This window comes from Puma concolor, chromosome C2 (assembly GCF_028749965.1).
Source record: "Puma concolor isolate L17-30 chromosome C2, mPumCon1.1.hap2, whole genome shotgun sequence".
In the NCBI taxonomy this organism is placed as follows: domain Eukaryota; kingdom Metazoa; phylum Chordata; class Mammalia; order Carnivora; family Felidae; genus Puma; species Puma concolor.
In genome coordinates, this window is record NC_141675.1 from 104,346,704 (window position 1) to 104,554,404 (window position 207,701).

General features: G+C 36.2%; 2 protein-coding genes and 1 pseudogene across 14 annotated transcripts; 1 reads left to right on the plus strand and 2 right to left on the minus strand.

The window, feature by feature from the left end:
* Nucleotides 1-21,239: 21,239 nt before the first annotated feature.
* On the minus strand, nucleotides 21,240-38,815 carry LOC112849852 (proteasome subunit beta type-3 pseudogene; annotated as a pseudogene).
* On the minus strand, nucleotides 36,990-138,156 carry DZIP3 (DAZ interacting zinc finger protein 3). Of its 12 annotated transcripts, none has more exons than XM_086675507.1 (33): nucleotides 137,803-138,156; nucleotides 137,545-137,686; nucleotides 121,926-122,024; nucleotides 119,935-120,004; nucleotides 117,498-117,653; nucleotides 112,466-112,582; nucleotides 109,602-109,682; nucleotides 108,979-109,103; nucleotides 105,668-105,782; nucleotides 99,857-99,976; nucleotides 98,365-98,466; nucleotides 96,261-96,353; nucleotides 95,429-95,481; nucleotides 87,019-87,095; nucleotides 84,744-85,361; nucleotides 82,684-82,716; nucleotides 81,648-81,817; nucleotides 80,792-80,836; nucleotides 75,829-75,854; nucleotides 72,965-73,130; nucleotides 71,485-71,580; nucleotides 71,191-71,318; nucleotides 59,312-59,380; nucleotides 55,205-55,301; nucleotides 53,594-53,697; nucleotides 51,963-52,050; nucleotides 50,428-50,529; nucleotides 46,702-46,827; nucleotides 43,714-43,856; nucleotides 42,310-42,430; nucleotides 41,700-41,843; nucleotides 41,510-41,611; nucleotides 36,990-39,684 (listed from the first exon to the last, which is right to left on the minus strand). In XM_086675507.1, the coding sequence occupies exons 3-33, from the start codon at nucleotides 121,955-121,957 to the stop codon at nucleotides 39,574-39,576; spliced, it is 3,630 nt and encodes a 1,209-aa protein (XP_086531633.1). In that variant the 5' UTR covers nucleotides 121,958-122,024; nucleotides 137,545-137,686; nucleotides 137,803-138,156; the 3' UTR covers nucleotides 36,990-39,573. The 12 variants fall into 12 exon arrangements, with proteins under 12 accessions (XP_086531633.1, XP_086531630.1, XP_086531631.1 ...); XM_086675504.1 differs by having other exon boundaries at nucleotides 119,935-120,007; XM_086675505.1 differs by lacking the exons at nucleotides 137,545-137,686; nucleotides 137,803-138,156 and adding exons at nucleotides 125,068-125,194; nucleotides 125,305-126,774 and having other exon boundaries at nucleotides 119,935-120,007.
* On the plus strand, nucleotides 138,022-174,510 carry CIP2A (cellular inhibitor of PP2A). 2 transcript variants are annotated; one of them, XM_025913417.2, is made up of 21 exons: nucleotides 138,022-138,408; nucleotides 142,450-142,597; nucleotides 145,008-145,120; nucleotides 145,972-146,066; nucleotides 146,573-146,669; nucleotides 147,551-147,673; nucleotides 147,818-147,963; nucleotides 151,948-152,023; nucleotides 153,632-153,850; nucleotides 155,125-155,284; nucleotides 156,799-156,940; nucleotides 158,036-158,135; nucleotides 159,621-159,739; nucleotides 162,783-162,978; nucleotides 163,686-163,760; nucleotides 163,857-163,967; nucleotides 166,274-166,470; nucleotides 168,633-168,746; nucleotides 168,992-169,074; nucleotides 169,811-169,950; nucleotides 170,951-174,510. In XM_025913417.2, exons 1-21 carry the CDS (start codon nucleotides 138,307-138,309, stop codon nucleotides 171,119-171,121), a joined length of 2,727 nt encoding a protein of 908 aa, XP_025769202.1. In that variant the 5' UTR covers nucleotides 138,022-138,306; the 3' UTR covers nucleotides 171,122-174,510. The 2 variants fall into 2 exon arrangements, with proteins under 2 accessions (XP_025769202.1, XP_086531641.1); XM_086675515.1 differs by lacking the exons at nucleotides 138,022-138,408; nucleotides 145,008-145,120 and having other exon boundaries at nucleotides 142,463-142,597.
* The last annotated feature ends 33,191 nt before the right edge of the window (nucleotides 174,511-207,701 follow it).

Consider the following 207,701-nt stretch of genomic DNA (forward strand, 5'->3'; position numbering starts at 1 on the left):
GTGTATGACATCTTTTTAATATAGTAGCACTTGTAGGTGCAGGAAACAAAACAAGCTATTAAAACACATAAAGGACAGAAAATGAGCCAAAATGATGAAATGGAAGGATTCTCCTCAAAAGAAATTCCAGGAAGAAATGACAGCCAGAGGATTGCTCAAAACAGATATAAACAATATATCTGAGCAAGAATTTAGAACAGTAGTCCTAAGATTAATAGCTGGGCTTGAAAAAAGTATAGAATACAGCAGAGAATCTATTGCTGCAGAGGTCAAGGACCTAAGAAATAGTCATGATGAATTAAGAAATGATGTAAATGAGATGTAAAATAAACTAGATGCAGTGACAGCAAAGATGGAGAAGCAGAGGTCAGAATAGGTGAAATAGAAAATAAACTTATGGAAAATGATGAAGCTCAGAAAAAAGAGAAAGGAAATTACTAGACCATCAGGGGAGAATTAGAGACCTAAGTTATTCAATGAAATGAAATAATATCTATATTCTAGGAGTTACAGAAGAAGAGGAGAGGGAAAGCACTGCAGGTTTATTTGAAAAAATTATAGCTGAGAACGTCCCTAATCTGGGAAAGGACACAGACATCCAAGTCAAGAAAGTACAGAGAACTTCCTTCAAAATCAACATAAACAGGTAAACACCATGACATATCACAGTAAAACTGGCAAAATACAAAGATAAAGAGAGAATTCTGAAAGCAGCTAGGGGCAAACGGGCCTTAACCTACAAGGGTAGACACATAAGGGTAGCAACAGACCTGTCCACTGAAACTTGGCAGGCCAGAAGGGAGTAGCAGGAAATATTCAATGTGCTGAATAGGAAATATATGCAGCTAAGAATCCTTTATCCAGCACAGCTGTCATTCAGAATAGAAGGAGAGATAAAGGCCTCCCAGACAAACAAAAGCTAAAGGAACTCATGACCACAAAACTAGTCTTATGGGAGATCCTAAGGGGGACTCTGAATAGAAAGCAGCAGACTACAAAGATCCAGAGATATCACCACAAGCATGGAACTGACAGATAACACAATGGCACTAAATCCATGTTTCAATAATCACTCTGAATATAAATGGATTAAATGCCCCAATCAAGAGACATAGGGTATCAGAATGGATTAAAAACAAAACAAAACAAAAACAAGATCCATCTATATGCTACCTACAAGGGACTCATTTTAGACCTGAGGACACCTGCATATTGAAAGTGAGGAGATGGAGAATTATCTGTCATGCTACTGGATGTCAAAAGAAAGCTGAAGTAGCCATACTTATATCAGACAAACTAGATTTTAAAACAAAGATGGTAACAAGAGACAAAGAAGGGCATTATATCATAATTAAGGGGTCTATCCATCAAGAAGAGCTAACAATTATAAATGTTTATGCCCCCAGTGTGAACACCCAAATATATAAACCAATCACAAACATAAATAAATGTATAGATAACAGTACTGTGATTGTAGGAGACTTTAATACTCCACTTACAACAATGAACAGATCATCTAGGCAGAAAATCAATAAGGAAACAATGGCTCTGAATGACATATTGGACCAGATGGACTTAACAGATATATTCAGAAATTTTCATACAAAGGCAGCAGAATACACATTCTTCTCAAGTGCGCATGGAACATTCCCCAAAACAGATCACATGCTGGGTCACAAAACAGCCCTCAACAAATATAAAAGGATTGCGATCATACCATGCATATTTGAAACTTGAAAACAACGAAAAGAAAAAATTTGGAAAGTCTACAAATACATGGAGGTTAAAGAACATCTTAGTAAAGAATGAATGGGTCAACCAGGAAATTAAATAAGAAATTTAAAAAATATTTGGAAGCAAATGAAAATGAAAACACAACCATCCAAACCCTTTGGGATGCAGCAAAGGCAGTCCTAAGAAGAAAATACATTGCAGTCCAGAACTATCTGACGAAGCAAAAAACGTCCCAAATACAGAATCTATCCTCACATCTAAAGGAACTAGAAACACAGCAGCAAAGAAAGCCCAAAGCCAGCAGAAGAAGAGAAACAAAGATTAGAGCAGAAATAAGCAATATAGAACCCCAAAACCCACAGTAGAATAGATCAATGAATCTAAAAGCTGGTATTTTGAAAGAATAAACAAAATTGATAAACCCCTTGCCAGACTTCTCAAAAAGAAAAGAGAGCCCAAATAGATAAAATCATGAATGAAAGAGGAGAGATCACAACCAACACCACAGAAACAAAAACAATTATTAGATAATACTATGAAAAATTATATGCCAACAACCTGGACAATCTGGAAGAAATGGACAAATTCCTAGACACTCACACACTACCAAAACTCAAAAGGGAAGAAATACAAATTTTGAGGAGACCCAGAACCAGTGAAGAAAACGAATCCATTATCAAAAATCTCCCAACAAATAAGAGTCCTGGGTCAGATGGCTTCACAAGGGAATTCTATTAGACATTTAAAGCAGAGTGAACACCTATTCTTCTCAAGATAGTCCAAAAGACAAAAATGGAAGGAAAGCTTTCAGACTTATTCTATGAAGGCAGCATTACCTTGATTCCCAAACCAGACAAAGACCCCGCTAAAAAGGAGAATTACAGGCCAAATCCCTGATGAATATCGACGCAAAACTTCTCCATAAATACTAGCAAAACGAATTCAGCAGTATATTAAAAGAATTATTCACTATGATCAAGTGGGATTCATTCCTGGGATGCAGGGCTGATTCATTATTTGCAAATCAATGTGATACATCACATTAATAAAAGAAAGGATTAGTACCATATGATCCTGTCAATAGATGCAGAAAAAGCATTGGATAAAATACACCATCTTTTCTTGATAAAAACCTTTAAGAAAGTTGGGATAGAAGAACATATCATAAAAGCCATATATGAAAGGCCCATAGCTAATATCATCCTCAATAGGGAAAAACTGAGAGCTTTTTCCCCTGAGACCAGGAATGCAACAGGGAATGTCCACTCTCACCACTGTTATTTAACATAGTGTTGGAAGTCCTAGCTTTAGCAATCAGACAAAAAATAAAATAAAAGGCATCCAAATGGGCAAAGAAGAAATCAAACTTTCACTTTTTGCAGATGACATGATACTCTGCATGAAAAACCTGAATGACTCCACCAAAAAACTGCTAGAACTGATAAATGAATTCAGCAAAGTCACAGGATATAAAATCAATGTAAAGAAATCATTGCATTTCTATACATTAATAATGAAACAACAGAAAGAGGTATCAAGCAATTGATCCCATTTACAATTGCACCAAGAACCATAAAATACCTAGGAATAAACCTAATCAAACAGGTAAAAGATATGTACACTTAAAACTATAGAAAGCTTATGAAAGAAATTGAAAAGACACAAAGAAATGGAAAAAATTCCATGCTCATGGATTGGAAGAATAAATATTGTTAAAATGTCAATACCACCCAACACAATTTACACATTCAATGCAATCCCAATCAAAATTGCACAAGCATTCTTCTTGAAGCTAGAAAAAACAATCCTAAGATTTGTATAGAACCACAAAATACCCTGAATAGCCAAAGTAATGTTGAAAAAGAAAACCAAAGCAGGAGGCATCACAATCCCAGACTTCAGCCTGTACTACAAAGCTATAATCATCAAGACAGTATGGTATTGGCACAAAAACAGATACATAGACAAATGGAATAGAATGGAGAACCCAGAAAGTGTCCCACAAATGTATGGCCAACTAATCTTGACAAAGCAGGAAAGAGTATCCAATGGAAAAAAAGACAGTCTCCATAGCAAATAGTGCTGGGAGAACTGGATAGCAAGGTGCAGAAGAATGAACCTGGACCACTTGCTCACACCATACACAAAAATAAACTCAAAATGGATGAAAGACCTAAATGTGAGACAGGAAACCATCAAAATCCTAGAGCAGATAACAGGCAACAACCTCTCTGACCTTGGCCACAACTTCTTATTTGACATGTCTCTGAAGGCAAGGGAAATAAAAGCAAAAATGAACTATTGGGACCTCATCAAGATAAAAAGCTTTTGCACAGCAAAGGAAACAATCAATAAAACTAAAAGGCAACCAACAGAATGGGAGAAGACATTTTCAAATGACATATCAGATAAGGGGTAGTATTCAATATCTCTAAAGAACTTACCAAACTCAACACCTGAAAAACATACAATCCAGTGAAGAAATGGACAGAAGACATGAATAGACACTTTTCCAAAGAAGACATCCAGAAGGCTAACAGACACATGAAAATATACTCAACATCGCTCATCATCAGGGAAATGCAAATCAAAACCACATTGAGATACCACTTCACACTGGTCAGAGTGGTTAAAATTAACAACTCAGGAAAAAAAAAAACAGATGTTGGTGAGGATGTAGAGAAATGGGAACTCTGTTATACTGTTGGTGGAAATGCAAACTGGTGCAGCCACTCTGGAAAACGGTGTGGAAGTGCCTCAAGAAAATGAAAATAGAATTACCTTATGACCCAGCAATAGCACTACTAGGAATTTATCCAAAGGATACAGGAATGCTGATTCATAGGGTCACATGTACCCCAATGTTTATAGCAGTACTATCAACAATAGCCAAATTATGGAATTATGAAAAGAGCCCAAATGTCCATCAACATGAATGGATAAAGATGGATAAAGTTGTGGTGTGTGTGTGTGTGTGTGTATACATACACATACATATATGTGTATGTATATATACACATATATATGTATATATAATTACCCACACATAATGGATACTACTCTGCGATGAAAAAAAAACCGAAATCTTGCCATTTGCAACCACATGGATAGAACTGGAGGGTATTATGCTAAGTGAAATAAATCAGTCAGAGAAAGATAAGTTTCTCAAGTTCCACATATGAGTGAAAACATAACAGAAGACCATAGAGGAAGGAAAAGAAAAATAAGTTACAAACAGAGGTAAGCAAACCATAAGAGACTCATAAATACAGAGAACAAACTGAGGAGGGTTGATGAGGGTGGGGGGTTGGGGAGGCAGGGAAAATGAGTGATGGGCATTGAGGAGGGCACTTGTTAGAATGAATACTGGGTTTTATATAAGTGATGGATCACGGAAATCTGCTCCTGAAGCCAAAACTACACTGTAGGTTAGCTAACTTGACAATAAATTATTAAGAAAAAGAAAAAGAAAAATGTTTTAATTGATCTTAATAAATTATCCCTTGATTTCACTTTCATCTTTCATAATTTTCAGCCTTTCTTTTTTGTTCATGGAAATCCTGAAAAATAAGCCAATCATTATGAACATTTCAGCAACACCTTTGTCTTATACCTTATAAAATTTTATTTCTAGGGATCTAACCAAGTCCTCTTTCACAAGTTTTATTCTGTGTACTCAGGGATAATTGAAGGACCCAGGAGAAGGTTCACTGGCTTCAAACTGACCAGGGATTATAAAAATAGTGGCAAGCCCAATCATTTGCAGTATCAATGATATTATAAGTATCCCATATTTTACTGAAATTTTCAGGTAGACTATATAAAATCACCTATAGACCATGAATGAAAGACTCTCTAGGTTGCACTTGTTTTTCAAGCCATTGTCTTTCCCTAGAATGGCTATTCTGTCCTATTTTAGAAGTTTCATTTGATTCACAAGGCCCATTTACTCAATATTTGCTGAATACCTACGTTATGGCAGATAATGATTTAGGCAAAAGACAAATAATAATAAACAAGATAGACACGAAGATTTCTGTTCTCATGAATCTTATATTATGAAAAAGATAATAAACAAGTAAACAACTGAGTTTTAGATGAAAAGGGGAAAATGGTATCTGTGGTAGAGAAGATGTCTGTTTTCATCATGGGAGTCCAAGAAAGCTACTCTGAGATCACATTGGAGCAGAGAACTGAAAGATGAGTGAAACATGTAGCCTAAAGAAAGAATGTTCCATGTGTATAGTACCTAGGGTAAGGTCCTAATATGATTGAAAATCAGTAAGAGCTAATTCATTTCAACATTTACAACAAGAAACTCTGATTCTCCCAGCTCACAATGACCAAATTCTTATAATAGCGCTTGTCTGTGTCCTTCATTTGGACCAAATGTGTGTTGCATTATAATACTAGCTATCTTTGAGAACTTGAGATGCTTGCTTTCCACTTAAGATTCAGCTACTTCCTGCCAGGAACCTTGTCTTTTGCCTCTTGATATACTCAAAACCAAAAATAGTACTCTCATACTATATTCAGTAAACACTCATGACCATAATCTGATGTAATGACCTGTGCTACGGTCATGCCCTCAAAGAGCTTATCAACTCTTGACTTACAGAGTTGGGCTGAGAGCAGTGACAGGCACTGGCTATCTAAAAAAAAAAGTATCCAATAAATGTATGTTGGCTTTGAACTTTTGTTTAGGTTTACTTTGTAATGATTTGATAATTTTATAAATGTGTTCATAATTAAAACAGTAGACTTAATTGAAATTACAGTTAAAGTGAATCACCTTTAGTTGCTGAAAAATGGCTTTGGTAGGCTTTTAGCATTAAAATGGTTTTTCTTGGACTAAAACAATACAAACTTCATAACTACAGCTTATAATTAGCCTTACTTTTTTGTCATATAATAGTGTTTCAAGACAGAAATCAAGGCATATGATGCTAGTTTTTTACACCCTTGCCATTTTATCTAAGCTGAGATAGCACATTGACAGAGAGATTATTCACAATGCAGAAGTGTGTTATTGCAATATTGGAATCCTAATAGTGGTTGTAAAATTTCATGGTTTAAGAAAATGATACAACCCAAAGATACATGTTATAAAATGGAATATGATTTTTGAAATTAAAAGGTGAAACATTTGTACATTGCCTTTTTAAAGTGCTGATCAAATACCATCAACTTTGAAGTAAAAATACTATAATTTTGACTTTATTCTGAGTTAGAATAACTCCCTGTGATAATATTATTCTAAAGTTGTTTTACTTCTGCATTTATCCAAAGAAACAACTGGTGATTTTCAAGTCCTGTGTGTGTGTACTGATTGATATACAATATTGTATTAGTTTCAGGTATACAGCATAATGATTCAATATTTATATACATTAAGAAATGGTCACCACAATATGTCTAGTTATCCATTCACCACGTCCTCACCAACACTGGTCATTATCAAAAGGACAAGAAATAACAATTTTGACAGGTATGAGGTGATATCTCATGGTGACATTTGATTTGCATTTCCCTGATAGTTAGTGATGTTAAAGATTTTTCATGTGCCAGTTGGCCATCTACACACCTTTGGGAAAATGTCTATCCAGCTCCTTTGCCCATTTTTAATTGGATTTTTTATATTGAGTTTTAGGAGTTCTTTATATTTTTTGTATGTTAACCCCTTATCGGACATAGCATTTCCAAATATCTTCTGTCATTCATTTGGGAGAAGGCTGCCTTTTCATTTTGTTGATGGTTTCCTTCACTGTGGAAAAGCTTTTTAGTTTGTTGTAGTTCTATTAGTTTATTTTTTCTTTTGTTGTCATTGCCTGAAGAGACAGATCCAAAAATATTAAGACCAATGTCAAACTTAGTGTTTATGTTCTAGGAGTTTTGTGATTTCAGATCTTATATTTTAGTCTTTAATCTATTTTGAGTTTATTTTTATATATATGATGTATGAAAGTGGTTCAGTTTTCCCAGCATCATTTATTGAAGAGACTGTCTTTTCCCTCATTGTATGTTCTTGACTCCATTGTTTTAATTGACCATATAAGCACGAATTCATTTCTGGGCTTTGTATTCTGTTCCATTAATCTGTGTATTGGCTTTTGTGCCGGTACCAAATTGTTTTCAAATCCAAGAACAAGACGCTTTCAGCTTTGTTCTTCTTTCTCAACATTTCTTTGGCTACTCAAGGTCTTTTATGGTTCTATACAAATTTTAGGATTATTTGCCCTAGTTCTGTGAAAAATGCTATTGGTATTTTGACAGAGATTGCATTGAATCTGTAGATTGATTTAGGTAATATGGACATTTTAACCACATTATTTTAATCTATGAGCACAGTATATCTTACCATTCATTTGTGTCATCTTCAATTTATTTAATCAATGACTTACAGTTTCAGAGTCTAGGTTTTTCACCTTCTTAATTTAAATTTATTCCTAGGTGTTTTATTCCTTTTGATGCGATTGTTAATGGACTGTTTTCTTTCTTTTTCTGGTAGGTTATTGTTAGTGTGTAGAAATGTAACAGATTTCTGTATATTGCTTTTGTATCCTGTAGCTGTACTGTATTCATTTAATAGTTCTAATTGTGTGTGGGTGTGGGTGTGTAATCCTTAGGAGTTTTTTTTATGTATAGTAACCTGTTATCTGCTGATAGTGACAGTTTCACTTTTTCCTTTCCAATTTGGATGCTATTTATTTATTTATTTATTTATTTATTTATTTATTATTGTTGGCTAATTGCTATGACTAGGACTTCCAATACTATGTTGAATAAAATAGGTGAGAGTGGACATCCTTGTCTTGTTTTCGATCTTAGGGGAAAAGCTTTCAGCTCTTCACCACTGAATATGATGTTAGCTGTGGGTTTGTCATACATAGCCTTTATTATGTTGAGGTATACTCCCCCATCTCCATTTTGTTGAGAATTTTATCATGAATGGATGTTGTACTTTGTCAAATGCTTTTTCTGCTTTTATTTAGATGATCATATGATTGTTATTCTTTATTTTGTTAAAAAGGTGTGTGTAGCACGTTCATTGATTTGCGGATATTGAACCAGGCTTGTATCCCTGGAATAAATCCCACTTGATCATGGAGTATAATCCTTTTACTGTATTGTTGGGTTCCATTTGCTAATATTTTGTGGCCAATTTTTGCATCCATGTTAATCAGGGATATTGGCCCATAATTGATTTTTTGTATGGTCTTTGGTTTAGGTATCAGGGTACAGCTGGCTTCACAGAATAGGCTTGGAAACATTCTTTCCTCTTCAAATTTTTTGGAATAGTTTAAAGATAGGCATTAATTCTTCTTTAAATGTTCAGTAGTATTTACCTGTGTAGCTGTCTGGTCCTGGACTTTCGTTTCTGAGTTTTTTTGATTACTGATTCAATTTCATTACTAGTAATTGGTCTGTTCAAAATTTCTAGTTCTTCCTGATTTAGTCTTAGAAGATTTTATGCTTTTAGGACTCTATCCATTTCTTCTCGGTTGTCCAACTTGTTAGCATATAATCGTTTCTAGTAGTTTTTAAATAATCTTTTGTATTTCTGTTATATTTGTTGTAACTTCTCTTTCATTTCTAACTTTATTTGCCACCCCCCCCCCCTTTTGTTTTGACTCTGGCTAAATGTTTTATCAATTTGTTTATCTTTTCAAAGAATCAGTTCTTTGTTTCATTAATCTTTTCTATTTTTTAAATCTCTGTTATTTATTTCTGCTTTTATCTTTATTATTTCCTTCCTTCTACTAATTTTGGTCTTTGTTCTTTTTCTACTTCCTTTAGATGTAAGATTAGATTATTTGAGATTTTTTTTGTTGTTCTTGTTTAAGGTGGATCTGTATCACTATAATCTTAGAATTGCATTTGCTGTGTCCCATAGGTCTTGGAGTATTGTTTTCATTTTCATTTGTCTCATGGTATGTTATTTCCTTTTTGATTTCTTCACTGACCCAATGATTGTTCAGTAGCATGTTGTTTAGTCTCTGTGGGATTTTTTTGTTTTTTCAGTTTTTTTCTTAGAGTTGATTTCTAGTTTTATATTAGTTGTAGTCAGAAAAGGTGTTAAGATTTTAATCTTAGGGGCGCCTGGGTGGCGCAGTCGGTTAGGCGTCCGACTTCAGCCAGGTCACGATCTCGCGGTCCGTGAGTTCGAGCCCCGCGTCGGGCTCTGGGCTGATGGCTCAGAGCCTGGAGCCTGTTTCCGATTCTGTGTCTCCCTCTCTCTCTGCCCCTCCCCCGTTCATGCTCTGTCTCTTTCTGTCCCAAAAATAAATAAACGTTGAAAAAAAAAATTAAAAAAAAAGATTTTAATCTTAAATTTATTGAGACTTGTTTTTGTGGCCTAATATGTGATTTCTCCTGGCCATTTGTTGTTTAAAAAGGTAGTTTGATGTTATAAAGAGGGAACACTTATTCTGATGTCAGGAATCTAGATTAGAATCATGGCCCTACTGCTTAATAGTTGTGCACACTTGGGTAAACCACTTCCTCAGTGTTCTTGTCTCCTCAGTGGAAATGGCATCTTTCCTACAAATCTTCAAAACTTTCAGTTTCCTAGATCGTTGTCAGTTTTCAACCTTGCTAGGCAGTATTAAAAATTATTAAAGTTCATGTAGTTCAAATGGATCAATGAAATGTTATGGGGTTTAATATTTTATGTAATAAAATTACTTCTTAACAATCTATTGCTATGTGAAACTGGATGTAAAACTAATGGTCATATTTTCTTCTCCATCTTTTTTTAAGAGAATTTTTTAAATTTTCTATTGAAATATAATTGACATGTAACATTAGTTTCAGGCATATAATGTAATGATTTGCTATCTGTATATAATATGAAATCACAGTAAGTCTAGTTAACATCTGTCACCAACCATTCATAGTTACCTTTTTTCTTGTGATGAGAACTTTCAAATTCTATTCTCTTAGCAATTTACAAATGGGAATGCAGTTTATTAACTATAGTAACCATGCTGTACATTTCATCCTTATGACTTATTTTGGAATGAAATTTGTACCTTTTGATGGCCTTAACCCATTTTGATACCCCTCCCCCACCACATACACATGCAACTACCAGTATGTTCTCTGTTATCTATGAGCTTATTCTTTGTTTTTTTTAATTTAATTTTTTTTTTATAATTTATTGCCAAATTGGCTTCCATACAACACCCAGTGCTCATCCCAACGGGTGCCCTCCTCAATGCTCATCACCCACTTTCCCCTCTCGCCCCACCCCCATCAACCCTCAGTTTGTTCTTAGTATTTAAGAGTCTCTTATGGTTTGCCTCCTTCCCTCTCTAACTTTTTTTCCCTTCCTCTCCCCCATGGTCTTCTGTTAAGTTTCTCAGGATCCACATATGAGTGAAAACATATGGTATCTGTCTTTCTCTGCCGGACTTATTTCACTTAGCACAATACCCTCCAGTTCCATCCACGTTGTTACACATGGCCAGATTTCATGCTTTCTCATTGGCACGTAGTATTCCACTGTATATAAAAACCACATCTTCTTTATCCATTCATCAGTTAATGGACATTTAGGCTCTTTCCATAATTTGGCTATTATTGAAAGTGCTGCTATAAACATTGGGGTACAAGTGCCCCTATGCGTCAGCATTCATATATCCCTTGGGTAAATTCCTAGCGGTGATATTGCTGGGTCATAAGGTAGATACAATTTTAATTTTTTGAGGAACCTCCACACTGTTTTCCAGAGTGGCTGCACCAGTTTGCATTCCCACCAACAGTGCAAGAGGGTTCCCTTTTCTCCACATCCTCTCCAGCATCTATAGTCTCCTGATTTGTTCATTTTAGCCACTCTGACCGGCGTGAGGTTTTAATTTGTATAACCACATCTTAGTGTGGTTTTGACTTGTATTTCCCTAATGAGGAGTGATGTGAGCATCTTTTCATGTGCCTGTTGGCCATCTGGATGTCTTCTTTAGAAAAGTGTCTATTCATGTCTTCTGCCCATTTCTTCACTGGATTATTTGTTTTTGGGTGTGGAGTTTGGTGAGTTCTTTATAGATTTTGGATACTAGCCCTTTATCCGATATGTCATTTGCAGATATTTTCCCATTCCATCGGTTGCCTTTTAGTTTCGTTGATTGTTTCCTTTGCAGTGTAGAAGCATTTTATCTTGATGAGGTCCCAATAGTTCATTTTTGCTTTTAATTCCCTTGCCTTTGGAGACGTGTCCTGTAAGAAATTGCTGCAGCTGAAGTCAAAGAGGTTTTTCCCTGCTTTCTCCTCTAGGGTTTTGATGGTTTCCTGTCTCACATTAAGGTCCTTTGTCCCTTTTGAGTTTATTCTTGTGAGTTGTGTAAGAAGGTGGTCTAGTTTCATTTTTCTGCATGTCGCTGTCCAGTTCTCCCAACACCATTTGTTAAAGACTTTTTTTTTCCCATTGGATATTATTTCCTGCTTTGTCAAAGATTAGTTGGTCATACATTTGTGGGTCCAATTCTGGAGTCTCTATTCTATTCCATTGGTCTATGTGTCTGTTTTTGAGCCAATACCATATTGTCTTGATGATTACAGCTTTGTAGTAGAGGCTAAAGTCTGGGATTGTGATGCCTCCCACTTTGGTTTTCTTCTTCAATATTACTTTGGCTATTTGGGGTCTTTTGTGGTTCCATACAAATTTTAGGATTGTTTTTTTTTTTTTTTCAACGTTTTTTTTTTATTTTTTTTTTATTTATTTTTGGGACAGAGAGAGACAGAGCATGAACGGGGGAGGGGCAGAGAGAGAGAGGGAGACACAGAATCGGAAACAGGCTCCAGGCTCCGAGCCATCAGCCCAGAGCCTGACGCGGGGCTCGAACTCACGGGCCGCGAGATCGTGACCTGGCTGAAGTCGGACGCTTAACCGACTGCGCCACCCAGGCGCCCCAGGATTGTTTTTTTCTAGCTTCAAGAAGAATGCCTGTGCAATTTTGATTGGGATTGCATTGAATGTGTAGATTGTGTTGGGTGGTATTGACATTTTAACAATATTTATTCTTCCAATCCATGAGCATGAAATATTTTTTCATTTCTTTGTATCTTCTTCAATTTCCTTCATAACCTTTCTATAGTTTTCAGCATACAGATCTTTTACATCTTTGGTTAGGTTTATTCCTAGGTATTTTATGATTCTTGGTGCAGTTGTGAATGGGATCAGTTTCTTTATTTCTCTTTCTGTTGTTTCATTATTGGTGTATAAAAATGCAACTGATTTCTGTACATTAATTTTGTATCCTGCGACTTTGCTGAATTCATGTATCAGTTCTAGCAGACTTTTGGTGGAGTCTATCAGGTTTTCCATGCAGAGTATCATGTCATCTGCAAAAAGTGAAAGCTTGACTTCATCTTTGCCAATTTTGATGCCTTTGATTTCATTTTGTTGTCTGACTGCCGATGCTAGAACTTCCAATACTATGTTAAACAGCGGTGAGGGTGAACATCCCTGTCGTGTTCCTGATCTCAGGGAGAAAGCTCTCAGTTTTTCCCCATTTAGGATGATATTAGCTGTGGGCTTTTCACAGATGGCTTTTATGATGTTTATGAATGTTCCTTCTATCCCAACTTTCTCAGGGTTTTTATTAAGAAAGGATGCTATATTATGCAGCAAAGGCAGTCCTGAGAGGAAAATACATTGCAGTTCAAGCCTATCTCAATAAACAAGTAAAATCCCAAATACAAAATCTAACAGCACACCTAAAGTAACTAGAAGCATAACAGCAAAGACACCACAAACCTAGCAGAAGAAGAGAAATACTAAAGATCAGAGCAGAAATAAACAATATAGAATCTAAAAAACAAACAAACAAAAAACAGTAGAGCAGATCAATGAGTTGGTTTTTTTGAAAAAATAAACAAAATTGATAAACCTCTAGCCAGGCTTCTCAAGAATAAAAGAGAGGAGCCAAATAGATAAAATAACAAATGAAAATGTAATTATTACAACCAGTCCCTCAGAAATACAAGCAATTATCAGGGAATACTATGAAAAATTATATGCCAACAAACTGGACAACCTGGAAGAAATGGACAAATTCCTAAACACCCACACACTTCCAAAACTCAAATGGGAAGAAATAGAAAATTTGAACAGACCCATAACTAGTGAAGAAATTGAATCAGTTATCAAAAATCTCCCAAGAAATAAGAGTCCAGGACCAGATGGCTTCCCTGGGGAATTCTACCAGACATTTCAAGCAGAGATAATACCTATCCTTCTCAAGCTGTTCCAAAAAAAGAAAGGGAAGGAAAACTTCCAGACTCATTCTATGAGGCCAGCATTATTTTATTTCCCAAACCAGAGACCCAGAAGAAAAAGAGAACTACAGGCCAATATCCCTGATGAATATGGATGCAAAAATTCTCAACAAGATACTAGTAAATCAAATTCAACAGCATATAAAAAGAATTATTCACCATGATCAAGTGGGATTCATTCCTGAGCTTCAGGGCTGGTTCAATATTTGCAAATCAATCAATGTGATACATCACATTAATAAGAGAAAAGATAAGAACCATATGACCCTGTCAATAGATGCAGAAAAAGCATTTGAGCTTACTTTTGTTAAGATTCCACATGAGAGATAGAGAGAGGGAAGATGGCGGCGTAGGAGGACGCTGGGCTCACCGCGCGTCCTGCCGATCACTTAGATTCCACCTACACCTGCCTAAATAACCCAGAAAACCACCAGAGGATTAGCAGAACGGAGTCGCCTGAGCCAAGCCAAGCGCAGACGAGAGGCCCACGGAAGAGGGTAGGAAGGGCGGCGAGGCGGTGCGCGCTCCACGGACTGGCGGGAGGGAGCCGGGGCGGAGGGGCGGCTCGCCGGCCAAGCAGAGCCCCCGAGTCTGGCTTGCAAAAAGCGGAGGGGCCTGACGGACTGTGTTCCGACAGCAAGCGCGACTTAGCGGCTGGGAGGTCATAAGTTAACAGCTCTGCTCAGAAAGCGGAAAGGCTGGAGGACAAAGGGAAGGAGAGCTGCTGAGCCCCCGGACGACAGAGCTCAGTTTGGTGGGGAACAAAGGCGCTCGCCAGCGCCATCTCCCCCGCCCATCCCCCAGCCAAAATCCCAAAGAGAACCAGTTCCTGCCAGGGAACTTGCTCGCTCCGCGCAAACACCCAACTCTGCGCTTCTGCGGAGCCAAACCTCCGGCAGCGGATCTGACTCCCTCCTGCTGCCACAGGGCCCCTCCTGAAGTGGATCACCTAAGGAGAAGCAAGCTAACCCTGCCCCTCCTGCCCCTGTGCACCTTGCCTACCCACCCCAGCTAAGACGCCAGATCCCCAGCATCACAAGCCTGGCAGTGTGCAAGTAGCCCAGACAGGCCACCCCACCCCACAGTGAATCCCGCCCCTAGGAGAGGGGAACAGAAGGCACACACCAGTCTGACTGTGGACACAGCGGTGGCCTGGGGGCAGACATCAGGTCTGACTGCGGCTCCGCCCACCAACTCCAGTTATACACCACAGCACAGGGGAAGTGCCCTGCAGGTCCTCACCATGCCAGGGACTATCCAAAATGACCAAGCGGAAGAATTCCCCTCAGAAGAATCTCCAGGAAATAACAACAGCTAATGAGCTGATCAAAAAGGATTTAAATAATATAACAGAAAGTGAATTTAGAATAATAGTCATAAAATTAATCTCTGGGCTTGAAAACAGTATAGCGGACAGCAGAGAATCTCTTGCTACAGAGATCAAGGGACTAAGGAACAGTCACAAGGAGCTGAAAAACGCTTTAAACGAAATGCATAACAAAATGGAAACCACCACGGCTCGGATTGAAGAGGCAGAGGAGAGAATAGGTGAACTAGAAGATAAAGTTATGGAAAAAGAGGAAGCTGAGAAAAAGAGAGATAAAAAAATCCAGGAGTATGAGGGGAAAATTAGAGAACTAAGTGATACACTAAAAAGAAATAATATATGCATAATTGGTATCGCAGAGGAGGAAGAGAGAGGGAAAGGTGCTGAAGGGGTACTTGAAGAAATTATAGCTGAGAACTTCCCTGAACTGGGGAAGGAAAAAGGCATTGAAATCCAAGAGGCACAGAGAACTCCCTTCAGACGTAACTTGAATCGATCTTCTGCACGACATATCATAGTGAAACTGGCAAAATACAAGGATAAAGAGAAAATTCTGAAAGCAGCAAGGGGTAAACATGCCCTCACATATAAAGGGAGACCTATAAGACTCGTGACTGATCTCTCTTTTGAAACTTGGCAGGCCAGAAAGAATTGGCACGAGATTTTCAGTGTGCTAGACAGAAAAAATATGCAGCCGAGAATCCTTTATCCAGCAAGTCTGTCATTTAGAATAGAAGGAGAGATAAAGGTCTTCCCAAACAAACAAAAACTGAAGGAATTTGTCACCACTAAACCAGCCCTACAAGAGATCCTAAGGGGGACCCTGTGAGACAAAGTACCAGAGACATCACTACAAGCATAAAACATACAGACATCACAATGACTCTAAACCCATATCTTTCTATAATAACACTGAATGTAAATGGACTAAATGCGCCAACCAAAAGACATAGGGTATCAGAATGGATAAAAAAACAAGACCCATCTATTTGCTGTCTACAAGAGACTCATTTTAGACCTGAGGACACCTTTAGATTGAGAGTGAGGGGATGGAGAACTATTTATCATGCTACTGGAAGCCAAAAGAAAGCTGGAGTAGCCATACTTATATCAGACAAACTAGACTTTAAATTAAAGGCTGTAACAAGAGATGAAGAAGGACATTATATAATAGTGACAGGGTCTATCCATCAGGAAGAGCTAACAATTATAAATGTCTATGCGCCGAATACCGGAGCGCCCAAATATATAAAACAATTACTCATAAACATAAGCAACCTTATTGAGAAGAATGTGGTAATTGCAGGGGACTTTAACACCCCACGTACAGAAATGGATAGATCATCTAGACACACGGTCAATAAAGAAACAAGGGCCCTGAATGAGACATTGGATCAGATGGACTTGACAGATATATTTAGAACTCTGCATCCCAAAGCAACAGAATATACTTTCTTCTCGAGTGCACATGGAACATTCTCCAAGATAGATCATATACTGGGTCACAAAACAGCCCTTCATAAGTTTACAAGAATTGAAATCATACCATGCATACTTTCAGACCACAATGCTATGAAGCTTGAAATCAACCACAGAAAAAAGTCTGGAAAACCTCCAAAAGCATGGAGGTTAAAGAACACCCTACTAACGAATGAGTGGGTCAACCAGGCAATTCGAGAAGAAATTAAAAAATATATGGAAACAAACGAAAATGAAAATACAACAATCCAAACGCTTTGGGACGCAGCGAAGGCAGTCCTGAGAGGAAAATACATTGCAATCCAGGCCTATCTCAAGAAACAAGAAAAATCCCAACTACAAAATCTAACAGCACACCTAAAGGAAATAGAAGCAGAACAGCAAAGGCAGCCTAAACCCAGCAGAAGAAGAGAAATAATAAAGATCAGAGCAGAAATAAACAATATAGAATCTAAAAAAACTGTAGAGCAGATCAACGAAACCAAGAGTTGGTTTTTTGAAAAAATAAACAAAATTGACAAACCTCTAGCCAGGCTTCTCAAAAAGAAAAGGGAGATGACCCAAATAGATAAAATCATGAATGAAAATGGAATTATTACAACCAATCCCTCAGAGATACAAACAATTATCAGGGAATACTATGAAAAATTATATGCCAACAAATTGGACAACCTGGAAGAAATGGACAAATTCCTGAACACCCACACTCTTCCAAAACTCAATCAGGAGGAAATAGAAAGCTTGAACAGACCCATCACCAGCGAAGAAATTGAATCGGTTATCAAAAATCTCCCAACAAATAAGAGTCCAGGACCAGATGGCTTCCCAGGGGAGTTCTACCAGACGTTTAAAGCAGAGATAATACCTATCCTTCTCAAGCTATTCCAAGAAATAGAAAGGGAAGGAAAACTTCCAGACTCATTCTATGAAGCCAGTATTACTTTGATTCCTAAACCAGACAGAGACCCAGTAAAAAAAGAGAACTACAGGCCAATATCCCTGATGAATATGGATGCAAAAATTCTCAATAAGATACTAGCAAATCGAATTCAACGGCATATAAAAAGAATTATTCACCATGATCAAGTGGGATTCATTCCTGGGATGCAGGGCTGGTTCAACATTCGCAAATCAATCAACGTGATACATCACATTAACAAAAAAAAAAGAGAAAAACCGTATGATCCTGTCAATCGATGCAGAAAAGGCCTTTGACAAAATCCAGCACCTTTCTTAATAAAAACCCTTGAGAAAGTCGGGATAGAAGGAACATACTTAAAGATCATAAAAGCCATTTATGAAAAGCCCACAGCTAACATCATCCTCAACGAGGAAAAACTGAGAGCTTTTTCCCTGAGATCAGGAACACGACAGGGATGCCCACTCTCACCGCTGTTGTTTAACATAGTGCTGGAAGTTCTAGCATCAGCAATCAGACAACAAAAGGAAATCAAAGGCATCAAAATTGGCAAAGATGAAGTCAAGCTTTCGCTTTTTGCAGATGACATGATATTATACATGGAAAATCCGATAGACTCCACCAAAAGTCTGCTAGAACTGATACATGAATTCAGCAAAGTTGTAGGATACAATATCAATGTACAGAAATCAGTTGCATTCTTATACACTAACAATGAAGCAACAGAAAGACAAATAAAGAAACTGATCCCATTCACAATTGCACCAAGAAGCATAAAATACCTAGGAATAAATCTAACCAAAGATGTAAAGGATCTGTATTCTCAAAACTATAGAAAGCTTATGAAGGTAATTGAAGAAGATTTAAAGAAATGGAAAGACATTCCCTGCTCATGGATTGGAAGAATAAATATTGTCAAAATGTCAATACTACCCAAAGCTATCTATACATTCAATGCAATCCCAATCAAAATTGCACCAGCATTCTTCTTGAAACTAGAACAAGCCATCCTAAAATTCATATGGAACCACAAAAGGCCCCGAATAGCCAAAGGAATTTTGAAGAAGAAGACCAAAGCAGGAGGCATCGCAATCCCAGACTTTAGCCTCTACTACAAAGCTGTCATCATCAAGACAGCGTGGTATTGGCACAAAAACAGACACATAGACCAATGGAATAGAATAGAAACCCCAGAACTAGACCCACAAACGTATGGCCAACTCATCTTTGACAAAGCAGGAAAGAACATCCAATGGAAAAAAGACAGTCTCTTTAACAAATGGTGCTGGGAGAACTGGACAGCAACATGCAGAAGGTTGAAACTAGACCACTTTCTCACACCATTCACAAAAATAAACTCAAAATGGATAAAGGACCTGAATGTGAGACAGGAAACCATCCAAACCTTAGAGGAGAAAGCAGGAAAAGACCTCTCTGACCTCAGCCGTAGCAATCTCTTACTCGACACATCCCCAAAGGCAAGGGAATTAAAAGCAAAAGTGAATTACTGGGACCTTATGAAGATAAAAAGCTTCTGCACAGCAAAGGAAACAACCAACAAAACTAAAAGGCAACCAACGGAATGGGAAAAGATATTTGCAAATGACATATCGGACAAAGGGCTAGTATCCAAAATCTATAAAGAGCTCACCAAACTCCACACCCGAAAAGCAAATAACCCAGTGAAGAAATGGGCAGAAAACATGAATAGACACTTCTCTAAAGAAGACATCCGGATGGCCAACAGGCACATGAAAAGATGTTCAGCGTCGCTCCTTATCAGGGAAATACAAATCAAAACCACACTCAGGTATCACCTCACGCCAGTCAGAGTGGCCAAAATGAATAAATCAGGAGACTATAGATGCTGGAGAGGATGTGGAGAAACGGGAACCCTCTTACACTGTTGGTGGGAATGCAAATTGGTGCAGCCGCTCTGGAAAGCAGTGTGGAGGTTCCTCAGAAAATTAAAAATAGACCTACCCTATGACCCAGCGATAGCACTGCTAGGAATTTATCCAAGGGACACAGGAGTACTGATGCATAGGGGCACTTGTACCCCAATGTTCATAGCAGCACTCTCAACAATAGCCAAATTATGGAAAGAGCCTAAATGTCCATCAACTGATGAATGGATAAAGAAATTGTGGTTTATATACACTATGGAATACTACGTGGCAATGAGAAAAAATGAAATATGGCCTTTTGTAGCAACATGGATGGAACTGGAGAGTGATGCTAAGTGAAATAAGCCATACAGAGAAAGACAGATACCATATGGTTTCACTCTTATGTGGATCCTGAGAAACTTAACAGCAACCTATGGGGGAGGGGAAGGAAAAAAAAAAAAAAAAAGAGGTTAGACTGGGAGAGAGCCAAAGCATAAGAGACTGTTGAGAACTGAGAACAAACTGAGGGTTGATGGGGGGTGGGAGGGAGGAGAGGGTGGGTGATGGGTATTGAGGAGGGCACCTTTTGGGATGAGCACTGGGTGTTGTATGGAAACAAATTTGACAATAAATTTCATATATAAATAAAAAAAAATAAAAAAATAAAAGATTCCACATGAAAGAGATCATATGGTATTTGCCTTTCTCTAATTGCATGAAGCGTTATGCCTTCAACATCCATTCATTGAGTCACAAGTGCCAAGATTTCATTCTTTTTTATAGCTGAATAATATTTCACTGTGTGTGTGTGTGTGTGTGTGTGTGTGTGTGCACATGTGCGCACATGTGCATGAATCCCTTCTTATTCATTCATTCATTGGTGGACACTTAGGTTTTTTCCATGTCTTGGCTATTGTAAATAATGATTCAATAAACATGAGATGCATATATTTTTTCAAATCAGTGTTTTCATTTTTTTTAAGACAAATACCCAGGAGTGGAATTGCTGGATCATATGGTAGTTCTACTTTGAATTTTTTGAAGAAATTCCACACTGTTTTCCATAGTGGTTGCATCAATTTACATTCCTACCAACAGTGCACAAGTGTTCTCTTTTCTCTATATGAATGCCTGCACTTGTTATTTCTTGTCTTTTTGATACCAGCCATTCCTATATGTATGAACTATCTCACTGTGGTTTTGATTTGCATTTCCCTGATAATTAGTGATGTTGAGCATAACTTTACGTACCTGTTGGCTATCTGTATGTCTTGTTTGGAAAAATGTCTATTCAGATATATTGTTTAGTTTGTTTGTAGTTGTTGAGTTGTAGAATTTCTTTGTTTTGAATAGTAGTTCTTTATCAGATACATGATTTGCAAGTGATCTCCCCTTCGGTTTGTTGCCTTTTCATTTTGTTGTGCAGTACCTTTTTTTTTTTTTTTTTTTTTTTTTTAATATACTTTGCTTCCTTTGCTGTACAGTAGCTTTTTAGTTTGATGTAGTCCCACTTGTTTTTACTTTTGGTGTCAGATCAAAAAACTCATTGACAAAACTGATGTCAAGGACATTACTGCCTTTGTTTTCTTAGAGTTTTATGGTTTCAGGTCTTCAAGTGTTTAATCATTTTGAGTAAATTTTTTGTGTGATGTAAGAAGTGTTTTGTGTGTGTGAATGAAAACCTAATTTTTTAAAGTGGGCTCTGGGTACTGAGGGTAAGTCCCCTTTAGTGTTGTGGTGGTGATTTTGTCCTTTTCAATGATGTGAACAATGACTCCTATGTCTGACACTGCATCCTGGTCCATAGCTTTAAGCATGGCTTGTTATATGAATTCAAACAGGTGCTCTAGATTCATGTTTGGCTCCCAAAGGGACTCATATATCCCATACATTTGTTTTTCGCATATGCTGATGACCAGAAAGTCGTCAGTCACCGTGGGGTAGCTGATGAGGTCTAAAGGGCAATGAAGGGCTTAAAGATTTTGAGAACTAATTGGGCAATTACTAGGTCAGTGTAGTACTGGCCAAACTATTTCTCAGAAAGGAGGTTGGCCACTATGCTCATGAAGGTTTAAGGCTTTATCTGCCAGCCATACTATAGCTCATACACGTTCATCCAGAACTTGAGGTGCAGAGCAGTAGTCTGGACATTGGTGGGGAGTCCAGCCAATCTGATGTACAGCCAGTCAGCCATTGAAAAATCTTCTGGAAGTCTGTGGTTATCACCTGGGCCTGGAAGTAGGACTAACTGTATTATCTTCTCCCTTTGTTTTATTTTTTATTGAGGTGTAATTAACATACAATTTTGTATTAGTTTCAGGTGTATAACACTGGTTCAAGACTTCTATACATTACTCACAACTTACCATGATCATTGTCATCACTATCTGTCACCATACAATGTTATTACAATATTATTGGCTATATTCCCTATGCTCTACTTTTCATCTCCATGACTTATTTTATAACTGGAAATCTGTACCTCTTAATCTCCTTTATATCACCCACCCCCTCTTCTCTGGCAGCCACCAGTTTGTTCCCTGTTTTTAAGAGTCTTTTTGTTTGTTTGTTCATTCATTTGTTTTGTTTTTTAGGTCCCACATGTAAATGAAATCATATGGCATTTGTCTTTTTCTATATGACTTGTTTCACATAGTGTAATACCCTCTAGGTCTATCTATGTTGTCACAAAGGACAAGGTTTCACCTCTTTTATGGCTGAGCAATATTCCAGCTTGCGCATGCACATGCACGCGCGTACACATACACACACACACACACACACAAACACACCCCACAATGAATCTTTATTCATTCATCTATTTATAGACATAGGTTGCTTCCATAACTTGTTATTATAAATAATGCTGCCATAAACACAGGGATGCACATATCTTTTCAAATTAGTGTTTTTGTATTCTTTGGGTAAATACCCAGTAGAGAAATTACTGAATCATGTAACATTTCTGTTTTTAATATTTTGATAAATCTCCATACTGTTTTCCACAGTGGCTGTACCAATTTGCATTCCCACCAACTGTGCACAAGATTTTCTTTTTCTCCACCTCCTCACTAACATGTATTATTTCTTGTCTTTTTGACAATAGCCATTCTGACAGTATAAGGTGATATCTCATTGTGGTTTTGATTTGCATTTTCCTGATAATAAGCAATGTTGAGCATCTTTTTTCTTGTGGGTCTGTTGGCCATCTGTATTTCTGTGGAAAAATATCTGTTAAGATCTTCTGCCCATTTTTTGATAAAATTACTTTTTTGATATCAAATTTTGTGTTCTTCATACATTTTGGTTATTAACCCCTTATCAGATAAATCATTTGTGAAGATCTTCTCTCATTCAGTAGGTTGTCTTTTCATTTTGTTGATGGTTTCCTTAGCTATGCAAAAGAGTTTTATTTTGTGGTAGTCACAATAGTTTGTTGTTGCTTTTGTTTCCTTTACCTGGAGACATATCTAGAAAAACGTTGCTAAGGCAATGAGAGATTACTGCATATATTTTTATCTAGAAGTTTTATGGTTTCAGATCTCACATTTAGGTGTTTAAACCATTTTGAATTTATTTTTGTGTAGGGTATTAAAGCATATGGTCCAGTTTTCCCAGTACCATTTATTGAAGGGACTTTCCCCCACTGTATATTCTTGCCTACTTTATTGTAGATTGACCATATAAACATGGGTTTATATCTGGGATCTCTATTCTGTTGATCTTTGTGTCTATTTTTGTACCATACTGCTTTTTTATAGCTTTGTAGTTTATACCTTGAAACCTGGGATTGTGGTACCTCTAGCTTTGTTCTTCTTTCTTGACATTGTTTTAGCTATTTGAGTAGCTTTTTTTTGGCTTCATACAAATTTCGGTATAATTTTAGTTCTGTGAAAAGTATTGTTGGTGTTTTAATCAAGATTGCACTGAATTTGCAGATAGCTTTGGACATTGTGGACACTTTAACAATATTAATTCTTAAATCCATTGGCATGGAATATATTTCCATTTGTTTATATCATCTTCAATTTTTTCATGAGTGTTTTATGGTTTTCAGAGTATGGGTTTTTCACTTCCTTAAGTTTATTCCTCGGTATTTTATATTTTGTGGTGCAATTGCAAATGGGATTGCTTTTTTAAAAATCTTTTTCTGCTACTTTGTTATTAGTGTATAGAAATGTAACAGATTCTGTATGTTTATTTTGTATTCTGCAAATTTACTGACTACTTTATTTCTAATAGTTTTTAGGTGGAGTCTTTAGGGTTTTATAGAGAGATTATCAAGTCAGTTACAAATAGTGACAGTTTCACTTTTTAATTTGGATGCCTTTTATTTTTCTTGTCTGATTTCCACAGCTAGGACTTCTAGTGCTATGTAGAATAAAGTGGTGGGAGTGAATAGACATCCTTTTCTTGTTCCTGATCTTGGAGGAAAAGTTTTTAGTTTTTCTCCATTGGGTATGATGTTAACTGTTTTTCATATATGACCTTTATTATGTGGAGCTATGTTCCCTTTAAATCCACTTTGTTCAGAAACTTCATCATAAATGTATTTTTCAAATGTTTTTTCTGCATCGATGGAAATGATTATACAGTTTTTATCTTTTCTTAACGTGATACATCACATCAATTGATTTGTGAATACTGAACTACACTTGAATCCCTGGAATAAATCCTACTTGATTGTGGTGAATGATTTAAAAAATGTATTGCTGAATTCAGTTGATATATTTTGTTGAGGATTTTTGCATCTATGTTCATCAGAGATATTGATATTGGCCTGTAAGTTTTTTTTAAGTTCATTTATTTATTTTGAGAGAGAGAGAGCGTGCAAACATGAGTAGGGGAGGGAAAGAGAAAGAGGGAGAGAGAGAATCCCTGTCAGCACAGAGCCCAATGTGGGGCTCGATCTCATGAACCATGAGATCATGACCTGAGCCAAAATCAAGAGTTGGACACTTAACTGACTGAACCACTTAGGCGCCCCAGCCTGTAGGGTTGTTTTTTTTTTTTTTTTTTTTTTTTAATAGTTGCCTTTGTCAGGTTTTGGTATTAGGATGATGTTGATTTTATAGAATAAATTTGGAAATTTTCCTTCTTCTTTTAGGAATAGCTTGAGAAGAATAGGTATTAACTCTTCTTTAAATGTTTGGTAGAATTCACCTATGAAGTGATCTGGTCCAGGACTTTGTTGGGAGTTTTTTGAGTACTGTTCAATTTTATAACAGGTAATTAGTCTGTTCAAATTTTTTGTTTCTTCCTGATTTAGTTTTGGAAGATTCTATACTTCTAAGAATTTACCCCCCCCTTTTTTTTGTAGGTTGTCCAATTTGTTGACATATAAATTTTATGATATTCTCTTATAATTCCTTGTATTTCTGTGGTGTTGGTTATTTTCTCTTCTTTGTTTCTGATTCTGAGTCCTCCCTTTTTAAATTTTTTAATGTTTATTTATTTACTTTTAATTTTTTAAAAGATCTTTTAAAGTTTATTTTGAGAGACAGAAAAAGTATGAACAGGGGAGGAGCAGAGGGAGAGGAGAGAGTGAGAATCCCAAGCAGGTTTCGGCACTGCTGGCAAGAAGCTCAATGCAGGGCTCTAACTCATGAACTGTGAGATCATCACCTGAGGCAAAGTCAGACGCTTAACCAACTGAGCCACCCAGACACCCCAAATGTTTATTTTTGAGAGAGAGTGAGCACATGTGAGCTGAGGAGGGGCAGAGAGAGAGGAAGACACAGAATCTGAAGCTGGTTCCAGGATCTGAGCTGTCAGCACAGAGCCCAACATGGGGCTTGAACTCACAAACCATGATATGACCTGAGCTGAAGTCAGACACTTAACCAACTGAGTCGCCCACATGCCTCAAGTCCTCTTTTTCCCTTGATGAGTTTGATGAAGGTTTATCATTTAGTTTATCTCCTCAAAGAACCAGCTCCTGGTTTCATTGGTCTTATCTATATATTGTTTTTAGTCTCTATTTCATTTATTTCAACTCTAATCTTAATTTTCCTTCCTTGTAATAGCTTTGGTTTTTTCATTGTTCTCTTCCTAATGCTTCAGGTGTAAGATTAGGTGTTTGAGGTTTTTTGTTTTTTATTTTTATTTTTTTTAAGGTAGGCCCATATCACGATAAGCTTTCCTCTTAGAATTGCTTTTGCTGCATCTCCAAGATTTCAGACCATTTTGTTTTCTTTCTTTTTTTAAATTTTTTAAATGTTTATTTATTATTGAGAGACAGAGCAAGAGCATAGGAGGGGTAGAGAGAGGGGGAGAGACAGAATCTTAAACAAGCTCCAGGTTCTGAGCTGTCAGCACAGAGCCCGATGAGGGACTCGAATTCATGAACCAAGAGATCAAGACCTGAGCCAAAGTCAGTAGCTTAACCAACTGAGCCAACCAGGTGCCCAAGACCATTGTGTTTTCATTTGCACTGGTCTCCATGTATTTTTTTCTAAATTTCCTTTTTTATTCGTGGTTAACCCATTCATTGTTTAGTAGCTTGTTTAGCCTCCATGTCCTTTTGTGTTTTCCAGATATTCTTGTAATTGATTTGTTTCATACCATTGTGGTTGGAAAAGTTGCTTAATATTATTGCAATCTTCTTAAATTTATTGACTTTATTGTGGTCTAAAGTGATCTATCCTGGAGAATGTTCCATATACACGTGGAAAGAATGTGTATTCTGCTATTTTTGGATGGGCTATTCTGTATATATTTGTTAGGTCCATCTGGTCTAATATGCCATTCAAAGACACTTTCCTTGTTAATTTTCTGTATGAATGATCTATTAATGTAAATGGGTTGTTAAAGTCCCCTACTACTATTGTATTATTGTCAGTTTCTCCCTTTATGTCTGTTAATATTTGGTTTATGTATTTAGGTGCTCCTATGTTAGATACATAGATATTTATAACTGTTATATCCTCTTATTGTATTGATCCCTTATTATATAGTGTTCTTTGTCTCTTACTAGTCTTTGTTTTAAAGTATACTATGTCTAAGTATTGCTCCCCTTTCTTCTTTATTTTTCCTTCTATTTGTATGCTATGTTTTTTCAGCCCTTCATTTCCAGCCTACATGTCTTTAGGTCTTAAGTGAGTCTCTTCTAGGCAGCATAAAAACACATCTAATTTTTTAAATCTAGTCAGCCCCCCTAGGTCTTTTGCTTGGAGCATTTAGTCCATTTAAAGTAATTATTAATAAGTATGTACATATTGCCATTTTGTTAATTGTTTCCTGGTTGTTTGTGTAGTTCTTCTCTGTTCCCTCCTTCTTCTATTGCTCTTTTCTCTTGTGGCTTGATGGATTTCTTTAGTGTTATGCTTGGATTCATTTCTCTTTATTTTTTGTGTATCTATTATAGGTTTTTGATTTGGGGCTACCATTGGATTTGTATATAACATCTTATGTGTACAGCAGTCTATGTTAAGTTGGTGGTTGCTTAAGTTTGAACACACTCTAAAGGCATAAATTTTTAGTCCCCCCTCCATGTTTCATGTATTTGTTGTAATAGTTTATAACTTTTTGTGTATCATATCCCTCAACTGTTTTTTTTTTTTTTGAGGATATAGATTTTACTGCTTTTGGGTTTTAATTCCATACTACCTTTATAAGTGATTAAACTACTTCCTTTACTACATGTTTGCTTTTAGTCATGAATTTTCCTTTCATAATTTTTGTTTTAGTCCTGATTATGGCCTTTATTTTCTACTGAAAGAATTGTCTTTAACATTTCTTGTAAGGCTAGTTTAGTGATGATGAACTCCTTTGTTTGGGAAAGTCTTTATCTCTCCTATTCTGAATGATAACCTTGCTGGGTAAAGTATTCTTTTTATTTTATTTTTTTATTTTTTTTAAATTTAGATCTAAATTAGCATATAGTGCAACAATGATTTTAGGAGTAGATTCCTTAATGTCCTTTACCCATTTAGCCCATCCCCCCTCCACAAGCCCTCTAGTAACCCTCTGTTTGTTCTCCATATTTAAAGTCTCTTATGTTTTGTCCCCCTCCCTGTTTTTATATTTTTTGTTTCCCTTATGTTCACCTGTTCTGTGTCTTAAAGTCCTCATATGAGTGAAGTCACATGATATTTGTTTTTCTCTGATTAATTTCGCTTAGCATAATACCCTCTAGTTCCATCCATGTAGTTGAAAATGGCAAGATTTCATTCTTTTTGATTGCCGAGTAATACTCCATTGTATATATATGCCATATCTTCTTTATCCATTCATCCATCGATGAACATTTGGGCTGTTTCCATACTTTGGCTATTGTTGATAGTGCTGCTATAAACATTGGGGTGCATGTGTCCCTTCAAAACAGCACACCTGTATCCCTTGGACAAATACCTAGTAGTGCAATTGCTGGGTCATAGGGTAATTCCATTTTTAATTTTTTTGAGGAACCCCCATACAGTTATCCAGAGTGGCTGCACCCATTTCCATTCACACCAGTAGGGCAAAAGAGATCCTCTTTTTCCACATCCTTGCCAACATGTGTTGTTGCCTGAGTTGTGAATGTTAGACATTCTGACAGGTGTAGGTGGTATCTAATTGTGGTTTTGAGTTCTATTTCCCTGATGATGAGTGATGTTGGGCATTTTTTCATGTGTTGGGTGGCCATCTGGGTGTCTTCTTTGGTGAAATGTCTATTCATATCTTTTGCCCATTTCTTCACTGGATTATTTGTTTTTGGGGTGTTGAGTTTGATAATTCTTTATAGATTTTGGATACTAACCCTTTACCTGTTATGTCGTTTGCAAATATCTTCTCCCATTCTGTCGGTTGCCTTTTAGTTTTGCTGATTGTTTCCTTTGCTGTGCGGAAGCTTTTTTTTTGATGAGGTCCCAGTAGTTCATTTTTGCTTTTGTTTCCCTTGCCTCTGGAGATGTGTTGTGTAAGAAGTTGCTGCGGCCAAGGTCAAAGAGGTTTTTGCCTGCTTTCTCCTCAATGATTTTGTTGGCATTCTGTCTTACATTTAGGTCTTTCATCCATTTTGAGTTTATTTTTGTGCCTGGTGTAAGAAAGTGGTCCAGGTTCATTTTTTTGCATGTTGCTGTCCAGTTTTCCCAGCACCACTTGCTGAGGAGACTGTCTTTATTCCATTGGATATTCTTTCCTGCTTTGTCAAAGATTGGCCATACATTTGTGGGTCCACTTCTGGGTTCTCTATTCTGTCCCAATGATCTGAGTGTCTGTTCTTGTGCCAGTATCATGCTGTCTTGATGATTACAATTTCGTAGCATAGGTTGAAGTCCAGGATTGTGATGCCTCCTGCTTTGGTTTTCTTTTTCAATATCTCTTTGGATATTCAGGGTCTTTTCTGGTTCCATACAAATTTTAGGGATTATTTGTTATAGCACTGTGAAGAATGCTCATGTTATTTGGATAGGGATTGTACTGAATATGTAGATTGCTTTGGGTAGTATCGACATTTTAACAATATTTGTTCTTCCTATCCAGGAGCATGGAATCTTTTTACATTTTTTGGTGTCTTCTTCAATTTATTTCATAAGCTTTTTATAGTTTTCAGTGTATAGATTTTTCACCTCTTTGGTTAGATTTATTCCTAGGTATTTTATGGTTTTTGGTGCAATTATAAATGGGATCAATCCTTGATCTCTCTTTCTGTTGCTTCATTGTTGGTGAATAGGAATGAAACTGATTTCTGTGCATTGATTTTATATCCTGCAACTTTGCTGAATTCATGGATCAGATCTAGCAGTTTTTTGATGAAATCTTTTGGGTTTTCCATATAGAGTATCATGTCATCTGCGAAGAGCGAAAGTTTGACCTCCTCCTGGCTGATCTGGATGCCTTTTATTTCTTTGTGTTGTCTGATTGCTGAGGCTAAGACTTCCAATATTATGTTGAATAACAGTGGCAAGAGTGGACATCCCTGTCTTGTTCCTGACCTTATGAGAAAATCTGTTTTTCCTCATTGAGGATGATATTAGCGTTGGGTCATTAATATATGGTTTTTATGATCTCGAGGTATGATTCTTCTATCCCTACTTTCTTGAGGGCTTTTATCAAGAAAGCATGCTGTATTTTGTCAAATTTCTTTTATTGATGTGATGAATCACGTTAATTGTTTTGTAGATATTGAATCAGCCCTGCATCCCAGGTATAAATCCCACTTGGTCATGGTGAATAATTTTTTTTAATGTATTGTTTGATCCGGTTGGCTAATATCTTGTTGAGGATTTTTGCATCCATGTTTATCAGGGAAATTGGTCTATAGTTCTCCTTTTTAGTGGTGTCTCTGTCTGGTTTTGGAATCAAGGTAATGCTGGCCTCATAGAAAGAGTTTGGAAGTTTTCCTTCCATTTCTATTTTTTTGGAACAACTTCAAGAGAATAGGTGTTAACTCTTCCTTAAATGGTAGAATTGCCCCAGAAAGCCATCTGGCCCTAGACTCTTGTTTTTTGGGAAATTTTTATTACTCATTCGATTTCTTTACTGGTTATGGGTGTGTTCAAATTTTCTATTTCTTCTTGTTTCAGTAGTGTATATGTTTCTAGGAATTTGTCCATTTCTTCCAGATTGCCCATTTTATTGGCATATGATTCCTCATAATATTCTCTTATTGTTTTTATTACTGCTGTGTTGGTTGTGATCTCTCCTCTTTTGTTCTTGATTTTATTTATTTGGGTCCTTTCCTTTTTCTTTTAGATCAAACTGGCTAGGAGTTTATCAATTTTGTTAATTCTTTCAAAGAGCTAGCTTCTGGTTTCACTGATCTATTCTACTGTTTTTGTTTTGTTTTTGTTTTTTTTTTTTTTTTTTTTTTCAGGTTTATTCACATTAATTTCTGCTCTAATCTTTATTATTTCCTGTCTTCCGCTGGTTTTGGGTTTTATTTGCTGTTCTTTTTCCAGCTCTTTAAGGTGTAAGATTAGGTTGTGTATCTGAGATCTTTCTTCCTTCTTTAGGAAGGCCTGGATTGCTATATACTTTCCTCTTATGACCGCCTTTGCTGTGTCCCATACATTTTGGGTTGTGGTATTATCATTTTCATTGGCTTCCATATAATTTTTCATCTCCTCTTTAACTTCTTAGTTGGCCCATTCACTCTTTAGTAGGATGTTCTTCAGTCTTCAAGTATTTGTTACCTTTCCAAATTTTTTCTTGTGGTAGATTTCGAGTTTCATAGTGTTGTGGTCTGAAAATATGCACAGTATAATCTTGATCTTTTTGTACTTGCTGAGGACTGATTTGTGTCCCAGTATGTGGTCTTTTCTGGAGAATGTTCCATGTGCACTGGAGAGGTGCTTTAGGATGAAATGTTCTGAATATATCCATTAAGTCCATCTGGTCCAGTGTGTCATTCAAAGCCATGGTTTCCTTGTTGATTATTTGATTAGATTATCTGTCGATTGCTGTGAGTGGGGTGTTGAAGTCTCCTACTATTATGGTATTACTATCAGTGAGTTTATGTTTGTGATTAATGGATTTATATATTTGGGTGCCTCCACATTTGGTGCATAAATGTTTACAATTGTTAGGTCTTCTTGGAGGATAGACCCTTAATTATGATATAATGCCCTTCTTCATCTCTTGATACAGACTTTATTGTAAAGTCTCGATTGTCTGATATAAGTATGGCTACTCTGGCTTTCTTTTGTTGACCATTAGCATGATAGATGGTTCTCCATCCGCTTACTTTCAATCTGAAGGTGTCTTTAGGTCTAAAGTGGGTCTCTTGTAAATAGCATAAAGATGGATCTTATTTTCTTACCCATTCTATTACCCTATGTCTTTTAATTGGAGCATTGAGTCCATTGACATTTAGAGTACTGAAAGATAACAATTTATTGCCATTATGTTGCTTGTAGAGTTGGAGTTCCTGGTGGTGTTCTCAGATCCTTTCTAATCTTTGTTGCTTTTGGTATCTATCTATCATCTATTTTTTTTTCATCTTTTCTCCCCTCAGAGAGTCCCCCTTAAAATTTCTTGTAGGGCTGGTTTAGTGTCACAAACTCCTTTAATTTTTGTTTGTCTGGGAAACTTTATCTCTGCTTCTATTTTGAATGACAGCCTTGCTGGATAACGAATTCTTGGTTGCATATTTTTCTGATTCAGCACGTTGAATATATCTTGACACTCCTTTCTGGCCTGCCAAGTTTCTATGGATAGGTCTGCTGCAAGCCTGATCTGTCTTCCCTTGTAGGTTATGGACTTTTTTTTCTCTTGCTGCTTTCATGATTCTCTCCTTGCCTGAGTGTTTTGTGAATTTGACTCTGCTATGCCTTGTTGATGCTCAGTTTTTGTTGAATGTAATGGGGATCCTCTGTGTTTCCTGGATTTTGATGTCTGTGTCTTTCCCCAGGTTAGGAAAGTTTTCTGCTATGATTTGCTCATATAACCCTTCTACCCCTATTTCTCTCTCTTCCTTTTCTGGGACGCCTATGATCCTGATGTTGTTCCTTTTTAATGAGTCATTAATTCTTAAATCATGCTCTTTTGCCTTAATCTCCCTCTTTTTTTCTGCTTCATTATTCTCCATAAGTTTGTCCTCTATATCGCTGATTCTCTGTTCTGCCTCCTCCATCCTTGCCTCTGCAGCATCCATTCGAGATTGCAGCTCAGTTATAGCATTTTTTATTTCATCCTGACTAGGTTTTACTTCTTTTTTCTCTGCAGAAAGGGATTCGAATCCATTGTCAACTCCAGCTAGTATTCTTATTATCATGATTCTAAATTTTGGTCCAGACATCTTGCTTGTATCTGTATTGGTTAAGCCCCTGGCTGTCATTTCTTCCTCTCTTTCTTTTGGGGTGAATTCCTTCATTTCATCATTTTGAATGTAGAAAAGGAATTAAGGAGGTAGAAAAATTAAAATAAAAAAATTAAAATTATAAAAATATTAAAATTAAAAACAAATACACACAAAAAAAATTGAATAAATGATGCTAGGTCCTAGGTGTGTTTTGTCTGGGTATTGAAAGTGGCTTGATTAGAGAAAAAAGGAAAAATAAGGAAATCATTTGCAAACTTGAAAAAATGAATACAATGAAGTAGACTAAAATAAAATGATGGAAGTAAAATAGAATTTGAAAAAATTTAAACAAAAGTAAAAAATATAGTAGAAAAAAATAAAAATATTTTTAATAAAAATTGAAAATAAAAATGAATTTTTTCTTTCTGTATTCAAGAAAAGAAACGAAAGAGAGGAGAGAAAGAAAGGAAGAAAGAAAGAAAGAAAATCGAATAGATGGACCTAACAGACTGAAATACAACTGAAATTACTTTGTTTTCCCCTAGAAGTCAAACTGTGAAGTGCTTTACAGTCCGTAAACTAAGCAGGTGGTGAGACTTGTGTTCTTGAAGAGTGAGGTTGGCCCAGTTGGGCAGGGCTTAGTGTAATGGCTTCCTTCTCCACTAGATGGCGCTGATAGCCTACTGGGATGGATTGCTGTGGTGCTTGTAGGTGAGTATACGCATGCGTGGAAGTGGTGAAAATGGCGTCACTGAGCTACTCAGTCTCTAGTACTGGAACTCTCTTCTCCCTGATCAGTAATTGTGCACCCTTCCTTCATCTTCAGCTTCTGTCCACTCACTTCCACACTGTCCATGACAAAGACCCAGGCAGCACCTCCCTCCCAAGTTTTGTCTCAGATGCGGCTGCCTTCTCTGGCCCCCCCCTTCTGAGGGACTGTGGCTTTGACCCATTCCGCCCCTCTGCAGAGGGTCTCACCGAGCAATGGCCAAGTGCTGGCCACACCCAGGAACGCTTGCAGGACCATGCTGCTGCCGATGCCCGGAGACTGCAGCCAGGTGCCAGACAGCCCCCCAAAAAGTTCACGAAACAGTGTAGCAGCAGCTCCTCAGGGATTATGGAAAATCACAACATACATCTGGCACCAGGCTTCACCCCCAATGACCTTGTTCTGGCACCAGTGAATGTGGCTGTTCTCTGAGGTCTGCTGCGCCCAGGTGGCCTCACAGCTTCTACTAAATGTCCTTCCAGCAGTGGAACCGCTTCTCCCCGTGTGGCCCAAGAATCTCCCGGACCCCACTCTGCTCCTGGGGATTCGCCCTTCCCACCAGAGCACTGCCAGGTATCGAGCTGTGGAGTTTCAGACTCTGCACTCACCCTGTTTAGTCTTAATGGAATCTAAACCCTCTCTTTTCTCCTTTCTTCCTTTTTAGTTCAGTCCTTGCAGCTGTTTCCAATTTTCCACTTTCTCTCCAGCTACTTTTGGGGAAGGGTGCTTTTCCCATATTCTTCCCCCCCTCACCCCCATCTCTGTCCTCTCTCCACATGCAAAAGCGGCTCCCTGCCCTCCACAGCTTCTCTCTCCCCAAGTTCACCTCTCCATGCCACATACCTGCTGAATTCTGTGGTTCAAGTTGTGCATTGTTGTATTAATCCTCAGATCAGTTTTCTAGGTGTGCAGGATGGTTTAGTGTTGGTCTGGCTGTATTTCATGGACATGAGACACACAAAAAACTTATATGCTGTTCTGCCATCTTGGCTCCTCCCCAGGGTAAAGTATTATTAGTTTCAGGCAATTTCTTCCTTGCAGTACTTTGAAAATATCATGCCACTCCATTCTGGCCTGCAAAGCTGCTGAGAATCAGCTAGAAGCCTTATGGGTTCTCCTTTGTGTGTAACTACTCTTCCTAATCTAAAAATTCCCTCTTTATGATTGCTTTTTGCCATTTTGATTACTTTGTGTCTCGGTGTGGATCTCCTTGGGTTCATTTTGTTAGGAACTCTCTGTGATTCCTGGATCTGCATATCTGTTTCCTTCCCCAGATTAGGTAAGTTTTCTGCCTCCTGCTCTTTCTTCTTCTGGGATCCCTATAAATGTTATTATGCCTAATGAGGTTTCAGAGTTCCCCTTAAGCTATTCTCATTTTTAAATTTTTTTCCCTTTTTGCTATTAGCTTGGTTGCTTTCAATCATCCTCTTTCAGATTGCTGATTCATTCCTCTGCATCCTCTAATCTGCTGTTATTCCCTCTAGTGCATTTTTAATTTATTATTGAATTTTTCACCTGTTTCTTTTTTGTTTTCTACTTGAAGTTCTCGTTGAGTTCATCCATTCTTTCCTCAAGTCCAGGGAGTAGCTTTATGACCATTATTTTCAATTCTTTATCAGGCATATTGCTTATCACAGTTTAATTTAGCTCTTTTTTTCTGATACTGTTTTAGTCTTTCATTTGGTACATATTCCTCTCATTTGCTTAACTTTGTTTCCATGTATTAGGTAAGTCAGCTACATCTCCTGGTCTTGAAAGTGGTGGCCTTGTATAGAAGAGGTCCTGTGGTGCCCTGTAGCACAATCCCTAGTCACCAGAACTGAGAGCTGCAGTGGTGTCTCTTCTGTGGGCTGCTTGTGCCCTGCTGTTGTGGCTAAGCCACTTGTCTTTATCTCAGACTGCTGTAATGACCCACTGCCTGCTATAAGCAAACTGGGCAGGGTTTGGTCCCTCTGCTGATAACAGAACTGTCTAGGCCATTGTGGTGGGCAAGGCTGGCAGTCAAGGTAACTGAAATTAGCCTCTCTGCCAGTTGCAGGCACACCAAAAGGTAAGGCTTGCTTCCTACAAGGCCAACTGAAAGGCTTTCATTGGTAGGCTGCAATCAGACTAAGCATCTGCAGTTACCCTCTTTGCCACAGCAGGTGCAAAAGCAGTTGAGCTTCCTCCCTGTGCAGCCAGCTAAGAGGCTCAGTTGGTGAAACTGCAGGCACACTGGTGTGTGGGGTTATCCCCCTTCTCCTCACTTTGGAGTGGTGCTGGTCGGACTTTCAGGGGGCTGGATGCCTACTGAGGAGGGTGGGTCTGTGGGGCAATCCAGGGGCAGGGCATGTAGTGCTAGCAAGATAGGTGGAGAGTGTTAACAATGACTCACACAAGTATCAGGTTTTCCTGTCTGGAGAAGAGAAATGGTGCCTGCTGGTTCTCCACCCCTCCCCCCCACCGCACCCCCCAGAGAAATCTAAAGATCCCTGGCCTTCCAGTGCACATTCTGAAATTAGTAAATCAATCTCCTTCACATATACCCCAGGCACTTTTCAAATTGCTGCTTCTGTGCTGTCTTGAGTTACTAAGCTGACTCTTTAAGGGCAGGGACTCATTTTCCTATTGCCCTCCTGCTCTCCCAGACTTAAGGTGGCTGATCTTTAAAGTATGTTTTTAAAGCCCTGCTTATTTTAAATGCTCCTGAAGTTAAACACCACTGGTTTGCAAGGCCACATAAGGGGACTGGTCTTCCCAGTGTGGGTCCCCTGTGCCTGGAGTGCCTGGTATGAGGTCTCATCCTTTTCGCTTCTCCATTCTGGTGGTATCCCTCCCATTTGTGGTTACTCTCACCAGGGTTTTGGTTTCCACTCTTCATACCTTTTTCAATGTGATCTCCTCTCTACAATGGACTGTGGGAGGTCTGTTCTACCAGTCTTCAGGATGTTTTCAGAGTTAGCTGTATAAATACAGCTGCTATGTTGGTGGCCTGTGGGATGAGGTGAGCTCAGGTTCCTCCTACTCTGCCATCTTCTCTCTTCCCTGAACTTTCTCTCTTCCATTCACTCAATAAGGGTAGTTGAAGATTAAAAAAAATCTTTAAGAATTTTATCAAGGAGCAAATTCCAACAGGTTGAATGACTAATGGAAAGTTTGCTACTTTAGAACACTAACTCTGTCAGGCAAGTAGTCTTTCCCCCATTTGACATAAGTTTTGGTTGAGAAAAGCAATTTTTTCATGATTATATAACATGCCAACCATGAGCGTTCAAACACAGATCTGCCTGAGAAAGCCACTTTCTACTATTCCAATAGTAGACAAATTTTAGCATGCTTTAGAATATCTAACTATTGGGGTGCTCAATCCAAATACAGATCCAGATGGCCTCTTGGAATATGTATCTTTTATAAACACACCAGGTAAATGCGATGTGGTCCAGGATCCATACTTTAGAACTAGAGTCCATTAACTCTGAAAACTGCCTACTCAAGAAAATCAGAAATCATGTATCTTTAAATTAGTATTTGTTATTATTATCTGGCTATACACCAGCTATTCCTTAGCTACTAGAGTCCTAGAAGTCTTACCCAAGAGGCTATATGATAGAATATCCCAGGAACATTTTATAAGTATAGAGGATTCTTGTTAAATTTGAATCTGGTAAAAATAATAAACCTACCTTCCCTGAATTAACCATAAGATATAATTCATCATGATTGGGGCACTATTAATTATGTCAAAACAGTAGGAATTAATTAATTGGAACCATCCCGAGCAAACCAAGATACCTGAAGGAAAAACCAAACTAACTTTTTCTCACCATGTCCTACAACTATTAAGTATTTTTATAAACTCAATACCATGTTCCTATTCAAAAAAAATTAGTAGGTTTACCATTTGTTTCATTTTATTTTGATGAATATTATTTACAAAGAAGAAAAAACCACTTTTCTTGTTTGTACAAAGTCAATCCAAAATGGAGATGTATTTGTGAAGTACTAAAAGAGAACACCAAGGGACAGAAGATCTGCATTCAAATTAAAATGTCATTTTGTAGCTATGACCTTGGATTATTTTTCTTACTTGGGCCTCAGTTTCATCATATGTAAAATAAGGAATATCCACTAAACAACCACTTTAGAATTATCAGTGGATCAAATGAGGTAACAAGCATTCTGAAAGTATCTCAAAATAGCTGGAAAATGTTATAATTAAAGACAAAATAAATTTGAAGGGAAACATTACAAGACATATCTTCTCACAGCAGCTGTAATGATATTACTAGATGTTTACAGATTGTTTTTGATGTAAATGTTGCCACTTCCCTCATTGTATTCCCCCAGAAGGATGGGATTCTAGATCTCTCAGGAGCCACAGGATTGACAGTGAGTATTGTTTAAGATAGAAAGTCCCTGACAGTTGTCTTCATTGTTAGATTATACTTATCAAAAAGAAAAAAATACCATTACCTTCAGTACCTGTAGAATCGGACATGACTTTCAAAAGTACAATCTTACTACCTTCTCACTACATAACAGCTACTGTGGTGAGTTCTCTGGCCCCATCCTTAGACTCAAGGATGGCCGAGTCAGCACCAAGAAATTCTTACAGACTGATTTTGTGAAGAATGCCTGTGACCAAGTGCCAGCACCTTCAAGAATTAGGACTGGCCCAGATGCTAATTATCCATATGATCTTAGGCAAGATGTACTTATAAAATGAGGTGATAGTCTTAGAGGATCATCCTGACATTCTAGAAGTCTCAATGACTACCATCTTGGGTATTTTCCTATTCTTTGTCATAACAGAAAAAAAAATCAGTTAAGCAGATATAGATGTTTTAAATAGATTTAAAACAGTTTCAGGATACATTGGAACTGATTAAAAGATAAAATCTTTTCCACATGAAGTGAAATCGTAGTTGTAAACAAACTAAGAAACATTTGTTTTACAAGATAATTTGCCATATGACCTCAAGGTATTAGACAATTTTTAAAGGCCTTATAATTTCTGAATTTTTCAATTGAGAGATTCTTGGCATTTTAAGTGTCTAGAAGACTGCCTTCATTTTTGGATATTTTCTTCTACATTTTCCAGTCTATTATCATTACAGAAGAAAACATTTAGCATACAATTACAGAAATAGATAATTAAACAGATTTAAAGTAACTTCAAGATACATTTACACTGAAATATACAGAGAAAATAGCTGAGTCAAAACACGCATTCACAGTCTCAATTTCATTAACTTATGGAAACTATTTAAATATGAACCGGGTAACATCTTACATGGTAACTGAATTCTTTAGATTTAACTAGAGACCTGTATAACACTTACAACATTTACACAATACTATTTTCAAAATAGGGTTTTGACCTCTAAGAATAAAAGTTCTTAGTGACAAACTTTAGGCAGCAGCTTAGCCCAGTGGATATTAACTTTGTTCTAAGAAGCAGCTACATATAAACAGTCCCTCATACCCTGCAGCAAGACAAAAGTGATATTAAGAAACTTTTAAGGCAGAAAAAAAGAATCCTACAAGTGTAAGGTCCAATGACAATGTTTACAAATGAACATAAGATCTCAATTATTAACTGAGCAAGTGACTTAATTTACACATTAACTCCTTTCCTGTTTCAGATTCTGGGAATATTTATGCTTACCCTATTGTGCAAGGCATTGAGAACACAGAGGAGGATCGGAGGATCGGACATGGTTTCAGTGGTGGGCTGGTATACGTTTAACAAACCCCTTCTTGGGAAGAGAATCCTTTACTTATAATATTTATGGATCCCTATGGTATAAATACTCCTATGTCCCATTTCAAGCTACCAACAATCTGGTAACTGGCTCACAAAATTCCTAACAATTCAACAGTCATCTCTTACAAACTATTATTAGCTAAGCTCCAATACACTACTGTATGGTCCCCACCCTCAAGTAGCTCGTAATCTCTTTGTGGGTACACACTTAAGAGGCTAGACAAGAACAGGGAAGATAGGGATAAAATTTAAACAATTCAGTTACAGAATTTGTAAGCAGTTTTAAAACTCAAAAGGAACAAAATCTGTGTAATTTTTGTACTTGTTTTCTATTCCACTTTTCCTTTTAATTTCAGAAAATTAAAATGCAGCATGTTTTCAGTAAAGGGTAAGTGGAATAAGAAGGAAAAAGACAAGAAAAAACATCCCAAGATTTATGTTAACAGTGATGTTTCCATCAGAAGAAAATGCTTACTAAGATAAGGGCAAATATAACTTTTAAAATTTAAGCCCTTTCAGTTCAGTTCCAAGTCCTGAAGATTTATCCTGTCCTCTTTGGCTGCAGCTTTGATGAGATTAGTATCGTGCAAAAGAAGCTAGCTAAAGAACACACTTCTTCACACCACTCACACTATCAGCTCATAATAAAAGGCAAAACTAAATTCTGGAATATGATAACTGAACTTCTTTTGCATAGTCACCTTCTTGGATCATATCTTGGGTAAGTGCCGGCTGGGGTGACCAGGAAATTCTTCTGGTAACAAAACATGGAGTCTACAGGTTGGGCACGTCCCCTGTTGCATCAGCCAAGGTCTAATGCACTAAGGAGCAAAAATATTCATGTCAGACTCTCAGAGTTAGACTAACAGAGGTAACTGCTACACTATATAATCAGTTACCAGCCAACATGTCTTCTGGTGGATCTTAAAACCTTATCTAGTAGATTGCCAAGCCAATTGCTGCAATAATGGCACCTTCTCTGATTCACTAAGCAATATAGCTGGTAATAGCAGAACACCTTTCGGCCAGTTTATTCTATTAGGATCCTTTCTCCAAACCCAATTTTCAGGATGAGTACCAATTCTTCCTAACAAAGAGGTTGAGGAAACCTGCCACATATTTTTCCTCTAGTTAATTATATATTGTTCTCATTTATAATCCAGAAAAAAATACAAAAGTGACTAATACCCTGTACCAAGTGCTAATGGTGTTTTGAATTTAAAATCCCTAGATGATGGATATACTTTTCAGATGTCTTTTTGGTGAAAATGGAAGTATTCTTTAGCTATGAACTATCTATTAAGTCATTCGCTTGAGTAAAAACTCTCCAAAAACAAATCAATTTTACCTGTATAAATAATGAGAGCCAGGTCAGATGAGAGAAGATTAGGAATAGGCACTATACCATTTGCAACTACGTGGATGGAACTGGAGGGTTTTATGCTCAGTGAGATTAGTCAGAGAAAGACAAATATCATATGACTTCGCTCATATGAGGACTTTAAGACACAGGACAGATGAACATAAGGGAAGGGAAGCAAAAATAATATAAAAACAGGGAGGGGGACAAAACATAAGAGACTCTTAAATGTGGAAAACAAACAGAGGGTTACTGGAGGGGTTGTGGAGGGGGGATGGGCTAAATGTGTAAGAGGCATTAAGGAATCTACCCCTGAAATCATTGTTGCACCATATGCTAACTAACTTGGATGTAAATTAAAAACAAACAGAAAAAAGAATAGGCACTATATATTAGGCTCACTAATTGTAATAACCCTAGAAAAATAACCTCAGTGGGTCACCTGCTTTCTATTCTACAGGCAATGGCAAAGAATAAGAAGTTTCATTAAACATTTATTTTCTAAATGGAAGCTTCAAATGGCTAAGTATCTTTCCTGGTCTTTTGGGAGTAGCCATTCTGTGTCTACTTCTTCATATCAGAGTAGATACAAACTATGTGTCACGTTATACATATACGGCTTGAATGAGCTGGCTACTTACTGTTCACTTCCCTGAGAAGTGTATGTAAGATTATCTTTTCCTGGGTCAAATTACATCTTTGCACCATTAGACTTGGATCATAAATTGTATATCAATAGCATTTGCACAGCAACACCAGAAATTAGTCTATACAAATGCCAAGAATCAGCAAAAGATATGCCAGTCTCAGATTTTTCTAATATCAAAACTGAAACTTGAGCACCTAAAAAGCAAATACAAGGCCCAGAAAGACTGTTAAGGTGAGTCTTTTGCTTTCTAAGGGAAGGGGTCATCAGTAAATGGGAACAAAGGACACTATATGTTATTTATAGCAAATTGAGATGAAGTGACACAGTTGCTGTGTCAATCAACATTCCCTCCAGTTCTATTTGAAACTACTCTGTATTATTTCAATTTCATCACTGTCTCTCTTTTCGTGTAAGGTATGTAGAGATCTGAGAAAGCACGGTGCAAAGTGGGGCTAAGTATGGGGAAAACAGGCATCAATGTTTCTGTGTGGTTCTCCAAAGCCTGGAGTTCTTTCCCATGGAATTCGTAACACAGCTATAGCCATGATACATATAAATGACTTCAAGTAAGGCAGTATGAATCTTGCTTAGTTGATTAAATGGAAAAATATTTAAAAAGATAAGTTTAAAGGGTTACCTGAGAATGGAATTTGTGAGCACAAGGCAAAACTGAGAGGTTTTCTGGAGAGAGATTCTCATGACAAATCACACAAGGCTCCTCTTCTTCCTCCTCTTCATCCTAGGGAAAATACACACAGAAGGCCCAATGCAGCTCCTTTCTTTCTCCCAAATTTAAATGTATTTAGAATCAACAGTCTCATTCTCACCAAATTATTGTCTCCTTCCCATGTGGCAGGCCCTTGTGAACTAAGGGGCCTCCAGGCTGGTTTGGGGGGCTGGGCAGCATTAGACTGTGGAGGAGTGTGGCTGGGTGAAACACAGTTACCATTTGGCACAGATTTTCCTTGACTCTGAAAATAAGAATATTATACTTACTTTTTTTTTTTTTCAGAAGTGTTCAAAAACAGGAAGAATTGGTAGGATAGCATAGAAAATAGGGTACAGTGAGAATTAGCAAAAGGATAAAGGTCAATTAGATTTGTGAAAAATCCTGAAATAAAACGTTAGTAATATTACTTGTATACTCAAAGCCAAGTTAAAAACAACTCTATATGCCCTTTTAATTAAAACAAGTCTTTACAAAAATTAGAAATAATGTCTTCCTTTAGAGTCAAAGTAACCTAGAATCAATTCCAAGAGGATCATTTTTATTCGAGAATGATCAGGTAGTATTTCAAAAAGACTTACTATACCATTTAAGTTGAAGTTCAATTTTTAATAGATGTTTAATGTGATTACAGGTTATTGGAACAGACATGAAGATAATTAAGACTGCTAACTACCTGATACAGGTTTGTGTTTGTTTTTGTTTTTTACCTGTGATCTCTTGGGGTCAATAAATTGGGAAATCTTGTATACAATTTCATCAAATGTCAGTCCAGATAAGGATTTTCCATGAATGTCCTTCAATTTCCGTAAGAAATCCGTAAGCTCCTTTCTGGAAGAGGTCAAATAAAGAGCAGTGGTGATTTTTCCTACTGCCTTGAGAGCATGCCCTCTATACAAGTTACAAAATCCTATCGTATGATGGGTATGTAGAATAGAGATGTGGCCCTTTAGGTCTCTGATCTAAAGTCTACCTAAATTTATCTTAAACCAAAATGAAAACTCAAGTTTATTTAATATTTATTCTTTCCAAAAAAGAACTTTAACTGTTTTTGAAAACTTACTGTATGAAAATTGAGGTTGTTATCTACTTACTTATGTACTAAGCTCTTTATATCATGTCTCTAACTGCTCTTACTCAGGACTAAAGTACTCCTTTTAACTTGGGTTACTATAGGTCTCTTTTCTGTGTTAATATTTAATCTTTGTTTTGTTTCTGAGTTTTACAAAATTAAAACTGAACAGAGAAGCTAGAAGACACATTAAAATAATGTAGGTTTATCACACAATCAATACATTCCTTTTCAAATCCCATATTCCGTTGACTCAAAGTCTGTATACATTTTTGGTAGGATAGAATAGGATGAAATATTTTCTTTCCCAAATGAAGTGTCAGGTCATCAGCCTGGTAAACTACCTTGGATTACTATTCATTTTATATGTACATATACTTGTAACTGTATTACAGTTCTATTTTCATTGTCTGTTCACTATATTTAGAAAACCATAATCCTGAAACATAACAATATGTTCATTAAATAAAAGTGTTAGCCTTCAAATGAAAATACTGGTTAAAAACTAGAATTATTTCCTTAAATACAAAAGGATAAAAAACTTCATTTCTGGAGAAGAAAAATATCTTTCTGCTAAAGTCAGAACTGTGAAAACCACAGCAAAATAATTATTTCTTGCATTTAACTGTGTTCCCTAACAAAAACTAAGAGCCCTAAATAAAATTAAGGAAATAGGAAAGTAAAACCTGATGTTTGGGCTTATATATATATATATAGCATACAATCAAAATTCATTTTGGAAAGAGGTTATTAATTATTGTAACTGGTGGCATTAAAATTGGATAGGCTTATGACTAGTTATACTTCTTAGTAAATGAGCAAACCTAAATTTAAAAATCTATTCTGTCATAATTTAAGACTAATATATTTAGTGAAGAGGCTTAGCATTTATATTGGACACTATCCCTTTAAATTTCATTTTCCTTACCAAGGCAATGGAAAGGAAATATATTTGTGTGTATGTTGGTTTCATTCCCCTAATTATGGTGGTGGAAAACGTAGAGTATGATCTGTACTCACAACTAAATAAAAATTAAGGTACCTGGTTTGTTGTGGAAAAGCAGTTTTCAGCCTGTCTATAATCCTCTCCCAATTCATCATGGGGGGGTCACTTCCCAGACCTGCACTGGGAGGAGGCCCAGCATCTCCCACAGGCGCCGGTACAGTCCAGGCTATACCAGTCATCTGAAAGGAACACAGTTATAACCCATCAGCTTCAGTTATTAGGAAGTAACATTCCATGACAACATCGTATTTCCATACCTCAGAAAGTGGGTAGAATGAAGAGGAAGAATATCGACCTACACATTCCCTTTTTAGAATTTTTTTAAAAATTTAACTAGCACAATAATACTTCTTGTTTTTAATTACCCTTATTTTGAAAAGGAGACATGTGAGTCTCCGTAATTGAAGAAATTACAGAAATACAGAGTATTTACTGCTGTATTTTAGAATAGTAAAGAAACAACTAGTGTGCTAAGAGGGGAATGAGTGAATTATAGCATATTTAATCAGGTCCTTAGAAACATATCTATATATCTGAGAAGAAGACATGCCCATGAAAGGTTTTTGTTTTGTTTCATTTGATTTTGTTTTTTTTGAGAGAGAGGGGGAATATGCACATGCATGCATGAGCAGGGGAGAGGAAGAGGGAGAGAGAGAGAATCCTAAGCAGACTCCATGCCCAGTGCGGAGTCTGATGCAGGGCTTGATCTCACAATTGTGAGATCATGACCTGAGCCGAAATCAAGAGTCGGACACTTAACCAACTAAGCCACCCAAGTGCCCCATTATGTTTCATTTTTTTAAAAGTCTGTGGTATAGTATTTACGGTAGGGCTCTTTTTATATTAAATTAAAAAAATACATATGCATAGAAAAGGTCTCAAGTTATAAACAACCTGTAAACTGATTATTTCCTAGGATTTAACTGCAAAATAATTTTACTTTCTACTTTGTATATTTCTGTTATTTGCTTTTTTATGATTTAAAAAAATTTTTTTTTTTTTTAATTTACATCCAAATTAGTTAGCATATAGTGCAACAATGATTTCAGGAGTAGATTCTTTAGTGCCCCTTACCCATTTAGCCCATCCCCCCTCCCACACCCCCTGCAGTAACTCTCTGTTTGTTCTCCATATTTATGAGTCTCTTATGCTTTGTCCCTCCCTGCTTTTATTCTTTTTATTCCCTTATGTTCATCTGTTTTGTCTCTTAAAGTCCTCATATGAGTGAAGTCATATGATATTTGTCTTTCTCTGACTAATTTCACTGAGCATAATACCCTCCAGTTCCATCCACATAGTTGCAAATGGCAAGATTCCATTCTTTTTGATTGCTGAGTAATACTCCATTGTGTGTGTGTATACACACACACACCCCACATCTTCTTTATCCATTCATCCATCGACGGACATTTGGGCTCTTTCCATACTTTGGCTATTGTTGATAGTGCTGCTATAAACATGGGGGTGCATGTGTCCCTTCAAAACAGCACACCTGTATCCCGTGGATAAATGCCTAGTAGTGCAATTGCTCGGTCATAGGGTAGTTCTATTTTTAGTTTTTTGAGGAACCTCCATACTATTTTCCAGAGTGGCTGCACTAGCTTGCATTTCCATTTTTTATGATTTTTCTAATTATAAAAGTAATTTATGCTATAGTTGAATTTTCAAAGAAATAAAGATGAGACTACTACTAGAATGTCTGCCCCATGTCTCATGAATGTTACAGACAAAGGTGGTATGCAAGTTGTAGTGACACCTCTGAGCCATGAAACCATCAGTTTTGCCATATGTTATGGCATTTCTTCTTAGAAACTTTAACACTCTAATTAGTATCAGGAAGTGAACACTTTTAGCTGATTACTACGATAATTATAAACATGACAACTTTTACCTAAGGCTTTACAGGTTATTTTCAAATATAAGATTACTCATGAAAGATTAGCAATTACTAACAGCTACTGAAGTAACTCCTACAAAGCCTACTTAGAGGAGAAAACTGCCCAGACATCTGGGTTTGCCTTAGTATCCACCTTTTCCCCAGGAATCAGAAAATAATCTTATTAGGTTGAGGTACTTCACAAAGTTTTCAATAAGGGTGTGTGTGTGTGTGTCTGTGTGTGTGCATGTATACACACACAAAACTATCTTTAATATAATGGTGGGGGAGCAAACCACATGAACAACACTGTGATATCATGGGGAATAAAGAGATGTGGTACTCAGTTAACATGTTAAGGTCTATGTACATATTTATTAGCAGAGTCAGCCTCTACAAAAATAAGAGTCCATCTGACTATATATTTCAAAGGGAGACTATTTATAGGTATAAAAAACTGATAAGAATGCACTTATGGAAAGTCAAGATTAGAGAATTTTCCTTAGTTAACATCAATCTTCTGGGACAAGATTTTTTTTTATTAAAAAACATTTACCTTTGCCAAGATTACAAATAATAATCCTGGTCATTTAAATTTTCTCTATTGCCTCTTCAGGTTTGGATAAGGCTTATCTGGCTAGTTGTAGCTAGGAGGACGATTCATCACTTTATAGTATATTCCAAGGTGATGCAAATTATATTGTTTGTGTGCTACTATACATATGTGTGTACGTTTGTGTAAATAAAGTTTTTCTTTAGCTTTGTGGCATAACTTTGTTATGAATTGGCTTCTTTGTTTTCTAATTACCCATCAAACATGCTAAATATAAATTATCTATTAAAAATATTAATCTACCCTATATTGTTGCCTATTATAGAAGCAAAACTATAAAATCCTATAAGGACTGTCTACTATAAAAAGGTATTTATCTTTGTCTCCAGAAGCTAAACCAGTATCAGCTAACAAAATAATATATGGAATGCTCTTAGCACAGCACTTCAAATGGAACTATTCATTCACCTGTCATTCAGTTATCCTCCCCTCCACTACTACCACCACCATCACCACCTATCAAATAAACAGAACACATTCATTCACAAAGTCTACTGTGGTGATAAAAACTATTCCACCAAAAAGGGATCTGTACCAGAGGGGCTCTAGGTTGGCCAGGTGCAGAGATGACTCCAGGGCAAACGGCAGGCATCTGAGGAACAGTGAGTATGGGTCTAAAGAAAGATTCTTTCATAAGAGGTCTTCCCAAGAACTGCTGCATCTAAAATAGAAAAGGTTAAAAAAAACAAAAACCCAATACATTTATATATTAAATAGTCAATGATCTAAATTCATAGAGCAATGTTTGGGGGAAAACAATTTGAAATCTAGATACAAAGCACTAGCATTAGAATTGGTGTTGTCATAACAGTTAAATGTACGCATTTTTGGAAAAGCGAAGGGTAGTGAATATACAAAAGAGCAGAGAGAAAAGAAAAGTGAGTTCTAGTCTCTCTTTCTACCTGGCTGGGTAACCAGGGATGCCAAGTTACTAATCTATAAAGCAGAAGGTTATTAGGTTAAGTGATTTTTAAAGTTCCCTCCCAACTATAATAATATAGAACTATGCTAAGAGGCTCCTCAATGAGTACTGTCCACATTGATGAATAATACTGATACTCAGAAATTATAAAGAACCAAAGCTGACTATAGAAAATATTACTTTCCTTGGTTACGCATTGGAGGGAACTTGTATCACCTGATGGATTTTGACTTTATGGTTAGCTCCAATCAGAGCAGAAAGCTGAAGTGCAGTGGGCCTGGGGCATAAACCCCCTTACAATGACTTGTAGACATGCTTATAGGTGTTACTGCACCTTCCAGGGGGCTGTGGAAAGCTAGCCCTTCTTAGCATCTAGCAATGGGATGGATACCTTACTGACTAGACTACAGAAGAGGACAGATTAAGTTTCTACTATGTGCCAAGTCTAGCACTGGCATAAACAGAAATTCAAATATTTTTTGAATTGGAAAAAAAATGAACATCAACACAGATCATAGGTTAATAGGGAACAATAAAATGAATACATGAGGTTGACACCGGATTCTTATTTAATAGCACTAAAGGAAAGACATTGTGTATATCATTGTCTGTAAGTACTCTTGCTAAAAATACTGAACCTGATTCTAAGCAACTGTCTAGATCTAATCAACAGTTTATAGAAAATAGAACATGTACAATGACATCACAAGGATGCAATCAATTAAATCAATAATGTGGGAATCTGAACTTTTTTAACAAATAAATGACATGAGTAAAAGAGAGGGGGTCAGGTAGTTGCTAGAGATTTAAAGAACAATGAGCCACATGCGAAGTTAAAACTTTATTTGAATTGTTTTTAAAAATAAGTTATTAAAAGAGTAATTATAATCAAATTGGAAATATTGCAAACTAGGTAAGAAAAAGGCATTTTTAAGGCAACTGGGAAATATAAATTTTAACTGGATTTTAGATATTAAAAATTTTTAATTTTCTTAGGTAAAAAAATGGTGATACCATTATATCTAATAATAATATCTAATGGATATTAGATATTAAATTTTTTAATTTTCTTAGGTAAAAAAAATGATGTTATCATTATATCCAATAATAATAATATCCTCATCTTTTAGGATGAACTATACATGGATGAGATTATATGATATGTACTTTAAAATATCCCAGTAGGAAGAAGAGGATGACATGAAACAAGATTAACAAAATGTTGGCTCTCTTAGTTCACAGAGGTTTGTTATACTATTCTATTTTTGTGTTTCAATTTTCATAATGTAAAGTTTTTAAAGAATGAATGGATGGTGGGTATGAGTCAGTATTCCTGCTCTCTTTGCAGACAGCCACTACCTAATACTACTTGGGAGAATTAGATAGCCAGGGTACAAAACCCAAGATATAATAAAAACATATAAAAAATACTGGGTTAAACTGGGAAGAGTACCCCTTATTTCAGATTTCTCAGGTTAGACTACTATACATTTAAAGCCTGTTGACTATTCTTTATAATACTAGGATCTCAGAGATAGATGAACTCTTTTTCTGTATGTATGTATGTATGTATATTTCAAGTTTTTATTTAAATTCTAGTTAACATATAGTGTGATATTAGTTTAAGGAATATAATCTAGTGATTCATCACTTACATACATACCCATAGATGTATTTCAGTAACCAGGTCATCTAGTATAATTTCCTGGTGTTATACATGGAAAAAACAAAGTCCAGCATAGCTGATTTTTCCAAGAATAACATAGTTATTCAGAGAGTTAGGACTTAAACCCAGATCTCTAGTATGTTTCCATTGAATAATCTTAACTTACGGCAAATAGCATCGTTACATTTCTAGCATTTGCACTCTCAAACTGTTCCACTAATGTTTAGTGGTCGCTGATGCTTGCACTTGAACACAACTGTTAGTTTTGATCAAACACAGCGGTGATGCTAGTTAGGAAGCACAAAAGATACACATGTACCTCTCAGATGTTAGCAGAAGGACGCACAGAGCTTAACTGCCAGTGGGGTTTTGCCCTTGACTAAACCTGGGTTAAGCCCCATCAGACATAAGAAAGCCTTCAAAGTGATGAGGATCTAGAGGTCAAAGTTTAACTACATATGTCAGCTATGGAGTTATCACTGGTATCAGACAGCTTGTGCTGATCTGGTTTCAAGAAACTTCAAAGAACAACTCTGTATGTGGCTTCGGAGTCTCTGGAGCCATTTTATATTTAGAGTTATCGGAGAGTTTAACTACAACCTATAGGTGGTAGTTTGAAAATGGGCAGAAAGCAGAGTTTCTAGAAATCATACAAGCATATGTGTTACTTCCTGTAGAACTACAAGGACTCTTTGGATTTCTCCATCATTTGCATATAATATTTCTTATCGAGGTAATTGAGTATGATGAAGTTCCAACCCTAGAATAATAATGTTCATAATGTAGTGCTCCTATAAAAACTGAACTAAAAATATAAAAGGCAATACTGCATTCTAAAGACCATGGTGTACACCATATAATGCTTTTAGCTTTGGATCCTGCTTTTGAAACACAGTGTAACTCCACACAATTCACATAATTTTCAAGTTCTCTGATACACTCAACTAATTACAGAAATAACATTTTCAAAGTTCTACTACAAGCAGAAGTGCTGGGGTTGAAAGTGATTGGCCACTAAATATCTCACACCTTTCTCCTTTTCCTATTCCCAGATGTGTTTTGATAATAAAAATGATCACCTAATGGTTCTTTCCTGAAAGGTCTTTTGAAAAGCTGTGTGAATTTATTGGGCTAAGGTACTATGTTTCCCAGAAGGATAATACAAATAGTCCAACAGAGAGATAGCTGATTGAGACTCACTGATTCCCAGCAATAAGCAGGAAAGGGGCATAAATGGAAGCTACTAAAGGTAGAATAGGGATAAAAGTTAAGGAACGGAATGTTCAAAGTAGAAGTGGAGGGGTGAAGTCTAAACTGCTAGGGTACTATACTGAGATGGTTTAGTCATCTAGGGGTAACCTGAGAGCATTGGGAATTCTGCCCATCCATCAGTTTTCTCTTACCTTACAGGTGAGATTGACAGGATGCATAAGAATATATTACCTCTTTAGCTACCAAATACATCACTAAAATCCAGTGATACACCTATGTATTGGCATGGCTAAGCCAGTCAACTAGTTATATCATCTGGAAATAATATAGCAGGAATAGACATAATTACAAACAATATGCACAGTATGTGCCTATTCTATTTTGAACACACATTAAACATATAGCCCTTAGCACTTCATCAAGATGAAGATGGCAATTTTTCAAAATGTCCTATTTCTTACCAGTATGTCAGGATTAGGTGGTGGTGGAGGAAGCTGGATTGGAGGTAGGGTGCTCAAGGCAAACCCTTGCTTCACCTTGTTAATTTGTTCATTGTACTGTGTCTAGTAGAACAAGAGAAACAATATTTTAGAGCAAAATAAACCTCAAAGAAATAGCATATGGGAATACTCGATGCAGTTTTGAATAATAAAACACACAACAGTGATTCTCAACCAATTATGTCAGAAATAACATAAAAACGATTTTTGACATAAAGTAATTCTATAACACACTATCCCCAAATGTACTGGCAAGATACAAAGACACATAATTCACAGATCCTATGATAATTCTTCAGTATTTCCATAATTTTCAGCCCCAAAATGGGAATCACTGATATAAAGTGAATAGTGTCTAAAGATTTAAGAAGCTGTAAGTAATATCGGGCTGATAAATATGGGAAAACAGTATTTGTAACGAAGAGTTGAGCTACTTGCAAATGTTCACTTTAAAAATTGGAGGGGAAATTTTATGGAATACTCATTAAATATCCACATTTTGTTTATCTCAGAGTTATACCTCTAGTTTTCTCTAGTATCATATATACCTTTGTTTTATCTCATGGATTTTGCCAAAACTAAGACTCCAATCTCTGAAGCTTAACTACATACTCTCAAAAGTTTTTGGCATTGTTACTTCACAGTATTATTTTGTAAACAACCCACAGAGACTGGAAAAGAAATAAAACATTAGAAACTTCACACAGAAGACCTGTGCATGAAAGAAGACAAAGATGTAGCTGCTCTTGTGAGGCCAGTGAGTAAACCCAATAGAAATGCTAAGCATCACTGAAGACCTCATAACAAGAGTCTTACAAAGAAACAGTCAAGACAGCCACCGGAAAAGCTGGACAAATAGGTAATGCTCTGAGGCAGTTGTCACAATTAAATGTCATTGTTTTGCTAGCAGTGTTGTGAAATCACAAAACACTGAACATTATATATTTACCTGAAGATATAAATACAAAAATATCCTAAGGCCAAATGAAGAAATTATTAAATATCCAGTAGGTTATCTCTTTAGATTACGTTAAGCATAGTCCTAATTCTATTAAATAATGAATAAATATTTCGCATTATAGAATAAGAACATAAAATCTAAGACTGAAAACCGAGACAGGTCTGCTTGATTGTCCTTTTAATTATATAAACACAGAATTACTCAGATCAAGTTATGACAATTATTTTTGATTACAGCAGAATCAGCTTTGGAATTCTAGGAAAATTAGGTGTGAAGCACAATTTTTGAGTTCCTTTATTGTATGAAGGGCTTGAAAGACCTGAAAAACCCACATGCATTAGCCTACGAGTCTGTCTACAATCAACTACATGGAAATATCGATGTCAAACCTTAAAAAGGCACAAATTGTAATAACTGAAAAAAAACCATGTTCTTCCTTAAATTTCTCCAGTAATTGTTATTAATGTTACATGTTTTCTTTATGTATATACCTCCTACAACATTCAATTTACTCTAAAGATACTTCAGCACTTACCCTGAGGAATGCAATCTTATTTCTAACATCTGTTACAATGGCATTCCAACTCTCTACTGCAGCCTTTAATTGAAGTGATTCCAGGTTACTGATGTAGGAAAGGAGACACAAGAGAAAGTTCTTTCTTTTTATATACCACATAGGTCTCTAAAAATTTCCATTATATTCTTTAGCATGTATGTAAATAATATAAAACAGCAACAAAATTACCTCCGACACCAACAATTACCTCAAATGGGCACAAAGTTGTATGGAAGGGTTTTGTTATTAAAAATAAAACAAAGATGGGGAATATATTTTCTTTTTCAAGAGCAAATACAACTTCTGCTTCCACAACACCAAGTGGTTTTCTATCGTGGCAATATTTTTTAGGACACATGAAATCTTTACACAGGAATCCCTCTGTTGAAGTAAGGAAGCAGAGAAGGCCGAACAGGGAAATGCCCTAGCCATCAAAAGCAGGAGCATCCTTCCAGATGCTGATTCCTCTTGGAAGCAGGTTTTAGACTATCTTCACAGTAGCCCTGACATCCCAGGGCCATAGGTGGCCTATCAGCTCTTGTGCAAATTCCTAAAAGATACCCTTATGGGAGGGCAAATCATAAAGAACTACCTCTTCTGCGAGGATGAATTAGACTGTTGCCTCGATGCAGTGCATAAACTACACAAACACAGCAGCTCTGCCAAACATGCCCACCAGATGACTTAAGTAGGAACACCTTTGAGGTGTGGAAGGTCTGCCATCTCTAGAAGAGATTTCATGAGGCCTTTCAAAAGGCTCTATTAAAATATCCCCACCCCAGTGTCACCCAGCACACCAGTTTTAAAAGAGCAGAATAAGTTATCACTGAGATCATCTTATACAAAGAGGCTTGATAATATTTTAGTTTATAGAGTGCCCCTTCTCCCTCTAGCAAGCAAAGATAGACTGATCACTTACAACAGTGCTTCCCGGACCTGAATGCACATCAGTATATCCTGGGAATCTTGCTAAACATCAGAGAGTCTGATTCTTTAGAACTGAAGAATAATGATGATCATTAAAATGATCATCATTAAAAAAATAATGATGCCTTGGTCCCAGAAATTCTAATTTAGTTAATTCTTTAAGCATGAAGGTATACTCCATAAAATTATAAATTTAAGGACAGTCTCATGCAACCTGCCCCAAATTTAAAAATCACTTATTATCACACAGCAAGAAATTGGCTTTAACTTAGGATTTCAGGTGTTAATACTGATCTTTCCCTCAATGTATTCCGAAAGTATTTAAAATCAAGCGTTAGAAGAGAAATCTATTAGAAAAAAGGTTTTCCACTTAGAATCCACCCCATTTTGTAAATATCTAGTCTGGATGCATGTTTCTGAGATTTTTCATCTACTTCACTTAAGGGGAAGGGAAAAATTTGTCTGCAGCTATTACTGTGCTCAGATTTCTCAGTGCTTCGGGAAAAGCAACCAAGCAAAAGTATCAAAGTGATTAAATGAATTTTGAGGTTTAAAAAAAATAAGGGTTTGTTTACTCCAAAGACTCTGGTGTCTTACATGTAAAACACAGATTATGTTTGACCTCAAAGCCTCTTGTTAGTATCTCTGAGATAAAGAAGCATTAAGGAAGAGTAAAATGTTACCTTGCCGCCATGTGAGTCACCCTGGCAAGCTGACTGAGGCATTCCTTTTCAGTCTGCTCTAGGTGGAGCAGACCAAAATCTCTACGACACTGTAAGAAGTACACCTACAGATTTTTGAGAGGAAGACAAAGAAGTTGAAGGTGTCCTTGTAAATGAACACGTTGTTTTCTAAATCATTTCTAGTAAAGGTGAAACTATTTCTCAATCTCTTCCAGCACCTGAGCCTCTTGACCATCCATAATACATTAGAAAAACTCTAATTCTGCAACTCTAACTTTTTTAGTCAATGGTTACTGAGTTGGTAACCATTCCAGAACATTAGTTTTTCAAGCTTGAACATACCCTGGTATCATCTGAGAAACTTAAAAAAAAAAAAATGGTGCCTTGGTCCCAGAAATTCTAATTTAATTGATACCAGGTAGAGCCTGAGTGCTAGGATTTTTTAAAGTTCTCAGGTAACTCTACTATGCAGCAAAGTTTAAGAAAACTCAAAAGAATCCTGCTATTTGTTTTGTTTTGTTAATTGAGGAAGGGATCAGAAAATAATAAGACCACACAGGAGGAGCATGCAGTCCAAATGGACTTTGGGAGGTCAATGGGTCCAATGTCTCCCCCATAGCAGGAATTCCTTCTGCACCATTATTGTTGCATGGTTACTTGGCCTCTGTTTTTTCTCAGTAATCACTCAATATTCACTGAAAGTAGATTATATTCTTGGATAGCATTAAGGGTTTATAAAATTAATCATGCAAGCAGAAAGAAACTTTCTGAGTAAAAGTAGTGAGAAACAAAATATACAAACTTGAGCTCTTAAAGTAATCTGAGGGTTTGGTTTTTCAGTTATAGCTAGCATTTTACTCTCCAGATTATTTTTGGTTCAGGTATCATTCCTTGATTGTTGACCTCCAGATTCCCAATTATTCTGCTAAAGAATAGAGCTCACCCATGACAGAGGTAGGAAGATATATAATCCTTTTAATGTTAGTGAACTCTCTAAAAATTTTTAGAGCGTTTGATATAAAACATTTTATATCAAGTTTGAATATCTATAAATAAAAATTACATCCATACAGATAATCAATCACATGTCTTTTAGAAGAGACCCTAGTTGTGGTGTTCTAAGTTAACTTAGAACAAACTGTGAGTGACATTCTGGGGGTCTAGAAGGTAAGCTGGTTTTTGAAATTGGGAGTGTATGATGTATATGTGTTTTGGGAAGATCTACATAGGAACTAACAAAGAAAGGAGATATTATCTCCAGCAGCAGTAAAATGTTATTCTTATAAACTTGGCTTAGTGACCTGGCTTCATGAGAATTTTCCCAAGATGTGTGTATTTCCTATATATACTGAAGCAGACCAATCTCCTGAAGTCATCTGGGGAGGAAAACAACATAAGATCATCAACAATGAAGTAATCATGTACAAAATTGCAATGAGTCAAAGAGCACAGAAGTTGGAGTTATGTTTTCTGGCTGGTCCTAAGATGACTTATTTGTTTATTCAGAAATAAGGTTTTTTTTTCAATTCTTTAGTATACTAGTATACAAGGAAAACTTCCCTCCCCAACCCCATCTCTCTCTCTCTCCTTATTTATGTATTTATGTATTACCTCAGCTGTTAAAGCTCTGCTAGTTTCTGCATTCAGTTTGTTTAAGTATGTTTTAATTGTGCTTTCCAGATTATGCTTCTCCATTTCCCACTGAGATCTGAAATATATGACCATTAAAGAATTAACAACACTGCAGCAAGGATAGGCTTTTCTACCTTATTCAGGAGGGAGAAAGATACAAAACTATTCAATGAGTAAGAAATAATTTCTTGTAAAAGTTTACAGCATATAAAAGTAAGAGAAGAGGGGCGCCTCGGTGGCTCAGTGGTTAAGCGTCTGACTTCGGCTCAGGTCATGATCTCAAGGTTCGTGAGTTCGAGCCCTTTGGCTCAGGTAATGATCTCAAGGGTCGTGAGTTCAAGCCCTGCGTCGGGCTCTGTGCTGACCACTCAGAGCCTGGAGCCTGCCTCGGATTATGTGTCTTCCTCTCTCTCTGCCCCTCCCCTGCACATGCTCTGTGTCTCTCAATAATAAGTAAACGTTAAAAAAAAATTTTTTTTAAAGCAAGAGAAGACATTTACTTAACCCTTACTGTTATCCTTTACTATTAAGAGCGCAGAAGTTGTTTTTTTTTTTTTTTAATTTTTTTTTCTTTTTTCAACGTTTTTATTTATTTTTGGGACAGAGAGAGACAGAGCATGAACGGGGGAGGGGCAGAGAGAGAGGGAGACACAGAATCGGAAACAGGCTCCAGGCTCCGAGCCATCAGCCCAGAGCCTGACGCGGGGCTCGAACTCACGGACCGCGAGATCGTGACCTGGCTGAAGTCGGACGCTTAACCGACTGCGCCACCCAGGCGCCCCAAGAGCGCAGAAGTTTTAAAGTTGTCAATATAGGGGCTATGATTTAAAACTTGGCTCTGAGAGGCACCTGAGTGGCTCAGTTGGTTAAGCATCCGACTTTGGCTCCGGTAATGATCTTGCGGTTAGTGGGTTTGAGCCCCTTTCATGCTATGTGCTGACAGTTCAAAGCCTGGAGCTTGTTTCGGATTCTGTGTCTCCCTCTCTCTCTCTCTGCTATTCCTCTACTCACTCTCTCTCTCTCTCTCTCTCTCTCTCTCTCTCAAAAATAAATAAACATTAAAAACTTTTTTTTAATGATAAAAAAAATAAAACTTGGCTCTGAAATAAAGTTGTCCGACAATGAATCTGATTTCTGAAACTTAATAAATGTGAAACCTTGGGCAAGTTACTTAACTTCTCTATACCTCAGTTTCTTTGCATGTGAAAATGGAGAATACTGTAGTAATTACCTCAAAGACCTGTTGTGAAAATTCATTCAGATAACATACATAAAAATATTTTGTGTTTAATACACATTAAGTACTAAATAAATGTAAGCTATTATTATTTATAAATTTCACATAAAGTTTCTATAACCTTTCTGTATCCCCAAATAGCAACTACAAAAGGTTTTTATTATCCCTGCCATCACTGCATTAAAATATTGCACTGGTTGCCTCAGTGCTCACATTCAACACCTTAGAATGAAAACAAATCCTACAGCTTGAGAGGGAGAGAGGGAGATGATGAGGACATTACTTATGAAGGACATTATGGAGAAAGACTACCTATAAGGTTTGACTTTTTCCCATCCCATTTCAGATTCCTACACCTGAGCCCCAAATTCTAAAATTTTTGTTTAATGTTTATTTCTTTCTGAGAGAGAGAGAGAGACAGAGCATGAGTGGGGGAGGGGCACAGAGAGAGGGAGACACAGAATCAGAAGCAGGCTCTAGGCTCTGAGCTGTCAGCACAGATACCGACACGGGGCTCAAACTCACAAACCATGAGATATGACCTGAGCCGAAGTCGGTTGCTCAACCGACTGAGCCACCCAGGCGCCCCACCTGAGCCCCAAACTCTAGAGCACACAAACTAAATTATGACTTTAAAGGAAACAAAAAGAAATATAATCTTGTAATAGGGATGTTTCCAAAGGCTATCCTCATTGTTTCATTATTAGAAACACTTGGATACTTGCATACTTAACAAACATTAATGAGAAGCTTGATAAAACAATATACTGTATTGTTAATACCACTAAGGCTACAGTGTTTTCAGGGAAAAAAATATTCAAGGACATATATTAATTCAACCAAAAGGAATTATTATGCCATTGAATATTGTACAAAATTGCCTACAAGAACAGGAGAAAAAATAAATTAGAAAATAAATTAGACTCCAACAAAATTAAAAACTTTTGTGTTTTAAAGCACATTATCAAGAAAGTAAAAATACAACTCACAGAATGGGAGAAAATATTTGCAAATCATGTATCTGATTAAGGACCTATATCTAGAACATGTGTAGAACTCTGAAAACTCAACAAAAGACAACCCAATTTAATGCATAGGGGCACTTGTACCCCAATGTTTATAGCAGCACTTTCAACAATAGCCAAATTGTGGAAAAAGCCTAAATGTCCATCAACTGATAAATGGATAAAGAAATTGTGGTTTATATACACAATGGAGTACTACGTGGCAATGAGAAAGAATGAAATATGGCCCTTTGTAGCAACACGGATGGGACTGGAGAGTATGATGCTAAGTGAAATAAGCCATACAGAGAAAGACAGATACCATATGTTTTCACTCTTATGTGGATCCTGAGAAACTTAACAGAAACCCATGGTGGAGGGTAAGGGAAAAAAAAAAAAAAAAGAGGTTAGAGTGGGAGAGAGCCAAAGCATAAGAGACTGTTAAAAACTGAGAACAAACTGAGGGTTGATGGGGGGTGGGAGGGTGGGGAGGGGAGGTGATGGGCACTGAAGAGGGCATCTTTTGGGAAGAGCACTGGGTGTTGTATGGAAACCAATTTGACAATAAATTTCATATATTAAAAAAAAATAATAATAAATAAATAAATAAAATTTAAAAATGGCCTAAGGATTTGAATAGACATTTCTCCAAGTAGATACACAAATAGCCAACAGGCACATGAGAAATATTCAACATATTTAATCATTAAGAAAATGCAAATAAAAAACCACAATGATCAACTACTTCACATCCACTACAATGAGTAAAATGAAGACATAATCTAACAAGTATCTGTGAGGATGTGGAGAAAGCAGAACCCACATGCATTGCTGGTGGGATTGTAAAATGTGCAGTTACTTGGAAAATAGTTTGGTAGTTCCTCAAAAATTTAACCAGAGTTTACTACATGTCTCGGCAATTCCACTCTTAGGTATACACCCAAGGGAACTGAAAACCTTATGCTCATACAAAAATTCACTTACAGATGTTCATAACAGTATTATTCATAATATTGAAAAAATGGAAACAAATGTTCATCTGCTGATGAAAAGGTCAACAAATTTTAGTATATCCCTACAATAGAATATTATTTACCCATAAAAAGGAATGAGTACTGATAACATGCTACAATATGGATGAACCTGGAGAACATTAAGTTAAAGAAGTTAATCATAAGAGGGTATTTATTATACAATTATATTTATATGAAATGTCCAGAATAAGGCAAATCCAGAGCAACAAATGATAGATTAATGACTGCCAGAAGCTAGGGGAGGGGAGGAGGAGTGATTTCTAATGTATCCAGAATTTCTTTAGGGTGATAAGAATGTTCTGAAATCATACAAAGGTGATGGTTGTATACCTCTGTGAACATCCTAAAAGTCAATGAATTGTATAACTTAACACAGTGAATTTTATGCTATGTTTACTGAATCTAAGTTCCCAAAAAGTTACCTATAGGCAAAAATATGTCAATGAGAATAAAACTCAGCCAGTTTCATAAATCAGTCACACCTAGCACTATTAAGCAATAAGAACACATAAGCTCTAGTCCCTGGCAAGCTTATTGTGGCACTACAACTTTGCTCATCTAATCTCCCTCAGCAGTTTTCTAGGGCCAGAACTAAGGCAAATATATGTCCCAATTTGCCTAGGGCACTTCCAATTTATAACTGTTGTCCCAGTGTAATTATTAATAATGCTGATGCTCAATTTTATGCTCTAAAGTGCCCCAGTTTGGATAATAAATTATACGGCTACCCTGGCCAGAACATGCTGAGTGGAATACCTAAGAGTTTCAGAGATGCACATATACTAAACCAAATCAACAGCCAAGTTTATACCTTTTCATGGAAAGTTGCTCCTTAAGATTCTTGATTTCATGATCTTTAGCGTGGCTCTGACGCTGTAATCTAAGAAAAAATGTAAGTCATAAATATTAGAAATTGCCATTAATACAGTCAGAACAGCTCTACTTGTAGCTGAGGAGGGATGACCATTTTGAACCACAAATATTAAGCCTGAAAATAGACTCCTACAACTAGATCTGCTGCAATTTATCTTCCGATGTCTGATTTACTGACTTCCCAAAGAAAGTACTAAGGTCGAACCCCATCAATTAGAAGCTAAAGAGAACTTGTACCCCCACTTCAAAGACTCAGAAAAATGTCTTTAGCTCTTTGTACCTTAGTTTACCCACTAGAAAACACCAATGGTATGTTTTAATTTTCTAGGCCTGTGATAGAACTGGTAACTTTAACTTGATTACAAAGTTGTTATGTCAAGTCATACAAATTCATACAAACTATTAAAGGGTTAAAGTCTGAAAGAAACCCGATATTAAATATAAAAGTAGAGAGGTTGTGTGCAAATAAGAATTTTAATTAAAATAGTAAATTATAACAGGGGAGTCACCGACATCACCTAATCATGGGAAGACTGGGTAAAAGTAAACCAGAAAACATCATTTGCAGTTAGCTTAAATATTAATATGCAAGAAGCTACTACGAGAAGTGAAAAGTAATACTTTTTAGTTGATGTATGTTCACAAACCATCTCTGATACTCCTTCATTGTGTTGCTGTATTTCTCCTCACAACTAAGTTTTTACACTAACCCATTAATTTGCTACAATATGAAGACATTTACAGCAAAAGCGCATTTCTCGTTAAGTCTCTGATATGTTGAGACACTTGAGATACATAGGAATTCTGGTTAATATAAATTATTGGAATGATAGCCTTAAAACAATGACTTTTTTATTATTATTTTTAAATATATATTTTAATGTTTATTTATTTTTGAGAGAGAAAGAGACAGCATGAGCCAGGGAGGAATAGAGGGAGGGAGTAACACAGAATCCGAATCAGGCTCCAGGCTCTGAGCTCTCAGTACAGAGCCCCACACAGGGCTCGAACTCATAGACCATGAGGTCATGACCTGAGCTGAAGTCAGATGCTTAACCGCCTGAGCCACCCAGGTGCCCTAAAACAATGACTTTAAATGTTGGTTGTATTGCTTACTATTAAATTTCAGAGATTACCCACTCACCTTTACTCCAAGCTTGTTAGAAGCTATAGAGACTTATAATCAATGTTCTATTGAACTAAAAATGCAATGAAAAGAAATCAGGTCTGTTTCTATACAAAAAAGATCATGTTCTCAAGTAAAGAATAAGAAAGACAAGCTTTGTTACTCAAGCAAGGTATGCAGGAGTATGTAGAGAGTTGAAAAAGAGGTAATAAGATTTTTTAAATTGACATCCTCCTTTCCTTTGTACGCTTCCATTTTGTCAATATTTTACCTAACTATAGTTTAGAGGGCAATAAAGAGTTGACAGAGCTTGGTGGGGAATTCAGAAGACCTGGATTCTCAAATAATAGAGGATAAGGTAGGCATAGTTTCTATCATCCAGCTTGGATAGGAAACAGCTATCTATGTTCAAGCAGTCATAACTTCTTAGTCCTATTTTCTCATGAATAACATTAGAGCAGGATTAGATGTTCTTTTCTGACAGATCTCAAGTTACTCTGGCTGGCTATCATGTTTCTTATATGGGTTTTACTGACAGTGTTACTTAACATTTATTAAGTGCTTATTGTAATTTGTGCAAAATATGTTGCTATTATATAAATCTTTCTGCTAATTCTGCAATTATCATCAACAAACATTTACCAAACATTTAGTGTAGGACTGACATTGAATTAGGCCAAAGAAACAAGATTTCTTTGCTTTCCAATAAGCATCATGTTCTAAAGTAAAAGAAATCAACATTTTATAATTTAAAAATACTTATACATTTATCATATACTTTTGGGACATGTTCAAGTGAATAAAACAAAGGCTTAAAAGCTATATGAGAACACACACTGTGCTTGCTCATGTTTCCGCTCAGCCTACATGCCCTGTGTTTTCTCCCATCTCATTCTATCTCCCATCTCAATACTATCTTCAATGAAGTTCTTCCTTATCACAACAATCAAAAGTACTCTTTTTACCCTACAAAATCCCTATTAAGTATAGCTCCACTTGACAGTTATTTACATGTACAGCTGGGCCTTGAACAACATAGGGGTTAGGGATGCTGATAGCTATCCCTGACAAACGCAGTTGAAAATCTGTGTATATAACTTCTGACTCCCCAACAACTTTACTAATAGCTTACTGCTGACCAGCCTTACTGATAACGTAGTCAATTAATACATATATTGTATGTTATATGTATTATATACTGTACTCTTACAATAAAAAGAAAATGTTACTAAGATCATAAAGACAAAATACATTTATAGTACTGTACTATATTTATTTAAAAATTTTGCATATAAGCAGACCCACATAGTTCAAATCCATGTTCAAGTGTCAACTGTACTTTTTTTTTTAAATTAAGCCTTTTGAGATAATCATAGATTCATATACAGGTGCAAGAAATAATAGAGAGAGATCCCATGTACCCTTTACTCATGTTCTTCAAATGTTAATGTCTTGAAGAACTATAGTATAATAACCAGTATTTTGAATAGTGATACAGTCAAGACACTGAACAGTTTTATCACAAACCTCATTTTGCTCCCATTCCCATTTCCTCCTTATAACCTTGGATCACTAATGTTCTCCATTTTCATCATTGTGTCATTTCAAAAATTTTGAGGGGTACCTGGGTAGCTCAGTCAGTTAAGCATCTGACTTCAACTCAGGTCATGATCTCATGCCTTGTGAGTTCTGGCCCCACGTCAGGCTCTGTGCTGACAGCTCAAAGCCTAGAGCCTACTTCGGATTCTGTCTCCTCTCTCTCTGCCCATCCCTCACGTGTGCTTGCTAGCTCTCTCTCAAAAAAATAAACATTTAGGGGCGCCTGAGTGGCTCAGTTTGTTAAGCGTCTGACTTTGGCTCAGGTCATGATCTCACGGTTCGTGGGTTCGAGCCCTGCGTCGGGCTCTGTGCTGACATCTCCAAGCCTGGAGCCTGCTTCTGATTCTGTGTCTCCCTCTCTCTCTGCCCCTCCCCTGCTTATGCTTTGTCTCGCAAAAATAAATAAATGTAAAAAAAAAAAATTTTTTTTGTAAATAAAAAAATAAACATTTAAAAAATTTTAAATTTGGAAATTTTGTCATTTCAAGAATGATATAGGAATGGAATCAAATAGTACATAAGCTTTGGGGATTTGCTTTTTCACTCAGCATAATTCTGTCTGCAGAGTCTGTAGTGTTACCATGGTTTCATTCCTGATGGTGGTGATATGTGTCTTCTTTTCTTTGTCAGTTTTGGTAGAGGTCTATCAGTTTTATTGATATTTTCAGAGAAACAGATTTTTAATTCATGAATTTTCTTTATTGTTTTTCTGTTTGCAATTTCATTAGAAGTAATTGCATTACTTCTAATATTTATTAATTTAATCTGCTTGTTTTGGGGTTTTTTTTTCTTTCCTTTTTCCAGATTCTTGAGGAGGGAGCTTAGATTAGATTGAGACTTTTCCTTTTTTCTAATGTGTACAGTTGGCACTATAAATCTTCTCAGAACTGCTTTAGCTGTTTCCCACAGATTTTGATCTATTGTATTTTGATGTTAATTCAGTTCAACATACTTTTATTTTCCTTAAGAACTCTTTTTTGACCCACGGATTAATTAGAAGTGTTTTGTGTACTTTCCAGCAGGAGATTTTCCTGTTATCTTTATATTTTTAATAAGAAATTTATTGTCAAATTGATTTCCATACAACACCCAGTGCTCATCCCAACAGGTGCCCTCCTCAATGCCCATCACCCACCCTCCCCTCCCTCCCACCCCCCGTCAACCCTCAGTTTATTCTCAGTGTTTTTTTTTTTTTATTTTTATTTATTAAAAAAAATTTTTTTAACGTTTATTTATTTTTGAGACAGAGACAGAGCATGAACGGGGGAGGGGCAGAGAGAGAGGGAGACACAGAATCTGAAACAGGCTCCAGGCTCTGAGCCATCAGCCCAGAGCCCGACGCGGGGCTCGAACTCACGGACCGCAAGATCGTGACCTGAGCTGAAGTCGGACGCCCAACCGACTGAGCCACCCAGGTGCCCCTATTCTCAGTTTTTAAGAGTCTCTTATGCTTTGGCTTTCTCCCTAACTTTTTTTTTTCCCTTCCCCTCCCCCATGGTCTTCTGTTAAGTTTCTCAGGATCCACATAAGAGTGAAAACATATGGTATTGGTCTTTCTCTGTATGACTTATTTCACTTAGCATAACACTCTCCAGTTCCATCCACGTTGCTACAGAAGGCCGTATTTCATTCTTTCTCACTGCCAAGTAGTATTCCATTGTGTATATAAACCACATCTTCTTTATCCATTCATCAGTTAATGGACATTTAGGTTCTTTCCATAATTTGGCTATTGTTGAAAGTGCTGCTATAAACCTTGGGGTGTTTATAGTGCCCCTATGCATCAGCAATCAACAAAACTAAAAGGCAACCAACAGAATGGGAAAAGATATTTGCAAATGACATATCGGACAAAGGGCTAGTATCCAAAATCTATAAAGAACTCACCAAACTGTACACCCGGAAAACAAATAATCCAGTGAAGAAATGGGCAGAAAACATGAATAGACACTTCTGTAAAGAAGACATCCAGATGGCCAACAAGCACATGAAAAGATGCTCAACGTCACTCCTCATCAGGGAAATACAAATCAAAACCACACTGTGATACCACCTCACGCCAGTCAGAGTAGCCAAAATGAACAAATCAGGAGACTACAGATGCTGGAGAGGATGTGGAGAAACGGGAACACTCTTGCACTGTTGGTGGGAATGCAAACTGGTGCAGCCCTTCTGGAAAACAGTGTGGAGGTTCCTCAAAAAATTAAAAATAGATCTACACTATGAACCAGCAATATCACCGCTAGGAATTTACCCAAGGGATACAGGAGTGCTGATGCACAGGGGCATTTGTTATTAATTTCTAGTTTGACTCCATTTTGACCTGAGTGCATGATTTGCATGATTTCAACTCTCTCAAATTTTTTGAGGTTTTATGGGCCAGCATATGTTCTATTATGGTATATTTTCCTATGGCCACTTGCAAACATATGTATTCTGCTATTGTCTAGTGAAGTGTCCTATAAATATTGATTAGATCCTATTTGGTTGGTTGGGTTGTAGAAATTCTTTATCTTTGCTGATTCTATCTAGTTGTTCTATAAATTGCTTAGAGTAGGATGTTGAAATCAACAACTTTAATAGCAGGTTTTTCTATTTCTCCTTACAGTTCTATCAAATTTTGCTTCATGTATTTTGAGGCTCTGTTGTTTGGCACATACATCTTTAGGTTGTTATGTCTTCTTGGCAGATTGATCCTTTCATCATTATTTAATGTCCTTCTTTGTCTCCAGAACTTTCTTTGCTCTGAAGTCCATTTTGTTATTAATATAGCCATTCCTGCTTTCTTTTTTTATTGTTTACATTGTATATATTTTACCATCCTTTTATTCTCAATCTATTTCAGTTGCTGAAACTGAAGATTCTTGTAAACAATGTATTGTTGGATTAGTTTTTAATTTTAATTTTTTTTCCAATATATGAAATTTATTGTCAAATTGGTTTCCATACAACACCCAGTGCTCTTCCCAAAAGGTGCCCTCCTCAATACCCATCACCCACCCTCCCTTCCCTCCCACCCCCCATCAAGCCTCAGTTTGTTCTCAGTTTTTAAGAGTCTCTTATGCTTTGGCTCTCTCCCACTCTAACCTCTTTTTTTTTTTTCCTTCCCCTCCCCCATGGGTTTCTGTTAAGTTTCTCAGGATCCACATAAGAGTGAAAACATATGGTATCTGTCTTTCTCTGTATGGCTTATTTCACTTAGCATCACACTCTCCAGTCCCATCCACGTTGCTAAAAAGGGCCATATTTCGTTCTTTCTCATTGCCATGTAGTAGTCCATTGTGTATATAAACCACAATTTCTTTATCCATTTATCAGTTGATGGACATTTAGGCTCTTCCCACAATTTGGCTATTGTTGAGAGTGCTGCTATAAACATTGGGGTACAAGTGCCCCTATGCATCAGTACTCCTGTATCCCTTGGGTAAATCCCTAGCAGTGCTATTGCTGGGTCATAGGTAGGCCTATTTTTAATTTTCTGAGGAACCTCCACACTGCTTTCCAGAGCGGCTGCACCAATTTGCATTCCCACCAACAGTGTAAGAGGGTTCCCGTTTCTCCACATCCTCTCCAGCATCTATAGTCTCCTGATTTGTTCATTTTGGCCACTCTGACTGGCATGAGGTGATACCTGAGTGTGGTTTTGATTTGTATTTCCCTGATAAGGAGCGACGCTGAACATCTTTTCATGTGCCTGTTGGCCATCCGGATGTCTTCTTTAGAGAAGTGTCTATTCATGTTTTCTGCCCATTTCTTCACTGGGTTGTTTTTCGGGTGTGGAGTTTGGTGAGCTCTTTACAGATTTTGGTTACTAGCCCTTTGTCCGATATGTCATTTGCAAATATCTTTTCCCATTCCGTTGGTTGCCTTTTAGTTTTGTTGGTTGTTTCCTTTGCTGTGCAGAAGCTTTTTATCTTCATAAGGTCCCAGTAATTCATTTTTGCTTTTAATTCCCTTGCCTTTGGGGATGTGTCGAGTAAGAGATTGCTATGGCTGAGGTCAGAAGGGTCTTTTCCTGCTTTCTCCTCTAGGGTTTTGATGGTTTCCCATCTCACATTCAGGTCCTTTATCCATTTTGAGTTTATTTTTGTGAATGCTGTGAGAAAGTGGTCTAGTTTCAATCTTCTGCATGTTGCTGTCCAGTTCTCCCAGCACCATTTGTTAAAGAGACTGTCTTTTTTCCTTTGGATGTTCTTTCCTGCTTTGTCAAAAATTAGTTGGCCATACGTTTGTGGGTCTAGTTCTGGGGTTTCTATTCTATTCCATTGGTCTATGTGTCTGTTTTTGTGCCAACAGTTTTGTTTTTAAAATACACTCTGCCATGGTCTTTTAATTGATGTATTTAGATCATTTACATGTAAGGTAATCAGTGATGTTAGGGCTTAAGTCTGCCATTATTTTTTGTTTGTTTCCTGTTTCTTTTTTCTTACCTTCTTGTGGGTTATTTTAACATTTTTTTTTTTTTTTTTTTTAGGATTCCATCTTGACTTATTTATAGTGTATCTGAATACATATATCTCTGTAGCTTTCTTTAGTGGTTGCACCAGGTATTACAATATGTATATGGTAATCTACTGGTATTGATATTTTCCTTACTTTCATATAGGTCTCTTTATCCTCTACAGTTTTAAAATATAATTGCTGTACTTCCTCTACATAAACTTCACTAAGATGGTATTATAATTTTTGATCCAAACATCAAATATGATTTAAAAAATTAATGAGAATAGGATGGACTCTTATTATTTACCCCTCCCTTTACTCACTTGGATGTTCTTCTTTCCTTTCGGAAGTTCTAAGTTTCTATTATCATTTCCTTTATGATTATACACCTTCCTTTAGCTATTCCTTAATCATAGGTTTAGTAGCAATGGATTCTTCTAGTTTTTCTTTGAGACTTGTCTTTATTTCCCTTCAATCCTAAAGGATATTTTTGCTGGATATAGGATTCAAGATAGTTGTTTTCTTTTAGTTTTTTTTTTTTTTTTTCTCCCAGCACTTAAATAATGTGCCACTTCCTTCTGGCCTCCATGGTTTCAGATGAGAAATTTGATTCATTTGAATTAATGTTCCCATGTGTGTTTTCTCTGTTTCTCTTTCAAGATTTTTGTCTTTAGTTTTTTTGCAGTTTAGTTATGATGTGTCTTGGCATGGATTTCTTTCAGTTATACTACTTTGGGTTCATTCAGCTTCTTGAATTTGTAAATTTATGTATTTCACCTCATTTCTTTTAATGCTTCTCCCTCCCCCTCCCCCCACTCTCTTCTCTCCTTCTGAGATTCTGACAAGAACTTATTTTATTATTGTCCCACAAGTCACTGAGACTCTGTCCTCTTTTTTATCTTTTCCCTAGTTTATCTCCTCTATGCTGTTAGATTGGGTAATGTCTTTTGTATTTCCTCAAGTTTACCAGTTCAATCCTCTGTCATCTTTATTAGTGATTATATCCAGCAAGGTTTTTTTTTTAATTTTTTTTTTTAGATCTTTATTTACTTTTGAAAGAGAAAAAGAGACAGAGCATGAACAGGGGAGGGGCAGAGAGAGAGGAAGACAGAGAATCTGAAGCAGGCTCCAGGTTCTGAGCTGTCAGCACAGAGCCCAACGTGGGGCTCGAACTCACAGACAGTGAGATCATGACCTGAGCCGAAGTCGGAAGCTTATCAACTGAGCCACCCAGGTGCCCCCAGCAAGGTTTTATTTGTTATTGTATTTTTTAGTTTTATAATTTCCATCCTTTATTATATATTTTTTGTAAGACTTTCTAGGTTCTCATCTGTTTAAAGAGATTTCAATTTTCTTGTTGAAGCATTGTTATGATGGTCACTTTAGAAACTTTGTCAGGTAATTCTCAAATCTGAATCGTCTTAATGTTATCATTTGTTGACCAGCTTTTCTTTTTCATGTTCTAATTGTCCTCATTCTTGGTATAATGAGGATTTTCTATTGTAGCCTAGATATTCTGCGTATTATAAGACTCTGGATTCTAGTTAATCTTTTTTTAGCAGGAAGACCCCCTGTTGCTGTGTAGTGTGAGGGCTGAGTGGGTGTGTATGTTTAACTTCTCATCTGGCCCTGCTTACAACATCCCACCAAAATTGTGGACACTGACACACTGCCTCGATGCAGATGGGTGGTGTGGAAGTTCGGTCCCCTCAGTCCATGACATTTCCCATGAAAGTGAGGCACCAACTTACTCTGCTCTTTGCCTCAGCAGGGTATAAGATCAGCTTCCTGCTCGGCCCTACTGACACTAGGGAAGGAGAAAGCAGAGGGATGACTCATATCACTTTGTTTCTACAGGATGGAGAGCAGGGGCTCCCTGTTGGGCCCCTGTGGCACCACCTGGGGTGAGGGGAGAGAATAGAGTGCCAGCTAGCACCAAGGGTGGAAACTCAGCTCCCCATGAGGAGAGTAGAAGTGAAACCCATATTGAGTAGTCCCAAGTTAGATTACCTTAAGTTTCATTGATGCTGAGTAGAGGCAGAGGCTTAGATTGCTGCTAGATCACATTGACACTATCCTGGCAGAGGAACTGTAACACTACCTACTTCTGTCCCGTGGGGAATGGAAGACCAGCTGCAATACTACCTCAGTAAAGAAATCTGGTTTGTGCTATCTGCTATCATACCACCTGGTTCCAAGGGGTGGTATGGGACCATTGGTGCTTGACTAGAGTAAGTTGGATAGTGCCAAAAAAGTTTTCTGTTGTTATATTTTCCTTTTCCTGATCCTTTGACTAGAGCAAACAGGCTTTTCTTGGGCTTCCCCCCACCACCTCTGCCTCTTGGCTATTCCAGGTTGGTGATTTCTGCAGCACTCGGTCTAGGATATATAGGAGGAAATAAGGAAAATTCATGCCATATCATTCCTCAAGTACCAAAGCTTCTTGACAGTCTGCTTTCTTCTACCTTTTAGAGCTTCCTATGGTTGTTTGTTGTATTATGTCTTGGGTAGTTTAGTAGTAAAAAGGATGAATGGCAAGGAATAGAGCTACTTCTTAGTAGAACTAGAAGTCCCTCTGTTATAAGTAATTTTAAACCCTTCACATTAATCTCTACTCTCCATTAGCTAGCAATGTCTGACATGTGTTGGTATCTTCTACATGTGCCTTCCCTAATTCTTCTCACACAGTAGGCCCTTGATAAATGTTTGTTGAATATTCTACATGGAGGGCTCATTGTATGAAGATATATGTGTCCCCTAAAATGGTCAAGCATACAAGGGCACCTGGGTCAGCTATCAGAGTTGAGGAAGGATACCCTCAGATGGTAAAGGAGAGAGACAGCTCATCTGCATGGATGACATTACTTTTCTGATCTCTGATACTATATAACACATATCTGGATTGGTCATTGCCTTCTAAGCTAAAATACAAAGTTTTGAACCCTGAAGTGTGGGTTCTTAAGTGACTGTAGCCAGTTTAGATTTGTCCAAGCTACCTTAGGTCTTCACCTCCTTAAACTTGAAGGATCTAACTCCAGCAGGGATAAGTTACAAAGTGTTTGTAACTGATACTATGTTGCCAAATGCTACAGCATCCAGTTCTTCCTAAAAATTCCTTCAAGGATGAATGATATAATATGTGGGAGAAAATTTAAGACTTAAATCTGCCAAATATTTCTGCAACTCCATAATTAGTATTGTAGACTCCTTATTCTAAGATATTCCCTAGAACTTGTCTATTCTCCCTACTAGCTCTAGCAACTAATGGATTTCAAATTAGACTTCGTGGACAACTGGTATCTGTTGCATTACTATTTATTAAAATAATGTGTTATAAATCATGTTATTATTCCAAATGATACTGGTTGGAGATAGTGATTAGTATAAAAAGAGTAAAGCAAGGCCACTCATTTTCTCCTATTAAGTCAGAATTTTTAAGTCTTAGATATTTAATACTTAAGATTGTTAAGGGATGGGAATGCAAGCTGATGCAGCCACTCTGGAAAACAGTATGGAGGTTCCTCAAAAAACTAAAAATAGAACTACCCTACAACCCAGCAATTGCACTACTGGGTATTTATCCAAGGGATACAGGTGTGCTGTTTCGAAGGAACACATGCACCGCAATGTTTACAGCAACACTATCAACAATAGCCAAAGTATGGAAAGAGCCCAAATGTCCATCGATGGATGAATGGATAAAGAAGATGTGCTATATATATATATATATATATATATATATATATATATACAATGGAGTATTACTCAGCAATCAAAAAGAATGAAATCTTGCCATTTTCAACTACATGGATGGAACTGGAGGGTATTATGCTAAGTGAAATCAGTCAGTCAGAGAAAGACAAATAGCATATGACTTCACTCATATGAGGACTTTAAGAGACAAAACAGATGAACATAAGGGAAGGGGAAACAAAAAGAATATAAAAACAGGGAGGGGGACAAAGCATAAGAGACTCATAAATATGGCAAACAAACAGAGGGTTACTGTAGGGGGTGTGGGAGGGGGGATGGGCTAAATGGGTAAGGGACACTAAGGAATCTACTCCTGAAATCATTGTTCCACTATATGCTAACTAATTTGGATGTAAATTAAAAAAAAAAATTAAAATTAAAAAAAAAGTACATACAAATAAAAAAGATTGTTAAGGGAAATGAGAGTGTTGGGAAGGAGCAATCTTCAGGCATTTGATTCATTTTCAATCTCTTAGTCTTGGAACACAAAAACTCTGAGAGACCAATATAAAAAAGGATTCAAGTGATTTCACAGTGTCTTTGAGGAATGTATTCATCATATGCTATAAAGAAACAGCAAATCATTGGTCATATTTTTACAAATTAGAATCATGATCTGAAAGTTAATTATCTTTCTCATGTAATTCTATTATAATTACACTTGTTCAGCCAATACATGTAAAGCTTGATATACAGAGTGAGCTGTTGCTTATTTTTCCATGCAGCTGGCAAGACAAATATATAGTTGGTTTTTAAGCAAGTACAGACCTGTAGTCAGCTATTCTTAATGTGTAGTCACAATGCCACCTAGTGGCTACACAAGGATTATCTTTTAAAGATGGCATTCATTACGGAGCAAATCCAGAATTACCTGTGAACAACAGATTTGCACTTACTTGGAAACCTTATTGATTCCAAAAGCCACTTGTTGGTTAAGAGATGAAATGATTTTGTCTTTCTTCTTAATCTGCATTTGGTTTTCTTGCCACCGAAAAGTCACTGTTTTCAACTGTCTTTTGAAATCCTGATGAAAATGAAAATTATTATTTCATAGTTAATTCTGTTCAAATCACCAGATATTGAAAGAAAAAAGAAAATGTGTTCTTTAAAAAAAAAAGAAGAAACTACCATTGAACTGAACAACTGAACTACCTCTGACTTGCTTCAGATATAATGGCAAAAGTACTTACTTCACACTGATAATGCAATTTATAAAGCTGCCTTTGCCGAGCAAGCTTCTCCTTCTCAGTTTCTCCATATTCTGTGGTTACTTTGCTGGTTGAGCCCTAATGAGAAAATGGAATACACATGCCTTATTTTCCTCTAAAAAGAGCTCTAAGACTTTAAAGGAGATTTAAAGTTGCCATCTAACTCCTACTCATGCTTATGTCTCAATACAAACATCACTTCTGTGATTAGTTCAGATAAACCCACCTCTCCCAATTACAGCATTCACTAAATAGTACCACAGGTATGCGTCTACTGCTGCTACTAGTGGATAACATTATCTGCATGCTTACCATATTTTTAAGGTTTTTTTTTTTTTTTTTTTTTGGTAACTTTTTGGTAACTTTTATTGTTGTAAAGTTTATCTGAGGTAGACACTTACTCCCATTTTAGAGATGATAAAACTGTGAAGTACCTCATCCAAGGTTACACAGAAAGTAGAGAAGCCTGAATTCCAACTCAGGCAGTCTTTATTTCCAAACACTTAATTATTACTCAGTACTACCTTAGCTCAATATTCAACTTATCCACCATATTGTAAACACTACAATCATAGGAACAATGTCTTAGCATAGCTCTGACAAAAAGCATGTGCTAAATGTTTTTTTGAATACATGAGGGCGTTAACATTTTCCAAAATGTGTGTGACATTTTTATTCTATTTTGGAGTTCTCATAGCTACTGAATGAAAACCAAAGGCCTCATATTTAAACTTTAGTCTGACATCCAAAGCTAAGAATATGTCATTTCAAATAAAATATACTAATATCCTAATATTCTATTTGCAATGGTAAAAAGAAGATAATGACAATTATATGAATGTTGTACTATCAGTCAGAGAATCATTTTTACTAACCGTACCCTTAGACAATCAATATTCCTATGTACTATGGAACAGGTTATAAAATTACCTTAGTATAGAATTCTCATTTAAATCAAGTGACTAAAAAAAAAATCTGTCTTTTGCTTTGTCGGATTTAGTGTTCTGCTGAGCACTTAAATCATGTTCACATGTACCTTCATATATAGGAAGGTCATTCCCAGCAGTGACTGCTCCAAGGAGAGGAACCAGAGGGGGGAAAAAACCTGTTGTATGTTAATATTTTTGTAGACATTTCATGTCTATAACCAGTTTAATTTTTTAAAAATGCAAGTACCTTTTTTTAAACAAAACTATTTTTCTCATGAATATTAATCCAAGTTTTTTTTGCGAGGAATGCATTTATAATCAACACTGCCCAATAGTTAAATCCAGGAAATGGTTTCAGAGCCAAAGTGAAAAGTTTCAGCTCCTAAGGCTCTTTTTCCCTCTATCCCTCTGACCCTCTCTTCTTGTTTTTTATTGCCCCTCACAAGCACAGCATAAAACACTAGGCTAACAGTGGTTAATGATGGTTTCTAGAAAAAGGAAGGCAGGTCTGTACCCTCTCCAGTCAGGCTTACCTGCTCTATCATGTCCAGAATATGTAATTCATCCAGACTATAGAACTTGTCTTCTGTTGCAGAATCCTCTTGAATATCACTTGCATCATCTTTCATAAATCTACTGACTGGGTGTAGATGTGCTTGCTCTTTCTTCAATGGCTCTTCCTTTCCTACCATATTTGGGCTACAGTGATGACAATCAATGTAATATTTTATAATGGTGTATAGTGTTTCTCATCTAAGCCATTGTTTCCCTAATTAATATTATATTAGTCTCATGAGAAAGGAGGGCTCATGGCCAAAGCAAGTTTAGACCATGCTTATACTGTGTATTTCTCTTGATGATTCATAATGAATTTATTTATCATATATAAGACAGCACTCAATCAAGGTACCTATTCGGTTCATCCTAGTGTTTTCAAGAATTATGAGACCATAGAGTTCATATTTCAAATTATAATTATTAACATCAGTTACTTTGGGAAACAATACTTTGGGAAATACTGACAAGCATTTCTACATCTGCTATATTATTTTATCATCACAGCATTCTTGAAAAGTAGGTTGGTTTAATCAATTTCATTGCTTAGGTCCAGTGTACATTTAAATAGTGGGCTGCAAATATCAACATAAAGTAGATTTAAAAATGGAGATTCTGGGGCGCCTGGGTGGCGCAGTCGGTTGAGCCTCCGACTTCAGCCAGGTCACGATCTCGTGGTCCAGGAGTTCGAGCCCCGCGTCAGGCTCTGGGCTGATGGCTCAGAGCCTGGAGCCTGTTTCCGATTCTGTGTCTCCCTCTCTCTCTGCCCCTCCCCCGTTCATGCTCTGTCTCTCTCTGTCCCAAAAATAAATAAACGTTGAAAAAAAAAATAAAAAAAAAAATAATGGAGATTCTTTGGTAACAGGACTTAAAAAAAAAAACTGTAGTGGTAACATGGATTTCAGTAACTAGAAACCACTAAAAAAAAAAGAATGAAAATACTATAAGTGCAATGATAATTAACTCATTTTTATACCTATGTCTAAAATGTAAATGCATGCTACTATCCTTTCAACTTGGTGTAGTGAGTGGCTATAAATTTCCTTCCCAATCTCATTAAATGGTAACAAGAAATAGTACTTTTACTTATAACACAATATAAATGACGTGATTAGTGAATAGATAATCGGTAACTCTAGGATACGTTATTACTTCTTTTAGGCCACAGAGACCTAGAAAACAATATGGCATCTCATGCTTGTAGAGTAACTTGTAAAACACTATAAAACACTCATTAGGTATCACTGAGGTATTCTAGAATGACTCAAACATTTTGGAAAGTTCAATGAAATCAAATGCTTGTGTAGACCACTGGTTCCCAAACTCAATTTTCCAAATTACCTGAAGAGCTTTTTAAAATTATATTTTTCCAGGTATCCTGACAACTGTAAATACATAGATGAATCTGTATTTTTGAAAAGCTATAGAAGATTATTCCTAAGTGTTTAAAGTTTAATAATGACACTGTAATAATATAGGAAAATGTTCTTACAGTAAGAGATGCAAACTGAAGCATGTAGAGGTATAATTACATGATATTTGGGACTGAAAACACCAACAAAGAACAAAATGTTAAGGGAAAAAAGTGAAGCAAATGTGGAAAAACAGTGTAATTGTTGAACCGGGATGATTAGGTACACATATTAATGTGATATATTATTTTTACTTTTGTGTATATGTGAAAATTCTCATACAAAAACAAAGCTCCCTGGGTGATCTGATGATCATTCAGTTTGTGTCTACACTATAGGTAAAATAAGCAAAATGATTGATAGCACTGTATGATTCTTTAGTAAGTTATTTTTATGGCTTCTAGACATGGTTTGAAAAAAGTAGAACAAAAAACTATCACTCTAGTGGCTCAACTCACTGACAGAGAAAGTGAATATTCATCCTTGGATGATGAACTATTAGCAAGTAGATCACATCCATTATCAATGAGAAAATATCAACTACAAGTGATGACTTTCAAGTTAAAATATGTTCTTGCTACCATTTTAAATTTTTTTTTTTCAACGTTTATTTATTTTTGGGACAGAGAGAGATAGAGCATGAACGGGGGAGGGGCAGAGAGAGGGAGACACAGAATCAGAAACAGGCTCCAGGCTCTGAGCCATCAGCCCAGAGCCCAACGCAGGGCTCGAACTCACAGACCGCGAGATCATGACCTGGCTGAAGTCGGACGCTTAACCGACTGCGCCACCCAGGCGCCCCTGTTCTTGCTACCATTTTAAAGATATCTTAATAATTTATGTCCCCACAGTGAGTTCTCCAAAGTTACCAACTTTCAATTAAACTTTCTGTTGGGTATAATGAGCCTCTTCATTACTATCTCCCTTACTTCCATCCACTACTGCACTGTCATCAGTCACATAGTTGTATAACACAGTGATCTTTAGACATTAAAAGGTTTCCAGTAGGTTCAAAATTCACGGTAAACAACTGGTATTAAAAACCACCACCACCTATGCGTTAATTAAACAAACGAAAACAAAACAAACTTTTTGGAAAGAGGTCATTAGGACAAACACTGATCTGTTCTCTAAGGTTAATTTTTACTTAAATTTAGATTTGACTAACCACAATCTAGACTATATTGTAGAAGATTTTATGCTGGATGCAAATTAGTCTTTGACTTTTGAGTAGCCTTACAGAAAAATGGTGAGAGATTCTATTCTCCCAAAGTAAATGATAACTTTTTGTTACTCTTAAGTGACAAGTTATTAAGAAAAGTAACTGTACTTTCTTCTTTCAGAACATTTCCCAAGGCAAGGCTGTGTCATACTGGCAAAACACACTTTGAGAATACTAGGAAAAATTTAAAAATTAAATAAATACTTACACTTGTTCTTCTTTTGATTCCTTATTCTGAAAAACAACATCAAGAATTAGTAATCTATATCAACTATGCCAGTACAGCACAGTGATGTGACTGATTTAGGTGTTTCTCAACCTTTTCTGACCACAACCAAAATAAGAAATATATTTTACATCATGATGTAAATGCACTTATTCAGAGATCTTTATCCATGAATATAAAACTGAAACTGAAGTCACACTAAATAATCTTTACCCAGATTATATATGTTATAGACTGCAAGTTTATGCTTCTCCCAAATTCATACGCAGAAACCCTAACCCCCAATTAAGGGGGAAATTAATTAGGAAAGTAATTAGGTTTAGATGATGCTATGAAGTCCTCATGATAGAATCAGTGCCCTTTTAAGAAGAGACCAGAGAGCTAGATCTCTTGCTCTTCTGTGTGCTCTCTCTCTCTCTACTTGCTGTGATGACACAGTAAGAAGTTAGCCATCTGCAAACTAAGAGGGCCCTCACCAGACACCGAATCTGTTGACACCTTTATCTTTGACTTCCCAGACTTCAAACATGTGAAAAATGTTTCTTGCTTAAAGCACCCAGTCTATGGTAGTTTGTTATAGCAGCCCAAACTAAGACAATACATAATGAACTCTGAAACTTTTTTACTCTAATTCTTTTATAAAATGGTAGTTGTGACCTGCTACATTGATTTTGTAATCTACCACTGAATCATGAAATAACTTAAAAATCACTGATTCAGATATTGAAAGTAAATATTGGGGTTGAGTTTGTACCTACTGGTAATCTTGGGACAGGACATGTATAATTCTCCTTTATGGAATACTATACTAACTATAAGAGTTCTTGAAAATCTACATACAAGGTAAAAGCAGATTGATATATTAAGAAATCTTATAGAAAAGGAAGTGTCAAGGAGATCACAATTGGAAGGAAATGTTAAAAAACCCTAAATTTTATGTTCATTAAAGTAAAACTATAAAAGCTACATAGTAGATAAAGGTAATATCAATGACACTCAACACATATTAATAGTATTAATCGCTCTTCTACATTACCCTATTAACAGTATTAATTACTTTTATATAAATTACAGTATTAACTTCTACCACCACCTCTTGTTTACAAGAAACTTTTGGATCTCCTTCCCCATAGATTCCATGATGTATTTACAAATTTGTTCTGCTTTATTGCCTATAAACTAAGAGAATTTTGCATTTCAGCATCTGATCGATGTCCTGTGCCAATTTGATTCTACAATTTAGAATTATCAACTCCTACCTTGGTTCCAGTATACCTGAATAGCTGAACTGAAAGACATTTATTTGGTTGTTCATAATGAACATCTAGTGTAGCTGCATAGTTTCTGAAACTTCTTTTTACTTCTTCCCATGACAACTTTTTGTCAACACATGCAGCAGCCTGTTTTACATGCATCTCAGCAACTTCCCTGCTATAGACAGCACATCCAATTTGAAGGGCTAGATTTATTTCCTGCCATGTTTCCTTCCTTCCCCAAGGTATCATCACAAAGCCTTCTATTCTTCTGCCATCTGCTTTACCTCCCTTTTCTATTCTTAACCCTTAATTCCCCTGGGTGGGAGGTAGGAGTGGGAAGGAGGAGCTAATTAACTCCCAAAAGAGTTATTTATAATTTGGATATATTAGAAGCTAAATACTAAATTCCTAACTGAAGAAAAAGTAACTACAATGTCTCTATATATACTGGTTAGAAGTTATCTGTACTGTCTCCTCTATTTGCTATACAAATATTTCTTTTTCATCATATTCTTCCAGAGTCCCTGAAAGATCTTTTCAGGACTTCAGCTAATGTTAGGTAGAGATATTACAAGACAAATAATTAACAGAGGACACAATTTCATTCATAGAAACTTTGTTGTTATTCTGTATAACACAAGATAATTTTTTGTATGCTAGAATTTTTCATGAGGAAAACTCATTGGAGGATGTGATGGACTTAGCTAGACAACTGGTTGCTTACACTATAACTAGACAATTCTTTGTATCAATAATAATGAAGTATATTAATAGGACTACTATATATGAAAGTCATATGCAAAAATTTCAGCATTTTTAGGTCCCATACTTTAAAATTTAGATAAAAGAGAGATCTCTCTTCTAATGTTCACATCTTATCTTCATAAAATTATCTTATTTTCAAAGTATCTCAACTTCTTCTAAAAAAACAAATTAGAAAAAACTTAGGTCGGGTGCCTAGGTGGCTTAGTTGGTTAAATGGCTGTTTTTGGCTCAGGTCATGATCTCACACTTCATGAGTTCAAGCCCCGCATTGGGCTCTGTGGTGACAGCTCAGAGCCCGGAGCCTGCTTCTGATTCTATGCCTCTATGCCTCTATGCCTCTATGCCTCTCTCTCTCTCTCTCTCTCTCTCTCTCTCTCTCTCTCTCTCTCCCCCCCCGCCCCTCCCCCACTCATGTTCTCCCTCTCTCTCAAAAATAAATAAGCATTAAAAAAATTTTTAAAACTTAGGTTGTTATAAACAATAACAAAAAACTTCTTGACATTTAATAAGACATTTTTATTTTATTTTTTAATTTTTTTTAATGTTTAGTTGTTTTTGAGACGGAGAGAGACAGAGCATGAATGGGGGAGGGTCAGAGTGAGAGGGAGACACAGAATCGGAAACAGGCTCCAGGCTCTGAGCTGTCAGCACAGAGCCTGATGTGGGGCTTGAACTCACGGACCGTGAGACCATGACCTGAGCCGAAGTCGGACGCTTAACCGACTGAGCCACCCAGGCACCCCTAAGAAGACATTTTTAATATTATTAGCATATGAATTTTTGAGTCGTGTTTACATTTATTTTCCATTGTGTTTATTACCTGTTTCATTTCAATTTGACATAAAAGTTGGGTTTTCCATTTAACTAGAATTGAAAATCTGAACAATCATATTTTAATTTGTTGTAAGAGACAAACTACGTACCTTTGGAACCAAGAGTTATAGTCTGACAGTTGCAGATTTACTTGCCCAGCTTTCTGTAGTATTAGACCTGGGATTTACTAACGTTTTGGTAAGAATTAAAAAGTATCAGTTAAACTAATAGATCAGTCTGTGTTTTATTATATAAGAACTGACCAGTAGTAAGTCTTCTTATTCATGTCTTTTAAAAACATATCTTAATTTTCAAAATAACTTTTGAGTGAAATTATAAATTATAATAAATGATTATGATAAACATGAAAATTATATTGATATTTTATTGATTACAGCATAAATAATCTGTATTCTGTTCTTCACCTAAGCATTTTGTAAATTTACCTTGTGTTAAATTTCATTTATGACTAAAATTTGTGTATACTTCCAATAAATAACATTGGCTTACCAGATTGTATAGTTGGTCAAATATTCTCATTGCATTAATTTATAACATAATCTACAGAATATACCTAGATTTTAAGTGTATGTTTCAGGCCAGAAAAACAACACTTTTTTTTTTTCTTTTTTACCATAAAGTTTGCATAGCATAGTAGTTAGCTGTATGGTTGATTTAAAGGAAAAAAACCAACCAAGAAACAAACAAAAAACTCTTGAGTCCAAATCCATAGGAATCTACAAACATCAAGAGTGAATTAAAACATTAAGTATGAACTTTGGGTGATTATGATGTGTCAGTGTAGTTCCATCAATTGTAACAAATGTACCACTCTGATGGGGGATGTTGATAATGCAGGAGGTTATTCATATGTGGGGGTCAGAGATATATGGAAAATCTTTACCTTCCCCTCAATTTTGCTCTGAACAACAACAAAAATTGCCCTACAAATATAGTCTTAGTTAAAAAAAAATTTAAAAAAACAAAACAAAACTAAAAAAGACTCAACTTTCCTTTGTAATTTTCCAAGCAATTAAGAGACTTTTTGCTAAAACTCCGCCATAGATAGTAACAGTAAGTTGTTCATTTGTAATTGGCAAAAAGCAAAGACAAAGCATGAAGGAAGCTTCTTGCATTTGTACCATTTTTGTACATTATTGCACTGTTGGCAGAATTTTGGATATCAGGAAGAAAATCAACATTTCTAAAGGCTTTGAAAAATGTTTCTGGGGGCGCCTGGGTGGCGCAGTCGGTTAAGCGTCCGACTTCAGCCAGGTCACGATCTCGCGGTCCGTGAGTTCGAGCCCCGCATCAGGCTCTGGGCTGATGGCTCAGAGCCTGGAGCCTATTTCCAATTCTGTGTCTCCCTCTCTCTCTGCCCCACCCCCGTTCATGCTCTGTCTCTCTCTGTCCCAAAAATAAATAAACGTTCAAAAAAAAAAAAAAAAAAAAAAAAAAAAAAAAAAAAAAAAGAAAAATGTTTCTGAATATATCACTGGAAATATGATGAGAAGCTTTTTATAAAAGACTGAGTAGGCATTTTTTAAATGAGAGTGGTATGCAGAAATTAATGAAATTTCCAAGTAACTCAGTTTCTTATTTGTATATTTAAATGTATAATTATGATTTAGGGAAGTGAAGCAGGACATACTAGGAGCTTAAATCATTCAGGATCTACCATATATAACCACATATTCAATAAGCTATTGACATTTATTTTTTAAGTTTATTTATATATTTCATATTTATATTTATATTTATATTTATATTTATATTTATATTTATATTTATAATCTATTTAGAAAGACAGCACAAGCCGGGGAAGAACAGAGAAAGGAGGAGAGAGAGAGAATCCCAAGTAGGCTCCGCACTATCAGCACAGAGCCCAATGCGGGGCTGGAACCCATGAACCATGAGATCATGACCTGAGCTGAAATCAAGAGTCGGACACTTAACTGATTGAGCCACCCAGGCACCCCTAAGCTATTGACATTTATAAGTCATTTATGCTATATACCCACTTGAACTAAGTTCTAACAGCGAATCCATATGTAAACCTAAGTGTTCATAATCAGACATCTCTCTATTATAATGCTAATACAGTCACTTACCTTTTTATTCTTAGTCTTTTTCTTTTTCTTTGGTTTACTCTTAACCTGACAAGAAATAAATAATTTAATTAATATGCAATTCAAATCACACAATAAGTTATTTTGCAAAATATATTTCCTCTAACCACTGAAATCTTTCATCTTCTAATATTATAGATTATTATTCTATTATTCTCATTATTCTAGATTCTATAGAAAACTATTTTCAGTTTCACTCTTATTTTAATCTCAGTCTTCTGCTCTTGAGAGATCATTGATCTCTAAAGGAATAACATAATATCAATGAGGAGGCTACAGAAAAAAGCTCACAGATCCTCACTTGCACATGTGCGTGCATGCATGAGCAACAAAGGAGGAAGGGAGGGACTTTCAAAAAATCAACACATTCAAGTCCATAAGATGAAAAATTAAGCCCAGGAGTAATTTAGTGACCATATAAAATTAACATTAAAGAAATACAGAGATTACACCCTGCAGGACTTTAATTTTACTCCCATGCAAATGACACTGAAATATCACGTTTTTCTCTTTTCTCTCTTCTTTCCCCATTATGTTTTCTTCTACTTTCTACTAACTTCCCACTTCTATTGCCATCACTCAGGATGAAGAAACATTCAGAAATCTAGCATAGTGTCTGACACATAACAAGTGTTTGGTAAATGCTGACAAAATAAAGGTTAAGGCAGGAAAGATTTTTGGAAGAAGTACTGGAGAAAGAACCATTCCAATTCAAACTCTGTGTGAACACTGATAAATGTAAACTAAGATTGTCTAGGATGCTGTAAATACAGCACATGTAACAAAGTAAAAGCCCTGATTAAGTTCTTTTAATTTAAATATTAATGAGAGCTTATACTTCCTGGAGATCCTTAGTAGATTCTGTTGAAGATTCACTGGGTATCGATGCTCCATCTTTATTCATTTCTGCTAACTGTATTTCAGGGTTTGATTTCACATTTATATTGTACTCCATGAGAGGTGGACTTAGTTCTTCTTCCTCATTCTGTAACTCTTCTATTTCAATACCTAAATGTTAAAAAACACTCAAAATCAGGACGCATTTAGTTTTACCCTCATATCACTAAAAAACACCATCCCGGGAACAGAAAGACATCTTATTCTCTTTAATTACTAGGTGAAAATGAAATGCCCATTTATCAGTGACCAAATAGGTACTGATACTAGCCTAGAACCAATCAGTACAAACCCAAATGCTAAGATACTTTACTGTCATGTTAAGTAGACTCTAAATATTAGATATTGTACAACTTAAGTTGATTCTAAATACTAAGTCTTTTGAGGATCCTGACATTGACCCTATTAATACTTTACCTAGTAAAATTTTAGGATAGGGATATCTTTTTTTATTTTTAACTTAAATATTTTTATTGTTTAAGTATAATTTTACTTCAAACAAAACCCATGGTGTTGTTTTCTAAAGTATAATTTTAATCGCAGAATACGAATTGCATTTAAAGAACCACAGCACAAAAATGGAAATTAAAAAAATTAGCAACTCACCACCTGGCAAAAAGTATACAGCCTAACAGTGGATAGTTAATTAGATAAAAGCTACATAAGCTGAAGAGTAGCATATATGAGCAGGTAGAGCAAGCAGGTAGGCATTTTTGCCTGTTGAAGTGTCCAGTGTGTCAAAAGTTAATAAACTATGCTCGGGTAAATCCTGGAGACATGCATTAAGACCAAAGCGGAGGAAAAAGGCTCATACTACATTCAGCTGACCAGTAGTAGTTTGGTCACATGATTTTCCAAGCTTGTAACAAATAATAGTTTATCATATAGTTATCTGACCAAGTAAAATTCCTATAAGTATCCCTTAGCTATTCCAAGTTGAAAGGTCACCGAGGCAATTTGTTTCTAAACATACTTACGTTGACTGCCCGTTATTGACTGTAGAGCAATTCCTATGATACATAAAGAAAAAATTTAGATGTACAATTGGAAATAGAACCAACAAATATCTGACTGGGACTAAGAAAAGTTAGAAGATTTTTACATTGTACCAATTACTTTTATAACTGTAAAAACAACCAGTTTCACTCATAAATCTAGTTTAAACAAGGCATAATCTTTAAATTATAACATAAAGTTTATAAATTCATGTTTAGGCAAAGAAAACAAAACTTTGGTAGTTCATAATAGATAATGCCTAGAATATAAGCACTTTAAAACAAGCAGAAGATTCTTAAAATTTTAAAAATCTAAGGTCATAAAGTAACAATAGTCAATTATGAAGCAAACCTCCATTGAAAGTGTCAGGATGTTTTAGCAATATGAATTATCCTGATCAGCCCTCCCTCTCCCTTGTCCATTAATATTTATTAAGCATGTACAATGCATAAGGTTGTATTAAGCTCTAGATATTGAATGGTGAAGAAATAAGAACCTTCACAGTGATTCAGTGAGAACAATGGATATTAAACAAATGAAAACAACAACTGTAATAACTACTAGGAAAGAGAAGATGATAGGAAAGCCTCTATTAAATTAGGGACCAAAGCTTTTGGGTCTGAGTGGGAATTGCTTGAAATGCTTTGAATTTATTTAGTGCTTAAATATTTCCCAAATATTACCTTTATTCTCATTTGTTAATACAAATCTTAATGAAGTGAGGAGGCTACGTGGCACAGTTAAGTCTCTGACTCTTGATTTTGGCTCAGGTCATGATCTCGTGGTTGTGAGATCAAGCTCCGAATCAGGCTCTGCATTGGGAGTGGAGCCTGCTTGCGATTCTCCCTCTCTCCCTCCCTCTTTTCCCCCTCCCCTGCTCATGCTCTCTCAATAAATAAATAAATGAATAAACAATAAAGTATTCATAAAGTAAATGTAAAAAAAAGCCTCTTATTTTAAGTCAAGGGTTCTTGCATGACTTTCTCATATTATCGAAGTCAGCATTCTCTCCTCTTACACTCAGAGAAGGCTCTTAAAGGTTAAGCAGGAAAACATGACAGTATCCCAGGACCTTAGTAAAAGGAATGTTATTGAGGCCTAGCAATTATCAACAATAGTAGCTCAACAATTACAAGAACCCTGATAAGTTGTATGCTTACAAAGCATCAGTGTGGTCATCAGTTGCTCACTAGGTAGTACGACTAATAACTTGGGACCAGGAAAAGTCACCCGGGATAGCAAAGTAAAGGTTTCAGTGATGCTGACATGCCTTGAACTCCACTCCCCATGATGACAGGGAGAGGAGGTCTGAAGTCTTTCCCATATGAAGAGACAATGTCCTTCATGGACATTTGGACAATGGCTACTGCTGACCTTAGACATTACCTGATTTTTTAAATTACTCATAGGCATGGCCAATGAATAGTTGCCAAATTTTTCAATTAATTGTCATGGTTCTGCTGGAAAGGAGGAGAAAACATATACCCATGTTATCTAGAAGGCCATACTTGAAACATACAGTACCTGTATTTCATGGTTTTAGGCATCCTTAATTTTATAGTAGTGATAAAACTCCTTTAGTTAAAAATCTTCAACAATTCCTTTCTGAAAACAAAAACTCCTCAACATGGCCAGGGAAATCCTCTTGAATGTATTCTCTTTGTTACCTCTCCCCTATTTTGATCTCAGTAAGGCCAAACTTTTTAGTTCCCTGTATTACAACGTATTTTTATGTTTCTATACCTTTGTTCTTGTTTCCTTCTGAAACGTCCTTCTCCATCTTCTTCACTGGGCTAACTTTTACATGTCATTTAAGAATTCCTTAAATATTACACTCTCCAGAAAGCTTTTTTGGACTCTCAGGGTAGGATATCCCATGGTATTCTGGAACATCTCTAGTACTATAATTTTTAGTAGCTTCTTGATGAGTCTATCCTCCCAAGATGTGAGCTCACTGAATCTCCTGCCCTTAGCACTGTGTCTGGCACATGGCAGACATTTAGTGAAGGTTTACCAGCTGAAGTAAATAATTATTTTGTACCTTGTTGATAGCAGGATAACATCCTCTGGATGATTTCTGGTACTGGTATGCCTAGGTAGATGGACAGCTGATGGTAATCAAGGGAGATATTCTCAATGGGATTCTCCTTCACTTTGTCAATATCCTCTTGCTTCATCCCAAGACGCAGAAGAATATCTGAAACTTTTTTCCAAATTGAATTGAATTGTGACTCAGTGAGACCATTCATCAAAATCTCACTAAGGAGGATATCCCTGTGTTTGCACAGCCTCAAGATGTCGGCAGACTTAGAGAGATCAGAAGATGGTGGTTCCATATTCCAGCCTTTTTTGGGTGCAGGGAATACATTCAAATGTTTTATGAGAGCTAATAGGAGATATAAGTCAAACTGTTTGGACTGTGGTAGCTCCTTGTTTGGGGGATAAAGCAGATGCCATGCTCCACCCAAAGGGTGATTGGTCCAAAGATGGTTGTAGTAGGGTTCCAGCACATTCTTGTGTATAAGAAGTTCTTTTTTCAAAAGAGGGGGTGGCATAGCCTCATCAAATATTTGCCGGACAATGTCAGTACCAGAAATGATAATTATATGAAGCAGATGATAGAAATAATTATAATCAAGTTTGAAGATAGGCATTTCATCTGAAAATGAATTTTGAGAAGTCAAAACATTCCACATTAATGCTTTTTTTCTATGTGGTCTGTCTCATTACATCCTAAGCTCCTGTAGGACAGGGATGATTCCAAAACAATGAAATACAGTATAGTGCTTTGCCACAGCCAGTGCTCAATAAGCATGCTGCTTCTAGCTATCAAAAAAATCCCAACAAAAACAATATGTTCCCAAGCAAAAGTAATCACAAAGACTAATCACCACAGAAGCCTTTCAACCATCCAGGGTTTTGTTCAAGTAAATGACTTTGGCAACCAAATGGCATAAAACTTTAGGCCTTTGGAAATTCTGAAGACTTTCAAGAATGGTAACTGCCAGTGTTTAATTATATTTTATTCAGGCAACTTTATTTTAATCAGCACTGCCCAGTAGAACTTTCTGTGATAAAAATGTTTTAGATTTGTAGTGCCTACTAGCCACTGAAGACTGGAAATGCTGCTTTTCTAACAAATGAACTGAATTTGAAATTATATCCAAGTTTTATTAATTTAAATAGCTGCATATGGCTAGAGGCAACCATATCAGACAATACAGAACTATATCAAAAAACATAAAGTGATCTAATGCCTTGATATCCCAGTGTAATCCACAGACCAGCAGTGACATCCCCACGGGAGCCTGTTAGAAAGACAGAATCTTAGCAACCACCTCCCCCCACCCCACCCAGAGCTACTGAATTGGCACCTACATTTTAACAATGTATAACAGATGATTTGAATATACATTAAAGTTTAAGACACACTGGCCTGATGATGATATTCTTATCCTCTCAAAAGATAAATTAATGATTAAGTAGATAATTCATCAATGAAATGGAGTAAGGCATGAGAATGAACTATTTGAGATTTTTCTGGTTTAATAGCACTTCCAAAGGAGGAAAGTAGACTGAGGTGAATTTAAAGTAGTAAGAACTTGATATACGATGGTATACTTTTTGTATGAATATCAAAATATGTATTTATCATAAAATGTAGCTTTATTATTTTATCCTTCACGATTCTGTGTTTCAAGAAATTTAGAAACTAATATTCTTGTTTGATATACTTGACATATACCATGGAAGCAAGCAAGGTTACAAAGCAAATGACCCAGGGAACTTTCTCTGGGTAGCCTAGTAAGAAGCTGGCTGGGATCAAGGACACTCATTCCCTCTAGCAAGGACTGATATCAAACCATTCTTCCATGGGACTATGAGCCCTAAAAGCCTCTAAGTGGCATTGCTGACCAGCTGGCATTCCTAAACAGCTGGCACTTAAGTTTAGACTACTTGGCCTTGAGTCCCAAATTGTCATGCCTTCCATTTCGCTCTATTAACAGGGAATGCAACAAGAGAGGAGGGTTTGGTAGGGAACACCTGCTGGAGTCCAATCTCACTGTGTAGTCAACAGTTATACACCAGACCCAGCAAACTTCTCTATGATGCCAAGGTAATGTAAGACCCATACACCTGCTGATCTTTCCGTCCATGAATTTCAGCCCATGCCAAGTGATGCTTACTTAGTGTAAACATAAGCCCAGTGAATGACAAACATAAACACATGGTTGTCAGTGGTATGATACTGTACAGAGCAAGTCAAAACTTTTAATATACTTTTCAAGAGGAGACATATAAGAATAAAACAGTACCTTTTGCACTAAATTTTAAACTGATCTTCGGTCTTATATCAGTATCAGTAATTTTCAGAGACATCAACTTTTTATAACTGCAAGTAGAAAAAACTTAAGTTACAATTAATACCAAAGTTACTTAAGATTTCTGATATCAGCATGGCTAAGTAAGTGAATATTGTCCTCTCCTCCTCCTTTGGGAAAAATTTAAAAGCAAAGGAAAAAAGGGAATGAACAAACAAAACCCACCAACAAGGATAACCCCACACTGTCAATTTTGTTGGAGTTACCAGACAAATAGAACTGCTAAATCTCATACTAAAAAAAAAAAAAAAAAAAAAAAAAAAGGCTGTGTGGCAACAGAAATATTGTAAAAAACCAGCAAAACTATAACTCCCCCCAGACCTTCCTCCAACATAAGATCTTATCAATCACTAATCCAAGAAGAAAACTCATGTAAGGACTAGTGATTTTTAAGAAAAGGCAACAAAGAAATTAGCATAACAGCAATACAAATAACCAAAAAAAAATGAGGGGTAAAAGTAGCAAAATTTATTAAACAGACTAAACACTAATGTTGTCATGAAAAACTTGAGACTTGGCACTGAGATAAACTCTCCCACAGAAAACAAAATAAAACAAAAATGGGGCAATACCAACCGAATGTTTTAAGTTTAATGAGGACAGAGATTTAGGTGTTGGAGGTTGTTAGAGGTGTTTTATCTCCAGCACCAAAACACTGCCCACCATACACTACAATGGAAACATTTAAACTCTAACAATATGAAGTACTGGCAAAGATACTGAATAAAAAATATTCTATACTGCTGGTGGGAGTGTAACCAGGTAAAACCACTGTGGGAAACAATTCAGCAAAATCTAGAAAAGTTGAAGATATGGTCAGATGGCCTACTGATTCTATTCCTAGGGATATATTCTGGGAAACGTTCTGTACATATACATCTGGGGACACATCCAGGCATGTTCATCATAGCACTGTTGTTATGGTCAGAATTCAGAAATAACCTGTATTTCTACCAGTGTAAACAGAAAAAAATTGAACTATACTTATAAATAACAATATATTATGGAATTTATATCCAGAAGTAAAACATGACAAAATGCACAAAGGTGGAATGATATGGAAACATTATTGTAAGGTTCATACAATACCTATACTATACATACAATAGTATAGTATTGGAAAATGAACTTTGACAAGTTAAAAACATATATTGTAAGTCTTAGAGCAATCATGAGAGAGAGAGGGTGAAAGACAGAAAGACAGAAAGAACAAACCCAGGAAATAAAACACAAGGAACAGATGGGAAAAACTGAAAACAACCAGGAAGATGGTAGATTTAAATCTGGCCATGTCAAGAACTACAGCAAATTTATATGGAATAAACACCCAAATTTAAAAGATAGGCATTGTCAGGTTGGATATAAAGAAGCAAGACCTATGCTGTCCATAAGAAACTCTCTTTAAATACAGACATATATAGGTTGAGGTAAAAAGATGCAAAAATATATATACCATGCAAATATTAATCCAAAGAAGACACAAAATGACTAATAGGTACATGAAAAGATGCTAACGTTAGTAATCATCCAGAAAATGCAAATCAAAACTACAATGAGAGATCATTTCACACTTGTTAGATTGTCTGTTACCGAAAACACAATAAGTGTTGGCCAGATATAGTGAAAAAGGAACCCTGTGCACTGCTGGTGGGAATGCAAAGTGATACAGCCACTAGGAGAAACAGTATGGAGGTTCCTCAAAAAATTAAAAGTAGGGGCACCCTGGTGGCTCAGACAGTTGAGCATCCAACTTTGGCTCAGGTCATGATCTCTTTCATGAGTTCCAGCTCCACATGCACAGAGCCTGGAGCCTGCTTGGGATTCTCTCTCTCCCTCTCTGTCTGCCCCTCCCTCACCTGAGCATGCTCCTTCCCCCCTCCCTCCTTCTCTCTTTCTCTCTCTCAAAAATAAACATTAAATGGGGTGCCTAGGTGGCTCAGTCAGTGTCCGACTTGGGCTCAGGTCATGATCTCACAGTTTGTGGGTTCAAGCCCCACATCAGACTCTGTGCTGACAGCTCGGTGCCTGGAGCCTGCTTCGGATTCTGTGTCTCCCTCTCTCTCTGCCCCTCCCCTGCTTGCACTTTGTCTTTCTCTCAAAAAATAAACATTAAAATAAATTAATAAATTAATTTTAAAAAATATTTTAAAAAATTAAAAATACAATTAATCCAGCAACCCCACTTTTGGGTATATACTGTATACCCAAAGGATATGAAATCTCTATCTTGAAGAGATATCTACATGTCCATGTTCACTGCAGTATTATTTACAATAGCCAGGACATGAAAACAACTAAATGTCTATAAGTAGATGCATGGATAAACAAAATATGATTTTTATACACACACACACACACACACACACACACATGCACTAGAACACTATTTAGCCATAAAAAAAAGGAAATCCTGCCATTTGTGACCACATGGGTGAACCTGGAGAGCATTATACTAAGTGAAGTAAGCCAGACGGAGAAAGACAAATACTGTATGATCCCACATAAATGTAGGAGCTAAAAAACCCCAAACTCACAAAAACAGAAAGTGGAATGGTGGTTGCCAAGGATAAGGGTGTGGGGAAAATGAATAAGGGGTCAAATTCTAGTGTAGAGCATGGTGACTACAGGTAATATTTTTTGTATACTCGAAAGTTGCTAAGAAACATCTTCAAAGTTCTCATCACACACACACAAGAAAAAAGTTAACATATTCATCACCTCATACAGTTAATTAACCTTACTGTGGGAATCTTTTTATAATACATACATAAATCAAATCATCACTTTCTATACCTTAAACTTATACAATGTTCTATGTCAGTTATATCTTTTAAAAGCTAAGAAGAAAATAGCAGCAATATAGAAAAAAATAAATAGATCACGAACAACTATTCTTTACCCCAGGAAAATAAGGCTGATTCAGCATGTGAAAATACATTAATGTATTCAGCATATTAACAGATTAAAGAATAAGAAGAAAACCATATGATCATCTCAATGCATGCAGAGAAGCACTAATTCAATACTCATTCATGATAAAAAAAATTGAAGAGAACTAGGAAAACAAAAGAATTTATTCAACCAGAAAAAGGGCAACTACAGTTGATAGCTAACAACACACTAAATGGAGAAAAACTGAAGTCTTCTCCCTAAGATCTAGAAAAGGCAACGATGTCTACTCTCACCACTTGTATTTAGCATTGTACCAGAGGACCTAGCCAGTGCAGTAAGAGAAATAAGCAAAAAGTATATAAACTGGAAAAAAGAAATAGAGTTGTTTTTAGCCACAAATGACATGATCATCTGTTGAAAACCTCAAAGAATCTATAAGATGATATTAGAATTATTAAATACCAAGTCACAGGATACATGTCCATTATATACAAACCAATTCCACATAATACAAATAACTAGAAGTTAAAATTTCAAAAGTATTATTTGCAACAGCATAAAAAAACAAATACACAGAAAACTACAAACATTCCTGTGAGACATCAAAGAAGTTATAATTAAATGTAATTACACTCCACATTCATGGATAGGAAGCCTCAATACTGTTAAGACACAAATCATCCCCAAACTGGGCTACAGATTCAACATAATCCCAATCATAATCCCAGCAAAAAGTTTGCAAACATTATAAGATGTTTCTTAGCTTTAATAAAGAATAGCAAAGGATCTAGAACAGAAAAAAGTAGTTTTGAGAAATAAGAATAAAGTTGAAATCACACCACCTAATTTCAAAAGATAATAAAAAGCTATAGTATTGAAGACAGTATGGTATTGTTAAATGGACAAATATACAAATGAATGGAATACAAAAATGACTATATATAGTCTATAGATTTTAGATAGACAGATAGATATGGATGGGATAGAGTGAACCTTGACCCTTATGTCATACCACATGCAAAAATTAACTTGAAATGGATTATAAATCCGGGGCACCTGGGTGGCTCAGTTGGATAAGTGTCCAACTCTTGATTTTAGCTCACAGTTTGTGAGTTCAAGCCCTATGTCAGGCTCCTAGCTGAAAGCACAGAGCTTCTCTCTCTCCCTCACTCTCTGCCCCTCCCCACCTCTCAAAAATGAATAAATTTTTAAAAAAGAAGTGGATTATAAATCTAAATATAAAACTGTTTTTAGTTTTATTAAAAAACTGTTAGAAAAAATATAGGAGAAAATCTTTGTGATTTTGGGGCAGAAAAAATTTTCTTAAAACACAGAAAGCATTAAGCATAAAAGAAATGTTAAGACTTCACTGAAATTAATTAATTTTTGATTTTTGAAAGATACCTTTTAGAAAATAAAAAAGCAAGTCATGGCCTGGGATAAAATATTTCAAAAATACATATTAGGTAATTTGTACCTGGAATACACAAAGAAATTTTATAACTCAAAGATAAACAATCCAATGTAAAAATGGGCAAAAAATTAGAATAGACAATTCATCAAAGAGGATATATAGGTGAAATAACACATGTATAAACATGTGGAAAGATATTCAACTTCATTAGTCATTAGGCAAATGCAAATTAAAACCACAATATACTATTAGACACCTGCAGAGAAACTAGAACTCTCCTCCACTGTTGGTGAGAATGAAAATGTATAGCTACTTTGAAAACCATTTGGCAGTATTTTATAATATTAAACATATACCATAAGACTCATCACTCTTGCTCCTAGGAATTTACACAAGAGAAAGGAAAGCATACGTCTATACAAAAAGTATGTAAGTGAAATTTATAGTAGCTTTAATCATAATAGCCCAAGCCAGAAACAACTCAAATGTCCTCAACTGTTGAATGAATAAATAAGTTGTGGTACATTTATACAATGGAAGACTACTTAGCAATAAACAAAAATAAACTAGTGTTGGGGTACCTGGGTGGCTCAGTCAGTTAAGTGTCCGTCTTTAGCTCAGTCATGATCTCATGGTTTGTGGGTTTGAGCCCTGTGTTGGGCTCTGTGCTGACAGCTCAGAGCCTGGAACCTACTTTGAACTCTGTGTCTCCCTCTCTCTCTGCCCCTCTCTGGTTCGTTCATTCATTCGTTCTCTCTCTCTCTCTCAAAAATGAATAAACATTTTAATAAAAAAAAAAAAAACTAGTGATACATGCAATAACATGGATGAATCTCAAAAACATTATGCTAAGTGAAAAAGTTCAAATGCAAAAGGCTTCCCTATTAAAGGACAGTCAGTAAAAAGCAGTACCATCAGGACAGAAATCACATGAGTGGTTACCAGCGTCTAGAGGTTGGGCAAGGGGAATGACTACAAAAGAGATTTGGGGGGGAACTTTTTGGGAAGATAAAAATATTCTGTATCTTGATCATGGTAGTGGTTACCCAAATGTATACAAAGAAACTCATTTAAATGTATATTTCTAAAGAGTGGATTTAACTGTATATAAACTACAGCTTGAAAAAACTGACCTAAAAGAAAGAACTTCAGTGTTTAGAAATGCATTTATAATTGGCACTTTCATAAAAAAGAGCAAGGAAATGATTACTGTGAAGGTCAGGATAGGTTACCTAGGGAGAAGATGAGGAGTCAGGGAGAGAGGGCCCAAGTGAGTGCTTCTGGAGTACGGGCAAAATCCCATCTTGTGTAGGGCTATGAGAGTGTTTGCTTTATAATATTCCTTAAACTCTGCATTTATATTTTGTGAGCCTTTCTTTATACTTTAATAACCATAAAACATTTTAAAGTTTAAAAAAGAATGATTCTGTTATTCATTCGTAAAACTCCATAAAGTAGCTCTTCCAATTTTGGTATTGTGATCAAGTTACCAGAGGATTCTCCCACAGATAACAACTAAAAAAACCTGGGCAAATTACAAAAAGTACTCCCTGTGGCACTGGATAGTAGAAGTAAAAGACCAACTCTGCTGAGAGAGTACGTGCTCAGAGGAGAGGAGGTAAGGGCTGGGTGAAATGTTAGTAAATTCACCAATCCTAGAGCTTTTAACCTGGGGCTAACTATACCCTGGCAGAAAACAAGTCTCCTAGGCTGTAGGAACCAGAAAATTGAAGCCAGGGAACCATGGCTATTGAAGAGAGTGGGGGAATCCCAGAAGAGAAAGAGATCCCCAAATATTTCTGCCCACACCTCTGACTGCTGAACCACATGTTTGGAACAGACTCAAAGCAGCTCAGGTGAAGGCAAAAGAACTCAATGGAGACTGGAACCACTACCTGCCTCCCCCCAAAAAGAGTTCACAGTCCATATACAAGTTAATTGACTGTCAAAACAAAAGTACATTACCTATTGCAGAATAACGGAATTCGGAACCTCTACATCTGTCATGTATTCATTGGGTACCAGCTATATGTCAGGTACCCATGTGCCATTACGCTATGCACTAGAAATATGCTAGTAAGCAAGATAAAGTTCTTGCCTTCAGTGAGGTTATAGTCAAATGGAGAAGACAGACAAGAAAGTATAATAAAACTTAGTACATAGAGTTGACCTTTGAATTGAACATGGGTTCAAACTTCTATATGGATCTTTTTCATACAATGCAGTACTGTAAATGTATTTTCTCTTTCTTACGATTTTCTTAATAACATTTTCTTTTCTCTAGCTTAGAAATTTCAATATACTGCTCTGTAACTTTTTTTAAATCCAGTCAATTCAGTATATAAAACATATACAAAATATGTGTTAATTGCCTATTTAAGCTATCAGTAAGTCTTCCAGTCAAAAACAGGCTATTAGTAGCCTGTTAAGTTTTGGGGGAGTCAAAAGTTACATGAAAATTTTTGGCTGACGGTGGGGGTGGGGTTGGTACTTCTAGCCCCTATGCTGTTCAAGGGTCAATATTAAATTTTTTGATATGAGTAAAGGGAACACGTGATAGAAACACCTAATGTCTAATGTCTTTCCAAAACTTTTAACCAGGCAAAACCAAAGGAGTAGAGTATTCCAAGCAAGGCCTGAAGGTAAAATAGATGGTATACTCAAGAACTAAAAGAAGCTCGGTATACTTGGTGCATATACACTAAGAAAAGAATGACAAGAAATGACACTAGTGAGTGCAGCAGGGACGAAGTGTCTGAAAAGTCAACCTAAGAAGTCTGAACTAAATTAAGAGCAATGAGAAGCCTCTGAAAGATTAATTTTAAACAGAGAAGTGATAGAGTTCAATTTTCATTTTTGATAAGTATTCTTGATGGCTATGTAAACAACCGACTGAAGGAAGGTAAGGCTAGGGACAAAAAGACCAGTTTAGAAGCCGTTTCAGAATTCCAAGTGAGAAATAATAATGTTATTTAGTTTAGTGCAAATGTAGGGGTGGAAGTAAGGAGGCATTTACAATATTTTTAAGAAGCTGAATTGAAGGACTTAAAAATTACAGAGCAGTGCTGGGAAGGAAGATTCTAAGTCCAGTTATGGACATGCTGAACTACAGTTATTTCTGGAAATAAAAGTGGAGCTTTTTGAGGGTGCCTGGGTGGCTTAGTCGCTCAAGCATCTGATTCTTGATTTTGGTTCAGGTCATGATCTCACAGTTTGTGAGTTTGAGTCCCGCATCAGGCTTCATTCACGCTGGCAGTGTGGAGCCTGCTTGGGATTCTCTCTCCACTCTCTTTCTCTCAAAATAAACTTTAAAAAAAAATTAAAAAATAAAACTAAAAGTGGAGCTATTTAGTATGCCAGTGGATAGATCTAATTTTAGGAGTGGAACCTATGCCAGAGATAAAGACTTGGGTTTCATTATCTTATAAAGGAAAACTGATGCCTTAGATATCAAAGCCATATTCCTGGTAGTCTGAAAAATGGTAGACGTTTACACTTTCAACAGAAGAAAACAGAATCAATGAATTAGGAGAACTTTTTCTATCGAAATTTCTAATTTTAATAGCAATAATGCTCTCTACCTCTATGAGTTCCCAACTAACACTAGATCTTCCTCTGCATTACAGTTTTCTCATCCAAGAAATAAGATGATTCTAATCATTCCAGCAAGCTTGGAGGCCTGGATAAGTTTTGAAAGCTAGGAGAAAGTTTTTACATCATAACAACTTAATTTAAATGACTTTGTTTTGTTTTCAGGAAAAGATTATCTTTATACCTAGAGGAAAAGCATTCACATAATTAACCCTTACTTGCTTTAGAATTTAATTGTCTACAGCATAGGGAGAGAGGAGAAGACAAACGTCAATCAAATTCAATTTTTTTCATACAACTAATACTCTTTTAAACTTAATAGAGCTCCAAAAAAGAAATTAATCCACAAACTTAATGGAGCTCCAACAATGGACAGAAATAGAAAAAAAGCAGCAACTGAAAAATATGTACATGCTCAGGAAAAAGAAGAGTTTATTTCAAGCTTACCTTGCTCCTAAATTTTCAATGGTTATATATTCATCCTTTCTCACAACTTCAAACTGCAAGTGATGGAAAAAGAAAAAAATAGCCCTAAAGTAGTTCAATTTTCAAAATTCTTTAATGTTACTTCTTAGCCTTACCATTTGAAAAAAGACAATGAGAATGAAGCTAAACAGACTTTAAAACAAGTAAAACAGAAGTAACAAGGTGAACCATACGCAATCCTAATCAAACAACAAACGAGTGGATCTTAAAAAGCAGTCCAACTTTATATCAGTATAGGATTTAAATGCCAAATCTAAAACACACAAAAATATATATGCAAAAAAAGAAATAATACATATTTATCATTTTGGTCCATTAGCTTATAAACTGAAGATGTGACAAGATACTTCCTTAATTAGAAAAAATTAAGTAGATACAATTTGACTACATTGTATGTAATAGGAACAATATGTGATGTTCTACAGATATTTTCATGGGAAAATGTTTACAAACTAAAAAAAGTTCAGAAAGTCTAAAATTATTTTAATCTTAGGTGGCATAGAATTAGATTATCATCTTTGATTTATGACAGACTTTCCCTCTTGGTACAGTCATTGCCTGCTTTGTTTCCCTCCCTCCCTCCCCCTGTGTGCATCTTTATTTTTAAATATTTTTGTTGTTCTTAAGGTCCAAATCTATTGCTTTGGAGAAATCAAAGCAATAGAAAGGTCAGGGAGCTTGTCATCATCAAAAGAAAAAATATGACTAGAATACTATTATGATTCCCAAGTCTGTTTGCAATAAAAAATATCATTTCAGTGAAGGGAAGAAAAATAAGAAAAAAGATACTTACCAAAATTTTAACAATTCCAGGTACATCACATTGTAGCATCCTTACCATGTCACCTGTACATCCTTCCTTCAAACATTTTCTCCCACTAAAACTCTAAAGTTATCAATAGAAAAAACAATAAATTATTAACAGAAAAAATACAAATAAAAATTTAAAAAATCACTAATGTACAAAATTGATTAAAGTTCAATGCAGATGTTGCTAGATGATAAAAGATGTGAACAAACACTGGAGAGTTAGCTGTTTAAAGAGAGTCCATAGGGCACGTGGGTGGCTTAGTAGGTTGGGCATCTGGCTTTTGGTATCTGCTCAGGGCTTGATCTCATGGTTCATGGGTTCGAGCCCCACATCAGGTTCCATGCTGACAGTGCAGGGTGGGATTCCCTCTCCATCTCTGCCCCTCTCCCACTCACACTGTCTCTCTCTCTCAAATAAATAAAAACTTTAAAAAAATAAAGATAGGGGCGCCTGGGTGGCGCAGTCGGTTAAGCGTCCGACTTCAGCCAGGTCACGATCTCGCGGTCCGTGAGTTCGAGCCCCGCGTCAGGCTCTGGGCTGATGGCTCAGAGCCTGGAGCCTGTTTCCGATTCTGTGTCTCCTTCTCTCTCTGCCCCTCCCCCGTTCATGCTCTGTCTCTCTCTGTCCCAAAAATAAATAAACGTTGAAAAAAAAAAAATTAAAAAAAAAAAATAATAAAGATAGTCCAATTTGTGTATTAATTGATTTCCTATTTAAAATGCATGATCACACTTTTCTCTCTCATCATTTCTACTTCAAAATCTTCAAGCAGCTATATTACAGCCTAAAATGTATTTGCTGCCCCACAGGGAAAGCAACTTCAAGTAAAATGTACTGATTAAACAAGTATAAAAAGGAATACTGAATTTTTATCAGATATATGAGGATTCCAGGGAAAGGAATAAAAATGTTGAGTCCTTTCTCTGGCTCTGACCTTACTATTTCCCTTGGTTAAGTTACTTAGTGTTCTTTTACTTCTCTTTCTTGAAGTTGAGCTATATTGATTGCCCTAACAATCAAAGAAGGTGAAAATTATTCACATGTTGCTTTAAATAAATAAATAAATAAGCATAAAACTTCATACAATGATGTTTAGTGTACAATGCAAGTTCATATTTTTTTTATCTGTCAATCCTCACAACAATCTTAAGAGGTAGGTATTACTATTCTCACTTCAAATGGTTTAGAAAACTGAGTCTGAGAGTCGTTAAATCACCAGCCTAATGAAAAAAAAATAGTAGTGGCTCAATCTGCACATGAACCCAGATCACTCAACACCATATACAATATTCTTTCTACTATACCACAATTCCTTTATAAGGGGTTTTCTGCTGTTTGCACAATATAGACACTCTAGAATGAAACAATATAGACCCAACCTATGGCCAATAGTTCACTAAAGAGTAACCAATATAGAACTGAGCTTTGGAATTCTACTTTCTTAAGAATTTAATTTAATTATATTAGCTTAGGTAAATAGAAATAATACAGATAGGGGTGCTCAGTTGGTTGAGCATCCAACTCTTGATTTCGGCTCAGGTCATGGGATCAAGCCCACATCAGGCTCTGTGCTGACCATGGCGCCTGTTTGAGATTCTCTTTTCTCTCTCCCTCTGCCCCCTTCCCCCACTTGTGCTCTCTATAAATAAACAAATAAACAAATAAATAAATAATTGAAGACTATAACATTTATTATTGTCCCCCGCTCCTTAAGATAGAAACTATCCTTAAAATTGTATGTACCCTTTCCTTTTTTTTGGTTTACCAAATATATATATCCTTTGAATCTATGTTCTTTACGTGAATACACGCAACAATATTTCTATTTTTAGGACTGTAAACTTCTAAAAGGAAGGAAACAAACTGATAAAAATCACTAAACAAAGCAACTAGCAGAGTATCCCCAACACAGACGTGTTTAATAAATGGTGATAATGAACAAAGAATAATGAGGAAAAAAGCATGAGACAATAGGCAAAGAAAAATAGAGGGGAAAGAAAAAGGAGAGAAGGATATGAACAGGAAGAAATGAAGAGAAATGGATAAAGGAAGAAATGCTGTGAAGCTTTGAAGGAAAAACAAATACCTGGTCATTTTCACCTGGATATTTTAAATTTTTGAACTTTTTCCAACAAATTTTATGGAAATAAACACAGCAGCTTTTACTGCACATTAACTGAAAAAATCCCTGGAAAAGATAAAAGTAAGCAGTTGACATGAAAATAGTAGTTCATACAGATATAGAAAATACTACCATAAGTCTCATTCATTCATTTCATTCATTCATTTATTTATTTATACATGAATACCTTAAGTCACTTTCAAAACTATTCTATAACTAAATGAATTTTACATGGCATTCAAAATTTATCAACAGATCACTGGTCATCGAAGAACTTTATAGGTCATTTTTCATAGATCCATTTTCCCATCACTAAAGACAGTGCATTAGGATAGAAAGAAAAGGCAATTTGAAGAAGTCAATGTAATCATCTTCCATATACCGCATACAACAAAATATCCAAAATTTGATGTGTGATCTTTTCAGAGGAACATGCTCTCTGCCCCTCTTCTTCACCTCCATTTTTACATTTCTCTTTTCCTCCAGCCCCAATTTCATACCATTTTCTCCTGCATCTCTGCTAATAATCACCAGACCTGATTTGTTCTCTTAGTGATAGCTACTGCATTATCCCAGTGTTTAAATTTCTTGTCCTTCCCAGTGTGAGCTCCCTGGGAACTACAGCCCTGCATCCTTTAAATAGGTAAGCTACATGAATGGCATAAATTTTTTGGCCAGGAGGTTCTGCTGCTACATGCTGTCCATGTGATTGGAACCCTGGAAGCCTCCCTGGCAAACCTTAGATTTTTATCACCATATCACCTAAACCAAGACCAACTTGCCCCACGTTGAGCACTCCACTTCCCCAGGTCCACTTCCCAAAACCTGTGTTACTCTAATGAATAGATCTTGGATTTCTCCCCCATCACTCGCTGTATACATCATGCCTTGCCACTGGATTTCCACTATATGACAGAGGTGGTGTCAGGGTGGCACTGACGGTCACATCTCATCCTATCTTGTGATTTCCCACAGCCTCATTCTGATATATCCAGAGAGAACTAGATTTGAAGTACTTTGTTAAATTTCTTCAAATCCAGGTTGGTTTCATTTTGTTTGACCAAGACCCATACAACAGATAATGATCGCTTACTTAGTAACATAATTCTTGAGGAGTAACAACCTTTCTCCTTAGTAAAATGCTAATATTTTCAACCTATAACATTTCTAACTATAAAGAATATTTCACATATTTTTCATGTATGATTACAGGCATTTGAATATTACAAAATCCTTAGCAAAATCGATTATTTTTTTATTGATTCACAGGATTTAAATAATTCCTGCTCACTATGAATCTAAGTACTCAGAGATATTCAACTTCTTAACTGCATGAATTACTACTGTAATTAAACTAAGTACTCTTTTTAAACAATATTTTGATGCATGATAAAAATAATTATCAAAGTTTAATTTTTAATTATATTAATTTAAAATCAGTTAATAATTATATTACCTTGTAATTGGTGTTCTTTAAAATGTCAGCTTCACAAGATCGCTCACAATCTAGATAACTGCAAATGGTCTGCTTCATTATATTACTTTCAGTTGTCTTGATAAAATCATTAAGAAGATCCTAGATTAAAAGGTTTTTTTAATTTTATGAATTATTAGTAACAAGACTGCAACACTTCCAATATTTTACCTTAAATAATATGTCCATTTTATTATCTCCCTTTTTGAAGGCATTGTATGTTTTCTTAAAAAACAGTATAGAACATATTTCCCTCATTCAAAGTAAACAATACATGAGAAGGCCCTAAATTAGAAATACTGGGTTTTTTACTGAACATAAACATGGAGAAAGGAAAAAGTCTTTATTTGAGTCTATACCTCTGTTCACCATCCTAACTCATGGCATGACACCCAGCATGTTCCTGTTAAAAATTACTTGCTCTGATATACATACAGAGAGACAACAAACAAATCACTGGGAGCCCAGGAGGGTCTGCTAGAACTGGTCTCCAGAACACCATATTGGTAGTGGGACTCCTGGAGTGGTGCAATATGCTGCTCGCTGCCATTATGGGCAGAAGTAGCGTACAGAAATATGCTTCCAATGTTGAGTTACAACTTGGAATGAAATTTCCTATTTTATTTATTTATTTATTTATTTATTTATTTATTTATTTATTTAACGTTTATTTATTTTTTTGGGACAGAGAGAGACAGAGCATTAATGGGGGAGGGGCAGAGAGAGAGGGAGACACAGAATCAGAAACAGGCTCCAGGCTCTGAGCCATCAGCCCAGAGCCCGACGCGGGGCTCGAACTCACGGACCGCGAGATCGTGACCTGGCTGAAGTCGGACGCTTAACCGACTGCGCCACCCAGGCGCCCCATGAAATTTCCTATTTTAAAAATGCTGATTAAATGTAGATGAAACACATTTCCAGGTCTATGTTAAAGAGGTCCTTTCACCAGGTCCTTAATCCTTATCCCTTAGAGAGACAGTATTACAAGATTTCAAATAGCAGTATTTCTAATATACTGAGAGTATACAACATGACTAATAAGCTTCTATAGACTATTTGATAAATCTAGTCACCATAACATTCTTTTGATGCCATTCAGAATTTTAAATTGATGGCTGATATTGAATAATAAGGATATTTTGACCAAATTAACTAAAACATTTTAGTATCAAGAAGAGAGAGAAAGAAATGAGAGGCGTTTAAGGACCTTTCAGTATGAGGGTAGTATATCCTGTCAGCATAGCCAATGGCCAAATGGAAATGCTAAAAACAACAACAGCAGCAACAAAGGACTCACAGAAAATATATAACTACTGCAGTTTCACAGATCTTAAACTTAGTACTTCAATATTGATCTACTGATACTCCCACCAAATATATGCCACACATGCCTATAGGCATATATACATACGGATATACGCAGCTAGCTACAGGGGTGTGTATCTCTGTGTTTTCCATCTTCTCTACGCCAGCCCCTTGCCTTCTTTAGAACACTAACTACAATTTGTAACTATTTTATTAGGTTTTTTTCCCTTTTTAATCCTTTTGTTCCTTATTCTTTATTCCTTATCTCTTGCCTCCCATCTTAGGCATTCATTCATTCAACATATTTACAAAATGCCTGTTTTAAGCCAGCTTGCTATGGAAGTTATGTATGTTAATGGTAACAGTAGTAAACTTAGCAGGCTAAGACTTAGCCCTCATAGGACTCACATCAATGTCATCTACCACTATCTATTCAGCTTCAAGCCAGAAATCTTGAACTCAGCCACTGCATAATAGATTCCATCACCTTTTGCATGTAATATATCAACAAGTAACTACTGAGTCTTCTTCCAAAATACATTGCAAATTTTTCCATTTCTATCTCCATTTTTACCACTGGAGCTGCCTAACAGTTAGGCAGCTGTTACCTAGATTATTAACTGTAACAGCTGCCTAACTGCCCCCCTCTTCCCCACCTACTCTGCTCCAAGGTACTCTCTACACAGAAGCAAAAGATGTCAGTTACTTGCTTAAAACTCATCAACGGCTTCCCACTGTACCTAAAACAAAGTGGGGAACCCTTACCAAGGACTGCAAGGTTCTGCAGAACGTGCTGCTGAACCCAGTATATCTAGCCATCTCTTGAAATTCATCTCTAGCCTTGCTCATTATAAAATTTACAGTTTTATCTTTTTCAGTTCCTCAGACTTGCTTGTGAAAGCCACACTATATTCCATTTACCTAGAATTGTTCTTCCCCCAGTCTTCACAGAGCTAGTTCTAGTCTCAATCTGCTGGTTCCAACTTGAGTATCACCTCCCAGAGAGGCCACATATACATACGCATATATACGTACAAATATAGATACATACAGTATACAAGTGTATATGTGCGTGTTCTCCATCTTCTCATTTTATTATAATTTGATTATATCATTCTACTGTTTAAAAGTCTTCAGGGGTTTCACATTAAACTCAAGATAGGGTCTGAACCCCATACTTGGCTTATTAAGGCCTTCCATGATGTGGCTGACATTTACCTCTGTTATATTATGCATTTACGAAACAAGAACAGATGGTCATTTAAAAAAAACCAAAGAACATAATACGTAACAACAACAAAAACTCTTAGTAGATAATAGCTGAAATAGTCATTGAAATTAAAATTTCAACACAAGGATAGGAACAATGGTAATGTTAAAAAATAACAAGCATTTCAAAGGACACCACCCTGGCTAGGGTGCCAGCATCTCTAAGGGTGCTATATTGCCCCACCAGGATGAGTTTATCTAAGGGGATATATGAGGACGGGAACAACTGGGGCAGGGAAGGCCTCTGGTGGAACTCACCCAGGATAAAGGGGTACAGATCGCCCTCTAATTGCCCTAAAAAGAAACTAATCATAATGTCTGAGAAGCAAGATTTTCAGTGGGTTGCCAGGCATCAATCTTAACAAATTAAGAACATGCTGGCCTACAGCCAGAACAGGGTCATTGAAGCATTCTGCTCTGTCAGACATTAAACCTTTATTGGATTTTAAAGAAGTAAGGGAGTGAGGGCTGGTAGAAAGTCCAAAGCAGCTGGAATGGTGGCTGGGTGCCCAAAAAACTCATGGCAGCAAATATTTTTGGAAGCTGTATATAAATATTTTAACATTATAATAACTAATATAATAGCACTAGTGTGCACTGGCTGAATATCAGCCCTACACAGAAAGCTAAAGCTGAGGAAAATATCCTAGAAAATAGTACAAAAAAATAAAATGTAAGAAATAAGGAAAAAAATAATAAAATCAGAGATTCAGTTCAGGATGTCAAGTATCTGAATAATAAACATTTCAGAAAGAAAAAATGGAAATGAAGAAATTATCAAATAAGTAAATTTTTAGAATGTACCAGAACATTTTCAAAATATAATCTCAGAACACTAGAGAACACAGAATATCCTAAAAATTCCCAGAAAGAAAAAAACAAAACAGGTTACCAGCAAAAGATTGAGAATCAGAGCATCAGATTTCTGAAAAGTACTATTGGAAGCAAAGAAGGTAACAGAAACACACTGAAAATATAAAGGAAAATAATTTGCACCCTACAATTGGATGCCCAGGCAAGATACAAATAAAGTGTACAAAAAAGAAATTATTTCGAAGACTTGAAAGATCTCAAAAAATTTACCTCCCAATCAAGTACCCTTTTCTAGGAAGCTGCTGAAGGAGCTGTACCACCAAAACAAGGGAGTAAACCTAAAATGAAAGCTTGAGATCAAAGAAACAGACGATTCTACATAGAAGTGAAGGATATTCCAAGGAATAAAAGATAAACCTAAGGCACATTTAATAAAAACATATGACTGACTATTGGTAGGATGGGGAAAGGGAAATGTATGTGTAAAGGGGAGGTATAAGAACTAATAAACCCTCCTCATCTGCCATCATGGGTAGTCAAAGATAATATCTACCATGGAGAAATATTCAAAAAGCAGCACATCTTTTCAAAAAATATAGGTAAATATCAAAGAAAAATGTCTAGAGAGTTGGAAGAAGGTTTCTCTAGTTAGGAACTACAATTAAAGCTGATGTACCACAGACTGTTAATGTTTAAGTCTTCTAATGTTTGACAAACTACATACATGTATTATTTTGCATGAAATAAAAAAATTCACTAAAAAAAGTTTGAATAACAAAAAATATTTTAAAAGGAGGAGGAAAAAGAGAAAAGTAAGACCAAGTAGGGCCTGCTTTAGGCAAGCAGTGAAGTTCAATGTTAAAAATAATATATAAAATCATTACTAAGTCTAGGTTTAAGGTCATGTGATTATCCTGATAAATGCCAAAAACTGCTTATTCTATTGATTACTGTGAGAGCTACACTAAAATAGTACTCTGAGAGTGGAGAGTTTTCTATCTCTCCTTCTAGTTATATTAGCTTTTGTCCCATACATCTCGAGGCTCTATTATTAGCTATATACAATTTGACCTATTTGAGGAATGCATTTGGCTTTAAAGTCAGCCCAAACATAAAGATCCTGAAAGGTTTAAAGTAAAAGTCTGAAAAGATGTATGTCATTCAAACACTAACCAAAAGAAACTCAGTGTAGCTATTTTCATATTAAACAAATTAAAAAGTGACTGTAATATGACTTAAAAGATGGATGAAAGTTACCCCAAAAGTAAAGAATACCCAGAAAGTATGAGGAAATGGAAACCCTCATACTTTGCCTTAAGAATACAAACTGGTACAAACTTTCTAAGAGGATATATGAAGACAAATACCAACATGTTTACAACTGTTTTAAAGACTTCACAATTCCACCTTTAGAAATGTGTCCTATGGGAATTACGTGGGACATGCACAAAGATGACTTTACATAATAATGAAAAACTGGAATGTTTAGGATAAACTGAATATTCAACAGCAGGAAACTGGTTATGCAAATTAAAGCATAATTTTATGATGAACCATGAAAACAAATCATACTGTAGAATAATCTAATTACTGGGAAACTCAGAGTATATATTTCTAAACTATATATCAATGTATATAACATACCAATTTACTAAAAATAAAGGGTACAAGTGTTTATACATGTGTGTCTGGAAAAACATAAATAAAAATACTAGTATTAGTTTCTCCTTTTGAGGAAACATGGATAAATTTTATCTTTCAGTACTTAAACATTTTTCAAATTTTCTGAAATAATTTTTTTTAAGTTTTCTTAGTACTTTTTAAATTTAAATCAACAACAAAATAACAGTAAGTATAATTAGAAAAAAAAGTAAGTTGGGGCGCCTGGGTGGCGCAGTCGGTTGGGCGTCCGACTTCAGCCAGGTCACGATCTCGCGGTCCGTGAGTTCGAGCCCCGCGTCGGGCTCTGGGCTGATGGCTCAGAGCCTGGAGCCTGTTTCCGATTCTATGTCTCCCTCTCTCTGCCCCTCCCCTGTTCATGCTCTGTCTCTCTCTGTCCCAAAGATAAATAAACGTTGAAAAAAAAAAAAAAATTTAAAAAAGAAAAAAAAGTAAGTTAATTAACTACCACATTTAGCTATAGCCCCATGAAGTACCAGACCTGCATAGCTTTTAATCTTCTTGTTTCTAAATAACAAATCTTATTTGCTAACACAGCTACCTCACTTCTGTGTTGAATCATACATTCTGCACAAAGTAATGGGATTAATGTTGTTTCTTATACAAAAAGCTAATTTCCAATAAAAGAACATGCTGCTATAGAATACGACAAAATTAGCACAGACCACACTTCATCAAAGAGGATTCTGATTAGTCACAGATGAAATGCTGTTCTTAATTTCTTACTTTAAAAGTTGTAGGTAAATCTTCATCTTCTGCAGGATCTATGTCAAACCAATGATCATTTGTATCTCCTATTTCTTGTAAGCTTTTATGAAATTCTAGCAGTCCTCCATTATATCTGTAAGGCATTTATTTTAAAATAAGGTTAGTTTGAATGGGACTTTAACTAGATAGTTTACCAATAAGACAATGAGCAACTCTTTTTTTTTTTTTTTTTTTTTTTGGTGGTAAGTAGGGTGATGATAACCTCTGGCATGCTATAGAAATACAAATACTAGGACTCTCACCTGTGGTAGATTGGGATGAAATACAGGTGGAAGGGGAGGCAATAGATTATGTAGTAGCTCAAGCTTGAACAGTATGGGGGCCTTGGTAATTAAAGGGATTGTAGAGTTGGTTGGCTTTTGTCTACTGTCTTGGAAGCCTTGAAGAAAGAGAATGACAGTCACAGGTCAGCCAACTGTTGACTCAGGGCACACTGTGAAAGACAGAGGACTCTATGGCAGCATTTAAAGAGACTCTCTCCTGCAGCCATAAAGATAATATGTGCTGAAAATCAGGCCAGATTTAGTCACAAGGTGAAACAAACTGCAAAAGAGACCAAATGTACCTCCTTGACAGGACTATTACCAATTCAGGACACCCTGTGAAAGCTAAAAGGCCTCTACGGTAACATTTAAAGAACCCTTACCAACTCTAATAAGGGCAAACTGTGCTGAAAATGAGGCCCAGTATTTAATCATAAGATTAAAACAGCAGCAAAAACTAAAAACACTGCCTCAGTGGATTATGCTAAAATCAGGGCTCTGATCAGGGAGAAAGTAGACCCTGAGGTCTGAAATGGAGACATTTAAGTAAAACCCTTAAATTGCCTTCAACCCTCTGGCTGACAAGGAGTATCAGAATCCCTTTACTGACCAAGTATCATCTGAGGTTCATATCTCAAAAGATGATGCCCTTCCTTCTCAAGATCCTCTCCCATCTGTGCTTACTGCCCATAGAGCAATAACTCTAGGGTCAGGTATAAACAGAGCCCATATAAGAAAACAGAGTTCCTGCCCTGAAAGAAAAAGCTTAGTCAGCCTAAGAATTGCAGAACTTGACCAGTATGTACTGGCAGAAACATATGTGGGAGTGGATCTTAAGAGTGTTGACCCAATAGACAAATATACAACTGGATAGAGAAGTGTATGTTGATATGGGAGGACTCTTCCACAATTCAAGATTTACTTTCCTAGCTAGGACACCTGAGACACCATGCTGCTGAGAAGGCTACTTGAAGCTTGGATCCAACATTGACCTATAGTAATTAAGGTGGAAATGCAGGAAATTTGAAGGCAGAGTATTAAAGAAAGTTCAAGGAGGTAAGGATATTATAATGGACTTACTACCTAAGACCAGAGAAGCCACCACTAAACACAGTTCCCTGGAAAGGCACAGAGGACACTCTAACTATTAAAGCAGTGTTTTCAGGCAGTTCAGTGGTGGTTGTTCTCTATAGGCCAGGGATGAAAGTCAATGATGCTGTCATGTGACTGGGGTTTCTAGTTATCTGTGATATGGAAAGCAGATTCTCTCCAACACCCATCAGTAAAGAGACTAAAGAATAGTTCACACATCTGGGGGAAGGACAGCAATATACATTCTCTGTCTTGTCTCACAGCTATGAGAATTCTCTCTACAATATAAAGAGATTTTGATCATCCTAAAATTCTGCAAAACATCACACCAGTCCACTATATTGATGACATCATGTTAGTAAATGGGAAGCAGGAAGTCTTCTGGGTACCCCAGTGAAAAACAAGCATGCCAGAGGATAGACGATAAACCTTACAAAAGAATCAGGTAACTACCACAGAGATGACTCTTCTAGGAATCCCATGGTTGGACACAGCAGTAATACTGCATAAGGATTTAAACTGCCTAATTCATCTTTCAAATCTCAAACATTATTTCCTCAAGAAGACTTCTGATTCCCATAACTAGACTGGGGGCCCAATAAAAACGTTAATTATTCACTGTATTTTCCTTCATAGCTCTTTATTATATTTCCAAATTAATTAGTTGTATAACTGATTATTTGATTAAGGTCTACAAGATTCACTATAATGTCAGTTACATGAAGATAGGAACTGTTTTGCACATCATCGTATCCCCAATGCTATCTAGAGATGCTAGCACAGTCTCTAGAATATGATACATTCTTAGCAAATAAAATTAATGAATTATGCTACAAATGGCTAAGGGTACAAATAAGGAAACAATCCATATCGGTTCCCCCATACAATTTCACTAAACATATAATCCCCAATGTTCCCCAAACATAGCATCTGGACTCTTTCAATGCTTTAAAAGCTCATTTATACCTTAAACACCTATTCAACTGGTGATAGTATTAATAACTACAACCAGCATTTATTTATTAAGCCTACCATTTTTGTGTTCTTAGCACTAATTTTTTTTTTAAATTTTTTTTTTTAACGTTTTTATTTATTTTTGGGACAGAGAGAGACAGAGCATGAACGGGGGAGGGGCAGAGAGAGAGGGAGACACAGAATCGGAAACAGGCTCCAGGCTCTGAGCCGTCAGCCCAGAGCCTGACGCGGGGCTCGAACTCACGGACCGCGAGATCGTGACCTGGCTGAAGTCGGACACTTAACCGACTGCGCCACCCAGGCGCCCCAGCACTAATTTTTTTTTAAAGTTTATTTATTTATTTTGAAAGAGAGAGAGAGAGAAAGAGAGTGAGAGAGAGAGAGAGAGAGAAAGTGAGAGAGAGAATCCCAAGCAGGCCCCATCTGTTACCATGGAGCCCAATGCAGGGCTTGATCTCACAAACTGTGAAATCATAACCTGATCTGAAATCAAGAATCTAACGCTTAACTGACTGAGCCACCCAGATGCCCGAGCACTGAATCATTTGCAACATCCCTATAAGGTTGGCACTATTATTAGTTCCATTTTATAGATAAAAAAACATAAGGCTGAAAAAAAAAAAAAAGATAAGGCTGAGCAACACTACATTCCTTAGTCATTGATTAGATACATAGTAGAAAATGGATTTAAACCCAGTTCTGTCAGATTCCAAAGCCTATGGTCCCTAATGTCTTTGCTACACTGACTTTTACTGCCATGATCTGTTAGATTTGATATTTAATATTCTCAAATACATTAAAGAAATTATTTCTATAGGAACAGGTGAAGAAGACCCAGAAGAACACAAATGTCATCATACCTAGTATAGTGCAAAAACTATCCATGTCACAATGCTAAAAGTTGAAAGACAAGATTTACCCATTTATTAAAACTCTTACCTCTTCTGGGCACATCGAAGCAAACCACGTCCAAAATAAACTAAAGACATAAAGTTTTCACAAATTTCATTTTCTTGGATCACCATCTTCATCACTAGAAATTTATTCTCTGCTTCTGTATAATCCTGTAGTAACATAAAACTAGGTTTGGCTGATGTAAAAAGCATTTTTTTTTTCTATTACAAGAATTATTTTCCAAACTGGAGAAATTAGGGCAGCTTTAATATTGATCCAGTCATGCAGTCATTTATTCACATCTCTAATCCTAGCATCACTGTATGTGATCATATAGATAATATATTCAGTGATTAAAATACCTATTCACAAAAGAACTTAAGATCTTCCCTAGCCAACATTTCAAAATGAACATTTAGAGAATTTCTTTTTTTTTTAATATATGAAATTTATTGTCAAATTGGTTTCCATACAACACCCAGTGCTCATCCCAAAAGATGCCCTCTTCAATGCCCATCACCTACCCTTCCCTCCCTCCCACCCCCCCATCAACCCTCAGTTTGTTCTCAGTTTTTAAGAGTTAGAGAATTTCTAAAATCAACATTTTGTTAAAATCAAGTCATCGTATGTGAAAACACTTACAATGGGCAATAATACATACTACATACCTCTTTCTTTCCTCTTTCAGTGAGTGCTACTCCATACAAAAATAATAATGTCAGATAATAACCAATATTAATCTGATGTGCCTAAAAAGAAAAAAAATTAATTGGCTCTTTAGACGAAAATAGTTTTTAGTATAGTAAGTTTAATTAAATATCCTAGGCTACTCAGTAATTATTAAAAAGAGTAAAAATTATCATATTATCGATCATCTACTAAGAGAAATAGCAAATACACTAGATGTATTTGATAATTCAACCCTGAAGAAGAAAGAGGATAATTGATAATCTCAAAATAAAACACTAGAGTGTGATTAAAGAAAATGAAAGCCATCAGGATTTATTGTCTCCTTCCCCCTCCTGCCCCCACATGCTACAAATGGCTAAGGATCTCCATACAGATGTAGCAGTGAGTACAACTACATTCTGAGTCCCTGAAGTCCTTCAAAACAGGAGGGTGGTCTTAGAGACTCCGGACACAACACCCACTGTACCAATGCCAACTTCCTGGTTTTGATAATATATACTGTTATGTAACATCTAACTATTGGGGAAAACTGAATGAAAGGTATTCAAAAACCTTTCTGCACTTCTGTATTATACAGCTATATTTTTGCAACTTCTGTGCATCTAAAGTTACCTCAAATAAAAAGTTTAAACATTGTCCATGGAAAACGATATTGTACATTCTGTTCGTAAGCTCTCTATTGACTTAAGATCATAACCCTGTCTTTTGTCACATTAGCTTTTTACAAGACTGTCCCATAAACAAGATCTTTTGCAGGTACATAGGGATGATAAGCATCTGCAGGACAGAAGTCTTTTTCTTTACTGATCTAACTGTATTCTCTTACTTAGCATATTTCTCATGGCCAACAGTACACATTTATGAGGTAACTGGCTAGTGTTAGAATTTGGCTTCAAATTAATCTCAGGGAAAATAGACGTGCATGTTTGCGCTCAATGGACCAAGTGAGTTTGTGTTCACACACCGGTTTCCATCTTAAAATTTCCATTTCTGCAGAGGAGGTAAAATGCAGTTCAGAGAATGGACTCTAAAGCCAAGACTACATGGATTTGTATCCTGACTCTACTACTTACTACCTGCTGAATTAAGCAAGTTGTTCAACCTCTTTGCTTCAGTTTCTAATCTATAAAATGGGAATAATGGTGGAGGGATGGTGGTTATGAAGAGCAAATGAGCTAATCCTTACAAAAAGTGCTTAGAACAGTGTCTGTCATATAGCAAACACTAAATAAGTGTAAGCTATTATTTTATAGCTTTAAAAAAATTGGTTTCACAAATAAATACAACAGAGCCTTTGGCTCACACAAGTCTAAAAAGAACATTTTGAGAACAGGATAAGATGTGGAATTGTGGTAATGCTATAATCATAAATAAAAGGTAAAGAACTCAGGAATTTACAGATGTAAGTGGTAGGTTTCTGACCTACATGACTCTGCCCTTCCCTTCCTACGATCCCCACCACTATTAGCAGGGATTATTCTAAGTACTGGAACTCAATGGATATAGAGATATTATTGGCAACTGTCCCCTGCCCTCACCCCACTGCCACCTCCTACCAAGTTGCTCCACCTATCCTTGGTGGCCTTGGTAGCCTTGAGGAACAGTGAGAGCTACAGGATACAGCAGTAGGCTGCTCTGATCATGACGATTCCAATTCTGCTCAACAATGCTACCAGGAGAGGGATCTCTTCCATTTCTTAACGTAAGACTCATCATTGAAATAATGCCTAAGTACAGTAGGCTAAGCAATCAGCATCTGTTAATGCTCATTTATTTCACTTCCTGGCAACCTGGTCAGTGGGAGAAACAGCACATCTTCAGCATCCCAGAAGTTCTTGCTGAATACTTGTTAATACAAACTCCATTTTGTTGGCTCTTTTGACTCCATGTACAATTCCTTTAGGGTGGTATGTATCACCACTTAGAACCCCCATCCCGAGAGTCCTAAATAAAGATGATTTCTCCACATCTTTATAATATGGGATTTGGTGTCTTTGGGTACCTTCGTTGGTACCTGGGTGGTCCTTTCTTGACAGTAACTCTAATCCATCTTCTACATATGTACAAAATTTAGTTTACTGATCCAAATTATTCAAGCAACTGATTTTTCCTTGTACTGTCCTATACTATTGGTTCTGATTTTTTTTTTAAGGTTTATTCATTTTTCAGAGACAGAGAGAGAGAGAGTGTGAGCAGGGCATGGGCAGAGAGGGAGACACAGAATCTGAAACAGGCTCCAGGCTCTGAGCTGTCAGCACAGAGCCTGACGCAGGGCCTGAACTCACAGACGGCGAGATCATGACCTGCACTAAAGTCGGACACTTAACAGAGTGAGCCACCCAGGCGCCCCATATTGGTTCTGATTTTTGATGCCAGGTTTATTCTTCCTCAGATTTTCTATTTACTTCTAACATACAAATATATCTTGTTAATTTTATCTCTCATGAGTACTCAATAACAGATGACAGAAGTTCCAATTTTTACAAATATAGTTACCAGAAGAGGAGCTGATTAATAACTAGGAGGAAAGCAAGTAGTAGTTTCTCAAGTTTATAACTATTTCAATTGGGAAAGTCCAATTTTACTATTTATTGAAGTTTCTCTTTATTGAAGATGAACAATTTTATGGTAAGGAAGGGACTAGATTAGGCTTATTATGGACATGCAGTCATCAAAAAGTACAAGACACAGGAAGGAAATAAATTTATGCATACTTTTTCTCAAGAGGTAAAAGGAAAATACAAACTGGTCTACACCTTAAAACAAGCATGCATTGGCTACCCTCTCATTGAGAAATGTTGTCCAAACCCATTATTTCAAACTTTCAAAAGAAAACACTTACAGTATAATTAGTAGCCTGAACATTCCTAAGTGCTGCTTCCAGTTGTGTTATCAAGAAACGTAAAGTTAAAACAGGAACAATTTCCTCCCCATTCTGACTGTTAGCTGCAACTTCTCTCTGTGGAAAATAATTTGGTCCAAAATTTAAGTTAAAGCAAATATCTACACTTATTTTTATTATACAAATAAAACATGCTCGTTGTAGAAAATCTGGAGAGGATTTAAAGAAAAAATCCACACCAGCGAGATACAATTGTTTTCTTGTTTATTTTTCAGTCTGACAAATCTTCTCTGTAACTATTTCCTCAAAACACTTAAAAAGCATTCCTAAGCCTGCTGAGGGGTTGGCCACCACCACTTCTATTAGTAATCCCAGTTTATTCTCATACCTTCTATCCTCTAAGCATAGCTAAAATCTTCCTTCCAGCCCTGACCCTGCAGTAAGCAGGAATGCTTGGCATTAATACCAACATGAGGGCAAGGCATCTTAAGCTACGATCTGATTGGAACCAAGCTAATATATGACTTCTATCACAGTTTGTTACTGCCATGGATGAAATGAAAAGGAGGACTGTGTGTTATCTTTGCATCCATTTCCCAAGCCTTGTACCTACAAGTGCTTGGCTTAAATTCCATTACCTGTTTAATGATATATTATCTGTGTGGAAAATTTAACCTACACTTTCTTAACTTGGTTTCTAGTATACGATACTGCTCCGTTTTTCTCCTAGATAACTAGAGACTTTATTTCCGTCTCTCTAGCACTCAATTTAATGAACGTCTTCCCCATCATCACATACATTCCCTAAAGTAATCCACTGTCATGTTTTTAAGTAGTGTCTACATACTGACAGTTTGCAAGTTTATATTTCCAGCTCAGAACCATCCCCTTAATTCCAGACTCATATATCCAACCAGTCACTCAACACTAGCTCTTGAATTTGAGTAGGCATATAAAACCTAACACTGAAGTTCCACCTCCTTTAGAACTAAAAAAGCTGGAAAAAATGTAAAAGCCATTTTTTGAAAGCAACAGAAAGCTATGAAGGCATTGAAAATCTCTGGAGCCAACATTCAGACATGAGACTGACTTTTGGAGCCACTTTTCTCCATAAGGCAATTGACATTTTCGCCTAACATGTTAGCCACAGCTTTTAGCCAACTTACAAAGCTGGGGGAAAAAACAGAGTGTATGACCTATCAAGGATGAGGGACCCTGGTAAACACCTCATCCTTTGGTGCAGACCCTGAAGAAATATACCCTTAAAGTAAGAGTGTCTGTTTTTGTTCCAGTTTGAATTTAAGTAGTTTATTTGGGAGGTTCAGAGAACAATGGTGGAGAATAGAGATGTGGTGCAGGGAAGGAAAAACAAGCTTTAAATTAATGGGTGAGTTATTAAGTTAGTTACCCACAGTGGGAAGCTGGGGTTAATAGAACAGAGAGACTCTGTAAACCAGTGAAAAAATACAAGCTGCAGTATTATTCAACTCAAGGGGAGAGAAAACTGGAATATTTGCAGAACTCCCAAGGCTTATTGAGTGGTGATGGGGTGACATGAGAATATTAATTCCTTGGGATTTCTGAACTGCCATGAGTACAGCCTTCTGTAGTTTCAGGGGGAAAAAAAAAAAAAAAAAACCTTGAGGCATAGACACATGGAAAACTGGAGATTGTCCAGAGCATACTGAAATAAGAGTCCAAGGGGCCAGGAGTTATGTGCAGGACACTCACAGTATCTACTACAAAAGGTAAAACATAAATAGACCCTTCTTCACAGAACAGAAGCTTGGAAACATCTCAATCCCTAGTTGAATGAAGTGATCTGCCAGAAAAGCACAAACAAGCATTACTAAGGGAAGATTTTGTCCAGTTTTTCTAGTTGCTCTAAATCAACTCTAGCAGCCACTGCAGGTGGCAGAATTCTCTATCTTCCTTTAGATGACTGTGGAATTAGTTTTGATGTTTTCATGTTCATTCATGATTTAAGTTATTTTTGCCTTTTTCTTAAGATTTTTAGCAGGGGGCTATCAATTTTACTGATCTTTAAAAGAAAACCAAGTTTTGGCTTTATTGACTTTCTTTTTTTTATTCTATTTCAATAAACTTAGATATCTTTATTACTTCCTTCTTTTGACTTTGTTTTTAATTTACCGTTCTTCCATTAATCTCCTGAATTTTATGTTTAGATGACTGATATTCAACCTTGCTTCATTTTCTAATACATGTATTTCAAATTATAAGTATTCCTTGAAACACATATTTTACTTATAACACAAGTTTTGATATACATTTTTTATTCAGTTCAAAAATTTACCTAATTTCCATTGTGATTTCTGACCCATGGGTTACTCTTAAGAACAATGATTTTTTAGTTAATCTTTCTGTATTGATTTATAAGTGAATTGTACAGTAGTTTGAGAATATGCTCTATATATTGTGATTCTTTGGTGAGACTTGCTTTGTGACTAACACATGGTCAATTTTTGTAAATGCACTTAAAAAGTATGTATGTTCTGCCACTGTTGGGTATCGTGTTTCATGTTTTGTGTGTGTGTGTGTGTGTGTGTGTGTGTGTGTGTGTCAATTAGATCAACTTTGCTATCATTCTACCTATTTTGTGTCCATGTTCTATCAGTTATTAAGAGAGTCATGTTAAAATCTACTGGGATTATTAATTTGTCCAGTTCCCATTCAATATTATCAATTTACTCACCTTCTCATATGTAACAGTTCTGTATGTATTTGAGTCTGCCTCTGGAATTTCTCTTCTATTTTCTAGACTTGTCCACTGAATCAGGAGCAAGTAATACAATGTTGTACTTATGAGAGCTTCACATTAAGTTCCAATATCTAAGTGGGCAAATTCCCTGCCTGTCTCCCCTACACTTTTCTAATTTTCTTGGCTATTTTTCCTTTTATTTCCCATCTGAACTTTAGAATTAGCTTTCAGTAATAACAAAACCAAAAACAACATACTTTGTCATTTTTATTGGAATTATGTGAGATACAGACAGCTTTATCACATTGTGTCTTCTTACATGTATTGCTTTTCATTTGGTCTTTTTTTCTTACCTTTATTAGAATTTTATAAATCTCTATTTAGTTTTAATATAAAGTATTGATTTCTAAACTTAATGTGAAAAAAATCAATGTGTAGATACTTGCCAAAATGCAGATTCCCAGACCTACCCCCAGAGATTTTGATTCTTTAGGACTTTAGTATGGGGTTCAGATAGTCTCATGTAGGTGGTATAGGAAAAATTTTGAGAAATACTAGTTTATATCTTATGTATTTCTTGAGTGTTTTCCTAGGTATTTTCCCTTTTTTATTGCTATTATAAATAAGTACTCTTTCATCTATATCTTCTAATTGGCTGTTGTTTGCATATAGAAAGGCTACTGATTGTTGTTTCTGGGTGATTTCCAACAGATAAGAGGAAAACAGTGGCATAATTCCATCAGTTTCAAACCAGAATTCATACTGGAAAATTATCTCAGTTAAGGTTATAATTGTATGTAGTCTTTGGATATTTGTAGACCTTGTTTGAATTGTTAATCAAAACAGTATTGATTTGTTTCATGGAAATAATTAATAATGTATTCTTCCACAGAAAAGGCAACCGTGGAATTGCCCCAATTAAAGGCTACAAAGAAATGAGTAGAACATTTTCTTTAACTTTGAAAAACTCCATTCATTTAGGAACTGATATCCATCTTATGCTGAAAGTTTCACAAATTATCTAAAAAAACTATTTCCAAAATGAAAATCTACAGTATATTCTCTATAGTATTTATTTTATTCATAAATAAAACGTTTAGGACATTATTTGTCTTCATCTTACATTCTTGAAAAAGTTGTTAACGTTCTACAAATTAGGAAAACTGAAAGCAATTCCCTGTCCCAGGATGGCATGTTATGGGTTACTGGTAGAATAAAAATAAACACTAGACCTCACAGTCAATGGCTTACTGGCTACTAACCCATATTCCCACCATTATTCTTGAAAGGCTAGCACCAACTAAATTATTTCATTAATAAAAGTCTGTAAGTCAAGGCCCTTCGCAAAAAGTAAGATGAAGATTTCAAGACTTTAGCTACACTATTGTGAGAAAGAAAGGAGGGAGGAAAAGAGTCACCGTGAAGTAATAAGAAATACATACATGATTTCTGCTCCTAGTTCCTGATAATTTCTGGTCTTTGACTCTGGGTCCTGACACAGAGCTCCTAAAGCCCTTGGAATTTCCTAGGTGATAGGCGTATCTTTTGTTCTAATGAGATGACACTCAGCAGGCTCCTGGATAGGGCTGGTCACCAGAAACACCAAGCCATGATTAGAAGCTTGAAGCTTTTAGCCCTATCCCCCATTCCCAGAGGGAGAGGGGCTGGGCACTGAATTAGTAATTATCAATGATGATATGATATGATAAAGCCTCCATAAAAATCCTGGAAGTATAGGGTTCAAAGAACTTCCAGCTTGGCGAACACATCCACATGCCAGGGGAGCAGTGGCACATCCCAACTCCACAGAGGTAGATGCTCCTCTACTTGGAACCCTTCCAGACCTTGCCGTATATATCTCTTCATTTGGCTCTTCATCTAAATCCTTTATCATAGCCTTTATTATATAATAAATTGGTAAACATTAAGTGTTTGCTAGCTATACTAGCAAATTGTGGGACCCAAAAGGGGTCATGGGAGCCCCAATCTATAGCCAGTTGGTCTAGAAGTATTAGAGACAACCTAGGACATGTGACTGGTGTCTGAATTGGGGCAGATTTGTGGGACTGGGACTGAGCCCTTAACTTGTGGGATCTGATACTAACTCTAGGTAGATAGTGTTAGAATTGAATTGACTTGTAGGATGACTAGTTAGTATAGGAGAATTGGTGTGGGAATAAATCCACACATCTAGTGTCAAAAGTGCTGTAAGGGTAGTAGCAGTGTGAGAGTAAAGGAAAATAGTATGTTTTCCCTGGAGAGTCCTATACAAAGAGTTGCACTTCTGTCTCAAAGAACAAATTATAATCTTACCTGCATGATTTGGAAGGAAAAATTTTCTTGTAAGAACTTCTTAATGTGAGGGACCACACCTTTTGGTAGAGTATTAATTGCATTCAATAACTTCTTCATCTCTACTAGTAGGTTAACAGAGACAAGATCGGTAGGTGTGTCCTTTTCCTGTTTATCCTAGAAGACATTATTAATTAAAACTTTCCATAATTATACATGTTCATATTACTCTAATATTAAGACCAAATATTTTTAAAAAGTACCTTTACATACTATATGTAGATCACTGTGACAGACCTATAGAAAATCCAAGTAAGAATAAGACATTCTCTCTGCTTTCAAGGAACTTAAAACATAACAGGAAATTTAAGACCAAAACTAAGGAAGCTTTAATATATTCATTTAATACATTAATTTAATACATTCATCATAAATTCATTTGAAAATTATAAATGAAAGTAGATATTTTAAGATGTGAAAATTATACTATTTTTTATAGAGTAGTGAATTAGAAAACATCATACTTATAAACAAAGTAGTAAAATAGAATGACTCAATTCAGTCTGAACTGAGTAAGTCATAATAATCTTGGGTCTACAGGAACTCATTCTTACAAATTAATGAAGCCATAATTAATGGTTAATCAATAGCTATACAGTCAAGTCCTGCTGGATTATTTATTAACATTAGTTGTGAGGAATGAGTGGGCGACAGAAAGGGAGAGGTGCCTGGATGATGGCCTTCCTTCAAATCTTAACATGATACCTCAGTTCCCATACACTGTTTAAACTTAGGGAATATGAATATGTTGTTGCTGACCTCTGATAATCAGAACAGACAGTTTCTTACTAAAGAGGCCATGCAAAACTTGAGTCACTGAAATGCCCTGGTGGGGGTGATTCCTTGACCATCAGGTCTCCAACAGACTAAAATTACCCAGGAAAGTGACTAGGAATCAGTAAAGTCCACAATAGAGTACTATCTGCCTACTCTCCCCTTCTGGATTTGAGTCTTAAATTAAGATTCCTCCATTCCCATCAATACCCAACAAATAATCTTACATTTTATAATATTTCATTGTATGAAAATTTTATCCAAAAATGAAGGAAAATGTTAGCAGTTTGCTACATCTCAGTGAAGGGTATATAAGTATCCTTTGTATTATTTTGCAACTTTTCTGTAGGTTTGATATTTTTCAAAAAGTTCAAAAAAACAAAAACAAAACTTCCACAATAGATAGACCCTTAAAAAGAATAACCACTGTTAGTACTGCACACATTTCAAACTAAAGGTCAATTCTGCAGTCAAAAAACACCACAAACTCATCTTATACTAATTACCAAATTGATAAGCAAGATTATGGCATGAATAAAAATTTTTAATAGGGCATACTATAAGCTTCACGCTTATTAAGTATTTTTATCTATAAATATGATTTCAGTTAGTTGTTATAAATTATATAAATTCCATCTTTTAAGTCAGATATCAAAATATTTGATGCTCAAATCATTTTTGTAAAATTAATTTAGCCTCTAAACCAAATTCAGGTCAAAGTTTCTACTGCATTTGATTTCTGTATTTCCAGTTCTGTAGTTAGAAAAATATATTCTGGATCTAATCTCCCTGGTTCAAGTATATTTCCCTATGTACATCTGCATATATTGTATTTTTTTCTGCAACAGCTTTGATAGCGATAACCTCATGCAGGTGAATAATATGATTATTTTATGTTTATATTTTCTCTTCCTATATTACTTGATAATCTTATAAGCTTTGTTAACAGTGCACATCAATAATCATATATAACTATGTATGGTTAAAATTGCACTAAAAGGAACCAAATAGCTCTTCATCCAACCTTAGTTAAATATAAGCACATGTGATATTTATGTATGTGTGTGGATGTGTGCTTTTATATATATATGTGTGTATACATATATATGTCTTTTTTAAACTACGACAAAATTTATTGTCATTGCCAATATAAGCCATATATTAATGTATACTTCAGTTATTCTCTTTCATTTTGAACTGGAAGTTCTAACAGTAAAGATAAAAACAGGAAAGAGAATTTCAAAACAACTCTGAAATGCCTTACTAAATAAAATTCTGTGTGTGTGTTTTCTCTTCATGTGTATAGTTTTTATTTTATTTGGATTTTGCTTTTAAAAGACAAATAAGAGATTCTTAAAATTGATTGTTGGGATGTTCTGGGAAAGTCAATTCAATCACCTACTAATTTTAACTTCTAGTTAGAATTGGTGCTTATAATAACTTTGAGACACACATATCAATTATCAGAGAGCTTTCATTATGACCGTACTTTTACTTATAAAGGAAGGAAAGTAGACTCACCCCCAAATTTTTAACAAATATTTTAACTGACTAGATTTAGAATTATGCTGTCATACCTAATTAATCATTACTAATTAACAATGAGAATTAAATCTTCTCTTACCAGTTGATCAGTTGATTTTTCTACCTTATTCTTGATGTCCTCCTTAATCTGCCCCTCCACAGGAGGATCCCTACTTTAAATGAAAAATAAAGGTGTATTCAGAGGGTCTCCTTACAAAGAACACAATTAAACTGCAGTAGTAAAGAATCTAACAAGTGAATTTGTCTGAAAGTTCAAAAGTGTAAACAATGTATAGCAAAGACTGATAATAGTGGTAGTTGTCACATCTTTTAGGGACTCAAGCTAAAGAAAAAAATTATGTTGTCCCTTACTAGATGGTGGCAAACAGAACTGAAGGCTGATGTAAAAAGCTTTTCTTGAATAGACACACAATAGACCAAAATAATGGGGAAATTTAAACTTTATAGCACTGCTTCAGTATAAAGAAAAAAGGATCTTAAGAAGCCTCATGTTGTGTGTGTGTGTATGTGCATGCATTTATTAAGATAATAAAGGTTTGGAAAGGATCTATCTTATGTAGATCCTTTTATATTTTGTTTCAGGTTCCTGGTATTATAGTCATCCAGTTTTCCAAAATAATTTTTTAAAATTGAGGGAGAATATCATATTTAAAAACCAACTATTTTTGTAAAAAGGAGTAACTTGACAAGTTTTGCTTCTGGCATTGGTTTAAAATGTGAACATATATGGTGTTACATACAGAACTGAAAAAATTTATTGCTTTTGCCTACATACAGAACCATGATATTGGGCCCATAAGAATTCTATACACTAGCAGAGATAAAACTGAGGTGAGAAACATATCAATTCATTTACTCAGCATTATACTTTATAAAAATTATCCCATTTTACTTCACATTTATGTATTCATTTCATAGACAATCATTTATCATCTTCCACTATGCCAACAGATTTTGTCAGGGGAAACTGGGACAGATAAACAGTACAGTATTATCCACATAGTGACAGTTTCAACAAAAGATGATTTATACACACAAACGATACTTCACAAGATGGTTCTCAGTGCTCTTTAAAATGTCATCGCAAAGAAAAACCTCTTAACTATCTTTTTATCCACTTCTAAGCCCCACTCCAAAAAGGACATAAGGAATTTTCTTGTGTTGTCAAGGAATAAGAAATAGTGCGCCAGTATTCTGAAGCCTCTCAATTTTTGTAGAAGAGTACATAAAGTTCTCAAATGCATACCCTACTTGCTAACTCCATTTCATGGAGTTCAAGCCAACAGTTCTCAGTCTCACATGCTTATTAAAATCACCTGTGAAGCTTTTGAACACCCTGATGTCCAAACCCTACTTCAGAGCTTCTTAATCCAAAGTGTAGGATGTGGGCTGCTATATTCACCAGTTTTCCTAACAAATTTGGTATGTAAGCTTAACTAATCCTCACTCCCTCCCCAATATTAAAATGGCTCTATTAAAGGTTACTAATGAAATCCTGCTTGTTATGTCAACAGATTTGTCTTAGTTCTTCATTCTACCTAGCCTTTCTGCATTATTTAACATTGCCCATCATACCCTCCAACCTCCTGTGGAAACTTCTGCATTCTTTGTGGCTGCTGGTTCTCCTCCTAGCTCTCTACTCCTCAGTTTGTACCACTGACTACCCCTCTTCCTCTCATTCATCTTATTCGTTTATTATTAATAATACTTAATACAGAACAATATACATTAACAGAATCAAACCATGCTCCTGATATATTAGAAAAGGAAGGTACATCAACAGTCCCTACGGCAGTCACTTTAAGATGGGTAATTTGATGTCCAGAGAGGTTATATACCTAGAAAGTAGCAAAGCTGGAACTAGAGTTTAGCCAGAGTATAGTACTTAAGAGAAATTTCCTGAAATTAGATTTCCCCCCATCTACATCCCCCACTAATCAAAGTTGCTAAACTGTCTTGAAGCATAAAGGTGTCTCATCAATACTAGCTTCCCAAGATTATATGGAAAGGACAAATGTTGTGTCTTCAAATGCAACAAACATGGTTGGTTTTTGTCAACCTATCCCTTACCTCATAAAAAACTGTTCTGGTAGAGAATCCATGCTGCAGACTATGTTTTGCAAAAGTCTTATTCAAATGCTTACAGACTTTTACTACTGATGTTTAAAGCTGCAAGAAAAGTAATATTTTTAATGGTCAAGTAGAAGGATTACATTCTTTTCCCCCACTATAAAAATATATATGATCATTAAAGAAATAGTTGGAATAGTTGAAATAGTTGTAAAAGAAAATGAAAATTACATAGTTTGACCATCCAAAGTCACTACCTACATTTTAATATTTTACTTTTTCCAGCATACATATATTTTACCAACTTGTAATCATACTGGATAAATGTTCTACATTATGGTTTTCACCACTGAGCACTATATCAAAAGCATCTTTCATGTGATATTATACTCCTAGTATGTATTCTCAATGGTTACACAAGAATTGGCTGACTGGGGTTTCCTAGACCATTAATTTATAGATGGACATTTAGATTGTTTCCTATTTTACCTTTATGATTATTCTAAGAAATTCTCATAAGTAGAATTTCTCAGTCAAAAGACAAATATTTTAAGCCTCTTGGTGCATACTGCTAAATGACTTCCCCAGAAGTTTATGCTAATTTATTTTCCACAGAGTACATGAGTTTCTGTTTAATGCAATCTTCATTAACACTAATTGTTTTGTTTTCTTTATTCTAAAGGTAACATTTAGCCACCTTCCCCCAAAATCATGATTCTATGTCTTCATAAAATAGGAAAGGTGAGATGTACACTCTCTGGTTCAAATATCAATGAATGTCGTGGATGTTACCTGAAAGAAAAAAAAAAACTGCCACCACACAAATGAAAATAAAAAGAATATCCATTTGTACATCTATTTATATAACTCTCTATTCAATTATTCCAAGAGTAACTCTTCTAAAATTAGTCACATTTACACCCAGATGTTTATAGCAGCACTACCTACAGTAGCCAAATTATGGAAGCAGCCTAAGTGTCCATTGAGAGATGAATGGATAAAGAAGAGGTGGTATTTGTATACAAGGGAATATTATTCATCCATAAAAGAGAATGAAATCCTACCATCTGCAATGACATGGATGGAGCTAGAGAGTATTATGCCAAGAGAAAGGCAAATACCACATGACTTCACTCAAATGTGGAATTTAAGAAATAGATGAGCAAAGGAAAAAAAGAGAGACAAACCAAGAAACAGACTCTTAATTACAGAGAACTGATGGTTACCAGAGGGGAGGTAGGTAGGGTTACGTAGGTGATGAGGATTAAGGAGTGCACGTGTTGTGATGAGCACCAGGTGATGTATGGAATTGCTGAATCACTATACTGTACACCTGAAATAGAACATTATATATTAACTAGAACTAACAAAACAAAACAAAACAAACCCCACTAATAGCATGTGTAATATACAGCCGTAAGTTAGATCAGCAGAACTTTTGAAGGCCCATTATTAAAATGCAGTTCAGCATAGGTAATTCGCAAATAAAGAAAACATGTTCCACAAGATCATTTGCAAGTCACCTATTCATTCAGATTGTATTTACTCAAAGAAACACTATTTTACATGATACTGACTCTCCCTTAGAAGCCAGAAAAAGCCAACCAAACATGTAGAAAAGAAGTAACGGCTGGACCTGAACCTTCATAAGCCTTGAGGCCTGAGTATCCTGTCATTAGTGAGCTTAATAGGGAAGGGGGCAATTTGGTGCCTGACTAAAAGAAGTCCTGGGAGATCATCTGCAAAACTAATATTCCTAATTATGATACTGCCTGTAGATATTTTCTATATTTGACTCACACCAGCTCTAAGTTACAAAGGTAAGGGTAATTCTCTCAACAATCCAATGGATACTTCCTAATCAAAACACAAATGCAAACATTTACTCTCACACACACACACACACACACACACACACACACACACACCCATCTGATTTCTTCGTTTACTAACAAGTGTTGGCAAGGATGTGGACGCAAGGAACCCTCATACACTGTTGGTGGGAGTGTAAATTGGTGTAGCCACTGTGGAAAACAGTATGCAGGTTCTTCAAAAAATTAAAATTAGAAATGCCATATGACCCAATAATTCTAAGTATTTACTCAAAGAAATTAAAAACATTAATTTGAAAAGATCTTTGCACCCCTGCAGCATTATTTACAATAGCCAAGAAATGGAATCAATCCAAGTGTCCACCAATAGATGAATGGATACAGATGTGATATATATACATAAACACACTGAAATATTATTCAATATTTGAAAAGGACAAGATCATGCTATTTGTGACAACATGGGTGGATCTAGAGAGTATTAGCTAAATGAAATAAGTCATTATTTCATTCAAACAAATGAATAAACAAAAAACAGAATCAGACCTATAAATACAGAGAACTGATGGTTGCCAGAGGGAAGGGGATAAGACGCATGGGCAAAACGCATGAAGAGGAGTAGGAGATATAGGCTTCCAGTTATGGAATAAGTCACAGGAATAAAAGGCACAGCATAGAAATATAGTGAATAATACTATAATAACATATCATGACAGATGGCAGCTACGCTTGTGATGAGCATAGCATAACCTATAGACATAATGAATCATTATGTTATACACCTGAAACTAACATAACATTAAATGTAAACTATACTTTAAAAAAAAGGTTAAAAAATAAATTTCCTCATTTAAAAGACAGTTTTCTAACACCTCTTAGTTTCTTGCCCATCCCTAACAAAAATGTCTTACTGTCAGTATATCTCACCTATGCAGAATCCAGTTCTCCTAGATATTTTATAGTTTTATTCTTATTTTTAAAAACTCAGTAAGCAAATATGTCAATTTAAATTTGCATTCTTTGTTCAATACCAATGAAAGATCTAACCTAACACTAATGATGAAGAGGTTGTTATTCTCTCACACTAGATCAGATCTGTTTCATCTCTTCAATAAAGCTGTATAAAAAAGGACGTGGCTTTGGGAATTCTAGGACTGTGATCAAACTGCTTTTCTTTTATAGCTTCTATAACCTCCCTGCTCATTTTAATAAAAAGTTAGGCATTATCTCACAGATTATACAAAAGCACACCTTTTCTAGACAAAGCAGTCCCCCTCATTTCCAGAATTTAAAAGCCCAGACACAGATACCTCCCCCTCTGATAAGCTCTCCTTCAGTCAGTTGTTTGCACAGATCACAAGGCTGAAAAGGGAAGAAAGTCCTCTGGCAACAAGGTAGAGAAGATGGAAGGCCTCTGCTAAGCTATTCAGTGCTCAGCTTGAAAAAGAAAAGGATATAGTATTAATTAATAAATCAGAAGATATTTGGAGCCTGAATTAAGAATTAAGAAAAGCTAATGGCTTTTTTAGTCTGCTTAGAAATACAACCTGAGATGAATCTCTGTGGTGAAAGGTTTTCCAGGAGAATATCATCAACCCCATCATTTCCCCAGGAGCTAAGCAGATCATGTGTGGCAAACCCTACTGCAATAGCAGCAGCCGCGGTGACGGTGGCACTTTACAGCCTCTGCTGGGAAGGAAGGCGTAAGTGCCTAGCAACAGAAAGGAAGTAGCCAGCCCGAAACATTAACACACTGCTTCTAAAATAATCCAGAGGTTCTTACCATTCTAGAAGAGGCTGAAGGAAACCTTTAAAATCAGGGTTAACATGGGATAAAGGATGAATCTGGTTTCCCCCGGTGTGTTCATCTCAACAGGCTTTCCCTGTCAGCAAGAAACTAAAAATTTACCTCCCTTCCTGGAACTGAGGGATTGCTTGTCCACAGGAACCTATTCAGATGCTGGCTAATTGATCAGAGGGCAAGTTAAAGGTCAGTGTCAATTTCTAGCACACCTTTATCCACCAAGCAAAATGATCTTATCCACAGGCTGTTTTTTACCGGTCAAAAACAAAGTCCTGCCATCTTTATCCTTATCCAACAGTAAAATGCCTTTCTTACTGCTCCCTCTGAGCTTCCCAGCTCCCTCTTATCTACTGAAATTGTACCAAACTTTTTTTAATCGCAAAAGTATTCCACCTCCCCCTACTTTTAAAGGTGGCTTATTCACAACAAAGCAGGCACAGTTTTGTTTCTAATTGTTTAATCATTCATTCAAATGTTTACCTTACAGCACTTGTCACCTCAACATTATAAAAGCACACTGTTTTTTAAATCTACTCGAGTGCTCATCGTAAGTCATCTGACCAAGTTAGAGGCTCTAACTAGCCAAAAAGTTCACATTTCAGTGTGTGGGTAGATAGATGTCCCATGGATTTACTACTCTTGTCAGTTCTGGCCCTTACAGATCACACAATGCCAAATGGAAAAAGGGAGTTATCGTGTGCAAAAACATTAAAATTCAATTCATTTTTCTCAATGCTATTAGTTTGAAAACAAAATAATATAAGTTATTTTTCAAGAGAGAAATTCAGTTGTGAGAACTTCTCTTGTGCCCACTAAATCTGGGTTCCTCAATCTTGACACTATAGACATTTTAGGCTAGATGAAGCTTTGTTATGGGAAGATATACTCTGCATTTTAAGGATGTTTTGGAGCACCGCTAGCTTCTACCTCATAGGTGCCAAAAGCAACTCTCTCCCACCTCTCAGGTCCATTGTGAAAACCAAAAGTGTTTCCAAGCACTGCCAAATGTCCCCTGGGGGACAAAATGCCCCAGTTGAGAACCACCTAATGATTTAAAATGAAAAGAGCCTGGGTGGCTCAGTTGGTTAAGCGTCTATTGATTTCGGCTCAGGTCAAGATCCAACGGTTTGCGAGATAGAGCCCTGCGTCTGGCTCTGTGCTGACAGTGTGGAGCTTGCTTGGGATTCCTGGTTTCCCTTTCTCTCTGCCCCTCTCCCACTCTCTCTCTCAAAAATAAACAAACATTAAAAAAAAATACAAAGGTCGGGGCGCCTGGGTGGCGCAGTCGGTTAAGCGTCTGGCTTCAGCCAGGTCACGATCTCGCGGTCCGTGAGTTAGAGCCCCGCGTCAGGCTCTGGGCTGATGGCTCAGAGCCTGGAGCCTGTTTCCGATTCTATGTCTCCCTCTCTCTGCCCCTCCCCTGTTCATGCTCTGTCTCTCTCTGTCCCAAAAATAAATAAACGTTGAAAAAAAAATTAAAAAAAAATACAAAGGTTAATTAAGTAAACACATAACAGATTGTTCTGAGGAAGAACACTAAGACTATCCTGGTATTATGTAATATTTACAATCATTTGTCTACAAGAAAGAAAAATGACATAAAGTACCTCATTTAGATTTCATATCAATGTCAAAAGTTGAGAGATTGCATAGCACTGGTAGTTAAGAGCACAAAAAATATTGGAATACTCCTGCAAGGGTATACAGAACTGCTTTGATACACATTAGCTATGCAACCTTGCTTGAAACTAATTAACATCTGTGCTTCAGTTTCCTCATCTGGAAAATAAAGATGGGACCCACTTTAGGTTCCTCAAAAAATTAATAGAACTACCCTATGACCCAGCAATTGCACTACTAGACATTTATCCAAGGGATATAGGCATGCTGTTTCGAAGGAACACGTGCGCCCCAACGTTTACAGCAGCACTATCAACAATAGCCAAAGTATAGAAAGAGCCCAAATGTCCATCGATGGATGAATGGACAAAGATGTGGTATATATGCACAATGGAGTATTACTCGGCAATCAAAAATAATGAAATCTTGCCATTTTCAACTACATGGATGGAACTAGAGGGTATTATGCTAAGCGAAATTAGTCAGAGAAAGACAAGGATCATATGACTTCACTCATGAGGACTTTAAGACACAAGACAGATGAACATAAAGGAAGCGAAGCAAAAATAATACGAAAACAGGGAAGGGGACAAAACATAAGAGACTCTTAAATATGGAGAACAGAGGGTTACTGGAGGGGTGGTGGGAGGGAGGATGGGCTAAATGGGTAAGGAGCATCAAGGAATCTACTCCTGAAATCATTGTTGCACTATATGCCAACTTGGATGCAAATTTAAAAATAAATAAAAAACAAAACAAAACAAAAAAGATGGTACTTGCTTCACAGGGTCATCAAGATTAAATGTTTAAAATATGTAATAGAACAAGACCTAGCACATAGTAATTACTATGTGTTACTATCATCCCTTCATTATCATCAACAAATTTTGTTTAAATTTGTAGCAAAATCAGTTTTTTCTTCCAATTCTCTACCTTGATGGAGAACTGCTACCATATGGAAAGGAAATAATGAGATTAAGAGCTGGGACAAAAAACACATTTTTCAAATATATCCCACATGGCACAAATGCAGCTTAGTTTGCACATTTGGCATCTTGGGTTTTTCACATCAGCACATATGACACACGTCATATTCCTTAAACAGTATGATATACCATTGTATAAATGTATCATTTCACCAGACAACTATTGATAAACACTTCCTCTCTGGTCTTCCCTTTTTTTCTTTTGCTATTACTAACAATGCTGCAATAAACAACCTTGAACATGCAACTTGGTAAAATCTTGATAGTTATTTTAAAAAGCTGGATTTACAGGACACCTGGGTGGCTCAGTAGGCTGAGCGTTCAACTATTAATTTCGGCTCAAGTCATGATCCCAGGTCATGAGATAAAGCCCTATGTCTGGCTCTGCACTAAGTGGAGCCTGCCTGAGATTCTCTCTCTCTCTCTCTCTCTCTCTGCCCCTCTCCCCCACTCACACTCGCTCGCTCTCTCAAAACAAGAACAGAAAAGTTGGTTTACGACATCAGCACTGAATTACAGAAGTATTTCAGAAGTTCATTGGTCTGTTAGCAAAGCAGGTCTCTGACACTGCTTGTTAACACTTCTGCTAGATTTTCCCAAAAGAATTCCAAAAAATTCCTTAGAGATGTGAGATGTTTTGCTCCATATGAGTAGTCATTACTTCAAGGCTTAAAACATTATGAAGAGGATGCTTTCTAGGAATAAGGCAAGACATCAGTAATGGGAGTTTCCTTATAACCAAAATTTTAAATATTATTGATCTGATTATGTTTACTATGCAAGCAGCAACAGCCATTCTTGGTGGCTTTTAAAGTAGAGGCTCTATGACTCTAGCACTCTGAAAGTCTTTATTACTCAAGTGTGAGCTCCAGGTAGACAAGAATTGCTAGGACCATCAGGTTAGACTCACACAGGTTATACCATTATTTTGTTACTGTGTTAAGAGTGAACACAATATATTGATTATTTGGTTTTCTAATTTTCCATTAATTTCTTCCATTTTTTTATCTGACTTCCTGGCAAGGCCACAAAATGAACATACCTAGCTAGACACAAGTAGCCAAAACATTATTTTACCACAAAGAAAAAATAGTTTGTTTAAGGCAAACTCCAGGACTCATGGATAATGGTTGGAAAATCGTTGCAAAAGTTATCATAAACTGAAGAGCATTCTTGCCCTAAAAGATCAGGGAATTCACTGTCATACCTCAGCTCGTCATCTTGAAAAAAATCATTATTAGCACTGTCTGGCAGCTTATATCAGAAAGGAAGAACCCTGCAATGTACACCCAGCACCCTTCCTTATAAATCTGCCAAAATAGGAAATATCCTTGTCAAAACCAGCATCTTGTCAGGAGTAGGTTTGTTTTTTGTTTGGAGAAGGTTTTTAATTTTCCTCAGACCCTCAGACCTATCCAGTTACTTCAAGATTTAGCAAACCTAAAGAACATATATTAATTTGTTTTTAATATTTGGAATGTACCTATAATGAATACGCACAGGTTAGGATTTACCTGGGGAAAAAAATCCAGATATTAAAATACCCATCAGTTTCCTTTTATTTACAGGTAACACTGCGAAAATCACACTGTTCAGAAACACAGCTAGAAACCCTTGGAAGGAGCATGTTACCACTAAGCAAATTTTCCAAAGCAGAATATTTTCAGCAATGTTGTCATTACTGTTATTAGACAATGATGAGAAAAAGGAAACAAGACAGAATGTTGACACATGACACATGTAGAGATGATAATCAAGCAGGAAGTAGAGTATATAATATGCACTTGACTCTCTCACCACCAATGACAAGGCCTACAATACCCAAATCCAGACTGATCCACCAATGTAAGAAGACTCATTATCTCAGAAAGACATATATTTGTAAGAAGAGTTTAGCTGAGAAGGTAGGTCAAGGTTTGGTTATGAAGAATTTTCTCTCATAAAATTAATTGGGTGTAAATAACTGTGGTTTCATCAAAAATAAGATTAATTTTCATCAGCTCCTATGTGTCTGGCTCTAGGCTAAGTACCTATGTACAGTGAATACACATCTGATCCTCACACAACTGTGAAATAAACATTACTGTAATTCATTTTAAAAAGTAAGCAACTGAGGGATTTAGAGTTCATATTGCTAACAAATTAATAAAAGCAGAAATTCAGGCCCAAGTTTCACTAACTGCAAATTCCATATTCTTTCCACTAGGTCCCATTAAGTGCAATATTTAACTATTTAAGCGTGGTGTTCAATTTTGAGCTAAACCGAGTAATATGCATAAAGACAAACACTTAGAAACAAAACTATTTATGTGACCTTACTGACTAGTAATGATACTGTAAAGATAATCATGACATCTGATAATTTCATAATATATTATTCTCATTAGTTTTTGCTAAGAAAATCCATTTGTTCAAGAAAACAATTCAGAAAAATGCCAGTACTACACGTGCTACTAAAATGAACAATAATTAATATGTGTTTAAATGCTCTGTTAAGGTTAACAATTTTGGAGAAGTCTCCAAATTTTTTTTGATCACCATGTATCTAAAGCAATAAGTCTGAGAATACACTGACAATACATGAAAAGCAATTCATTTATGAATTACATACAGATATTACTATAATATAAAATAAAAAAGAATGATATCAAAATAAGTAAAAATTTCTAATTGTTCCCACACCCTGATAGCTTCACATATCCCAAGGTGTGCATATTCCACTTTGGATGCCACTATCTTAGAAAATGGTTCCACATTTTAATTAAAGAAACAGAACATAATAATATCTTTCATGAACATAGTAATATCTACTTTCTGAAAGACTGGAAATTTAAAAATGAGATATGCAAAGGACTTGGCTCTGTATAAAGTAGGTCTTCAATAAATACTATAGGTAAAAATGATTATTGTACCTTAATTTAAAATAAAATTATGTCACTTACCTTTATCTGCAAAATTGGGATTCAGAAACAATGGATAATATTTATGTTTAAAAAAAAAGGCAACCTTCTGATACTGAGATATGAAATTAGATGTGAAATTGGGGTAAAAAACATTTACCCAAATTACCCAAACCATGTACTTAAAGTTGAATTCTGTGAAATGTGCATGGAAAAACAAAACAAAACAAAACAGGAATTGTTTGAAAAGTGAAAAAGTTAATTTTATGGTTTGGCAAATCATTTAGAGGTAAGTTGAATTTTAACACTTGATTGGGAAAAGAAACAGGAAGAATAATTGAAAAGAGAGCAATTTTGGCTTAACAGGTTTTTTGCCTTTGTGTTGAGGGTAACATTTCTCAAAAATCAAAGTTGACATTAATTCTACAGACTTAGTTTTCTGGCTCTGCATAAAGGGCAAAATCAATTTAATATTAATATTTGAATATTTGAATATTTAATATTGTTTTAACTACAGTAGAAACAAGGTATCCAAATGAGTCCATGCCTAGACCTCTGCCAATTTTCTACCACTAGATTTCTTTGCCTTGAATCTTTGGAACCCGGGCCAATAGAACTTTTGTTCTACCTGCTATTTATGCATACTTAATAATCTCCTAATTTACATCTGGCCTCACATCTCCACTGAATAGAAGCTCCACAAAGTCAGGAATTTTTTTTTTTTTTTAATCCCTCTGCTATATATCTGCAGAGCCTACAACAACACCTGGTACACTTCAAGCACTCAATATTTAATTTAAAGAATGAAGCCACCTTTCTTCTGAATACCGCAAGTCCTCAGAAGGCAGAAGACGGAGCTTGTGTGTAAATTAAGACTGCCTTCTCTGCCAACCTGAGCCCTTCTTTACAGGTCAAAAGTAGCCCATATACTACTGTAAAACTATCCCTGCAGATAACCATGGAATCAAGACAGGGCCTCTGTCTTCTGGCAGCTACTCAGTGTTCTTTGTTGTTTCCTCTAAATATTTAAGTACCCTGTGGTTTAGTTTTTCTATCCACACTCACCTTTTATCATTTAGGTTCAAGGCTTTAAATTTTTACCTTTAGCCTTGACCTCTCCCTTAACTACAAATAATATATTCGACAGCCCATTCAGCATCTCCTGGATGTCTAGTAGATATCGAAACATAACTGAAACTGAGCTCTAGATACTGCCTTCTCCCCACAAAATGGCTGAAGCAGAGCCACTCAGCCAAGCCAGGTCTAGATCAGACTAACTGCAGTCAACTCAAAGTCTGGTGAGCAAGAAATAAATGCTCATGATTTATAACCACTGAGTTTTGAGGTGATTTGCTATGCAGCAAATACTGAACAATATGACACACTGTCTAAAATTCCAACACTCCATCTTGACTGATACTTCCTTTCCCTCTTCCCTTTATTTTCCTCCATAGCACTTACTACATTCGTACATTTTATTTATAGTTCCTATTTGTTGTCTATGTCTCCCGTTAAAATAAAAGCTCCACCTGGATAGAAATTTTTTATCTGATTCACTGCCATAACCCCAGTACCTGGAAATGTACTTACCACTCAAGCACTCATTAAATGTATGGTGGGTGAATGAACAATTAGCTCTGTGTTCACACTGTTGGTATAATTCTCATACTACAACATTCAGTATTCTATAAACTCTGCACTTCTGTCACAAATTCATATCTTCATTCAGTCTGATTTATATAACAGGACTTAAGCTCTGGTCATGAGACATTAAAATTTTTCAGGAGGGCCTAGGTGGCTCAGTTAAGCATCCAACTCTTGATCTCAGCTCAGGTCATGATCTTACAGTCGTGAAATCAAGCCCTCCATAAGGCTCTATGCTGGGCATGGATCCTGCTTAAGAATCTCTCTCTCCCTCTCTACTACTCCCCTGCTTGTGCATGCTCTCTCGCTCTCACAAAAAATAAACGTTTTTAAAAATTCCACTTTATGGGGTGCCTGGATGGTTCAGTCAGTTGAGTGTTCCAACTCTTGGTTTCGGCTCCAGTCATGATCCCAGGGTTATGGGATCTGTGCTGAGCATGGAGCCTGCTTGAGATCCTCTATCTCTCCCTCCCTCTGCCCCTCTTCCCAGCTAGCACTCTCTCTCTAAAAAAATCTATTTTACTCTTAAAGGTATGCTAAGTTTTTCTAAAAGAAATAAAGGAGCTAGACAGCCCTAATACTGAGTTCTAAGATCCTAAGCAATTTTTTTTAACTCCCTTTAATATGTTTCTGGAACTATAAATTAGGGAAAATGTCTGTGCAAATACAAAGGATGTCAATAAAAAAATCTATGGAGAAAAGGGATTTTAAGCCAAACCTTGAAGATATTAATATTTTGCCCTAAAAAATGTGTTCCTATAGTACTCTCCATTTCTCTTAATAACACTTACTCTGATTTGTGTAACAGAATCTAAGCTCTTTGAGAATGAAGGAATATTCATATTTAAAAAATTTTTTACCTGGTTGGTCAAACTAATTTAACTGGATTTTTTTCTTTTTTTAAGTAAAATACAGGAGCACCTAGGTGGCTCAGTGGGTTAAGTGTCTGACTCTTGATTTTAGCTCAGATTATGATCTCATGGTTGTGAGATCCAGGCCCCACATCAGGCTCCTCACTGAGTGTGGAGCCTGCCTGGGATTCTAGATACCTCTCCCTCTATCTTTCTCTGTCTCAATATAAATAAACAAACAAATATTTAAAAAACATAAAAATGAAATGCAGATGCTCACTTTAGCTACTATCCTTTTAAAATCTGTGGGCATAAATGTCCTTTATAAAAAATATATATGTAAATCTGCTAAGCCTTAAACCTTAAAAAAAAAAATAAGGGAAAATATGTACATGGATGGAATTAATAAACCTAAATGTAAAATTAGTGATTCTGACAAAAAAGGAAAAGAGTAAAGTTGGTTCTTGAAAAGCTGAATGAAGTAGATAAACCCCTAGAAGGTTCCAGTAAGGAACTTTCCGTAAGGAAAAATATAGGTAACATTTAAATGAAAAAGGAAATTTAAAACTACAATGAAGAGATTAAGAAAATTACTAGAATACTGATGCAACTTCATATCAAAATTTCTTTAAATCTAGGGCACCTGGGTGGCTCAGTCAATTAAGGGTCCAACTTTGGCTCAGGTCATGATCTCACCGTTTGTGAGTTTGAGCCCTGCATGGCGCTCTGTGCTGACAGTTCAGAGCCTGGAGCCTGCCTCAAATTCTGTGCCTCCCACTCTCTCTGCCCCTCCCCTGCTCGCACGCGCACTTTCTCTCTCAAAATAAATAAACATTAAAAAATTTTTTTTTAATTCTTTAAATCTAAAGAAAGAGTTGCTATATTAGAATATTTTTATTTCCAAACCTAAGGAAAGGTGGAAAAAATGATCAGATCTATAACCATATTACCAATTCAAATATTTTCAAAAGATCTACCACTAAATCAGCTACTTGATTTTATAGGCCAGTTGTATACAATCTACAAGGACCACCTGGTTCCTATGTGATTCTCATTCTGTAGCACAGAAAAAAAAGATTAGAAAACATCCAATTCATTTTTCAAAAGTTCACAAATTCCAAGAGAAAAGAAAAAATTAATGCAAAAATTTTAAATACAAAATCCTGAATAAAATATTTGCATCATAGCAAATACAAGTTTTGTTACCATAATCTGTATGACCTTGGGCAAATTATTTCCCCTCTCCTTAGTTTTTTCACCTGTAAAATGGAGATAATAGTACCTAAAGTATGAAGTTGTTATGAAGATTAATTAGTAAGTACAAAATTCTTAGAATAGTGCCTGGCTTCTAACAAATGCTCAATAAGTGTTAGCTATTATTATCCCAAGAACAAAAAAGCAACACAATACATTGCATTATCATGTCAAAGTGGAAAATGTGATCTATAAACATAGGTATTTGATAATGTTTTTAAGTAGACGCTTTGGCAAGTCTTTAAGTACAACAGGTATAAAGGGCAATCTAAACATTTGAAAGACTACTACAAGCCAATAGCACAAATTATACTAAGTGTTAAAATACTGGTCATTCCCATTCAATTAAATCATAAGACAAAGATGTTCAGTATCACCATGATTATTCCAATTTGTTTTTTCACTAATGAAATAAAGACAACATATACTGGACATGATGAAATTATTATTTATAGATGATATATAGTGAGAAAGTCTAAGAGAGTAAGCAAAATTCTATAAAAACTAATAAGAAATTTTAGTCAGGGTCTGGATAAAAGATGTATCAAAATCAGCATTTTTTTTTTTTTTTTTACAGTAGCAATACCAAATTTTAAAGGAGAAAAAGAGAACCCGCTCACATTAACAAAAATTATGCAATGCCCTGGAACAAACTTAATACACGACTAGAAGATAAATTACATAAAATTTCACTGAACATGAAATACAACCTGAATAGTATTAACTATCTCAGCAGTATCTGTATCTTCTCAGTCACCCCAACTAGAAACTTGGAGTCCCTTCTAGTTTCATGCTTGTCTTCACATCTGAAATAAGTCATTAAATCCTGCCTATTTCACCTACTTATTTCTCCAATTTTTCACCTCTTTGTTATCTCCACTTCAATTACCCCTGGTAATCCTTTGCAAAGACTCAGCAAATTAAATATTCTCATTACTCCTACCCTTATCTTTATCAAAATCACAGGCTGCCCAGTTGCCAGAGTAATCAACCTAAAACACAAACCTAAATAGATCAGGCCCCAGTTAAAAGCCAAAGATCACCACTGAATTCAGTATCAAGAATAAGGTCTTCAGTCATCTGGACCGAGCTTCATCACCATCATCATCACCACTTCCTCCTCCTCCCCATTTTTTGGTGCCTAAAATAAGACGGTTTCTCATATTAGGATGTGCAAGTATCTCTGCCTAAATGTGTTAGGGCTTCTCACAGTTACCATCATGGTACATCCTACTATACTTCCAACATCAATTTTTGAAAACGATTTTTTAAGAAAGACATATTAAAATGAGTATCTTACAGATGAGAATGCAAAATTTGTATCATTACTTATGTTAAAATGAAAGATTGTAAAGAAAGATGGATAATTACTTATGTTAAAATGAAAGAGTGTAAAGAAAGATGGCATTTACAGATAGCAGCTTTGACCTCTTCCCTTGGTGGAGAATGAGTATGAAGATGAGACACTTGTCATTATTAGTGAAAAGTCTAACACCAACCAAAAGGTTATCACTGCATTTGCTAATGAACTAAGATGTAACTAACACCTGCTGAGAAAGTAATTATGCCAGGCAACTGCTCTAAATTCTTGTAAGTTGATTAGCTCATTTTATAATGGTTTGCACCACCTGACATGACCTCATCTTTACTGCTACTCTCACCCTTGCTGTCTACCCTAGTCATAGTGGCATCCTTGGTGTTCCTGACACACATCATGGTCCCACTTCAGAATCTCTGCCCTTGCTTTTCTACTTTTCCCCCTAGAGAGCAGGGCTGTCTCCTTCAACTCCTTGAAGCACTTCCTCAAATATTGCTTGCTCTATCTTGACCTCCCAACTCCCTTCTTCCCAACCACCATTATTCTCCAAGAATAATTCTGCTAAATTTTTTTCTCCATCTCACCTCTGTTACAAGCTGTTTTTTTCCTATCAGACCATAATTTCCATAACATAGGTTTTATTCACTTAAATCCCTAGTGCTTAGACAAGTACCTGGTACACTGTAGGCTCTCAATGATTTCTGATTTATTTAACTTATTGAACAGGTACTACCGTTAGCTGGATTTTAAGAAACTGAAGCAGAGAGAATCTGCCTTATGGTCACATAGTAAAAGGTGGAACCAGAGTTTGTAAACATAAAGCCTGGCTTCACTGGTCAACATAACTGCATGGTGCCTCTAACTTATATGAATTCCATATGTACTACCTATTTAGTACATTTCCCCAATTAGACAGTTGCTTCCCAGCAGGGATACTTCATCATCTTTGTTCTCCTGCGACTTCTAACCCACGTTATACAATCGATAACTGTTCACAGAATGAATGAATGTATATGTACATTAATTACCTATTTTTACATGTATGTCTCAATTGGCTGGATTATTGTAAGCTTGCAAACTAAAAACTTTTAATATAAAAAATCCATTTTAAAAATGTAATGTAAAAACATTTTTTGAACTGACAAAACATGATCCATGACGAATGATTTAATTAAAACGACATGCGCCTTGCTCTTCCAATTGTTTCCAAACTGGTTTTTAAAGCTTAATTCAATATTAGCATACTTCAAGCAAAAAAAAGCTCCAAAACCAGAAACTCATTTCATTATATACACACGCACAATATTATCTCTTACAAAAAACGCAAAGGGCGGTGCCGTGTTTCATAGAAGACACCGAGGCTTAGAAAGCAATGGATCATGCCAAATAAAAATAGATACCTTCACTTACAAAAACTGACGCTAATGAGAACACTCTCCGCAGCAATACCTGGCCCAGAAGTCACCAGGAGCTAGCTTTCTGTAATAAGTTTGACGACTACCTTAAGGGCATGACTACCTCGCCACAGAATCCCAATGGCCCCAGGCTTACTCTGAAAAACAAACATTTCTGGGTAGAAAGGGTGGACGCAGGAAAAATATTTAAAAAGAGGTCCCTCCCAGGCCCCCTCAAAATCTAGAGGCCAAGATTCTCCTCAGAGCTCCTCACCGTGTCTAGACTACGGGGAAGCGACCATTTCTCAGGCAGAGGTTCATGCACAAAGAAAAACCGGCCATCCAGCGTGAAGGCCGAAGAAGCAAACGAAAACTGAGAGCTCTAATAAACACGGACCCCCCTGCGCCTAACGGCCCCTTCGCAAATTGAGTCGCAATCGCATTTCTCGCGAGATTTATCGTCTCCACGGGATCTCGAAGTTGAAAGCTCGCGGCTTTTCGAAGCGACGGTGGGTTGAGGGAATGGGTAAAGAAGTTCGGGAAAGGACAGCTTCCAACCCCCTTGAAGAACCCACAGACCCACTAGACCCTCTCGCATCTCCTTTCTTCATTGACAGCAGCTCTCCCAGGGTACCCAGGGACTTCCGAAGCGCTACCGGAACCGGAAGCATCGGGACTTAGGGGGGTGGGGCTGAAAAATCAAAAAAAGCGCCGCGAAAGTTGGAGGCTGGTGCGGCAGGGCGGTAGTGGCCCCCAGGTGGGGTTGTGGCGAGTGCCAATGGACTCCACCGCCTGCCTGAAGTCCTTGCTCCTGACCATCAGTCAGTATAAAGCCGTTAAGTCGGAGGCGAATGCCACCCAGCTTTTGCGGCACTTGGAGGTGAGGGACTACGGGATGGGGACTAGATAAGCTTCCCTGTAGAAACCCTTAGTTCACGGTGCGGCCGGGGTGTTGCGGCCCCAGCCTGCAAAGGTCTGCCCATCGCTCCCTTAGGTCTCTTTTTGTATTAGTAAGGAAGGCGAAAGTCAGCCTTGAATTCCCACTCTTAACTCCGCCCAAGTCCATCCGCGTTCAGCTGGCTGCAGCTAGAGGGAATAGTGATTGATACTCGAAGTCCTAGGAAGAGGGAGGGTGGGACAAAATGTTGGGGGATTTAGGCTCTTTGGGGATTGGTAGAGGAGAAAGTTCGGAGCTCTTTCTTTTCCTTCGTTTCTTTGGTTTTTCCATCGCAACAGAGCTCTTGCAGAATACACAGCAATTCTCGAGAGTGAAGGTGATGGGGAGTGATGATTAAAACTTGTTTTATTCCTGTCCCTTAGGCAGCTTACAATCTGAACCAATTGCTTGCTGCTTCTCTTATAACTCATGTTGAACTCGAATTTGAAAAAGAAAAAAATTTTTTTTAACTTTCCTTGGGTTAAAAAGCAATCAAAATACTAATCATAATTTTTTTTAACCAAAATATACTGTTCCCAGTTTTCAAACCTGAATTGCTAAATTGCTTTCACTTTTTCTGTTAGCTCCCACTAATTTATGGCTAGATCACTTATTCACAGCTTTCTGTGTTCCTATTTGTTTTTAGGCTTTTAATCTCATTTCTTGCACATTCACAGAATTCCAACTAACAATAACCTCAGTTTAATTAAAAAAAAAAAATTAAGCTCAGCCAAAGCTTATTTTAATTCCATCTGTCACAGCTTCTGTTAACATAGAACTGAACATAATTTTAAAATATATTCTATTATATTTATGAAATAAAATCTAAATTACAAAGATTAGCAAATTACTACTGGAGAGAAAAGACTATTGAGAATAGTACAGCAACATCAATCTGGATAACTGTTGTGATACTGGAATGCATTAAATGTGCCTGTTTCCTCCAGCTTCACTGATGCTCCTTATCACTTCAGGTGCCCATCTCCTAAGTACATTTTCTTTTTTCATTCATTACCTCAACAAATCTCTGCAAAACGAATAAAGTGTTAGCTGTTAAATGCTAAAGCTTTGCTTCTCAATTAGAATATAAAAATGTGATAGTGGGCTCCAGAAGCCACAGAGTAAGCAGTTTTATTTAAGAAGTAGGAGTACATCATTTTAAATACTAATCAGAAACATGCCTTGAATCTGAGAGCCATGTTGCAGTGAATTGAAGGAAACTCAAAGAAATTTGAGGCTTAGAAACTGCTTGATACTGCATTCCGGAACTTTTAAGGGTTTTACTGAAAACTCTTTTGCCATTTAGAGAGATAACATACATACAGCACATAATGTGCACTGATCTTAAGTGAAGAGCTTGAGTTTTTATCATACGTATATAGTCAAGTAGGTACCACTTGTTTCATGACACAGAACATTTCCAGTCCCCTATAAGGTTTCTTCAGTGGTCCCGTTTCATAAGGTTCAGATAAGTGGACTCCTATAATATGTACTTTTGTGTCTGGCTTCTACTCTACAAATCTATAAAATCTATTCATGTTGCACATGTGCCAGTGCTTTCATTCTTTTTTATTGCTATGTAGGAATTCCACTGTATAAATGGGCAAGAGCTTACTTACATTCTGATGATGGGCAGTTGGGTTGTTTCCAGTTCTGGGTAGGATTCAGAGCAAATATGTTATAAACATTTTTATATTTTTTTGAGATATATGCACTCATTTAGATACCTAGGAGTGGAATTGTTAGGTCTTTTGGTGGATCTTTGTTCATTTTTTGTTGAAACTGCCACGCAGTTTTCCACCGGTTGCACCATTTTTACCCTCCTACCAGCAATATGTGAAATTTGCTGTCACTCATCCACACAGATCCTTAGTGTTTTCAGATTTCTAAATTTTAACCATTTTGATGGGTGATACTAATGGTGAATATCTTTGTTCATACTTCATGAGAGCAACATCTGAGGATACAAAGAAGTGGCTATCATGTGAAAGGAGATGATTGATTCTGCTATTTTGCACTTCTATATTTTTTCTTTGTAGCCCCATGCAGGACCTGAGCTTTGAATTTTTTTATGATTGGCAGAGCTGGGCTGGTCTCACGTTTGGTGGTTTTTTATAGTGCTAATGTTACGTAATGATTATGAGCATGGATTCGGGAACAATGAATTTCAGTTATGCTGCGTCTTGGTGTATGCCTCAGTTTACTCATCTGCAAAACAGCACTTAACAGTTCTTATGAAGATAAAAAGAATTAACATATGTACATAGAACAATGCTTAGGCCAAAGTAAGTGCTAAAATTAGTTATTACTAAAATCTGTTTGCATGAAAACATCCAAGTAAAGAAAATTTGTAAAGTGGTTTTTACGTTTTACCTTGTAATAAATATTACATGTTGGAGTACTTATGCTGTTGAAATACAGGTCTTGTCCTGAGGCAAATAGTTTTTAAAGCAGAAAATGTCTTTATCTTCTAAAGGACTAGTTTTATATAAGTAAGCAAAAGGGCAATAAGAAGATTCCTTACCCCCAAATATCTACCAAATTTTTTTGTCTTTTCAAATTTACTTTAATGTTTTTTGTTTTTTGTTTTTTACTTTAATGTTGAAACTCTTCAGGGGCACCTGGGTGGCTTAATCAGTTAAGCAACCAACTTCATCTCAGATCATGATCTCACGGGTTCGTGGGTCTGAGCCCTGCATTGGGCTCTGCACTGACAGTGGGCATCCTGCTTGGGATTCTCTCTCCCTCTCTCTGTCTCTCTCCTACTTGTGCGCTCTCTCTCCCTCAAATAAATAAATAAACAACAACAAAAATATTCCTTAGGAATAAATATCCTGAAGCTTTCTTATCAGCAAAGCTTTAGAAGAAAAACTGACATCTGGGTGAGGAAATAAAAGAGAGATATAGAAAGGAAGGATTCCTGCTTAGGCCTTTTAACAAAAAAAAATTTTATCTAATTCTAAAATAACTTTTTCCATCTTTATAGAAAAGATACTTCTTTTTACAATAGGCTTTTAATAACATTCAAAAAGCATTTTGAAAATACATGGCTGACAACTGTTTTTGGCCTTCAATCTCAGCTTTACCTTTTCAGGGGGAAAAGGAGAGGGTGGTTTATAGAGTTTTAAGAGGGGAGTAAAAAAGTTGAATAACCCAAAAGAAAATTTGTGCCTGACCTGACTACTTGAAATAATTTTCTAAATTTTTTTTAAATTTATTTTTGAGAGTGAGAGCATGCTCGCAAGTGGGGAGGGTTAGAGAGAGAGGGAGACGCAGAATCCCAAGCAGGCTCCAGGGTCTGAGCTGTTAGCCCCACGTGGGGCTCAAATTCGTGAACTGTGAGATCATGACCTGAGCCGAAGTCGGACGCTTAACCGACTGAGCCACCCAGGTGCCCCTAAAATAATTTTTTTTAACTTCCCTTTTTGTCATCTCTAACTTCTGGGCTCAGCAACTGTCTTTGGAGGGAACAAAAGGAGTGATCACATAGTTAATCCCATAGGTAAGCCTTTGGATTTAGCTAGTTTTCACTTTGCATTGTCTCCCTTAAAAATAGGTGGAGTGCATATACTGGAACTTACTGACTCAATAAATATGTTGGTAGTAGAGTGTTGATTTAAAACCTATGACTTAATAGAGTGTTCTGTGTAGTAAGGGTAAGTATTGCTGGGTTGTCAAAGTTTGCCAGCTTGTGAAATAAAAGTATAAAAGACAATAGGATAGTGTAATAGGCAAACCTAACCTAGTTGGTGGAAGAGGGTTAGCTTCAGGCAGAAACGGATTAAAACTCAGATCTGAATGGTTATATTAGCCAGTGAGAAAAGAGATGGGTAATTTTCCAGGCAGAGGGAACAGCATTTATGACTTCTAAATTGGGAAAAAGCGAGGCAGTGGTACTTTGGAAGAACTGAGTTCTTGTTTGAAGTGGAGAAGAGATGCAAATTGCCAAATCTTAACTAACACATTTTAATGACTGTTTTGTAGGTAATTTCTGGGCAGAAGCTCACACGATTGTTTACACCAAATCAGATACTACCAAGTGAATGCTTGAGCTGCCTTGTGGAGCTACTTGAAGACCCAAGCATAAGTGCACCACTGGTCTTAAGTATCATCAGCTTGCTGTCTCAACTAGGTAATGTATTTAGTTTCTCTTTTCCAGTTTTTAGAAGATGTTGAATTTAATATTTTTAAAAGGTGGATTTAGTTATAGTATTTTTTGGAGAATGATTCGCATTCAAAAGATTTCTTCCTTGTGGGACCTTTCAAAACTATTTTGCATTATGGATCCCTTGTAAAGAGAATATTGTATGCATCCATTCTTAAAATTATTGGAACAAAGAATCTGAAGTATATCAAAGGTTCAGTGGTCTACAGAAAAGAATACCTTGAGACATGCTGGCCTACTTTTGAATTAAAAAAAAAAAATACAGGGGCGCCTGGGTGGCGCAGTCGGTTAAGCGTCCGACTTCAGCCAGGTCACGATCTCACGGTTCGTGAGTTCGAGCCCCGCGTCAGGCTCTGGGCTGATGGCTCGGAGCCTGGAGCCTGTTTCCGATTCTGTGTCTCCCTCTCTCTCTGCCCCTCCCCCGTTCATGCTCTGTCTCTCTCTGTCCCAAAAAAATAAATTAAAACGTTGAAAAAAAAAAAAATACATGCATATATTACCTCGGCTAACTACATCACTCGGAAAAGTCATAGCTAGCGATGAAAAAAATCACTCTTTTTCGATAGGCTACACTGAACTCAGAGCTAAGGGTAAAAATGTAGGTGTTGCTTTTTCTACTTCTATCTTTAGTTTTTAAATTTTCATTTAATGGGTACTTTTTTTTTTTAATGTGTGCTTGCGAGTTGGGGGGAGATAATTCTGAGTGTGATTATAAAATTAATACATGCTTATTATGAAAAAAAATCTCAGTGATCCAAAAATATTAACATAGACCAACATGCCCAGTAGGACTTTCTGTGATGATAGAAATATTCTATATGTATATTGTTTGTTATAGTAGCCATTAGCCACATTAAGGCTATTGAGCGTTTGTAGTGTGAGTAGTACACTGAAGAACTAAATCTTTAATTTCAATTAATCTAAATTTAAATAGCCACTGTGGCCCAGTATCTCTCAAGTTAGTACAGATACAGAGTAAAATAGAATGAGTCTTTATTCATCACCACCTCCTCATCATTTCTATGTTGGTGGATAACATTCTTAAGAGTTTGACAGGTGTCTTTCTAGATATTTTCTTTTTTTTTTTTTAATTTTTTTTTTTTAACGTGTATTTATTTTTGAGAGAGAGAGGGACAAAGTGTGAGCCGAGAAGGGGCAGAGGGAGAAAGGGAGACACAGAATCCGAAGCAGGCTCCAGGCTCTGAGCTGTTAGCACAGAGCCAGACACGGGGCTCGAAGTCACAAACCATGAGATCATGACCTGAGGCGAAGTCCGGCACTAACCAATTGAGCCAGGTGTCCCTTTCTAGATCTTTTCTATTCTATAACAGATAATTTTGGTTATTTTTTTAAAAATGGTGTTGTAGAGCATCAGATTTTTCTTTTTTTTCACTTATCTTAGCTATCTTTCCATGTTGTTATCTAATAGCTGCCTTGTACCACACTGTGGAGTACTATAATTTATTCAGCTATGCTCCTAATGGTGGAAACTCATGTATGCTCTTTTTCAAGTTTTTTTTGCTATCAGAATCAATAGTGCAATGAACATTTTATGGATTTTTTGGTCAAATATTAGTATATTTCTGTTGAGTTAATTCTCAGAATTTTCAGGTCATTTTTCAATTTGATGATTGTTACTAAATTACTTTCCAAAAAAGCTATGCTAATTCTAATATCCACCAACCTTTTGTGTGAGAATGGCAGTCATTTTCAACATTTAAATATATTAGAAATTTTTAAAGTTACAGTCTTTTTATTTTTTAAGTTTTACTTTTTAGTTAATAGACTTTTATTCCTTAGAGCAGCTTTAAGTTACAGAAAAATTGAGATGATAATCTTTTAACTGCAAAATTTCTGCAAGTATGTAAAGCAAGTTTTTCCCTTAAATTAGTCTACATAGAAAAATCATTTGTTTATTGACAGAAAAGGAAAAGCTTATACTCCTTTCCCTTTTACAGCTCATACTATTTCTTTGATTAAACTTTTGAATTGGAAAGTAATTATAAGTAAAATAGCCATATCATACTTGATAAGTAACTTTAATACAAAATAAACTTAAAGATTATTTCTCTTTTATTCATGAAAACCATGAATAAAAACATTTGGTGCCATTTTGGGGCACCTGGTGGCTCAGTTGGTTAAGCGTCTGACTTTGGTTCAGGTCATGATCTCATGGTTTGTGAGTTTGAGCCCCGCATCAGGTTCTGTGCTGACAGCTAGCTCAGAGCCTGGAGTCTGCTTCAGATTCTGTGTCTCCCTCTTGAGAGAGGGAGCCCCTCCCCTGCTCGCTCGCTCGCTCTCTCTCAAAAAAAAAATTAAAAAACATAAAAAAAATTTTTTTTTTAAATATTTGGTGCCATTTTATCTTAACTTACAGCTGTAGACAATGAAACCAGAGACTGTCTTCAGAACACATACAACCTGAATAGCGTGCTGGCAGGAATGGTTTGTCGGGGCAGCACTTGCCATGGTGATTCAGTGTTTTTGCAGGTACATACACCCACACAGTACTTTTCACTTAATACTTCTTTTTCCTTCCTTATTTGCAGATCAAAATTCACAGTATCTATTGTAAATTGCTAGCTTATAGCATATGTGCTGGCATAATACTGCATGAATAGCCCCAGTTCTCCCCATTAATAAATTTAAGAGCTGGTTGATTACACATGTACTACTAATTTAAAAGTTTCTAGAGGAGGGAAGCTTATCCACATCCAGCATTATTTTGAAAAGAAACAAATCTACATTATAACTGCTTTGACAGACTTATAAACACAGATGTCAGCATTTTGAGATGTAAGCTATTCGTATTAAAATTGCAAAATGAGTTGGCATCTAGTTTCAGTCAGTTGAGGAAACATTCTACAAAAAAATTGAAGCTATAGATTTAGTTTTATTTAGCATAGACTCGAAGTTCTCAGACAGATAATATTTTATTGAACCTAAAGTGCCATCAGTTGCAAGAAAGGAAAACATTACCAATTACACTGACATGCAGTTTTAAAAGTGGCAAAAATATGAAAAAATATATCTTAGAATTGATGGAATATATATGTTTCAGCTTGCATATTTGTTTAAGATGGTTAAGTGAACCAGGTTGATGACAAGATGCTCTGTTTAAAATAGATTGTGTGGAAATGTGTGGAATCAGGAAATGAACCCTAAAATTCTTAGTAGTCTCACTACTTTATGTTTAAAAATAAAAATGAACCATTTAAGAAATCGAAAAGTTCTTGCTCTAAACTCTGCTTCCTAAAATGGTGACACACTCAGAATATGATTAGGAGTCCATATGAAATGTTTTTATGTTTATATTTATTACTATTTTTTTTTATTCTCAGTGCATTCAACTTCTACAAAGATTAACATATAACATCAAAATTCTCCATTCTGGTGCCAATATAGATGAGTTAATTACATTCCTGATAGATCATATGTGAGTATGCAACCAAACATGTAACCAAATAATTTGTTGATTTATTTTCAAACTAAAACTGTGGAATAGTTCAGTTTTTCTTAGATAATTTTTTCCAGCTTTTTAAATTGAGTGAGACTCTGATTCTTGTTTACTCCTTTTAGATAGTTTCAAGGATCAAGTGCATAAAGCGGCTTTAGTCTTCATAACAGAAATTTATAAAATGAATTGATTTGGACAGAAAACTATCAACCCTGAAAATTGTATGCTTATATTTAATCTTGATAGGAGAATATACTGATGAGATAGCACATGGTCATTCTGTTATTTCCATATTTCTGTGCTACAATTCAATAAGATCATTTAGTTTCAAAACATGAAATAAATGGTCCAAATACTACTCAAAGCTTGACTGTGTTCACATTGTTTTTGCATATAAAAAGGAGTTTAAATGTGAATTACTATCAAAGAGTAATTTAAAATGAACTTAATGCTTTTATCTTTTATTATTTTCCTTAAAACAACAGTCAGTCTCCTGAAGATGAGTTAACAATGCCTTGTCTAGGATTATTGGCAAATCTTTGTCGACACAATCTTTCTGTTCAAACATACATAAAGACTTTGGTAAGAAGTTTTGCGTAAAATCTTTCTTATTTGTGGTGGGTTCTAAACTTAAAGAAAATTGTATCCATCTTTTTCATTAAAAATAGATTAACAAGAATTCTCATGTCTCATGCAGCTGACTCATCAGAATTAAGGAACAATCACATTGACACATAATTAACTTGAAGTATTCCACCCTTTGCACATGTTGTATTTAAGATGATAAGTATTAATAAACGAGTACTAAAAGTTTTCCTTCTCTATAGCATCCCACTATTTCTTGTATTAAGTAATAAGAGAAATTCTAAATTATTTTGTGCTAATAGGAAGGATGCACATCACTGGCAATTCCGTTTACCTCAGTCTTCTATTTCCACAAAATTAGTGGCAACTCCGCTAGAAAGATCCATGAATAAATGACTAGCAGTAATCACCAGCCCTTGTGATCACTGAAGGTGAACAAATGAGGTTAACTGAACCACTGTTAGAAATATGTTAAATCAAGAAAGTTCTTTGATTCTTAGTTTGTGAACAGTTTCCCTGCTGTGCAGTACTTAGTATCACCTGTTTCCTGTTGTTAAATTAAACAGTATCTCATTTGTTCATGTACTGGAGGTGCTTTGGAGACAGAAGGTTATCTTGAGCCATGGAAGTGTTTGGGAAAGATAAACATTTCCTCATAGTTCCATATCTTAACATGGGACTCAACTTTCCACTGAGATTGTACCTGCTTTTATTACTATAAGCAATATGGAAAATGTGCCATCTCACTTTTTGAATGATCTATCAAGTTTGATAATGTTTAATAAAAGATTACCTACTCTGTTCAAGATAGACATCCTAAACCAAAATATAATACTAATTTTTGTTTTAATATCTTTTTGAACTTTTTTCTTTCTCAGAATAATGTGAAATCTTTTTATCGAACTCTTATAAGCTTCCTGGCCCATAGTAGTTTAACTGTGGTTGTGTTTGCACTTTCAATATTGTCCAGTTTGACATTAAATGAAGAGGTTGGGGAAAAGGTAAATATGATTTTTTTATTATTTGTGAAATAGTTCTGGAATTTGTATTCTCTGATATTTTAAGTCATTGAGACTCTGTTAAATTTTAGAATGGTGTCGACCTACATTTTTTGTATAATATAGTTTTCCTGATTTGTTTTTAAGCTGTTCCATGCTCGAAACATTCATCAGACTTTTCAGCTAATATTTAATATTCTCATAAACGGTGATGGCACACTTACTAGGAAGTATTCAGTTGATCTATTGATGGATCTCCTTAAGAATCCCAAAATTGCTGATTATCTTACCAGGTATGGCTCTCTGACAAATTTTAAGACTTATTGGTATTCCTTTTTTTTCTTTTCAACCAACATATGTTTGTTATTAATAAAACTGCCTTTTCAGATTTAGTGAACTTGGATTCTACTGATGAACAAGGAATAAAATTGAAATATTTTGATGTGCTTTATTCCCAGTCATTTTGCTTTTCGGGTCTGAAATGTAAAAGTGTAAGAACAGGGCAAGTGTGTGTGTTTCTTAGATGAATAAAGTTGTCTCATTCTCTTAAATGTACACATCTTGATTAATCTTTTCCAACACCAGTTTTAAATCTTGACATTAGAATTCTTTGAAAGAATACTGTTACCATAAGAACATTCATGTCAGTGTGTTTGTCCTTTTTTTCTTTTCTGCATAAAAATGGATAACATTATTGTTTGCCTCTGTTGTGTCTTAAGGTAAAATGAGAACACATTTTTTATGCCCATTCTATCTCAGTGACATTTCATGTAATCATTTATCTTTTGAGATCAGTTAGCGACTGTTTTCCAAAGAGCTCATGGCCTTTTTATATCTTTTTTCTTAAACATCTCAGATAACTGCTAGTCAGACCCATCTTTTTGTTACATGTTGATTCTGTCATTAATATTTTTTAAATATTTATTTATTTATTTTTGAGAGAGGGAGAGAGAGAGTAAGAGCACTTGCATGTACACAGCTGGGTAGGGCCAGAGAGAGAGAAAGAGAGAGGAGAGAGGGAGAGAGAGAATCCCAGGCCAGCTCCACACTGTCAGCACAGAGCCCAAAGCAGGGCTGGATCACACAACTGTGAGATCCTAACCTGGGCCAAATCCAGAGTCCATTGCTTAACCAGCTGAGCCACCCAGGCACCCTGGCCTTTTAATTTCTGAAGTTAAATTTTCCCAATGCCTTAGCTACTTTGTAATCATGAATTAGGAAGTTGTAGGGATTGCTTCAGAGTTCATTTAGTCGTTCACAAATGAGAAAACAATTATTGAGCCCCTCCTGTGGTTAAGTATTGGGGGAGGAGGGATTATTAGCAGAGGCAGGGATTTGAAGACCTAGTCTCTAATCTTTGAGGAATGTAGAATCCAAAAGTTGTATAAAGACATAGTCCCTAATTTTAAGGAACATAGAATCTAGAAGTTGAAAAAACAAAAGCTGGGGGCGCCTGGGTGGCGCAGTCGGTTGAGCGTCCGACTTCAGCCAGGTCACGATCTCGCGGTCCGTGAGTTCGAGCCCCGCGTCAGGCTCTGGGCTGATGGGTCAGAGCCTGGAGCCTGTTTCCGATTCTGGGTCTCCCTCTCTCTCTGCCCCTTGCCCGTTCATGCTCTGTCTCTCTCTGTCCCAAAAATAAAAATAAAAAACGTTGAAAAAGAAAAATTAAAAAAAAAAAAAAGAAAAAACAAAAGCTGGATCGCCTGGGTGGCTCAGTCAGTTATGCATCTGACTTCAGCTCAGGTCATGATCTCATGGTTCTTGAGTTCAAGCCCCGCATCTGGCTCTGTACTGACAGCTCAGAGCCTGGAGCCTACTTAGGCTTCTGTGTCTCCCTCTCTCTCTGCCTCTCTGTTCTCACTCTCTTTCTCTCTCAAAAATAAATAAAAACATTTAAATTTAAAAAAATTTAAAAAGCTAACCACTAGGGCAAGGTTGATTACTATCCATGTGGTTAACTGATGTTTTTCCGAACCAAGAAGCATTCATGTTAGCATTTCATTTTTTTTTTCTTAAAATTTTTTTTTTTTTTTAACCTTTATTTATTTTTTTGGGACAGAGAGAGACAGAGCATGAACAGGGGAGGGGCAGAGAGAGAGGGAGACACAGAATCAGAAACAGGCTCCAGGCTCTGAGCCATCAGCCCAGAGCCCGACGCGGGGCTCGAACCCACGGACCGCGAGATCGTGACCTGGCTGAAGTCGGACGCTTAACCGACTGCGCCACGCAGGCGCCCCTCATTTTTTTTTTCTTAAGCATAGGTGGATAAGAAAACCTTCCAGAGTGCCCTTCCTTTACCTGTTCTCTCTTTATCTGTTCTAAGAGTCCTCCCAGTATACCCATTCTGGCCATCAAATAGTGCTTATTTAACAACTTCTAAGTAAACAGGATATACCTCTGCAGGAGGACCAAAAGATAATCTGATTTAGCATTAGTAAGTGGTTGCTTAATCTCTTCTTCCATAAATCTCTCAGTTTCACTATCTATTTTCTGTCTAGCCTAGAACTCCAGAATCACCTCTGGAAAGGAACTTGTATTTAATTGTGTTGTCTTGTTCATTTGCTATACCATTTAGCAAACTATTCCTGAATCTGTCCCAAAGTCTAATGGCCGGGTTCCCAATCAAAACCTGGGAAAATCACACTTTATGAGTTTGTATCCCATATACTCACTATCTCTATCTGGACAGCACCTGTCATATTTATTCCCAGCTTTGTTTTACATTTCCTACAGTGGACTTTTCTTTCTTTCTTTCTTTCTTTCTTTCTTTCTTTCTTTCTTTCTTTCTTTCTTTCTGTCTTAATGTTTATTTTTGAGAGAGAGACAGACAGAATATGAGCAGGGGAGGCGCAGAGAGAGAGGGAGACACAGAATCTGGAGCAGGCTCCAGGCTCTGAGCTGTGAGCACAGAGCCTGACATGGGACTTGAACCCACAAACTGCAAGATCACGACCTGAGCAGAAGTCAGATGTGTAACCACCTGAGCCACCCAGGCACCCCATCTACAGTGGTCTTTCAAATATTTACTACTTTCCTCTTGACACTTTTCACTCAGAAGATGACCTTATTTTTGTTTCACAGAACAACAGCAACAACAACCTGAATCCTACCTGATTGGAATTGTTTCAAATTTTTGCTCCTGAACCAATTTACTTGTGTTTATACCAATTCTTATTTGGTGTCATTCTGTTTCGCTCATAAACACACATCTTGTTATTCTGTGCATTAACTCTCATTCTGTCCCCTTTTTCAAGTGTCTTGTCTCTTCAGTGTCCCATTCTATTGCCTCCCTTTACTTATATTCAACTTTCCTTCAACCGTATGTCCCCTTTAAAGTCTGTGTTCTTGGGCGCCTGGGTGGCTCAGTTGGTTAAGCATCTGACTTTGGCTCAGGTCATGATCTCACGGTTCGTGAGTTTGAGCCCCGCGTCGAGCCTGCTCCAGATTCTGTGTCTCCCTTTCTCTCTGCCCGTTCCCTACGCTCGCTCACTCGCTCTCTCAAAAATGAATAAACATTAAAAAAAATAAAATGCTAAAGTGTGTGATCTCCCATTGCATTCAAGGTAAATATCCAGGTTCCCAGCATAGCCATCAAAAATCTGGTCTCTGGTAAGCTCTTATCCCTGTGTCTTTACATTTTTGTAGGTACTTTTGTCTAAGCATTTCAGACGATAAATAGAATCCCCAACTTGCTAGAAATGCCTTTTGTGTAACCATGTGCTATTCCCTCTGAAGTACTTCTGCTGGAAGGTTGGAATACTTTCCCCTTCTGATGTCTAATTCCTGTTTGTTTTTTGAGACTCAAGTCTGGGAAACCTCAGCTGATCTGGCCTACCACAGCAAGTATGGGTTTGATACTCATCCTCCCAGCATCCTATACATTTCTCCATTATAATGTTGCATTTTACATTACATAATATGTTCTGCCTGCCTTTATTCTTTTGAATATTTAAACTTTTGAAAACTGTAACGTGCAGAAAAATCTTAACTGCACAGCTCTGAAGTTTTACAAAGTGAACACAGTCATATAACCATTGTGAAGGACTAATTGAACTCTTTGCAGCAGTCATATAACCATTGCTCTCCGACAGAGTCATTCTCCCAAATACAGGATGTATCATTCAAGTATAAATTTTGCAAAGATTGTTCTATATTAGAAGCTCAAAATAAATAGATGAAAGAAATCACTTAAATTTTATATTTGTCTTGTATATAAATCCTTTTTGATGTATCAATTTCATATTTATCATTTGATGTATATTTTTATTTTAAACTAGGTATGAGCACTTTTCTTCATGTCTCAATCAAGTATTAGGTCTTCTTAATGGAAAGGATCCTGATTCTTCTTCAAAGGTGTGTAAAAACATAACTTTTTTGTTTTAAATTTTTGAAAACTGTAATGTGCAGAAAAATCTTAAATGTGCAGCTCTGAAGTTTTACAAACTGAACACAGTCATATAACTATTACCTAGATCAGAAAATAGAGCATTACCAATACCCTAGAACCCTCAAATCTTCATTCACTGGTACATTCCCCTTGGAAAATTGTTTCACGGTGCCTAGTGAATATGCATACACCCTGTGACACCGCGTTTCCACTCCTAAGCTACATAGCTAAGAGAGACATATCCATAAGCTCATCAAAAGACATGTACAAAACATTACATAGAAAATGCAGCTTTAAAAATGACACGATTTCCTGGTTTTTTTTTTTTAAATGTTTATTTGTTTATTTTGGGAGAAAGAGCGCACAAACCTGTGTGCGAGCCAGGGAGGGGCAAAGAGAAGGAAAGCGAAAGAATCCCAAGCAGGCTCCATGCTATCAGCACAGATCCTGACATGGGGCTCAATCTCACAAACAGATCATCACCTGAGCTGAAATCAGGAGTGGAACACTTAACTGAGCCACCCATGCACTCCTATTTTCTGATTTTTTTAAAACATCAGATGCTTAGGGGATAAATTCAACACAACGCACACAAGGTCTCTACTCTGAAATTATAAAACATTGAGAGATAGGGGCGCGTGGGTGGCTTACTAGGTTAAGCGTCTGACTTCAACTCAGGTCATGAACTCATGGTTTGTGAGTTCAAGCCCTGTGTTGGGCTCTGTGCTGGCAGCTCAGAGCCTGGAGCCTGCTTCAGATTCTGTCTCCCTCTCTCTCTGCCCCTCCCCCACTTGTGCTCTGTCTGTCTCTCTCAAAAATAAATATTTTTTAAAAATTCAAAACATTGAGAGCTATAAAAGACCTAAATAATACAGATATACTAAGTTCATAGATTAGAACACTTGCAAAATCATAGCAGGCTTTAGTGGGTTTTTTTGTTTTTATATTTCTTTTTGTCTTTGGTGTATATGGAAATTGGGAAGCTAATTATAAAATTCACATGGATATACAAAAGTCCAAAAATAACCAGGGCCATCCTGGAAAAAGTGAACACAGTTGGAGGATTTCTAACACTACCAGATGTTAAGACTTAACGTAAAGCTGTAATAGTTAAAACAGTGCAATACTGTCGTTAAGGATGGACTGGAACACAGTACAGTGTCAAACCAAACCATAGCATATGGTCTCCTGATTAATACAGTGCTGTCTTAAAAGTATGGTCATTTCAGGGAGCTTGGGTGGCTCAGTCAATTAAGTGTCTGGCTCTAGATTTCGGTTCAGGTAATGATCTCACTCCCAGTATGGAGCCTGCTTAGGATTCTTTCTCTCCCCTCTCCCTCTGTCCCTCCCCTGCTTGCACACATGTCCCCCTGCTTTAATAAAATCACCTTTTTGCACCAATGAATAAAAAAGAAAGAAAGAAAAAGAATAGTAAAAAAAATTGAAAGCTGTTTTTAATTTTTGTTTTAGAATATTTTCTTTAAAAATATGTCATTTTCAACTTCATCATTTGGTTGCTTTATGCATTACAGGCCAATGAAATTGACATTTAACGAAGACTTTATATTGCACAGGTTTTAGAATTACTTCTTGCCTTCTGTTCAGTGACTCAGCTGCGCCATGTGCTCACTCAGATGATATTTGAGCAGTCTCCATCTGGCAACACCATTCTGGGAAGCCGTTCTAAATGTTTAGATCCTACTGTGGCTCTACTTCGTTGGTCAAGCCAACCTCTGGATGGATCAGAAAACTGTTCTATTTTAGCTTTGGACTTGTTCAAGGAAATATTAGAGGTAATATAATGATAACCAAAATGCCTCTTCATTTTTATGATTCTCAGTGAACAGTTTACTTTCAAAAATATTCACAGTAAATTTCAAAGTGTTTATATACTTTATGAAAACTTTTCAAGTAACAAGCTCCCTAACATTGACCTACAAAATTTCCTTTTTTTGGGCAAAGTCAGGGACATTACTGTTTTCTTTTTTCACACTGAATAACTTATATGTATTCCTTTCAGTGTAATAAGTAAAGGTATTAGCTGAGATTTGTATGGTTTATTGTTGTATGACTATGTTTTTTGCAGTAGTAACATTCAGCTTCTCCGTCTCAGTGGATACTGTTGACCATCTTTATTATCCTTTGAGTGGATTAATATAAGAACATTGGATTCAGTCACTCAGATGGAGTGGAACATGCCAGACAATGCGAGGCACTTAGGATACAGACAAAAATTCTTTCTGTAGAGGCTATTACATTCTGGTAGTTTCTACTATCTAAGTCATTTAGCATTCTCTACTGTTTTCCCTGTTTTTATGCCATTCTGCCTAACACAGTATCTTCCTGGAGTGTTTCCCTTCATGACTGGATCCTAGGCACAAACAAAAATGTATATGAGTGATTAAATATATTTGTCAAAGATTATGCACAAATTATTCTTTCTGTTTTATGTTGGTCTTGACCGTTAATCAGTTTTAGCGTTTTAAAAAGCCTTTCAAGATCCTTGATGGGAATTATTTATGGTTGTAAAGTATTAAGACCAGTGATTGTTATTTAATTATGTAATTTCACTTGGCAAATTCAGGATTCTTGTTTTGAAATCACAGATACAGTCTAGTTAAAAGTCTTCTTTGTAGTTGAAGGGCACCTGGGTGGCTCAGTTGGTTAAGCATCCGACTTTAGCTCAGGTCATGATCTTGTGGTTCATGAGTTCAAGCCCCTCATCAGGCTCTATGCTGACAGCTCAAAGCCTGGAGCCTGCTTGGGATTCTCTCTCTCCCAGTGCCTCCCCCACTCATTCTTTCTCTCAAGAATAAACATTTAAAAAAAAATTTTTTTTTAAGTCTTGTTTACAGTTTAATAACCCCAAACCTTACTGTTCCATTTAAGAAAAAAGTCATAGCCATCAAAACTGGGTAGATTTTAAATAGGAGACACAGGTCAATCAACTATTGAAGTAATTATAAGAAATGTGATGAGAGTGTTGCAGCTCAGTGATGACTAGCTCTGTGTTCTTTATTCCATCTTTATTTTGATTTTTAATCATTGGTGGTGGTTAATTCTCCAGGATGTTGTAGATACTGCTAACTGTTCCTCAGCTGACCGATTTGTGACCCTTCTACTGCCTACAATCCTTGATCAACTTCAATTCACAGAACAAAATCTAAATGAAGCTTTACTAAGAAAAAAATGCGAAAGAATGGTCAAGGCCACTGAAGTTTTGTTAAATATCCTTTGCTGTTAAAACATGGAAACTAACCGCTCATTTTTTTTCTAGCATCACATTTACTGCATTTTTGTCTTTATTTGTAATTTTGTCATTTCTCACGCTTGCATCTATTCAGAATTACTGAAGTTTAAACTATAGTACTAATCCTCAATAAAGAGTGTGAAAAAAGTTATCCAGACTTTATTTTTTCCTTATTTTTCTTTGTAAAACTTTTGAACTAAATAATATTTTTAGAATACTTTTTAAACTTAATTTGGACATTTTTATCATAATTTGAGATTAGGAGATATATTCTAAAGTAACAGAACCGCTCTGTTACTCTAGTGCTAATTGCTGTCCCTGGGCGATTTGTGGTGCCACCGTTGGTAGCAGCAAATCAGAGAATAAACAAACATCAGTAGAGTCATTATAGTTTAGTTTATATTATAATTTTTACTGAAAATTAAAGTCTCTAGGAATGTTTTAATAAAGATGACATCACACTTGGTTATAAAAAAGACAAATGTTGTCAAGACAAATTCATTTATTTCTAAAAAAGAAAAGCTTGAGTTCAGTTAATGTCACTGCCTAACTTCCATATTGCATGCATTTTTCTTAGGTCTTTCCTTGTGCTAGCTGTTTTCTTTTAGATCAGCTGATTCTATGTCCATATGAAGCCCAAGTTCCATTTTTAAAATATTTCATTAATGCTTTCTATTATCAATAAGGAGCCATTATATCTAAACCATATCTCTTATATTATACCTGGTCAGGTTTTCTTTTTTATATCTCAGAGCAACAAGAATTTGCTCAACTTTGTCCTGCCCTAGAGCAAATTCCACATCTGTTTACTCTCTTCTCTGAGCTGCTGCTTCTTAATTTTTCTTTACCGCAGTAATTCCCAGCCCTGGCTATGTGTTAGAATTACCTGGAGAATGTTTTAAAAATACACCTGAACCTTACTTCCTTCCAGCAATTCTAATTTAATTGGAGTAATGTGAAACCCTGGCGGGGGGGGGGGGGGGGGGGGGGGGAAGGGGGAGGTGTTGTGATTGATTGTTCAAACTGCCCAGGTGATTCTAACATGCAGCCAAAGTTGAAAATCACTGCTGTAGAGACACATGATTATGTTGCTTGATCCTAGAGATAGCTGTTATATGCAAACCTCAAAACTGGTACTATTCTGAGCCAAAGCCGACCCCTTTTTAATATAGATATTCAAATTAACTTGTAGTATACAAAATAGGAAAGAATAACTTTCCTTGGTTCAGCAAATATTGAACCATTGTGATAACCTGCTAATACTAACATCCGGCAGAGTAACAGACTTTTGGTCTCAGTCCCATCTCTTGGCACTTACCAGTCACTTAAATTCTCTGAGGTCTAGTTTCCTAATCTGCCATTGAGCTAAATATAATTGTATGGAAGTGGAGTGACAAGATACTTTGAAATCACTCTAAATACTATAAAGTGCTATACAAATATAAGCGGTTTTTTGAAAATTTTTTGTTTGTATTCCTTAACAAAACTTACCTCTGTGTGGAGATGATACTCTAAAAATGCATGTTGCAAAAATTCTGACTACTGTCAAATGTACCACTCTGATAGAACAACAATTTACATATGGCAAGATTGATCTGGGGTTTGGAACAAAGGTAGCAGATTCTGATTTGTGGTGCGTATATGAAATCCAAATGGCACAGAATTAACAAAAGTTTTTTCATAATTTTAAAAACATTCAATTCATAGTTTATATGCTTCTAAAGAAAGGATAATCTTAACATGTGATTTGTTTTCCATTGTTCATTTTGTGTTGTTTTAATTTGTTATTATCTAAGGGTCTTTTATACTCCTTTTTAGGAGGCTTTTTTGACATTGCCTCAGGAATTATTTTTATGTTCATTTTAACCAAAAAGCATGGAAAAACAGTCATTTTTTTTATTATGAGGAAATTAGTAGTTTTTGTACTTACAAAGGTTGTTCTTTTCACTGGCATGTCAGGACTTTCATTTAAAGGTGGATTTTCTCTGATAGTGATGAGATTATTTTATCCCCCTCCTCCCTCATGAATTAAGTCCATTAACAAGTCTTTAGTGAGGACCTGCTAAATGCTACATACTGATTTGTTCTGATTTCCATGTTGAAATTGTCAATTTGTGATCCTCAAGGACAAGGATTACCTTTTTTTACTTTTTTATACTGCCTTGTGGTACAAGGCTGAAAACATGGTTTAGTGTATTGGTAAATATTAGGTATTCTACACCACTTAAGGTTGCCCTTTATTGTTGATATTCCAATGACAGAGCTAAGAATTAAATAGGTCATGTTGTCAATGCTACTAGTAATTTGGAGCAGAAAATTGAAGCATGCTGGTATTTGAGTTTAGAAAAACAAACACTGTCTAAACTTAGACTATTAATGCCAATTTGTTTTTTTGGACTTGGGTTATAAGGATGCTGGTCTCTATTGTATTTTTACTTCCCAAAAGAAACAATACTTTGGTACGCCTAGGTGGCTCAGTTGGTTAAGCGTCCAACTCTTGATTTCGGCTCAAGTTATGATCTCGCAGTTCATGAGATCAAGCCTATGTCGGACTCAGCATGCAGAGCCTCCTTGGGTTTTCTCTCTCTCAAAATAAATAAATAAAATACTTCATCTTCCTGAGGTTTAGAAACAAAAGTGTTGGTTTTTCAGAATATTCTTAGAATTATGACAGAAATCTCTAAGCAGTTTTTTAGTTATCTAATTGAAATATGACTTATTTTTAAAGCAAACTTGCTGCTGATGTAGTTTTGAAAACTCTTGATTTGATGAACAAGCTTAAACCATTGGTTCCTGGCATGGAAGTAAGCTTCTACAAAATCCTGCAGGTGAGTTTAAACTCTTCAAATATTGAAGTTTATTCATACATAAATGCTTCCTAATGTGTGATTTTCTGTTTTAATATTCTTAATCTTTAGAAAATGTTTCTCTTAGAATTGGCCATCAGAAGACAATTGTTAGTTGTCTTAAGTAGCTGTAATGTTCCCAGTATATGGTGATTTTACATAGTTTTGCAGAAATTGAACATAAATGCTTCTGATTCTAATGTATGGGCTGTTTATGATAGTAGTGCTTCCTCAGCCTTTTTCCTTTCTTGTGTCCTACTTCATGTTTGTTTATTTCTACTAGTATTGCAGTGAAGAGGGGGTGGTATTTGTTTTGGAGTTTTGGTTTTGGTTGGCGTTGATGAGGTAGGATATTAAGAGGATAAAGGACACATCTGGAAGAAAAGGACTTGATTGTGAATGATAACAGGATGAGAGAGGGTGTGCAGAAAATAGCTAACTCAAAAATTTTGATGATAGTAGTAGCTGAATAAGAGCTCTAAATGTTTACCTTGATAGCCACAAAACCTGACTTACATGTGTGAGTTAAGTTACTATAATGATTTAACAAAGATGGCTCCGGGGCCTGTATAGGAGCCAAAACTGAAATCTTACACAGGTGCCACTTACACACTCTGAGAGCATAATGCGTAAGAGATGGAGTTCAGATGTTGACTCCACCATTTATTAGTGTGGACTTGAGGACTTGAGCAAGTTATTTCACTTCTCTGAACTCCAGTTTCCGTAACTACAGAATGAAAATAATGATCCCTCTCCATAGGAGCAGTTACAAAGAGTTACCATGAAGGTTATGGAGATAAAGCCCAGCTCTTAACATGGTTCTGTGGCCTTCAATTGTAACTGAGTACTTACAAGACACTCAACATAGTAAAATGTGGATAATTATAAAGGATTCATATTTTAGTATTTTTCTCTGTTAACACCTTAAAAATTGAATCAAACTGATTTTTATGTCCTTTAGGAGATGTTTTTCAGAATAAATTATTTGGGGCTTACAGTACTAATAAAAAATACTTGCTGGCATGAAAGACTTATGCTTTAAGTATAATTATTTCAGTTACTAAATTAGAATTTTTTTAGTTTGAATTTTATTCTTACTTGGAAATGATTAGTTATTATTTCTTATAGCCAGATTTTTTTTTTAAGGGTAGCTGGACAAACAAAATTCAAAAATCAGTCAGCTATGGATGATATTTTAAATTCATCCAAATATTGAAAATATGATTTTCATAGGCACAACAAAACCATTCAAAACTTTTGCCAGAAATTTTTAAAGCTAGTGTTCATATTGACTGTGTAGATAACTATAACTAGGTAAAGGCTAATAAATACATTCGAACATCAGGTAGAAACTGTTCACAATTTGCCTAGAATTATTTTATGATTTAGCTCTATTTACTCATCTTGCTCTAAAAAGCCTGACATTATTCTTTCTGCTTCTTGTTTTCTGGTTTCTGATTTACTTAGGATCCACGCCTGATTACACCCTTGGCTTTTGCTTTAACATCAGATAATAGAGAACAAGTACAGTGTGGATTGGGAATACTATTGGAAGCTGCTCCACTGCCAGATTTTCCTGCCTTAGTGTGAGTTGTAGTCATTTGCGGTATATCTTTCGTGGTTCTAGAATATCCTGCTATGTTTCTTTAGTAGTCCTCAATACAGATAGATTAGAAAATTTGTGAATTAAAGACATTGTAACAGTCAGTAATTTTTCAAGTGATTAAAAGAAAACTTGATTCCAGTAACTGAAAAGACCAGGTGTATACTCAGGGAAAAACTACATTTAGGTGGTTAAATATTTTATCCAGGCACTATGCCTCTCTGTCTCTCAGTTGCTCTATTAACATAGCAGCTTCTGAACCATGCTTTACATCCTATCAGTTTATTTCTTACAAGATAGAACAAGTTTCCCTGTGTCAGCTGTACTTAAAAAAAAAAAAGGTAAAAAGACATTTAGGTTAGATTTGAGGAAAAACTTCCTCAGCTTAAGGGTTGTAGGTAACCACAGAATTGCCAGAGGATATGATGAGAACCTGCTCTAAAGGATTAAACACTTAATAAAAAACATAGCGTTTAGGACTAAAAAACTATCAACAAAAACAAAACAGAAAAGAAAACAAAGAACTTTCTCAGTTGTATAAATGATAAGTCTAAGCATCACTCTCATTGACCAGATCTGGATTGTTTTACAGATACCAAGGGTTCAGCCGTAAAGAACTATGTGGACTGAAAGGTTGGGTGTGGTGGTAGTGTTCCTAAAGAAAAATCCTGTGCTTTTTTTCAGAAAGTGGAATAGATAATGGCCAGGCAGAATTGTCCGCTATACTCATTAATTTCAAACATTAAGAGAGTATTTGCTGTTATGTTTGAAAAAAATTGAGATTTTTGGGCTCTCTGTAAACTAAATGGTTAACCAAATGTCCAGTTGTGTCTACCTTAATTTTAAAAAATTTAAGGGGCTTGGGGCACCTTGGTGGCTCAGTCGGTTAAGCATATGACTCTTGGTCTCAGCTCAGGTCATGATCTTACAGTTCATTAGTTCAAGCCCCACATCTGCACTGTCAGTGCAGCGCCTGCTTGGGATTGTCTCTCTTTCCCTCTCTGCCCCTCTCCTGCTCACTCACTTTCTCTCTTTCAAAAATAAATAAACTTAAAAAAAAAACATTTAAGTGGCTAGTATAAATGAATTTGCAAAAGTGGTTTGAATAAACTGAAGCAAGTTTATAAGCAGGTAAGACATTCCTGTATGCTGGCGTTCTGAAAACTATAGCCAGCAGGCAGGCTGTAAATAAAGTTCTATTGCAACAAGAACATACCCATTCATTTTCATATTGTCTGTATTTTCTGTGTCTACATTCATGCTATGACATCAGGATTAGGTAGTTGTAACTATTAAGCCTAAGATACTTACTGCATTGTCTTTTAAAAAGTTTGCTAACCTCTGCTATTTAATTTAGCAAACTCATTTTTCAGAATTAATAATTTAATCCTAAATTAAGAGATTAAGAACTATGGAGAACAAGACCACATAATCAAAATTGTCTTCATTTTATAGTGAATATTTTTAAACAAATAAATGGACAAATAGAGAGCTTCTCAATTTAAAGATAGAAGTGGTCTGGGGGCGCCTGGGTGGTTCAGTCGGTTAAGCGTCTGACTTCGGCTCAGGTCATGATCTCACGGTTTGTGAGTTCGAGCCCCACCTCAGGCTCTGGAATGACAGCTCAGAGCCTGGAGCCTGCTTCAGATTCTGTTGTCTCCCACTCTCTCTGGCCCTTCCCCTCAAGCTCTGTCTCTCTCTCTCTCTCTCTGAAAAATAAATAAACGTTAAAAAAATTTTTTTTAAAAAGTGGTCTGTGAAGCTGCTTCATTTTGTGGTGGCTTGGTTGCTCCAACTTTGGTAATCTGATATAAAGGAAAGCCCCTGTGTTTCAGAATGGAAAGCTTCAGCTTCACTGAAAGTGGGAGTCTTATCCTCTGTCTCTGTATGTGAAATCTACCACTTTATATCTTGGCTGCCCCATTCTTACTGGTGTTGTCTATGTTTCTCTTTTGACACTGTTTAAGGTATTCATTTGTTTTATTTATGTCTGTTTTTGCCTTTGTTTACATCATCTTAGTTTAATAAGGTGAATTCATATGCTGGGTGGGTGGGTACATAAGTAGGTTTTTGGTGTATGTTTGTTTTATTTAGACATTTAACAAACATCTGGTGAGGGCCAGCAATGTGCAGGCCCTCTAATAGGCATTTTTTTTTTAACGTTTTATTTATTTTTGAGACAGGGAGAGACAGAGCATGAACAGGGGAGGGTCAGAGAGAGGGAGACACAGAATCTGAAACAGGCTCCAGGCTCTGAGCTGTCAGCACAGAGCCCGACGCGGGGCTCAAACTCATGGACTGCGAGATCATGACCTGAGCCGAAGTCGGCCGCTTAACCGACTAAGCCACCCAGGCACCCCTCTAATAGGCATTTTTGATACTGCAGTAAATTAGACCAGGAGCCACTGTCATGTGGTTTACATTCTAGTTGGGATACAAGTTTAAAAAATTAAGTTTCATAATGTGCACTTCACTGTGGATGGAGGGGCCTTTCTGAGGAAGTGAATTTGAACTGAGACCTGATGATAAGAAGGAGCCAAGTCTATGCAGATCTGGTAAAGGAACAGCTCATACAAAGGCCCTGAGGCAGGAACAAGATATGGTAAGTAGAAGGAGCAGAATAGTCAGGTTGGTGAGAAAGTACTGACGAGAAAGGGCAAGACTGAAGGACATAGGTAAAGGACGGGTGATGTTGTCCATGGTAAGAAGGATGTTCTTACCAATAGCAATATCACTGTACTTAATTTTTACAATTAATCCACACTCAAAGACCAGTTCAGGTGCCTCCAAACCAGAGGTGGAATTGTCATTATAAGGGGTTGTAACTAGAAAAGAGTTTCTTCTGGCAAATTTTTAGGATATTTTCCAAAATTTGGTTTCATCATAAACTCCAAGATTATTTCAAAAACATGTGAAGGCTTATATTCCCAAAAAGATCCATTCTAGAGATTCCCTAATTCTATACTAACTTTGCCTTTTGCTCTATTTTTTGTAATCATTTGTTTTTCTTTTTGATTCCAATTCAGACTTGGAGAAAGCATAGCAGCAAACAATGCCTATAGACAACAGGAAACAGAACACATGCCCAGGAGAATGCCCTTGCAATCATTAAATCACAGTGTTCCAAGATCGGTAAAATGTTTAACTCCTCCACTTTTGAAAGCTGGAGTTCCTGGATTGAACATTGAGGAATTAATAGAGAAACTACAGGCTGGAATGGTGGTGAGTGGCAAATAGCCGTTATAAATGGGATTCTGCGTGGTACATACCAACTAAATATCAGCCCTGATTATAATATTTATTTAAGCAACTTTAGATGCAAATTTGAGCAATGAAACTTATCTTTTAATTTTTTTTTTTTAACGTTTATTTATTTTTGAGACAGAAATAGAGCATGAGCAGGGGAGGGGCAGAGAGAGAGAGGGAGACACAGAATCTGAAGCAGGCTCCAGGCTCTAAGCTGTCAGCACAGAGCCCCATGCGGGGCTCAGAACCACGAACCATGAGATCATGACCTGAGCCGAAGTCAGACGCTTAACTGATTGAGCCACCCAGGCATCCCGAAACCTTTCTTTTAATATGAAAATAACAATATTCTAGAAAGTTTGGAAAGAAAGAAAAACATTAGCCATAAAATTATAACATTTTAGCACAGCAATCATTTTTCCCCCTAGTCTTCCCCGGGCAGCCCACCCTTACCCCTCTATTACCTCCCATCTAAGAAATATATCCCACAAGCATATCAAATCCTACCCAGATACTCTTCTGCAATAATCAGGTTAGTGAAATGTTTGTGAACCACCTGATAGGACATTCGTATTTTTTTACATTGTTACTCATTAAATTTTAATGATTTAGTTTCACAGACATTTATTTTTTTTATTTTGTTGAATGTGAAAGCTTTCTGATTTTTGACTGTTAAAACTTAGGTAAAGGATCAGATTAATGATGTGAGAATATCTGACATAATGGATGTATATGAAATGAAACTGTCCACATTAGCTGTGAGTACAAGCTTGTTTTAACTATATGTAACTGTTAAGCTTTATTAAAGGTGTTTTCTGGGAGGTGATAAAGATTGATGGTATGTTTTCTTATAGTCCAAAGAAAGTAGGCTACAAGATCTTTTGGAAGCAAAAGCTCTAGCCTTGGCCCAGGCTGATCGGCTGATTGCTCAGTACCGCTGCCAAAGAACTCAAGCTGAGACCGAGGTGTGGACAATACAAAGATCTAGCTGATAAGTGGAAAAATAAATTAAGTAGTACATGTACAAAACTGTGATTCTATTTTTGTTCCTGTATTTGAAGTAAACCGTTCTCAGCATTTGACATGACTATTCCCTCCATCTTGAAACCCTCCCCTGTTTAATTTTGGTCACAACGTCAACTTCTGGTTTTCTTTCTGAATTAATGGATATTCTTTTTCTGTATACTTTATGAATTTCTTTTTCTCCACTCAACCCTAAAATACTGGCTTTTCCCCATGTTATGTTCTAAGCCCTTTGCTGTTATTAGGTAGTCTATGGTTCCAGTCATTACCAGAATGTTAAGGCCACCAATTTTATGTGCTGAGCCAAGATCCTTTTTGCTCAGTAGTAAATGCTTCCTATATAGCTCTGTTTAAAAAATAGCAAATACTTCCCATTCTGTATAACCAGTCCTGAACTCAGCAACCTTTTTAAAAATTTATTCTTTTTTGTATGTTGTTCTGAAGGGTTTTCCAGACAAGAAACCTGGAAGTCACACAGTTACCTTCTGTAAGGAGTCCTTTACCAAATCCAGTTGATTCTACCTTCTAAATATTACTTTTTTCTGCCTTGTCTCTGTTCTTGCCACTATTTGCTACAGGTCAAATCCTTCATTTTTTTATATGAAAACATAGCAGAGCCTATACTTCCTACCTTCAGGCTGGAGCCCTCTTCTCAACCACCCTCCCCATGCATCCCAAGTCATCTGTCTTGTATTTTGTTCCACTCTCCCTTCTTCCTCCACAGTGAGCCCTGAGGCTGTAATCTGATTTTATTGCTTCTGTGCTAAATACTCTGCAGTAGCTATCCATTTTACTCAGAAGAAAGTTTAAATTCCTTAGTTTGGCACATAAGGATTCTAACTCATTCCGCATCTCCTGGCATTTCTGTGCATTTTCTGCAGTCAGCTATATTAGATTACTTTGCAGTTTCTTATGCAGTTCTGTTACTTTGCAGTTACTTGGCATACTCTTAGGTCTCCCTGTCTTTTTACTTGCTCTGCCATGTCTGGAACACTTTTCCTCTTTCTCTGCCTAACTCCTAATAATCCTTCAGGTTTTAGTTTACCTCCATTTCTTAGGAAGCTTTCTCTGGTCCTCTTCTTCCCACACTTGTGAAAATTGTATAACCCCACCTCGATCCTTGATGTCAGAGACTGTTTTATCTCCCAGCCCCAGCAAGCACCATACTCAGGTGCTCAGAAAGTTCGATATTGTGCTGTGTGCATCATTAGGAGTAAGAACTTACTGCAGTAGTATGAAATTTCCTAACAGACACAAATGGAATCTCAACAGTTTGATATCATTTGTAATGAATTATAATAAAGTCATTTGACTTTTGAGAGAAGCATTAAAATCAATGACACATAGAATACCTTTACAGTCTTAAGTACAGATATTTTTAAAAATATGAATAAATATAACCATATGCTTTCCTTTTCTTTTGACATAGATTCATTTGTCTTGACTAATAGCATGTTGAATTTATCATAAATTCCAACAAAAAAATTAGTGATATTAAAATCATTTTGTCCTCTCCCTTCCCATAGCGCATTCTTACATTCTATATCTGTTGAACATGTCTTGCATTTTATTGGAGAATTTAATGTTTTACTCATTTTACTGGAAAGACTTATAAAAATAATAATGGGGTATTAACTGTTTTATAGACTGTCATAAAAATATAGAAGGGCTTAGGTTTTTATCTGGCATTTCAAAATAAGAGTATTTCTCAGGCTAATGAATGGTGGGGAGAGTTCACTTCTCATTCTAGTTTTCTGTTTCTTTAATGTTTCATGTCACAAATACTTTCATATTAAATTTAGATTGTATTCTCTGTGCTGATTTTAAGTGTTTTCTTAAACATCTGTGATATGGTTAAGATCTTATTCTTAATTCCTACCTAAAATGGAGAAAACTGATTTGTATAAATTTTATGGTTTGGAGTTGATGGCTAGCCCCAAGGAGCACACTTACCCTTTTAATTGAGTAATGTGTGTAGAGCTACCTTCATGCTGTTATAATTGTGTTCATTTCTGTGAATCTGACCATACCAAGATTGTTCTGGTCAGAACAATCTATTAAGTAAAAAACTATAACAGTGTCAGATTTGTTAGAACTAGTTAAATAATAAGTATGTGTGACTAATAAAACTTTATATAACCCAATAGATGCTAGCCTATTAGATATTTGGTAAACCTTTTAAATTGTAGAAACTGAGCATATTATATACATGGTAGAAAAGCCTCTGTTCTGTTTTGTTTGTTTTTAGGCACGGACACTTGCTGGTATGTTGAGAGAAGTTGAGAGAAAAAATGAAGAGCTTGGTGTGTTGCTGAAAGCACAACAGGTTGAATCAGAAAGAGCCCAGAGTGATATTGAGCATCTCTTCCAACATAATAGAAAATTAGAGTCTGTGGCTGAAGAACATGAAATACTCACAAAATCCTACATGGAACTTGTTCAGAGGTAAATGAATAAAGTAAATATTTCTGTGTAAAGTTAGAATCTAGAATGAACACACAGCATTTTTTTTTTCCTGTGGTCCTAAAATCCTTTTGTAAGCATTCCTATGTTCTGATAATTCCATAAGTTAAGTAATTGGCAGGAAACTTACATCACAGGTAAATGAAGTATTGCTTACTCAAACTCTGGGTCCAAGTCAGAAACAATTCAGGTCTCTTTGTTTTTTTTTCCAGTTGACTGTACTTTTTTCATGTGTTCATGCAGTCATTAGTCATCTGAGATGTTAGCACCACAAGAACAAGTTGAGTCTGCTTTGTCTGACAAAGTCGAGTCTGACAAATCCCTAGGGTCTGAAACAGTACATAGTTACCACAGTTTGTAATAAGTTGAACCATTTAATGGGCCATTTCTGCAGATCAAATGTGTTGAATATTGCATAGTATTCAGCCTAATAGCATGGAAACTCGGATGTTAGTGTTTAAATCATTGCTTAATTTGTTGTCAGCATTTCTTCTTAATGTCGTTGAATATGGTTTACTTATATGTATGACTATATATGTGGAATAAATTCTTATAGGTGAATTGTTGGTTAAAGGGTATGTGTCTTCAAATTTTTGATGGATTGCCAAGTTTCCTTCCAAAAAGGCTATAATAACTTACATGCCCACTAACAAAATGTGAGATTGTGTTTTCCTCCTCTGTTGAAATTTTCTATCTTTTAGGTCAGCTTTAAAACTTCTGAAATATAAGGAAGACCAGGAACAGTTATGTGTTTTCTACCAAACAATAAAAATTAAAACATTCTGGTTAATGTGTTCTTTGTTTTAACTTATATTTTAAGATTGGTAAGATTTGAAAAAATGTTTTGTCTACGCTATTAATACAGAGATACAGAAAATTTTAACTCTGCAAGGTCCATGTGCTCATTTGCCCATCAGCTAAAATGAAATGTAGAAAATGTATAGCATCTAGAAAATTTGTGATGCTAAAATATCCCAAATGGGATATTTTCTCCCAACAACTTGCTCCAAAGTTTGATTGTTTTAGGCAGCCCTGACAGAGTGGACTATTGTTGTTAAGTCAGGGTGTGAGAAAAAGTAAGCAGTGGTCCCAGAGAAATACGTGGTTTCCAGGAACTGCTGACGTTCAGATAGTGAGTAAGGGGCCAAGAGGTAAAACTCGTGCCTTAAAGGGCCATATGGGTAACAAATAATGAAGCTGGCTGGGGAAAGATCATTTATAATGGTAGAGACTACCTAAAGGCATTCAAATTTAGAATTTTATTTTTTTTAAGTTTACTTATTTTGGGAGAGAAATGGAGTATGTGAGCAGGGGATGGGCAGAGAGAGAGGGAGAGAGAGAAAATCCCGAGCAGGCTCTGTGCTATGAGTGCAGAGCCTGAAGCAAGGCTGGAACCCAAGAAGTGTGAGATAATGATGTGAGCCAAAACCAGGAGTCAGACACTTAATTGACTTAGCCACCCAGGTGCCCCCAAATTCAAAATTTTAAAACTGTGTGGGACAAATAAAATACTTCTGGCCAGATTTGCCCAGTGCCACTAGTTTGTACTTAATGACGTGAAAAGGACATTTTATACTTAAGATACTTGGGTGTCAAAGTATCACTTTAGAAAGTATTTCTGTGTTTACTTTGCAGGTAAAATAAGCAGGACTATTAGATGCAGAGCTCGAAAGAGACCAGAGAAGTTTTGTGTCCTCAACCACTTTGTTAATTTGACATTTTTAATTAAACATATATTATGCCCAAGAGGCTAATGATGGCAGACTTAAGTTTTATGTTTTAATAGACTTCATCGTTTTAGAGAAGTTTTTAAAAAATTTCTGGACCTAACTATAAAGATAACTATATAGCAAATTATGTAAGGCAATGTTATCTGTAAAATAAAGCTCTATATCCATAAATATGAGGTAAATGCCCTGCATATTTTCTTTTCATAGTAAATATTACCTCCAACATCGCCCAAAACATATCTTTAATATCTTTTTGAGTTACTATTCTTTCTTCGTGTCTTGCTTGTTCATAACATTCCTCTTCTTTCCTTCAGTGTATGCAGTTTGATTTGAAGAAATAATAAAAGGACACACAGTGTTTTCCTCATCATATGTTTTCCTCCATAAAAATATCAACTCATCTTGTCTTTTCAGGAATGAAACCACCGAAAAGAAGAATAAAGATTTACAGATCACATGTGATTCTCTAAATAAACAAATTGAGACAGTGAAAAAGTTGAATGAGTCATTCAAGCAACAAAATGAAAAGTAAAATCCCTAGTTCTTAATTCTAATTATTTTGGATTTTTCAAAAACAATGATTCCCTTTATATAGAACATTATTTTTACAGATAAATTAATAGAATTATAACTTATTTTAGATATAAAATACATTTTTGGCAAAATGTGAAGGTGATTATTATTCTTATTAACTGTCTCATAAAATACTTTTTGGAGAGAAAAAGAAATGAAATATTTCCTTGATGTTTTCTTCTATATTTTTATAACTTCAGGACTATTGCCCAATTAATAGAGAAAGAAGAACAGAGAAAAGAAGTACAGAACCAACTAGTAGACAGAGAATGTAAGCTAGCAAGTAAGTAGCTTCTTATTTAATAAATTGTCTATATTTTAACATATCTTGTGTTGGAAGAAAAATCAAAGCATGAATGGTTTTTATTTTGCTGTTTCATTATTTTCTACTTCTCTCATTGTTTTAAACATTAAATCACATTTTAAACAGCTCCCCTTTTCTTGCCATAACATTTTACAGAGCAGTTTAGTTAGACTGATTAAATTGAAAAGGCAATATATATTTTTTTTAATCTGGGAGTTAAGGATTCTTTTTAAAATGAGTTTTAAAAGAATGTAACAGCAGGTGGCAGTGCTAGGTAATTTTTAGTTACCAGCTTCTCAATAGTAGTAGCTCTGAAATCCACAAAAAAACATTTTTGTTCTAACTCACTTGCCTTAGAATACAGACATCTGCCTATATAATTTTCATACTTTTCTCCATCTCTCTTCTAACCTTTGAGCTCTAAGGTTTGTCTTTCCCCTCATTACTATATGTGTATATATATATATAATAGGAACAGAGGAAAAGGGAAAGACATGGAGATTTGGCATTTTTTGTTTAATACTGGCATAGGGGAAGAGTTAGGTGGTGTTTTTTATTAATCAAATACTGTAAAACTTTTATTTCCAGCAAGATATTTCCTCATCTTCCTAGTTGTCATTTTTTTGCCCTAATTACCTACTGCCTAATAAACTTTTTCAGGGTAACATCAGTTATAGGACTTCTGGGCATATAGCTGACTCTGTTTGTTTTTAAGATATGCAACAAAAAACAAAAGTACAAGAAGAAAAGATTAAAGTTTTGCAAAAAGAAAGGGAAGATAAGGAAGAAACCATTGATATCCTTAGAAAAGAATTAAACAGAACAGAACAGATAAGAAAAGAATTGAGCATTAAGGTAAGAATCTGTTGAGTTCTCATTTATAGTAAGTCTGATTTTGTGAAAAAGATGAATTTGGGTAAATTAAAGTTCTACTTAGTAATTGTATTTAGAAGATACTATAATCTCAAAATTGACAATTGTTTTATTATAAAGACTCTCTTCACAATGTGAAAGGTGATTTCCTAAAATCACCAAAACTTTATTAAATATATATTCTGTGCCAGCACTTAACTCCTTTTAAGTAGGCAAAGAATACCTAAAGGGATTCCCAGTTCTGGATGCCAAATACATCCACAGGTATAATTGTATATGGCTGCATCTCTGTTCTTTTAGGAGTAGTTCATATTTGTTCAGAACTTTATAATTTGCAAAGGACCCCTTGAAACATTTTTCTGAATCCTCCTAACACATATATTAATATATAAGTATCAATAAGTATTTTAAACCTACAAATTAAAGTGAGTCTTGAGTTACTTGCTCAAGGTCAGTCACAAAGCTAAGTGGAACAGTAGACATATGCAGTATTCTGAATCTGGTCTAGTCTCATTCCACCTTGTCCTGGTTGTTTATGTGTGGTAGCTGTGAATAGTGCTTTCTGGCCCATCTGCTACCAGGAAGATGAGGACTAGGATTGAATGACCATTTGAACAACCACAGAGCACAAATGACAGAAGAGGCATAAAATTTAATGCCACATTTACCAATTTCCTGGTTCTCTTTTAATGTGGTTATCTTAATAGTGATTCCAAATTGTAATGTGTAATATTTTCTGCAAAATTTCAGCTGCTAATATTGACTTAAAAAGATACATTGAATGTGTTTTTCCAATCTGTATTATTAATAATTCCTTATCTTAAACTTACCATATAATTTAACTAAATGTAGTACATATTTGTAATGTGTCTTTTGACATGGTTGTTTTACAAATGAAAATTAGAACATCTTAAGATTCCTGTGAAGGGAAGACATGCTAAGTTGTTTTCCTCAAATCTTCCCCTTTTCCCCAATTCTTTAGGCTTCCTCCCTAGAGGTTCAAAAGGCCCAATTAGAAGGTCGTTTGGAAGAGAAGGAGTCGCTGGTGAAACTTCAGCAAGAGGAGTTGAACAAACACTCTCATATGATCGCAATGATCCACAGTTTAAGTGGTGGGAAAATAAGTCCAGAAACTGTGAATCTCAGCATATAGAAGTTATGTATTTATCTTCCTGGGGAGGTGTGGTAGAGAAGGTAATTTGTGACCCCAGAACAGTAGTAGATTATTGTCTAATTATTAATTTAGTAAAGAACGTGATCTGATAAATATTTTTATTTGGTCTTAAAAGTTTTACTTTCTGTTTCTGGCTTTTATTGCTTAAAGCTATCTTTCATTCTTATATTAGAATATTTTTCTTGACCTCCATTATTGTTTTTGTAAAGTTTTTCCATTTTCCTTCTGATTTTTAATTTATTCTCATTTGTAATTAGATTTTAAATCAAACTTTCTTGATTTAACAATCCTAAAGATTAATAAATTGAAAATACAATTACTAGTATAAAAAGAGAAGGCATGTTATTGCCAGGGAAATTTTTTTCTAAATAGCACAAAAGAAAATTCAGTTTAAAATAATTTTGTTACTGCATTTAAAATACAGTATGATATATGGTATTAGTTCTAAATTTGAAAAAAATATAATGAATAGTTACAAAAATAATGTATGAAAATTAGAAAATATCTGATGTGTTAAATGAATACATTGTCACATAAAAAACACTATAGTTTGTACAATTATGAATAGCCTTAATTTTTAATCTTTTTAAAATGTACTATGTTGGTATACCCATATCATTTCCAATCAATTATGAATTTCTTTTGATTTACATAAGGATAACTTGGATTCCACCCTTGCTACATATTCAGAAATCTGTTATTTGTTGTTGATTCTAATGTCAGTTGCATTTAATATATTGCCTTTCATTGAAATAGTTTTTAATTTGGCCATTTAATTTTAAGGCATAGTTTAAATATCCTTATACATTTATTTCTTTAATACAAAGGGATTTTTTCAGTACTCTTCATTTGAATCAAATGTTCTAAGTGGTGTTTAAAACAGAAGAGTTTTTATATCGGTATTTTGGTTGATTTTTATTGCTACTTTTTATAACCATTAATTTTGCTTAGTGTTTTCTTCCCTATTTATATCTTCCTGTGACTTAAGTGAACTTATATTTACTTCTATTTTTCAACCATAATATACCTGAAATTATCTTTAGAAATTAAATATATTTTCATAATTTGCTAATTACATTAAGTGTCAAACTATAATAGTTTTACATACTTGGATACATTTTGTATAGTTCTGCAGATTTTAAAAACAGCATTGTACAGAGTAACACATTTTAGATTGTTGTTTTATAAGGGGTACATTCTGTTTCTCTCTTGAAATTGCATGCAGTTTCAATTTTACATGAAAAAGTGTTTAAATGGATAAATATGACTGAAGAATAAAAGGCTTTGTAAAATAAAAGAGAAAATTCTATAAAATAAATAAACCAGGGGTGCCTGGGTGGCTCAGTCAGTTAAGCATCTGACTTTAGCTCATGTCATGATCTCACAGTTCGTGAGTTCAAGCCCTGTGTCAGGCTCTGTGCTGACAGCTCAGAGCCTGGAGCCTGCCTCTCTGCCCCTCCCCCACTCACGCTCTGTCTCTCTCTGCCTCTCAAAAATAAAAGAAACATAATAAAAAAATAAATAAAATAAATAAACAAACCAAACCTCTAGGGAAAATCAAACTATCTTTACGCTTTAGACACTTTTAAGACACTGAGCCTAGACCAGTACTGCCCAATAGAACTTTTTATAATGATGTAAATGTTCTATACATTGTCCAGTATCATAGCCTTTAGGCACATGTGATTGTTTTTAAATTTTTTTTAATGTTTATTTTTGAGAGAGAGAGAGCACAAATGGAGGAGTGGCAGAGACAGAGGGAGAAAGAATCTGAAGCAGGCTCCAGGCTCTGAGCTGTCAGCACAGAGCCCGACACGGGGCTCAAACTCCCAAACCATGAGATCATGACCTGAGCCTAAGTTGGAAGCTTAACTGACTGAGCCACCCAAGTGCCCCTGCCACATGTGATTTTTGAGCACTTAAAATAAGGGTAGTGCAACTGAAGAATTAAAATTTTAACTGCCATACTGCTGGATGGTTCAGATCTAGTCCATTTTTCCAAGTATGCATTTACTTAAGCCACTCAATTTGCCTATTCTTAAAGATCTATATAGACAGAGAGTCCATGTATTTTTTAGTAACCTTTTTTTAACACAACAATTTTAATGAGTTATTCCTTATCTTTTTTCTCTAAAGAGAAAAAATTGTACTTCAGCTTTAAAGGTGAATACTAATCATCACTCACTTCATTTCTTCTGTTTATCCTAGTCTTTCTCTCTCTTGTAGCATCTTTCATATTGTTGCTATTATTTTTCTTAACCTTAGTATGTTAAGTACTTTTTCTCTCTTTTTTTTTTTCTTTTTAGGTCCATACCTCAGATTAAAAGTGTGTGTGTGTGTGTGTGTGTGTGTGTGTTTTAAAAAATTTTAGTTTAAGCAAGTTTGAGCCACTACCAAAGAGTTTTACAAATGATTTCTGTGTAATATATGACCACTTCCTAGTAGAGAAAATAAAACTAAATAAATGCATCATTATCATAGAATTACTCAAATTCTCTTAAAAAAATTTGCTATGAAGAGTTTGTCCAAGTGTACATTACACAGTTCTTTTTGCCATTTACATTTGCCACTTGAACAGATATGAGCTTCTCTTAAAATTTGGCTGATTGAAATTTATACTAAACTGCCTAATGTCAGGGCAAAACCAAATACTCATTAAAACTTAATCCTGTGTTTTGAGGGTAGATTGTCAGATTAATGTCCTTTTAGTTGTTTCTACTTGTTATAAAGACTAGTTATTTATGTTAAGGATGTAATGAGACTCTCTTAAGACTGTTGGTTAAATGAAAATGTTTGACTTTCAACTTCTACCCAAGGCTCATGCACAGGTGTTAAAAGTATGTCTAATCAAGGTATATTCTCTAAATCTCATAACCTTATTTTAACTTCTTTTCCTCTTTTCAAATAGTTATGAATTGTGTTTACAGCCTTGCTTCTGATTTACCTACTGATGAATCAAACACATACCTTGTTTGTGACTTAATTACTTTATAGGAGTCAGCAAACATTTTCTGTAAAGGACCAGATAGTATTTTAGGCTTTGTGAGACATATGGTCTCTATCACAACTACCCAGTTCTGTGACTGTAGCAAGAAAGCAGCCATAGACAGCAGGTAAATAAATAGGCATTTAGAATAGGCATATAGAACTGTGTTCTAATAAAACTTTACTTACAAAACTGTCAAAACTTTGCTATTGTGTCTCTTTATCTTTGGTAAATTTAGGCTTAAGGTCTGAGGTCTATTTTATTTGATATGAATATAGCCACTCCACCCTTTTAATGTTTTCTGTTGGTCTGGTATATGTTTTTGTATCCATTTACTTTTAACCTGTATCATTATATATAAAACTTATGATTGTAGACAATACATAGTTGAGTCTTGCTTTTTTTTTTTTTAATCTATCTTGACAATTAAGTCCTTAACTTTCACAGTCTGCTTGGAGTTAATATTGTACTACTTAGTATAAAATTGGAGAAAACCTGCAACTGCATTGGTCTTCTTATCCTCTCCTCTTCTTTTATGCTATAGATGACATATATCTGTATCATTAGTGCCCAAAACAATGTTATAATTTTTCCTCTAAATGATTATATGGAAATATATCTGGCTCTCAACATCATAATATATTTACCTGTTTACACACTTTGAAATAATTAGTAATTTGTGGGGAGATACTGCAAGTACCCTATTTCTTATACCTTTCACCTACAAATCTCAGCATCCACTGATAATTCTTGCCTTGAATACGTTGTTAGTTACTCTGATGGTTGCCACATTTTTTAACTTGTTTTACTTTCTAATAGAAAAAAATTGGACATTTTGGTAATATTGTGATATACTGGGAAAAGCAATCAAAATTACATCATCTATTACATCACTGACAAAACTAAAATATAGTACTTACAGGTTTACACTTAACAGAGTGTGTACTTTTTGTGTGTGCATCTTCTCACAAGCCAAGAATTTGAGATTTGCTTTCTGTAGTTTAAGAAAATAAATAATAGGTATGTTAGGCATGTGGAATTTTTTTTTTTTTTTTAACCACAGGGCCCTTTGGATAGTATTTTCCTTCCCAAACCCCCTAATCTTGTTTACTTGCCTTGGTTCTCTCCATGATCACCAGTAAATACTCAATGCATATTACCCATAATGATAAGTCTTTTGGATTAAGAAACAAATTGTGTATTTTCTGCATTCACTTTAACATTCAAAATAACTAATTTTTAAAAATGAACACATGAAAATGTGACCTATGCCTTTAAAAGGTAAATGGTTAATTTTTTTATAATGTACATAATGAACCTGATAAGTACTTGAAATTGTATGCTTCGTAATCCGTACATTTAGGGGAAACAAAAATTATGGGTTTCTTTGAATCTGCAAATCACTTTGAAATCTTAAAAAAATCTTGCTCTATTCAGCACTTTGTAGCTAATTGACTTTCTTCCTGTCATGCCTGTCATGAGGTTTGTTTTGTTTATGCTTTTGTTCATCTAACCATTTGAAAATACCCCAAGAAAACTTAATTATCACCAGGAATGAGAGGTACCATACTTCTCAGAAACCAGCTTTTCTTCACGTTAAAATAGCCCATTGTAAAGGTCATTAGATGTGAGGCAAAGTAACTTTCCTCTCAAGTAAACGCACATTTTTCGTTAATTCCCCAAGGACCCAGTATTTATATGCTCTTGGTATCTTTAAAGACGATGGATAATTCTTAGAATATACAGCAAAGGGCTTTTTACGTAAGGTCTAGCCAGTGCTGCACAGAAAGTGACATTTTCAAAGTCAATAGAGTAGGTTGGGTTACAGTTTCATTATGTTATTAAAAACTAATTTTCCACTAAGTAGCTGAGCATTTGGCAGGGATTTAGTAGTGAACATGATTCTGCCTCTCCATTATATTATCTGCACTATTCCAAGAATTATATTTCATCTCACTAATCTCAAAGAGCCAAAAGATACAATGTATTAGAGTGGCCTTATGCTTTTCTCAAACTTCAAATAAAAAGGCTTATGATTAGCCCTAGGAAAAGACAACACTGTTCACGTTCAATTAGGCAGGATTTCATTTACCCACAAATAAAAACTAGTATTAACTACAACAAACTAATTTGTATAAAACCCACAGTTAATCAGAGCATGTTAGAACTGAAAGGATTCTTAAAGAACAGTAAACCCAGACCCCTTGTGTTTCAAAAAGATTTAAACTTTATATTACATTTTCAGAAAAGAAGCCCGGAGAGTCAAACACAAACAGATACGTGATTAAAAAATAAACATGTACTGGAGGGGCACCTGGGTGGCTCAGTCGGTTAAACGTCCAGCGTTGTCCCAGGTCATGATCTCACAGTTTGTGAGTTCAAGCCCTATGTCAGGCTCTCTGCTGTCAGCACAGAGCACACTTCAGATCCTCTCTTCCCAACCCACCTCTGCCCCTTTTCCACTCACTCTCAAAAATAATAAATAATTTTTTTTTAATAAATAAACATGTATTATGGACAACTGCACTTCTAGGAATTTAAGGATATTCAACAAGATTTAGAATGTGCATTTTGACACTATTGAAAAACAAAATTGGAAGCAACCCATGTATACAGTGTAAAATACATTCAATAAAATAACAGCCTTTTGAAAAAAATAATGTGTAGGCACATGGAAAGAGATCCTGGAAAAAGGATGGAAAAAGCATAAAACCAGACTAAGCAATGATTCATATATCTGCATATCTTTAAGATATATTGGTATGTATAAATATAAATATAAATGATAAACTGGTTGCCTTTCAGTAGTGAAATTATTTGAATTTGTTGTTTATTTACATTCTAAAATTTTTAAATGTTACTTTAAAATTTTCAAAACCATGTTTTAAAACCTGAGTTTTGTAACCACATCAAAATTTAATTTCTGACTTTACCTAAGGAAAATTTCATCTACAAGATGAAGATAATACATACTTTGTAGTGTTGTTTTTATTTATTTAAAAATAATAAAGCTGGTGGCTTTTAGTAGTTTCTTTGTAAGTACTTACCTCCCTTTTGCGAGAGAAATAGGGTAGAAACCTTTATTTCCTTTGTCCTCGGTTTCTTATTTATCATCAGACCTATGGCCAATTGTAGAAAGTAAAATTAACAGGAAAGATTCTGCATTTTCAAGAATGTGCAGGGTGGCAAGGTTAGTACTAGGAATTAAATCTTCAAAGTATTGTCTACACCTAGGGTAACTTCTTGACCAAAGCTAGTGTAGGTTGCTCTCTTACCTAATTTATTTTTACGAAGTAGCTATTCTAAGCAGCATTAAGTAAACCATTTTTCTCTTTGAAAGAGACATTTTCCATGCTTTAAATCTGCCTTCTCTTGGGTGTCACAGGCTTCTCCAACTAATGCATATATCTACAAAATTCATTATGAAGTTGTACATTGTTATTTTTTAATTTCCTGGAAGAGATTGAGGAAAGGGCATGGTTGAAAAAAGTTTGCCAAATGTTAATAACAACACAGTATGTCTAAGACTTGGATCCTGTTATCTTCCTAGCTCTTTTGACAGATTTATGGACACTAAGAGCATACAGGCTTTAAAAAGATACTTAGCTACTTAAGCCACCATATACGTGTAATAACTTCAGTCAGTTTCCACTTAATATAAATCAGAGTTTTCCTATTTCATCTTAATATTTCTATTTAGAAATGTCATTTTTATATTAGCCTCTTAAAAAGTCCAAAAATATTAGGGCCATGTATCTCAAAGTAAAGATGTATGCATTGTGTTTACAGAAATAAAATAGAAGCCATTAGTTGTAAGATCAGGAATAATAATGGAAAGTTGTATGGAATCAAGAGGAGAATTAACAGTAATAGACATTTGAGGCTGGCTGTGTAAAAAACCCTTTAATAAGCAAGGTAACCTTGAATTACTTAGACCTGTATTTCATGCAAACACCCTTGAGCTTAGACTAATTGGAGCTATGACTTGAATTGCTGCTCTCTTTGAACTACTAATCTAAATAAGAGACTTGAGTTATTAATGATGTGGATTGATCCAAGTAGTAAAACATCTCATTCAGTGATGATTATAATATTAATCAAATGTATTTATGCCCATTTTGCATCTGTCCCGTCTGTAGGCAATAGTATCACCTTAATTTTAACAACTGTAAATGGAATTCTCTACTTGGGAATGGGGCAGCGGTAAGGAATAGATTATATAAGCACATGCTTAGAAGTTCAAAATTTAAGAAGAGATACATGGACTTCCAGTTTCTACTCTGAGAAGCAAAGTGCTTGAAAATTTTTTCTCCCACACTCACAATGAGAAAAAAGCTGAACAAACTGAAATGACTTTATTTGGATTCATCAGCGAATTGAGGTCACAGGACTAATCACCACCTCAAAAACTGGAGTTAGGTGAATACAGAGAATATAGATCAACTTACCTGAAGCACAAGCATGGTAGGAACACCTGAGTGGTAACTTTGATGAATTGCTACAGACTTGGGTGAACTAGGTTGACAGTTTATCAATCCTTAAGAGCATCCACACTTTCAGTGTCCTGAGTTTTACCTCTGGGAGCCTCACCAGGTTCTAGTGAAGGTCAGAGAAAACTCCTCTCATGTTTGGTCAGAGGCAGAGAGAACGTAATCCTTTTGAAATTAGCAGAGAGCATTCTTAGCAACATAGTAAAGGTTTACCCAACAAAGAAAAGCTCTGGAGCCTTATCGGAGGAAGGAGAACTACCCAACTCCAGTCCATTGGAATCTTCAAGTCTCAACTAAGGGAGAAAATTTTCTGACAAGTATTTGTAGAGGTTATAGCCGTAAGGCACAGTCCTACTAATTGTAAGTGATCATCACTACTGAGCCTACGAATATGGGAAGGATAATAAAGGAATACTACAAACATCTCTGTGACCACAAATTTGATAACTCAGATGAAATGAACCAATCTCTTGAAAGACACAAGCTACTAATTAATATAACAGGAGAAATGGATACTCTGAATAGGACTATATTAAAGAAATTAATTACTAGCCTTCCAAAATAGTATCAGGCCAAGAGGGTTTTACTGATGAATTCCACCAAACATTTAAGAAAAATGATACAAATGCCCTATAATCTCTTCTAGAAAATAGAAGCAGAGTGATCATTCCTTGTCATTCTATGACACCATCGTTACCCTAACACCAAACTCAGACATTACAAGAAAGGAAAGCTGCAGACTGATATCTCATGGACATAGATACAAAAATCATCAAGTTGAATCCAACAGTGTATAAAAAGAAATGAGCTATCAAGCCATGAAAAGACATAGAGGACATTTAAATGCATATTGCTAAGCAAAAGAAGCCAGTCTGAAAAGTCTGCACTGTATGATTCCAATTATATGACATTCTGGAAAAGTAAAAACTATTACAGCAGTAAAAATAGTGCTTGCTGGGGGCAAGTGGGGAGTAGGTAGCAAGGAAGATGGATAAATAGTTAGAGGATAGACATTTTTTAGGGCTGTGAAACTATTGTGTATGCTACTGTAATTGTGGGTACATGACATTAATTTGTCAAAATCCACGGAACTCTGTAACATAAAGAGTGAACCCTAATGTAAACTATGCACTATGGTTAATATATCACATTGATGCATTAATTGCCAGGGAGTGGGGTGAGTATATGGAACTCTATCTGCTTAATTATTCTCTAAATCTGAAACTATACTTTAAAAACGTCTTTTTTTAATGTTAAAAAGAAAAAAAAAAGATACATGGTGATATTATTCTTTTACCTGTCTCTTGGCCATCCTAGTTCCCTTCCACAGAATCCTTGACCTGTTGTGAGTTCCTTTATGTAGCCTTAAAGAGAGGTGTAATACATACAAACATGTATATGCATGTATATTTGTTTGGTGGGTTACACAAATGAAAGCATTCCACACATAACTGTTTTATACCTTCCCTTTCTCACCACATGATACCTAGGAAAATGTTCTAGGGTTCTCATTATGGTGTTAAATTTTTCATGGCTGCCACACATGTAGAAAGGACTTTTTCTGTTTCCTTTTTTCTTAACTATTTAATTAATCCCTTTCCATTTTTTCTATTGAGTTATCCACCTTTTTTTCTTATTGATTTGCAGGTAGTCTTTAGTAAGTAAAATTTCCAGTTACGATAAAAGTTGCAAGTTTTTTTCCCAGTTATTTGACTGACTTTTGACTTCATTGTGTACAGATCTTCCTCAACTTATGATAAGGTTATGTCCCAATAAATTCGTTGTAAACTGAAAACATCCAAGTTAAAAATGCATTTAATACACCTAACGCCCATGTTTGATAGCTTAGCCTAGCCTACCTTAAATGTGCTCAAAACACTTATGTTAGCCTACAATTAGGCAAAATCATCAAACACAAAACCTGTTTTATAATTGAGTGTTGAACACCTCACTATACTGAAAGTGAAAGAACGGTTGTATGTGGATGGGTTGTTACCTTTGTGATGCCGTGGCTGACTAGGGGCTTTGGCTCACGGCTGCTGCCGGCATCACGACAGTGTCGTACCTCACATCGCTCTCCTGGGTGAAGGCCAAAATTCAAAATTTGAACGAGTTTTACTGAGTGTGTATCTCTTTTGCACCATCATAAAGTCAAAAAATAGCTCTAAGTTGAACCTTTGTAAGTTGAGGACCACCTGTACTTTTTTTGTATGAAGAATTTTTTTCCAGTTTTTTATCTTCCATAATTTTTGTTATTGTATCTTGATAATGTTTTAAATTTCACAGAACTGGTCTCTCCTTGTTTTTTATTTGAGAAACTTCCTGAATGTGCTTGTTCATTAGTTTTTTTCCATATTAATTTAGGATCATCTTGTCTAGTTAAAAAAATGGTTGACATTTTCATTTGATTAATATTAGATTTATAGATTACTTTAGGGAGAATTGACATTTCTATATTGTTAAATCATCTTTTCTAAAGCATAATATACCTCTCTATGGGTTTAAGTTTGTTATGACCTTCAATAATATTTTATTTGTATATAGTTTTTGTATACTTTTAAGTTTTACTTTTGTCATCTTTTTATCCACTATATTTTCTGATATATTTAATCTTTCACTTTTTATTCTGCTTTGGATCAACCAAAAGTTTATTAATCCATTTCAAAGAGCCAGTTCTTGGATATGTTTATTATTTCTATAACTTTTCTTTTTGCTAATAAAATTTTTTTTAATGTTTATTCATTTTTTGAGAGACACAGAGAGACAGCGTGAGTGGGGGAGGGGCAGAGAGAGAGGGAGACACAGAATCCCAAGCAAGCTCCAGGCTCTGAACTGACAGCATAGAGCCCGATGCGGGGCCCAAACTCACAAACTGTGAGGTCATAATCTGAGCTGAAGTAAGACGCTTAACCTACTGAGCCACCCAGGCGCTCCTCATTTTTCTTTTTATTAATATACAATTTCTCATTTTATTAAAAATTTTTAATGGTGAAAAATATATACATGTAGAAGAGTACACAAAACATTACATGCTATTCATGATATATAACAAAGCAAAACACCAGTAAATGACTACCAAAGTTGAAAGTCCCTCATGCGCCTTCTCAATCTCTGTCTTCCCTCCTCCTCAAAGGTAACTACTGTAAGGCTAACAACACAGTTGTTTTACCTGTTTTTAAACTTCATATAAAAAGAGTCATCAAGGGGCGCCTGGGTGGCGCAGTCGGTTAAGCGTCCGACTTCAGCCAGGTCACGATCTCGCTGTCCATGAGCTCGAGCCCCGTGTCGGGCTCTGGGCTGATGGCTCAGAGCCTGGAGCCTGTTTCCGATTCTGTGTCTCCCTCTCTCTCTGCCCCTCCCCCGTTCATGCTCTGTCTCTCTCTGTCCCAAAAATAAATAAACGTTGAAAAAAAAATGTTTAAAAAAAAAAAAAGAGTCATCAAATATGTATTCATTTGTATCTTTCTTCTTTCATTTAACATTGTGAGATTTTAAAAAATTTTTTCATCCCTAAATCTGTCCCTATGATATTTAAATATAGTTGACTTTTGTGTGTTAACCTGTATCCAGCCAACTTGCTAAGATTACTTACAAGTTATTCATCTACTCTTTTGAATTTTTATATATACTTCCAATCGTCTTGAAAAGAATGACAATTTTCTTTCTTTCCAATCTTTATACTTTTCATTTCTCTTTATCGTTTTATTGTACTTTGTCAACCTATTAATTTTTATTTATTTATTTTTTTAAGTACACTGTAGCCCCGATGTGGGGTTTGAACTCAGGACTCCAAGATCAAGAGTCACATTTTTACCAACAGAGCCAGCCAGGTGCTCTCAACATATTTATTTTTAAGACCTCTAATAAAATGTCACTTTGAATGGACATTTTAATGTCTTTCCCAATCTTGAAGGGTATGAGGTTAACATTTCACCATTAAGTATAATTGATGTAACTGTTGTTATTAGAAATGCTTTATGAGATTAAAGAGGTTTCTCTTTTTAGTTCAAAAGAATTTAAAATTTTTATTAAATGTTTTCTCTGCAAAGGATATAAGTAGGATGGGCTCTCTGTTCCCATTGAGCCGACAGAATTTGAGCTTCGTATTCCTGCAATCTTAGGCTCTGCTGGATTGAAGTGTTTGGCTCCCAGAGTAAAATTCTTTTATCAAGGGATACAGTAAATGTTCTGTTAGACTGGAAGTTGAGACTGGCACCTGGTCACTCTGAGCTTCTAAATGCCAGTGAACCAAGAGGAAAAGAAGGGGCTAACTATACTACCTCAGGTGATGATTCTGTACCATACACAATGAAAGCATGGACAAGAATGTCTGGAACACAGGAGAACTACTGAGGTGCCTCTTAGTACTCCTATATCTGTGATGAAAATTAATGGAAAACTACAGTAACTGCTCATGATTCAGGAATGACCATTTACATCATCTCAGCAAGCAACAAACTAATAGTTGAAGTGTTTAGTAAGGTCAAAGGGATATGGAATGGGTACTGTAAGAAGGAAGTTAGAAATACCAGTAATCACTCTATATCCAGTTTCAAAAACAAGAACTGTAGTTCTGGGTATTTCATCCCAACTGTGAAAAAGATGTATTCTTTTCTTTCAATCTCAGTTCTTTTTCTTTGCTTTTCTTGCATCTTCCATTCCTCTGTTAACATAAGATGTGTTAATAGTGGTTAACCTGATAGCCTAGTATTCAGGTTACAAGACTTCCACAGGGGAGTGTGATTCAGCCCAAAGAAGAATGAACATCACCTGTGACTAAGCTAACACGTGGAACTGTGTCCTCTGGCAGAGGAAGAGTATGTTTTGGTTGTACAAGGATGGAGTAGAGGCATGGTTTTCCTATTGTCTTTATTTGGAAGTTAGGTATGGCTGGAACTATATTTCCCAGAACCTTTTTTTAAGGCTTAAGATTAGAGTCAGTCAAAGGAGAGGGTGCCTAAGATTTAGAAAGCAGAGACAAAGCAGCTGTCATTAGTTTTTGAAGGCTTCATTGGTTAGGTGTGGTGAAAGAAAAATGCAGAGAAACTAGGAGATTCCAAATTAACTTCACTCTCTCCTGCTCTGGAGGCTCTTCTTCCCACCTGTTAGTCCTACCCCCACAGTAGCCCAGGCTCACCTCCAAACATGGAGGCAGCAGCTTTCTTTGGACATCACTACCTTTCCTTCACGGTATCCCTCTGGCAGCTGCCTGTATTCTCTTTCAAGCTCCCAACTTGCTTCAGTGCTTCAGGAAGTTGGCTGGTAGTTTGTCTCTGATCCTTCAGTTTCCCCTTTGGGAGGATAATCTTCTTCCACAATTGTTCCATGAATTCCTACAATAAATCCCTTATTCCATGATACTCAGTGGTTCTGCCTTCCTGAGGGAATCCTGACTCTTACACTCATATTCCTTTCTACCTCCAAAAGTTATTGTTTCTGATCCCACCAACATTTTCATTTTATTAGAATTTATTCATGTATTCCTCATTGGCTGTGGGTTGCAGAGAAAGGTCTCCTTGTAATCTTATTCTCTTTTGTTAGAGGTTCGGAGGAGTTGTCATGCATCCCCACTTCTGAGTTATATTTAATTAAAAACAAACAAAAACATCAAGCAGGAGTCAAAATTAAACAGATTTAGTTTAATAATGGAAAAGCTGAATTTCAGAAATTCACAAGCCAGCCTCCCTCCTATCCCAATTAAAAATTATCCATTGAGCCATCAGAGAGAAAGCATTAAATCTCTCTCCACTCAGAGGGGCCTGTCCAGTGTGTTTACCACAAGGGAGAATAACTGAGGAGGAAAATATACTTCACTTATGGACACACAGTTCCAAGAGAAAGAGAGACAGACCTGCACTGTCTATGTTTTTAAACAGTAAACTGCCTCCAGAATGGTGTCATAAATGTCAGGCTCTCTCAAATTTCAACAAGCAGTTTAAAGTCACTCACACCAAAAGACCCCACAAGTGTACATTCTAATATGGTCTCTTCTTTGGGTGTAGGGAAAGACCCCACATTGGAAACTTGGGGACATGGGGCTCAGGGTTCTGATATACTGTACTTGCCCTTGGATCACAACAACTTAAGAGATCCTTTTTGTAAATACTTTAGTTGTGACTACCTGGACTGACATCTCCTATTTATATTCTTTTTTTAATAATTTATTATCAAATTGGTTTCCATACAACACCCAGTGCTCATCCCAACAGGTGCCCTCCTCAATGCCCATCACCCACTTTCCCCTCTCCCCCACCCCCCATCAACCCTCAGTTTGTTCTCAGTATTTAAGAGTCTCTTATGGTTTGCCTCCTTCCCTCTCTGTAACTTTATTTCCCCTTTCCCCTCCCCCATGGTCTTCTGTTAAGTTTCTCAGGATCCACATAGGAGTGAAAACATATGGTATCTGTCTTTCTCTGTATGACTTATTTCACTTAGCATAATACTCTCCAGTTCCATCCACATTGCTACACATGGCCAGATTTCATTCTTTCTCATTGCCAAGTAGTATTCCATTGTGTATATAAAACATATCTTATTTATCCATTTGTCAGTTGATGGACATTTAGGCTCTTTCCATAATTTGGCTATTGTGGAAAGTACTGCTATAAACATTGGGGTACAAGTGCCCCTATGCATCAGCATTCCTGTATCCCTTGGGTAAATTCCTAGCAGTGCTATTTCTGGGTCATAGGGTAGATCTATTTTTAATTTTTGAGGAACTTCCACACTGTTTTCCAGAGTGGCTGCACCAGTTTGCATTCCCACCAACAATGCAAGAGGGTTCCCATTTCTCCACATCCTCTCCAGCACCTATATAGTCTCCTTATTTGTTCATTTTAGCCACGCTGACTGGAGTGAGGTGGTATCTCAGTGTGGTTTTGATTTGTATTTCCCTGATGAGGAGCGACGTTGAGTATCTTTTCATGTGCCTATTGGCCATCCGGATGTCTTCTTTAGAAAAGTGTCTTCTGCCCAGTGTATTCATGTCTTCTGCCCATTTCTTCACTGGATTATTTATTTTTCGGGGGTGGAGTTTGGTGAGCTCTTTATAGATTTTGGATACTAGCCCTTTATCCGATATGTCATTTGCAGATATTTTTTTTCCCATTCCATCGGTTGCCTTTTAGTTTTGTTGATTGTTTCCTTTGCAGTGCAGAAGCATTTTATCTTGATGAAGTCCCAATAGTTCATTTTTGCTTTTAATTCCCTTGCCTTTGGAGATGTGTCCTGTAAGAAATTGCTGCAGCTGAGGTCAGAGAGGTTTTTTTCCTGCTTTCTCCTCTAGGGTTTTAATGGTTTCCTGTCTTTCATTCAGGTCCTTCATCCATTTTGAGTTTATTTTTGTGAATTGTGTAAGAAGGTGGTCTAGTTTCATTCTTCTGCATGTCACTGTTCAGTTCTCCCAGCACCATTTGTTAAAGAGACTGTCTTTTTTCCACTGGATATTCTTTCCTGCTTTGTCAAAGATTAGTTGGCCATACATTTGTAGGTCCAATTCTGGAGTCTCTATTCCATTGGTTTATGTGTCTGTTTTTGTGCCAATACCATGCTGTCTTGATGATTACAGCTTTGTAGTAGAGGCTAAAGTCTGGGATTGTGATGCCTCCCACTTTGGTTTTCTTCTTCAACATTACTTTAGCTATTTGGGTTCTTTTGTGGTTCCACACAAATTTTAGGATTGCTTGTTCTAGCTTTGAGAAGAATGCTGGTGCAATTTTGATTTGTATTGCATTGAATGTGTATATTGCTTTGGGTAGTATTGACATTTTAACAATATTTATTCTTCCAATCCATGAGCATAGAATGTTTTTCCATTTCTTTGTATCTTCTTCAATTTCCTTCATAAGCTTTCTATAGTTTTTAGCATACAGATCTTTTACATCTTTGGTTAGGTTTATTCCTAGGTATTTTATGATTCTTGGTGCAATTGTGAATGGGATCAGTTTCTTTATTTCTCTATCTGTTGTTTCATTATTGGTGTATAAAAATGCAACTGATTTCTGTACATTAATTTTGTATCCTGCGACTTTGCTGAATTCATGTATCAGTTCTAGCAGACTTTTGGTGGAATCTATTAGGTTTTTCCATACAGAGTATCATGTCATCTGCAAAAAGTGAAAGCTTGACTTCATCTTTGCCAATTTTGATGCCTTTGATTTCATTTTGTTGTCATAGTGGAGGTGGGTCCAGACCACACCAAACCACGCACCTTCGCACTGGTTAACTGCGTATCCACCGGAGCGGCACAGACCCTGCGGACAGCTATTCCCGACAAGTGCTGCAGCATTGCCTGGATTAACTCTAGGTCAACTCTGGATATATAGATATATTCTCCCTCCCCACCACCACCATTTCTCCTCCTTATCTCTTCCCTCCCCTAGGCTGGTTACTCTGGTTATTGCTTTGTCTAAACAGGCATATTTAATCAATTGTCTTAATACATGTTCTACACCTCCTTCTTTATACTCCTTTTTCTCTCTCTGGAATAATCAAGCCATATAGTTTCTCTGTCCGGGTAACTTGATCTTCGTTTCATTTTCCCCTCCTCCTTCTTATTTTCCTTTCTCTCTCTCTCTGGATTAAGCCTTTTAGTCTCTCTGCCTAGTCAATGTTTATTTTTTCTCCTCCCCCTCCCCACCGCTCCCGTCATTTCTCTCTTTGTATGTGCTCTTCTATTTATATTCTTGTAGATTGACCCATCATCCATGTCAAGACCTCCTTGCCTATATGAGTTCTTTCTTAAAGAACAGTACACTCTACAGTGTGAGAAAACAAAATTCTGTACTTGCCTTCCCATCATTTCTTGATGGTGGGAGATTGTCCTGAGCCATGGTTGTGGCTAGTGAGCCATAGAAATCTGCTAAGTGGAGTGTTGTACTTGAAAAGCTTCTGTTTTTCTAATAAAAGTGGATAGACACAGGTGTCATCAACCCTTTCGTTTCTTCTTCCTGTCTTGCACATGTGTCTTTTAGTACTATTTGTTGAAGCAACTAAAATGTCAAAGGGAATGTAATTATGGATATAAATAATCCTTACCAATTATTCTGAATTAGGAGGGGAACTTGGTTACCAGATATTTATGTTGAATTTGGATGCATTTTGCCTATCTTATTCATTGAGGCTATCTAATAAGTTTCAATTGTTAATATTTTTCTCAATATACTTACCTTATTTACAAAAAAACAGAAAAAAAACCTAATTAGGTTCTCACATTGTTAGTACCTTAGACGGTGGTTCTCAAATTTGAGTGTCCATCAAAATCATCAAGAGAGCCATTAAAATACAGATTGCTAGGACCCACAAGACTCATACCAAGTTTCTGATTCAGAAGGTCTGAGATGGGTCTAATAATTTGTGTTTCTGACATGTTCTCAGATGATGCTAGTGGTACTGATCTGGGAACCACACTTTGAAATTTACTGTTTCACAATATCATTGCTGTGGTCTTCCATACCTATTTTGAGATAATAGATCCCAGTTGATGTTAGATGCTATGAGGAGCCATACTATGTTAAATTTTGATAAAGTAGGAATGGTGAAGTGACTCAAATGCCAGAAGCACATCATCAAAAGCTGCCTTGTCAAAAAGAAAATAGTGACATGCCTGGATGGCTCAGTCAGTAAAGCATGGGACTCTTGATCTCGGGGTTGTGAATTTGAATCCTATGTTGGGTGTAGAGATTACTTAAAAATAAAATATTTAAAAAAAAATAGTAACCTTTCCCTCTCACCTTGGTTAATGATTTATTGTACCAATGTCTATAAATTTTAGAAGCAATTTGTAAGAAGATAATAATCAGTTTTTCTTACCACATGACTTTTTCATAAAAAATAAGGGAAAATTAAACCAGTGTCCAGTTTAATCATAATTGAATACCTCACTTTTTTTAGCTGATGGAAGACCAAATGATTTTAATTTAGTTTTGGATGTCATTAGTTTGGTAGAGTTTTTATCAGGCATCTTTCTAAGGATAAACCTACTGAAAGATAATGTATTATCAAATAGACTGGTGTAATTTTCTATTTGCAAGTTAAATGAATTAATATGGTTGACATTGTGTTTTATCATCATATGCAATTGGAGTTTTCTGATGGGTGCTTTGCTGATTACTATCATTCAGCCTTCTTAAAGAACCTAGGCATCTCATTAGTATTCTGTTACTGAGCTGGGTAATCCTGTGTGCAGCAGCTGGAGAGGGATCATATATTTCACAGAATTCTTTGAATTAAAGATAAGAAATGCTCTGGTAGTGACCCATGATTAGCAAGCAGGAATATTGCTAAAATATCTTCAAATTTACAAGCCTATCTTTTTAGAGTTAGTTGGTTTTTGTTTTGTTTTGTTTTGTTTTGTTTTGTTTGTTTTGTTTTGTTTTGTTTCTTTTAATCCTTATAGTAAAGATCTACTTGGCTCTCTACTTAGTATCTCTCTTTACCACCAAATCTAAGAATGCATGGTCTTTCTCCTTCTGTAGATTCATCCCCACACAACGATCTAAGGTAGTCCTACCTTTGATCAGGAGTCATTTAAAAACGCCTACAGAGGGAGGCAAGGTGGTGATTTCACCTGGTGGATCTATGATGATCCAGCTTTAATAGGGTTTCCAGATTCCACTAGTTAAGCTTTTGTCTTTGAACTGTGTCCTACCTTAACACACAAGTCCAAATAAATGGACTCCTGACCTGCCACGTGTGTGTTCTAGTTTCCTGTATAAAATCCTAATTCCTCCATAACTGGGGCCTTGTCTAGTCCCTAGGTTTTCAAGAAATACAACCTGACCCTCTCCTAATATGTGACTCCCTTTGCTGTGCTGTGAAGGTTCAAGTGCATCTGCCATCTGGATTATGGTCATAAACAATACTTGTGTAGGACTTTACCTTTGACAAACCACCCTCTTATCTTTTTATATATTCTCTTCTTTGATCATCAAAAATGATCAGGTAATCATGGTGGTATTACCTCAGTTTAATTTTAATTTAATTACAGGCAATCTGAGGCTCAGAAGGGTTAAATAAACTGCCCAGGGTCCCTGAGCTAGTAAATAGTCACCAATTATATGAGATCAGATTGCCGAACATAAATTCAGTACTATTTTTCCTAACCCTCCCTGTGTGCCAGACCTCTTTGAAATCCTGGCACTTTTGCCTGAACTTCTTTCTACTGCTTGCCATTGGGAACTTCTCTAGGGCAGTATGATCTCCAGATCAAATGTAGTCTTGCCCATTTCACCTATCCTGCTCAAAACTCATGAGAAGGGTCAATAAATCAGTCTCTCTAAACGATTTTATTGATTTGCTCTATCTGAATGGAATTATAGTCACAAAAGATACATAACTTGTCAGTAGGAATAATATATCATCCAAAACATCAGTTTATCTCATAAGCAAAGTTCCCTTCTTGCTGGCCACTCACACTCCTGAAATTGCTTATTCTAAGTTGAGGGAAGAGCTCCCTATCAAATCAGTTATTTTTCAATTTCCACTCTTCACCTCCGTTACTTCCCAAATTCCTGCTCTGTGATGCAGTCCCTTTTGTTTCTTTGGCAATATCTCAAGTCCACATCCTTGGGGAAGGAGTGAGGAAGAGTGGAAAGAACTGAGGTGGGTACTGGGAAGCAGATATCTAAATACAAAAACTGTCCCCAGCTTGTTCATTTAAGGAAGTTGCCTAATCTCTCTGCAGGATGGGGATGGCCAGGGGTACTGGCATCTGGAGAGCAGACTGGCTCTTATACTGAAGCAGTTCAGGCCCAGGAACAAGTCCCATCTCACCCTCTTCTGAATAAAATGGAGATAATACTTTCCTTACATTCCTTCCAGCTGAGACTCACTTAAAAGTTTTTGTAGATAAAATGCCCTACAATTGAGACTCTTAATAGGTTATTAATATATTATTACTTTGTTTTTACATACTTTACATTTTCCAAGTGTTTTTGCATTTTTTTCCCTTAGAAACTTGATATTTAGAGAGGTTTAGTACTTACCCCAAGGGTGCAAAATTAGAGACTGGAGCCAAATTGTCTGTATTCTTATTTTGGCTCTTTCCATACACACATGTTTGCTAGTACCTTGACCCTGGATTGCTCCGTTCATTCCCTCCTTTGTTTCTACAAGCAATACCTAGAGACTACTTCAAAAATACTTGTTATGGGTCTGTATTCTCCTACTCAATGTGTCTAATTATACATAGTACATGGTACATTAAGATACCAAAATCTACCTGGGTAGGGCAAGCATCTTGCGCTTCATAGATGTTCGAAAGAATTAGAGGTGGAAAAAAAAAAAAAAGAATTGGAGAATAAAGAAAGACTGGCTGCCTGATGCTCATTGGTTCCACTGCTTATTACAAGAGCTACCAGCGGCTACTGAACTCTTGAAATGTAGCTAGTTCAAATTCAGATGGGTTATAAGGATAAAATACATACCAGATTAATATATGTGTATCTTAATATTAAAACAAGTAGAATTCCTCACTAATAATTTTTGGATTGATTCCCTGTTTTGAATATATTGGTTTAAATAAGATAAATTACCTGTTTATTTTATTAATAAATTAATTTTATCTGTTTCTCTTTACCTTTTTTAAAGTGACTTCTAAAAATTAAAAATTACACGTGACTTACATTTGATTTCTATTGGACAGCACTGCTCTCGGGCATTGATTCACCACCTTCCATTTCCTAAATTGCTTGTTTCCTTCTTGGTATCTTTTCTCATATAACTTCTTCTACTTAAATCTATGTTTCTTCCTTCATAACTTGGTTTGCCACACAGTTAGACCCCAACCAGTTATCAGCTTATACTTCACACCAAGCACCATTGCAATACTTTCACCCACAATTATTACGAATTATTCTATTTTTTATCTCTAAAATGAAGGCCCAGTGTCCATGAAATTTCAAATATAATACCTCTTTTTACATTGTTCTAAGACACCTAGTGTAGCTCTAATAGTTTGTTGAAATGGGCTTGACTGTTTATCTTGCAGACTTATAGTTATCCTAAGTGACAGTCGAACTAATCCTTCCCGTCAAGTAGACAGACTACCAGGTACACTAGGTATTCTTAGTAACCAAATGTAAATAAAAAAAGAAAAAAAATTCTTGCCTCTATTTCTACTACCTTCTTTCAGGCCAAAATCTCACTTCCCTGTGGTATTGTTATAGTTACCTGGAATCTTTGACTCCTGGTGTCCCTACAATTCCATCCTGAATCCCATTATCCATTCAATCTTCCAAAAATATCACAATTTTCATGTCAAATTTTGCTGAAAAATCTTCAGTGGCTTCCAATAGCCTAGAGCAATAATTCTCAAACCAAGCTTCACTGGACCACATGATTTTGCTCATCTTGGGATTAACATTTCTTGAACCAGAATAGCTATTCTATATTCTATTTTTCTGTCTCTCTTCTGGTTTCTTGAACATATGGAATATAGTTATAATAACTGTTATAATGTTCTTACCCACTAATTCTATCATCCATGTCCTTTCTAGGTCAGTTTTGATTGATTGATGTTTCTCGTTTTAAGCTGTATTTTCCTGTTTCTTTGAATGCTTGGTAATTTTTAATTGGATGCCAGACATTGTGAAGTTTAGCTTGTTGGGTGGTGGACATATTTGTATTCCTATAAATATTTTTTAATGTTTATTTATTTATTGAGAGAGAGAGAGAACATGTGTGTCAGCAGGGGAGGAGCAGAGAGAGAGGGAGAGATAGAATCCCAAGCAGGCTCTGTGTAGTCAACATAAAGTCCAATGCAGGACTCGATCTCACAAACTGTGAAATCTTGACCTGAGCTGAAATCAAGATTCAGTTGCTTCATCTACTGAGCCACCCAGGCACCCCATCCTATAAATTTTTTTTGAGCTTTGTTCTGGGATGCAATTAAGTTACTTGTAAATCTTTCAACTCAGATTTTTAAGCTTCGTTAGGAAGAACCAGCACTGTGCTAAATCTAGGGTGACTTTTCCCCACCATAGAGGTAACACTCCTATGAATACTCTTCCTGATTTCCCATGAGGGATGAAGTTTTCCAATCTGGCTTGGGGGAATAGGAACTATTTCTGGTGAGCTCTCAGAAATTTTCCTCCAATCCTTTGTGTGGTCCTTTCCTCATACATATGCACTGATCACTACTCACTTGGATTTGTGGAGATCCTCTGTAGATCTCCAGAGCCTCCTCTCTGAGTAGCCCTCTCCTTTCCAGTACTCTGTTCTACAAACTCTAGCCACCTTGGCCCACCTCAGACTCCCATCTTCATCTTGTAAATTCAAAGAGATTCCTAGGCATGATCTGAAAACCTCCTGTGCCCTGGCCTGGAAATTCCCTAAGCAGTAATCTGAGTCAGTCATGGGACTCACCTTGTCTGTTTCAGTCTCTAAAGGATCATTGCCCTTCATTGTTTATTGACTGATGACTAGAAAACCATTGTATCATGGATTCTGTGAATTTATTTGGTTGTTGTATGTGAGAGGGTAAGTCTACTCCCTGTTTCTCAATCTTGGTGGAAGCGGAAGTTTCAGTCAAGAGACATATATTATAGTTTGTTTTAAAAATGTATTTAAAATTTTTTAAATGTTTAAAAATTGGTGCCTGGGTGACTCAGTCAGTTAAGTGTCCAACTCTTGATTTCAGCTCAGGTCATGGTCTCCCAGTTCATGAGTTTGAGCCCTACACTGGGCTCTACGCTGACAGCATGGAGCCTGCTTGGGATTCTGTCTCCCTCTCTCTCTGTCCCTCCTCCTGTTGCTCTCTATCTCTCTCAAAAAATAAATAAGTAAATAAACTTAAAAAATGTATTTGTCCCTAAATGAATATTTTTAAAAATCTATAATAAAACCTAGCCAGCTAACCAAAGCCTTCCACAATCTTCCCTCAGTCTTAATTTCAAATTTATTGTCTTGTTGCAAGCAGCATGACTGAACTCAGCTTACATGTTGCCACCTCTTTATGAACAGGTTTCCCATGCTGTCAATGTGACATTGTCTTCCTGGCTGGTGTCTTCTTATCTGATTATCTCTTCCAGTCTTTTCTACTTTGTCTGATTAGTGTAATTATGTTTACCTACCTTATCAACAATATCATACGCTCTTTTAAGGTAGGAACTATGTCTGATATTTTTATATTTTTCCCAAAAGCATAGCACAAAGATTGGGCAGTGAGGAAACACTCAACCTGGGTTTATAATTTGTCTATGCAGAATGCAGAATAGCCTGACTGTAGTAACCTGGAATTTTATTCTTGCTAGTCTTAAGCAGCATTACACAAATTACTGTATGACAGAATAAAAATAGACTATGAGGTAATTTCTGAGTAATCATGATATGACATTATAAATGCAGACAGCCTAGTTTTAAAAACTCCAGACAGATGGTAAAACATTCCACGTGATTTTATTCTGCGTGTTCTGTGTCCAATTCAATGGCTCACATTTTCTCACTTCCCTTTTCTCAGACACCAAGGGTCATGGTGCTGAAATTTTCCACTATACCAGTCTTTTCTCTGGACCTGGTAGGACAGAGTATGTAATGTCACCTTCTCTATTTTCACTGACACCAAAGCTACATGAATCCTAATTATTTCCTGAGAGTAGCTGTATCGGGGACCAACCCAGAGGCAAGAAGTCAGAATGGTTAAGAGCATGACCTCTGGTGTGAGACTGCCTGACTTTGAGTAGTGGTTTTGCTGGATATAAGCACTGTGACCTTGCTCTGTCGTTTCTCCTCCCAAGCCCCAATTCCTTCCTTATAAACAGGAGATGATAACAGTACCCACCATGCAGAGTCCTGTAGGAACTTAGATCTGCCTACAACACTCTGTGGGAGTTTAGTGCTCTTGAATTGAATTGAGATATATGTTCATACTCCTAAATTGGGTCATTGCTTTTTAAGGACAAAATTCCTTACCAAATTGTTTGAAACCCACAGCAATGACCGAGAACAGAAAGACACAGCCATTATTTCCTATTTTAGTGAGTCCATGAGCTCAAACTGTTTCACTAAGAAGACTATTGTAAGAAGTTTAGGATCCAAGGAAATTAATTATATTTTATGCCTATCTATTAGTCTTGCCAGGATATGGCCATTCTCAATTAGTGAGAAATTGAATAAATTCTACTCATATATGCCCCAATATAATTACAGTTCTTTTGTGATGATAATAATTGCTGCCATTTTTTAAACACCTTCTCTTTTCCAAGTTTGTTCTGAACTTTATAGATATTATTTTATTATTGTTCTGATGATTTTATAGGTATTATTTTATCTAAAATGAAAACTTTATGATGTAAGCATAATATGGATGAAAAGGCTAAAGCACGGAGAGAATAAAGATCGTTCTCAACATTACTTGGTTAGATAAGAGCAGAGTCGGAATTTACACTCAGGCAGCCCGACTTCAAAGCCTACCACTTACCCTCTCTGTTTTTCTGATAAGCCAAGATGAGATTTTTATCTATGGTGACATTTGTCAAATCCGAAATTAGCCTAACTAGTGCAGTTCTAAGATGTGGTCAACATGAAATAGGAGTCATGGAAATGCATCCCAGGCATTACCAGGAGGTGAGAGGGGTAATGATGTTTTAAAAACATTAGAGGTTATCTAGAATAACATACATTTTCTTCTGAAACATAGACTCTAGAGCTGAAAGTCCTTTGCAGTGAGAGGTGGTAAAGCATGTTTCCAGGTAGACCTGTGTGTGGGGCAAGGTGCCCTTGAGGAGAAGGGTTGGCCTCTCTTAGAGTATGGAGAAGTACTAAGTGTGCCAGTGTATAAGGCACCAGAGAAAGGGGAATTGAGGCTGGTCTTTAGGGCTGGCTAGGAGGTAGAATAAAGTAGACCCTAATGGCTTAATAGAATCTCCCCACTCTTGCTATTGTTTAGTACACTAGTTCTTAAAGTGAGATCCCCAGACCAGCAGCATCAATGTCAATCAGGAGTTTGCTAAAACTGGAAATTCTCAAGTCTTGTCCCAAACATACTGAATGAGAAACTGGTGACACACAACAATCTGTGTCTTAACAAACCCTCTAGATCATTCTCAGTAGACACTAAATTATTTTTTTTAATGTGTATTTATTTTTGAGAGGGAGAGAGTGTGGGGGAGGGGCAGAGAGCATGGGAGATGGAGTATCCAAAGCCCATTCGGAGCCAACAGCACCTAGCCTGACCCAGGGCTCAAACTCATGAACTGTGAGATCATGACCTGAGCCAAAGTCGGATGCTTAACTGATTGAGCCACTCAGGCGTCCCTAGACACTAAATTTTAAGAACCACTGCTAGCAGGATACTTTTTGAACTACACAATTAGAAATAAGAATATTAAGAGTATTAAAATGTGGGAAGATCATTGTGAGCTCTTCAACATGAATTAGTTACAGATAAATGTAAAATAATTTTGACCCACTGCATTGATCTATTTTCAAAGTCTTTTTGACCAAGGCAAGTGCACAGATAAGTCTAGTCCTCACTTCTTTTCCTCCTATATGACAAAGGTTCATAAAATCAAGGCTTAGGGCTGTGGCATAGATCAAATGAAATGCAGTTTATGACTTGGTATCAGCTAAATTCTTCCACTTGGGAAAATGTATGTGAGTGCAAGTAATATGTATTAATATGTGGATATTTTAAAAACTGTTGTAACTTATATTTTTTAAATAAAAATCACTGGGAAAAAATAAGCATTACAACTGTTGTTATTCTGTTTCAAATATTTTTTTTTAATTTTTAACATTTATTTTATTTTTGAGAGAGAGAGTGGATGAGGGGCAGAGAGAGAAGGAAACACAGAATCTGAAGCAGACTCCAGGCTCCATGCTGACAGCAAAGAGCCCAATGTGGGGCTCGAACTCATGAACTGCAAAATCATGCCTGAGCTGAAGTCGGAGTTTAACTGACTGAGCCACCCAGGCTCTCCTCAAATAACTTGTCATGAGTCTCAACACAGCACTTAGAAGTTCTGCTCTAGAGTGTGAGCTCCTGGAGGGCAGCGACTTGCCTTATTCACTGGTGTTCATGTCAAGACTGGCATAGAGTCTGGTTCCCAGCTACCCAACAAACAGATCATGAACTGGAATGACTGGAAATGAGTGTAAAGATCAGAGAGCATTCACCTCCTAAGTAAGAGAACAGAGGTAGGAAAAGGAAGCAGAACAGGGGGAATAAATTTGACTTGACAACTCTACCATCTCCTGTTTTGTGAGGCCTAATAGAAGCTCTATGTAGATATATATGCCTCACAGCTGCAAAATCAGGTAGCTCTGGTTTCCATGATTCATAATTTTAACATGCTTTTTGGTGGCATGAATTGATTATAAAAGTGCTGCATGGAGAGTTTATTTATCGAAGCATCAGAACTGCCTAAGAGTCTAACTTTATTGGCCCATTTCATGCACTTGAGTTCAGTTTCAATCACGAGGGAAAAAGTTATGCTGCTGAATGACATCCCCAGAAGATTTTAGAGAGCGTGAAATTGTAAATGACAGCTCAAGACTTCTTTTTTTTTAAGAAATGAATATTCAATTTGATCAAAGAATAAAACCAAAAGACACATGTGTGCCTATTGCATGCCCCTAATTCTAATTCCTGACCATTTCTCTAATAATACAAATATTTTATTCCAAAATTAGAAACCTGGTTTGCTCAAAAAGTCTGCATTATTTCCAATATACAGCAAGCATTGGTGAAATATATTTTGAAATTTATCTCTTAGATTCAAAAGGCAGCCCACTAACAGACCCACATTATAAACCACAGCATCTGCTTTGACATCATCTTTACATTTTAAGATAAAATTTATTACATTCTTTTGCAATGTGTAATCTCATTAAAAATAGGCTAGACATGACAGCATCTAAACAGGAGTTACTCCTTTGAATGTAGCCACTCATTAAAAAACACCCAGCAGCATTAACCCTTCTAGCTGAAAAACGTGTTGTTATTTTTTTCCCCAATGCATTCTTTCTTTGCTCCTTTTACTAGGTTCACAAAGGATGTTTTAAAATTGTTGAAAACATTGGGCGATTGATGAACCTGAGCAATGGATAGGGGGAAAAATTCTCTTTATGTAGTGGTGCAGGGTCACTTCTGGTTGATAGCAATTTTCCAAGTAAGTAGGCATCATCTGCTAAAAACATCTGTGACACCTGGCTAGAGAAGAAAATGATGATTTTGTGTAAATATATTACAAGTTCATCCATTAATTTATTCATTCATCATTTATTTATTTAAAGTAGTATAAAGACTTCATAAAAGGTAAATTTTCCCCGAAATCATTAATTTCAAAGTATCTCAGCAGATTATTGTTTTGAAGCTCTCTTGTGGTTAGTTTTTCCCCATCTTCCAAAGTATTGGAACCGCTAATTTTTTAGCTGAGCACAAAGCCACTTGGAATGAAGACTGTTTCATAGTCTTCACTAGTAGTCAGGGAAATGTAAGCATCCTTTGGAACTATGTGTAATTATATTCTTGTTAACATGATATAAATGGAAGTGGTGGACAATTTCTGGGAAATTCTTTAAAAGACATGGCCCATTTATTTTCCTTCTTTCCTTTGGACTGGAAATAGACAAAATGGCTGGATTTCTAACAGAATTTTGAATCATTAGTTGACCTGGGGAATGGATGCCTTGCACAGTAAACAGATCATCCAGAAAGAAGAAACCTGATCCTTTATACTGGGGTATACATACAAGCCCTGGATTAACTCTTTCCAGACTCAATGACAGAAATAAATGTCTATCTTATTTAAGTCATCATTATTTTGGAGTTTTCTGTTCCTATTTGTCTATTTGCAAAGGGCAATTTTGTTATTGTTGTTGTTCCCCTTGGCAACTAATACTAGGGCTGCCAAGAAATACTGACTAAATATAACCATTTATAATCCTCTGAAGCTAGACCAAAAAAAAAAAAGTTAGTTATAAAAAGAAAATATATTTATATCTAACTATGTCAAAATACAAGACAAATGTTACCATATACAAATTCAGGAGACAAATGATATGGTAAATCAAATTAATAAGATAGATGACAAAGGATCAGGATACAAAAATGTGCAAGAAGCAATTGCAAATCAAAAAGAAAAGTAAATACCCCCACAGGAAAACAGGCAAAATAAACAAGGACAATAAACAACTCAGACAAGGATCAATACGAATGACTAATAAGCATTTGAAAAGATGCTCAAATTCTGTAATACAGAAATGAAATTAACATCAAATGATATATTACTTTATGCCTATTGGATTGTCAAAAATTAAAAAGAATGACTGCCAATTACTGTCAGTAGTCAAAAAAAGAGTACTTTCATACCTGGCTAGTGTAATTAAGTGTTACTGCCTTTTTGGAAAGCAGTTGGCAATATCTATTACAATTTTGAATGCATTTTCTCTGACTTGACATGCCCACCCTTGGGAACTTTCCCAAAGAAACAAAATTATAAGTAATGACACATGTACAACAATATTGATTACAACATTTTTCATAATAGTAAAAAAACAAAACACAAAAAAACTAGAAACTTCAATAGGTGAATTGCTGAATACACTGTGGTATATCTACACCATGGAATATCATACAGCCATTAAAGTGATGAATTAGGGTTCTGGAAGCTGGTTTGGCGAGTCTTGAATAAATATTACTGAGTGAGAAAAGGAAGACACATAGACCTATATATAATTCGCCTTATTTTGTTAAACAACCAATAGCAATGTGTGATGAGTTTGCATATCTACATGAGCATATAAACATAGAGGAAAATACCAAAGGATGAATTCTAAATTGTTAACCTGTGCACTGAGCAGAAGCAAAAGAAATGATGTGAGTGGAAGGGTTAAAAAATGCACGATCTGATATGGGTTATGACAAGAAGACAAAGGCAAGCCAAAAAACCCCCCAAAAAGTGTCTGGTATGCTTGACTTACTTATATGTTTAATTATATATGTGTATATGTATGTATAGGTATGTATTACATATGTGTATGTGTGTGTATGTATATACACATATATATACATATATATACTGAATTATGACTCTAATTTATACTCAGAAATACTGACCACCATCTTAAGATAATTTTTATTACAAAAAGGCATTATAGGAAAATTATAAAATACAGCGATGAAAAATAATTTTTTGCAGAATCCAGAATTCCTCTACTCAGATATAGCCACTTTAGGACTACTTTTAAAGGCATATAACTTTTAAATATACCATGATACTGTTTTATAAATCATTCTTCTTCAAATACCACAAATTTCTTTAATAATTAATTCTTCTCATACGTTTACGATCTTGTTTTCTAACAAACATGAAGCCATCATTTTACATCCACATATCAAGTCCTTTGACAAATGTGGTCATCCTCAAACCACACACGGACTTGGGAAGGGAAGAAGCTGGGCAGCCTGGAAGAAAGAGGATTTGAGAATTTTGTTTTTTTCCTTCTTTAAAAATTTTTTAAGAATGTTTATTTATTATTAAGAGAAAGGGACAGAGTATGAGTGGGGGAGGGGCAGAGAGAGAGGGAGACAAAGAATCCAAAGCAGGCTTCAGGCTCTGAACTGTCAGCACAGAGCCCAACACAGGGCTTGAACCTACAAACTGTGATATCATGACCTGAGCCAAAGTCGGACACTTAACTGACTGAGCCACCCAGGCATCCCTGTTTTTTCCTTCCTTTAAATCTGTGGCAAGCCCATATGGAAAACTTCCTCTTTCCCTTCCTCCACAAGCCAACATACTCTAACATATTTCATGATATTGAAACTTCTGTCTAGGTTAAGAATGGGACAGAATAATTCATTAGTAACATCACATGACTTATTTAGCCCTCAAATGGTTCAGTAACATCTGTGTAATCAATACTGCAAAATATTTTGTCTTTAGCAATTATTATAGTAAGACTTGAGATTTGACTTTTAGTTCTGCATATTAGAGTCCTCGGCCAACTACTTTCAGTAGACCACGTTATGATCATCATATACAACAAATTTTCAAGGGGTCTCTATGTTGGGAACTGTTACTTTAATTTTATTGTTCAGGCAATTATCTATACGATTTGATCATTTGAATGTAAAAGTTGTTGACATAATTTAGCTCTCCTGTGCTTCATTTTTTTAAGACATGACTTACTTTACATTGAGGCCCTTGTTTTCATCCCATTCTCTATTCAACCCAGAGAATAAATAACTCTGCCTCATACTCCTGGGGTTATAAGAATGATATCACAGGCCAAGTTTGAATCTTCAGGGCTGCCATGCCTATTCATCTTGTAGACTTGAGAACTACAAAATGCCAACCAAGCCACATAAGCAACTCCCTGATCCTGTCCTTTCTTGGAATGTTTTTTTTTTTAATAGAGCCAAAACATGCCCTACTTCCTTATACACCTCTTGCTTTTTTTAACCACTTGCCCTCAGAATCTACTGGAACATGCCTCAATCCTGACCGTTCAAAGTGGTAACAGGTTTATTGCTTTTAACAGCTGCCTCTATTTAATAGAAATTAGACCCCTCTGAAAACCCAATCTGGTTAGTTTCCTCTACATCTGAATATTTGGAATCCTCGGAGCTCCTTGAAATGCAAGTTAAACTGTTTTTTCTGCTTTATCTAGATTGATTCTTTTTTAAAAGCCCAAACATAACAACACACCCTTTTTCTCAAGCCCTAAGCACACATGAAAAATGGCTTTCAGCCTCCCAAAGGCCAAATGGACAGCTCTAATGTCCATTTCCTACAAACTGAAAGCCAGCCAGGGTGTTATTTTTCTTGCTTCATCTCATATTGCCTAGGATTCTGCGAGGTTACTGCTGACTGTCAGTTTACCCATTCTAATTAAATTGCATTCCTGTAAGAAGAAACAAGGATCATCTCAATTACGCTGCCATATTGGCTCATTTTAGCATAACTGATTAGTTATAATTATGTTGTACTTACTTCAGTATTTACTACTAGCCCACTTCTATCCATAACACTGCTGTAATAAGCTTCAGTATAGGTGTCTTTCTATTCTCTTCTCTTTTTCTCCAATGGGAAATGATGAATTAATTGGTTTGGGGAAGAGTTATGCAGAGCTGGCCCATCAGTACTGAGAACTGATTGCATGAGCTGTTTCCTATAACCCAAAAGAGTTCCACTTTTTTTATATCGCTTCCCAAGCTATTTTAAATGTAGTTCAGAAAGTCTCTTGCTCCAGGGAGACATTTGCAGGTTTTGAAAAAGACTTTCAAGTCCTGGAAAAGTGATTCAAAGCCAAAGGCATTGTGTGGCTGTTTCCCCTTTTATAGCAGTCAGTTAGCTATTTGCTTCACCTAGAGACTGCAGCAAAAGAAAATTTCCTGGCTGTTAGAAGAAACAAATAGTAACGTATTTCCTTATAGAGAAAGGAAATTTTTTTAAATTACACTTTTTGAGGGAAGATATTAAAGAACATTATCAGAATTATGGGCTAATAATTGTACATTACAATGGTTACAAGAATAGATTTTGAAGCCCAAACTTCTAGGCTCAAATCTTGTCTCCAAAAATTGCTATCTTATCATCTCTGCCTCTATTTATTTCATTTGTAAAATAGGAATAATAAAAGTCCTACCTTATAGGGTTATTATTAAGCTTAAATGAATTCATATATGCAAAGCACTTAGAACAGTGCTTGGAACATAGTAAATCATTAATATGTGCTCTTTTAAGGAGTCTTAGAATGGCCTAAATAGTAGACAACTGTTATTAACTGTTTCCTTGGCACTGTGGAAAATGTTGAGACCCTTAACTTAATTGTTCAAAATCACTAGGGGAGATAGCCCTAGAGCCCAAGACTCCAAAACTGATGCCGCCAGAGGGGGTGTTGGCTGCTTCTCTTATTAATCTTGTCTAATCGTATTATACAGCAAGCATTTAGAGAATGAGTCAAATTAGTCTGTGCATTTTGGTTGTAGAAACGGAATAGTTTTCTGGCATCTTACACCCTTGCCTCAGAGACATTTTGGGTGCCAAATCCAGGTCCATGGGTTCAACTTCTTAAAAACCAGCAGACAAATTTAGAAACAATGGCAAAATTAACTGAGGTTGTCACCATTGACCTTGACAAACGTGTATAAAGTCTTGCCCAGCACTGGTCTACTCATTTCTTTTGCTCTTTCCAAGGTAGGTTTGTCTCTTTCCCTCTTCCACTAGTACATTGAATGACAGGTAAAAAGATGCTTTGCTATTTTTACTGATATTTTTCCCTCGGGTGTTATCCATTATATGAAGTTAAATAGTTTAAGAAAAAAAAAAAAGCCCAATGTGTTTGTACAACGGAATCATTCTGAGGTAAGAATTTTAACCACAATTCATTTTATTTTCATTACAGCCTCTTGGAGAATGTATGTCCATTATTACATTTATCATCCTAAAAATGATTTGTTGATGAGTCTTGTCGCCTACTAGAGTTAAATCTTGAGAGCAGAAGCTATGTATTAATTATTCTGGCATCCCAAGGATTTTGCCAATTTTTGGTACTTACTAGGTATTCAAAAGCATTTGTTGAATTGAATTAAAGTAGAATATATAATACTTTAATTTTATTTTAGGTAAGTATATCTTTGAATATCACATGAAGATGTTGATTATAATTGTACTTACTTAAAACTCAGAATTATCCTGAGTTAAGGTCATATCAACCAGAAAAATACAAAAACAATGAGAACAATACCTTGGATTTATATTAAACATCACCTTTCAGAATCACTGAATGTATTTAATGCATATCATTTGTGCTGAATAATAGCATCAGCAATTCTAAATTAGATGTTAAACTGTGATGCAGATCATGGGTCACTGATCCTAAGGAATGTTTTACTAGATCATAATGATGTTCCATTTTATCTAATATTCACTCTCTGGCTGTGGTGTTTATCAGTATTTTATGGGAGAGTATCTTTGCCTTCGACTCTGAAGCACAAAGATACAACCCTGAATCATAATTTTCTTTAGTTTTCTTCATAGATCTGAGTATTTTTTTCTAAATTCTGTTCAAAATTGTTCATACTTTCAGCCTGGCTCTACTAGTGAACTTGGGCCCGTCACTTATTTTGCTGGTCTTTTTTACACTCACCTATAAGTTATGGAGCACTGAGGTAGTTGATATTAATGAACTTTTAGTTCTAAGATTCCAAGGGTTAAAAAATCTTGGGCTAATACAATTCAGATTTCTTAACCAATACAGTGGACACTTGAACAACATGAGGGTTAAATGCATCAATCTCCCCCCACAACACACACACACACAAATCCATGTATAACTTTCAACTCCTCCAAAATTTAATTACTGGTAGCCTACTTTGCCTAGAACCATTACTCATAATATGAACCATAAATCATAATATGATTTATGATAACATAAATAGTAAATTGAGACATATTTTTGTATGTCATATGCATTATATGCTGTATTCTTATAAAAAAAGTAATCTAGAGAAAATAAAGTGTTATTAAGAAAACCATAAGGAAGAGAAAATACATTTACAGTACTGTATTGTATTTATCGAAAAACATACAAGGATAATTAGACCCACACAGTTCAAACACATATTGTTCAAGAGTCAACTCTACTTTTATTTCACCTTCAACATAAAGAATGAGGTGATGATGCTTTCTTAACCAAAGATATGTTATCTGCAAGGACATGTTGCATTTTGATTATATTCCTTTCTAACCAAGGACATGATCCCTCCACAGCTGGAGCTCAGCCAGGAGACAGTAAAGCATCATGATTAGAAACATGAACCCAGGAGTCAGACTGATGTGTCTGATTTGTTAGTTCACTCCCTGGGTGTTTAAGTTCCTACTCTGCAAAGGACTCGAGTTCACTCTGAATGTAGTAGACTTAATCCCTGCCCTATGATTGCTTACATTTAGTTAGGAAGATAGGCAGTTAGACAAATAATAATTATATAGAAAGATTACCATGATACAAATAGTAAAGGCATCTAAGACCACATCTAAGAAAGACACAGCCTAGAGAATACCTTCCTGTAAAATGTTGCTTAGGGGAGACCCAAAGGATGACTAGGAGTTAGCCAGAGGGAAAAGGACAGGGCTGAATGTTCCAAGCAGAGGAGGTCGCATCATGTGTGAACATCCAGAGGTCAAAGAGAGCTATTGGCACTCACTAGTAATGCACTGGCCAGGTCATGCCTGGGATGAGAGAGCAAGGGAGATGGGTAGGGACATAGGGCAGGCCACAGGGTGAAAAGCTTTGCAGGCCCTGTTAATGTGTTGGACTTTATCTTAAGTAAAAACATGAAAAGGTTTTAAATAAGATAGTAATATGATTATGCTCCTGTATATACAGCCTCACTCTGGACTGACTGCAGTCAAGAGACCAATTAAAAGAGTAAAGCAATAAACCAGGAGAGAAATGGTGGTGGCCTTGATCAGGGTGCTGGTAGGGGAATGGAAAGATGTGGATAGAACTGGGTGATCTTTAGACAAGGAGTCAGCAGAACTTGGCAAATGATTGAATGTGAAGGTGAAGGATGTACTTAATGCATTGGGATTCCAAAGCAGAGATATCACTAGCTACTTCTCCAAGCCTCAACGTCTTTATATAATGTGAGTTATTATATATGTCCCTCAAAGGCTGCTGTGAGGTTAATGAGAGTTATTACATGTAAAGCATTAACCCAGTGCCTGATGTACAATAAGCCCTCAGAAATGGTTAACTATCATTTGCTCTTATAAGATAGTGTTGGTAGTGAATGTACAGGTAGCATTTCAGGGACATTTAAGATTCCTTCCTTTGAGTTACAAACTGTTATTTAAAAAAAATTTTTTTTAATGTTTATTTATTTTTGAGAGACAGAGAGACAGAGTGCAAGTGGGGGAGGGGCAGATGGAGATACAGAAGTGAAGCAGGCTCCAGGCTCTGAGCCGTCATCACAGAGCCCAACGCAGGGCTTGAACTCCCGAACCATGAGATCCGGACCTGAGCCCAAGTCGGACGCTTAACCGACTGAGCCACCCACGTGCCCCCAAACATTATTTTAAAAATATAATTACAGGGGCGCCTGGGTGACTCAGTGGCTTAAGCGTCTGACTTCAGCTCAGGTCATCTCATGGTATGTGAGTTCGAGCCCTGCTTTGGGCTCTGTGCTGATGGCTCAGAGCCTGGAGCCTGCTTCAGATTCTGTGTCTCCCTCTCTCTCTGCCCCTCCCCTGCTCACACTCTGTCTGTCTGTCTGTCTCTCTTTCTCTCGTAAATAAATAAACATTTTTAAAAAATAAAAAATTAAGCCATTTAAAAATAAACAAAAATATAATTACAGATGAGAGGGTCATACCTCCATGACCTGTCCTGTACATAGCTCTATCCCAACATTTCTCATCTCTAACTGTAAGAGCTAAGACATATCTATGTGGCCCAGCACTCACTAGAGTGGGAAACTCTTGAGGTCTTATTTCTCTTTTAACCCACAGCATATTTAAGAGGACATACTCAAAAATGAATGCATGACAAAATTTAATCAGAACTTTTTCCTGTGAGTAAATAGCAATTAGGTGAGTGCAGAGAACTGGAGTTTTGATCCAACATTGGGAGAAAGGAAGGACTAAGATGAGATAGTCCTGGGCAGGATGAAAGGGAAGCTGAGAAAGGAGAACCCGTGGAAGGAAGGAGCTGAAGAGACATGTCTCTGATACTCACTATGTTGATTGGGGATGGATCTTTGATTAGTTAATGAACACGGTGAGGGGGTGGGGGGAGAACAAAAAGAGGGAAGTGTCCCAGAACAAGGGAAAGCATTAGAGACTGAAAACTACCATTTGGATTTGTCTTTAAGAGATCAATGGAAAGAAGAGTTTCTGTGGAGTGATGGGAGGAAAATTCAAGCGACAGTGGGCTGTGGTTAGACCGCGAGGAGGGGAGCAGAGCCTGGGAATGCAAGCTCAATTGCCCAGATACCTGTAGTCATGATCATAATCACCCTTTGAAATGAGAGCTTCAAATAATCAATAATTTGTGCAACACTCTTGATTTGTAATTCAACTCAATGTTTTAACATTTCTCTTTCAAGGAGATAAACCTGCTTAAAGCCCCTGCTTTTGTAGAAAGCTAAATTGCATATAAATAAATAAAATTCAAGTATTATAGCTGGTTAAGGGATGGTAGATTTATGCATGAAGACTAAGCAATTAGCAATTTTCTACTGAATAAACCTGGCCAAGTTGAAGCACATAACACACTATCCCAGAAGCATGAATATTAGGGAGACATCAGCATCATTTGTCTACCCAGTAGTGCCCCTAATTAAGAGCATCTTGCAGCATTTCCCCAGATTTGTGGTGTTCACTGGGCCTTGTAGCTAAATGTATTTCACTTACTGCCTTGAGACACATGTTCCGGCTTGTTGGGAATCATTTAAGGGCTTGATAATTCTTCCTTCCTCTGTTGACATCTGGATAAATCCATTCTCATTTTCAGGCACTTTGTCTCAAATTTTAATAATGGAAGAGGCTTTGTCAAGAGAGCCTTAGTGTTTGTTTACTTAGAAGCATATTAATATTTCTTCTTATTACTCGCATTATGGTTTCCCAGCAGTGGAAGCCTTTGAAAGTAAACATGCATAATAACCTAACCCGATGAAGAACTCAAGTGAATCTAATCAATTATGATGAAACCAACTCGAAAACTGTTGGGTTGCTAATCTGAGAAAAATTTAACTCTTTCAACAATGTACTTAATAGGCATCGATTGAGTTTCTGCTTACACTTAAGGCACTAAAATGCCAAGGCGGTATGGATTTCAAAGGAGAGTCTCTGTGTGTCCTCCCCTCAGAAATGTCTAGCCCTGATTAAAAGGGAGAAGACTGCCAATGATAGAGTCACTGTGGTCAGCAGTGGAGGACAGGGGTCAGTGTGATCTTCCAGGACAGAGTAGCACCCAAGTAAACAATACTTGTCTCACCTCCAACTACCCAGCCAAAGCTGCCACTTTTCAATTTTCCCACTCTACTTCCTGTGGTACTATTTTCTAGCATGGTTTTTCACATCTCAAATCCACTAAGCGATTTAGAAAGCAAAGCTACCCTCCTGCATCTTTAGCA

Bases quoted from the DNA above. Each gene is read 5' to 3' on its own strand.
- DZIP3 (XM_086675503.1), bottom strand. From the start codon at position 121,957: ATGGATTCTCTACCAGAACAGTTTTTTATGAG. The intron at 95,482-96,260 runs GTAAGTATCTTT...CATCACTTGCAG, and splicing joins CTGGAATTGTTAAAATTTTG to TTTGAAGTTGTGAGAAAGGA. The intron at 73,131-75,828 runs GTAAGTATTTAT...TCATCACTGTAG, and splicing joins GAATCAAAAGAAGAACAAGT to CCCAAATATGGTAGGAAAGG.
- CIP2A (XM_025913417.2), top strand. From the start codon at position 138,307: ATGGACTCCACCGCCTGCCTGAAGTCCTTGCTCCTGACCATCAGTCAG. The intron at 147,674-147,817 runs GTAAATATGATT...TTTGTTTTTAAG, and splicing joins ATGAAGAGGTTGGGGAAAAG to CTGTTCCATGCTCGAAACAT. The intron at 153,851-155,124 runs GTAATATAATGA...TTAATTCTCCAG, and splicing joins TGTTCAAGGAAATATTAGAG to GATGTTGTAGATACTGCTAA.